General features: G+C 45.3%; 2 protein-coding genes across 2 annotated transcripts; both read left to right on the forward strand.

The window, feature by feature from the left end:
• The first annotated feature begins 54,076 nt into the window (after positions 1 to 54,076).
• Positions 54,077 to 55,874, forward strand: LOC141085845 (uncharacterized). Its single transcript, XM_073571433.1, has 2 exons — positions 54,077 to 54,230; positions 54,341 to 55,874. Exon 2 carries the CDS (start codon positions 54,576 to 54,578, stop codon positions 55,731 to 55,733), a length of 1,158 nt encoding a protein of 385 aa, XP_073427534.1. The 5' UTR covers positions 54,077 to 54,230; positions 54,341 to 54,575; the 3' UTR covers positions 55,734 to 55,874.
• Positions 55,875 to 120,063: 64,189 nt separating this feature from the next.
• Positions 120,064 to 231,535, forward strand: IFNLR1 (interferon lambda receptor 1). Its single transcript, XM_073572640.1, has 7 exons — positions 120,064 to 120,317; positions 173,040 to 173,190; positions 195,311 to 195,474; positions 200,046 to 200,200; positions 206,538 to 206,694; positions 210,710 to 210,834; positions 228,707 to 231,535. Exons 1-7 carry the CDS (start codon positions 120,257 to 120,259, stop codon positions 229,394 to 229,396), a joined length of 1,503 nt encoding a protein of 500 aa, XP_073428741.1. The 5' UTR covers positions 120,064 to 120,256; the 3' UTR covers positions 229,397 to 231,535.
• Positions 231,536 to 248,774: the final 17,239 nt, after the last annotated feature.

Here is a 248,774-nt window from a genome sequence, read left to right on the forward strand (position 1 = left end):
CTGCTTCTAGTTGTGTGTTAAGATCAGAGCTCTGCAGTCTGCATAGTTACCAACCTCTCTGGTTTTCTGAGACTTAGCGTGTGTTGCTTTTTTCCTCCTCAGTGACGCATTCATAACAGTACGGGCGACCGGCAGATGTGCGAGCACAGTCTTCGCACCTTATGGAGCAGGAGTGTTAACTCCGGATAATTATTGAGGAAGCACTGTACCACCAGGTTCAAGGTGTGAGCCAGGCAAGGTATGTGTCTGAGTTTTGAAAGGGCTATGGCTGCCACAAAATTCCGGCCGTTATCACTGACTACCTTACCTGCCTCAAGATGTAGACTGCCCAGCCATGACTCAGTTTGTCGCTGCAAGTAGTCGGCCAGTACCTCCGCGGTGTGTCTGTTATCTCCCAAACACATCGTCTTCAACACAGCCTGCTGACGCTTACCACTAGCTGTTCGATAGTGGGACACCTCGTGTGCAACACTGGCAGCTGCGGATGGAGTGATCGTGCGACTGATCTCTGTGGACGAGCTTTTGCTTCTGGAGGAGGAGGGTTGAACGCCTACAGCCAACTGTTTCCTATACTGTGGGCTAGGCAGCACTGTCCCACCGCCGCTGTCCGCTGTGGACCCTGCATCCACCACATTAACCCAGTGCGCAGTGATGGACACATAACGGCCCTGGCCATGCCTACTGGACCATGCATCTGTTGTGAGGTGCACCTTTCCACTCACTGATTGCTTGAGTGCATGGATAATGCGGTCTTTCACATGAACGTGGAGGGCTGGGATGGCTTTTCGTGAAAAGAAGTGCCGACTGGGTAGGTCATAGCATGGTACTGCATAGATCATGAGCTCGCGGAAAGCTTTGCTTTCAACCAACCAGTAGGGCATCATCTCTAACGAGATTAGTTTGACAATGTGGGCGTTCAAAGCCAGTGTACGCGGATGAGAGGATGAGTACTTTCTTGTCCTACTCAGAGTCTCTGGTAGGGTGAGCAGGACTTGAGAGCTGCATATGGTGGAACTAGCGGTGGACATGGCGGACTGAGAGAGGGTTGGTGATGGTGATGGTGTTGGTGGTGTTGCTGATGGCCTAGATTCAGTCTTTCGTGGCAATAACATCGTGATTCCATGACTGCTTTGCCCTTGCGACGACACCTCGACATTTGCTGCTGGTGGTGTGCTAACCGGTGGGCTTACAGTGGGGGAAGCGATGTAGCGTTGCTGACTACCTTCATTCGGAGGAGGTGCACATGTGGTACGTGAGGTTTGGTAGTCCATCCACGCTTGCAAGTGCATGGTGGTTAAATGTCTAAGCATGCAACTGGTATTCAAATTTTTCCGATTTTTCCCTCGGCTAAATGTCTTTGCGCACTTCTTACAGATAACTTTTGCCTGATCATTAGGATTTTGTTCAAATCCTACTATGGAAGACATTTTGAGACTTTGCACGCTGTGCTAATTTGACCGTCTGGCCAAGCTGTCCTGCAACGCTTTTGGTTTTTATAACACGTTTTTGGACTGCTACGGTCCTGCCAGATAACAGCTGTTGCGATGTCGTTGTCTGCTGCGGATCCTCCTCCTCCTCTTCTAAGCTATTGGCAGCAGTACCCTCTTCCCCCAGTGGATGCCAATCTGGGTCAACAACTGGGTCATCCATCACCTCCTCTTCAATGTCATGTGCACCTTCCTCTGTGTCACCGTGCATGGCGGTATAGTATGCGGGAAGGGGCACCTGAGTTTCATCAGGGTCTGATTCTGCCTCAGTACACTGCGACGACAATGTAGTGCTCTGAGTGAGTGTACCAGCAGAAAAATCTAGCAGTGGCTGTGCATCAGTGCACTCCATGTCAGATTCATCTTGGACTGGGGAATTCACGATTTGACTTGCTAACCCAGGCATGGTATGTGAAAAGAGCTCCATGGAGTAAACGGTAGTGTGGCCTTCCACATCCTTCACTTTTGGTAGGGGTGAAGGACACAAGGAAAGGTGTTGTTCCTGACCAGGAGCCTCCAATGATGACTCAGTGCTTTTATTTTTTGAAACTTCAGAAGAGGAGGCGAGAGAGCTGGAGGCTGTGTCAGCAATGTAAGCCAAAACTTGTTCCTGAAGCTCCGGCTTTAAAAGTGGTTTACCTACTCCCAGAAAAGAGAGCCTTCGAGGCCCTGTGGAGCCATACGATGACGCAGGCTCAACACCTCCTGCCTTAGGTGCTATTGTGCTTTTGCCACTACTAACAGATGCAACACCACCACCACCATCGGGACCAGCTGGCAACCCCCGCCCACTTCCATGGCGTCTTCCACCATACTTGCCCATTTTTGTGAAAATGTACCCAAAATACCACCAGCTTTATGGTACTGCAAAACAAGGTAGAAGGTGTATCTACTATTGGTGGGAATTTGAATCTCACTAGAGATTTGAGAAATATTCAGAATTCAGAGTCCTCAGTGGTTGATACCTTTTAATGGCTAACTGAAAAGATGGTAACACATTGCAAGCTTTCTATCTACTGGCTAACACGGTACAAAGATATACATCTTTCCTGTATAGAGATTTGAGGATGCTGAACTATTGTCTCAGGCCCAGTAGAGATTACACCTCAATGTAACAGGCTGAAATTGGATGGTGTATGACAAGGTGGAGGGTATCTATAGGACTGGTGAGAATTTAAATCTCACTATAGATTTGAGGACGCAGAACTATTGTCTCTGGCGCCGGAGAGATCACACCTCAATGTAACAGACTGAAATTGGATGGTGTATGACAAGGTGTAGGGTGTCTATAGGATTGGTGAGATTTTGAATCTCACTATAGATTGACGACGCAGAACTATTGTCTCTGGCCCCGGAGAGATTACACCTCAATGTAACAGGCTGAAATTGGATGGTGTATGACAAGGTGGAGGGTGTCTATAGGATTGGTGAGATTTTGGATATCACTATAGATTGACAACGCAGAACTATTGTCTCTGGCCCCGGAGAGATTACACCTCAATGTAACAGGCTGAAATTGGATGGTGTATGACAAGGTGGAGGGTGTCTATAGGATTGGTGAGATTTTGGATCTCACTAGAGATTTGAGGACGCTGACAATGATGCTCTCAGTCCAAGTATGGACACAGGCAGCCTAATAAGCAGGACTGCTGCACACACAAAAGGGTGGAAAAATGAACCCTTGGTAACTGTGCAGAAAAGAGGAAGAAAAGTATTTTTGCTTTTAAAAAAGCAGTTTGCACAGCAGTGTGCAAACAGCAATGCAGCTATCAGGGAGCCTTATAAGGCAGCCTAATAACCAACAGAGCTGATGCACAAAAATAGAGCCTCCCCTGTCACTGCACACAAAGTGTTGTGTTGTAAGTGGAAATCGCTAACAGCAGAAGCAGTTTTTTGGTTCTTCTTCCCTGCCTAACGCTCTCCCTACAGAATCAGCAGCAGCAGCTCTCCCTATGCTAAGATCGGCATAAGTAAGATGGCGGTCGGCATTCACGCCCTTTTATAGCCCCTGTGATGCCACACAAAGCCAGCCAATCACTTGCATGCCCTTCTCAAAGATGGTGGTGACCGATGCCCATGTCATCGCGCTGCCCACAGTGTGCGTCCTCCATCATTGGCTGAAAAAGGGCGCTGGAAGCATCTTTTGAAACGCGACTTTGGCGCTCTGGTCACCGACTTCGTGGCCGACCTCACACTATGGTCAGGTTTCGTTTTATGAAGCCCGACATCAGCGAAAGTCGGCGACTTTTGAACATGACTGACCCGTTTCGCTCAACTCTAGTTATAACTAACCACAGTTGGTCACTATGCCCAGGCAACGCCGGGCTCTTCAGCTAGTTAATATATAAAACCCATATAAGAGTCTGCTGATAATCTTAATCATAAGCAGATTGTAATGGGGCAATATGGGCTACTGCCTGGGGCTTGATGCTCCGGGGGTTGCCTTCATTTTTATGTTTTGTGCACCACTATCTGCAGCGCACACATCCCTGCAGATAGCTTTCCTAGCACTGTGCCCGCACATTAACGTCATCAGCTGGAACAGTTACGTCATTGTGCTAGGAAGTACGAGCTGGCCAGTAGAAGTGGAGCCTCGGGCACCAGAGCAGAGCACCAGGGGAACAGGAGAGAGGTGAGTATGTTTGTATGTGTTTTTTGCTTAATTAATGGGTATAGGATGTGTGGCCACATACTGTATATAGGAGGCTATATAGTGGCTTATACTGTACATAGGGAGCAATGTGGCGGCTCACACTGTATATAGGAGGCTATGTAGGGGCTTATACTGTACATAGTTGGCTTTGTGGGGCTCATACACTATATAGAAGACTTTGTGGGGCTCATACTGTATATAGGGAGCTATGTGCGGGCTCATACTCTATCTAGAGAGCTATGTGTTTGCTCATACTGTATCTTGTGAGCTATGTGCAGGCTCATACTGTATACAGGAGACTATGTAGGGGCTCATACTGTATATGGGGAGCTATGTCAGGGCTCATACTGTATATATAATGGCTATATGGGGCTCATACTTTATATAAGTGTTAGCAGCGGATTAATCAGCGTAACATCCAGATTCAGCAACACAGATTGTAGATTTATTCATATCCAGGTTGAACAGCTTACAGCATGAAATGTGATCAGTCTGGTATCTGCTGTGGCTTGCAGCATGGGAGCATTACAACAGCAAGAAGGGACGAGAAGGAGGGGGCATCCTGTCTGTTTTTTGTTTTTTTTTGTCACTGAACATTGTTAACAATCTCACAATGTGCACAATATATAAAACAGTACAGTAGTAGTTGTTGCAATACATACAGATCAATATGCATTATTCCAACACCCCCACTCAACAACTACTTATCCTCTTAGTCCCAGTGTGGTTCTCAATTCTTGGAACCTGGCTCGTGGCAATGGCTTTGTCATAATGTCAGCTGCCATCTTATCAGTTTCACAATAGACGAACTGAATTATGCCACGATCTAGCAAATCACGTAAATGATGATGTCTGACGTCAATGTGCTTGGTTCTAGCACTGATCTTTTACACACATGCATAATCTGATCATCATCTATACTGAGTGATATGGTACTTTGTGCTTTCTGATCCATCTCTATCCACTCCTGTGATACTGGGTCAGGTTTAGGCTCTTGTGTGTAATTCCACGTACCTTCTCTTATCAGCAGCATTTTCACTTTGAATTTCCAGGATTGATAATTCTGGTTAGTGAGAATTGGTACTGTAAACTTCATGGAGATGCTGCTGCTGGTGGCCATCTTTGATGTCTTCCTTTCTTTTCTTTTCTCTGTGCTCTGGGGATCTGGGACTCTAGGACTCTGGGCCTATAACCTGTTAGCAGCGGATTAATCAGTGTAACATCCAGATTCAGCAACACAGAATGTAGATTTATTCATATCCAGGTTGAACAGCTTACAGCATGAAATGTGATCAGTCTGGTATCTGCTGTGGCTTGCAGCATGGGAGCATTACAACAACAAGAAGGGACGAGAAGGAGGGGGCATCCTGTCTGTTTTTTTTTTTTGTCACTGAACTTTGTTAACAATCTCACAATATGCCCAACATACAAAACAGTACAGTAGTAGTTGTTGCAATACATACAGATCAATATGCATTATTCCAAAAATAAGGAGCTATGTGGGGCTTGTACTGTATATAGGGAGTTATGTGAGTGCTCATACTGTATCTAGATAGCTATATGGGAGCTCATACTGTATGTAGGGATCTATGTGGACCTTATAATATATATACAGTGGGTATGAAAAGTATTCAGACCCCTTTAAATTTTTCACTATTTGTTTCATTGCAGCCATTTGGTAAATTCAAAAAAGTTCATTTTTTCTCATTAATGTACACTCTGCACCCCATCTTGATTGATAAACAAAAATGTAGAAATTTTTGCAAATTTATTAAAAAAGAAAAACTGAAATATCACATGGTCATAAGTATTCAGACCCTTTGTTCAGACACTCATATTTAAGGCACATGCTGTCCATTTCCTTGTGATCCTCCTCGAGATGGTTCTACTCCTTCATTGGAGTCCACCTGTGTTTAATTAAACTGATAGGACTTGTTTTTTAAAGGCACAAACCTTTCTATATACAGTTGTGGCCAAAAGTATTGACACCCCAGCAATTTTGTCAGATAATACTCAGTTTCTTCCTGAAAATGATTGCAAACACAAATTCTTTGGTATTATTATCTTCATTTAATTTGTCTTAAATGAAAAAACACAAAAAGAATTGTCCTAAAGCCAAATTGGATATAATTCCACACCAAACATAAAAAAGAGGGTGGACAAAAGTATTGGCACTGTTCGAAAAATCATGTGATGCTTCTCTAATTTGTGTAATTAACAGCACCTGTAACTTACCTGTGGCACCTAACAGGTGTTGACAATAACTAAATCACACTTGCATCCAGTTGACATGGATTAAAGTTGACTCAACCTCTGTCCTGTGTCCTTGTGTGTACCACATTGAGCATGGAGAAAGGAAAGAAGACCAAAGAACTGTCTGAGGACTTGAGAAACCAAATTGTGAGGAAGCATGAGCAATCTCAAGGCTACAAGTCCATCTCCAAAGACCTGAATGTTCCTGTGTCAAACGTGCGCAGTGTCATCAAGAAGTTTAAAGCCCATGGCACTGTGGCTAACCTCCCTAGATGTGGACAGAAAAGAAAAATTGACAAGAGATTTCAACGCAAGATTGTGCGGATGTTGGATAAAGAACCTCAACTTACATCCAAACAAGTTCAAGCTGCCCTGCAGTCTGAGGATACAACAGTGTCAACCCGTACTATCCGTCAGCGTCTGAATGAAAAGGGACTGTATGGTAGGAGACCCAGGAAGACCCCACTTCTTACCCCGAGACATAAAAAAGCCAGGCTGGAGTTTGCCAAAACTTACCTGAAAAAGCCTAAAACGTTTTGGATGAATGTTCTCTGGTCAGATGAGACAAAAGTAGAGCTTTTTGGGCAAAGGCATCAACATAGAGTTTACAGGAGAAAAAAAGAGGCATTCAAAGAAAAAAACACGGTCCCTACAGTCAAACATGGCGGAGGTTCCCTGATGTTTTGGGGTTGCTTTGCTGCCTCTGGCACTGGACTGCTTGACCATGTGCATTGCATTATGAAGTCTGAAGACTACCAACAAATTTTGCCGCATAATGTAGGGCCCAGTGTGAGAAAGCTGGGTCTCCCTCAGAGGTCATGGGTCTTCCAGCAGGACAATGACCCAAAACACACTTCAAAAAGCACTAGAAAATGGTTTGAGAGAAAGCACTGGAGACTTCTAAGGTGGCCAGCAATGAGTCCAGACCTGAATCCCATAGAACACCTGTGGAGAGAACTAAAAATGGCAGTTTGGAGAAGGCACCCTTCTAATATCAGGGACCTGGAGCAGTTTGCCAAAGAAGAATGGTCTAAAATTCCAGCAGAGCATTGTAAGAAACTCATTGATGGTTACCGGAAGTGGTTGGTCGCAGTTATTTTAGCTAAAGGCTGTGCAAGCAAGTAGTAGGCTGAGGGTGCCAATACTTTTGTCTGGCCCATTTTTGGAGTTTTGTGTGAAATGATCAATGTTTTGCTTTTTGCTTCATTCTCTTTTGTGTTTTTTCATTTAAGACAAATTAAATAAAGATAATAATACCAAAGAATTTGTGTTTGCAATCATTTTCAGGAAGAACCTGAGTATTATCTGACAGAATTGCAAGGGTGTCAATACTTTGGGCCACAACTGTATATACAGCACTATTTAGCCTAAAAAAGCAAAACAGACGGGCCACAGATTTGTCAGTGTGGTATCTCCGTGCCAGCTCATATATCTGTGTGCTCCAAGTTTGGCCATTTTAGGCCGGTTTTCATTTTTTTCCTGTGTATCACTCTAGTTATATACCACACTATTTAGCCTAAAAAAAGCAAAAAAATAAAGGCCACAGATTTGTCAGTGTGGTATCTTCCTAACAGGCCTCATTTATCTGTGCAAAAAATTTGGCCACTTTAGGCAGCCTACATATTCTAGTGTTTTTGCAGTTTGTTACTGTACTTATTGAAACAAATCTGATAAGCCAAAAAACATTTTAACCTACAGTCCAGATAGGTAAAAGTGTGGTTTTCCCACACACGTATCACATACAAGTTGGCTCCCAAATCAGCCACTTGTAGTGAACGTGTAAAATATTCTAGTCCATTTACAATGGGCAAGGTGCATGCCAAGGGACAGGGAAGTGGATGTAATGGTGATGGTGCATGCCGAGGCCGTGGCCAAGCTGAAATTGGGCCACCAAAAGCAACCACATCTTCTCGCTGGACCTTAGTGTCCGAAGTCCTAGGGGACTGCGGCAAGACAGCACTATTGAAGCCCGAGCAGTGTAAAAAGGTTGTTGGTTGGATAGCGGATAATACTTCGTTACTTATCCACCACCAGCACCCTGTCAGACACACGGTCAAGTCAGAGTAGCCGTGAATCTGGACAACATATTCCTCACCATGATCCTCCTTCCTCCCACCAGGCTGAGTGCCATAAGACAACTGATCCCACACTCGGACACACCAAAGAGCTGTTCAGTTTTCCATTTGGAGATTCGTGCCTCTCACCCGGTCCACTTGAAGCAGAGCAAGATGATATTCCATGTAGCGATACACAAATATTTGAACAGCCATGGTCACAAGAGGGGGATGATGAAGAGACACAATTACCAGAAAGTCAGGAGGAGGACTAGGGTGCAGAAGTGGAAGAGGAGATGTTGGATGATATAGTAATTGACCCAACCTGGCAGGAGGACATGTAGAACAAGGACAGCAGCACACAGGGGGAGGTAGGCGTAGCACCACTTCAGGCAGGAAGAAGCAGTGTGGTGGCTGTAGATAGAAGGCATGCAACCATTCCCCTTAACACCAACATGACGGAAGTTGCCAGTCCAACTCTTAGGGCTTCCCGAGTCTGGTTATTTTTTAAAGACTCTGCCGATAACTCCAAACAGGCCATTTGCAACATCTGTCATGCCAGCATCAGCAGAGGTAGCAATACTACCAGCCTTTCCACCACCAGCATGATCAGGCACATGGCAGCCAAGTACATGACTTTGTGGGCCCAACCCCAGGCTGCAGGAACAGTGTCTGCGGTTGACACCACTGCTTCTTCCACTGTTGTGCGTGCAAGCCAATCCCCTGTTCATGGTGCATGTAAAGATGCCTCCTGCCCTGCACCTGCCTTTGCCTAAAGTCAAATACACCATCATCAAGCATGTCCACATCCTTGTCCCAGCGCAGCCTTCAGTTGTACATATCCCAGTCATTGGAGTGTAAGCGGAAATACGCATCCAACGCTGCACAGGCCACAGCACTCAATTCTCATATTTCTCATCTGCTTGCGCTCGAAATGTTGCCTTTTAGGCTCGTGGAGATGGAAGCTTTCCGCAACCTGATGGCAGCGGCCATCCCAAGGTACTCAGTCCCCAGCCGCCACTATTTCTCCCGCTGTGCCATCCTGGCATTACACAAGCACGTTTCCCACAACATTACCTGTGCCCTCAACAATGCAGTTACTGGGAAAATACACCTAACCATGGACACGTGGACAAGTGTTTATGTCCAGGGATGGTACATCTCGCTGATGGCACACTGGTTTAGCATAGTGGAAGCCGGGACCCAGTCTGACCTTGGGATGGAACACGTCCTCCCGATGCCAAGCATTGCGGGCTCTACGTCAATCAGGGTTGCCCCCACAGTGTACAGCTCATGCACCTCGTCCTCCATCTCCGAAATGAGCACATAAGTAAAAAGCTAGAAGCACTGCTAAAGCCGAGTGGCAACAGGCTGTGCTTAAGCTAATTTGCTTAGATGACAAACCGCACAATGCTGAAGAGTTTTTGACAGCTCTGAAAGAGCAGGCAGATGTGTGGCTGACACCGCTGAATCTCCAGCCAGGCACAGTTGTGTGTGACAATGGCAGGAACCTGGTGGTGGCTCTGAGGCGAGATGAACGGACACACGTACCATGTCTGGCCCATGTTCTTAACCTCGTTGTTCAACGTTTTCTAAAAAGCTACCCGGAGCTGCCAGATCTGGGGAAAGTACGACGCCTATGTGCCCATGTTAGAAAGTCAGCTGCAGCTTAAGCCGTGCTTCAACAGCGATTGCAGATACCGGGCTCACCGACTGGTGTGTGATGTCTCCATGCATTGGAACGCTACACTGCATGTGTTGGAAAGGATTTGTGAGCAGAAGCGTGCAGTTGTTGAATACCAGCATCAACAAGGCCATCGTTATTCAGGTTTGACTCCACACATAAGAGCTCAGATGTGCACATGGATGTCAGACATATGTAACATCCTCCAAAACTTTGAGGAGTCCACCAAGATGGTGAGCGGCGATGATGCCATAATTAGAGTCACCATCCCGCTCATCTGCATTCTGAAAACCTCTCTGCTCACAATGAAAGAGGATGCAATGCAGGCAGAGCATGAGGACATGGATCAAGGAACCATACAGGGTGATTACACACAGCCCAGCCTCATGTCATCCCAACGTGGATTGGTTGACAATGAGGAAGAGGAGGAAGAAGAACAGTAGCTATTTTCATGCACTATAGATGGTACTACAACCACAACTGTCATACCGTCTGTTCAGCATGGATGGCCTGAGGACAGGGAGGAGGAGGAGGAAACCTTAGTCAGTCATCCTGTTGGCGAGGACACGGAAGGCTTGCCTGTTACCAGTCTGGCACGCACGGCTGACTTTATATTGCACTGCCTTTCCCACGACCCTCGTATTGTAAAAATATTGGTTAACAGTCATTACTGAGTAGTGACACTATTAGACCCACACTACAAAGAGAACTTTCAATCTCATGTTCCAGAGGCAGACAGGTGTACTAAAATGGTGCAGTACCAGAGGGTCATTGTTGAAGAATTATTAAAAAAATTCCCATCTCAAAATGCTTGCGGCAGACATAACAGTTTGTTGGAAAACCAAGGAGGACAGGTGAGAGAAACACAACTCCAATCCAGCAGAGGCAGGGGGACACTGGCAAAGTTCTAGGACAGTTTTCTCAGACCCTCCCATTGCCCTGGCCCTGAGGTGCGGGCTATTGTCACAAGGAATGGAATGTTTTCTAAGATGCTGAGGGAGTACCTTGCTGACCATACCAACGTCCTCCGTGATTCCTCTGTGCCTTTTAATTATTGGGTATCCAAGCTGGACACATGGCATGAACTGACACTCTACGCCTTGGAGGTTCTGGCCTGCCCTGCCGCTAGCGTTTTGTCAGAGCGGGTTTTTAGTGCCGCTGGTGGAATTATCACAGATAAGCACATTTGCCTGTCATTGGAAAATGCAGACAGGCTTACTCTTATAAAAATTAACATGGGATGGATTGGGCCAGACTTCTCTACACCACCAAATAATGACAGCGAAATATAACCTCCAATGTAGTGTCTTTTTGGGAGGTGTATTCCGATGCACCTCTTCACACCCACACAGGGGTGTGTGGATCGCCCTCGCACCAAGGGCTCTTTTCCTGCCACCGGCTCTCGCTCCTCCTTCTGGGGGCAGCATCTTCTTCCTACTCCTCCATACCAAGTCAGTATCCGAACCCCTCGGGAGGTGGGCCATGTTGCAGTTGCACAGACGTTCAGGCAGGGGAGGTCCAGGACAGTTCGCGGTCTTTTCTTAGGACCACCCATGTTGTCACGCCCTTCTTCACCGCACCGACGGCTATTTTGAGAGTCCATTTTACAGTCTATTAATTTGGTTATTCTGCACATTCTCAGCAATGTTTAAGTCCAATAAACTCAGGCACACCGAACTCGGTGGCACCGGGCTTCGTCATCCTGTACGTGACTCCAAAAATGAATCGCCCTCGCACCCAGGGCGACGGGGTACTCGGAGCCAGGCCTGTTGGTTTCAATGGGAGATGTCATGGTAGCGATGGCCCGATCCGTGGCCCTGGGCATCCATTGTAAAAGGGGAATGTTGAGCGTGTGGATGATAATGATTAAAGTTTATTAGTGAATGATTCGTGATGCCACCTGTGGTGTTCGGCAATGAAGATGTTAAGCCGACGCTGCAGACAGATCCTCTGGGACAGATGGTGTGGTGCAGCAATGATGGTGTGGCCCTCCACAGGTAGGGCTGTAGTCCCAGGGCAGTGTAGATGAAGCGTTAGTGAGGAGAGCGTAATGGTGCAGTGTTAAGCACAGAGATGTAGCAGTGCTGAGTAGGTTGGCGCAGGAATAAGCGGAGGACACCAGGACATGTAGTTCCAAAGCTTTACTCACATTCTGTTGAGCATACAGGTGCCCGCATCCGTGCCGTGTCCTCCAGGTCCGGGGCTCAGCCAACCTCCAGGCAAGATGAATTACTCCATTCCAACACTCCGCCAACATATGTGCCTTTTCTGAACGTCTCTCTTTTACGCCTATAGTGAAGTACTCTCAGTACTGAGTTACACTGGAGTTTCTCCTGTCAGATGTTCTTAGAACTCTACTTGTACGGCAGACAGCTGTAGCCTGCTTTGGGGACTCCTTGCTACTAAGTCCCGGCTCACTCTCATTGCTGTTGTGCCCCCAAGTCTTGTGTGGGAATAAAGTGGTGACAACTTCTATTCCTCCGGTGTCTGTCGCAGGACCATTAGTATCCATACAACCTCGGGGACCGGACCCCAGCCTTGCGCTGAGAACTTGGGAAGGGTTCTGCTCTAACCCTGATCCTTAGTCCTCCTCTCCTTATGTTCTGTACTAATCCTTCTTTCTTATGGAGAGAGTCAGGTTTTCTATCAATCTTCCTTTCCTGTGCCAGCGGACCCAGGTCACTGAGGTCGGCTGCAGCACTTCCTTCCTTCCATCCCTCTCAGGGGATCTTCACTCCTCCTCTGACTCTGTCAGACTGACTAAATCCTACACTCTTCCCGCTCTTTTGATGCTAACTAAACTCCACCCGCCTCCCAGCACGCTTCGTGTTCCAAGCAGGGAGCCACCAAAGGGTGCTTTGCTACACTACTGTGTTGTGTGGGATGCAGGTGTTGGAGCGCGGTCGGGTGTCTCCACCTTACCTGAATGGTGGGGCACCACACCTCAGGAAGAGGTGCAGTACCTCTGTGGCGACTGAACCCTCAGGGGCACCACATACCCCCTTTAAACACAGCACGTCCACGGGCTGCAAGTTAAACAAAGAGACAAAAATCAGGACCATACAAAAAATTTTGAATGCTTAAGGAACAATACTTACCTAAACTTCCCAATGTGGGAGGCACTCACTCTTGAATGTTACAAAACATTTTAACTAACTATCTATGTCGAAATATAGTAACACATTTCTTTCGCCTTGTTACTATTACTTCTAGACCCTAGGTGACAACTGCCGATGCCTGGTTCGTCACCTGCATTTTCAAATCTTTATCTCTATTCAAATCCTTCATCTCTTTATTAAAACATTCCTAATTGTTATTACTATCAATTTAATTCTATAACTATTAATACTTTCATAAGGCACATTATAAAATACTTCACATCAAAACTTCAATAATTCTTGAAAGTGCAGGACACCGCTCCCAGCCGGGATTTCTTGCAGTGTCCTTTAGGTGGGAGCCATGCTCCAGGTGAGGTAGTCCTTATCCATAAAAGACCTGTGTAAAACCAAGAGAGGGCACCTTTAGAGGTGCAACTATTTACAGGACAGTTCTGGATCACTCATTGTCCATGATCTCTGCAGTTCAAATATAAAAGGGCTGCCAACGCAACTAGGCAAACAAAAAAAAAACTGGAATCAAAGAAAAAACAACATAGTGAACAAAATGAAGAAGGCATAACAGTGCCTATACCCTCCTGGGTAACAGTTTAGTTATTTGGGGATTGTTTCTCTACTGGTGGTCTCCTCCTGGGGTGGTGGAAGCTGGTTGCTTGGGCTGCTTCCATGGGAGAACTGAAGGGCATCCTCTTCTTGCTGACTGTCCACAAATTCCAGGTATTCCTTCTCCCAAGAGGTGAGGTTGGTATCTGCCTGTGTAGATGGAATGGCAACGGGAGTAACTGCTGCGAGGTTGGTATCTGCCTGTGTAGATGGAATGGCAATGGGAGTAACTGCTGCCTTTGAGGGTAACACTTCAGCTGCTGCTGGTGATATCTCTGCTGCCAGTGATTCTGTAGGAGTTGCAGCTGGTACCAGTGGATGTTGTTCCTCAGTTTCAGGTGGTACCACAGTTAGCAGTGCTGCTGCCGGTTGCTGCTGGCATGGTGCAATTTGGGTGCTGCCACTCGATATCCAAGCATTCATGGGCCCATTTCTGTTCATGGGAGCAGTCCCTAATACCAGGATCATGGCAGGGGCAGGGATCCTACCTGGTGATTCCTGGTGACATTCAGGCTCCTGCACGTGTAAAGGAGAGTGGATGATGGCAGCCACAACCTCCGGGGCTGTCTGATGAGCAGCCGGCAGCTGGGTCGATGTTGTTGCTGGATCGGCGCCTGCTCGCAGCCTCCGGGATGGACCTGTGCGGCTGCGCCATGTCCGAGCAGGGCCTCAGCCCCTGCTCTACCGCTTGCTCCGGGACTCTCTTGTACCTCCTCCTGGCAGGCCGCATCCAGTGGCAGCATCGGTTTGGAGGTGGAGGTGGGCGCTGCAGATGGTATGGAAGCGGCCGTATGCCCCACAGGGGCTGCCTGGGAGCAAGTGGTTTCTCTCCATTGCGTTCACCTGGTCTCCATCCTTCCTCCATCATGGCGCTCTCCTGGCGTTCTTCCTCCTTCCTGGCCTCTTTTCCGGCCACCGGCTCTCGCTCCTCCTTCTGGGGGCGGCATCTTCTTCCTACTCCTCCATACCAAGCCAGTATCCGAACCCCTCTTTTGGGTGGGCCATGTTGCAGTTGCATAGATGTTCAGGCAGGGGAGGTCCAGGACAGTTTGCGGTCTTTTCTTAGGACCACCCATGTTGTCACGCCCTTCTTCACCGCATCGACGGCTATTTTGAGAGTCCATTTTACAGTCTATTAATTTGGTTATTCTGCACATTCTCAGCAATGTTTAAGTCCAATAAACTCAGGCACACAGAATCCGGTGGCACCGGGCTTCGTCATCCTGTACGTGACGCCAAAAATGAATCGCCCTCGCACCCAGGGCGACGGGGTACTCGGAGCCGGGCCTGTTGGTTTCAATGGGAGATGTCATGGTAGCGATGGCTCGATCCGTGGCCCTGGGCATCCATTGTAAAAGCGGAATGTTGAGCGTGTGGATGATAATGATTAAAGTTTATTAGTGAATGATTCGTGATGCCACCTGTGGTGTTCGGCAATGAAGATGTTAAGCCGACGCTGCAGACAGATCCTCTGGGACAGATGGTGTGGTGCAGCAATGATGGTGTGGCCCTCCACAGGTAGGGCTGTAGTCCCAGGGCAGTGTAGATGAAGCGTTAGTGAGGAGAGCGTAATGGTGCAGTGTTAAGCACAAAGATGTAGCAGTGCTGAGTAGGTTGGCGCAGGAATAAGCGGAGGACACCAGGGCATGTAGTTCCAAAGCTTTACTCACAGACTGTTGAGCATACAGGTGCCTGCATCCATGCCACGTCCTCCAGGTCCGGGGCTCAGGCAAGATGAATTACTCCGCTTCAACACTCCGCCAACATATGTGCCTTTTCTGAACGTCTCCCTTTTGTGCCTATAGTGAAGTACTCTCAGTACTGAGTTACACTGGAGTTCCTCCTGTCAGATGTTCTTAGAACTCTACGTGTATGGCAGACAGCTGTGGCCTGCTTCGGGGACTCCTTGCTACTAAGTCCCGGCTCACTCACGTTGCTGTTGCGCCCCCAAGTCTTGTATGGGAATAAAGTGGTGACAACTTCTATTCCTCCGGTGTCTGTCGCAGGACCATTAGTATCCATACAACCTTGGGGACCGGACCCCAGCCTTGAGCTGAGAACTTGGGAAGGGTTCTGCTCTAACCCTGATCCTTAGTACTCCTCTCCTTATGTTCTGTACTAATCCTTCTTTCTTATGGAGAGAGTCAGGCTTTCTATCAATGTTCCTTTCCTGTGCCAGCGGACCCAGGTCACTGAGGTCGGCTGCAGCACTTCCTTCCTTCCATCCCTCTCAGGGGATCTTCACTCCTCCTCTGACTTTGTCAGACTGACTAAATCCTACACTCTTCCTGCTCTTTTGATGCTAACTAAACTCCACCCCCCTCCAAGCACGCTTCGTGTTCCAAGCAGGGAGCCACCAAAGGGTGCTTTGCTACACTACTGTGTTGTGTGGGATGCAGGTGTTGGAGCGTGGTCAGGTGTCTCCACCTTACCTGAATGGTGGGGCACCACACCTCAGGAGGAGGTGCAGTACCTCTGTGGCGACTGAACCCTCAGGGGCACCACATGTGCGCTTCCTGATTTTGGCTATTTGGTGTCCTCCTCCTCACCATCCACCACCACTCGAACACCAGGGTGAATGCATTCCGTCATGCTCCAGCCACTCTATTTTTTGGCAAGGAAGTTATTATGCCCGTCACCAAATGTTTTTCAGCCCATACACTTAGTGTATGGACATTACAAGTCTAGGAGACCTGTTCCTTTATTTTGGGCCTATTTTTAATGAGGCCTGCCTCCACGTCTCATCATCCACCGCCACTAGATCACCAGGGTTAACATGTTCCGTGCTGCTACAGCCAGTGTCAAATTATTAACAAGGGTGGGTGGTTATTCTGGACGTAAAATACTTGTTGAAAAAAAGGTTGAGGTGTACCCCACAGGGGATATGTTTGCGTATGGGCATTACAAATCTAGGAGACCTGCTCCTTTGTAATGGGACTTTTTTTATGAGGCCCTCCTCCATGTTTTTTCCAAGGGGGGATTGGGGTTATTGGGGTGCATATGACTTGGTAGCAGGGTAGGCCTTGCGGTCAATGTATAATAAAACAGTATGGGAGTACAAAATGAATAATGTAAAGTGGATTATCCTGTACCCTTCCAGTACGTGGCTTCAAAAGCTTATTGGGGTGCATGTAACTTTGGGGCAGGCCTGGCCATGCATTCAATGCAACATTTTTTCGGGAAGCCCTCCTGTACCTCTCATGAAAGGGGTATTGGGGTTTGTCTTAATTCTTGGCAGCCCATCCACTCACTGCATAGGCAATAACAGCATAGGAGACCCAGTGTTTAATAATGGCCTTTTAAGAAGATTAATGCTGCCTGATTCCCCTGTAAAAATAGGCTCTGTGACTTTAAGAGTCCCTCCTTCATAAAAGAAACAAGATGTGTCTGCTTATATGTCACACACCACATGGCCAGCTAGGGTTGTTAAATGTTACAATGACATTTCCCAGTGAATGCATTTGTATTTGTTGAAAGCAAAGCTAAAGTTGCAAAAGTCATCAAAAACGCTGTGTGTGAACATAGCCCAAGTGTGGAGGAACATTTTTGTTTTGGGTTAATTATTTTGGCTTGGATAAAGGTCATTAACCTGGAAAGGATGTTCCTTAACATATTTCCCAGCAAAATCCATTTTGGTTTCGTTTTTATAGATTTTGTGGTGCACCTGTAAAAAGTGCGTGAAACTCTGACAACATTGTTTAGAGCTGTGACCTAGGAGTGAGAATGCTTCCAGGGGCAGTTGCCATGATGTTCCCGTGTCATTTGATCAGTGTTTCCATCATTTTCTGATGTTTTTAGACCTTGAAAGGACCCCCGGGGGGGGGATCACGGTAAATATGCTCGGGTCTCCCATAGACTTACATTGGGCTCATTGTTCTGTCCGATTATTCCAATTTGCTCGACCTGAGCAATGAGCACCCAAGCATTTTAGTGCTCATTCATCACTACTTCAGAGTCATCATGTATGAGCCGGCATGTACGCGTACTACTCACCAGGATACCAGAAGTGGAGCTGCGCCTGCAGTATAAAAACGTTGTCTTTTTTTGTTAAAATGAAATAATGGGCGTGCGTCAGTGAATGATGTATTGAGGTGGTGGAGCACAAATTGAATTAGTGGTGGGGGACAGCAAATAATGAATTGAAGGTGGGGGGTTGGGGACAGCAAATAATGATGAATTGAGGGTGGGGAACAGCAAATGGTTAATTGAGAGTGGGGGGGATTAAATTATGATGCATTGAACCTGTGGGTGGGGGACTGTAAATGATGAATTGTGGATGTAGGCAACAAATAACGATGAATTGAAGGTGGAGGAGAGTAAATGCTGTATTGAGGGTGGAGGCAGTGCCAGCATTAGGGGCAGGCAGACCAGGCAGCCAATATGGGGCCCCTGAGTAAAATGGGCCCGGTGCCGCACAAACCCCTCCCCCTGCATTGCGTACTCAACTTATTGGCATCATAAATGCTGATACAGTTGAAAGCAGTGTTGGAGGAGAGCGTCATGTGACAATCCCTCTCCCATCACTTCCCCTCTGCCTCTGGCTCAGCAGTTTGTGCCATCAGTGGAGCTGATGAGAAGCTCTGCAGAAGCCAAAGTGAGGGAATGAAGAGGAGAAGTACGTAGTGTGTGTGTTATGCTTGCGCCCTGACTGGTTGGTGCGAACGTGGGGTTATGGCCCCTCTGGGCAACAAACCAGAATACCCTGGAAGGGGCATGACTAAGCAGCTACCTTGGTGTTCATTGGAGCCTCTGATGGTGAGGTCAGGCTTGAGCGTCAGCTAGCTGCCAGGTACCACTACAGAGCGGTGTCTGGCTGTAGCAGCTGATCACACAGGGGGACGGAACGCTAGGACAGGTGCGCACAGCTGGAACTCTGGTGAGTAGGCGGGCACGGCTGAGACACTGGCAGGCGGACACGACTGAGACACTGGCAGGCTGGCACGGCTGAGTGAGACACTGGCAGGAGATCACGGCTCAGACACTAGCAGACATGCACGGCTGAGACAGAAGGAGCAGTAACTGACTTGGGAAGGACAGAGACACGGAGTGGAATAAATGGTATATGGGAAACGGAGGGACCTGTTCAGACTGGATGACCTGGAACCGATACAGAAAGGACAGAAGCACAGACAAGTATGAATGGTATATGGAAACAGGTAGGAGCCTGTTCAGACAGGAGGGACAGGAACCGGTAGGAACCAGATCAGACTAGAGGGCAGAACTGCAGGGTGCGGTGCAGGGTAGAACCACCGGATGCGGAGGAGAAAAGAACTACAAGGGGCAGAGAAGCGCCGCAGGGTTCGGAGCAAAGAGCGGAGCAGCGCCACAGGGTATGGAGCAAAGAGCAGGATGCAGAGCAGAGTGCAGAGCCAAGTCGCAGGAAGCAGAGACCACAAGGAAGCACAGCGGGATAGGAAAGGCAACAGACAGGGATACAGACGGACACAGGTTAGGGCTGAGTTCAGACAAGGTCAGGTACAGGAACAGGGGCAGGAACTAGGATACAAGAATAGGACACGGTACACACAAGGACAGACACAGGAACAGATATTGGACAAGGACACAGGCCTGAGTATGCAGCCCTCACGGAGGGGGAAACACAGGACACAAAGCACATGGTAACAGGTCTGGGAATGCAGCCGCCAGAGAAGGCTGAAACAAGACAGGACCTGGCACCTCAGCAGCAAGACACTGACTGAGGGAAATAGTTGCTCTGGCATCCTCCTATGGGTGGGGATGCCTTAAGTACTAGAGGCCTCTTGACAATTGGCTGGTGGCACCTTAGGAAGGTGAACACTGACTCAATAAGAGTCAGATAGTGCCAGCGCTGCCCCCCTATCCACATAGCCAGGAAGTATGCAGAGAGCAGGCAAGAGACAAGCAACACCCAGCATGGAGCCGGCAGAAGACAGAACTCACAGCATGGCCCGGAGAAGTGAGTAAGTTGGTGTGTAAGGCAGGTGGGGGATGGGAGGCCATGCAGTGATGCCGGTAGAGTTGTTACAGTGGGTGTGTATGCATTATTGTGTGTGTGTGTCTGCTGCACTATACTGTGTGTGGTGGGACTGCACAATACTGTGTGAGGGCTGCATTAGACTGTGTGTGGGGGGGCTGCATTAAACTGTGTGTGTGTGACACGTGCTGCGTCCAAAGCGCTGCCAATTACTGAGTGTGTGCACCTACACTAATGCGGCCTGGGAAACAAGCATTGAACAACTTCAATATTGTCGATAAAGCTTCTTTACCAGCCTGAACTTAGCGCTTGTAAATACAACAAAAATGTTTCTGTGTGATGGTGCAATATGTTAGCATTTAGGGCCCCACTTTAATGTTTTGCTCAGGGCCCCACTTTGTCTAAAACCGGCCCTGGATGGGGGGAGAGCAAATTATGCTGTATTGAGGGTGGGGGAGAGAAAATGATGAATTGAGGGTGGTAGAGACCTGTCAATGAATAGAAGATGGGGGTGGGAGAGAGAGGACATAACAATGAATTGGGGTGGAGGGGGTGATGTAAATGTAATGAATCAGGGGAGCAGGAGGTACAAAGTGGGGGGCGTTGAGGATGCAAGAATGTGACTGGTCATGAATTGGGGGAAAGATTACAGGTGCTAATTAATTTATATATTTCTTGGGTGGGGAAAGTGGCTAGTTATAGTTAGTGGGGGCATAGTGGTGGACTACAATTTATATTTTGAATGGTAAATTGCATACTATGTAGTCTGGTCATGGTATGGCGGTATTTCTTCCTTGTATGGTGGTATTATTCGGACCATATATGGTGGCAATTTATGGACTGAACATGGTGGGACAGTATTTGTTCCTTGTATGTGGTATTATTCGGCTACTATATGGTGGTAATATGTGGTCTTTTCATGGTGTGATGGTATTTGTTCCTTGTATGTTGTATTATTGGTCATGTAGGGTATGTGCACACGGTGCAGATCCGCAGCGTTTTTGCAGCTGCGGGTCCGCAGCAGATTTAGGTGCGTTGTACAGTACCATTGTTTTCAATGGTAAACTGGAAAACGCTGTGCACATGCTGTGGATTTTTCCGCGCGGTTTTGCTGCGGTTTGCAATCTGCAGCATGTCAATTCTTTTGTGCAGAAACGCTACAGTTTCACACCTCATCAATTATGAGGTGTAAAACCGCAGGGCAAAACCGCAGATATCCTGCGGATTTATCTGCGGTTTTCACTTCAAAATCCACAGAGGCAAAAAACTCCGTGTGCACATAGCCTTAAAAAAAAAATGTATGTGACACATTCCCTTAAAGAAAAATAAATATAAATATATCTAAAAAGAGTATTAGATATTTTAAGAAATTCTGAATAGGTTATAATAGAGTAGGGCCCTCCCAAATGAGTCTGCCTTGTCATGGTGGCCAGGGTTAAAAAATATTTTGGCCAGAAGAAAAGCTGATGCCTATGTAAGTAAGTGATATGGTGTTCTATGGAAACTGTTAATGTGTGATTGGTGAGGATGTGGCGCAGAAGGGGAGTTGTTCCAAGAGTGAGCGGTGTAAAAGGATCAAGGGGTGAAGGCAGAGCTGGGGTGGAGCATGGGCGGAGTTTCAAGGCGGCCTGAAAATGTAGCCAGTGTGTGACCCTGAAATTCCTTGTGGCAGCCCTGCATCTAATAACATATACTTGTAGATTTCTGCCTATTTCTAACACATCCTAACTAGGAAGGAGGTCTTTTGGGGACTTCTCTTACTACACTTGTTTCCAGTCATTCACTGCATTACAGTCTGCCTTTTTTCGGACTACTTACACAGCTATTAGGATTAGAATTAGGCCATGTTCAGAAGCAGCATAACTGTTTTCTTTTTGGACCTAGTTTGAAGAGTCACACTAAAATCCGTAATAAAATACTTTTAGATTTTGACTCCGCACAGAAAACTCCATGTACCCACAAGAGAAATAGACATTCTGAAAAACCCACCCCAGGTCAGTTTATGCGGAGTAGAAAAAGGTACACAGTGGGCATAAGATTTTTATAAATCCCATCCATTTTGCTAGAATTGTACACCGTCAAAAACGCACTAAAAGCTCATTGTGGGAACGTAGCCCTAGAGCAGGGTTCCTCAACTTCAGTCCTCAAGGCCCACCAACAGATCATGTTTTCATATTCCTTTGTATTGCACAGGTGATGCAATTATCACCTCAGCAATACTAAGGAAATCCTGAAAACATGACCTGTTGGTGGGCCTTGAAGACTGGAGTTGGGGAACCCTGCCCTAGAGGATTTTTTCAATACAAAAGCGCTTCCTCCCACCCTTTGGCACACACTAAACTGTCCAATGTTATATGTTCCAGTGGCACTCCAATTCCTTACAGGGCCATTGTACGTTGCACAGAAAGGCTTTCAGCACACAGTCTGAGTACAGGACATATGTACTGTGCACCCAAAAGACCTGATTCACCAAAGCTTTTATGGCAGTATTCGAACGTAAAAAGTTTTGAGAAGTCTCATAATTTTAGTGCAATTGGAGGCTTAGCTAAAATTATGTGACTTTTGGCATTATCACCTCACTTTCGCCCAGCTCCTACAAAGTGGCGAATGCCAGTATTCGCTTCACCACAAATCTTACTCAAGTAGGACCTGAAGTAGGATTTATTTTGAGGCACAGACAGCGAAGTACTCCGCTTGTCCGGCACTTAATGAAGAAAAATACGCCTCTTCACGAGTCAGTAGCATCTGACTAAAATACATCTACTCATTAAGATCAGTGTGAACATCACTGGTCTTGATGTATCTGGCCAAATGATTTTTTGCTGCAGCTAAGGTTTATTGGTTGGGGAATCAAGGCATTAGGCTAAGTGCACACGCTGCAGATTCACCTGCGGGTTTTTCCGCGCGGATCCACAGGTAAAACCTCAGGTAAAGTGACCTGCGGTTTTCCTGTGGATTGGCCTGCGGTTTGGCACCTGGACAATGGAACAGGTGCCAAACCGCTGCGGAATCCGCAGAAAGAATTGACATCCTGCGGTTTGTAAACCGCAGCAAAACCATGTGGAAAAAACCGCAGCGTCGGCACAACGGTTTTTAAAACCCATAGGCTAACATGGTACTGTACCATGTCAGCAGAACTGCTGCGGTTCCGCAGGGCCAAAAACGCTGCGGAACCGCAGCAGAATCCGCAGCGTGTGCACATAGCCTTAGGGGTATATTCATATGCAGCAGAATTGCCACAAAAATTTCTGTGAATGTCACCATTATCTAAATCACATGTCGAACTCTGGCCCGCCGGCCAAATATGGCCTGACGGGCGAGTATATTTGGCCTGCGATGTCAGGCAGTTCTTGGATGCCGATACAGTTGAAAGCAATGATGGAGGAGGGAACGTCAAAAGATGCTCCCTCTCCCATCATTCCCCCTTTGTATTTAATATCTCAGTGCATTGGGCACGATTATGTTATTACAATGCACCCGCTGTGCAGAGGATCAGAAGTCACAATAAAGAAAGTGGAGTAGCGGAGGAGCATTTGAGTATTTTTTTAAATTATTTTTCAAATGGGCACCCATTATACTGTATGAAGAACTATATGGGGCCATTATACTGTATGGAGCACTATGTGAGGCCATTATTCTGTATGGAGCATTATGTGGGACCTTTATCCTGTATGGAGCACTATGTGAGACCATTATACTGTATGGATGACTGTATGAGGATTACAGTTGGGGAATCATACTTTGCCATGGTGATTGAGGGAGTACAATATGGTCATCATACCATGCGAGTGGAGTAATTCACTGTGGGGGGCACTTCTATTTGCATCATACTTTATCTGTATTATTCAAGGGGTTTTTTTTATACTTTTTTCTTACATATTTAAATTAGGCCATTGGGCCATGTGCTTTTTACTGCTCACATAACATATTATCCTATTCCAATATTTTATTCTAAGATGTATTAAACTAAAATGTACTTTGTTCGTGGAACAACACCTTTAAGTTTGTTTCTATATGAAAAGGTTCATCGTTATATTTGATGATAATGAAAAACTTTGTCAATTATAGACATATTTTATAATAAATATCAAGGTTAGCCATGCGACTTTGCCCAAACTTTTAGTTTTTGCCCTCTGCGTATTAGAGTTTGACATCCATGATAAATGGATCTTGCCGTAATCCAAGTGCTTGCTCGACAAACGGGCTCATTCAGATGTAATAGATCAACAGTGCTAGGAAATACGAGCTTTCTTTGAATAAAGTTGGTCCGATCAGTCTTTAGATACATTTTCTTCTGGTTGTAATATTCTATTTACATAGAGTCTGTCACGGTGTGACTCCACCTCAGTGGGTGGTTGATCAACGGATGGCTCAACTCACACACAACGGGATGAAAAAGATGAAAGAAAGGCCCTAGCGATAGGGAATGAGGGATGGTCACCACCTGGGCCCAGCCTGAGACTGTCCCTACACTCCCCTAGCGCCATATGCGGGTCCTTCCCCCCGCCGACATCGCAAACCTAATCCCTAGTGTTACCTGTTTCTGCCCTGGCTAATGCACTGGCCAGCACGGAGCACTAGCCTTGCCTCTGCAGATAATACACACAGGGGAAAGTGAAAAACACCAAAAGGCACTAGAATAAAAAACACCACACTTAGCTTATATGCACCACAGCAAAGCTCCACACCACAGATATCAACAGGAACCCTCCGTCAGGCGCAATAGATCTGACAGGCACACAGTAATTAGTTTCACTTCTCTCTCCTTGCCCACTTATCAGAAAACCCCACCCCTCCTAGTTATCTCCTGACTCTACAGGCTCTGTGAAACCTGATATCACAGTGACTCAGCAGACCTTCTAGTGAGCAGATATCAACACTTTGGCTTCTCAGGCACATTGCGCCTGATTTCAACACAAATTGAAAGGTTAGTATTTTCTTTTTTTATTCATCACGATTGTGTATTTAGCTTGTTTTATGAAGGATTAATGCTAAGTTAGTGTACATAAGTACTGTTTTCTTAGACAAAAGGAGGGTGGCTTCTAAGGCACATTGCGCCCTAACACATACTCTTTCTCTCTTGCTTCAGATTTTCTGCTGCAATGGCCAGAAAACAGTATGATTCATCTAAACCCCTTCATTTAGAAGAAATGAAGATTTTTTTGTTAGAAGATGATGAGGAAGAACCAGCAGTAACTGAGGATTTAGAGGAATCTAGTGACATTTCATTTGAAGATGAGGTAGCAGAATGTAACACTGATTCTGGAACAGAGCAGGATGGTGATGACACTGATACAGAGGAAACAGACACAGATCTAGCTTATTATTTGGGCAAAGAGAAAAATACAAAGTGGAACAAAAAAGCACCCAAGAACAAACAGCGCAGAGAATCCCACAATATTATTACACACCTTCCTGGAGTTATTGGAAGTGCTAGAAAAGCTAAAACTGCAGTGGAATGTTGGAGTAATCTAATTACAGATAGCATGTTGGAAACTATTGTTTGGTTCACTAACCAGTATATTGACACAATCAAAGAGCAATTCTCCAGAGAGAGGGACATCAAAAACACTGATGTGATTGAACTCAAGGCATTTATTGGCTAGTTATACCTAGCTGGTGCTTTCAGAGCAAATAGGCAAAGTTTGGAGGAGCTGTGGGGGACAGACGGTGATGGCATCGAAAAATTCAGCCTTGTGATGAATCTGAAACGATTCAAAGTCCTGATCCGTTGCCTCCGTTTCGATGATCGAAGTACCCGGACCGAACGAAAAGGTTATGACCGGCTTGCACCAATTCGGGACATATTTCAACAATTTATTATGAATTGTCAAAAAAGCTATTGCCCGGGGCAAAACCTCACTATTGATGAGATGCTTCCAGGTTTCCGTGGAAGATGTGGTTTTCGGCAATATATACCATCAAAGCCAAACAAATATGGAATTAAAATTTTTGCCATGGTTGATGCAAGGATGATGTACACTATGAACATGGAAGTTTATTGTGGAAGACAGCCACCAGGTCCTTTCAATGTGAGCAACAAGCCTAGTGATGTGGTAAAGAGAATTGCTGAGCCAATGTTTGGATCTGGTCGAAATATCACTGCTGACAACTGGTTTACTGACTTTGATCTGATTGATTTTTTAAAAACGAAAAAGCTGTCATATGTGGGAACTGTTAGAAAAAACAAAAGGCAGTTGCCGCCAGATTTTCTATATACAAAAGGCAAACAACAGTATAGCACTATGTTTGGGTTCAGTAATGGAAAGATTTTAGTTTCTTACATCCCACGAGAGAGGAAAAATGTGATTTTGGTCTCTTCATTACATAATGATTACACCATTGATCCAGAGTCTGGGGAGCTAAGGAAACCAGAAATCATAACTTTTTATAATTTGACCAAAAGCGGCGTTGACACTGCTGACCAAATGTGTGGCAATTTCAATGTAAGTCGAAATACCAAACGCTGGCCGATGGTAATCTTCTTTACAATGCTGAATGTGGGTGGCATCAACTCACAAGTAATTTACCTCGGTAATGAACTTAAACAAATGCGCAGAAGAATGTACCTAAAACAATTGGCTAATGAACTGGTGAGTGGAGAGCTAAGCCTAAGAAGTACAAAGACGGTTGGAATGCCCCTTGCCCTGCAACACCGGTTGAAGAGATATCGTCCCAAGGACGTTCCAGAACAAACACCGACTCTACCACCTTCTAAAAGACGCAGTTGTACTACCTGCTCATTTGTATCTGGTTTCAGAAGGCTTTCTAAATATGACTGCAAAATATGTAAAGAATCAATCTGCCTTTCCCATGCAACTTTCGTCTGCCAGCCTTGCTTTTCTAAGTGTACCTGTGCTACTTCTGCTGCAATTGAAACCACTGAAGATGAGTAGAAAATAATTAAGTAACATCTAAGTGCAATATCCTTTAAGTTTTTTTCCATAATTTTATATTTAAGCAATAGTTAAGTAAAGATAACTGGAGCCTATTTGGCGGTACTACCGAAAAGTGGTACTTTTAGTTTTAATAAGTTTGTGGTTAATAAATGTTTTTTTTTGCATCTGATTTGGTGTAATCTCTTTTAATACATTCCTATGAAGGTCACTGACTACTTCTATAGTCCTGAAATTGAAATATGTAGCTACTATAGGTGGTTTTCTGACCTGTGCTTGTCAGGCACATTGCGCATGAACTGAGGAGAATCTATATTGCGCCTGACGGAGGGTTAACACCAAACGTGGCAGGCACCAGAGAGCTGCTTCTGCTAGGCTGGTCTCCATAAAGGACCTGTATAACCAACAGTCAGCTGATGCATCAGGTGACCTTTTAAAGGATATAGGGAGGGGTCACCACCTACATCAACTGACTCAGCAGCAACACCAGTTTGGTAGCGGGGAAAAACTGACATTAACCCCTGGCCTGAAAGGAAAAAAAGTTTTAATTGAGTGGAAGTAGAGCAGCCACAAATCCAAAAATGGATTGTGATAGAGCCTAAGCACAGAGTGTGTATAATATTGTATTTTGCTGTTATGCTGACTAATGGCAGTCTCCTGACAAACTTCTGAGTGGAATAACTGCGTATTGTTTGAGCTAGTAAACATGCCGTGCATGACGTAAATAGGAGCGCCTGTCTGGTATGTCAGGAAAGCTAATAAAGGAGTCAAGAACAATAAACTCATGTACTTCATTTGGCAGGCTTGGTTAAAAGTATGCAATACTGTTCATTGTTTTTCTTTTATTTAGCAAATAATTTTTATTATATCAACACTAAAATGATTGGTCCCAAATTAGCAGTAATAATAAAAGAAAAACACATTTTAAAGGGAGCCGTGACCTACAAAATTTTTTACCTCTACACATAGTGGTAATCTGCAGCCGCTCTCTTGCAGTCATTGGAGAAGTGCAGGTGATGTAACTGTCGCTGCTCGCTGTGTAGTTAGCGTGCGGTTATCATTGCCCCTGCACTTTGCATGCTCTGCAGCATGTGTGCGCAGGTGCTGGGAGTGATATCGTGCTCACCGTACAGAGAGCAGTGACTCTTGCAGCCTGATGCACCAAATTGATGATTTGAAGCGAGCTGTTGTAGGGAGAATTAAGCTTTTCTCATTCCAGTAAATAAGCCAAACTTAATTTAAATGATTCATACCTGCAATATATCTGCAAGCAAATAGTCTTTCTGTAGTTGAAAAATTGCCCTGTCGGCAGGATTCAGCCCTATAAAATAAAGGCATGGCTATAATGGCGCTGTGATGCTGATTAACCCATTCATGACCAAGCCTATTTTGACCTTAACCCCTTCACACCCGAGCCTGTTTTTGCCTTCGTGACCGGGCCAATTTTTTCAATTCTGACCAGTGTCACTTTATGAGGTCATAACTCTAGAACGCTTCAACGGATCCTACTGATTCTGACACTGTTTTCTCATGACATATTGTACTTCATGATGGTGGTAAAAATTTTTAGATATGAGCTGCGCTTATTTGTTAAAAAAATCAAAATTTGGCGAAAATTTAGAAAATTTTGCAATTTTCAAACTTTTAATTTTTATGCCCTTAAATCAGAGAGTGATATCGCACAAAATAGTTAATAAATAACATTTCCCACATGTCTACTTTACATCTGCACAATTCTGGAAACATAATTTTTTTTTTTTAGGAAGTTATAAGGGTTAAAAGTTGACCAGCGATTTCTCATTTTTACAACAAAATTTGCAACACCATTTTTTTTAGGGACCACCTCACATTTGAAGTGAGTTTGGGGGGTCAATATAACAAAAAATACCCAAAAGTGACACCATTCTAAAAACTGCACCTCTCAATGTACTCAAAACCACATTCAAGAAGTTTATTAACCCTTCAGGTGCTTCACATGAATGAATGGAATATGGAAGGAAAAAATAAACATTTAACTTTTTTTCACAAACATTTTACTTCAAAACCATTTTTTTTTATTTTCACAAGTGTAAAAAGAGAAAATGAACCACAACATTTTTTGTGCAATTTCTCCCGAATGCACAGATACCCCGTATGTGGGGCTAAACCACTGTTTGAGCACACGGCAGAGCTCAGAACGGAAGGAGCGCCGTTTGACTTTTTCAATGCAGAATTGGCAGGAATTGAGATCGGATGCCATGTCGCATTTCGAGAGCCCCTGATGTACCTAAACAGTGGAAACCCCCCACAAGTGACCCCATTTTGGAAACTAGACCCCTTAAAGAACTTATCTAGATGTGTTGTGAACACTTTGAACCCCCAAGTGCTTCACAGAAGTTTATAACGTAGAGCCATGAAAATAAAAAATCATTTTTTTTTCCACAAAATGACCTTTTAGCCCCCAATTTTTATTTTCACAAGGGTAACAGGAGAAATTGGACCCCAAAAGTTGTTGTCCAATTTGTCCTGAGTGCGCTGATACCCCATATGTGGAAGAAATCTACTGTTTGGGCACACGGTGGGGCTCGGAAGGGAAGTAGTGACGTTCTGAAATGCAGACTTTGATGGAATGGTCTGCGGGTGTCATGTGCGTTTGCAGAGCCCCTGATGTACCTAAACAGTGGAAATCCCCCACAAGTGACCCCATTTTGGAAACTAGACCCCCCAAGGAACTTATCTAGATGTGTGGTGAGCACTTTGAACCCCCAAGTGTTTCAGTAAAGTTTATAATGTAGAGGCGTGAAAATAAAAAAATCATTTTTTTTCCACAAAAATGATCTTTTAGCCCCCAATTTTTATTTTCACAAGGGTAACAGGAGAAATTGGACCCTAAGAGTTGTTGTCCAATTTGTCCTGAGTACGCTGGTACCCCATATGTGGGAGAAAACTACTGTTTGGGCTCACGGTGGGGCTCAGAAGGGAATTAGTGACGTTCTGAAATGCAGACTTTGATGGAATGGTCTGCGGGCATCATATTGCATTTACAGAGCCCCTGATGTACCTAAACAGTGGAACCCACAATTCTAATTCCAACCCTAACCCCAACACACCCCTAACCCTAATCTCAGCCCTAACCATAACCCTAACCACAAACCTAACACCAACACACCCATAACCTTAATCCCAGCCCTAGCCCAACCCTAACCCTAACCCTAGCCCTAGCCTGTGTACCTGCTTTTTTCTTTACTTTTGTTATTTTTGTGACAAGATCGCTGCGCTGCGATCTGACTCATAGTAACGCCACTTCTCCTCTGATCTCACACTGACAGATGATCAGAGGAGCAGCAGCGTTACTATGTGACTAGATCGCTGCCTGGCACACTGTAACGTGACTTCTCCTCTGATCTCACAATGACAGATGATCAGAGGTGAAGCAGCGTTACTGTGTGACAAGATCGCTGCCTGGCACAGCTGTGCCAGGCAGCGATCAGCTGTGCCAGGCAGCGATCTAGTCACACAGTAACGCTGCTTCACCTCTGATCATCTGTCAGTGAGATCAGAGGGAGAAGCCGCGTTACAATGAGGGAGATCGCCGGGAAACAAGCAGCTTTCCCAGCGATCGCTCCCATTGGCTGCTGTGACGCTGACGTCATCAGGACCTGAACCAATCAGGTCTCGATGACGTCGGGGGTCCCAGCATGCATTGTGCACCGGGATCCCCGCGTTGTAAGGTATGTGGGGGTCCCGGGGGGCACAAAACCGCCGACAGTAGATAAACGTCGGCGCTGCACAAAGCCCAGCAAGCGCCAACGTTTATCTACAGTGGGCGGTCGGGAAGCGGTTAATGACCTGGCCATTTTTTGCAATTCTGACCAGTGTCCCTTTATGAGGAAATAACTCAGGAACGCTTCAACGCATCCTAGCGATTCGGAGAATTTTTTTTCGTGACATATTGGGCTTCATGTTAGTAGTAAATTTAGGTCGATAATTTTTGCGATTATTTGTGAAAAAAATCAGAAATTTGGCGAAAATTTAGAAAATTTCACAATTTTCACATTTTGAATTTTTATTCTGTTAAACCAGAGAGTTATGTGACACAAAATAGTTACTAAACAACATTTCCCACATGTCTACTTTACATCAGCACAATTTTGGAAACAAAATTTTTTTTGTTAGGAAGTTATAAGGGTTAAAAGTTGACCAGTGATTTCTCATTTTTACAACAAAATTTACAAAACAATTTTTTTAGGGACCACCTCACATTTGAAGTCACTTTGAGGGGTCTATATGGCAGAAAATACCCAAAAGTGACACCATTCGAAAAACTGCACCCCTTAAGCTACTCAAAACTACATTCAAGAAGATTGTTAACCCTTCAGGTGTTTCACAGGAACTAAAGCAACGTGGAAAGAAAAAATGGATATTTTAATTTTTCCAAAAAAATTTTCTTTTAGCATCAATTTTTTCATTTTCACATGGGCAACAGGATAAAATGTATCCTAAAATTTGTTGGGCAATTTCTCCTGAGTGCACCGATACCTCCTATGTGGTCATAAACCACTGTTTGGGTGCCCGGCAGGGCTCAGAAGGGAAGGAGCACTATTTGACCTTTGGAATGGAAAATATGCTGGAATATTTAGCGGTTGCCATGTCGTGTTTGGAGATCCCCTGTGTGCCTAAACATTGGAGCTCCCCCACAAGTGACCCCATTTTGGAAAATAGACCCCCCAAGGAACTTATCTGGATGCATAATGATCACTTTGAACCCCCAGGTGCTTCACAAATTGATCCGTAAAAAAAAAGTACTTTTTTTTCACAAATTTTCTTTTATCCTCAGTTTTTTCATTTTCACATGGGCAACAGGATAAAATGGATGCTAAAATTTGTTGGGCAATTTCTCCTGAGTACATCGATACCTCATATGTGCTCATAAACCACTGTTTGGGCACACGGCAGGGTCTGGAAGGGAAGGAGCGCCATTTGACTTTTTGAATGGAAAATTAGCTCCAATCGTTATCGGACACCATGTCACGTTTGGAGAGCCCCTGTGTACCTAAACAGTGAAACCCCCACAAGTGACACCATTTTGGAAACTAGACCCCTTATGGAACTTCAAACCAAAAGCAGGCTAATATCAAAGCTCATCCATCACAACAAGATATAATACCCAAAGAAAAAATGGATCAAAGAGCAATAAAGTAAAAAATATATATATTTTTATTATTATTTTCTTCCAAAAAAGGAATAATAGAATACAAGTAATGAGTCAATCAAGAATCACAATATATAAAGGAATCAGCGACACTTAGTATCCACATACTGTATACATTAGAAAGGGTGTCTAAATAGGCAAGTAAAAATAGATTGCACAAAAATTGGTTTCATATAGTAGATACACTCACTGGCCACTTTATTAGGTACACCTGTCCAACTGTGTGTTAAGACTTAATTTCTAATCAGCCAATCACATGGCGGCAACTCAGTGCATTTAGGCATGTAGACATGGTCAAGACAATCTCCTGCAGTTCAAACCGAGCATCAGTATGGGGAAGAAAGGTGATTTGAGTGCCTTTGAACGTGGCATGATTGTTGGTGCCAGAAGGGCTGGTCTGAGTATTTCAGAAACTGCTGATCTACTGGGATTTTCACGCACAACCATCTCTAGGGTTTACAGAGAATGGTCCGAAAAAGAAAAAAAATCCAGTGAGCGGCAGTTCTGTGGCCGGAAATGCCTTGTTGATGCCAGAGGTCAGAGGAGAATGGGCATACTGGTTCGAGCTGATAGAAAGGCAACAGTGACTCAAATTGCCACCCGTTACAACCAAGGTAGGCAGAAGAGCATCTCTGAACGCACAGTGCGTCGAACTTTGAGGCAGATGGGCTACAGCAGCAGAAGACCACACTGGGTACCACTCCTCTCAGCTAAGAACAGGCATCTGATGGCTACTTTCAGCAGGATAATGCGCCATGTCATAAAGCTCGATTCATCTCAGATTGGTTTCTTGAACATGACAATGAGTTCACTGTACTCAAATGGCCTCCTCAGTCACCAGATCTCAATCCAATAGAGCATCTTTGGGATGTGGTGGAACGGGAGATTCGCATCAGGGATGTGCAGCCGACAAATCTGCGCCAAGTGTGATGCCATCATGTCAATATGGTCCAAAATCTCTGAGGAATGCTTCCAGCACCTTGTTGAATCTCTGCCACGAAGAATTGAGGCAGTTCTGAAGGCAAAAGGGGGTCCAACCCGTTACTAGCATGGTGTACCTAATAAAGTGGCCAGTGAGTGTATATATACATACATATGTGGCAAAATATATAGTATAATGCATAGTTGCAAGTTTTTTCAAATATGTATATATGAAAAACAAGGCAGTTTATGTCACCAATTAGATATTAAAGTGCACAGGTGCATATGTCAAAATATATCCAAAGGTCTATAATAAATAATGTTAAAGCAATCCTAAAAAGCGGATCTGCCATATATACATAAGGAGATAGAGGGTTTAATCATATGTCAATGGTGATAGATAACACTGCCAGATATAATGAAGTCAAAAAGAACCAGGCAAAAAATTGTTATACAAAAATTACAATAAGCCAAGACCCAGACTTACTATTAGTGGAAAACGGGACCCCAACGCACGTTTCGCTATTTAGCTTCCTCAGGGGGCTTCCTTCCCCGAGGAAGCTAAATAGCGAAACGTGCGTTGGGGTCCCGTTTTCCACTAATAGTAAGTCTGGGTCTTGGCTTATTGTAATTTTTGTATAATAATTTTTTGCACTGGTTCTTTTTGACTTCATTATATCTGGCAGTGTTATCTATCACCATTGACATATGATTAAACCCTCTATCTCCTTATGTATATATGGCAGATACGTGTCACGGGGGCTTAGTTCAACTAAGGCTGAAATACCCGGGGCCCCTGTGGTGTCCCTTTTACTAGGGGAAACCCTGTCTGACCCTCAACCCAGGGTTTTTGCTGAAGGTGCAAATGCCTGAGCCTCCGACCTTTCCTTATCTCCTGCTCAGCCCTGCACTTAACCCTCCACCCAGTGAGGAGACACACCACCAAAGCTCCCACACAAATAATGACAGACAGGGAGAACTTAAACTGCACTGCGCCGCACACACACAGGAATATACAGTAATGTGAACAGGGCACAACTAAACACAAATATGGGAAGGAGAAAGGATAACGACGGATCATACGACACCAGATATGAATCTCTCTCTCTTGAACACCTCCACTCCAGACCGGAACCACTTGGTATGAAACACAAGCTATAATCGGCGACGCCCATATGCCAGTATGACTATTTAAAGACCGTGGGCGTGACTAACCTTCCAACCTGGTCTCCAGCAGGATTAACCCCCGAGAGCCTGAAGATCAAGCCGGCGCCACTGAGGCTATAGTGGCTGGAGGTGGAACTACCTCTGCCTGCCGGACGCTGTGGTGTGAACAGCGTCCGACATGACAGTACCCAGTCTTCTACGAGGGACCCCAGGGCCCTCAAGACTCATAGGACCCGGCTTGTCCGGATGACGACGGTGAAAAGAACTGACCAGCCGATCCGCATGTATGTCTGAGGCTGGAACCCAAGACCTCTCCTCTGGACCATACCCCCGCCAGTGCACCAAATACTGAAGAGTACGGCGTACTACTCGAGAGTCCACTACCTTGGCGACCTCGAACTCTAACTCGCCATCCACCATGACTGGAGGTGGCATCGGCGTCGTGTCCACCAAGCCTACCACCTTTTTCAATAAAGCCCTGTGAAAAACGTTATGTATTCTGTACACCGCAGGAAGTTCCAACCGATAAGCCACTGGGTTAATGATGGCAGAAATCCTAAAAGGCCCAATAAACCTTGGACCCAGTTTTAAAGATGGGATTTTGAGTTTTATGTTCTTCGTAGCTAACCACACCCATTCACCCACACACAGGTCCGGACCTGGCACGCGTCTACTGTCAGCCACCCGTTTGTACCTGGCACTCATGCTCAACAAACGCTGTTTCACCCGCCTCCAGACTGATGACAATTGGGCTCCTAGCTGATCCTCCTCCGGGACACCCCCGGAGTCACCCTGACGTAAGGTACAAAACTGAGGATGTTGACCGTACACACAAAAGAATGGAGACTCTCCTGATGACTCTTGGCGGTGATTATTTAATGCGAATTCGGCCAGAGGAAGGAAAGTAGACCACTCCTCCTGGTTGTCGGACACAAAGCATCGTAAATACTGTTCTAGATTTTGGTTCATGCGCTCAGTTTGTCCATTAGACTGTGGATGAAACGCCGATGAATGTGACAACTTGATCCCCAACCTTGAGCAAAAAGCTTTCCAAAACCTCGCCACAAATTGCGTACCCCTATCAGATACTATGTCAGACGGTACTCCGTGGAGTCTGACCACCTCCTTCACAAATACCTGAGCCAATGTCTTAGCATTGGGCAAAGAAGACAACGCCACAAAATGCGCCATCTTTGAAAAACGGTCAACCACCACCAGGATGACCGTGTTCCCTGCCGAGGCTGGCAAGTCAGTGATAAAATCCATGGAGATTTCTGTCCATGGCCTATTGGGTACCCCCAGAGGCTGTAGCGTGCCAGCAGGACGGGTTCGGGGTGACTTAGCCCTAGCGCACGTGATGCAAGCTGCCACGTACGAGACCACGTCCTGCCGGATTTTGGGCCACCAGAAACGACGCGATACCAGCTCTAAGGTGCCCTTCACCCCTGGGTGACCAGCCAGTACCGAATCGTGGTGTTCCTTCAACACCTTAAGCCGAAGATGCAGGGGTACAAATGCTTTGTTGGCGGGAAGACCTGGTGGTACCTCCTCTTGGGCCTCGGCAATCTCCGCCTCTACCTCAGTCGTGAGAGCCGAGACCACTACCCCTTTCTGGAGGATGGGTACCGGCTCTTCCCGAGGTTCTCCTCCCGGAAAACACCTAGACAAAGCATCCGCCTTGGTGTTTTTAGCCCCGGGACGGTACGTCACAAGAAAATTGAAACAAGTAAAAAACAATGCCCAGCGAGCCTGCCTAGGAGACAGACGCTTGGCCGACTCCAGGTAGAGCAGATTCTTATGGTCGGTGATAACTGTGACCTGGTGAGCCGCCCCCTCCAAGAAGTGTCGCCATTCCTCAAAAGCCAGTTTGATGGCCAACAACTCCCTGTTGCCGATATCATAATTCCGTTCGGCCGGCGACAGCTTCTTGGAGAAGTAGGCACATGGATGCATCTCGCTCAAGGACGAGCCTTGAGACAGTACTGCCCCCACTCCCACCTCCGACGCATCAACCTCTACCACAAAAGGTTTAGACACGTCTGGTTGCACCAGAATGGGGGCTGAAGCAAAACTATTCTTCAGACGCTCAAAAGCACGTATAGCCACCTCAGGCCAGTTCGCCAGATCGGCACCCTTTTTTGTCATGTCCGTGAGCGGTTTGGCGACAGTCGAAAAGTGTTTTATAAATTTCCTATAATAATTCGCAAACCCAAGGAACCGCTGGAGTGCTTTCAGACTCTCCGGCCTCTCCCATTGCAACACCGCTTGCACCTTAGCGGTGTCCATTTTAAAACCGGCTGCGGACACAATATATCCCAAAAAGGGCAACTCCTGGACAAAAAATAAACATTTTTCCAGCTTAGCATAGAGCTGGTTCTCCCGGAGCAACTGTAACACCTGCCTAACATGCTCCAAATGAGTGTCCCGATCGCTAGAATAAATGAGGATATCATCCAGGTATACAATCACAAATCTCCCCAGGACATGAGCAAATACATCATTAATAAAATGTTGGAAAATGGCAGGCGCGGTGGTCAACCCAAACGGCATAACCAGACTCTCAAAATGACCCTCAGGAGTGTTAAACGCCGTCTTCCACTCATCCCCCTGACGGACCCTTATGAGGTTATACGCCCCCCTGAGGTCCAGCTTGGAAAACCATTTCGCCCCCGCTACCTGGTTGAACAAATCCGGGATCAACGGCATTGGGTAGGGATCACGGATAGTAATCTGGTTTAACTCTCGGAAATCCAGACACGGGCGTAACCCCCCATCTTTCTTCTTAATGAAGAAAAACCCCGCGGCTACAGGCGAGGACGAAGGCCGGATGTGACCTTTGCTCAGACTCTCCGCGATGTAGTCTTTCAGAGCTTGTCTCTCAGGACCAGAAATATTAAACATCCTGGCCTTAGGTAATTTGGCCCCGGGTTTTAACCTAATCGCACAGTCATAGGCTCTATGTGGAGGCAGTTCTGAGCAACCCTTCTCAGAGAAAACATCCGCGAAATCCTGCAAAGCCTCCGGCAGGCTGGGCGTCACGGCGGACGCACATGTGGCCAAGCAATTGTCTTGGCAGAAACCACTCCATTGTACTATGTCCTGAGTTTTCCAATCAATTACCGGGTTGTGCCTGGACAGCCATGGAAAACCCAGGACCATTTGAGCTGGGAGATTACGGAGGACCCTACATGTAACCGACTCAGAATGTAGGACCCCAATGTGGAGTTTCACCTCTTCCACAAACTCAGTAATCTCCCCTTGAGGGAGGGGAACAGCATTAATGGTCACCACCTGTATGGGGTGAGGAAGTTTTTCGATCTTAAACCCGGCGGTGTGTGCAAACTCCTCATCTATGAGATTGGTGGCGGAACCGCTATTCACAAACACTGATATAGGTAGCTCTCTGCCGGCGATAATAACCTTGGCAGGGAGCATACATTGAGATACCATCATGGAGGATATGCATACGCTCAGTTGGGTCTCCTCCATACCCTCTGAGCTTAACAGTTTTCCGCCGGTGTGACCCTCTTAGGTAGTACCGGGCAAACGTTAACATAATGACCTCCTTTACCACAGTAGAAACATGCTCCGGGATTCCGGAATCCCGGAGCGCGAGGCTGAACCTGTGCCACGCCAGCAATCTGCATAGGTTCAGGGGACTCATCTACTTCAACCACACCTGCACCTCTGTTTTCCCCCAGAGGTAGCGTCTCCTGTGCCCCCTGACGAAAACGGCGATCAATACGTATCACCAAACTCATGGCAGACTCCAATGATGCCGGAGTCTCATACATCAGGAGGGCTTGTTTCACCTTCCCTGATACCCCATGAATAAACTGGCTCCGCAGTGCTGGGTCATTCCACTGTGTGTCTACAGCCCAGCGGCGAAATTCCGAACAATAGTCTTCTGCCAAGCGCTCCCCCTGGCGGAGGGCGCGGATTTTAGATTCCGCTAGAGCCAGTCGGTCAGGGTCATCGTAAATGAGCCCGAAGGCAGAAAAAACATTATCGACCGAATGAAATGTAGCAGAGTCAGCTGGTAAGGAAAATGCCCATGCTTGGGGGTCACCACTCAGTAATGACAACACCAGCTCTACTCGCTGGGCCTCATTACCTGAGGATATTGGCCACATGCGGAAGTATAATTTGCAGGCCTCCCGAAATACGACAAATTTGCTGCGATCGCCTGAAAATCGTTCTGGCAGCGGAAACTTCGGCTCTGCACCGATACCTGCAGATGCCGTTTGCACCTTTGCTACTACCAGGCCCTGCTGCTGAACTGCCCCTTTCAACTCGGAGACCTGTAAGGACAGCGCCGCCAACTGGCGGGTTATGGAATCCATGGGATCCATGGACTCCTGAAAAAATGTGGGCCGATTATAATGTCACGGGGGCTTAGTTCAACTAAGGCTGAAATACCCGGGGCCCCTGTGGTGTCCCTTTTACTAGGGGAAACCCTGTCTGACCCTCAACCCAGGGTTTTTGCTGAAGGTGCAAATGCCTGAGCCTCCGACCTTTCCTTATCTCCTGCTCAGCCCTGCACTTAACCCTCCACCCTCCACCCAGTGAGGAGACACACCACCAAAGCTCCCACACAAATAATGACAGACAGGGAGAACTTAAACTGCACTGGGCCGCACACACACAGGAATATACAGTAATGTGAACAGGGCACAACTAAACACAAATATGGGAAGGAGAAAGGATAACGACGGATCATACGACACCAGATATGAATCTCTCTCTCTTGAACACCTCCACTCCAGACCGGAACCACTTGGTATGAAACACAAGCTATAATCGGCGACGCCCATATGCCAGTATGACTATTTAAAGACCGTGGGCGTGACTAACCTTCCAACCTGGTCTCCAGCAGGATTAACCCCCGAGAGCCTGAAGATCAAGCCGGCGCCACTGAGGCTATAGTGGCTGGAGGTGGAACTACCTCTGCCTGCCGGACGCTGTGGTGTGAACAGCGTCCGACATGACAATACGCTTTTTAGGATTGCTTTAACATTATTTATTATAGACCTATGGATATATTTTGACATATGCACCTGTGCACTTTAATATCTAATTGGTGACATAAACTGCCTTGTTTTTCATATATACATATTTGAAAAAACTTGGAAATATGCATTATACTATATATTTTGCCACATATGTATGTATATATATCTACTATATGAAACCAATTTTTGTGTAATCTATTTTTACTTGCCTATTTAGATACCCTTTCTAATGTATATGTGGATACTAAGTGTCGCTGATTCCTTTATATATTGTGATTCTTGATTGACTCATTACTTGTATTCTATTATTCCTTTTTTTGGAAGAAAATAGTAAAAATATATATATCCCTTATGGAACTTATCTAGATGTGTAGTGAGCACTTTGAACCCCCAAGTGCTTCACAAAAGTTTATAACAGAGCAGTGAAAATAAAAAATATTTTTTTTTCCTCAAAAATGATTTTTTAGCACGCTATTTTTTATTTTCACGTGGCTAACAGGAGAAATTGGACTATAAAAGTTGTTGTCCAGTTTGTCCTGAGTAAGCTGGTACCCCATATGTGGAGGGGAACCATTGTTTGGGTGCACGGCAGGGCTCAGAAGGGAAGGAGCGCCATTTGACTTTTTGAAATGAAAATTACCTCTAATAGTTAGCGGACACCATGTCGTGTTTCGAGAGCCCCTGTGTGCCTAAATATTGGAGCTCCCCCACAAATGACCCCATATTGGAAACTAGACCCCCTAAGGAACTTATCTAGATGCATAGTGAGCACTTTGAACCCCCAAGTGCTTCACAAAAGTTTATAACGCAGAGCTGTGAAAATAAAAAAAAAAAAATTTTTCCTCAAAAAATTATTTTTTAGTGCGTAATTTTTTATTTTCACAAGGGTACCAGGAGAAATTGGACCCCAAAAGTTGTTGCCCAGTTTGTTCTTAGTACGCTGGTACCCCATATGTGGGTGGGGACTACTGTTTGGGTAAACGTCGGGGCTCGGAAGGGAAGTAGTGATATTATGAAATGCTGACTTCGAAGGAATGGTCGGCGGGCATCATGTTACATTTGCAGAGCCCCTGATTTACCTAAACTGTGGAAACCCCCGACAAGTGACCCCATTTTGGAAACTAGACTCCCCAAGGAACGTATCTAGATGTGTGGTGATCACCTTGAACCCCCAAGTGCTTCACAGAAGTTTATAACGCAGAGCCATGAAAATAAAAATTTTTTTTTTTCCTCAAAAAAAAAGATTTCTAGCCCACAATTTTTTTTTCACAAGGGTAACAGGATAAATTGGACCCCAAAAGTTGATGAGCAGTTTGTCCTGAGTACGCTGGTACCCCATATGTGGGGGGAACCACTGTTTGGGCACACGTCGGGGCTCGGAAGGGAAGTAGTGATATTATGAAATGCTGACTTTGATGGAATGGTCTGCGGGTGTCATGTTACATTTGCAGAGCCCCTGATGTATCAAAACTGTGGAACCCCCCCACAAGTGACCCCATTTTGGAAACTAGAGCCCCCAAGGAACTTATCTAGATGTGTGGTGAGCACTTTGAACCCCCAAGTGCTTCACAAAAGTTTATAACGCAAAGCTGTGAAAATAAAAAATCATTTTTTTCCTCAAAAAATGATTTTTTTTTAGCTCGTAAATTTTTATTTTCACAAGGGTAACAGGAGAAATTGGACCCCAAGAGTTGTTGTCCAGTTTGCCCTGAGTATGCTGGTACCCCCCATATATGGGGTGAACCATTGTTTGGGCACACGTAAAGGCTCGGAATGGAGGTAGTGACGTTTTGAAATGCAGACTTTGATGGAATGGTCTGCGGTCGTCGTTATGTTTGCAGAGCCCCTCATGTGCCTAAACAGTAGAAACTCCCCACAAGTGACCCCATTTTGGAAACTAGACCTTCCAAGGAACTTATCTAGATGTCTGTTGAGCACTTTGAACCCCCAAGTGCTTCACAGAAGTTTATAACGCAGAGATGTGAAAATAAAAAAATAATTTTTTTCCACAAAAATAATATTTTAGCCCACAATTTTTTATTTTCCCAAGGGTAACAGGAGAAATTAGACCCCCAAAGTTGTTGTGCAATTTTTCCTGAATACGCTGATACCCCATATGTTGGGATAAACCACTGTTTGGGCACACGTCGGGGCTTGGAAGGGAGAGAGTACCATTTGACTTTTTGAACGCAAAATTGGCTGGAATCAATGGTTGCACCATGTTGTGTTTGGCGACCCCCTGATGTGCCTAAACAGTGGAAACCCCTCAATTCTAACTCTAACCCTAACCCCAACACACCCCTAACCTCAGCCCAAACCCCAACACATCCCTAACCCTAATCCCAACCCTAACCATAACCCTAACCCCAACAAACCCCTAACCCTAATCCCAACCCTAACCATAACCATAGCCACAAGCCTAACCCTAATCCCAAACCTAACCCCAACACATCCCTGACCCTAATCTTAACCTTAATTCCAACCCTAACCCTAATTCCAACCCTAAACCTAATTCTAACCCTAACCCAAATTCCAACCCTAACCCTATTTCCAGCCTTATCCCTAACCCTATTTCCAACCCTAACCCTAATTCCAACCCTAACCCTAACCCTATTTCCAACCCTAATCCCTATCCTATTTCCAACCCTAACCCTAATTCTAACCCTAACCCTAATGGAAAAATAAAAACATTTTCTTTATTTTATTATTTGTTCCTGCCTATGGGGGTGATAGAGGGGGGGTTATTTACTTTTCATTCTATTTTGATCACTGTGAGAGTTTATCACAGTGATCAAAATGAATGAATGGAATCTGCCGCCGGCGGGCGCACAGTGTATGCACCTGCCATTTTCCAATATGGCGGCGCCCATCGTCCGGGACCGCCGGGACACCGGGAGCAATAGCGGCACTAGGTAGGTACCGGGGGGTGGGAGGGGAGGTAATCGGAAGGCGGGGGGAGCGGAGGGAAGGCGGGGGAGCAGATGATTACAGTGGCTGCACATCGCCACTGTCATTCAGTGATTGGGGGCAGATCACCGGTGGGGGGAGATCAGATAACTGTCTCCAGCCACGCCCGATGCTACTGCAGCATCGGCCATGGCTGGATTGTAATACTTCATCAATTTTCATTGATCAAATATTACTATTGCTCTGATTGGCTGTTTCACTTTTAACAGCCAATCAGAGCGATCGTAGCCACGTGGGTGCGAATCCATGCCCCCTGTGGTGAAGTACAAAGCTGCCTGTATCTGCGGGTCGGGTGACCTTTCAGTGACCCCAGTCACCCAACCTACAGGGGGGCTTTAAAGTCATGACGTCACATAGGAGTCACTGGTCATAATGGCACAGGTTTTCATGATACCTATGTGGCGTCATTGGTCATGAAGGGGTTAATCTGATACCGGATCTGAAGGGATCCACTCAGTGGATGATGAATACTCATCATGTGAAGTTTTCATAAAATGACGTCTTGTGTGCTTCAGGGTTGGACTCGCGCATATGGTCTTCTTCTGGTTATCTGCTCCCCACCAGACTCCTGCTTCTTGTACAGGTGTACAGGTCACTGATTATTCTTATTATACCTATCTCCTTTTTAAAATGCTGTGCTGCCACCATCATTGTGTGGGTGGCTTGTGCACAGTGTGAGTCCATGTCTTGTGTGCATCACTTCAATAAAATGGCTCAGATAGAGATTTCAATTATGTGAAAAATTTACTGAGCCCAAATCTCAGTCTGCACATGTACCGCTTCCAGCACCATTTTATTGAAGTCCTGCACACCGGAAACTGACTCACACTGTGTACACGCCACCCACACAGTGATCATTAAAGGAAAACAGCCGCACTCAAAGTAGTGATTTTCTTGGATGCAAGTGAAAACATTTATTAAATTCACCACAGAAAGGCATGACGAGATAGCGAGGTAACGTTTCGAGCCGACACGGGTCTTTATCAAACCTCACTTAGGTAAAAGGAGAAATGACTGAGATGAGCCAGGACTAAACCAATGCAGAAGGAATAGAAGTCCCAGCTGGGGCTTAATGTATACCACCACAGACAGCGCCTGCTCTGCAAATACATTTGAGTGCGGCTGTTTTCCTTTAATGACTATTTTCTGGACTTGATCCAGGTTCACCCAGCACCTTACCCATTAGACAGAGTGCGCGTCATTTCTTTAATTTTCTTTACCCACACAATGATGGCAGTGGCGCGGAATTTGAAAAAGGAGGCAGGTCACTGAATAATCAGTGGCTGGTACCTGCAGCAGAGGAGGCTGGTGGAAGGGGGCGGAGAACGAGAAGAAGACCCTTCCCCTACGTCACACCCTAAAGCGCACAGAAGCGATATCTACACAGCCCTCTTGGCGGTACTAGTTGACTTCTGCTTATATTATCAAATACTGTTACTAGGGATGTACAACCACAATTCCAAAAAAGTTGCCACACTGTAAAATGTAAAAAAACAAGAATGCAGTGGTTTGGAAACCATATATGTTAGCCATGAACATATATCAGAAGGTGAAAGTTATATTTCATTTGAAAATATTAACCCATGTTGAACTTAATGGCTGTCATGGACGGCGGAACGCACCAAATATAAATAATAGAAGGTGCGTTCGCCACCCGGGGTCCACCGTGCGGTAGGTGACAAGACCGCTGCTGGACAATGGCAGATGCACCTAGTAGGTGCGGTACTGTGCTCGGGTTAACGTCACCCGAACGCTAAGAGCGGCTCCGTAAAAACACAGAGTCGCTTGGCGAACACTAAAGCAAAGGCGCGGGCCCTGTTAGCGTCACAGAGGCCTGCGTGTGGCGTCACAGCCGCGAACACCAATAGCTGCTGTTACTACAGCGCAGCGGCAGAGAAAGCCGCAAGCGTCGGCGCCGAGGACCGGGCACCGACGGACGCTAGTGTAGGCGTGGAGCAAGTGGCTTGTAGCTTGCCACAACCCTGGAGCTGACTATACACACTCAGTCACCACTCGTAATATCAGAGGGTAGGGGTTTCATAATGAGTCAGACACCAGTCCATGCATCCATCACCATACACACACAGAATAATATGCTACACTAGCGCATGGCCGAGCCGCCATGCGGGCTTTTTATAGCCATGCGCTTCTGGGACCTTCCAGTACTTTGGGAAGGACCAATCAGATCCGACATAGGACCTGCACATGTGACCCCTGCTCTCCACTGAGAGGACAAGTTGCGGGCATGTCCAGTAGCACGGCACGAGGACTTAGCCTCTGGAGCAGTTCCCTGCAAAGCAGGTTGCGCTACCATTGCTGCACCAGAGGTGGCAGCAACATCCAGGCTCACAGAACAAGTCTGAGGGAAATGCCTGGCTCGCCGTGATTGCTGAGCAGGAGTCTGAGCGGTCAGAGGAGAATGAGAGACCGCAGGATGTCTGGCTCTGGATTCCTGCTGTGCAGTGCCAGGAATCTGACGCCTAACATGGGCCCCCCTCACTGCGCTCAAAGGCCACGATCAGGAGCGGTGCATGAATGTTTTCCACCGGCTCCCAGGTCCGAGTCTCGGGCCCATGACCCTTCCAGTCCACCAAATAAAATTTTTTGCCACGGACAAACCTGCGCCCCACGATGGCGTTAACCTCAAACTCATCAGACGATAAGTCTGATGACCCGGCAGATGACTCAGAAAACCAGACCATGTGAACTGGTTTGAGGAGGGACACATGGAACACGTCCGAAATGGCCAAATGTGGAGGAAGAGCCAGGCGGTAGACCACCGAGCTAAGTCGCTCGAGGACCTTGAATGGTCCAATGTATCGTGGTGCGAACTTGGGAGACTCGACCCGCAGTTTAATGTTTCGGGTGGAGAGCCATACCATGTCGCCAGGGGAGAAGCTTGGCGCGGGCCACCGATGCGTGTCGGAGGACGCCCTCATCCTTTCTTTAGATGCTCGGATAGCATCCTGAGTGCGATCCCAAATGTCCCGGGCCTCCACTGCCCAGTCTGCCACCCTGGAGTCGGTGGAGGACACTGGCATCGGGACAGGGACGCGTGGATGTTGACCATAGTTTAGGAGAAAGGGCGTCTGACCAGTGGAATCAGCCACCGCATTGTTTAGGGCAAATTCGGCCCAAGGTAGCAAGGATGCCCAGTCATCCTGCCTGGCAGAGACAAAATGCCGTAAATAGGTGACCAAGGTCTGATTGGCTCTCTCGACCAAGCCATTCGTCTCGGGGTGGTAACCGGAGGATAATTTAGCTCGATGCTAAGTAAACTGCAGAGCTTCCTCCAAAACCGAGACGCAAACTGGGGACCGCGGTCACTCACGATTTTGTCCAGCATGCCATGTAGACGGAATACGTGCTTAATGAACAAGGTGGCCAGACCTCGAGCGGAAGGCAGGCGTGCGAGTGGCACCAGATGCACCATTTTGGAAAAATGGTCGGGGACCACCCAGATGACCGTACTGCCACCAGACTTGGGCAGGCCAACTATGAAATCCATGCCAACCATCTCCCAAGGTCTATCCGCCACTGGCAGGGGAAACAACAGCCCCGCCGACCTCTGTCTAGAGGGTCTGTTCCGAGTACATGAAACACATGCTTGCACGTATTCCTTGACATCTCGAGCCATATGTGGCCATCAATATGACCTTGCCAGGAGTTCGGTGGTCCGTTTAATACCAAAATGGCCACCCACCCTGGAGGCATGTGCCCAGGTGAGGACCTCCGGCCGTAGCTGAGGAGGCACCAAGGTCTTGCCCGGTGGTACCGACTCGAGAGCAACTGGAGCCACGGTCGTAAAACTCTCCGGCGGGAGAATTAACCGAGGCTCAGCTTCTCCTTCCCCCGCTGAGACCACTGAACGTGAGAGAGCATCCGCACGGACGTTCTTCTCTCCAGAGAGGTAGAGGAGGGTGAAGCTGAATCGGGAAAAGAAGAGCCACCACCTGGCCTGACGGGAATTCAGGCGTTGGGCCGTCTGTAGATAGACCAGGTTTTTATGGTCCGTATATACCTGAAAGAAAAACCGGGCTCCCTCCAGGAGATGTCTCCACTCAGAAAAAGCCAACTTCATGGCTAGCAGCTCCCTGTCGCCGATGGAGTAATTTTTCTCCGCCGGTGAGAAGGTCTTGGAATAGAAGAAGCAGGGATGCTTCCGACCTTGAGCATCCTTTTGATAAAGAACTGCTCCTGCACCGACGGAAGAAGCGTCTACCTCAAGGATAAACGGCTTATCCACATCGGGACGATGTAATATGGGAGCGCCAGCAAAATGTGATTTTATAGCCGAGAAGGCCTTGGAGACCTGTTCTGACCAAGCATTGGGGTTAGCTCCTTTCTTGGTGAGAGCAACCAAAGGAGCCACCAGTGTGGAAAAGTGTGGTATGAACTGGCGGTATTAATTCACGAACCCCAAAAAGCGCTGCACCGCTTTGAGGGAATGGGGTTCCTGCCAGTCCATTACCGCTTGTAGTTTGGCAGGATCCATGGCCAGTCCCTGGGCCGAGATGATATAGCCCAGGAACGGCAAGGACTCCTGCTCAAACTGGCACTTCTCCAGCTTGGCAAATAGTGAGTTCGCCCGCAGATGGTCGAAGACCCTGCAGACGTCTCTCCGGTGGGTGGTCAAATCTGGCGAAAAGATGAGTATGTCATCCAGATAGACCACCACCGAGGTAGAGAGCATGTCGCGGAAGACGTCGTTGACAAAATCTTGGAAGACAGCTGGCGCATTACAAAGGCCAAAGGGCATAACCAGGTATTCATAATGGCCATCCCTGGTATTAAAAGCTGTCATCCATTCGTCTCCTTTGCGAATGCGGATCAGGTTGCATGCACCCCGCAGATCTAATTTAGTAAAGATCCGGGCCCCCCGCAACCTGTCAAATAACTCCGAGATCAACGGTAGGGGGTATTTGTTTTTAACCGTGATAGCATTGAGACCTCGGTAGTCAATGCAGGGGCGTAACTCTCCGTTCTTCTTCTGTACGAAGAAGAACCCTGCACCAGCCGGTGACACAGGTTTTCTGATGAAACCCCTAGCCAGGTTCTCCCGGATATATTGGGACATAGCCTCCGTCTCAGGGAGTGATAACGGGTAAACACAGCCTCGGGGAGGCTCTGTGCCTGGCAGGAGATCAATCGGGCAATCATAGGAACGGTGCGGCAGGAGCGTCTCCGCAGACTTCTTAGAAAAGACGTCCACGTACTGGTGGTAGGGTTTGGGGAGCGCGGAGAGATCCGCAGGCACTTCAGTGGAAGCAACCTGAACGCTGCCCCTCAGGCACCTTCCCTCACAGTCCTTGCCCCAGCCCAGTATCCTCCCCGAAGCCCAGTCAATATGAGGGGAGTGGCAACGAAGCCAGGGAATCCGAGGAGCACCTGATCGATGCCATTGGGCATAATAAGCAGGGACAGAGTCTCCTGATGTGAGGGTGAAATAGAGAGTCCGAGTGGGGCTGTCTGATGGGTCACCTGAGACGGTAACGTTGCCCCATTTACCACCCTAATGGTCAGAGGTTGGGAGAGTAACACCAGAGGGATAGCGTGTCTCTGGGCAAAGGTCGAGGACATAAAGTTCCCCTCGGCCCCAGAATCCAGGGTGACCTCTGCCTCCCAGGTGGAGGACCCACTATCTAAAGTACCCCGGAACACCGGTTTGGGTGAAAAGGGTCCCACCTTGGATTGAACACCACCTACGGCCACTGAACGTGGTCGTCTTTTCGGCCGCTGAGGGCATGTGCCAGCCGAGTGGCCAAGCTGTCGGCACAGATAACAGCGCACAGAGCTTCGCATCGGACGCGACTTAGTGCCGATGCGAGACACCTCCATAGGCTCAGAGGAAGGGAGCTCCTGTGCGGGATATATCAGCGGCTCGGTAAAGGTGGGAGCCAAATTAACCCTACGTCTGGATTGCGCTCGTTCCAACCCGCGCTCCGTGATGCGGAGATCAATGCGGGTGGAAACGGCAATTAACTCCTCCAGACTTGTGGGAATTTCCCTAGTAGCTAGAGCATCTTTTACGTGCTCAGCCAGGCCTCTCCAAAACACCGGGACCAACACTTTGTCCGGCCACTCTAACTCGGAAGCCAGTGTCTGAAACCGGACAGCATGATGGCTAACCGAAAGTGACCCTTGTGTTAAGGATAACAGTTGGAGGGCCGTATCGTGTGTGACCCATAGTCCCAAGAAGACTTGCTTCAGAGCCGCGAGGAACTGAGCAGCTCCCTGTACCACGGGATCATCACGTTCCCACAATGGCGTGGCCCACTGTAATGCCCGGCCAGACAACAGGGAGACAATAAATCCCACCTTAGCCCGCTCTGTAGGAAACCGTGCAGCCAGCAACTCCAGCTGAATGGAGCACTGACTAACGAATCCCCTACAGGAGGCACTATCACCCGAAAACTTATCGGGGAGCGGGAGGCGAGACATTGTCGGCAAGGGCAAAAGTGTGAGCACACGTGAGACAGCCTCAGCGACTGTCTGAGCAGCAGCTAGCGCAGCATTTGCAGCTGAGTTGGTGCTCTCAATAGCCGCCAACCTGCTCTCCAGCTGCCGAATGTAGCGCTGCAGCTGCTGCACATCTGCCATTGCCAGCCAGACCCTGGCGCTAGTGTAATGTTATGGACGGCGGAACGCACCAAATATAAATAATAGTAGGTGCGTTCGCCACCCGGGATCCACCGTGCGGTAGGTGACAAGACCGCTGCTGGACAATGGCAGATGCACCTAGTAGGTGCGGTACTGCGCTCGGGTTAACGTCACCCGAACGCTAAGAGCGGCTCCGTAAAAACACAGAGTCGCTTGGCGAACACTAAAGCAAAGGCGCAAGCCCTGTTAGCGTCACAGAGGCCTGCGTGTGGCGTCTCAGCCGCGAACACCAATAGCTGCTGTTACTACAGCGCAGTGGCAGAGAAAGCCACAAGCGTCGGCGCCGAGGACCGGGCGCCGACGGACGCTAGTGTAGGCGTGGAGCAAGTGGCTTGTAGCTTGCCACAACCCTGGAGCTGACTATACACACTCAGTCACCACTCGTAATATCAGAGGGTAGGGGTTTCATAATGAGTCAGACACCAGTCCATGCATCCATCACCATACACATACAGAATAATATGCTACACTAGCGCATGGCCGAGCCGCCATGCGGGCTTTTTATAGCCATGAGCTTCTGGGACCTTCCAGTACTTTGGGAAGGACCAATCAGATCCGACATAGGACCTGCACATGTGACCCCTGCTCTCCACTGAGAGGACAAGTTGCGGGCATGTCCAGTAGCACGGCACGAGGACTTAGCCTCTGGAGCAGTTCCCTGCAAAGCAGGTTGCGCTACCATTGCTGCACCAGAGGTGGCAGCAACATCCAGGCTCACAGAACGAGTCTGAGGAAATGCCTGGCTCGCCGTGATAGCTGAGCAGGAGTCTGAGTGGTTGGAGGAGAATGAGAGACCGCAGGATGTCTGGCTCTGGATTCCCGCTGTGCAGTGCCAGGAATCCGACACCTAACAACGTCACCGACATATCTCAAAAAAGTTGGGCCAGGGCCACTGTGTAGCATCCCCTCTGATGTAGAAGTTTTGTTGCCCAGGAGTCCTGGAGGAGTTTTGCTGCCCAAGAGTCCTGAGTCTTTGCTTCTTTTATAATGTTTTCTATAGATAAAAGTTTTGGATTGTAGCAGCAATCTGCTCACTTGTCCAGGTGCACGGCAACATACTCAAGTAATGGCAACAGTCCAAACAATAGCTGGCACTCACATCTTAAAACAATAGTATGAAAGGCACTAAGACTGGTTGAACACGACAGCACAAAAATTAAAAAGACAGAAAATAAATATCTGCTGCGTCCCAGGAAACATGTTTCAGACCGGCATGTCCCTTTGTCATGCCTGACTAAACACAGATGAGCAGCAGAAGATATGAACAGATGACTTGTTTAAAACCATGTTCGGGTGACTACAAGAATAGCATGAAACTAAGTAAATACCGACACAGAAAAAAACATGTTAAATAAAGATGACTAAAACATATTATATCGTCAGACATCAACAAATTTAGATAACATGTTGATTAATAATGTAGAATCAATCTGATCTTTTATTTAAACCCATAGGACGAGATGTATCGAGCATAAGAATTCCATAAGTCGCCATGTTCAGCAGTGCTGTCCTCCAGCCTCCTCTTCCACCGGGTCTATAAAACCTTTCAAGGGGACAAAAACATTGGTAAAATCACTTGTGTGAATTTGATTGAAATATTTACAAACATTTAATGGGTTATTCTGCATTGCCAGAGAAGAAGGGATGAAAGATACCAATACAATGGCAGGTGGTTTATTGGTTAACGCGTTTCAAAGAATACAACTTCTTCATCAGGACCACCACAATAAGACCCTATTTGCTCTTTGTCTCTCTCCAGTTGCTCTCCCTTAGAAACATTTCATGGATTAGGTGCACTGAAATCTCTAACGTGTTCCCTCATTTTTTTTTAAGTTTTCTTGTAGTGCAACCAATATAAAATAAATGGCACATGTCACAGTGCACATGATATACCACATAGGTGGAGTTACAATTGATAAACAGCTTTAATTTATGTTCACAATTGTCAATAATGTCATGGATTCCAATAGTTTTTACAGCACATTTACAGCAGGAATACCTGTTTGTTCCACATTTGTAAAAACCAAAGTGATACACCCATGTAGTATTGTGATGGGTTTTATTTTTGTTTTTAAACTCCGAGACATAATATTGCCCAATGTAGGAGCTCTCCTAGCAGAAAAACTGTATCCGTCTCGAATGATCAGACGCAGTTTTTCAACCTGTGAAAAAATGGGAAGATTTTTTTTTTTTTTCACAATATTTTTGATCTGTGGAAATTCCTTGCTTAAAGTTGTAGTAAAGACAGTTTATTAGAATGTAGAAGAAAAAACTTTATGTTGTAGTAGATCATTGTCAGATTGCTATGAGCAAGTAAGCATTTCTGCTACAAACAGGTGATCTGATCATTGCCTGTGTGTAGCAGAGGCCATCAGAGTACTGCACCTTCTAGTCTCCCATGGAGACTATTCTTGAAGCATGCGTAAAATAAAAGAAAAAAAAGTTTTTAAAAATACTTAAAAATTAAAAAAATATAAAAAGTTCAAATCACCCCCCTTTCGCACCATTCAAAATAAAACAATAAAAAAAAAAATCAAACATGCCCATACTTGGTATCGCCGCGTTCAGAATCGGCCAATCAATATATATAAAAAAAACTCGATCGATAAACGGCATAATGACAAAAAATAAGTAAAAACCCCACAATTACGTTTTTCTGCCGCCACTACATTGCAATAAAATGCAATAACGGGTGATCAAAATATCGTATCTACACCAAAACATCAGCACGTCGCACAAAATACAAGCCCTCACCCAGTCCCAGATCACCAAAAATAGAGATGCTACGGGTCTTGGAAAATTGTGCCATTTTATTTTTTTTTTTAACCAGGTTTGGGATTTTTTTTCATCACTTATATAAAAAAGAACCTAGACATGTTTGGTGTCTATGAACTCGTAATGAATTTAAAAAAACTGGTCAGTTTTTTAAAATTTGTATTCATTAGCCTTCTGACTGAGCACTCCGCCTTTTAGCCTCAGGCATTTATATTAACAGCAGGACCCTCCCCAAAGATATAGATTTCAGCCCAAGAGAGGATTCACAGGTTCCCATACACATGAAGGCTTTAGCCTAAGAGAGGTTTGGCAGTGTTAGGTCCTGGAAAACGAGAATTGCCTTACCGTGATTTTCAGGTACACTCGGCCAATTTATGCGCTAAACATTCTCAATTTTTCATATTTCTAATGCAGTTCAAATTTCATATTTCATGTTTACAAGCTATGGCGCTACAGAGTGCTACCTTATTTATTTAATTATGAACTCGTAATGAGCTGGAGAATCATAATGGCAGGTCTGTTTTAGCATTTAGGGAACATGGAAAAAAACAACAACTGTGGAATTGCACTCTTTTTGCAATTCCACTACACTTGGAATTTTTTCCCCATTTTCCAGTGCATGATATGTTAAAACAAATGGTGTTGTTCAAAAAGTACAATTTGTCCCACAAGAAACAAGCCCTCACATGGCCATATTACCGAAAAAAAAGAAGTTATGGCTCTGAGATGCAGGGGGGCAAAAAATGGAAATGCCTCTGTTCGTGAAGGGCTTAGGCTGGTTTCACATTTGCGTTTTTTTGCGCTGGAAAAAAACGCATACGTGCGCATGCGTTTTTCCCCTATATTTAACATGGGTGCGCATACCTGCTCGCTGGCATGCGCACGTATGCGATTTTCATGCGCTGCTTTTTTTGGGGTGTGCGTTTGTATTTTCCAGACGCAGCATGTTGCATTTTTTGGCCCTGCAAAAAAGCGCATGCGCACGTATGCGCACGTTTTGCGCTAAAAATGGCCATTATAGCCTATGGATGCGCATACGTGCGCACTGGCATGCGCATGTAAGCGTTTTTTTAGCGCTGCGTTTTTTTGGTGGTGTCCACTTGTTGTACTAGTTATAATCTTCTAAAGTCAAAAAAAAAAAGTCTATATAAAGGAGGTGCCTGCCAAAACTCTGCCACTACTACACTGACAGATTGGAGAGCAGACAGTCAACAAGGAACCCATCTTCTATCAGCGAAGAATGTGAGTATATTACATTATATGCCTGTCCTTTTAAATTATGTATGTACTAATGATTTTTATTATTTTTACATGCAGTATGTCTTCAGAATCCGAGTATTCCCCATCGCTGCAGGAATTGGCGCAAGCAGACCGTGAGGTGATTATTTTCGTGCATCTGGTAAGTATATCTGCAGCTTCTCCAAATCTCTTACGTTTTTTTCAACTTTTTTAAGACATCGTCATCATCATCTTCTGCGGACGGGACTAGTGAGGGCGAAGTGCAGGAGCAGCGAAGCCAAGTCCCGGTGGTGATACGGAATGTATGTATCAAATGATTTGTAATGTTCTTTATTTTTTATCTTCTATTTTTACTCTTTTTTATGTTTCTTTTTTTGTAACTTTTTATTCAATTTAAATTTGATTATTCTAATGAATGTGTTTTGTCTAGGTTCCACAACGGGATGAAGACGTCTACCTGGATAATGAGCAGCTCATCAGCCTGGTCCAGGAGCGTTCGCCGTTGTGGGACAGCCGTGACCGGCTGCACAAGGACATTGTGGTGACCCGGCGGCTATGGAATGAGGTGGCCGCAGCGTTGATGGATGGCTGGGACAGCGCCACAGCATCCTCCAAAAAGGCGTTTAGTGAGTATTTCCCTGCTCTGTATTGTGCCGCAGTGACTGTTGTCCTTGACGGCACTGTTGGGTTTCGTGCTAGGCATATTCTAGCAGGAAACCCAACAGTGTCATCGGGGTCTACAGTGACTGCTTTGAGTATTGTATTGCTACATTGTGCCGCAGTGACTGTTGTCCTTGACGGCACTGTTGGGTTTCGTGCTAGGTGTATTCTAGCAGGAAACCCAACAGTGTCATCGGGGTCTACAGTGACTGCCTTGAGTATTGTATTGCTACATTGTGCCGCAGTGACTGTTGTCCTTGACGGCACTGTTGGGTTTCGTGCTAGGTGTATTCTAGCAGGAAACCCAACAGTGTCATCGGGGTCTACAGTGACTGCTTTGAGTATTGTATTGCTACATTGTGCCGCAGTGACTGTTGTCCTTGACGGCACTGTTGGGTTTCGTGCTAGGTGTATTCTAGCAGGAAACCCAACAGTGTCATCGGGGTCTACAGTGACTGCTTTGAGTATTGTATTGCTACATTGTGCCGCAGTGACTGTTGTCCTTGACGGCACTGTTGGGTTTCGTGCTAGGTGTATTCTAGCAGGAAACCCAACAGTGTCATCGGGGTCTACAGTGACTGCTTTGAGTATTGTATTGCTACATTGTGCCACAGTGACTGTTGTCCTTGACGGCACTGTTGGGTTTCGTGCTAGGTGTATTCTAGCATGAAACCCAACAGTGTCATCGGGGTCTACAGTGACTGCTTTGAGTATTGTATTGCTATATTGTGCCGCATTGACTGTTGTCCTTGACGGCACTGTTTTTTTTTTAACAACAGTGGACAAAGTCCGAACACGTTGGCGTTCGATCAAGGACCGCTTCAACAGTGATGTTCGTGCTGAGGGCCAGGTTCGCAGAGGATCTGCGTCAAGGACCAGAACTAGATACCGTCACTATCACGCGTTGCAGTTCCTAAGACCGGTCCTTGCCACGAGATCGTAAGTATTATAAATTTTGGGTTTTTATTTTTATTAATCTGTGTTTTTCTAATCCACAGCTGATGCTTCTTGTAAAGGCATGGTAGTAATGATTTTCCTTTCTTCCACAGCACCTGGAGCAGCACCCTGCAACCTGGCCCTGGAGCGGTCCTTCCTCGGACGTCCTCTGACCCGTCCCAGCCATCCGACAGCCAGGAAGCACCTTGCAGGTCAACCACACACACAGCTGGTGACCAGGAAGCTGGGCCATCAGGTGTTCCCCTGTCCCAGGTCTCTGCCACTGGTTATGCAGGCACTACCCGCCAGCGGCAGAGGGCCTTGGACCGGAATGTCTTGCCCGAGTTTATGCATTTGAGCGAGGCCTTTAATTCCAGCCTCAAGTCACTGTCCGACAGAGTTGAAAGCGGTTTTGCACTCATGGAACGTGGTTTTAACCACTTTGAACACCGCTTCAATTCTGTAGAACAGCGCCTTGACCGTCTGGAGGCCGACCTCAACAGACCAGCACACCATTTTTTTAGTAAGATTGAAAAGGGCATGGCGGAACACCTTAGTCCTGAGCAACAGCTGAATGTGCTGCAGGCCTGCAACAATGCTTTCTTGCAGGCTATGCAGCATAATCGGTACGGTCAGCAGTCAGTGGTGTCATTTCCACCTGTGCCACCATTGACTCGCTTCACCTCACTACCGACTTGTGCTGCATACCACTGCACGGACACCTCTATTCAAAGCCAGGACACCCACCGTTACACCACCACAAGTCTGAGTGCAGCTGGTCACTTCACCGACACCACCATGGCAAGCGCTGCTCCTGTCTGGAGCACCACCGCCACTCCCATGCATGCGTGGAGCTCAGCCACCACTAGGCAAACATGGAACAGCCCTGCCGCTACAACAACATGTAGTAGCCCTGCCACCACCACTCTGCAAACCTGGACCATCACTGCCGCCACCAGTCCTCCTGCAAGGATGAGCACTGCCAACGAAGAGCAGCAGCAGCAGCCACCTCAGCAGCAGCAGCCGCCTCAGCAGCAGCCACCTCAGCAGCAGCAGCCACCTCAGCAGCAGCAGCAGCCACCTCAGCAGCAGCAGCAACCACCTCAGCAGCAGCAGCAGCCACCTCAGCAGCAGCAGCAGCCACCTCAGCAGCAGCCGCCACCTCAGCAGCAGCAGCAGCCACCTCAGCAGCAGCAGCCACACCAGCAGACGGGGGACCTACATTCAATATTTGCCCCTAGTTCAAGGCGAAATCTATCAAGGCGGGCATTGGGCCAAAGTCGGTCCAGGCACACAAGCCTACGGCGACATGCCATTACAACTAATGTACCTGAACAGATTTCCTCTCCTCCAAGTGTTCCTAGTTTAATTCCCTTAACTGGACTACCTTCCCCCACAAGTTTTGTTGCCCCTTCCCCTCAAACACCGTCTTCAACTGCAAGTGTTGCATATTCCCTGCACACCCCCAAATTGAAACCATCTGCCCCCAAACGCCGGAAAAAATAATTTTTTGGTTTATTTTTGTGATTAAAAATAAATTTACATTTGTGGTTCACCATTACAAAGTTTCATTAATGTTGTTTGCGCCGCTCACACACACTGATGGGTAAATACATGTTAAAAACCAACCCAAGGCCTAGTATAGTCATATGTGAAATAACACGGACTAGTATAGTCATACCAAGGCCTAGTGTAATAACTCGAGTTTTACCAACTTGGATCTGGTTTCATGAAAAACAAACTGTTGAAACTTGTCTTAAAAATAAGTTTCTTTCTAGTTTCACCAGTTTGTTTTTTGTGAAACAAGATGCTAGTTGTTAAAAATCGAGTTATTACAGTAGGCCTTGGTATGACTATACTAGGCCGTGGTATTTCACATATTACTATACTACTAGCCCCAAGGCCTACTATACTCATATTTGAAATACCACGGCCTAGTGTAGTCATTACAAGGCCTAGTGTAATAACTCTAGTTTTACCAACTAGAATCTGGTTTCATGAAAAACAAACTGTTGAAACTTGTCAAGTTTCACCAGTTTGTTTTTCGTGAAACAAGATCCTAGTTGGTAAAAATCGAGTAGGCCTTGGTATTACTATACTAGGCCGTGGTATTTCACATATTACTATACTACTAGCCCCAAGGCCCACTATACTCATATTTGAAATACCACGGCCTAGTGTAGTCATTCCAAGGCCTAGTGTAATATCTCTAGTTTTACCAACTAGAATCTGGTTTCATGAAAAACAAACTGTTGAAACTTGTCTAAAAAATAAGTTTCTTTCTAGTTTCACCAGTTTGTTTTTTGTGAAACAAGATGCTAGTTGTTAAAAATCGAGTTATTACAGTAGGCCTTGGTATGACTATACTAGGCCGTGGTATTTCACATATTACTATACTACTAGCCCCAAGGCCTACTATACTCATATTTGAAATACCACGGCCTAGTGTAGTCATTACAAGGCCTAGTGTAATAACTCGAGTTTTACCAACTAGAATCTGGTTTCATGAAAAACAAACTGTTGAAACTTGTCAAGTTTCACCAGTTTGTTTTTCGTGAAACAAGATCCTAGTTGGCAAAAATCGAGTAGGCCTTGGTATGACTATACTAGGCCGTGGTATTTCACATATGACTATACTAGTAGGCCCAAGGCCTACTATACTCATATTTGAAATACCACGGCCTAGTATAGTCATTCCAAGGCCTAGTGTAATAACTTGTAAGTTGGAATGGAGCAGATTACATTCATCCACTCAATGCTGACTTGTATTCCCCATGGACTTTCATTGGGGTTGGGTTTTGAGGGTTGTGTTTTGAGAAAATCACATACTTTTTTTTCAACTAGTTGCACAATTTTCTCTTGAAAAAAATTGGTTTCCTGATTCATGGCCTGCAGCTTTGCTCGTTCCAATATATTTTTATTTAATTGGAGTTTAAAAAATATAGTGCACTCAGTAATGGTATCAAATAAGGTTTTTTATTACCATAAACAAACAAAAACATTACACCATTTCATCTTGCCAGTGCACCCGTCCTACATCAGAAATAAAGTAGGCCGCAAATTGGTCCCTCATTTGGCCAACTTCAACGGATGACCTGAGAGTGTGCTGAGTGAATTCAGGCAATGGGTTAGGAGCATCATCGTCCAGTTCAAAGGTCGGGTGCTCTTTAGCCATCACAAAGTTATGTAGAACCACACAGGCCTTCACCACCTCATCGACTGTTTCAAGTTTAAGATTAATGGCCGTGCCCAGAATTCGCCATCTGGAGACAAGAATCCCAAAAGCACACTCGACAGTTCTTCTGGCCCTGGTCAGCCTGTAATTAAATATTTTTTTGGTGTGGTCCAAGTCCAGGCTGGAGTAGGGTTTCAGTAAGTTTCCGCACATTTGAAAAGCCTCATCGCCAACCATTACAAAGGGCAGTGGCGGAGCTTCGGTGTGAGGAAGAGGCCGTGGCATAGGGAAATTAAATTGGTTGCCATACAACCTCCGGCCCATGTCTGAGTTTTTAAAAGCCTGTGAGTCATTACCACGGCCAAATGCTCCAATGTCCACTGCTACAAACATACATCCGGCATCCGCAATCGCCATGAGTACTATTGAAAAGTACTTTTTGTAATTATAGTACTCAGATCCTGTTCTTTGGGGTTTGATGATCCGTATGTGTTTACCATCAACAGCTCCCAAACAGTTGGGAAAATTGCATACTGTCCAGAATTTGTCAGCAATTTCCATCCACTTTTCAGCGGTGGGCAGGGGCATAAATTCTGGACAAAGAACATTCCAGAGAGCCCGGCAGGTGTCAGCAACAATTCCAGACAAGGTAGAGATTCCAATACGGTACTGGAAGTGTAGTGAAGATAGGGTTTCTCCAGTCGCCAGGAATCTGTGAACAGACAAAGAAGTAAAATTAATATTTATGTATATTATTTTAAAAAACTATAAAATAAAATATTAGTACATTCACGAAAACTAATTACCCAAGGTTTTGAATGCTAAATTTTAAAAAAAAACATCAGACCGCACCCCTTGGTTTTTAAAACATACCGTAATGTCACCAGTAGCCGTTCCTCAGGAGGAATCGCACGACGGAGCTGTGTGTCCTGTCTCCGGATGGATTGTTGGACACGAGCAAGCAAATCCATGAAACTTTCGTGGGACATCCGGATATAATCTGTAAATTTCTCCGGGTTTGACTGGAGCTCGCTGTAGAGGGTGTGGTATGCCCCACGGCTCTCCCGGAGTTCAACAATCGGATGTATCCACATACGCCGCCGTCTTCGCTGCCTCTCTCTCTTCCTTTGTTCATGGCAAGCAACTGCATACGCCTGAGCCATCGCGATGTCCAAATCCAAGTTGAAGTGAAAACTCTTCCAGCGCAGATCCATGGTCACGAGAAGAATCAAGCAAATGTGAAGAATACTGTAGACAGGGTCTATATATTAACATACCACACCCACAATGAAGTCCCATTGGTCTTGTGTGTTGTTGAATGGTTGTTTTTTCTTTTTTGGGGGGTTTTTCCAAAGTCTGTAAAAAAACGCAAACGCACAAAAAACGCATACAAACGCACAAAAACGCTGCGTTTTTTTCCTGCATGCGCTTAAAAATGCTTGAAAAAAACGCAGCGTTTGTATGCATTTGTATGCGTTTTTTTAATGCGTTTTTTTGCGGGAAAAACGCGCTGCAAAAAAAAGCAAGTGTGAAACTAGCCTTAATGGTGTTTTTGGAGGGACATGAAATAGCATTAAGAACAGCATAACCTGCAATGAATTTATGATAAGTACATGTATCAATTTTGATGTTGATAATACTGGAGGATAGCAGTAAGTCCAAAAAGGATAGTATTTTTTTGAGAATTGTAAGTAAATTTGATATAGTAGGAATTGCAATTTATGTAATGTATGAAGTTGGGCACAGCTGCCACATGATGATACAGTCATCTGCATTAAATGCTTTCTATTGCACAAAAGGTCTGGACTGCAGGTGGACAGTTTATCACCCGCACTCTTCTTCCAGAAGCCAAGCTGTTGTGATGGAGGCAGTGTATGGTTTAGCATTGTCTTGATAAAATATGCAAGGCTTTCCCTAAAATACTGTATACATTGTGTGGATGGAAGCATATGTTGTTATAAAATCTCTATTTTATGCTCAGCATTGATAAACCCTTCAAGACATGTAAGCTGTCAACACCATAGGCACTAATGCCACCCCATACAATCAGAAATGCAGAGTTTTCAAATGTGCACTGATAAAAAGATGGATAGTGCCCTTCTCGTGTATCCACAGGACACGGCGTCCTTGGTTTAAAAAAATAATTTGAAGTTTTGATTCATCCGACCACAGAACAGTTGTCCATCTTAAATGAGCTCTGGCCCAGAGAAGACATCAGCATTTCTGGATTATGTTGAGTGCACGATGGAGCTTTCACTTGCATTTGTGGATTACATGGCAAACTGTGATCACAGACAATGATTTCTAGAAATATTCCTGAGCCCATGCAGTGATTTGCATGACCAAATCATGACTGTTTTTAATGCAGTGAAGCGATGGCCGGAGGACCACCACAATGCAGGGAGACTACGGTACACAAGATGAGGTGCAAGCAACAAAGGGTTAATTTATTTACAGGAAAGGAATGCAGTATTAGGAAAGTGTAAACAGGGGTATGCAATGACATAAAACAATTTACAAAAGTGATATTCTCTAGCTGGGCCGTACAAATCGCACGGAGCACCAACTATTACAGATCAGTGTATTTTGCAAAAGGCAAAACAATACAATAAAGTACAGTATGCTGCTACTCTAACTATAGCCTGACTGGCTGCTGCTACTCCGGCCGCACGGCTACCGTGCTCTGTCTATTGCAGCCTATCCTAAGCCCTAAACATGTGTGCACATGGGGTTAACACTCACGGTAGTTGGTATCTCAGTCCATTCCCGCAGGCCCCTGAAGCTTTGCAAGATGGTGCGCACTTCTTCCTGGAAGCTCTGTTTTCCTTGTGTGCAAGTTCTATGATGCTCCTAGGAATGATGGATTCCTCCTCTGGGTTCCTTTCTTGTCCTTTCTTCGTGGCTTTTCACGGCAAGACAGCAAAGCCACCTTTTAATCCCCAGAATAGTTTCCAAAGTCACAGTTGTAGACTAAATGTTCTTTTCCTCACAGCTCACGCAGGCACACCTGCTTTCTGCAGAAATCTCGGGTCAATCTCCACACAGAAAAGCAGCCCCTCCCCTCTGTAGTCTGGCAGATGAAACCAAACAGCCTTTACAGCAGGGAAGCGCAGAATGTCCCACTGCTCTAACCAAGGGAGTGCTGTCTCTTAAAAAGGAAGCTTGTCTCTACTGCCCATAGCCCTGCCACCCCCTTACATGCCTCTGTACTTAAAGGTGGTCATCCTCGACCATCACAGCATCAAGGTTGCAGTAGAATAGAGACACTTGCAATGCGGAACAGCACCTATATAGGAAAAAATACAAGCGGAGAAACAGAGAACACTGTTCTATGTATTGGGCTGGTGGAACCCCTGCAGTAGACCTTTGGGATCTCCAGATGTCTTGACTATCCTCCAGAGGAATACTTGCTGCAGGAGTTGTAGTAGGCTCTTGTCTGGACTCAACGTCATGTGGCGGCAGTGGTACCTCCAGAAGATTACTATCTCTGTTCAGCTGAGGGCCCCCCATGTGGTCAGGGCCGATCCACCATTCATCATTGATTTCACCAGCAGGCAAGACAGGTTCAGGAGGTGGAGCATCACCCTCAAGCGGCACTGGTACAGGACGGGCCTCGGACCGGCATGGTCGTAGCATATTCCTGTGGAGCACTCTAGGGGCGGACACCCCATTCTCAACCTGCACCTTGTAGACCGGACCGTCAGTATACACTCACTCGATGACTTTGTAAGTCTGTACTTCCCATCTCTCGCTTAGTTTACCCTTGGGACATTTCTCTCTGACTAATACTCGGTCCCCGGGCCAGAGTGATATCTCTTGAATCAGTTTACGGCCCGTATGTTCTTTCTCCTGTAGCTGCTGACCCACCAACCGCCGTATTGTTTGCAGTTGTTTCTGATGTTCTTTCACCCATGAAGTGACGTTTCGTTCCATCAGCTCCTCTGGCTGTTCCAACTTCAATTCAATGATCTCTCGTCCAGCTCTTCCAAACAGCAGCAGATAGGGGGTGTAACCCGTGGTGGAATGGGCCTGATTATTGTAGGTCCAGACCAACTCTGGCAGGAAATCTGGCCAGCATGCCTTCTTGGCCTCTTCCAATGTCCTCAGCATTTGAAGTAAGGTCCGGTTGAAGCATTCACATGCTGCATTGCCTTGAGGATGGTAAGGGGTGGTCCGGGACCGCTCGATTCCATACAAACGGTACAGTTCTTCCATCACCTTGCCTTAGAAACATGGACCTTGGTCTGAGTGGATGTGCTTTGGGCACCCATACACTCGGATAAAGTCTTGATAGATGACCCATGCCGCCGACTCGGCAGTCTGATCTCTAGTTGGGGTGACTACCGCGAACTTGGAGAAATGGTCAGTCATCACCAAACAGTACTGTGGCTCCGGGTCTGAGTGTCCCACGGGGAGATCATCAGGACCTCTAGCGGTTCCTTAGTATGTATGGTCTGGATGGGTGCCCTTTGTTCAGTACTCTTAATGAAGTTGCATACTCGACATTGCCGGCAAACCTCCTCTACCACGGATTCCAACCGGGGGGCAGTACACGTGCCGCTGTAACCACTGGTAGGTCTTTGTGGACCCAAAGTGGGCTCCGAATTCGTGGGCATCTTTAGCCACTTCTTGGGCCATTCCTCCTGGGATGACCACCTGCCGTCTTACTTCAGTGTCTTTCGGCTGTTGCCTCTTGTGATATAGCACCGATTCTCGCACCTCCAGCCTATCCCACTGGTGTAAGACACTCTTCATCTCAGCGTCCAGACTATCTCTCTCTTGTTTGCCTGGCTTCTGCTTCTGCGCTACCCAGCATTTCATCTGTCTCAGCCCTCCGTCTTCATCTTGAACATTTCCCCACTCTTCATTGGTTCTCCCCAGAGATCGGGGTAGTACGCAGGCCTCCCTACTCGACTGGACTGCAACCACTGGGATCTTGAACTTACGGAAGTCTGGGGTTTCTTCCTCTTCGAGTTGTTCATCGAGATCCCCCACTGGAGCTTCCACCATCACTCGTGACAGGCCATCGGCATTTGCATTTTCAGTAGCAGAGCGATAACGGAAGGTAAAGTCAAACTTGGCCAGGAGAGCCACCCACCATTGTTCTAAGGCCCCCAATTTAGCATTCTCAAGGTGGGCCAGGGGATTATTGTCCATTCGAACTTGAATCTTGGTCCCTGCCAGGAAGCCCGCAAACTTCTCTGTCATGGCCCACATGAGGGCCAGGAGCTCTAACCAGAAAGAGCTGTAATTATGGGGGCTTCTTTCGCTGTCACGCAGGGACCTACTGGCATACCCAATGACTCTCTCATGTCCATCCTGTATTTGGGAAAGTACTGCACCGAGTCCATGAAGACAACCGTCTGTGTACAACAGGAATGGTTGATCGAAATCTGTGTAGGCCAAAAAATCGGGGCTGAAGTAAGAGCATTCTTTATAGCCTAGAAGGCCTCATCTCGCCTCTGGTCCCAGGGAAAGCACTGGGTCTTCGGCACCCCGGCGGTCCCCCTCAGCAGTTCATTCAGAGGACCCGCCACCTTTGCGAAATCTTTGACAAACCGTCGGTAGTACCCAGCGAGTCCAAGGAAGGCCTGGAGTTCCCGCATGGTTCGTGGAACTGGCCACTTCTGGATAGCAGCCACTTTTTCTGGTGAAGGCAGAACTCCGTCTTGTGACACTATTTGGCCCAGGTACTCAATCTCTCTCTTGAAGAGGTGGCACTTCTTTGGCTTCACCTTCAGGTTATGAGCCCGCAGTCTTCTGAATACCTGTCCAAGCCGGGCAAGATGGTCTTCGAACGAGGCAGAGAACACAATGATGTCATCCAGGTGGATCAGGGTAGCCTCAAAATGTAAGTCTCCCAAACACTTTTCTATCAGCAGTTGAAACATGCCCGGAGCATTGGAGAGCCCGAAGGGCATCCGGTTAAACTCGAACAATCCCATAGGGAGGTTGAAGGCAGTTTTTTTCCTTGTCTTTCTCAGCCACAGCCACTTGCTAGTATCCACTTGCTAGGTCCAAGGTGGAGAAGTACTTGGCTTTCCCCAACGCTGTCAAGGATTCCTCGATGCGGGGCAACGGATAGGAGTCTCGCACAGTGCAGGCATTGAGTTTCCTGTAATCTACACAGAACCGGATGGTCACATCCTTCTTCTTGACGAGCGCCACCGGTGCCGCCCAAGGGCTCTGACTACTCTGCACTACTCCTGAATCCAGCATCTGCCTCAGTAATGTCTTCACCTCTTGGTACATCTTGGGTGGGATTTGCCGGTATCGTTCTTGAATTGGGCGAGCGTCCCCGGTCGGTATCTCGTGTGTGATCGCTTTGATACAGCCAAAATCTTCAGCGTGACGGGCGAATGCTGCCTGATTTTCCCACAGCATAGCTTCTATCGCCCGCACACGCTCAGGGCCAAGAGTCTTCACATCCACTTCCATTTGGTCAAGGATGATTCGCCCATTCCACTCCGGGGATGGCTCCTCTTCGGGCCCTGCAGCGACTGCCAAGGTCCACCCTGCACCTTCGATCGGCAATAAAGACATCTCTTTCTGACTCACCGCTTCACACTTCACCTGGCCAGATCTGTCCCCCATGGCAAGGTGACTTCCCTGATGCCCACGTTCAAAGCTCTTATGGGGACGTGTCCTCGCTGGACCACAGCTATCGCATGAGCTATCATGACTTCTTGGTCCGCTCCTCCGCCTACCACAGGCTGAACTATCACCTCCAGCCCGTCAAGGTTGTGATGAGTCCCCACTGGAAGGTGTAATATACTTTCTTGCTTGGGAGGCAGGATTACAGACTCCTTCCCAGGAGCCCTGATGACCCCTACCGCCTGATAAGACGGCACACTTTTCTGCGTCCCACAGATGCGGATCAATCACTGAAGGGCTACTTGAGTAGGCTTGTGTGTGGCAGCCTTCTTCCAATAACTGGGTCCCCATTTGGTGAACATTATCTGATCGAGTTCTTGTAGAATATTCATTCCCAGTACTACAGGCACATCTTCTTTGATGGGCTCAGGGACTAGCAGGATCCCTTTCTTTCCTACTTCTTGCCCACAGATTCAAATATTCATCCACACAACCCCTGTGACCGGGATCGGTTGTTGATTGGCAGCAAACAACCGGATCAATGTCTACTTCTCTGGCTTAGCCAGTGCCTGAAAATGCTGTTAGAAATATGATTCTGGCATTGTTGTCACTTGTGAACCAGTATCTATCAAGCAATCCACTGGAACACCCTCAAATTCAGCACGCAGGATGGGACTCCCAGCAATCAGGTGTTCATTATAATAAGGAGCGGCCTCTCTTCTTGCTTCCCCCACAGAGTGCCGCGTTACTGCTGGGGTTAGTAGTTTAACGGCGGCTGTTGCTGGCTTTGAGCATAATTCCGGCAGTCCCTGGCAAGGTGCCCTTGTTTTCCACATTCCCAGCATTGGATGCCTCCTCTTCGCCGAGGGGCACCCCGAGCCTGTCTTCATGCCTCTGATGCCTGGTGGAAGGGAGCTTGCACCCACTGACCCCTTCGGCTAAGTGCACACGTACCGGAACTCTCGCGGAAATTACCGCGAGAATTCCGGAATTCCAGTCCGCGGGAAAATCGCATTTTAAATTCCCGCGATTTTCCCGCGGAAAAACTAGCATTTTGCAAGCGTATTTAGCTTGCAAAATGCTAGCGTTTTCCAAGCGATATGTAGCATCGCTTGGAGAACTGATTGACAGGTTGGTCACACTTGTGAAACATAGTGTTTGACGAGTGTGACCAACTTTTTACTACTGAGGCTGCCTATGCAGCATCAGTAGTAAAAGATAGAATGTAAAAAAAAAAAAAAAATGGTGTTATTCTTACCCTCCGACGTCCCGCGCAACCGTTCCCAGTAATTCTTTGCGAAAATGCCCGCGATGACGTCCATTCTCGCGGGATTGCGATGTCTCGCGGTAATTCGCAATAACGTCGCGTGAATGACCGCGAGACTTCGCGATCCCGCGAGAACGGACGCCATTGCGGGCATTTTCGCAAAGGACTACTGGGAACGGGAGCGTGAAGAGAAGCGGGAAGGCTGTGCGGGACGTCGGAGGGTGAGAATAACAATATTTTTTATTTTTAAAATCTATTTTTTACAGGGATATGGTACCCAAAGCCCGGAGGACAGTCTCCTCTCCTCCGGACCGTGGGTACCATCCGCAAATGTTCTGCTTACTTTCCGCATGGTGTGCACAGCCACATGCGGGAAGTAAGCGGAACAATGCATTCCTATGGGTGCGGGATCGCCACGATTCCGCAAATTAATGAGCATGCTGCGGTTTTTACCGCGAAGCGATTCCGCCGCGGTAAAAACCGCAGCATTAGCACAGCATTGCGGAATCCCATAGGAATGCATGGGATGCTTATTTTTGGCGTTTTCGCGGCAAAATCGCGCGGTTAAAACCGCCGCGGAAACGCGAAAAAAACGCCACGTGTGAACTCAGCCTTAAAGGTCGGGCCGAAGGATGGTTATATGAGTGCGTTGAGACAGACTGTTGTTCTCCCATTCTTTGCTCCTTCCGGGTTAATTTGTCTTGCATACTGACAAGAGACCACTGCAAGTCATGCACTACCTGGACCAGTGCCTCCTGATGATTTGGGTCTCCTCTGGTATTGGTTCCCTGGACACGCATCACACCAGACACGTAACTGTCTTCCTTGCTTTGGGCCACGGCTTCTGCCAGGATTTGACGGAATGAAAGAGTCGGATCTACACGGACCCGTTCTGACAGGGCTCTCCTCAAGGATATGTTGTGCAGTCCCAGAATGAATTGATCCCAGAGTATCCGGCCTTTGGAGCCCATGCCACCGAGCTCATCCGTCTCTTTCCTTTGCACTTCTGCCAACACTTCTTGTAGTCCTGTCGCATACTGAGAGATCCCTTCTTCTTCCTGCTGCAGTCTAGAGAAAAATTTGGCACGAAGGTATCCGGCACTAGCAGTCTCGCCGTAGATCTCTTCCAGGAATTTCACTAGCTCCTTCAGGGTACTACGGGTGAGTTCTGGCTGTAGACAGACGTTTTTACGGGCCTCTCCCTCCAAGGCAGTCAACGCAATGTCCACTTCAAGGTCTGTGCTGATGTTGTAAATCTTCAGGATGCTTTGCAGCCGGGACACCCAATCAGACAGGGGTATATTATTGCCATCAAATTTCAGAAGCACACTAAATATGGTGCCCATAGGGAGTGTCCTTGCAGGGGTTCCACCAATGCCCACAGCATCCCCGCTAACACTAGTATTCTCGCCATTGCCGCCTTCTGCCTGCATCTTGGTGATAGTCACCCTGCTCGCAGCGCCACTTGAAGCGATGGCCGGGGGACCACCACAATGCAGGGAGACTACGATACACAAGATGAGGCGCAAGCAACAAAGGGTTAATTTATTTACAGGCAAGGAATGCAGTGTTAGGAAAGTGTAAACGGGGTATGCAATGACAATTTACAAAAGTGATATTCTCTAGCTGAGCCGTACAAATGGCACAGAGCACCAACTATTACAGATCAGTGTATTTTGCAAAAGGCAAAACAATACAATAAAGTACAGTACGCTGATACTCTAACTATAATCTATTTGGCCGCTGCTACTTTGGCTGCACGGCTACCGTGCTCGGTCTATTGCAGCCTATCCTAAGCCCTAAACATGTGCACACATGGGGTTAACCCTCACGGTAGTTGGTATCTCAGTCCATTCCCGGGGGCAAACGAAGCTTTGCAAGATGGTGCGCACTTCTTCCTGGAAGCTCTGTTTTCCTTGTGTGCAAGTTCTATGATGCTCCTAGGAACGATGGATTCCTCCTCTGGGTTCCTTTCTTGTCCTTTCTTTGTGGCTTCTCACGGCAAGACAGGAAAGCCACCTTTTAATTCCCAGAATAGTTTACAAAGTCACAGTTGCAGTCTAAATGTTCTTTTCCTCACAGCTCACGCAGGCACACCTGCTTCCTGCAGAAATCTCGGGTCAATCTCCACACAGAAAAGCAGCCCCTCCCCTCTGTAGTCTGGCAGATGAAACCAAACAGCCTTTACAGCAGTGAAGCGCAAAATGTCCCACTGCTCTAACCAAGGGGGTGCTGTCTCTTAAAGGGGCAGCTTGTCTCTACTGTCCATAGTACTGCCACCCCCTTACAGCAGTGTCCCTTGAGGGCCCGTAGATCACATGCATTCAATTTTGACCATGGATCTTGTTCCTTGTGTACACGGATTCTCCAGAATCTCGAAATCTGCTGATGCTGCTATGTCTTGTAGATTATGGAAATTTCAGTCTTTGCAGAACAATGTCAGAAAAATGTGCCTCAATGTAAAATTGCAATTTTTTTAAATCCGTTCACAGATTGGTGAACCTCTGACCATCTTTACTTCGCTAAGACTCTGCCTCTCTCACATGCTTTTTTTATACAGGGTCATGTAACTTGCCTGCTAATTGAATATACAGCAGATTTTTATTAATAGCACTTACTTCTCCAGTCGTTTGTTAACCCTTTTCAAACTTGTTTGAGATGTGCTGCTATCATCAATTTCTAAATAAGCATATTTCTTCTTCAAATGAAATGTAAAACCTAACTTTCAACTTCTGTAGTTTACAGTATATTCTGTTGTGAACAAAACATACCAATAAGATTTATAAATCATGGCACTCTTGTTTTCTTTACATTTTATACAGTGATTCCAACTTTTTGAGAATCAGGGTTGCTTAGTGAGCAAATAAACTAAGCAATATTAAAAAGGGCATGAAATTTACTCTCACATTAGGGAAAACACCGTCAGCCTTGTGCAAACCTCAAGTTCTATTCTCGGTGATACACAACAAGACAATGCCACTTGTGGTTTCCTGACCCTCAGTCTCATATCAAAAAGACTATTCACATCCTGTGCGTCGACTGATATTTAGATTTCTGCTCGTGCTTTCATGCAAAAAGTCTATGTTGTAATATTACATCCTATGATTTTTTTTTCCTTAAGTTTTCACGTAAATAAAATTTAGTTTTGCACAAAACTTTTAATAGTACAAATTACATTGGAATTTATAGAAAAAACACGTATATGTCAAACTGGTTTCTTGTCATGATCCCAGTGCAGGTTTTTGAGCTGCACGTTAGGGGTTAATGTCTGGAGCTCAGTGCAGGTTTTGACCTGCACACCTCGGGTTAATGATTGTGGCCTCTATTTGGTTCTGGGAGAAGCTCCAATCCCTGTCAGTTATACTTTTACCTTTGGCCGAGTGTGGTGACCTCCGTGTGCCTGTTCGTTGTTATAGCTTGTTTATATGGTTCTGACCCGATTCTGTTCCCCGTTGTGAGTTGCCTGTTATCTGACTACTCTCTGCTCGCCCCTCTTGTACCTCGCAGCTATCTCTGTGTATGACTCATTGGCTACATCCTGACTATCCTCCCTGTCTATGCCACTTGGTAACTTTGTCTCGCAGTTACCCTGCTAGGAGTTCTCTCGCAGCTCCTAGCTCTCTGGCATTTAGGCCACGCCCCCAGCAGTCACGTGCTTTAGGTCCTGCTGTTCTGAAGTACGCATCTACTCGGCTGCTGCCCGCTCCACAGGTATCTTTGAGCACAGTTCGCTTTACTCAGGACACGCGCACTGGCTCAGTGAGCAAGTTCAGTGCGGTGTTCCTGACATTTCTCTTATGTACCATAATACACAGAAATATGTGTCCCCTTGCAACATCTTAATAGACCCAGAGTAAGGCAGTAGGTTTTACACCAGCATGATATCAAGGCAGTGACCCAAATAAGTTCAACATAAAAGGCTTTATTTGCCAACTGACAAAAACACAAAACTTTATCATCCAGATCACAGCTGGAATGTCCATATCCAGTTCGATTATGTGGGCGACTGCACCACCATAGGTATCTTGGGTGCGGAAATGGCTTTGCCCAAGTCTCTGGCATCTGCACTACTGTAGAAATCTCGGTTGCGGTAATGGATTTGCACAAGTCTCTGGTTCTGGTCTGTGTTCAATCTCACACAGCCTGGCACACACACAACCTCCTGCTCTTCTGCACATGAAACCAACACTGTATACCAGCCAGACCTGTCTGCACCTGCCAGTGCCAATCTGTATATCAGCCAGACCAATCCGCACCTGCCATTGCTTATCTATGTAGCAGCCATACCATCAGCATCTATGGTCCCTGTATTCCTGCCTGTATCAGCTGTACTCTCCCACCGGGCCGTTCCAGCTACCTGCCCCTTGGAGGTCAGCTGCCGTGTGTCCGAGGACTGTCCTGGAGTAGCACATGGCGTTTATCAGGAGCCAAGCCTAACCCCACCTTCAGAGGCTCTAGTGAAGAGTCAGGTGTTCACCTAGTCATTCACCTCCAAGCTCTCCTTGGACCATGGCACAGTAGTGGTTCCACCATTCCCGTTACACTTTCTTACTCAACTGCAGATGAATCTAAGGGAAGACTGTAGCTGTAAGCAGCTGCAATTAGGTACAGGGCATAGGAGACGGCAGTGACTCAGGAAGATTTGCGAAATCTACCAATAAATGCATTTTGCACATGTAGACGGTGATTAGTTATTTGAATCAGAAGGAGGAAAAGTTGGGAAATTAAGACACATAGTATGTTAAGTGATGCACTGCAGCAGGATCCATCAAATTGCCTCATGTATAAAAAGGCCCTGTCCTTCATAGTAGGAAGAAAAATCTTTCTAAACATAAGATTCCCTTTGTTCCCAATAATTCTGGCCTCCCCTCTAGCACTCTGGCACCACTTCAATCCATCCTACACTCTGCTACCCAACTAATCCCCCGTCTCCCTGTTATTTCCCAGCCTCTCCTCTCTGCCAAGCCCTTCATTGGCTTCCTATCATCTAGAGGCTCCAGTTCAAAACCCTAACTATGACATACAAAGCCATCCACAAACTGTCTCCTCCATACATCTGTGACATGGTCTCCCGGTACTTACCCACACGCTACCTTCGATCCGCTCAAGATCTCCTTCTCTACTCCTCTCTTATCTCTTCTTCCCACAACCGCATACAAGACTTCTCCCGTACTTCCCCCATACTCTGGAACTCTCTACCCCAACACATCAGACTCTCACCTACCATGGTAACCTTCAAAACGAACCTGAAGACCCACCTCTTCCGACAAGTCTATAACCTGCAGTGATCCTCAGTCTACTGAACCGCTGCACAACCAGCTCTACTAGTGTGTCCTCACCCATCCCCTGAGGACTGTGAGCCCTTGCCGGTAGGGTCCTCTCCTTCTGTACTTGTGTGTGTCTTGTATTGCTCATGTTTATTGTACTTGTCTATATTTGCCCCTTTTCACATGCAAAGAGCCATGGAATAAATGGCACTATAAAAATGTATAATAATAATAAAAAATAATAATAACCCCTTAACGACCAGGGGTATTTTTGATTTTGCATTTTCATTTTTCCCTCCCCTTTTATCCAGAACCATAACTTTTTTATTTTTCCTTCAATATGGCCATGTGAGGGCTTGTTTTTTGCAGGATAAGTTGTACTTTTTGAATGACACCATTGGTTTTACTATGTCATGTACTACAAAACGGGAAAAAAATTCCAAGTGCGGTGAAATTGTAAAAAACGTGCAATCCCACACTTGTTTTTTTTTTGCTAGGTTCACTATATGTTAAAAGTGACCTTCCATTATGATTCTCCAGGTCATTACGAGTTCATAGACACCAAACATGTATAGGTTCATTTTTATCTAAGTGGTGAAAAATAAATCCAAAGTTTGTTTAAAAAAATAAAAAATTGCGCCATCTTCCGAGACCCGTAGCGTCTCCATTTTTCGTGATCTGGGGTTGGGTGAGGGCTTATTTTTTGCGCAACGAGCTGATATTTTTATTGATACTATTTATGTGCAGATCCGATCTTTTCATCGCCCGTTATTGCATTTTAATGCAATGTCACAGCGACCAAAAAAACGTAATTCTGGCATTTTGATTTTTTTTCTCGATACGCCATTTAGCAATCGGGTTAATTCTTTTTTTAATTGATAGATTGGGTGATTCTGAATGTGACGATACCTAATATGTGTGATTTTTTTTAATTGTTTTATTTTGAATTGGGCAAAAGGGGGGTGATTTAAACTTTTATATTTTTTATTTTTTTCAAATTTTTTAAAACATTTTTTTTTATTTTGGCATGCTTACATAGCCTCCATGGGAGGCTAGAAGCATCCCATACTTGATTGTCTCTGCTACATATGAGCGATAAGTAGATCGCCTATATGTAGCTTAATTACTGCATTGCTATGAGCGCCGATCACCGGGTGACGCTCATAGCAATGCGGCATCAACAACCATAGAGGTCTCCAGGGGACCTCTTGTTGCTATGCCAATGCATCGCTGACCACTGATCACGTGACAGGGGTCAGCGATGCACACATTTCCAGCCGGGTGGCCGAAAGCACCGGTTAAATGCCGCCGTCAGCGTTTGACAGCAGCGTTTAACTAGTTCTTAGGCGCATGTGGATCGCGATTCCATCTGCGCCTATTGCGGGCACATGTCAGTTGTTGAAAACAGCTGCTATGTCTCGGCTTTGATGCGAGCTCATCGCTGGAGCCCACATCAAAGCGGGGGAGATGTCCAATGATGGACTATGTCCGTCATTGGACGTTAAGGGGTTAAAACAGTTATCACTTATTACAACTCTCATTGTGTGGTAGGTTTCTTGGTGAAGAGGTGATCCAAGATGCCTGTTTGCTAGAGAAGCACCTACAGCATGATCTGTCTGTCTGCCTGGTCTCTTATTGTGCTGAATGTTCCTCACTCCTCTTCCCCTCTACCCTTTCTATAGACTTCAGTGTGCTTTGAAACCTAATATCTCACTGTGCTGGCATTCCATTTTGCTTCAACAGACAGATTTGAGTAGTTTTTCTCAAATTGTATGATAAATTTAGGAGACAGGAGGGAAGGCTTATGAGTGGAGACAAAAAAAATCTCTTTCTGATTAGATACATTACAAAGATTCTTATAATAGACCATATTATTCATTTTATATATGTATATTATATAGAGTCATTACAGAGTGATCTATTTCAAGTGTTTATTTCTGTTATCGTTGATGACTATGGCTTACAGCCAATGAAAAGTCATTATCTCAGTAAATTAGAATAATTAACAAAAACACCTGTAAAGGCTTCCTAAGCATTTAAAAAGGTCCTTTAGTCTGTTTCAGTAGGCTACACAATCATGGGGAAGACTGCTGACTTGACAGATGTCCAGAAGTTAGTCATTGACACACTCCACATGGAGGGTAAGCCATAAACGGTCATTGCTAAAGAAGCTGGCTGTTTACAGAGTGCTGTATCCAAGCATATCAATGGAAAGTTGAGTGGAAGGAAAAAGTGTGGTAGAAAAGGTGCACGAGCAACCGGGATAACTGCAGCCGGGATTGTTAAGAAAAGGCCATTCAAGAATTTGGGGGCGACTGCTGCTGGAGTAATTGATTCAAGAGCCACCACACACAGGCGTATCCAGGACATGGACTACAAGTGTCGCATTCCTTGTGTCAAGCCACTCATGACCAATAGATAATGCCAGAAGTTTCTTACCTGGGCCAAGGAGAAAAAGAACTGGACTGTTGCTCAGTGGTCCAAGGTGTTGTTTCTAGATTAAAGTAAATTTTGCATTTCATTTGGAAATCAAGGTCCCAGAGTCTGGAGGAAGAGTGGAGAGGTACACAATCCAAGCTGTTTGATGTTTAGTGTGAAATTTCCACAATCAGTGATGGTTTGGGGAGCCATGTCATATGCTGGTGTAAGTCCACTGTGTTTTATCAAGACCAAAGTCAGCACAGCCATATACAAGGAAATTTTAGAGCACTTCATGCTTCCCTCTGTCCACAAGCTTTTGGAGATGGAAATTTCACTCTCCAGCAGGACTTGGCAAATGTCCCAATGTGCCACCTACATTTGGGACATTTGTGATATTGAAAATGTCGACACTGCCAAAAGTACCAATACCTGGTTTAAAAACAACAGTATCACTGTGCTTGATTGGCCTGCAAACTCATTTGACCTTAACCCCATAGAGAATCTATGGGGTATTGTAAAGAGGAAGATGAGAGACACCAGATCCAACAATGCAGATGAGCCGAAGGCTGCTATCAAAGCAACCTGGACTTCCATAACACCTCAGCAGTGCCACAGGCTGATCACCTCCATGTCATGCCGCATTGATGCAGTAATTGATGCAAAAGGAGCCCCGACTAAGTATTGAGTGCATTTACGGAACATACGTTTCAGTAGACCAACATTTCGGATTTTAAAATAATTTTTCAAGCTGGTGTCATAGAATTTTAATTAACTGAGATAATGACTTTTGAGTTTTCATTGGCAGTAAGCCATAATCATCAACATTAACAGAAATAAACACTTGAAATAGATCGCTCTGTTTGTAATGACTCTATATAATATATGACTTTCACTTTTTGTATTGAAGAACTGAAATAAATTAACTTTTTGATAATATTCTATTTTTGTGAGAAGCACCTGTAAGTTTGTAAAAGATGGGGTCTGCAAAAAGAAAATCTATAACGGAAAGAAACACAAATGTGAAAGTGGAAAAATGAGAAGAATGCAGGAAGCCACAACAAAACCGCATGTCTGTCAGATAATTGGAAATTTCAGCATTCTATGACCTATGATGCTCAGATTGCTGACATCAAACTTTTCCCCAAAGTCCCAAAGTCTCCCACTGATATCATTCTAGCATTAATGTTCTTTTTCATTCTTACTTTTATAAACCAAACTGTTTTGAGGTTTTGGTGTTATTATTTGTCAAAGGCTTACTACAGAAATTACTCACGTGATTTAACTGACTAACCTTTTGCTGAGATTTACCCCAAATAAATATATACAATAATTTAAAGTGGTGCAAACTCAAATATAGCTAAAAATGAAAATTTGATTTGGGCATGATGGTCTAATATGCCTATGGTAAAATATCTTAATTAGTTTAATATTAATATTTATTGGACAATTTTTTTGTCAATTGCACCTTAAACACATTTTTGCAGTTGTTTTAGAGGATTTTAAGGTGTAATCGCTTTTAAAAAGCTTTGGAATACTTTTCCTGCAACTGATACCCACACTTTTTTTTCTGCCTGCATCATCACTGCACCATAATGGTTCTTCATTTCATGGCAACAATGTACTATCAAAGCACAGAAATGGGCTAGTACCTTTTATGTTGGTATATACTTGATTGAAATTAATCCCCAAAGATTAAAGAGCGATTCGGTTAACATATCCTGTTCAGATTTTTGTCAAATGCATGGTTACCACTGAGAAAGTAAATGCTTCATTTGCTGAAATTGGAATATTCTTTCAACTTTTTCCATGCCATAACGTGTATCACTTACACCAGTGGTGGGCATAACTTATTACAAATTACAATAACTACAATTTTTCTTTTTAAATTTCTTTATTGACTTTCAATAAGAACATAATTGACAAATAAAAATGGTCAAACACCGATTAGCAGAGTGTATAAGGCATGAGTCACATTGTTAGACAATAGACATCTGCCCCAGGTATCCCAGGCTCCGTTTCCTTCCCCTGGGTCTGCTACTCTCTGCTGTGCTCCACGTCAGGTTTTGTAGGTTGCCTGGAGTGCATCACTGACATCATCTTCCTAGACCTATGTAAGGCCCTTTAGACACACTTCCATGCCTTGGATTGAGACTCTAGCGTTTCATGTTTGGTTTGCTCCATTACCTGTGTTTGCTGTGTTTAAACTTGCATTCATCCCTGATGGGCACCACTTCATCCGTCCTGCTGCTCCTGAGATTCCTGTGTGTTCAAACTCCTCGCTACCCATGTGCCTTTCTACTCGCTGCATCAGTTGGCGGAGTCCATGTGCCCAACTGGACCTAAGATTTAGAGGATCCACCTCACCAGGTAAGCCTTACACACATCATATAAGAACAGCAATATGTGCTGATTGATGAACACTGATAGATACAAATCAAAATTGACTAATATAAATCAGTAGTATTTTGGTTTCCAAAGTCCAAACATTATGGGGTAAAGTAGCACATATAAAGAATGACAATAATATTAATTAATTCATCTGCTATATATGAATCTACAAGAAAATGCCCCAGTCAAAAGTAAAAAGTAGGAGCCTTTTAAAATGCGTATGAGAGGATCTAAAAATGCCCTCTTATTGCAGTGGCTGTAACAGAGGGACGAAAGATGGGATCTTTCCAAACTGACCTCGAAATTCCCAGTTGACCAGCTTTTCTAGTCAATGTTATTTAGTTTTTGTAAAGGATGAAGGTGTTTGGTTCTTTAACCCATTACAGCTGAAATTTCAAATCCCAGTGATTCTGAGTATGTTTTTACGTGACACATTTTACTTCATGTTAGTTGTGAATTTAAGACAATAAATTTGCATTTTTTTAATGAAAATATTGGAAGTTTTGTGAAAATTTTGTAAAATTAGAAAGTTTTTGATGCCCTTATAGCAGCCACACAAATTGTTATTACTGTAAATAACATTTTCAATATGTTTACTTTACAGCAGAATTTTTTAAGTTTTTTTTATATTGTTAGAGTGTTAGAAAAATTAAAAGTTTAGCAGCAATTTTTCAGCAATATCTATTTTTTACAGAAATATTAAGCTTTGAAGTGACTTTGAGGGGTTTATATGTTAGAAAATCTACAAAAGTGATAGCATTTTAATATCCCCACCCCACAAATTACTCAAAACCACAATTTTTGGCTACAAATCATACTAAATGCCATGTCATAATTGCAGAGACCCCAAGGGGCCAAAAGAGCCGAAACCTTGCAAAAGGGACACTATTTTGGAATTGCAACCTTCAAAAAAATGTGCCTTTGTGTATAGTGATGTTTTGATACTGTCACCACCATACTTAACAGTGGGGATATTTTTTCAGGGTGATGGGCAGTGTTCGTTTCCCGTCACACAGTGTTTAACATTTAGCCTAAAAAGTTCTACTTTGATCTCATGTGTTATGAGCATCTTCTTCCACATGCTAGCTGTGTTCTCCTAAATGGATTTTTGCAAACTATAAATGGGACTTTTTACTCATTACTTTCAAAAATTTCTTACTTCTTGTCACTCTTCCCTAAAACCAGATTTGTGAAGTCTACAAGTAATAGATGTCTGAGCTGTGGATCTCTGCAGCTCCTCCAGCGTGACCATGGGCTTCTTGGCTGCTTTTCTAATTAGCGCTCTCCTTGCTTGCGATGTCAATTTAAGTGGACAGCTATGTCTTGGCAGATTTATCGGTGATCGTTAAGGGGTTAATTAAGATTTATATTGACCCACCCATCAGAATATTGTGTTAAATTTGACTGTACTAATAAGGTGCCTCAAAATCAAAAGTTAGAAGCGTTTAGTTTAATAATGGATGTTTATCGAGTTGGAATACAACTCATGCACCATAATCACACAAAGTAAATTGAGAAAAAAAAATCAAACTAAAGTCAGCTCACCCTTCTGTGAAGTCTTCATTAAGCAGCTGGCACTCATCACGATTCCATAGAGCAAACGTACTTGGGAAGAGAGAAAAAAAAGAAAAAAAAACAGCGAGTAGATCGCAGACTAAAATATAACCTTTAATCCATTAGGTTAAAACATGAATGGCACAGGATTGCCGGGCATGTAGAAAAACAGAAACAGATGACGCATTTCGACATAACAGTCTTCATCAAGATCTTGATGAAGACTGTTATGTCGAAACGCGTCATCTGTTTATGAAGTGTTTTTCTACATGCCCGGCAATCCTGTGCCATTTATGTTTTAACCTAATGGATTAAAGGTTATATTTTAGTCTGCGATCTACTCGCTGTTTTTTTTTTTTTATAATCACACAAAGCACCATCCATAGTCTCGTTAAAGAATCTTTCCCTTGGTTTTTGCTACAAAATCTGAGTACAGCATAATGTAGGTGAGAATGCAGAGACCCCAATTCCGGTGATGTGACTGTTTTATGAGCAGGAGATCATCACTAGAGGACAAGGGTCCCTGTTACACTTAGCGATGCACCAGCGATCCCGACCACGATATGACCCGGTCAGGATCGCTGGTGCATCGCTAAGTGGTCGCTAGTGAGCTGCCACACAGGCAGATCTCACCAGCAACATAGCAGCGGTCAGGGGTCGCTACTTACCTGTCAGACGAGGCAATCCTGACGTCCTCCTGCCCACGTCCACGCGTCGCTCGTCGCCACAGCAGGAAGTGGCCGACGAGAAACGGTCCAGGACGTTCTCGCGCGATCAGCAATAACCAGCGGGGGAGCCGGTCGGAGGTAAGTATCACACATAGCGATAGCGCTAGCAATATCGCTGCAGCGTCACAAAACCAGTGACGTTATAGCGATAATGCTAGCGATATCGCTTAGTGTAACGGCCCCTCAAGTAAACCTGCTGCCATGCAGTCCTCCATATTTATTAGCTCTGTAGAACCCCGGCCGCACCACTTATGCACAGTGCACCAAGAAAGATGCTAATCCGTGGTGTAGGTGAAGTTATACAGAGCTCAGAATTCAGAGAGCTGATAGATTTAGATAAAAAAAACAGTGATTTTATCAAAACTATAGCAAGCAGCTGAAGAACTGAACAAGAACCTAAAAGACTCAAAAAGTCCACTTGATTAACAACACTGTCACTGACTGAGGTGGACTAAAACAATAAAATATAACCTTTATTATGATAATTAATATACCCTAAACTTTTCCACCATGCTTTTTACAGTCTATCCAATACTATCCTTAGTATATTTTGGGTCATAAATAGGATACCAATAAAGTAAAAAAACAACCATGTGTCCTGTAACTTTGCATATTGCAAATATACTCTTAAAGAGAATCTGTCACCCCATTTTTGACCCAAAAGCTGGGGCCACCGCCATAATGGGCTTATCTACAGCATTACAGAATGCTGTAGATAAGCCCCCGATGTAACCTGAAAGATAAGAAAAACACTGGGGGGCAGGGGCAGAGGCGGGAGCCGTGGGTAGAGTTGAGCGAAACAGGCCGGTCAGATTCAAAAGTTGCCGACTTTCGCCAAAGTTGGGCTTCATGAAACGAAACCTGACCACAGTGTGAAGTCGGCCATGCGGTCGGTGACCCAAGCGCCAAAGTCGGGTTTCTCCGAATGCTTGCACGTGACTTTTTTCAGCCAATGAGAGAAGTGGAGCGGATTGTAGCGGGAGCGTAGCTGGAGTGGGAGAGAGAGAGAGAGAGGTAGAGGGAGATGGAGGGAGAGAGAGAAGAGAGAGAAGAGAGATTTCACCGCCTCTAGGGTTAAAATTCATGCCAGGTGTGTTTACAGTCCTCCACTCACTGCCGACTTTTCTGCCCATTGACTTGCATTGGGTTTCGTGTTTCCCGACTTTTCCCTATAGTCGGCCGATTTCGTTCGACTCGAATTTTGAGAAAGTCGGGTTTCATGAAACCCGACTCGACCCTAAAAAAGGCAAAGTTGCTCATCTCTAGCGGTGGGTGTCAAGATCCGGTCCGGCGCCTCCCATCTTCATACGATGATGTCCACCTCCTTGCTTCTCCCATGGCTCCTGCGCACGCAAACTTTATCTGCCCTGTTGAGGGCAGAGTTTAGCACTGCAGTGTGCAGGTGCCGGGAAAGGTCAGAGTGGTCCGGCATGGCAGGGCAGATAAAGTACGCATGCACAGGAGCCGAGGAAGAAGCAAGGAGGAGGACATCATCGTATGAAGATGGGAGGCATCGGATGGGACGGCAACACCCATCGGACCAGACCGAATGCCGGGGTGAGTATAATCTAAATCTTTTTTTTTTTCTTATCTTTCAGGTTTCATCAGGGGCTTATCTACAGCAATACAGAATGCTGTAGATAAGCCCCTGATGGCTGTGGCCGCAGCTGATAGGCAAAAAATGGGGTGACAGACTCCCTTTAAGCTCTTTTTATAGGGAACTTTAGTCTGTATATCTTTATATGATTTGGTATAAGGGTATCCCAATATTCCTATAATGTACCGTATATACCCAAGTATAAGCTGAGATTTTCAGCCCATTTTTATGGGCTGAAATTCCCCCTCTCGGCTTATACTCGAATCATATACAGGGGTCGGCGGGGGAGGGGGAGCGCGGATGTCAGAGATCATACTCCCCTTCCTGGCTCGTCACTGCAGCCCCCCTGCTTCTCCCATTGTCTTGGTGCCCCATATCTTCCTGCGTTCGAAGGTCATGTGGTACCGCTCATTAAAGTAATGAATATGCACATATTCATGACTTTAATGATTGGTACCACGTGACCGCTGAAACCTGGATGAGCTGTGGAGCCGAAAACCATGGAAAGAGCAGGGGCTGCAGAGAGGGGTGAGTATGACGGGGAGAGGATGAGGAGCAGAACAATATTCACCTGTCTCCGTTCCACTGCCGCGTGCCTCTCTGTCCTCCGCGTCCTCTGACTGTGACGTTCAGATCAAAGGGCGCGATGACGTAGTCATCTGCTGAACGTCACAGCAGAGACCCAGGAGACAGAGTGGCGCACCGCGATGGAACGGGGACAGGTGAATATCCCCAGTGCCGGGGGCTTGAGTCAGCAGTGACACCGGCACCTGGCCCACATAGCGCGCCAGTGTCCTCGCCTGCTCAGTACACCAGCACCTGGCCCCCCAGTGATGGAGAGGTGAGTATGTCATTTTTTTATTGCAGCAGCAATATATGGGTGGTATTTATCTGTGGAGCATTTTCTTGGGCCACCATTAACCCTTGTGCAGCATTTTATGGGGGATATTTATCTATGGAGCATCTTCTTGGGCCACCATTAATCTTGTACAGCATTTTATGGGGGGGTATGTTGTGAGTTCATTCTCTGGTTCCCCTTCTGAACTCCCTCTGGTGGTGTTGGGAGGTGGTGCGGCTGGCTTGATGGGTGGAGATCTGCCACCTGAGGATGGGGATGATGATTGGATCTCAGGATTCTCAGATTGGATTTAAGACAGCCGACGCCCTATTCAGTTGCTGGTGATTCCTTCTGGCTTGTCAGCTCTTGGTTTTCAGCTCTGTTCCAGTCATCTAAAGCTAAGTTTTTCTGCTAATGTTCACACTTGATTTTGTTGGTCTATTCAGTTTTTTGGTGTGGTCAGCCAGCCCCTGCTGGGGGCTGAGCTGAATTTCCACTCTTATTTATCAGTATTTTGCCAATTGGCTTTTTGTCCCTTACTAGTTCGGTCTCTTTTTGCTCTGTCTCAGAATATTTCAGAGTGCTGATATAGTGGGAGAAGTCTAGTGACTTCAGGGTTAATTTTGCTATCAGAAGTGTTGGACATTATTTTTGTAGGGTTTTTTGCAGGTTGCAGACAGTATCTTTCCTTTCCTTTCCTGTCTAGTTAGTTTGGGCCCCATTTGTTCAGCCTATTTTCCTGCCTGTGTTTGTACCTTCATCTTGTTTCACCATCAATACATGTGTGGGGGCTATCCATTCCTTTGGGGTCTGCTCTGGGGCAGTTAGATTTCACTTTTCTTGCTTTAGGCTCATGTAGTTCTCCGGCCGTGACGAGGCGTCTAGGAACATCGTAGGCACGCTCCACGGCTACTGCTAGTTGTGTGGTAAAATCAGGGTTCTGCAATCTGCATAGTTACCAACCTCGCTGGTTTTCTGGGGCTTTGCTTGTTTTGCTTTTTTTTCTCCTCGGTGACCCATTCATAACAGAATCACCAGTCATACCGCAGATTCTAGGGTACTCAAAAGCAGGAAAGAATTGTAAAAAAAAAAAAAAAAAAAGGGTGTCAGAATTTTTTTTTTTTTTATATGTATATTTTTTCCTCTTTCTCTCTGGGCCCGTAGGAGGATTTTTTTTTCCTTAATGGAGATTAAGCAATTGTCTGATCATGTGGAGCAGCTCACTGCTGAAGTGCGGGGAATTTCCGCCTATCTCGCTCATTCACATGCTACTGAACCAAAGATCCCTACTCCTGATGTGTTTTTTGGGGATCGGTCTAAATTTTTGAATTTTAAGAATAATTGTAAATTATTTCTTGCCTTGAAGCCTAATTCATCGGGGAGCTCTGCGCAGCAGATTAAAATTGTCATCTCTTTGCTGCGCGGCGATCCCCAGGATTGGGCGTTTTCTCTGACACCTGAAGATCCTGTTCTGACTAATGTGGATGCATTTTTCCAAGCCTTGGGGTTGTTGTATGATGAACCTAATGCTATTGATCAAGCTGAGAAATCCCTATTGGCATTGAACCAGGGTCAGGATTCTGCAGAGTTATACTGTCAAAAATTCCGAAAGTGGGCGGTCCTTACTACATGGAATGATAGTGCATTGGCAGCTCTCTTTCGGAAGGGTTTGTCAGAAACCGTAAAAAATACTATGGTGGGATTTCCTGTTCCCTCTGGTCTTGACGATTCTATGTCATTAGCCATTCAAATTGATCGGCGTTTACGTGAACGCAAAACTACACGAGAGGAGTTGTCACCTTTTGGACAAATGTCTGAACCTATGCAATGTGATAGAGTTTTGTCTAGGGTGCAACGTCAGGAGTTTAGAAGGCGTAGTAAACTGTGCTTTTTCTGTGGCGACGTCTCTCATACTATTTCTGTCTGTCCAGAAACGTTTTGCACACACATTTGCTGTGGGCAGTATACAACCTAAGTTTCTTTTGGCAATTACTCTGATCTGCTCCTTATCCACATTTTCCACAAAGGCTTTTGTGGATTCACTGCCCTCACTAAAGTCTCTAATGATTTAATAACAGCTAAATCGAAAGGTCATTGCTCCCTGCTGATTCTACTGGATCTCTCTGCCGCATTTGACACTGTGGATCACCAGCTCCTCCTCACTATGCTCCGCTCTATAGGCCTCAAGGACACAGCCCTCTCCTGGTTCTCCTCCTACCTCTCTGACCGCTCCTTCACTGTATCTTTTTCCGGCTCCTCTTCCTCTTCTCATCCCCTTACTATCGGGGTCCCGCAGGGCTCAGTCCTAGGCCAACTCCTCTTCTCTTTATACACTGCCCCTATTGGACAAACAATCAGCAGATTTGGGTTCCAGTATCATCTCTATGCTGATGACACCCAATTATACACTTCTTCCCCTGACATCACCCCTACCCTAATTCAAAATACCAAGGATTGTCTGTCTGCTGTCTCTAGCATCATGTCCTCCCTCTATCTGAAATTAAATCTCTCTAAAACTGAACTTCTTGTGTTTCTCCCCTCTACTAACCTCACTCTACCTAACATCGAAATAACCCTGGAGGGTTCAACCATAACTCCCAAGCAGCATGCCCGCTGTCTTGGGATCATATTCGACACTGAACTTTCCTTTACTCCGTACATCCGATCACTCAGTCGCTCTTGTCACCTGCATCTTAAAAACATCTCCAGAATCCGAACTTTTCTCACCTTTGAAGACTCTTACTGTCGCTCTTATTCATTCTCGTCTGGACTACTGCAACTCTCTTCTGATCGGTCTCCCTCTTACCAAACTTTCTCCTCTCCAATCCATCTTGAATGCGGCAGCCAGGGTCATATTTCTGTCCAGCCGCTTCACCGATGCCTCCATCTTGTGCCAGTCATTACACTGGCTACCTATTCGCTACAGGGTCCAGTATAAACTCATCTCTCTCACCCACAAAGCTCTCCACTGTTCTGCACCGCCTTATATCTCCTCTCTCGTCTCTGTCTATCGCCCTACACGTGCCCTCCGTTCTACAAATGACCTAAGACTAACATCCCCCATAATCCGAACCTCGCACCTCCGTCTCCAAGACTTCTCTCGTGCTGCTCCAGCTCTCTGGAATGCACTTCCCCAGACGATCAGACTGATACCTAGCCCTGACCTATTCAAGCGCGCTTTGAAAACCCATCTCTTCAAACAAGCCTACCACATCAACTACTCAGCAAGCTAACTTTGCCCTGTTCCCTCCTTCCAAATATTATTCTGAATCTGCACCCTACTATTCATCTGTCTCCACACCCTTCATGCACATGATAACTGCACTTGATACTTGTCTATTGCACTTAAACACACGGGCTGATGACCGGATCATGCAGCTTTATATGAAAATCCCTATTATAATTGCCAGACCTGAATTAACAAGCATTTCTCACCTACTGTGTCCCTCCATTTCCTTGTAGATTGTAAGCTTGCGAGCAGGGACCTCACTCCTAATGTCACTGTTTGAATTGTCTTAACTTGTATTGAATTTATTGTCTGTACATGTCCCCGCTTAATTGTAAAGTGCTGCGGAATATGTTGGCGCTATATAAATAAAAATTATTATTATTATTATTATTCAGGAGCAGCATTGAATCTGATGGATTTGGACTATGCTAAATGTTGTGGTTTTTCCATGACGCCTCTGCGGACGCCAATTCCTTTGAGGGGAATTGATGCTACTCCTTTGGCGGAGAATAAACCTCAGTTTTGGACCCAGGTGACGATGCGGGTTGCCCCAGACCACCAAGAAAATTGTAAATTTTTGGTGCTGCATAATTTGCATGATACTATTGTTCTGGTTTTTCCTTGGTTGCAAACTCATAATCCAGTTTTGGATTGGAAATCTGGGTCTGTGGTGAGTTGGGGTTGTCAGTGTGTTCTTAGGGACGCTCCTATTTTCTCCACCTCTCCTCAGTCTCATGATATTCCTGATTATCTAGCCGATTTTTCTGATGTATTTAGTGAGAGCAAGTCTGCGTCTTTGCCTCCTCATAGGAGTTATGACTGTGCAATTGAGTTGATGCCTGGGTGTAAATTTCCCAAGGGTCGGCTTTTCAACTTATCAGTACCCGAACATGACGCTATGCGATCCTATATTAAGGAGTCATTGGAGAAGGGTCATATTAGACCATCCTCGTCACCTTTAGGTGCTGGGTTTTTTTTTTGTGGCCAAGAAAGATGGTTCATTAAGACCGTGTATTGATTATCGTTCCCTTAACAAGATGACTGTTAAATATCAGTACCCGTTACCTCTGATGTCTGATTTATTCTCCAGAGTTAAGAGTGCCTGCTGGTTTACTAAGCTTGACCTCAGGGGGGCGTATAATCTTATTCGCATCAAGCACGGGGATGAATGGAAGACGGCGTTTAATACTCCGGAGGGACATTTTGAGTACCTGGTGATGCCTTTTGGGCTCACTAATGCCCCTTCTGTCTTCCAGTCCTTTATGAACGATATTTTCCATGACTTTGTGGATAAGTTTTTGATCATCTATCTGGATGATATTTTGATCTTTTCTAGTGATTGGGATTCTCATGTGGAACACATCCGGACTGTGTTCCGGATTTTGAGGGAGAATTCCCTGTTTGTTAAGGGATCGAAATGCCTCTTTGGTGTACAGAGGATTTCATTTTTGGGATTTATCTTGTCTCCATCGACTATTGAAATGGACCCGGCCAAGGTACAGGCCATTTATGATTGGGTTCAGCCTACTTCTTTGAAGGCCCTCCAGAAGTTTTTGGGTTTTGCTATCGTAAATTTATAGGTAATTTTTCTGGTATTGTCAAACCACTGACTGATCTGACCAAGAAGGGTGCTGATGTGCTGAATTGGTCTCCTGAGGCTATCTCAGCATTTCAGGAGCTTAAGCAGAGATTTACTTCAGCTCCAGCTTTACGGCAACCTGATGCCTCACTTCCATTTCAGGTGGAGGTAGATGCTTCTGAGATTGGTGCAGGAGCTGTTTTGTCCCAAAAAGACCCTGTGACTTCTAAGATGAATCCCTGTGCCTTCTTTTCTCGAAAGTTCTCCCCATCTGAACGCAAGTATGACGTGGGGAATCGGGAATTGTTGGCCATGAAGTGGGCATTTGAGGCGTGGAGACATTGGTTGGAGGGAGCTAGACATCAAGTTGTGGTCCTCATCGATCACAAGAATTTGATTTATCTGGAGTCGGCCAAACGCTTGAATCCTAGACAGGCTAGATGGGCCTTGTTTTTCACACGTTTTAATTTTGTGGTCTCTTTTGTTCCGGGCACTAAGAATGTTAAGGCAGACGCCCTTTCTAGGAGTTTCTTTGCCGATTCTCTTAGTGTGACCGAGCCTACTACCATCTTAGCTGAGGGGGTAGCTCTTTCTGCCATTTCGCCCGATTTGAGACGCGCCCTGGAGGAATTTCAGGAGGATAAACCTGAGCGTTGCCCTATGGGAAAATTGCATGTTCCTGACCAGTGGAGAAAGAGAGTGATGTCTGGAATTCATTGCTCCGCATTGGCTGGTCATCCAGGTATTTTTGGTACCAGAGATTTGGTGAGTCGGTCCTCTTGGTGGCCTGCCTTATCTCGTGACGTCAGGAATTTTGTACAGTCCTGTGGGACTTGTTCTCAGTCTAAACCCTGTTCTCGTTCTAGTGGGTTGCTGATGCCCCTCCCGGTGCCCAAGAGGCCATGGACCCATATCTCAATAGATTTTATTTCTGATCTTCCTGTCTCTCAGAGAATGACTGTTATCTGGGTGATTTGTGATAGATTTTCGAAGATGGTCCATCTTGTACCACTCCCATAGTTGCCATCTTCCGCTGAGTTGGTGCCCTAGTTTTTACAACAGGTGGTTCGGTTACATGGGATTCCTGAGAACATTGTGTCCGACAGAGGAGTCCAGTTTGTTTCCAGATTCTGGAAAGCCTTTTGTTCCAATCTGGGAATTCAGTTATCCTACTCCTCCGCGTTTCATCCCCAGACCAATGGACAGACTGAGAGAACAAACCAGACCTTGGAGTCTTATTTGAGATGTTTTATATCTGCTGATCAGGATGATTGGGTCTCATTTTTGCCCTTGGCCGAATTCGCACTGAACAATAGAGCTAGTTCTGCCACTTTGATGTCACCCTTTTTCTGTAATTTTGGGTTTCCTCCTCGATTCTCTTCAGGGCAAGTGGAATCTTCGTCCTGCCCAGGTGTGGACACGGTGGTTAAGAGAATGCAGCAGATATGGGACCAAGTGGTGGATAAGTTGTCACTCTCTCAGGAAAAGGCCCAGCGATTTTCCAACTGACATAGGACCATTGGTCCCCGGTTTAAAGTGGTGATATGGTTTGGTTGTCGTCTAAGAATATTCCTATGAAGGTTGCATCTCCTAAATTTAAGCCAAGATTTATTGGTCCTTATAAGATTTCGGAAATTCTTAATCCTGTTTCGTTTCGATTGGCTCTTCCAGTTACGTTCAAGATCCATAGCGTATTTCACAAATCTCAGTTGAAGAGGTTTGTTGAGCCAGTGGTTCCTATGGCAGCACCTCTTGACCATGTGTTGGTCGAAGGCAATGTGGAATATGAGGTAGAGAAAATATTGGATACTTGTTTGGTTAGACGGAGACTCCAGTATTTGGTCAAATAGAAGGGTTATGGTCAGGAGGATAATTCTTGGGTCTCTGCCTCCTATATTCATGCCAATAGATTGGTTTGTGCTTTTCACCGGGCCCATCCTGATCAGCCTTGTGGCGTGGATGAGGGTTCGGTGACCCCCTCCTCAAGGGGGGGTACTGTTGTGAGTTCATTCTCTGGTTCCCCTTCTGAACTCCCTCTGGTGGTGTCGGGAGGTGGTGCGGCTGGTTTGATCGGTGGAGATCTGCCACCTGAGGATGGGGATGATGATTGGATCTCGGGATTCTCAGATTGGATTTAAGACAGCCGAAGCCCTATTCAGTTGCTGGTGATTCCTTCTGGCTTGTCAGCTCTTTGTTTTCAGCTCTGTTCCAGTCATCTAAAGCTAAGTTTTTCTGCTAATGTTCACACTTGATTTTGTTGGTCTATTCAGTTTTTTGGTGTGGTCAGCCAGCCCCTGCTGGGGGCTGAGCTGAATTTCCACTCTTATTTATCAGTATTTTGCCAATTGGCTTTTTGTCCCTTACTAGTTCGGTCTCTTGTTGCTCTGTCTCAGAATATTTCAGAGTGCTGATATAGTGGGAGAAGTCTAGTGACTTCAGGGTTAATTTTGCTATCAGAAGTGTTGGACATTATTTTTGTAGGGGTTTTTTGCAGGTTGCAGACAGTATCTTTCCTTTCCTTTCCTGTCTAGTTAGTTTGGGCCCCATCATTTGTTCAGCCTATTTTCCTGCCTGTGTTTGTACCTTCATCTTGTTTCACCATCAATACATGTGTGGGGGCTATATATTCCTTTGGGGTCTGCTCTGGGGCAGTTAGTTTTCACTTTTCTTGCTTTAGGCTCATGTAGTTCTCCGGCCGTGACGAGGCGTCTAGGAACATCGTAGGCACGCTCCACGGCTACTGCTAGTTGTGTGGTAAGATCAGGGTTCTGCAATCTGCATAGTTACCAACCTCGCTGGTTTTCTGGGGCTTAGCTTGTTTTGCTTTTTTTTTCTCCTCGGTGACCCATTCGTAACAGGGGTATGTATCTATGGAGCATCTTCTTGGGCCACCATTAACCCTTGTGCAGCATTTTGTGGGGGGTATTTATGGAGCATCTTTTTAACCCTTGTGCAGCACTACCCTCGGCTTATACTTGAGTCAATAAGTTTTCCCAGTTTTGTGGCAAAATTAGGCGTCTCGGCTTATACTCGGGTCGGCTTATACTCGAGTATATACAATACATCTTGTACTATATGTCATTTATTAGCACAACACCAGGATTCTGGATTTCTTAAATAACGAGTTTTGATTCTCAGGACAAACTTTACACACCTTAGTTGATCACTATTACATTTGTATTGTTTAAATATTCCTGGTGCAGTATTATGAGATATTTCACTTTGCCCATTTATTTTATAATATCTAGCAATAAGGTGCAAACAAATGTGAGTGTAGAGGATAATAAATACTCCTGTTATGTTCTACTTTATCCCTAGCCTCAACAGCAAGTCACATGGTTGTATTGCAAACACACTGCAGTGCTCACTATAGACACTCCTATTAAACTAACAGAGCTAATAGGTAATTGCTAATAATACTTTATCCAGTGCTTTTGCTCTAATAAAACATCTCCCTGGATCAACGCGTTTCACCCCCACAGTGTAGCTGGTGGGCACACCAGGAGCCTATTACCATAATCTTATTGTGATGTTTCATATGGTTAATGTGATGCTAGTCACTTCTTAGGGCCATGCTGTGAGTCAGAGTGGTCAAAGTGTCCAAGTTCAGAAGCCAGGAGGGTACGTCATAAACAGAGGGAAAAGACAAAAGCATAGTCAGGTAGCGTTCAGAGGTCAGAGTACTGGTAGAATAACAGATCAGAGCTGAAGGGGTTAAACAGGTGGATGGTCAGAACGAAGTTCAGGATCAGGCAACAAAGCAAGAGTACATACCGCAAGGCACAGGAAAGCACAAACCTCACAAGCTGAACATTTGTCTGGCAGAGTTCTGGGAGACACAGCTCAGCAACAGTAAGTAGCATGACAATCAGCTGGAATAATGAACACTTGGAGACAGCCGACACCTTTCAGTCTCAGATTGGATAGTCGAGCTGTCAATCAACACATTGACAGCTCAGCACGCCCCTGTACCAGATTGACTGACAGCTTGGCCATCCAGAGTACTGGCAGCTTCAGCACACCCCTATACCAGATTGGATGGCCGAGCTGTCAGTAACTACATGCCAGACATACTGAGGGGTGGATCCGTGACAGCACATTAAGGAGCATTGATAATTATTATTCACCGGCCATGATGAGAGGCGGTCTTTGCCCCAACATCATGCTGCACTCAGATGGGGTAGCAAGAACTTGGTGACAGATTCCTATTATGTGGTTGATCAGAAGACATGCTGTACCTAGAAGTTTAAAGATGAGAGGCGGTCTTTGCCCCAACATCATGCTGCACTCAGATGGGGTAGCAAGAACTTGGTGACAGATTCCTATTATGTGGTTGATCAGAAGATATGCTGTACCTAGAAGTTTAAAGAAGGGGAACTGCTACCTTGGATCGAATCAGGGAGGAAATGGTTGAGGAAGTAAAAGTGGCTGGTGCCCTAGGAGGTAGCGACCATGCTATTTTAGAATTTTGGATAACTAGAGGAGGAAGACCTGTGAAGACTCAGACGTCAAGGTTAGATTTCAGAAGGCAGATTTTAAGGGATTCAGAAAGAGAATTGGAGGGATCCAATGGCTGGATATCCTTAAGGACAAAAATGTCCAGGAAGGATGGGAAATCTTGAAAAATGAAATTCTCAAAGCACAATAGTTAACAATTCCGAAAACAGGGAAGAATAGGAAGCATTTACGGAAACCAGGATAGATGAACACAGAACTTAAGCACATGCTAAAAAGGAAGAAAGAAATGTTTATAAAATGGAAAGAGAGAGGCATATCTAAAGAAGAATATAATGCTGTCTGCAGAACCTGCAGGGCACGAATCAGATTATTTAAAGCTGACAATGAATTGAGGCTTGCAAGAGACGTCAAAAGCAATAATAAAGGATTTTGGGGATATGTCAAAAGTATAAGAAAAGTCAAAGATGCCTATTTTGCATCTGTTTTCTCTCAGAAAGGAAATGTAACATCAACTATTCTTCACTGTCCTATTAAGGGATTAGAAGAATCCAGGATATCTATAAACAGAAATATAGTGAGGAAACACTTGGCTAACCTAAATGAATTCAAGTCTCCTGGTCCAGATTGTCACGTCGCCGCAAGACTTGTGGCCTGCTGTTCCAGTCGCGGCCACTAGGAGGCGCCGGACTACCACTTCGCCGTCAGACTCGGGAACGGCTGTTCCTGCCTCGGCCACTGTGAGGCGCCATGGTTCTGTTTCGTCGCCATCAGACTCTGGGTCTATTGTCCCGGCTTTAGCCACTAGGAGGCGCCGTTCTGTCACGTTGCCATTAGATTCAGGGCCTGCTGTTCCAGTCGTGGCCACTAGGAGGCGCCGGACCGCCACTTCACCGTCAGACTCGGAGATGGCTGTTCCTGCCTCGGCCACTGGGAGGCACCGTGGTTTGCCTGTGAGTTATGGTGGTGACAGAAGGGGCTCCTGCGCAGGCATCTGGTGGGTGCAGGTTCCGCCCCTCTGTCAGTCATCAGGGGGTTACTGCATCACCATCTAGCCTGGTCCTGGGGCGATCCTAATGACATCATCAGTCCAGGTACCTGTGAGGGATGACCTGATCCCTCAAATACCTTGGGACTGGTCTTGCAAGCCGCCGGATATATTCTTGGTTCCCCTGCATGCTACTGTGTGAATTGCTATAGTTAACTTTGACCTCAGCCTGGATTTCTGACCATTCTATTGCCTGCCGTTTTTGTACTTCTGCCTCCCTCCTAGTTTATGACTCTGACCTTGGCCTGGATTTCTGACTCTGCTTCTGCCTAACGATTTTGTACTTCTGCCGCCCTCCTGGTTTATGACTCTGACCTTGGCCTGGATTTCTGACTCTGCTTCTGTCTGCTGTTTTTGTACCGTTGCTGCCCGACTGGTTTAGACTCGGATCCCACTACGTTTTTGGTCCTGTATTGAAACACCTCTCTGGCGACCGCCCTGCTCTGGTCCACTGCTCTTTTTCAGACAGCTACCTCCTGGGCTCTGCTATAAATCCAGATCCCTGTATAGGGGTAAAGGGTATCAGGGTTGCTCGGGGTGTTGTCTTACTGCAGCCCAGACTCGCAGACGGACGTCACATTATATCCGGCCACAACATAAGCTGCTTTTGTGTATATGTCTATCATATATAAAAGCACTCTCCTGAACTTTTTTTCCCTTCTTCTCCTGCCTGAGCTAATCTCCTGCCCTAACACCTGCTGCAGTGCACAACCTGAAGGAACACTCCCATCTTCCTATACCAGCATGCTGCAGCCTGGAGACTTCAAGGAAAATGCTGGGTGTTGGAAATCCACATTCCTGGAACATCGGCCCCTGGGCAGCTCTGGTCAAAACTGCCAGGGGGCTCAGGTATTGCCCGCAAATGCGGCTAAACTTTTGTTACCCATTTCTCTCTCGTTTGCTAAGAAACATCTGTGTGTAAAGGCTTATGTGGATTGTGGTTCTGCAGGCAACCTTATGGATTTTTTGTTTGCTAGGAGCCTTGGTGTACCTCTGCTAAGGCTTAAGGCCCCTATTCAAACCACTGCGATTAATGGTACATCTAGTATCCAGGGTGGGGGTGGAATTTGTCACTGCAGAAATTACAATGTCAGTGGGGACATTACACTCCGAACAGATGTCATTTTTTGTTATTCACAATTTATCACATCCAGTTGTGTTAGGCATGCCATGGTTGCATCAGCATAATCCTATTATTGATTGGCATCTAGGTGATATCGTGCGCTGGAGTCCACAGTGTCAGAGTAATTGTATGTCACTGTCAGTAAACCAAATTAAAATTAAAACACCCTTTATACCATATGCATTCAGAGACTATGAGGATGTCTTTTCCATAGTGAAGTCTGAGAAATTACCTCCTCATAGAGAGTACGATTGTCCTATAGATTTGGTCCCATGTTCCTGTCTCCCTAAGGGGAGAATATCTAACCTCTCTGGTCCAGAGCGTGTAGCCATGAATGACTACATAGCAGACAGCCTACGAAAAAAGGCTTTATTAGACCCTCCACCTCACCTGTAGGGGCTGGGTTTTTCTTTGTAGAAAAAAAAGATGGTGGACTCAGACCTTGCATTGATTATTGGGACCTGAACGCTATTACTGTAAAGAATCATTATCCGCTTCCACTCATCCCTGATCTTTTTAATCAGCTACTGAGAGCCCGTTGGTTTACTAAGCTTGATCTCTGGGGAGCTTACAATCTTGTCCGCATAAGAAAAGGAGATGAGTGGAAAACCGCGTTTAACACGCCCCTTGGTCATTTTGAGTAGCTTGTGATGCCGTTCGGGCTAAGTAACGCACCTGCCGTGTTCCAAAACTTTGTGAATGATATCTTCAGGGATATCTGTGGGGTATATGTAGTGGTTTATTTAGATGACATCTTGATCTACTCCGCTGATGCTCTTACACACGCGCAACATGTTCGTACTATGCTCCAGAGACTTCAAGAACATTGCCTATTTGCCAAGCTGGAAAAGTGTGTTTTTATGGCTGAGGAGGTACAATTTTTGGGGTACATGATTTCTGCTAAGGGGTTCCGCATGGTTCCTGCCAAGATCCGACCCATTAGTGAATGGGTGCAACCCAAAACTCTAAAAGCGCTGCAGCGGTTTTTGGGCTTTACAAATTACTACCGAAAATTTATCAAAGGCTTCTCGGAGATCGCTAAACCGCTCACGGACCTGACCCACAAGGGGGCAGACATGGATAATTGGCAGCCTGAGGCACTTCAGGCGTTTTCTGTTTTAAAGGATTGTTTTTCTGCCAACCCGATATTAATCCAGCCTGATCTAGACCGTCCCTTTGTGGTAGAGGTCGATGCCTCTGAAGTTGGAGTAGGGGCAGTGCTTTCCCAAGGCACTGCCTCCCTCATTCAACTCCGTCCATGCGCCTTTTCTTCCTGAAAGTTCTCTTCTGAAAAAAATTATGATATAGGGAATCGGGAATTATTGGCCATAAAATGGGCCTTCGAGGAATGGCGCCACTTCCTCGAAGGTGCTAAACACAAGATTACAGTAATCACAGATCACAAGAACCTGACCTGCTTGGAGTCAGCTAAACGACTGAATCCTAGGTAGGCTAGGTGGGCTTTATTCTTCTCAAGATTTAACTTTGTGATCACGTTTCGTCCAGGGACTAAAAATGTAAGGACCGATGCCCTCTCTCGAAGTTTCTGTCCCTCACAAGCTGAGGACTCGGAACCAGTTCCAATACTGGCCAATGGGATCGTTGTCGGCAGTGTCTCTGGACCTTCTGGCAGAGATCTGTAGGTCCTCAGAACCAGCCCCTGACTCGACGCCCCCCCAGAAATTGTTCGTTCCAGCCCCGTTTCGTCTACAAATTCTGAAGGAGTCGCATGACTGTCCTTGGCAGGCCATCCTGGTGTCAATAATACCGCCAGACTAGTGACTAGGAATTTTTGGTGGCCGATGGTAGTTAAGGACTGTAAGGATTACTTACTAGCTTGCGAAATCTGTGCTCGCGCCAAGTCCCCCCCATAATCGGCCTGCCGGCTGGCTCCAGTCCTTGCCCGCCCCAGAGAGTCCATGGACCCACATCTCCATGGACTTCATTACTGACCTGCCGCCCTCAGAAGGGAAGACATGTACTGTATCTGGGTGGTGGTGGACAGGTTCAGTAAGCAATGTCATTTAATTCCCCTGTCTGGACTACCTTATTCAGAAACTTTGAGTAAGTTGTTTATTATTCATGTAATACGACTGCATGGCGCTCCGGTGAATATCGTGTCCGACCGAGGTACCCAGTTCGTTTCTAAATTCTGGAGGGCATTCTGCAAACGCATTGGCGTTGAATCATCCATCTCCTCTGCTTACCATCCTGAGACCAATGGTCAAACTGAGCACACCAACCAGGCTCTAGAACAATATCTCCGCTGCTATATCTCGGAACATCAGTCCGATTGGGTGGAACAAATCCCGTTAGCTGAATTCGCCCTAAATAACCAATACCAGGAATCTATCAAAACCACCCCGTTCTTCTGCAATCACGGTTTGCACCCACGTTTTGGTTCATTTTCGTCCAAGATGTCGGAGCTCCCGGGGGTAGAGAATTCCATACGTCACTTAAGGACAATCTGGTCGGAGGTGAACACAAACTTGAAAGGGTCCCAGGTCAGGCTGGCTTCGGCCGCAAATAAACGGCGGTCCATGGGGGCGCACCTAGGAGTTGGGGACAAAGTTTGGCTGTCTACCAAGAACATTAAGCTGAAGGTGCCATCTGCCAAACTGGGTCCCAGGTTTATTGGTCCCTATGAGATATTAGAGGTAATTAACCCAGTAGCCTTTCGTTTAAAGCTCCCTCAGTCTTTTAAAATACCCAATGTTTTCCACAAATCCCTCCTCAAGATGTACCGCTCCCCAATTCATCCTATCCAGTCCCCTCCTCCACCAGTTTTGGTCAAGGGTGCCTTGGAGTACGAAGTCCAGGGTATCCTTGATTCCCATTTGGTGAGAAGGTCCGTGCAATATTTGGTGCATTGGAAGGGCTACGGTCCAGAGGAGAGGTCTTGGGTCCCCGCTAGTGACATCCATGCCAAGAGGTTGATTAGAAGGTTTCACCTCCTTCACCCTGACAAACCGGGTTTTGAGGGTCTGGAGGCCCCTCTTGGAGGGGGGGTACTGTCACGTCACCGTCAGACTTGGGGCCTGCTGTTCTGCTCGCGGCCACTAGGATGCGCCGGACCGCCACTTTGCCGTCAGACTCAGGGATGGCTGTTCCTGCCTCGGCCACTGGGACGCACCATGGTTCTGTTACGTCGCCGTCAGACTCAGGGTCCATTGTCCCGGCTTTAGCCACTAGGAGGCGCCGGTCTGTCACGTTGCCGTTAGATTCGGAGCCTGCTGTTCCGGTCACGGCCACTAGGAGGCACCGGACCGCCACTTCACTGTCAGACTCGGGTACGGCTGTTCCTGCCTCGGCCACTGGGAGGCGCCATGGTTCGCCCGTGAGTTATGGTGGTGACAGAGAAGGGGCTCCTGCGCAGGCATCTGGTGGGCGCAGGCTCCGCCCCTCTGTCAGTCATCAGGGGGTTACTGTATCACCATCTAGCCTGGTCCTGGGGACGGTCGTAATGACATCATCAGTCCAGGAACCTGTGAGGGATGACCTGATCCCTCAAATACCTTGGGACTGGTCTTGCAAGCCGCCGGATATATTTTTGGTTCCCCTCCGTGCTACTGTGTGAATTGCTATAGTTAACTTTGACCTCAGCCTGGATTTCTGACCATTCAATTGCCTGCCGTTTTTGTACTTCTGCCTCCCTCCTGGTTTATGACTCTGACCTTGGCCTGGATTTCTGACTCTGCTTCTGCCTAACGATTTTGTACTTCTGCCGCCCTCCTGGTTTATGACTCTGACCTTGGCCTGGATTTCTGACTCTGCTTCTGTCTGCTGTTTTTGTACCGTTGCTGCCCGACTGGTTTAGACTCGGATCCCACTACGTTTTTGGTCCTGTATTGGAACACCTCTCTGGCGACCGCCCTGCTCTGGTCCACTGCTCTTGTTCAGACAGCTACCTCCTGGGCTCTGCTGTAAATCCAGATCCCTGTATAGGGGTAAAGGGTATCAGGGTTGCTCGGGGTGTTGTCTTACTGCAGCCCAGACTCGCAGACGGACGTCACACAGATGAATTACACCCCAGAGTATTGAAGGAGATAGCAGAAGAAATATTTGAACCGCTCTCCATAATCTCCCAGAAGACTGGAGAAGAGCAAATGTTGTTCCTATCTTCAAAAAGGGGAAGAAGGTGGACCCAGGCAACTATAGGCCGGTGAGTCTGACTTCTATACCAGGAAAGATCTTTGAACAAATTATTAAACAACATGTATGTCAGTAGCTGGATAAGAATGAATTGATTAAACAGAGTCAGCATGGGTTTGTAACTAATAAGTCATGTCAGACTAACTTAATTTCTTTCTATGACAGAATCACTCATCTTGACTTCAGCAAAGCATTTGGCAAAATATCTCACACAATCCTTATTGAAAAAATGACTAAGTATGGAATGGACAAGGCAACTGTTAGGTGGATTCATAACTGGCTTAGTGATCGGACTCAAAGAGTGGTCGTAAATGGCTGCAAATCCAGTTAGAAGAATGTCTCAAGTGGGGTACAACAGGGCTCTGTCCTGGGCCCTGTATTGTTCAACATCTTTATCAACGATTTAGATGAAGAAATTGAGGGTAAACTGATTAAATTTGCTGATGACACAAAGCTAGGAGGGATAGCTAATACTAGAGAAGAGAGAGAGAAGATTCAAAAAGATATAAATAAGCTGGAGCAGTGGGCAGCAACTAACAGAATGGCTTTTAACAGGGAAAAATGCAAAGTACTACATCTGGGCAATAAAAATGAAAAAGCATATACAGAATGGGAGGAATAGGGCTAAGCAACAGCACATGTGAAAAAGACTTGGGTATACTAATAGATCACAGACTGAATATGAGTCAACAGTGTGATGCAGCAGTAAAAAAGGCAAATTTAATTCTAGGATGTATTAACAGAAGCATACAGTCTAGATCACGTGAAGTCATTATTGCCCTCTACTCCTCTTTGGTCAGACCTCATCTGGAATACTGTGTCCAGTTTTGGGTGCCACATTTTAAAAAAGACATCAACAAACTGGAGCAAGTTCAGAATAGAGCGACCAGAATGGTAACTGGTCTGCAAACCTTGTCTTATGAGGAAAGGTTGCAGGATTTGGGAATGTTTAGCTTGCAAAAGAGAAGACTGAGAGGAGACTTAATAACTGTCTACAAATATCTCAAGTGCTGTCACATTGCAGAAGGATCATCTTTATTCTCATTTGCACAAGGAAAGACTAGAAGCAATGGGATGAAACTGAATGGGAGGAGACACAGATTAGATATTAGAAAAAACTTTTTGACAGTTAGAGTGATCAATAAGTGGAACAGGCTGCCACGAGAGGTGGTGAGTTCTCCTTCAATAGAAGTTTTCAAACAGAGGCTGGACAGATATCTGTCTGGGATGATTTAGCGAATCCTGCTTTGAGCAGGGGGTTTGACCAGATGGCCCAGGAGGTCCCTTCCAACTCTACAATTCTATGATTCTAAGTCAAAAGTAGGAGCACATTGTTCACAGACCTCTCAGCAGTCCCATTGTACATCACTTTGCTTTGCTGAGACACATAATGCCCCAGTAGCAATTGGTTAAGAGATCACAAAGGGAGAACTCCAATACCAAGTTCATCTATGTACCTTAATGGCAAAAAGTAGATAATCCTATGGTAAATGACAGTGGACTATTTTGCACCTTTGATCAGAAAATGTAGAATTCATATTATCTATCTGTGGCTTCTTTTCGCAACAGTTTTTTTCCACCGATTAAATGCCATGAACTGGCTTCAGAAAGTCAGATTTACAGGCGCTTTCAGGTCCTAATGGGTGCTGAGCATTCAGATGTTCTACCCTAGATAAGTATAGTATGGTGCATAAAATTTAATTTTCTAGATTTCAAATAAAATAGACTGCACCCCTTACCCCCTTCCTACCGGAAACAATGATACTTCTGTTTTTTGCCTTTGCTTTTTCCTTTCCTATTTTATTTTTACATGAGCATATGAGGGCTCATGTTTGTGGGATGAGTTGAAATTGTTGAAAAATAGCAATTCAGTCATTGTTTTTAGTTTTAATATCTAAAGTGTTCACTATGCAGTAAAAATGACCTTGTCAGTTGAATCTCTAGATCAATAGAATTACAGCAATTTATAGTTTTGTTTTATGGGTTTTAAAAAATGTTGAACTTTTAAAATAATAAACAGTACAAAGGAGTAAAAAGTTGGAGGTTACGGGCACCTTCAGCTTCCCCACTGGAGACCTGGACAATAGGACATGTAACTGATAGAAAACTGATACAAAGGGATACTTATGATGGTTTATAAGTACGTCATGCAAGAAATACAGTTTGCAACAAAACTGATTGTGGTTCTGGTGCCGCATTCCTGTTCTGATGGTGGTTCTGGTGCCGTATTCCTGTTCTGATGGTGATTCTGGTGATATATTCAGGTATTGATGATGGTTCTGGTGCTTTATTCATTAGTATATGAAACAAAAATCATCATCAGTACATTAATAGAACACCAGTGCCATCAGTATTACATAGATACAGCACCAGAACTATAATCAGTAAATAGGTCACTAGAACCACCATTCATACATGAGTACGACACCAGAACAACCATCTGTACATGAATACATCATCATGACTATCAGTACATTAATGAGTCACCAAAACTTCAATCAGTACATGAATTTATCTCAAGAACCATCGTCAGTACATAAATACAGCACCAGTTCATTTATACGTTATCAGAAACATCATCACTACATGAATGCCTCACAAAGATTAGTACAGAAATCAATTGCAATGTCAAGTAAAGTCTATTTGTATGTCATGGACCTACAAATCCCAGTATGTCCTTAACAATGGTAATGAAATACTGGGAGTTGTTTATCAAACTGTGGACAATACAAGAACCACAGTACTGATGAGATGTTGTCAGTATCTTATCAACAGGTAAACATTTTACATCCAGGTACTTTACTGGTGACATCTTTTCTGATTGAGTCTCTTCTTTCTTTTCATCTCCATCTTGTCCTGACTGGAGATGAGCGAACCTCTCAATGTTCGATTGGATTATTGAATTAGCCGAACGGACCTCCGTTTCGCCGAACGCATCTGAAGCCCATTAGATTTATTTGGAGGCAAAAGTAAATGCATAGACAACACATTAAGTGGTGACAAAAAGCTTTCCAAACAGCTAACGTTAGGGGCAAACACCAGGAAAAGTGGCATCACAGTGGACCCACAGTAGAAATTTACAAATGGCACAGCAGCAGTCAGTCATGGGCTATGCATGAGGTATCAGGGCCTGGCCCAGCATTTACAGTTTGGAATTGAAGTTTCAATGAGGACCTGGTGGTTAAGGGAATGGTGTAAGCCTTCTTAGCTGGGAGACCTCACACCTCATGCAACACCTCCATTTTTTTTATTCCAACCACACACAGATGGCATAAACATCATCATACAATAATATTGGTAGAGAAAAAGGAAAGGACCACAGGTAGTTGAAAGTAAATGCAGGCCTGCATGTCTGGGAGCCCTACGTAGAAGGGCAACCCACCAGATGGAGACCCAACTTGGAGTCTTCACATTTCAAAAAAATATTGTCACACAGCACAAAAGTGGCATCAAGTTCACAGAGTAGAAAGAGCATAATTGACCTCTGGCACACCGTCCACCTCAGGAAACCCACCAGATAGAGACCCAACATGGAGTTTCCACATTTCAAAAATTATTTATAACATCAACAGCAGTAGCAACAGCAGGCACAGAAGACACCACAATGAGGGTACAGACTTCAATAATACATGACACTAAAAATGACACCATCGCCTAATCTGCTCAATCAGCAATTGGGGAGGAAAAGTCATCAGAGATCCATGACTTGTTCATTTTAGGCGGTCTACACTTTAAGGGGACAGCCGGATGTGCTAATCCATCAGGACATCACCAGCAGCAATGAAGACACAATCTGAGAGAACGCTGGCTGCCAGGCATGACAAAACCTTCAAGGCGACACAGGTGAGCTCAGGTCACTCTTCCATTTTGGAAGACCAAAATGTAAAAGTGTCCAAACCCCCACTGATGGCATTGATATTAAGCTCCAGATACTCCTGCACCATTCTTTTCAGTCTTTCACAACATGACAGACTTGATTTGCACCACGTCCGTGTGTTGGCCCAGGCTATGCAAAAGGACGTACTGGTCCAGGGCTTATTGCTGCTGCCACAGCCACTGCAACATGTGCAGCGTGAAATTTCACTGTGTCTAAACATTGCTAATCAAATGGTTAACTGGTAGGCCAAAAGACCTCTATAGCGATGTAAGTCACAGTGTAGGGCCGCCACCAGGTTTGCACCATTATCGCACACGGCCTTCCTTGGCTCCAGGTTTAGTGGTGACAGCTATTGCTCTAACTCAGCCTGGATACCTGTCCACAGCTCTTGAGCTGTGTGACTGTGATCTCTAAGGCATATTAATTTAAACACTGCCTGATTGCTGTGAGGCATGGCTGCGCAGTACAGAGATGGGGGAGATTCTATCTGCACTGTTGGATTAAACGGGAGGTTGAGGGTAAAGGTGGAGGCCCTAAAGGAGTTAGAATCAGTTGAGGAAGTGTTAGACACAGAGGTTTGTACAACAAGTCTTGGGGATTGAAAGACTTGTGGAGCAGTCCCTCCACAGACACCAGAGTCACCAAGTGCCCAGTCAGCGAGATGAATGCCCCTGCCCATGTATGTTCGTCCAGGTGTCAGAGGTAAAATGCACCTTGCAGACATAGATTATTTTCAGGGAACAGTTGATGTTGTTGGCGAAATGCTGGTGTAACACAGGCACAGCTTCCTTTGAGAAGTAATGGCGACTTGGCAGCTGGTACTGGGGGACTGCGACGGCCATCAACTTTTTGAAACTGTTTGAAACTGTCTGTATCCACCAGGCGGAAAGGTAGCATTTCCGTGGTCAACTGATCTGAGATGGTGAAGTTCAAGCTCTTAGCTTTGCCCTGTGTAGGTGGAAACATTCCTTTATGTGACCACAACTGCGGGACTGAGTGCTGGCTGCTGTGTTGAGAGAGGGTGGCGTATGGAGAAAAGGACAAACTGCTGGACTGTGAATGAGGTGCAAGCGATGTTATGGTCGATTTGAGAAAGATGTGTTGTGCTAGGTGACACAAAAGCAGCAGTCATATCTACATCTGTAACACCTGACAGGCTAATTATGCAAATTGTCTCTTCAGAGAGGAAGAGGACTAGAACTCTAGTGCCACCTATTGGAGGTAGCAATCCTAAAAGTCAATGTTGACCCTTTAGCGAGCCTAGTTACATGACTTAGGATAAAAGCCAAGCCAGAATCTCCATTTGCAGACACTGTGTTTCGGGGTACTGCCCCTCATCAGTGCAAAGTGGGAGATCTGGTTTGGCTGTGAGAGAGGCGTCTGACCGATATCCAAGAAGTATCATTTCTCCTTGCGGAGAATGACATGCTAAGCATGTCGAGGTGAGGAGACTTAAAGCCGCAATGCTCTCGGGCTCTCACTTACCTCAACTGTGGTGGGTAAACAATTGTTTCTGAGGCCAGAGACCTGTTTGTGAACACTTGGAATGGTGAAGTAGGAGCAAAAAGCAGCAGATGGGGTTGATGGGACGGCCGGTGGTTGGCGAGGCCCACTAGTCTGCATTTTATCACAGTAAGATTCCCACACTAAGATATGTTGATCACACATGTGGTGGTTCATGCATGTTGTTGTCAAATTATTGCAGTTTTTGCCTATACTGAGGTTTTTTTGCAAATTTAACAGATAAGCTGTTTTGGGTCATTCTTTGTAGTCTCAATAAACTTCCAGGCTAGGCAACCTTTGCTGACCCTGTGAACTGCACACTCGTGACCAATGCTGGCAACAGGCAGAGTTGGGGATGGGGATCCAGCGCTTGTTATGGTTGCGTCACTTCGTGTCTGTGTGGGAAGCCGCAAGGTAACCTCTTCATCTTCTTCCTCCTCTACCTCCTCTGCTGAGATACTTAGCTGCATAACTCTAGGTTCACATCAAGTAGGATCCATAACTTCAGTCATCCTCTTTGTTCTCACACTCCTCATCCTGAGAGTCACCCTCCTCCTCTTCCTGCCCTGACACCACAGCCTCTTGTATCTGAGTCTCATCAGGATCACCTCCAATATTTAGGGCATCGGTGCAGATGCTTTCGGCCTCTCGATTCAGTGATTCTTCGGAGAAGACTTCTGATGCCTATGGAATAGAATGTGTGAACAGCTCTTCAGAATGGCCCATCTGAGGTTCCCCATAGTTAGTTGGACGTTAGTAAATTTTTGACACGGGGTAACGAGTGATTGGGGTGCCACCTCTGAGGATTCTACTGTGTGTGATGTTAAATGGAGGAAGAGATGAAGAGGCCACTTGATGCAACACTTACCATCCACTGGAACACATGCTCTTTCTGAGCCTTATCTACAAGGCGTACTGCTGAAAAGGAGTCGAGTAGGCCGGCCAGAAACAGATGTTGTCAGTGGTCTTTAGATAGGACGATATACCAAATACTGGGCACACTCATGAGATTCTGATGTGAGAAAATAATTTTAATACATACAGTATTACAAACATTTCGGTCGTGATAGACCTTCATCAGTGTACTACGGAAGAAAAACAAATAAAATAAGCTAGTGCTGGAGATACATAACAAAAGTATATACAAAATTTATACAATAAGCATAGGTCAGATATATGGCGGTTGTTAATTAACCCATGTGGAGACAATCCAAATTGCATGAATCTATATCTGATCAGAAAATAACGCACCAACCTACCTAGGGTAAGTGTAAGTGATCATGTGAGAGTCTCACAGGTACTGTCGCAAAGAAGATGATAATCTGTGGTGGTAGAAAGAGGGCATAAATAACAGCACCGTTGTGGAATTTCATAGAAGGTAAGTATATAGAATGTGGAACAAACCTTAATGTATAGATTGATAGGAGTATTGGTGGTCAGTGACGGCAGTAATGGCCATACTGTGAAGGAAGATATTAAAGGCCATTAAGTGGAGTCAGGCGCTATGGGGAGGAACGCTGGTGGTGTGCACTTACTCTTGCAACAGCGCTGCTGTGTGCCTGTGACGCGGTTTCCGCCGCCTGTCAGGGAGGTGTAGTGGAGAGCGCGGTGTGCCTATTTATAGAAGCAGAGTGCGCACGCAGCGTGCTGTGCACGAATACCGTAAGTAGATGGCTGAGTGACATCTACGCTGAATAGGGCGGAAGTGCCCATAGCGTGTGTTCCAAAGCCATGAAGTGGGCTGGCATATGTTCCATAGTGCATTGGTCACTGCGTGGCATAGTATGCTAATTGATAGTGGTAAGGCAGAGCCGGTGAGTCCAAGGCTGGACAAGGGCGTGCAATAGAGTGAAGGATCGTGATTCATAACATTCAATACTGGCGGTTCTGTAGGAAAAGGAAACAGTGTCAGAACAGAATATATAAACAGAATACATAAGCAGAATATTAGTTGAACTCAATAACAAATTTCAAAACAGTATAAAAATGGGCTATAGATAATGGCAGTTGTAAGGACGATAATTAGATAAAGGATTGCAAGTCATAGTCTCTGTTCAGACCACTAGGGGTCAGAGCCTTAAGTTCGTGGATCCAGAATGCTTCCCTACGTTTAACCAATCCTATACGATTTCCCCCACGGCGTGGTTGGGGGACATGTTCAATTACCTGGAAGCGTAGTTGTGATACGCTGTGACCATTGGAAAGGAAATGGTGTGGGATGGGTGGAAGCTGATTCTTACACCTAATGGTGGATTTGTGCTTCGAGATTCTGTCCTTAATGCACTGCATTAAGACCACATGGGTATTTAATTAAATACACCACAAAATTTGAATCACAAGTGAAAAATTGATTGATGGTATACCTCTTGCCAGTTTGAGGGTGGTGTATGATATTGCCCCTAATTACATTATTGCACTGGTTGCAATTAAGACATGGAAAAGTGCCCATCTTGGGAGTACTGAGAAAACGTTGTGTGATGGCTGGTTTGTTTGTACCTATGTCTGCTCTGACTAGTGTATCCCGTATGTTCCGTGGTCTCCAAAAGCAAGGTAGAAAAGATTGTGAGAACTCATCGATGGAAGGATGAGCAGTATGTAGCATGTGCCAGTTTTTCCGTATCGCCTTATGGATAAGGTATGCCGATGGGTGGTAGTGGTGAACAAATGGTATACGGTTTCGGGCATTGTTATTCCTAGACTCATTGGTGTTGCCAGGGGGGACCAGAGTATATGGGGGATAACCCCTTTGTAAAAACTTGGTTCTCATGTCCCCAAGGCAGGTTTGCTGTAGAAGGGGATCTGTGACAATTTTGGTGACTCTTTTTATTTGGGAATTGGGGATGGAATTCTTCATGTTGGTAGGATGGAAGCTGTCATAGTGTAATAGACTATTTCTATCAGTAGGTTTGGAATAAATATCCATTGTCAGATTGCCCCTATTGTCTTTGATAACCATTGTGTCTTGGAAGCTGATGTGATCTTGATGTTGTGTCACGGTGAAATCGAGGCCAGGCCAAGAGGTCTTAAGAAATGAGAAAAATTGTTCCAAGTGTTGTGAGGTCACCCTCCCAGATACAGAAGATGTCATCTATGTATTGCTTCCATACCCTGGCGTGGGTATGGAAGAGAGTATTTTTGTAGATACAGGATTCCTCATAGTGTGCCATATATGCATTGGCTAAGGAGGCGTGACATTCGAGCCCATTGCGGTGCCTTTCAACTGTAGATAGAATGTGTCCTCAAATAAGAAGAAATTGTTAATGAGGACAATGGTAAGGAGGTCACATAGTAGGTTAATTTGGTCTGGGTCCATATCTTTGCCGGACAAAAGTTGGCGTGTGGAGGCTATACCATTAGTATGAGGTTTCTTTGTGTATAGGTCCTTTACGTCAAAGGAAACCAGAAATGCGTCTGCAGGAATCGGGCTGATATTGCGAATGGTTTTGAGGAATGCCCATGTCCAAAAGAAATGATGTTGTATTTTTGATCAATGGAGTGATGATCTTCTCAGGTAGATGGAAATGGGGGACAGGAGTGAGTCTGTTGAAGCAACTATGGGTCTGCCTGGGGGGTTTTGTAAACTTTTGTGGATTTTGGGAAAAACATAAGACTGGTATGATAGGGTGTTTTTTAATCAGGTATTCACATGTCTTGGTGTCAAGAATGCCCTTAGTGAAATACTTCTCCAAAGTATTGCGTATCTGTGCCTCAATTTGGTTATGTTAGGAATGGCGGAACGCACTAAATAAAAATAATAATAAAGTGTGTTCGACGCTCGGGGTCCACCGTGCAGTAGCTGATATAACCGCTGCTAAGTGGTGGCAGGAGCAATATGTCAGTATTGCACACAGGGTTAAATGTCACCCAGGTGCGAAGAGCAATCTCTGTTAAGTCACAGGAATGCCAAATAAATACAAATACAAAACACTGAGCCTGTTGAGGTCACAGTACTCAGTATAAATACACACACGGTATCAGGTCACAGGAGTAGCCCAAGACAGCAGCACTACGTCCGTCTAGACCTACCGTGTGTGCGGCGTCGCAGCTGCGGACGCAAAGGGGGGCTGCTTCTGCAACGCGGAGTGGACACTGCAGCTAAACGACAAGGATAAGGCGCAAGCGCAATGTCGGACGCTAGCAGCTGTGGATGTTGCAGCAGAGGAGCGCTGGCGCTGATTCTAAACTCAGTCCCTAACGGCCCTGTTAGCCTCACAGGAAACCAGCGGGTGGTGTTGCAGCCCAATCACCAATAGATACTGCTACTGCAGCGGTAAGGATAGCCGCTGAACGATGGTGCCGGAGGAGCCGGACACCGACGGACACTAGTGTAGGTGTGGTAAGCACAGTGGCGTGTAGCTTGCCACAACCTGGCGCTAACTAAACCAACATACTGTCACCATCCGTAATGTCAGAGGGAAGGGGTTTCATCATAAGTCAGTCACCAGTCCATGCATCCATCACCATACACACATATCAATCTGAGTCTACACTAGCACATGGCCGAGCCGCTATGCGGGCTTTTTATAGCCATGCGCTTCCGGGACCTTCCAGTACCCTGGAAAGGACCAATCAGATCCGACACAGGACCTGAGCATGTGACCCCTGCTCTCCAGTGAGAGGTCACCTTGCGGGCATGCCCAGTAGCACGGCACAAGGACTTAGCCACTGGAGCGGTTCCCTGCAGAGCAGGTTGCGCTACCATTACTGCACCAGAGGTGGCAGCAACATCCAGGCTGTCAGAGCGAGTCTGAGCAGCACCCGGAGCGGTCGGAGGAGAATGGTAGACCCCTGGATGTCTGGCTCTGGATTCCTGCTGTGCAGTGTCAGGAATCCGACGCCTAACATTACCCCCCCTCCTAAGGCCCCCTCCCCTCTGCGCTTCACTGCGCTCAAAAGCCGCGATCAGGAGCGGTGCGTGGATGTTTTCCACCGGCTCCCAGGTTCGAGCCTCGGGCCCGTGACCCTTCCAATCCACTAAATAAAATTTTTTGCCACGGACAAACCTGCGCCCTTCGATGGCATTAACCTCACACTCGTCAGACGATAAGTCTGATGACCCAGCCGATGACTCGGAAAACCGGGCCATGTGAACTGGTTTGAGGAGGGACACATGAAACACGTCCGAAATGGCTAAATGTGGAGGAAGAGCCAAGCGGTAGACCACCGAGCTAAAGTTGTGGCCAAAAGTATTGACACCCCTGTAATTCTGTCAGATAATACTCCGTTTCTTCCTGAAAATGATTGCAAACACATTCTTTGGTATTATTATCTTCATTTAATTTGTCTTAAATGAAAAAACACAAAAAGAATTGTCCTAAAGCGAAATTGGATACAATTCCACACCAAACATAAAAAAGAGGGTGGACAAAAGTATTGGCATTGTTCGAAAAATCATGTGATGCTTCTCTAATTTGTGTAATTAACAGCACCTGTAACTTACCTGTGGCACCTAACAGGTGTTGGCAATAACTAAATCACACTTGCAGCCAGTTGACATGGATTAAAGTTGACTCAACCTCTGTCCTGTGTCCTTGTGTGTACCACATTGAGCATGGAGAAAAGAAAGAAGACCAAAGAACTGTCTGAGGACTTGAGAAACCAAATTGTGAGGAAGCATGAGCAATCTCAAGGCTACAAGTCCATCTCCAAAGACCTGAATGTTCCTGTGTCTACCGTGCGCAGTGTCATCAAGAAGTTTAAAGCCCATGGCACTGTGGCTAACCTCCCTAAATGTGGACGGAAAAGAAAAATTGACAAGAGATTTCAACGCAAGATTGCGCAGATGTTGGATTAAGAACCTCGACTAACATCCAAATAAGTTAAAGCTGCACTGCAGTCCGAGGGTACAACAGTGTCAATCTGTACTATCTGTCGGCGTCTGAAAGAAAAGGGACTGTATGGTAGGAGACCCAGGAAGACCCCACTTCTTACCCCGAGACATAAAAAAGCCAGGCTGGAGTTTGCCAAAACTTACCTGAAAAAGCCTAAAACGTTTTGGAAGAATGTTCTCTGGTCAGATGAGACAAAAGTAGAGCTTTTTGGGCAAAGGCATCAACATAGTTTACAGGAGAAAAAAAGAGGCATTCAAAGAAAAGAACATTGTCTCTACAGTCAAACATGGCGGAGGTTCACTGATGTTTTGGGGTTGCTTTGCTGCCTCTGGCACTGGACTGCTTGACCGTGTGCATGGCATTATGAAGTCAGAAGACTACCAACTGTAACAACCCTGCTGGCATCACTGCATGGCCTCCCATCCCCCGCACACCAACTTACTTTCTGCTTCAAGCCATGCTGTGAATTCTGTCTGTTGCCAGCCCTGAGCTCCATGTGCTATGCCTCTTGTTTTCCTGCTTGCTCTCCATGTTTCCTGACTGTGTGTATAGGGGGGCGGCGCCTGAACTCTCTGGTTCTTATGCAGTCAGGGTGCACCTGACTAATGGGTCCCTGACCAATTACCTAGAGCCCTGGACTATTTAACCCTGCCACAGCCACTGAAACATTGCCTGTGCAATGTCTATACTCAGTTAGTATCTTGCTGCTGAGGAAGCCAGGCCCTGTTCTGTGCATCTCCTTCTCTGTAGGAATACTCTTTGTCTCACTTTGTACCTTGTCCGCCTGCCAGGAGGCAGAATATCCTGGCCCTTGAGTCTTGTTCCCAGTACCTTGTCTGTACTCTGTCCGCCTGCCAGGAGGCAGAATATCCTGGTCCTTGTGTCTTTGTCCCTGAGTCTCTGTCTGAACTTAGTTTTACCTCTGTCTGTCAGTCTCCTTGTCTGTGGTTCCTTCTCTGCCGTGTCTTTCCTTGTGTCCTCCCTATCTGTGCGTCTGCTCCCTAGCCGCTCTGTCTGCACGGCTCCCTAGCCGCTCTGTCTGCACGGCTCCCTAGCCGCTCTGCCTGCTCGGCTCCTTAGCCGCTCTGCCTGCTCGGCTCCTTAGCCGCTCTGCCTGCTCGGCTCCTTAGCCGCTCTGCCTGCTTGGCTCCTTAGCCGCTCTGCCTGCTCGGCTCCTTAGCCGCTCTGCCTGCAGGCTCCTTAGCTGCTCTGCCTGCCGGCTCTCTTGCCGCTCAGCCTACTCCACACTCCTGCCTATATCCATACCTGCACCTCCTGTGTGAACAGGTCCATATCCTGTTCCAGCATACACCACTCCCTCCTGCCTACACCTGCTGTGTGAACAGGTCCCTACCTGCCCCTTCTCATACCACGCCAGTCTGTCCTGTGTCTCCAAGCCGTGCCCGCTTGTCCTGTGTCTCCAAGCCGTGCCCGCCTGTTCTGCGTCTCCAAGCCGTGCCCGCCTGTCCTGTGTCTCCAAGCCGTGCCCGCCTGTCCTGTGCCTCCAAGCCGTGCCCGCCTGTCCTGTGCCGCCAAGCCGTGCCCGCCTGTCCTGTGTCGCCAAGCTGTGCCCGCCTGTCCTGTGTCGCCAAGCCGTGCCCGCTTGTCCTGTGTCTCCAAGCCGTGTTGGCTTGCCCTGTGTCTCAGCCTGCTTATCACTCGCACCTGTCCAGGTGTCCTGTTCCCGAGTGGGATCGGCAGCCACAGCCAGACACTGCCCTGGAGTGGCACCCGGCAGCTACCTGCCGCACAAACCTGACCTCACCATGAGAGGCTCCAGTGAAGACCAAGGTAGCTGCCGTAGTTACGCCCCTTCCAGGGTAGTCTGGTTTGTGGCACAGTGGGGCCACAACCCCCCGGCTCGCGCCATTCAGCCAAGGCGCGAGCGTGACACCAACAAATTTTGAAGCATAATGTAGGGCCCAGTGTGAGAAAGCTGGGCCTCCCTCAGAGGACATGGGTCTTCCAGCAGGACAATGACCCAAAACACACTTCAAAAAGCACTAGAAAATGATTTGAGAGAAAGCACTGGAGACTTCTAAGGTGGCCAGCAATGAGTCCAGACCTGAATCCCATAGAACACCTGTGGAGAGATCTAAAAATGGCAGTTTGGAGAAGGCACCCTTCAAATATCAGGGACCTGGAGCAGTTTGCCAAAGAAGAATGGTCTAAAATTCCAGCAGAGCATTGTAAGAAACTCATTGATGGTTACCGGAAGCGGTTGGTCGCAGTTATTTTGGCTAAAGGTTGTGCAACCAAGTATTAGGCTGAGAGTGCCAATACTTTTGTCTGGCCCATTTTTGGAGTTTTGTGTGAAATGATCAATGTTTTGCTTTTTGCTTCATTCTCTTTTCATTTAAGACAAATTAAATGAAGATAATAGTACCAAAGAATTTGTGTTTGCAATCATTTTCAGGAAGAAACTGAGTATTATCTGACAGAATTGCAGGGGTGTAAATACTTTTGGCCACAACTGTAATTCGCTTGAGGACCTTGAATGGTCCAATATATCGCGGCACGAACTTAGGGGACTCGACCCGTAGTTTGATGTTTCGGGTGGAGAGCCACACCATGTCGCCAGGGGAGAAGCTTGGAGCGGGACGCGATGCGTGTCGGCGGACACCCTCATCCCCTCCTTAGAGGCACGGATAGCATCCTGGGTGCGATCCCAGAAGTCCTGGGCCTCCACTACCCAGTCTGCCACCCTGGAGTCAGCGGAGGACACTGGCATTGGGACAGGGACATGTGGATGTTGGCCGTAGTTTAAGAGGAAGGGCGTCTGACCAGTGGAATCAGCGACCGCATTGTTTAGGGCAAATTCAGCCCAAGGTAGCAAGGATGCCCAGCCATCCTGCCTGGCAGAGACAAAATGCCGTAGATAGGTGATCAAGGTCTGGTTGGCTCTCTCGACCAAGCCATTCGTCTCGGGATGGTAGGCGGAGGACAGATTTAGCTCCATGCTGAGTAAGCTGCAGAGCTCCCTCCAAAACCAAGACGCAAACTGGGGACCTCAGTCACTGACGATTTTGTCCAGCATGCCATGCAAATGGAATACATGCTTAATGAACAAAGTGGCCAGACCTCGAGCGGAAGGCAGGCGTGCGAGTGGCACCAGATGCACCATTTTGGAAAAATGGTCGGGGACCACCCAGATGACCGTACTGCCACCAGACTTGGGCAGGCCAACTATGAAATCCATGCCAACCATCTCCCACGATCTATCCGCCACTGGCAGGGGATACAACAGCCCCGCCAGCCTCTGTCTAGAGGGTCTGTTTCGAGCACACGAGACGCATGCTTGCACGTATTCCTTGACATCTCGAGCCATATGTGGCCACCAATATGACCTTGCCAGGAGTTCGGTGGTCCGTTTATTGCCAAAATGACCACCCACCCTGGAGGCATGTGCCCAGGCGAGAACCTCTGGCCATAGCTGAGGAGGCACCAATGTCTTGCCTGGTGGCACTGACTCGAGAGCGACTGGAGCCACGGTCGTAAACCTCTCCGGCGGGAGAATTAACCGAGGCTCAGCCTCTCCCTCTTCCGCAGAAACCACCGAGCGTGAAAGAGCATCCGCACGGACGTTCTTCTCTCTGGAGAGGTAATGCAGGGTGAAGCGGAAGCGGGAAAAGAAGAGCGACCACCTAGCCTGACGGGAGTTCAGGCGCTGGGCTGTCTTCAAATAGACCAGGTTTTTATGGTCCGTATATACCTGGAAGGGAAACCGAGCCCCCTCCAGGAGATGTCTCCACTCTGAAAAGGCCAACTTCATGGCCAGCAGCTCCCTGTCACCGATGGAGTAATTCTTCTCCACCGGTGAGAAGGTCTTTGAGAAGAAGCATGGATGCTTCCGACCTTGAGCATCCTTCTGGAAGAGGACTGCTCCTGCACTGACGGAAGAGGCATCTACCTCTAGAATAAACGGTTTATTCACATCGGGACGATGTAAAATGGGAGCGCCAGCAAAATGAGATTTTATAGCCGTGAAGGCCTTGGAGACGTGTTCAGACCAAGCGTTGGGGTTAGCTCCTTTCTTGGTGAGAGCAACCAAAGGAGCCACCAGTGTGGAAAATGTGGTATAAACTGGCGATAGTAATTCACGAACCCCAAAAAGCGCTGCACCGCTTTGAGTGAATGAGCTTCCTGCCAGTCCATTACCGCTTGTAGTTTGGCAGGATCCATGGCCAGCCCCTGGGCCGAGATGATATAGCCCAGGAACGGCAAGGACTCCTGCTCAAACTGGCACTTCTCCAGCTTGGCAAAAAGAGAGTTCGCCCGCAGACGGTCGAAGATATACCACCACCAAGGTAGAAAGCATGTCGCGGAAGACGTCGTTGACAAAATCCTGGAAGACAGCTGGTGCATTACAAAGGCCAAAAGGCATAACCAGATATTCGTAATGGCCGTCCCTGGTATTAAAAGCTGTCTTCCATTTGTCTCCTTCGCGAATGCGGATCAGGTTGTATGCCCCCCGCAGATCTAACTTTGTAAAGATCCGGGTCCCTCGCAACCTGTCAAACAACTCAGAGATCAACGGTAGGGGGTATTTGTTTTTAACCGTGATAGCATTGAGACCTCTGTAGTCAATGCAGGGACGTAACTCTCCGATCTTCTTCTGAACGAAGAAGAACACTGCACCAGCCGGCGATACCGACTTCCTGATAAAACCTCTAGCCAGGTTCTCACGGATATATTGTGACATAGCTTCTGTTTCGGGGAGTGATAGTGGATACACACATCCTCTAGGAGGCTCTGTGTGCACCATTACATATCCCCATGACTTGGGCGCCCAGGGCCACGGACCGAGTCACTGCTGCTGTGACACATCCCACTGACACTGGCCCTGTACCGAGTACCCCACAGCCCTGGGAGGACGACCCATATATACCAGCCAGCCACCCCACTGCAGCCCAGCAGCACTGTATATACCAGCAAGCCACCCCACTGCAGCCCAACAGCACTGTATATACCAGCCAGCTACCCCACTGCAGCCCAGCAGCACTGTATATACCAGCCAGCCACCCCACTGCAGCCCAGCAGCACTGTATATACCAGCCAGCTACCCCACTGCAGCCCAGCAGCACTGTATATACCAGCCAGCCACCCCACTACAGCCCAGCAGCACTGTATATACCAGCCAGCCACCCCACTGCAGCACTGTAGATACCAGCCAGCCACCCCACTGCAGCCCAGCAGCACTGTAGATACCAGCCAGCCACCCCACTGCAGCCCAGCAGCACTGTAGATACCAGCCAGCCACCCCACTGCAGCCCAGCAGCACTGTATTTACCAGCGAGCCACCCCACTGCAGCCCAGCAGCACTGTAGATACCAGCCAGCCACCCCACTGCAGCCCAGCAGCACTGTAGATGCCAGCCACCCCACTGCAGCCCAGCAGCACTGTATATACCAGCCAGCCACCCCACTGGAGCCCAGCAGCACTGTATTTACTAGCCAGCCACCCCACTGCAGCCCGGCCCCAGCAGCACCTGTATTCACTCACTCACTCACCAGGTCCCAGACCCATCCGTCACTCCAATCCTGGCAGGCATCCAGTGATTATTGCAGGCACGCGAAGGTAGGCCAGATGTCCTGAGTCTCTCCTGATACAAGCAGGAGAGCAGAGCGGCTCTCTCCGCCCACAAAGAACGTCCTGACTGCCCCTTCCTGTGCCACTGACTGGTGGTGAGTGATGATGCAGTTGCTGCTGCCAGCGCGAGCCTGTGTAAAACCGCCGTACCCGTAGATTTAAAGGGCCGGCGGCAAAAATTTAAAACGGGCCGTAGCCGCATTGGCGGCGACCAGATGAGCGGGTGCGGCCACTCCAGCGGCCCACAGAGTAACACACATCGCGGCCCAGCGGGAAAATGCCCGGTTGGGCAGATTATCAGTCCGGGCCTGGACGCCGCTAGAAAAGAGCCGCATGGCCGCTCGGCCACGTGCTAGTATAGACAGTTATGGATAGTGTTGTGTGTGATTATGGATGCTTGTGAACTGCTGAATGACTCATTAAGAAACCCCTTCCCTTTTATACGTATGGTTTAGGGTCTTGAGTCAGCGCAAAGCGGTGACACTGCATAGCGCCGCAGTGCCCCCAGCACCTATTACACGCTCAGCCAGAGAGTGTCCTCTGCACGAGACACCTCTGTACCGCATACGCCGCAGTGTCCATCTCAGCAGTGCCGTGTGCAGTTATTACGCTTTCCGGCGCTAAGCTTGAGCTGGTTAGTGGCATCCGCCAGGGCGGCGCTGTACACACGCAGTGCGGTAACACCACTGTCGGCTGCGCCCTGTGCTGGCTAACAGGGCACAACGTTTCTCTAGAGTCAATCCCTGGCGCCGCAGTAGCGGTTCCTTTAGCCGTAGCCTGTGAGGTAACAGGCTTTGGCGTCACTTTCTGCGGCGCTGTGCTGTAACAGAGTTCGCTCCTGTGCACACTGGGTGTGCGGTCACTCCGCCGGTGTTCAGTTGGCCATTACCGAGCAGCAGTTTGTCATCTCTGCACGATGGACTCTGGGTTGCGATCACACTTTATTATATTTTATATTTAGTGCGATCCGCAACCCTAACACACCCCCCATAAATGACACCATTTTGGAAACTAGACTCTTCAAGGAATTTATCTAGATGTGTATTAAGCTTCTTGAAACCCCAGGTGCTTCACAGAAATTTAAAACATTGTGGTATGAAAATTAAAAAAACAAAAACAAAACAAAAGCACATTTTTCCAGCTCCAAACTTTGCATTTTCAGAAGGGTAACAGGAGAAATTGCACCGTACAGTCCTTCATTTTTTTTACGATGTACAGCTAACTTACTTATACTTGTGGGTCGCCCTCCCAGGGCTGTGGGGTACTCGGTACCGGGCACGATGAGCTTCAATGGGAGATGTCACAGCAGCTGAGACCCGGCCCATGGCTCTGGGCGCCCATTGTAAAAGGAGTTGTTGCAGTGTGCTTATGGTGGTGAAAGTTTATAAGTGATTCGTGACGCCACATGTGGTGTTCGGCAATAGAGATGTAAGCCGACGCTGCAGACAGATCCTCTGGGACAGATGGTGTGGTGCAGCAATGATGTTATAGCCCTTCACAGGCAGGGCTGTAGTCCCAGGGTGAAGTGACACTTAGATGGTGTAGTGTCAGGCGCAAGGAATGTAGCAGTGCTGGGCGGGTTGGCGCAGGAATAAGTGGAGGACACCAGGGCATGTAGTTCCAAAGCTTTACTCACAGACTGCTGCAGGTACAGGTGCCCGCATCCATGCCGTGTCCTCCGGGTCAGGAGATCAACCAACTTCCAGGCAAGATGAAGTACTCCTTTCCAACACTCCGCCAACATATGTGTGTGGCGCCCCTGAGGCTCGGTCGCAACAGAGGTACTGCACCTTCTCCTAAGGTGTAGTGCCCCACCATCCAGGTAAGGTGGGAACTCCTTTCCACACTCCAACACTCGCACCCCACACAACAGGGTCGTTCTGCACAACCACATTGCGGCTCAATGCGTAGAGAGTAGCAGAGCACCGCTGGTGGTTCCCTGCATGGAACACTGGATAAGCTGGGAGGTGGGTGGAGTTGAGATACATAAAAGAGTGGGAAAGTGTAGGATGAGAGGTTCAGTCTGGCAGAAGGTCAGGCGGGTAAGAAGTCACTCAGACAGGAGGATCCCTGGAAGAAGGGATGGAGGAAGGAGTGCTGCAGCTGCCTCAGCGATCTGAGCCAGCTGGCACGGGAAAGGAACAGAAGGAGAAGGATGTAGAACTGCAACCTAAGCTTCCATAGGAGAGAGAAGGATCAGTACGGAATGAAAGAGTAGGAGAACAGAGAGGAGACGTGGGTTGGAAGAGGAACCCTGCCTATAGGTTCTCAGCGCAAGGCCGGGGCCCGGTCCCCGAGGTTGTATGGACACTTATGGTTCTGCAGCAGACACCTGTGGAGTAGTTGGCTGTAAATGCACTACTCCCAACTAAGACTTGGGGCACAACAGCAATTGAATAGAGAGCCAGGACTCCGGAGAAAGGGGTCCCCGAGAGAGGCTACAGCTGTCTGCCATACGAGTAGAATTGTTAGGAACATCTGACAGGAGGAACTCCAGAGTACCATGGTACTGGAGATCTTCACACCTTAAGGCGCAATAGAGGAGTCGTTCAGGAAAGGTACATGTTGGCGAAGTGTTGGATAGGAGCTTTCCATCTGGCCTGGAGGTTGGCTGAGTCTCTGACCCGGAGGACACAGCCCGGAGGCAGGCACCCTTGTGTACCGCAGACTGTGAGTAAAGCTTTGGAACTGCAAGCCTCAGTGTACTCCATTCATTCTTGCGCCAACCCACTCAGCACCACTACATCTGGGTACCATCTTTTACACTGCCTGCGCCTTTCCACAACCATCACAACTACACTGCCCTGGGACATCAGCCCTGCCTGTGGAGGGCCATACCATCACTGCTGCACCACACCATCTGTCCCAGAGGATCTGTCTGCAGCGCGGCTTAACACCTCCCTTGCTGAGCACCACAGGTGGCGTCACGAACTATCCCATTCCATTAACTATACATTCCGCCATTGACTTGGGCGCCCAGGGCCACGGTCCGGGTCACTGCTGCTGTGACACATCCCCCTGACACCGTCCCGGTACTGAGTACCCCACAGCCCTGGGGGGGGCAACCCATGTGCCTTTTCTGAACGTCTCCTCTTATAGCGCCTTTGAATGAAGTACTCCTAGTACTGACTTAGGCTGGTTTCACATTAGCGCATTTTCAGCGCGCGCACGGCCGGGGGTAGCTCCGCCCCCGAGCCGGCTCTCTGCCCGGCGTGCCCGCCCCTTGCTTGTAGCGCCGCCTACTAGCGGACAGCGGCGCCTGCGATCGGCGCACCCTATCTTTAGCATAGGGTGCGCAGATCGTGCGCAGGTCGTGCGCTAGTTGCGCTTTGACCTGCGCTGCGCACTTTTGACGGTGCGCCGTGCGCGCCAAAATCAAACTTTTCGGATTTTGGCGCGCACGGCGCACCGTCAAAAGTGCGCAGCACAGGTCAAAGCGCAACTAGCGCACGGCCTGCGCACGATCTGCGCACCCTATGCTAAAGATAGGGTGCGCCGATCGCAGGCGCCGCTGTCCGCTAGTAGGCGGCGCTACAAGCAAGGGGCGGGCACGCCGGGCAGAGAGCCGGCTCGGGGGCGGAGCTACCCCCGGCCGTGCGCGCGCTGAAAATGCGCTAATGTGAAACCAGCCTTACACTGGAGTTCCTCCTGTCAGATGTTCCTATGAACTCTACTTGTACGGCAGACAGCTGTAGCCTGCTTCGGGGACTCCTTGCTACTAAGTCCCGGCTCACTCTTATGTTGCTGTTGTGCCCCCATGTCTTGTGTGGGAATAAAGTGATGACAACTTCTATTCCTCCGGTGTCTGCTGCAGGACCATTAGTATCCATACAACCTCGGGGATCGGGCCCCGGCCTTGCGCTTAGAACTTGAGAAGGGTTCTCCTCTAACCCTAGCCCTTGTTCTCTTATTCTCCTCACGTTCCGTGCTAATCCTTCTTCCCAATGGAGAATCAAGCTTCCTTCCTCTGTCAGCAGACCCAGATCACTGTGGCCTGTTGCAGCACTTCCTTCCTCCAACCCTCTCCCGGGGATCTTCTCTGTCTCACACTCTGTCCTTCTACATCTTCTTAACTCACTCACTGACTGAATGAAAGACTGACTGACTGACTCAACTCTTCCCGCTCTTTTATGTAAACTAAACTCCATCCACCTCCCAGCACGTTTCATGTTCCAAGCAGGGAGCCACCAAGGGGTGCTATGCTACACTCCAAGCAGGGAGCCGCCGAAGGTGCTTTGCTACCAGGCCCGGATTGGCAATATAACCAACCGGGCATTTTCCCGCTGGGCCGCTGTCACGTGGGCCGCTTGCCAGCTGCTGCGGCCACTGTTGCTCCTGCCGCCGGCCCTCTGCGGGCATGGCAGTGATAGTTTCAAGTTCCTCCCGCACTGCAGGGAGATAAGCCGCCACGCCCTAGCATGAGATGAGACCCCCTCCCCCCCGCAGCCACTCACAGTGTCGCACTCGCTTGCCTGCTCGCTCTGTTCGCAGGACCTGTGATGAGGTCACAGGAGGGGAGGAGTCAGGGGGTCACATGATCAGGAGCCTTTGTCCAGACCCCCGATCATGTCACCCCTGACTCCGCCCCTCCTGTGACCTCATCACAGGTCCTGTGCGCTCAGCCTTGCCTCTACCGTCTGCAAGACTCTGCTTTGCTGTTGTCATGGTGCTGGTTGAGGTAAGTATGTGTGGGGTCAGGATTTACAGTGTGGATGTAGCAGAGCTGTGTGTGTATGAGGTGTACGGAGCGGAGCCGTGTGTACGAGGTGTACGGAGCGGAGCCGTGTGTACGAGGTGTACGGAGCGGAGCCGTGTGTACGAGGTGTACGGAGCGGAGCCGTGTGTGTAAGAGGTGTACGGAGCGGAGCCGTGTGTGTAAGAGGTGTACGGAGCGGAGCCGTGTGTACGAGGTGGACGGAGCGGAGCCGTGTGTACGAGGTGGACGGAGCGGAGCCGTGTGTACGAGGTGGACGGAGCGGAGCCGTGTGTACGAGGTGGACGGAGCGGAGCCGTGTGTACGAGGTGTACGGAGAGGAGCCATGTGTACGAGGTGTACGGAGCGGAGCCGTGTGTATGAGGTGTACGGAGAGGAGCCATGTGTACGAGGTGTACGGAGCGGAGCCGTGTGTGCACGAGGTGTACGGAGCGGAGCCATGTGTACGAGGTGTACGGAGCGGAGCCGTGTGTGTACGAGGTGTACGGAGTGGAGCCGTGTGTACGAGGTGTACGGAGCGGAGCCGTAGGTGTACGAGGTGTACGGAGCGGAGCCGTAGGTGTACGAGGTGTACGGTGCGGAGCCGCGTGTGTACGAGGTGTACGGAGAGGAGCCGCGTGTGTACGAGGTGTCCGGAGCAGAGCCGTGTGTACGAGGTGTACGGAGTGGAGCCGTGTGTGTACGAGGTGTACGGAGCGGAGCCGTGTGTACGAGGTGTACGGAGCGGAGCCAGGTGTACGAGGTGTACGGAGCGGAGCCGTAGGTGTACGAGGTGTACGGAGAGGAGCCTCGTGTGTACGAGGTGTACGGAGCGGAGCCGTGTGTACGAGGTGTACGGAGCGGAGCAGTGTGTACGAGGTGTACGGAGAGGAGCTGCGTGTGTACGAGGTGCACGGAGTGGAGCCATGTGTACGAGGTGTACGGAGAGGAGCTGCGCGTGTACGAGGTGTACGGAGCGGAGCTGCGTGTACGAGGTGTACGGAGAGGAGCTGCGCGTGTACGAGGTGTACGGAGCGGAGCCGCGTGTACGAGGTGTACGGAGAGGAGCCGCGCGTGTACGAGGTGTACGGAGAGGAGCCGTGTGTACGAGGTGTACGGAGAGGAGCTGCGCGTGTACGAGGTGTACGGAGCGGAGCCGCGTGTACGAGGTGTACGGAGAGGAGCCGCGCGTGTAAGAGGTGTACGGAGAGGAGCCGTGTGTACGAGGTGTACGGAGCGGAGCCACGCGTGTACGAGGTGGACGGAGTGGAGCCGTGTGTGTATGGAGTGGAGCCATATGTGTACGGGATGTACGGAGAGGAGCCAAGTGTGTACAAAGCATACAAAGCGGGCTTTTCCCACGGACACAGGAGTACACGGCGGAGCCCCAAGGAGCATTTTAAAACACACACATGACGTTCCACCTGAAGTGATGTGCTGGAAGCTGACCGGAAATGAGATAATTTCTTGAGGAGATTGTGACGGAACCAGGAATGCTTCAGATCCATCACCCTGTCCTCCTCCGACAGCGCAGACAGCAGGATCGCCTTGGAATTGGGGATGTCGGCCATGTGAGCGGATCATGATAGGTCCTGCACCGGGATGCTCAGGTGGGCACTACAATGGGAGCCGGGCTGCTATAGTATCTTTATAGAATCTTTCTTTATTTCTTTCTCTCTTTTTCTTTCTCTCTCTGTTCTTTCTTTCTCTCTCTAATCTTTCTTTCTTTCTCTCACTGTTCTTTCTTTCTCTCTCTGTTCTTTCATTCTTTCCCCTTTCTTTCTCTCTCTCTCTGTTTTCTCTCTTCCTTAGTGCCAGTCAGTGTGCCCATAATGCCAGCCACTGTGCCCTCAGTACCAGTCAGTGTGATCAGCAGTGCTAAATGGGTGCGATTAGGTGTGGACATGGGTGTGACTAGTTGTGAAATGGGTGTGACTGGGCGTGGCCAAAAATTTGCAGCGGCGCGCTGCGCGCGACGCAGTCTTTGTCCGTCTTTCCTTTCTTCAAAAGTTGGGAGGTATGATAGGGGCAGCTATGACCAGGGGGTCTGGTTGCCCAATAGAGAGCAGTTCTGCCAGGAATTCTGGAATCATGCATACAAAAGGGGACAGAGCTTTGGGAGGAGTACTGTACCTAAAAGCAATAAATAGGACTGAGCTGAAATACTGAGCACAGCTATGACTACATGTTATATAGTCGTGTTAATCTCCTCACTTCTTGTAAACTACAAGTGTACAAAGATATTATATAGTCACCATGTGACTAGTGGGCCTGTGTAACTTCAAATGCCAGGGCTGAATTTTAGTCCCAGTCCGGCCCTGTTTGCTACACTACTATGTTGTGTGGGATGCAGGTGTTGGAGCGTGGTCAGGTGTCTCCACCTTACCTGGATAGTGGGGTACCACACCTCAGGAGGAGGTGCAGTACCTCTGTGGCGACTGAACCCTCAGGGGCGCCACACTTGTCTTCCTATTACATACTTAGATGTGATTGTCCATCCTCACCCCACCAGTCACCGTGCGCTTCACCGTTTTCTCTTCCAACACGAGAAGTGGAGCTAGCTGTTCACTTGTTGCCAAGTATATCTCATCTTTTCACAGATGCCAATGTATAACGATGACGATCAACACAATTATCACTGATGTCAATGCTATGACTGAGCTATGGAAAAGCAATACAAAAGTGCAGAAATACAACATTTTCCCATAAGGCCACGTCTACACATTCAGTATTTGGTCAGTATTTTACCTCAGGATTTGTAAGCCAAAACCAGGAGAGGAACAATCAGAGAAACAGTGTAGTAAATACAGAAGTGGTGACAGGTTTCTATCGCCCACGCCGAGTTTTGGCTTACAGATACTGAGGAAAAATACTGAACGTGAAATATGGCCTAAAATAGAATCTCCAGCACCTTCATAGCTCGTTCATTACGTGTGTGAGACTTCAGTAAGAACCTGGCAGGAAGGGGTGGCAGGCTCAGCACACACCTTGGTGGACTTCCCCATGGGCGGACTGAAGCTGTGGAAGAGGCTCAGGTGCTGTGTTGTGAGTGAGTCAGGAGGAGGCCAGCACCGACACGGTTCGGAATGCCGCATTTCTGTGAGGGGATTGTGTGGTAACCATGTCCGGCTGGCTCATGTGGACCCTTCTCTGTGTGAGCGGCATGGCGGCCTGTGCCACAGGTATGGCTTTTTAGTTTTATTATAGCAATTGGATCCAATTTACTGAGGCTGGAACAGGACAGAGAAGTTACATTCCACATTGGGTGGAGCGGAATTTGACTTTTCACTTTATTTACCTGTAGTCCTATTGAAAATAACAAGCTACATATGATATGGAATTGTGCCTAATGGCAGACCGCGGACCTGCCTATAGCAAGGAGTCTCCTAGAAGCCAGCGCCTATAATGGCAGGGGAGAAATATGTGCTTGGTATAGATATAGAGTGGTGTAAGTGCTAAATATTATTTATTATCAGTGTTCTATAACTTGTACGTATGAAAGATATGCGAACAAGCGAGACTATGACAGCGCAGAGGCGTCAGAGCTGACAGTCCGTCACGTAACCTCAGGCAGGTTTCCTGTAATGTTTTACCTGCTCGTGATGTAAGGGTATGTGCACACTTTGTGGATTTGGCTGCGGATCCGCAGCAGTTTTCCATGTGGTGTACAGTACCATATAACCCTATGGAAAACCAAATCCGCTGTGCACATGCTGCGGAAAATTCCGGGCAGATTTGCAGTGGTTTTTTTTCCGCAGCATGTCAATTCTTTGTGCGGATTCCGCAGCGTTTTTACACCTCTTCCATTATAGGAATCCGCAGGTGTAAAAACGCAGGCGAAATCTGCACTAAATCCGCAGGTCATTTTACCTGTGGATTTAGCAAAATCTGCGCAGAAAAATCCGCAGCCAAATCCGCAACGTGTGCACATACCCTAAAAGCTATTCAATATACAGAAATCCCACCTTACAGTCTGGCTCATTCTGCAGATGTCATGAGAAAGTTGATAGACTGTAAACAGCTGAGTGTATGCCTCTTGGAGATTATACTCACCCAGGGGCGGTCCAGGTCTGGAGGGTGTCACTGTCCGGTCCGGCGCCTCCCATCTTCTAGAGATGACGTTCTCTTCTTTGCTTCTGTCGTGGTTCCTGCGCAGGCGCACTGCTCTGCCCTGTTGAGGGCAGAGCAGAGTACTGCAGTGAGCAGGCGCCGGGAAAGGTCAGAGATAGCCTGCGCACTGCAGTACTCTGCACTGCCCTCAACAGGGCAGAGCAGTGTGCCGGAGCCGCAACGGGAAGCAAAGAAGAGGACGTCGTCGCTAGAGGTTGGGAGGCACCGGACCGCAACACCCTCTGGACCAAAACCAGACCTGTACCGCCCCTGGGTGAGTATAATATAACTCGTTTTTCTTCTCTTTCAGGTTACATCGGGGGCTTATCTACAGAATTCTGTAATGCTGTAGATAAGCCCCTGAGGGCGGTGGCCGCATCTTATATACCAAAAAATAGGTGACAGTTTACTTTCAATGCTATGTACCCACGTTGCAGAATTGCTGCGGAAATTTCCGAAACATTTCCGCACTCCCGCCACCGGTAAAACACATGCGAATTCGCATGCGTTTTTCCCACGGAAAACAAGCGTTTTGCAAGCGTTTTTCGCTTGCGCATTCCAAGCGATTATCATCACTTGGAATGTGATAGGATGTTAAAATGATTAAAAAAAATAATGTTGTTCTTACCTTCTGATGGCCCCCGATCTGATCTGCGGCGCACCCGGCATCTTCCGGTCCCAGTAATGCTTTGCACGAAGGACCTGAGATGACGACACGCTCGCGAGGTGAGAGGTGGGAAGGACTTCGGGGGCCGCCGGAGGGTAAGTATATCACTTTTTTATTTTTAATCTATTTTTAAAGGATTATGGTACCCAGGGCCTGGAGGACAGTCTCCTCTCCTCCAGGCCCTGGGTACCATCCGCACATGATCCGCTTACTTTGCGCATGGTGGGCATAGCCACATGTGGAAAGTAAGCAGATCAATGCATTCCTATGGGTGCGGAATTGCCGCGATTCCGCAAAAAGAATGGACATACTGCGGATTTTTCTGCTATGCGATTCCGCAGCGGAAAAATCAGCAGAATTGCGGAATCCCATAGGATTGCATGGGATGCGTTTTGTTTTGCGTATTCGCGGCAATTCTGCAGCAGAAAAACGCAAAAAAAGCAACGTGTGCACACAGCCTAAGGTGATAAATCCTGCTGACAGGTTCATTTTACTGTCCATCAATAGGTTTATATGAAATATGAGATCTATACGGTATATTGATCAATCAAGAAAAAGAAGCATTTTATATCTACAGCACAGGTGCACAACCATTTCTGTCCAAGGACAACATCTCAATTTTACTACTCGTAAGGGCGCAGTCAGACGGCCGTTTAAAATCGGTCGAAGATCGTAACTCAATCCTCAGACTGGCTAGCGGCTCTCCCAATCTGAGCATGATGGCTGCATAGATATCCACGCACAATAGATAACTGTTGGCCGACTGTTCCGCTGGCAGCTACCGCCTCCTCCCTGTGTCCTCCATACACAGGAGTGTTCACTGTGCTGAGCGTACTTGTGATCTTTATAAGAGACCTAATGCCAGACTTCTCTAGCCGCAGCTTATAAAGTATAGCCGAGATCGAAAGGATTCGTAATTCCAAATAGGATATGCCAGATCCTTATCTCCTCCAACCATCAAGTTAACCCATCGTTATCAGCCTTTTCAACAGACATTAGTCTAAAGGTACCGTTACGCTCAGGGCTGTGGAGTCGGTAAGCCAAACCTGCGACTCCGACTCCCACTCCTCAATTTCCCTTACACTGACTCCTCGACTCCGACTCCAACATATATTGCTTATATTTAAGTGAAAAATTTATTGTAGTACAATGTGAACATCAGACATTTAATCATTTTTATGATACAATAAGACATTTAGAACATAATATATAGGAATACAACTTTAGAACACAAACTGTAATAAATTGTAAATATGTAATACAATATGTAACATTGATATATTGATTACATATATGCATATATCACTATGTAATAAACTATGTAAGTGGAAAAAAACAGTTTTCAGCAAAAACATAAATAACATTTGTGCAGTCTATGAATTTGTTCTAAGAAATAGAATTGCCTCCATCAGATCCTCCTTCATAGATGACCTCAAATCTGACCTAATAATTTTAAGGCTAGAGAACAACCTCTCTACACTAACTTGGGTTGGAGGCAAAGCCGTATCCACATGGGCAACATCTCTAACAATTTCCGGGTATAAAGGAATTGCCTCATGCACAGTCAGTTTTGATGAATGGTTGAATTTTTTCTATTTCTTTGAGAGCAAGTGAAACATTTTGCTGAAATATGGTCAATCTGCTTGCTATAGGAGACGGAGTGAAATCTTTTCCCTTGCGGCAATGCTTTGCCTGCTCCATGTCATCCAAATACTTGTCAAAGTCAAACGCCTCTTCTGATGAGAATGAAGATATGGCAGCAGTAGCACTGTCAGGACCCAAGTCCTCTTGCGCCTGGCAGTCCTCCTGTAGGCCACTCATCCTAACTGCTACCTCAGTCAGAGCTTCTTTTCTTTTAGTAAGCTGTTGATAATCAAGCAGTATATGATGTCTTGGGTCCACATAAACAGCTGCCAGAAAAATTTTATTTTCCAATAGCTGTGTCTCTCTCCGTTTCATTGAAGCAGAAATGCCATCTGCGATTATACCTCATCTTTGGGACAGGCAAAATAGCAAGTTCTTCCACTCCCTTATGAAAATGCTAGGAGTTAAATCCTCAGCTTGTAATTTTTTAGTCAAGGTAAATGGGTGATTAAGCAATTCCTTCAATTTAGCCACCTGTGTCCATTGACCTTCATTTAGGGTTACCTGAGGGTTCGCCATATCTATAAGAAACGGTTTTATTTTAAGCAATCGCTCAATCATTAAATAAGTGCTGCCCCACCGAGTGGCTTGATCGACAATTGCCCCTTTCCCAGCATGTCTCTTCAAGATGGAGTCAATTTAAGGGGTTCTGGCGGCAATAACCAATTTCCTCACTTTTCCAATCAGATTTCCAGCATGTCTCTCTTGCAGACTATCTCTTATTGCCAGCTGCAGCGTGTGCACAACACAGCGCATGTGATGAATAGGAAAGTGTTTTGTAGCAGCTTCAACAAGATCATCTATTTCTACAGTATAATTTTGCTGTTCTGTTGTAATATGTTTGTTCCTCAGTTACATGAACAGCACTGTGGCCTTCCATCTCAAACATACTGAATCCTAAATTTTCTTCTAGCTGTTGTTCATTACTCTCATCAGTTTAATTGTACTTATCATGTTTGAAGCATTGTCCATTACAATAGCAAGAAACTGTTCGTGTGTGAATGTAGCCTTAAATCAGGAATAGAACAGCCATTTATAGGACATTTCATAACTTTCCCAAATTCCTATGAAAAAATATTCTGCATTGAACTACTGTACCCAATTTATTATATATTTTAGGAGTCGGTCCATTTTATACCGACTCCGAGGCCACCAAAATGAGCACCGACTCCGACTCCACAGCCCTGGTTACACTAAGCGACGCACCAGTGATCCCGACAACGATACGATCTGGTAAAGATCGCTGGTGCGTCGCTACATGGCTGTCAAACAGTCAGATTTACCCAACGACGCAGCAGCGATCCATATAACGACCTCGGTGGTCGTTGGGACCTTGTCACACAGCAGCGATTCTGACGACTCCCGCCTGCGTCCATGATTTCTGAGTCGCTAACGAGGTCGCTTGTCGGTGTCAAACACAGCGATGCGCGCTGGCCAGCGGGACGCCAGCAATCAAAAATTGGCCCAGGACATTCCAGCACGATCAGCGACACCGCAGCGGGGACCTGATCGCCGCTATGTGTCACACGTAGCGATATCGTTGGTGAGGTCGCTGTTGCGTCACAAAATTGGTGACGCTACAGCGATCTCGCTATGTGTGACGGGGCCTTAATGTATGGTTTACTAGTGAAGACCACACTTATCTTTAAAGAAGATCAGGTGATTTTTCATTTTTGTTTTTCATCCCTTTTTTTTTTTTTTTTTTTTTTTTGTGTGAAAATTTGCGAAGGAAAAAGCAGTACAAAATTGCTTTTTTTCCCCCTTTTCTCCAGGTCAGTACAATTCCAGTGATGACAAACTTGTATAATTTTGTTTTATATTTTAGTGGGTAAAAAAAAAAAAAAAAAAAAAATCAGTTTTGAAGAAAAACATTCTTTTTCTGTAACTGTACTTCTGAGATTCCTAGCTTTTATATTTTTTGTTGATTAAGCTGTGTGAGGACTTGTGTTTTGTTTTTTTTTTTGTTTTTTTGGGAGAGGCAAAATACTACTGTTTTAGGGTATATGGATTTATTTTATGTTCTCAGATTTTACTTTTTCAGACATGGCAATAACAAATATATTTTAGCTTTTCGTTTTTAAACTTAAAATTTTTTTTAAAAGAATCATTCCCTTTTTCTAACACACTGATGTAGCCTTCTCCATTTACCTGCACTTGAAGTGTAAAATACAAGTACATCAAACAACGTAAAGGTGCTAAATAAAACAACTAAATGCCTTATGTCAAAGATGTTCAAAGAACAGCAAAGGGGAGTCTCGTGTCATACGTTTCTGCCTAATGTTCTGCACTAAGCAATGCATGCTCCTCCATGGCTTAAAAGTGAAGCAGATGACCACAATGTCCCCATAGCATCAAAAGCTGCAATGCCCACATTACAGTGGAAGCCACAGTGCCCACCACAGCAGTGACTACAACAATGTCCTAATAACAATGAATGTGTGGGGGAAAAAGGACTCCATTTTCTTCTGGCGCTACCAGGAATTATTTTGCAGAAAGGCCAACAGATCAATCCTCTTCTCCGCATGTTCAGTACAAGTTCCAATCTGGCTTATTGGCGAGGATATATTTCAATAAAAATGCAAAATTTTAATTGAATATTCAGGTTAAAAATTCACCACCCAGTGCACATAATCAATTACATCAACAAGCATAAGTTAATAATAACCTGTCAAATCCCTAAACTAACCTACTGTCCCTACCTGACTGTGGAGGTTGGCACCCTAAAAGAAACAATTTTTTGGTGCCTCCTCTCCGCGACGGCTGTCCCAGACTAGCCCTGATAAACCCTAATAAACTATTGGTGGGAAAACAATAAGCAATTAAGAGATGAAGAGAGAGGACTTATTGCCTATATCATTGGACTAACAGGTTATTAAGTACATTAAAGCTCTTGTATAACAAATACATCAAACAATGGTCTTGTCCTTTGAGGATGCTCACCTATAACAGAGTTAGGCCGGTTTCACATTTGCGCTTCAGGGCGCAGCGACGGCCTGCGCACGGTCGGCGCTAAGCCCCGCCCCCCTGCCGCGCCTCCGCCGGTAGCTCCGCCTCCGGGCGCATGACGCTGCATGCGTCATGCGTCTCTATCTTTATCACTGAGGACGCAGGCCGTGCGCAGTATGCGTTTTCGTGGCGTCTGCGTCCTTTTGACGGTGCGCCGACCAGCGCCAAACGCAACCTGTTGCAATTTGGTTGCGCTCGGCGCGCCGTCAAAAGGACGCAGGCGCTGCCAAACGCATACTACGCACGGCCTGCGTCCTCAGTGATAAAGATAGAGACGCATGACGCATGCAGCATCATGCGCCCGGAGGCGGAGCTACCGGCGGAGGCGCGGCAGGAGCGGGGCTTAGCGGCGGCCGTGCGCAGGCTGTCGCTGCGCCCTGAAGCGCAAATGTGAAACCGGCCTTATATATACATAGATATGGCCAAAAAGACAAAAATCAGAGTGGCTCATACAGATCATACAAAAGCCGTAGGGTTCAAACAACTGCAAATAACAATATTCCTACAGCTGGGCAAATGACCATATACAAAGAGCGTCCATACGATTAATCAGGAGGCCCAATGAGGAACCCAGCTATGCCATAGATATGAGGTTCCAGGTTTGCCTCTTCATCTGGACACCTCATATCTATGGCATAGCTGGGTTCCTCATGGACGGGGAAACGTGTCGAGGCTGGAGCTAAGTTTGGGCTAACCCCCTGCTTTGTTTTCTTTGACACTAATCATATTGGTATCTGTGTGTATACAGGAATCATTGCGGACAAATTTTTGCTGTTCCCGATTTGAACTATGTTGTGAATCTTGCTATTTATTTTTCTTTTGCTCTTTGTATATGGTCACTCTAATTTTTCTTCCCTAGTCCTGAGGACTTTTTTGCTGTTATTGGCGAGGATCCACTGCAGTAAGCTGAGAAGTGTATGTAATTTTATCAAGTCTGGGCATTGTGCTAATCTTTTCCTAAACAGTCTGAATTATAGACTGATACTTTGTAGCAAATGATCAGAGATCTGTGCTGATCAGCTGACAGATCATTTCGTGGATAGGTCTTAGCTGAGAGCAGGACTCACTATTCACTCAGCCTGTAAAAGTGATTGACAGTCTTATCATTCACTGAAAACATGCTAATACCCCAAAAATGGTGAGAAATTGAAACAAAAAATATACTAGAAAGTTTTGCAACATTTCTATAGTATTCAGGCTTAAAGGGAACCTGTCAGCAATATTATGTATAGTAACCTACACACAGTGTCAGCTTGGCGGCGTGCAGTTATACTGATTACAATGATACCTTGATTGATGAAATCATCTTGTGGTTGTTCGTTAATCTTTATTTTCAGTTTTGTGTTAATGAGATTCTCGTGCCCTAAGTCGGGGTTGTGGTATGTGGTGCTCTGATTAGATATTCATACTGCATGCAGACTGCTGACAGGTCACTGAACCCTCATTAACCTCCCCTCATGTTTGCATAATGAATATCTGTATGTACTTAAAAAAAAAAAAAAAATGCTTCTGCAGGCAGGTGCCAGCCCTGCACCTACAGCAAAATCACATGTTTTGTGTGCCAATAATAACTTTTATTCAGGTTATTCATTTAGGAAGAAAAAATCAGTTTGAAAATGGCGCCTGCACAGTAGCGGCTATCGGTGTCAAGCTGTGATGCTATAGCTGCTACTGCGCATGTGCCGGCGGTGCTATGTTACTGGAGAAGAAGAAAAAAATATTCTCCTCTTCCAAGATGGAGCAGCTCAGAGATAATCAAGAGATGCTACTGTGTCTGCAGCGCCATCTTGGAGGAGGAAGTTTTTTGTTTTGTTTTTTCTCCAGTAAGATAGCGCCGCCGGTGCATGCGCAGTAGCAGCTATCGGATCACAGCTTGACACCGATAGCAGCTACTTGGAGGCGCTATTTTCAAAACATGCCTGTAGTGTACATGGTGCTGGTTTATTTCAGTGTGTAATAGGCTTCTTCTGCTGAACCCACCACCCACCTCGATAAACTTGAAAACTGAAAGCTGCAAAGAACAACAACTTGTACGTAGAGGCCATATCAAAATCTGTAATATGAGTCTTTATGGTGTTAATCAGTGAGAGGAATGAGACTGTTAATATACTTTTTTAATTTTCTTTTTCCCTTGTTTTTCTTTTGCTTTATAAAAAAAAAAAAAATCATGTATTCTGTAGGGAAAATGCATGGTGAAACACAGCTTTGCCAGATCACAGTTGTTAATGAAACAAAAAATGTTGCATACAGCTCATCTTTGAAGATGGTACAGATTTAGGCCAACTGCTCACAACCTAGAAAACAAATGTTTTTGTCGGTGAAGGTGCCATTTGCTGTACATTTCTCCTGCAGTGATCAGGATTATGGTATATTCGAGTCTTGAAATGAACGGCCAACCAAGTACCGTAATATATTTGCCATATAAGATTACCAAAGTTAGAGTTGCTTGTTAGCTGGATGGATGGAAATACCCCCTCTGACCTTTACAGTTGAAACCAGAAGTTTGCTTACAGTATATAAAAAGACACACATGCATATTTTTGTCTATCTGACTTGAAATCACAATAATACATTCCCGTTTTAGGTCAGTTAGGATTACTATAATTATTATTTGCCAAATGCCAGAATAATGAGAGAGAGAATGTTTTAAGGCATTTTTATTACTTACTGCATAGTCAATAGTTTGTGTTTGGTACCATTGCCCTTAAACTGAATGTCTTGGGTCAAACATTTGGGATATCCTTCCACAAACTTCTCACAATAGTTGGTTGGAATTTGGGCCCATTCCTCCTGACAAAACTGATGTACAGTGGGTACGGAAAGTGTTTAGACCCCTTTTTTGTTGTCATAGCCTACTTATTCAAACAAAAAGGAAGCACACTGTAGCGCCATAGCATGCAAACATGAAAAATGAATTGCATTACTACATAGACTAAAGTCTTCATCTGTATGGGAACCTATGTAAATCCTCTCCTTAGACTGAAATCTATATCTCTGTGGAGGGGTGGTGGCCCTGCTGTGATTAAAAAATGCCTGCAGCTAAGAGAGGTGGAGTGCTCAATCAGAAGGTTAATGAAGAATACAAATGTCAAAAAACTGACTGTCACATCCAAGCATAAACTAAGTGTGAACAGGTGCTTAACCTAAAGTCACCAACTCATATACATTCAAACAAAAACGAAGCACACTGTAACGCCATAGCATGCAAACATGAAATATGAAAAATGAATTGCATTACTGCATTAGAAATATGAAATATTGAGAGCATGTTTCCAGTGCCTGGATCCTTAACATAAAAGGATCTGACCCAAAATTAAGATTCCACACTCCACCTTGGGAGAGATATATGGATACCTCTGTGCAACCATCTTCGCACAAACAACTAGTGCTGGAAAACGAGGTCCTGTCTCTCGAAGAGAAACGTGTATTGGAACAAGTTCCCGTAGGGAAAAGAAAGAAGGGGTTCTACTTCCCCCTATTTCTGATAAACAAAAACAATATACATCTTTAAGGACCATTATAAATCTAAAAGCATTAAACAGGTTCTTAGAAGTCCCTTCATTCAAGATGGAGTCAGTGAGGACAGCAGTAAAGGTTCTGTTTCCAGTCTGTTATATAGCAGTCCTGGACCTCAAGAATGACATATCATGTACCTTTTCACGAACAAGATAGAGGGTTTCTCAGTGTAGCAGTACAGATAGTCACAAATCAGACATTTCCAGTACAGGGCTCTCGCCTTTGGGCTAGCAATAGCCCCTTGGATATTTATAAAACTAATTTTTGAAGGGACAGCTTATCTCTGGGAGAACATATTGGTCATACCGTATCTGGACGATTTTTGATTATGTGGGATTACTTTCTTCAGTGCCAGGAGCACATCAATATGGTCAGATACATTAGAGGCACTGGGGTGGCATCTGAACCTTAAAAAATCCAGGCTAGAATGGGTAACGTCACAGGTCTTTCTGGATATAGTGAAAGACACGGTGTGACAGGAATGCCTTATCTCATCAACCGGAACAAATCTAAGAATGTCTCTCAAGAGAGCGATGCCGTTATTGGGTTCTCTAACCGTCTGTATACCAGCAGTCAAATGGGCACAGTTCCACACTCAAAACCTTCGGTGGTGCATCTTGGAGAATGAAGCAGTCTTGCAGGGGTGGTTGAAAGACAAGCTAATTCTTCCAGAGACAGTGATCCATTTCCTTCAATGGTGGCTAAGAATCGACTCAACACCCAGAGGAGTTCCCTGGATGAACAGGGTATCTAGAGTAGTCAGGATGGATGCTAGTCCCTTGGGGTGGGGAGACCACCTGGACGACCACTGTCTACAAGGGTCCTGATCGCAAGAGGAGAGGTTGCTCTCTTTAAACAACAGAGAGCTCCTCACGGTGGAGAAAGCATAAAACAGACTTATCTTTTCTGCAGGACCACCATGTGAGGGTACTCTCCGACAACCGGACTATGGTGGCCTATATAAATCACCGGGGGGGTACTCGTTCCTGGTTGCTAATTTTGGTGGCAGAGCGGGCATTTTTACTGGCAGAAAAACATATCTCTTCTCATTATTGGCCCTGTATGTCAGAGGGGCAGAAAATGTCAAGGCAGACTTCCTAAGCTAAGTCAGGGAGAATGAACACTGTCCTTTTCAGGGACCAATCAGATTGCAGACATGTGGGGTATGACTCAGATCTTTTTGCCTCCAGGGACAACAGGAAGGTCTGGAAATTTTGTTCTCTGAATCCAATAGACAACACTCACGTGGTGGTTGCCTTGAGGATGGAGTGGACCTCTAGACTACTCTCTGCCTTTCCTCATGGTGTGCCTCATCCCATTAGTCTTGAGAAAAATCAGGTAAGACAGAGCCAGAATTATCCTGATGGCCCCGTTTTGGCCGAAGAGGCCTTGGTTTTACTGGCTAAGGACAATGTCCGTATCGGATCCGTGGGTTCTTCTTGAGGACAAGAATCTTCTAGCCCAGTGGCCCTTTCTACATCCTCAGATGTCTGGGCTGCATTTAACAGACTGGAATTTGAGAGGTCAGTTTTAGAGGAAAAAATGGTTTACAGTTAAATTAATTTCTACCCTGCTTAGTAGCAGAAAGCCATTAACCACTAGGACTTGGAGGAAATTTCTATCCTTTTCAAGGGCAGAGCGGGGGGAGAAGTCCCTTTAACGTCCATACTGGAGTTCCTCCAGAAGGGGTAGAGCTTGGCCTTTCTGCTAGCATCCTTAAAGTGCAAGTCTCGGCCCTAGGGGCTCTATACAATTGTGACCTATCAGGTAATAAATGAATTAAAGACATCCCTGCTGGTAGCACTTACATTGGGCCACAAAATAAGCGACATACAGGCTTTGTCAGCAGACCCCCCCCCCCCCTTACACTCAGGTCATGGAGGATAGAGGGTGGTTTTAAGGTTAGACCCAGCATGCCTCCCTAAGGTTACAACATTTCACAGGGCACAGGAAATAGTATTGCCATCTTTTTTTTCTAACTCGAGCAACCAAAAGGAGGAGCTGCTACACACCCTGGAGATTAGGAGGTGCTTTCTGCGATATTTAGAGGCGTCGGAACTTTGGAGGAAACAAGGGCCCTGTTTAAGGCCTTTCCTAGACCCCTGAAAGGATGCAAAGTATCTAAACGAATCTTTGTGAGATGGGTTAGAGGCTATCAAACTAGCTTATGTCAGTGCAGATAGGGCCATTCCTGAAGGTCTAAAGGCCCATTCTACAAAAGCCGTGGCGACATCCTGGGCGGAGAAAACAGATGTCTCCCTCGACTAGATTTGTAAGGGCCCCATCACACATAGAGACGCACCAGCAATCCCGACAACGATATGACCTTGTCAGGATCGCTCGTGTGTCGCTACATGATTGCTGGTGATCTGCCAAACAGGCAGCTTCACCAGCAATCAGCACCAGCGACAAGCGGGTAAACAAGCGACGCACGTCGCTTAGTTACCCACTGTGTACCTTAGTTACCAGCGCGCTGGTAACCAAGGTACACATGGGGTTTCTAAGCGGTGTGCGGTACTTAGAAACACGATGTGTACCTTGGTTACCAGCTCCCTGCACCCAGCACGCTGGTAACTAAGGTACACATCAGGTTTCTAAGCGCTGCGCGCCGCTTAGAAACCCGATGTGTGCCTTAGTTACCAGCGGCTGATCGCTGGTCTCCCGCCTGCCACACGCAGCGATGCGTGCTGGCCAGCGGGAGACCAGCGATCAAAAAAATGTCCTGGCCATTCCAGGACGATCAGCTATACCCGGCAGGGGGGGCGGTCGCTGGTAAGTGTCACACACAGCGATCTCGCAGGTGAGATCGCTGTTGTGTCACAAAACTTGTGACGGGGTCTTAAGGCAGCCACGTGGTCCTCACCATCCACCTTCTTTACACACTATAGGCTGGATCTGTCAGCCTCCTCTGACCTCACATTTGGGAGAAGGGTTCTACAGGCTGTGGTCCCTCCCTAAGAAAATAAGTCTCTGAAATTCTCTCGTGGTGCTGTCATGAGTGACTGAAAAACACTGATATTTCTTACTGATAATGTGTTTTTTTTCGTAACCCATGACTGCACCCTTATATTCCCTCCCTATCTAATCACCCTCTTTTGATCAGTGGATCTTCATTTTGTTCATACACTCCTTTTTGGGTGTTGGTGGTCAAGAATGAATAAAAATACTGGTATATGATTTGTGTGTACACTAACCTGGGCGTTTCCTCTCGTGCTCTGTAAATCAACTGATACGGAGAGATGAGCCGCCCTTTTTATCTTGAAGGTTTCCTGTCCTTGAAAGACAGATCCCCTCTCTCATGGTGCCGTCATGAGTTACGAAAAAAACACATTACCGGTAAGTAATATCCATATTTCCGCCTGGTGGATACAGACGGTTTCTGAAAGTTGATGGCAGTCGCAGTCCCCCAGGACCAGTTGCCCAGTCACAATTACTTCTCGAAGAAACCTGTTCCTGCGCTATACCATCACCCGTTCCCTGGAAAAAAAAAAAGTCTGCCATGGTGCTGACACCTGGACGGGCAAACATGAGCAGGGGCGTTGCATCTCACTAACTGGGCACTACGTTACTCTGGTGGCTGTGGGGGCAGGCAATCAAGAGGCTGCTCCATAAATCTTTGAATCTTCAAGACTTGCAGGACATTCAAGCCAATGGGTGAAACATGCTGAAAGAAGTGACATGCTCTATGTCCAAAAAAAGCAGCAAAGTACAAAATCCTGATGACACACAAAACCAATGTGTGTGCATGAGATTTCTGAAATCTCAGGATTTGCTGGTACTGTAAAAAGCAGCTGAAAATGATATGAAAAAGCAGCAAAAATGCCCATTGTGAACATACCCTAATAGTAAATGTAGGAAAACCTCAGCAGATGACCACATTGTTAAAAATCTCTATACAATGACCAACACTGATTGTACTGCCATATAGTGGTAGATACCAGTGCTGCAAAACATGTAAAAGATTACAGTACAGTTACAGATAGTGACTTTACAGCTGACGTTCTTTCTGGTTGAGTCATTCACTTTTCCCGTATTTTCCATCTTGTCCAGACCATCATAACTACTTCCACTCATGGTCTTGTCTGCAGAGATTACAACAGACCCATTTGACCTCTCTCATTTCAAGCACCATTCGCGTCTATCCCCAACTTGCACAAACTCCTTATCCTGCTGTTGTATGTGTTCCTATCACTGTACCTGCTGTGTGGTAGTTTGCCCTCATGATGGTATTACAGACCTCTAGAATAGATTAATTGCCTTTGCAAGTACCCTAGAAAGTAATCATGCCCTCTTTGTGCCCCTTTGCCAGTCACAATTATCTGAGTGCACTTATAAGAAGTGCCCTCAACATTTAATAATGTCCCAAGTCTCCTCCCTACACAATGATGCATTCTATACTCAGTATGACCTCCCGAACTGTGCAGTATCCCCCACACAGTATAGTGACTCTTTAGTAGCCCCAACACTGTATAATTGCCCCCACACTATACAAAGACCCCACATTAGCTTCTACACTGTATAATAGCTCCCTCACTGTATGATTGCCGCCTAAATGGCTTCAATATGGTATAATGCGCTCCCCCCCCCCCCCTCCTTAGGCCTCTATACAGTATAATGCACTCCCCATAAAAAGAAAATACAATACTTCTCCCTCACGTTCCCCCACTGCTCCGGTCTCTGCAGCGAGCATTCTTCTAAAGCGCTGCACGTCTCCGCACAACGGGCGCCATGTAGTGATGTCATTGTGTCTGTTGTGCTGGGACGTCAGACGTTAAGGGAGATTAATGGGAGAGGGAGCATCAGATAAAGCTCCCTCTCTCATTTTTACTTTTAACTGTAGGATGATGTTACCAGTGATGACTGTCGGGGGGAACCCTGTTCTGGCAAGGGGACCTCCCGGCTCATGGGCCCCATAGTGTCTGCATGGCAATGCAGGGAGATCGTGTCTCCCTGCTCTGTTGGAGAGTTTATCTGTATCTGCGCACGTCGATACAGTTAAAAGTAGCTGTAGCGTTGTTTAACCTCACCCCCCCCCCCGATAGCTACTGCAGGCAATGACGGCCAGTCTGAAAGCCAATCTCTGGGGTTCTTCCTTTTATAATGCTTTGCCAGGCCTTCACTGCAGTTGACTTCAGTTGTTGCTCGTTTGTGGGTCTTTCTGCCTTAAGTTGTGTCATAAGCAATGCATATGAAATGCATGCTTGACGGGGTTCAGATTTAATTCAGAGGCCAAAAGGGCAGGGTCCTCTCACCTCTATCAGTCTGTCATTGTAAGTTTGTTTACTGTAAGTGATATCTGTAATTTGTATGTAATCCCTTCTCATGTACAGGACCCATGGCATCAATGGTGCTATATAAATAATAATATTAAAGTTGCACAGCAAAAATGAATAAAGGATGGGTGCTACTAACTGTAAGCATACAAGCGGAAAACGAAAGTAGAGAATGCAATACAGATATAGGTACACGCCTATAAGTGCAAATATTTTATTGACATGGTAAAGCACCAAAATTAATACCAATGTTTCTCCATCAGCATCAGACATAATACACCCATATAAATACAAGTGCTTCTCACTGAATTAGAATATAATCATCAAAAAGTTAATTTATTTCAGTTATTAAATACAAACAGTGATAATACCTGGTTTAAAAACAGTATCCCTGTGCTTGATTGGCCAGCAAACTCATCTGACCTTAACCCCATAGAGAATCTATGTGGTATTGTCAAGAGGAAGATAAGACACCAGACCCAACAATGCAGACGAGCTGAAGGCTGCTATCAAAGCAACCTGGGCTTCCATAACACCTCAGCAGTGCCACTGACTGATCGCCTCCATGCCACAAAGCATTGATGTATTAAAAGGAGCCCCGACTAAGTATTGAGTGCATTTACTGAACATACATTTCAGTATGCTAACATTTCGTATTTCAAAATTATTTTTCAAGCTGGTGTTATAAAGTATTCTAATTTACTGAGATAATGACTTTTGGGTTTTCATTGGCTGTAAGCCATAATCATCAACATTAACAGAAAAAAATACTTAAAATAGATCACTGTTTGTAATGACTCTATATAATGAGTTTCACTTTTTGTATTGAAGAACTGAAATTAACTTTTTGATATTCTAATTTAGTGAGAAGTACTTGTATGTGAAAAGCTATACACCTTGATAAAACATGTATACAGTGCCTCAAATATGCATGTTACTTGATATCGCTAGGTATGGCTCCTGTAACGTTTCACACTGAGTGAACGGGGATTACTCACTTGGCTGATCCTTGAGGTAGTTTCCGGGACACTTAGGGCTAAAAAAAAGTCCATTCGGTTTATTAAAGTACAGCATAAACCGTTCCTCAGGAACTTAGTACCACTACAGCAGCCAGTACAGTGTCTGTTATACATTCGGCTCTATAGAACAAATACAGTCTCTCACTGACCCCGGTCAGCATAACACGGATTCCTCTCCGTTACCTGTTAGTGTTGGCCACACAGGTTCCCGGATGCCTCTTTTCCTCAGAGGTATCCAATAAACACAGTATAAACACAGTCTGTTTCTGACCCCGGTCAGCATAACATGGATCCCTGTCCGTTACCTGTTGGTGTCAGCCACACAGGTTCCAGGATGCCTCTTATCCTCAGAGGTATCCCACAAATCTCATTGACCCCGGTCAGTATCACTCACGGTTTTCAGACCGTCCACTCCGAAGGTATCTCACAGGCCTCCTTCCTCTGGCTCAGACTAGCCAGCATTCGCTACATGTGCCAAACACACAGGCTCCATTACATAGCCTTTACCACTCCCAGGTACCTATCACATGGCTAGTTAGGGGATTGTGACATCACCACAGGTCCTCAAACACACAATCCCTTTCAGGCTTCATCTTGGGTATTCAGACAAACACCCCTTGGGTGGGTATGTAGGTGACTGGATCCACCCATCTCTCCAAGTCACCTGGAAGCCTCCCAATGTATGGCCAAAACCGTCAGCAGTAGATCTGCTGAGCAAAACACGCCCAGGCTTCCATCACGGGGCCACCCACCTCTGCAATACATACCGTCCATCAATCACACAACCAGTCGCCATGCCACCCTCCATATAGTTATGCTAGATGATTCAGCAATATTGATGTCCCAAATAGCCTAATGGACCAAAGTCAATTAAATATCCACAGTATATATCAAATAATCAGACCAAAAATTACAAATACAGACCAGATAATTCAGGAACTAACTCATAGTTATCAATTATGTTTAGGATGCATTATCCGTGCAATAATGAGACAAAGGAGTAGTGAGTAAAATACTAAGGCTATGTGCCCACGTAGCGATTTTTAAGCGTTTTTGCCGCGATTTTCGGCGCGAAAACGCTTAAAAATCGTGTACAGAACGCCCCCCATGCATTCCTATGGCATTCCGCACATGCTGTGCTAATGCTGCGCTTTTTTCCGCGGCGGAATCGCATTGCGGAAAAAATCGCAGCATGCTCATTCTTTTGTGCGGAATCGCAAAGAATTGCCGCGATTCCACACCCATAGGAATGCATGAGAATCGCTTACTTCCCGCATGTTTGCTATTTCCACCATGCGGGAAGTTAAGCGTCTCATGTGCGGTTGGTACCCACTGTGTGGAGGAGAGGAGACTGTCCTCCAGGCCCTGGGTACCATACCCCTGTAAAAAAAAGAATAAAAAATAAAAAATCGGGGTATATTTACCTTCCGATGTCCCGCGCTGCATTCCCGGCCTAGCGTTCCCAGTAATGCCTTGCGGCAAGGCCCTGTAATGACGTAGTCTCGCGTGACTCTAGCGGTCTCGCGAGATCGCTATAGCAATGCGAGACTACGTCATCACAGGTCTCGCAAGGCATTACTGGGAACGCTGAGGCCCGGGAATGCAGCGCGGGACGCCGGAAGGTAAATATACCCCGATTTTTTTTTTTTTTATTTTTTTTAGCATTTTAACACCCTATCTTTTACTATTGATGCCGCATAGGGGGCCTCAACAGTAAAAACCTGGTCACACTTGTCAAACACTATGTTTGACGAGTGTGACCAACCTGTCAATCACTTTCCAAGCGATGCTTCAAATCGCTTGGAAAGTGCTTGAATATCGCACGCGAAAATCGCGGCAAAATCGTGATCATTATCGCGGTGAAATCGCGCTGAAAAAAACGCATGATTTCTGAGAAGGAGTCCGGTTTTTAGTGAGCGTTTTAAAACACTACGTGGGCCCACAGCCTAACAAGCCCAAGGAAATGAGGAAATTAATAAAATGCCAAGAGCAATAATGCATATCACAATAAGATTATCTATACAGAGTATTGAAAAGAATGTGTGTGTGGTAGAAAAACCTGATAACACACATGATAAGGCTGCCAGAATATACATAAGATACAGAGCTATAAAGAGCCCGGTGTAAAGGGATACGTATAATAAAGGATTATAATCTAAAGGGTGATTGGTATGGGCAATGTTGGAAAGAATAAATTATACGCAAGCTTATGGAAGCTGAGAGAGTCAATGGGGAGAGACCCCACACATATCACTGCAAGTAAAGCAGCTTCCTCAGGGGAAATGATTCATTGGGGTTGAGATCAGGTGATTGACTTGGCCATTGAGGAACAACACACTTCTTTGCCTTAAACTCCTGGGTTGTTTTCGTAGTATGTCTTGTGTCTTTGTCCATTTGTATTGTGAAGCGCCGTCCAATCAAACTTGCTACATTTGGTTGAATCTGAGCAGAAAGTGTCGCCCTTTACATTTCAGAATTCGTTCAGATGCTTCTGCCTTCAGCCACATCATCATTAAACAGTAGTAACCCAGTTCCATTGGAAGCCATGCATGCCCATGCCATCACACTGCATCCACCATGTTTTACAAAGTATGTGGTTTTAATTATGAGCTATTCCAAGCCTTCCCCATAATTTCTACTTCCCATCATTCTGGTGATTTTTTTTTTTTTTTTGGGCAAAGTCTAATCTGGCCTTGTTTATTTTCAAGGCTGATTAATGGTTTGCACTTTGTGGTGAACCCTCTGTATTTGCTCTCATGAATCATGAAGTCTTCTCTTTTGTGGTAGACTTAGATACTGAAACACCTACTTCCCAGAGAGTGTTCTTCACTTGGATGGAAGGGGTTTTCACCATGGAAAGGATTCTGCGATCATCCACCACTGTTGTATTCCATTGGCGCCCAGACCTTTTTGCGTTCCCAAGCTCACCCATGCACTTTTTTTTTTTCTTGTTTTGCAGAAGGTGCAATACATTTGCTTTAGCCAGTGCTGTTTTTCTCCACTCTTTCTTATGGAATTCTTTTTTTTTTTTTTTTTTTTTCAACCTAATAATGGTCTGTTTCACTTCCACTGAGAAGTACTTTTACCACATGTTGTGGGTTCACAGTAACAGCTTCCAAATGCAAATTTGACACCTAGAATCAGCTCCATACCTTTTTACTTGATTGATCATGGATTAAGAAAGGCAAAGCCCATGCAAATTAAAGAGCTTGTGAGATAATTGTCCAAATGCTATTAAAAACAGACAGCTACACATTAGAGTTGTCATTTCTAAACCCTTACTCCAAATAGGATGTGATTACCATCATATTAAAAGCTGAGTCTACACTTGAGGGTATGTGCACACGTCAGGAATTCCCGCAGATTGTGTTTTTGCCTCATTTTTTTCCTGCGTAAACGCTGCAAAAACGCATAAAATAGGCAACCCATTGTATTCAATGGCATTCCGCACATGCTGTGCTAATGCGTATTTTTCTGCGGCAAAATCGCATCTCGAAAAAATACGCAGCATGCTCATTCTTTGTGCGGAATCACTGGAATTCCGCACACATAGAAATCCATTGTTCCGCTTACTTTCCGCATGTGGCTATGGCCACCATGCGGAAAGTAAGCGGAAAATGTGCAGATGGTACCCAGGGTCTGGAGGAGAGGAGATTCTCCTCCAGGCTCTGGGTACCATATCCCTGTAAAAAATAGAATTAAAATAAAAAATGGTGTTATTCTCACCTTCCGGCGTCCCCAGGCCTCAGCGATGCTCCCGGCAAGTCCCGTTCCAGCGATGCCTTGCTACAATGACCTTTGATGACTTGCGAGACCGCTACGTCATCAAAGGTCATTGTCGCAAGACATCGCTGGGAACGGGACTTTCCGGGAGCATCGCTGAGGCCTGGTGACGCTGTGTGGGACGCTGGAAGGTGAGAATAAAGCTGGTTTCACACTAGCGCACGATGCGCTGCGCAATGTCCCCCTATCTTTAACATGGTGATCGCAGGGTCTTGCGAATGTACGCGCGCTTCAGCGTTTAGCATGTGCTGCGCATTTTAGAGGTGTGCGCCCAGACGCGCCGTACGCTACATGTTGCATTTTTTTTTTCCGGCGGCATCGTTAAAAAAATCGCGCGCGCACGTGTGCGCTCGATGTGCGCACAAAAATAGCATTACAGTCTATGTGGTCACTGATGAGCGCTTGCACCGCGCACGCGATTTGAGTAAACAATGTCTAGACACTTGTCTAGAACTCCCCCTAAACAAGCAACATTGTTTTGGAGGAGTGTTCATAAAAGGTGTCTTCAGGGTCAGACAATTACTCTACATAGAGCCTTCCACCTGTGGATTCAAGCTTCAGGAGCCAAAATGTGAGTATTCTTAAAAATGTCTGTGTGTCCTATAAAAAATACATTAGTACATAATACATTGTATTTTATTTTCAGCATGTCTTCTTCCGGATCGGTCTATTCGCCATCTCGGCAAGAACTGGCCCAAGCTGATCGTGAGGTGAGAATCTTGCTGCCTTTTGGTAAGTATAGCTTCCTCTAGAAATGTGTTTTAATTTTTTCTTTCTTTACAGACATCGGACGTGGGCAGTGAAGATGGAGTGCGGCAGCGGTCTGAGCGGGAGCCGTCTGAGGATTCTGAGCGGGAGCAGCGTAGTCAAGTTATGGCGAGGAGACGCAATGTGTGTGTGTATATGTGTGTATATATATATATATATATATATATATATAAAAAAAATTTCTGTCTTTCTTCCTTTTGCTTCTTTTCTGTTTCTTTTTGTGTCTTTTCCATACTTCTAAACATTCTATATTTTTCTTTCTAGGTTCCACAGCGGGATGACGAAGTGTACATCGACAACTAGCACCTCGTTGAGGAGCGCATCCCGTTGTGGGACAGCCGTGACCAGCAGTACAAATACACCGTGGTGGCCGCAGCGCTGATGGATGGCTGGAACAGCGCCTCTGCAGCTTCAAAAAGGGCGTTCAGTAAGTATAAAGATGCTCTGTGATACAGCATTTATTTTTTGACCTGATGGTGCTGATGTGTTTTTTGCAAGATATATTCTTGCATTAAACACACCAATGCCTGGTGGAAAACTGTGATTGATTTGTGTCTTCAACTGCTGCATTGTTTTGTGGACCTGACGGTGGTGGTGTTTTTTTGGCAAGATATATTCTTGCATGAAAAGCACCAATGCCTTGTTGAAAACTCTGATTTGTGTCTTCAACTGCTGCATTGTTTTGTGGATCTGATGGTGGTGGTGTTTTATTGGTGCTGCAGCAGTGACTGTTTTCAAAGTTCAATCAGGTGTGTGCGGTGAGAATGACGTTAAAGTAGTGCATTTTTAATTTTTTTTTTTACCAACAGTGCAAAAAATCCGCACACGTTGGCGCTCGATGAAGGACCGCTTCAACACTGATGTTCGTGCTGAGGGACAGGTTTGGAGTGGTTTTGCGGCAAGGCGCAGAAGAAAGTACCGCTACCATCGCGAGTTGGCTTTCCTGAGACCAGTCCTTGCCAGCAGAGCGTAAGTTTTTTTTTTTTTTTTTTTTTTTTGGGGGGGGGGTTTGTTATACTATGTGCTTTTCTATTCCACAGGTGATGCTTCTTGTACATTCATGATACTCATGTTTTCCCTTTCTTTCCACAGCACTTGGAGCAGCAATCTGACCCTGTCCCGGGAGCGGTTCTTCATCGATCGACCTTGGACCCGTCCCAGCCATCCGACAGCCAGGAAGCATCTTGCAGGTCAGCAACACAGACAGCTGGTGACCAGGAAGCTGGTCCATCAGGTGTTCCCCTGTCCCAGGTCTTTGTCACTGGTTATGCGGGTACTACCTGCCAGTGGCAGAGGGCCTTGGACAGGAATGTCATGCCCGAGTTCATGCACTTGAGCGAGGCCTTTAAGGCCAGCCTCAAGGCGCTGGCCGCCAGATCGGAAAGCAGTTTTTCCCTGATGGAGCATGGTTTTAACCACATGGACCGTGGTTTTAACCACATGGAACACAGCTTCCACTCTGTCGACCAGTGCCTTGACCGTCTGGAGGCCGACCTCAACAGACCAGCGCACCATTTTTTCAGTAAAATTGAACAGGGCATGGTGGAACACCTTGGTCCTGAGCAACAGCTGAGTGTGTTACAGGCCTGCAACACTGCTTACTTGCAGGCTATGCAGCAGAATCGGTATGTTCAGCAGTCAGTGGTGTCATTTCCAACAGTTCCACCGCTGACTCGCTTAACCACACTACCGGCTTCTGCTGCATACCACTGCACTGCCACCTGCAATCCCAGTGAAGCCGGACATCACTACACCACCTCAAGTCTGAGTGCTGCTGGACACTCCTCCGCCACCACCACTATGGCAAACGCTGCTCCTGTATGGAGCACCACCAACGCCACAGCACCACTAGCTTGGAGCCAAACCACCACAGAACCTGCTTGGCCCTCCGACACCACCAGTCAACACCAAAGGAGCACCGCCAGCGCTCCGCAGCAACGGAGCACCGCCAGCGCTCCGCAGCAACGGAGCACCGCCAGCGCTCCGCAGCAACGGAGCACCGCCAGCGCTCCGCATGTCAACATAACCACCACCAATTCTCCTCCTCTGACTCCCCCAAGAACTTTTGATGAGATCCCGGACAGGCAGCCTCCTGCTCAGAACACCGACCCAAATTTCTCTCCTTCTAGGAGCACCGCCACTTCTAGCAGCACCGCCACCACAGAGCAGCAAAGGGGTGATCTGCATTCCCTATTTTACAGGGCATCGCCACAGTCCACCGTCACCAGGCGGTCACAGGCTGCAAGTCGGTCTGGGCAGGATATTCATGCGCCAAAGAAGAAGAAAAAAAAAAACTTTGTTTGTCCATCCACCGTCTCCTCCTAATGTGTCTCAAGCTGGCTCAATGTCCATTCCAGAGCTCCCTTCCCCCAGTACTTTTGTCGCCCCTTCTCCTAGAACCCCTTCCTTTACCTCCAGTCGTTCGTCTCTCCATACACCCAAAGTCTCCCATTCTTCCCCCAAACGTCATTCCTAATAAAGTTTTTTTTTTAGTTCTTTTTTGTTACAAAATAAATGTGCACTTGTGCTTTCAAAAAATTTGAAATGGTTACTGTGTCTATCACCGACTACACACAATGCGTCGTACACTTAGCGTTTTTGCAACAACATATATCTCCATTACTGTTTCTTGTGTGAGACATGTTTATTGTGTCAGTCTTGGAGATGTGTGATGTCAACAAACCAAATCTACAAGACTTGCCTTTTCAACAACAGTCTCTACATTCTAGTAATATTGCACATACTCGATCCAGCAGGGTTCCCTAACTCCAGGCCTCAAGGTCCAACAAAAGATCATGTTGTATGGAATCCTCTGTTTGAAAAATTTTTTAGCAACTATGGATTTCATTACAACATGATCAGTTGTTGAACCTTGTGGAGTTTGTGAAGATGTAGATTGGTTTCGTTGACAAAACATATCTCCAAGACTGACACAAGAAACGTCAGTAATCGATATATCTGGTATATTGCAAACTGAATAGAGTTGGTTTCCCTAACTCCAGTGTTCAAACCAACATAGCATGTTTTTAGTAATTACATTGGAGTTCAAAAAAAAATTTAAACATGATATGTTGGTTGACATTAGGAGTAAAGTTTTAAAACCCTTGCTATAGAGGATGGTGTTGAGTGCAAGGTATATCTATTGTTCTCATTTAAAAAATGCAAGGAACTATAGATATACCCTGTAAATAACCACATAATCTATATAGTCACCTACTCTGGAGTATTAGTGAAATCATGATGCACAAAACACAGCATCATAAATTCACTGATACACCTGGCTAGTTGCTAATGGTATTGGGAGTGTAAAAACAGAGAATGCAGTCAGTACAGGTATCAAAACAATTTTTTTTTTTATTAACATACAAACAACATGCAAGACAAATTTTTTAAACCATTTGCTCTTGCCATTCCACCCGTCCTACATCTGAGTTGAAGTAGGCCGCAAATTGGTCCCTCATTTGGTCAACTTCAGCAGATGACCTGAGAGGGTGCTGTGTAAATTCAGGCAATGGATTAGGATCAACATCATCAAGATCAAAGTTCGGATGCTCTCGAGAAAGTACAAAGTTATGTAGAACAAAAGCCTTGACCACCTCATCCACGGTTTCCAGTTTCAGATTTATAGCTGTGCCAAGAATGCGCCATCTAGATACAAGGATACCAAATGCACACTCTACTGTTCTCCTGGCCCTGGTCAGCCTGTAATTGAAAATTCTTTTTTGTAGGTCCAAGTCCCGGCTGGAGTAGGGTTTGAGGAGGGGTTGGCACATCTGGAACGCTTCATCACCAACCATTACAAATACCTGTAGCGGACCTTCGGTGTTGGGAAGAGGCAGTCGCATGGGGAAATTGAAGTTGTTGCCATACAACCTCCTGCCCATGTCTGATGTCTTAAAAGCCTGGGAGTTATTACCACGGCCAAATGCCCCAATGTCCACTGCAATAAACATACAGTCTGCATCCGCAATGGCCATCAGTACAGTAGAAAAGTACTTTTTGTAGTTAAAGAACTCAGAGCCTGTTCTTTTGGGCTTGATAATCCTGATGTGTTTCCCATCTACCGCTCCCAAACAGTTAGGGAAATTGCATACAGTCCAGAATCTTTCAGCGATGTCCAACCACTTTTCTGCGGTTGGCATGGGCATGAATTCGGGACAAAGAACGTTCCAGAGAGCCCGGCAGGTGTCCGCTACAATTCCAGACAACGTGGAGATTCCAATCCGGTACTGGAAGTGCAGTGAGAAGAGGGTCTCTCCAGTAGCCAGGAATCTGTGACAGAAAGAAAACAAAAATAAATATTTGTGTTTATGTAATTTTTTTACACACGTTGCATTAAAACAACCAAAAAAAAAAAATTCGGCAGCATTAGGTTCAATACATGCCATCCAAAAATGAACGCAGCTTGTAGTTACCGACATGGCAGAACTGTTCTGCCAGATTTTGAAGAGTACATGTCACAAGCAAGAAAATTCGGCAGACATTGGTTTAGCAAAACTACGTACCTTAATGTGACCAGGAGCCGTTCCTCAGGAGTAATCGCACGCTGGAGCTGCGTGTCCTGTCTCCGGATGACTACTTTTACCCGAACAAGCAAATAGTGAAAGGTTTCTTGGGTCATCCGGGTATAATCCGTAAATTTCTCCGGGTTTGCCTGTAGCTCACTGTAGAGGGTGTGGTACACTCCACGGCTCTCCCAGAGTTCCATAATGGGATGTATCCACATACGCCGCTGCTGCCGTCTTTGCTGCTTCTCTCTCTCCCCCTCTGTTCATGGCAAGCAACGGCATAAACCTGAGCCATCCTCATGTCCAGATCTAAGTCAATGTAAAAGCTCTTCCAGCGCAGATCCATGTTTCTCAAGTCAAATGCAAGCAAATGTGAAGAATTCAGGTGTAAACTGGGTCTATATAGAGAATTTCCATAGACACGCCCACTGCTGTCCCATTGGTGGAGTGTGTTGCAAGAATTTTTCAAGGATTTTTTTCTCCAGTTTATTGCGCATAAAAAATGCAAACGCATGAAAAACGCTTACAAACGCATAAAAACGCTGCAATATTTTGTAATGCGCACAATAATGCTACAAAATAACGCAGCGTTTACATGCACTTTTGACATGCGTTTCATGTGCGCTCCCAGCGCAGCGCAAAAAAATGCCTAACACAATTTTTTTTTTTTTTTTTTAACATTATATCTTTTTACTATTGATGCTGCATAGGCAGCCTCAATATTAAAAAGTTGGTAACACTAGTCAAACACTATGTTTGACGAGTGTGACCAACCTGTCAATCAGTTTTCCAAGTGATGCTACAGATCGCTTGGAAAACGCTAGTATTCTGCAAGCTAATTACGCTTGCAAAACGCTAGTTTACCACGGGAATTATGCATGTGGATTTCTAGCTTATTTCCCGCAGCAGGGAGTTGCGGAATTCCCGCGCAAATTTCCGTGGCAATTCCGCAACGTGTGCACATAGCCTAAAGCTGGAGTTACATTAGCATGTCACATCAGAGTGCTAATCAAACTTGGCTCCTGCTTTGCTGCGAGTGTGAACCCAGTGTCAGTGCTCTGATTCTCTTCCATGAGCGGATCGAGCACAACTGCAGAGGTGACTGAAAAATGAATTTCTCCTTCTCCATCGCTGGCATCCGACGGAGTATGAGTGCAGTGCAATGTTTCACACAAGCCTATAGACTTGCATGGGTGCGTGCAATCTGATTTCAAGGATAAGACGTTATGTGAGCACGTTCACTCACAAATATACATTAAGCGTCTACATAAGTTACCAAATATCACTACAAGTAACAAATGTCACAGCATGTAACAGAGAATATTAGCAATAATTCATATAGCGTTCAAATAATACCACCCACTACACCATCATACTTATACCATCATACTGTTAGTGACTAAGACTAATATTACCATTATATAGGGACCATAAAGTTCTAGAATTGTGCTTTGCAGACCACTAAAAATGACCATACAGTTGAATGGAAGGACTGTTAATTTTGTTACATGCTCGTTGTCTAGTTTACTGACCACCACTGTAGTATGTGGCTGAGCATGCACAGAACTTTAATCTGTAATCTAATGCTGGCTGGAGAACACTTATCAGGTCAGCTTCAGTGTCCCTGCACTCTCCCAATAATGCTACAACATGGCAGATTGACAGCTGCATTGGTTCTTGGTTCGAACTATTAGTTTTCAGGTGTGCACTGCTCCACAGCAGTCTAGAAGACAGGGGAGCAGTACACTCTCAAAGATCAAACCTGAGAACAACCCCTTTTAAACCCAGTTGCTTCTAAGTTGCACTCAAAAGTATGAGGAAGTTAACATTCGTGTGACATTCAGTTCTTTGCGTTATCCAAACATCTCACACATAGCTATATGTGAGATGTTTTGGATAAATTCCAGAACAAAGTTTAGCAAGAATGTGCCATTGTCACTTTTTTCCATTGTGCTTAATGATAGGGAGTGGCTCCTACCAGGGGCAGACAAAGACTGTAGTGGGCCCCTGTGCAAGAAATTTTTCGGGCCCCCCAACCCTTCATAGGGCAACAAAGTTATTTGTTATCTAATATTGAGGCTATGCAGGGCTGGATATAATATCTGTATAGAACATAATGTAACCCCCCATAGAATATAATGCAGCCCCTCCATAGAATATATGGCAACCCCCTCATAGGACATAATGTAGCCCCTCCATAGAATACAATGTAGCCCTCCTCATATAGTATAATGCAGCCCCCATAGAATATAATAAATATAATACAGCCCCCTTTAGAATATAATACAGCCCACCTCCCCATAGAATATAATGTAGCCCCCCCATATTATATAACACAGCCTCCCCTTATAGAATATAATGTAAAATGTACCCCCCATGCTATATAACACAGCTGCATAGTATATAGCCCAGCCCACCATGGTATACAGCCCAGCATGGTATATAGCACCCCCAGAATGGTATAATACAGCCCAGCATGGTATAATACAGCCCAGCATGGTATATAGCCCCCCCAGCATGGTATAATACAGCCCAGCAAGGTATATAGCCCCCCCCCCCAGCATGGTATGATACAGCCCAGCATGGTATATAGCAGGGCTGTGGAGTCGGTAAGCCAAACCTGCGACTCCGACTCCTCAATTTCCCTTCCACCGACTCCACGACTCCGACTCCAACATATATTGCTTATATTTAAGTGAAAAATGTATTGTAGTACAGTGTGAACATCAGACATTTAATCATTTTTATGATTCAATAATCAAGACATTTAGAACATAATATATATTTATTGGAATACAACTTTAGAGCACAAAAAACTGTAATAAATTGTAAATATGTAATACACTATGTAATATCGATTTATATATATATCTAATATATAAAGCTCAAGTGTGTGTATGTATGTATGTACTGTATGTATGTACAGTGTGTGTATTTATGTGTGTGTGTCCGGGATTGGCATCCGCACCGTCGCAGCTACAGCCACAAAATTTGGCACAGTCACACGTCTGGACCCCGAGAGCGTCTTAAGCTATGTTGTGAGGTGAAATTTTAACCCCGCGTGTTCCAATTCACCAAACAATTTTGCCCCTAACTACATAATGGGGAAAAAGTGTGTGTGTGTCAAGCCCCGCCCCTCATTATGTCATAATGCCCCTATCTACATAATGGGGAAACAGTGTGTGCGTATCAAGCCCCACCCCTCATTATGATGTCACAATGGTTGCCATGGCGACGCTGATGTCATCATAGGTTGCAAGCCCCGCCGCTCATTATGATGTCATAATGGTTGACTATGGGATGGAGGATGTGTGATGGGTAGGCCTGTTTCACACTTCCGTTTTTTCAAATCCGTCAAAATCCGTTGGTTTCCGTAAAAAAACGGATCCGCCATTTTTTTGCAGGATCCGTTTTTGTCCCATAGCGGTTACCGCGGATCCGTCAAAAAACGGATCCTTTTTTTAAAAAACAGATCCTTTTGCATCCGTTTCCGTCAAAAAAAGGAAACGGATCCGTTTGGCGGACACAAAAACGGAAGTGTGAAACAGGCCGTATATGGGCACTGGACTATGGGATGGAGGATATGTATGACGGGTATATGGGCACGGGACTATGGGATGGAGGATGTGTGATGGGTATATGGGCACTTGAATATGGGATGGAGGATATGTATGACGGGTATATGGGCACGGGACTATGGGATGGCGGATATGTATGATGGGTATATGGGCACGGGACTATGGGATGGATGATAATTATAATTTGCTATAACTAACCACAGTTAGATACTATGCCCGGGCAGCGCTGGGCTCTTCAGCTAGTACATATATATATATATATATATATACACTCACTGGCCACTTTATTAGGTACACCTGTCCAACTGTGTGTTAAGACTTAATTTCTAATCAGCCAATCACATGGCGGCAACTCAGTGCATTTAGGCATGTAGACATGGTCAAGACAATCTCCTGCAGTTCAAACCGAGCATCAGTATGGGGAAGAAAGGTGATTTGAGTGCCTTTGAACGTGGCATGATTGTTGGTGCCAGAAGGGCTGGTCTGAGAATTTCAGAAACTGCTGATCTACTGGGATTTTCACGCACAACCATCTCTAGGGTTTACAGAGAATGGTCCGAAAAAGAAAAAAAATCCAGGGAGCGGCAGTTCTGTGGCCGGAAATGCCATGTTGATGCCAGAGGTCAGAGGAGAATGGGCAGACTGGTTCGAGCTGATAGAAAGGCAACAGTGACTCAAATTGCCACCCGTTACAACCAAGGTGGCCAGAAGAGCATCTCTGAACGCACAGTGCGTCGAACTTTGAGGCAGATGGGCTACAGCAGCAGAAGACCACACTGGGTACCACTCCTCTCAGCTAAGAACAGGAAACTGAGGCTACAATTTGCACAAGCTCATCGAAATTGGACAGTAGAAGATTGGAAAAACGTTGCCTGGTCTGATGAGTCTCGATTTCTGCTGCGACATTCGGATGGTAGGGTCAGAATTTGGCATAAACAACATGAAAGCATGGATCCATCCTGCCTTGTATCAACGGTTCAGGCTGGTGGTGGTGGTGTCATGGTGTGGGGAATTTTTTCTGGGCACTCTTTGGGCCCCTTGGTACCAATTGAGCATCGTTGCAACGCCACAGCCTACCTGAGTATTGTTGCTGACCATGTCCATCCCTTTATGACCACAATGTACCCAACATCTGATGGCTACTTTCAGCAGGATAATGCGCCATGTCCTAAAGCTCGAATCATCTCAGATTGGTTTCTTGAACATGACAATGAGTTTACTGTACTCAAATGGCCTCCTCAGTCACCAGATCTCAATCCAATAGAGCATCTTTGGGATGTGGTGGAACGGGAGATTCGCATCAGGGATGTTCAGCCGACAAATCTGCGCCAACTGTGTGATGCCATCATGTCAATATGGTCCAAAATCTCTGAGGAATGCTTCCAGCACCTTGTTGAATCTCTGCCACGAAGAATTGAGGCAGTTCTGAAGGCAAAAGGGGGTCCAACCCCTTACTAGCATGGTGTACCTAATAAAGTGGCCAGTGAGTGTATAATCACTATGTAATAAACTATGTAAGTGGCAAAAAACAGTTTTCAACAAAAACATACTAAATAACATTTGTGCAGTCTATGAATTTGTTCTAAGAAATAGAATTGCCTCCATCAGATCCTCCTTCATAGATTACCTCAAATCTGACCTAATAATTTTAAGGCCAGAGAACACCCTCTCTACACTAACTTGGGTTGGAGGCAAAGCCGAAACCACATGGGCAACATCTCTAACAATTTCCAAGTATAAAGGAATTTCCTCATGCACAGTCAGTTTTGATGAACGGTTGAATTTTTCTTTGCGAGCAAGTGAAACATTTTGCTGAAATATGGTCAATCTGCTTGCTATAGGAGACGGAGTGAAATCTTTTTCCTTGCAGCAACGCTTTGCCTGCTCCATATCATCCAAATACTTGTCAAAGTCAAACTCCTCATCTGATGAGGATGAAGATATGGCAGCAGTAGCACTGTCAGGACCCAAGTCCTCTTGCGCCTGGCAGTCCTCCTGTAGGCCACTCATCCTAACTGCTACCTCAGTCAGAGGTTCTTTTCCTTTAGTAAGCTGTTGATCATCAAGCAGTATACGATGACTTGGGTCCACATAAACAACTGCCAGAAAAATTTTATTTTCCAATAGCTGTGTCTCTCTCCGTCAGGAGTTAAATCCTCAGCTTGTAATTTTTTAGTCACGGTAAATAGGTGATTAAGCAATTCCTTCAATTCAGCCACCTGTGTCCATTGACCTTCATTTAGGGTTACCTGAGGGTTCGCCATATCTATAAGAAATGGTTTTAGCCAGGATCAAAACTGGGGGGGGGCAGAACCTCATACGGTTCCGCAAAATTTGATACTGCACACCTCAGCTGCTGCAGAACCTTATACTGCACACCCCTACACTTGAAAATAAAGCCTGCACCTTAAGATGTGGTGAATGCAGTCTATTTATTCCAACTATCAATTGATGTTGATGTGTTACTGAAGACGAGCAATGCCTGTCCTGGGCGTCCTTTTGGGCAGCTATGAGGTGTACCTGACTGGTGCTAAAAATAAAAAAAAGGACTGTTAGTCTGTGTGCTACCCGGCTTTCATTCTTTTGGTACAGATAAGATATAGATAGACAGATATGGATAGATAGAGCAGATTTCTAATCTGCTTTTGCTATTGAAAACATTATCTATGAGCTCAAAAACCTTTCAGGTGATGTGGTTTTTTAAAGAGCTGATCTGCTTTTGCAGCTGAAAAACGTATCCTCAAAAAACGCAGCAAAAATGCTGTGTGTGAATGTAGCCTTAGATCAGGAATAGGATGTTTCATATCTTTCCCAAATTCCTATGAAAAAATATTCAGCACATTCTGCATTGAACTACTGTTACCCCATTTATTATATATTTTAGGAGTCGGTCCATTTTAATTCCGACTCCACCAAAATGAGCGACTCTGACTCAACGGCCCTGGTATATAGCCCCCCCAGCATGGTATAATACAGCCCAGTATGGTATGTAGCCCCCCCCAGCATGGTATAATACAGCCCAGCATGGTATATAGCCCTCCCCAGCATGGTATGATACAGCCCAGCATGGTATATAGCAGGGCTGTGGAGTCGGAGTCGTGGAGTCGGAGTCGGAGTCGGTGCTCATTTTGGTGGAGTCGGAGTTGGAGTCGGTGTAAAATGGACCGACTCCGACTCCTAAAATATATAATAAATTGGGTACAGTAATTCAATGCAGGATGTGCTGAATATTTTTTCATAGGAGTTTGGGAAAGTTATGAAATGTCCTATAAATGGCTGTTATATTCCTGATCTAAGGCTACATTCACACACAGCGTTTTTCCTGTGTTTTTTGAGGATACGTTTTTCAGCTGCAAAAGCTGATCATCTTTTTAAAAAACTGCATCACCTGAAAGGTTTTTGAGCTCATAGCTAATGTTTTCAATAGCAAAAGCAGATTAGAAATCTGCTCTATCTATCCATTTATCCATATCTGTCTATCCATATCGTATCTGTACCAAAAAGAATGAAAACCGGGTAGTACACCAATATATATTCTGTTCTATCTAAATATCTTGATTATTGGATCATAAAAATGATTAAATGTCTGAGGTTCACATTGTACTACAATAAATTTTTCACTTAAATATAAGCAATATGTGTGGGAGTCGGAGTCGGAGTCGTGGAGTCGGAGTCGGAGTTGGAGTCGGAGTCGGTGTAAGGGAAATTGAGGAGTCAGAGTCGGAGTCACAGGTTTGGCTTACCGACTCCACAGCCCTCGTATATAGCCCCCCCCAGCATGGTATGATACAGCCCAGCATGGTATAATACAGCCCAGCATGGTATATAATAATAATAATAATCTTTATTTTTATATAGCGCTAACATATTCCGCAGCGCTTTACAGTTCCCCCCCAGCATGGTATATAGCCCCCCCAGCATGGCCCCACAGTCCAGTACTCACACTGATTTAAAAAAACAAAAACAAAAAAACAAAACCACACTCCTCACCTTCTCCTCGTGCCTGCGTTGCTCCCAGCTCCTATCTCCTCTCCTGCACTGCCTGGTACACAGTAAGAGCGCGATGATGTCATTGCGCCCCCGCTGTGTCAGAGGCATAACGAGGAATGATGGGAGAGGGAGCGTCAGCTGACGCTCTCTCCTCCAGGCTCCATCATTTCCTCCTTCAATGCGGGGAGGGGGTGGAGTCGGCGCCCCTTTGCCTCCTGCAGCGCTGCTCTCCTCTCCTCATTGCACTACACATGGCTAATTTGAATTTTGACATAATTAGCCATGCGGTGCTGGAGGGGCCCCCTCTCGCCCGGGGCCCCCGTGCAATGCACGGTCTGCACGGGCGGTAGGTCTGCCCCTGGCTCCTACACTGACTAAGAGCACATTTAGGGTATGGGCAGCACGGTGGCTCAGTGGTTAGCACTACAGCCTTGCAGCGCTGGAGTCCTGGGTTGAAAGCTCACCAAGGACAACAGCTGCAAGGCGTTTGTATGTTCTCCCCGTGTTTGTGTGGGTTTCCTATGGGTACTCCGGTTTCCTCCCACATTCCAAAGACATATACTGATAGGGAATTTAGATTGTGAGCCCCATCGGGGACAGCGATGATAATGTGTGCAAACTGTAAAGCGCTGCGAATATGTTAACGCTATATAAAAAAAAAAAAAAGAAATAAATAAAGATTAGTCTACACTAGGCTTTTTTGCAGTGTTTGACGCATTTTTTGTGGCGGTTTTGACATGCTAGATTTGTCTCTTGTGCATGCTGATAAGTTTAGTGTTGAAAAAAGTCCTATTCCATAAAATTAGGTTTTGGCACAAAAAAGCCGCAAAACCTGATACCTGCATTTTTGGTGTATTTTTTCACCACCCATTCAAGTCAAGGGTTAAAAACGCTGAAAAAAAAAAACGCTTCAAGAAGTGACATCTATGTCCAAAAAAACCATGCAAAGCATAAATTATCAATGACAAAAAGACAATTTCTGTGCATGAGATTTCTGAAATCTCATAGGCTTTGCTGGTACTGTAAAACGCAGCTGAAAATTAGCATAAAAAAGGCAAAAAAACCACAGCAAAAACGTCTAGTGTAAATTTAGCCTACATGTATAACAGTGTCTGCAAGCGAACACCTCAATCTTCTGACTAAAGATTATAAGAAGGTGAAATCGGAGAGAACTGCATTAGCAGGAACTGATGGAAGAAGTACATGTTCCCTGAGGGGAGAGATTAGAGGAGACATCAGGTGATTAGTGTTTCAGGCTACGTTCACACGTAGTGGAACTCTTGCAGAAATTACCGCGAGAATTCCGGATTCCATTCTGCGGGAAAATCACATTTTAAATTCCCGTGATTTTCCTGCGGAAAAACTAGCGTTTTGCAAGCGTAATTAGCTTGCAGAATGCTAGCATTTTCCAAGCGATCTGTAGCATCGCTTGGAGAACTGATTGACAGGTTGGTCACACTCGTCAAACATAGTGTTTGACGAGTGTGACCATCTTTTTACTACTGATGCTGCCTATGCAGCATCAGTAGTAAAAGATAGGATGTAAAAAATAATAAAAAAATAAAAAATATTGTTATTCTTACCTTCCGGTGTCCCGCACAGCCTTCCCGCCGTTCTCCACGCTCCCGGTCTCAGTAATCCCTTGTGAGAATGGTGTCGCGCTCCAACGTCTTCGCGAATGACCGCGAGACCGGACGCCATCGCGGTCATTCTCGCAAAGGATTACTGGGGCCGGGAGCATGGAGAACGGCGAGAAGGCTGCGTGGGACGCCGGAAGGTAAGAATAACAATATTTTTTATTTTAAGTTCTATTTTTTACAGGGATATGGTGCCCAGAGTCCGGAGGACAGTCTCCTCTCCTCCGGAGCGTGGGTACCATCCGCAAATGTTCTGCTTACTTTTCGCATAGTGTGCACAGCCACATGCGGAAAGTAAGCAGAACAATGCATTCCTATGTGTGCGGGATCGCAGCGATTCCGCTAAATTAATGAGCATGCTGCGTTTTTTACCGCAAAGCGATTCCACCGCGGGAAAAAACGCAGCATTAGCACAGCATTGCGGAATCCCATAGGAATGCTTGGGATGATTATTTTTCGCGGCAAAATCGCGTGTTTAAAACCGCCGGGGAAACGCAAAAAAAACGCTACATGTGAACTGAGCCTCAGTTAGGAATTCTAAAAGGCCTAGGAGGGCAACGGGGGGGAAGAGTTGGAGCCTGTATAAAGCCCCCCGTCACACATAGCGATCTCGCTAGCGAGATCGCTGCTGAGTCACAAGTTTTGTGACGCAACAGCGATCTCATCAGCAAAATCGCTGTGTGTGACACTTCTCAGTGACCGGCCCCCCTGCCGGTTATCGCAGATCGTCCTGGAATAGACAGGACATTTTTTTGATCACTGGTCCCCCGCTGGCCAGCACGCATCGCTGCGTGTGATAGGCGGGAGATCAGCGATCAGCACGCTGGTAACTAAGGTAAGCGCAGGGTTTCTAAGCACCGGGCGGTGCTTAGAAGCCCGATGTGTACCTTAGTTACCAGCGCGCTGATGCAGGGAGCTGGTAACCAAGGTACACATCGTGTTTCTAAGTGACGCACGCCCCTTAGAAACCCGATGTGTACCTTAGTTACCAGCTCCCTGCATCAGCGCGCTGGTAACTAAAGTACACAGCGACGCCGCGCGCTTGGCTTCGCTGTTGCTGATCGCTGGTGAAGCTGCCCTGTTTGGCAGCTCACCAGCAATCATGTAGCGACTTACCAACGATCCTGACAAGTTGATATCGTTGTCGGGATCGCTGGTGAGTCGCTATGTGTGACGGGGCCCCTAAGGGGAGTCATATGGAAGCAGCTGAGCTTGAATTGGTGTGGTGAAAAAAATGCAGGTAACGTTTTCTGTGCCAAAACATGATACTATAGAATAGGGCTTTTTTCTTTCAATACTAAACTTTTTCAGCATGCACAAGAAACAAATTGAGCATGCCAAAACTGCTGAAAAAAATGCCTCAAAAAACAATGAAAACATGCTTTTTTTACTGTGCGGTCTTCTCACTTTTCCATCTCCTGATACAGGGTGGGCCATGTATATGGATACTCCTAAATAAAATGGGAATGGTTGGTGATATCGACTTCCTGTTTGTGGAACATTAGTATATTGGAGGGGGAAAACCTTTCAAGATCGGTGGTGACCGTGGCGGCCATTTTGCAGTCGGCCATTTTGGATCCAACTTTATTTTTTCCAATGGGAAGAGGGTCATGTGACACATCAAACTTATTGAGAATTTCACAAAAAAAACAATTGTGTGCTTGGTTTTATCGTAACTTTATTCTTTCATGAGTTATTTACAAGTTTCTCTTTGTTTACAGCCATTGACATGTCGCAGAGGTTAACACGTGAGGAGCGGATAGAAATTGTGTTGGTCTGGTGAATGCAGTACTTGGGTCATTGCAGCAGATTTCAATGCAAGACACCCTACGCAAGAAAACGGTCACCATTCCCATTTTATTTAGGTGTATCCATATAAATTGCCCACCCAAAAAAGTTTGCCTCATCACTGAACATAATGTTCTGTGTAAACTGAGAATCCTGTTCCAATTTTTGTTTTGCCCATTCTGCAAATTCAGGGCGCCGTTCTGGGTCATCCTCATTGAGATGCTGCAGCAGCTAGATTTTGTAAGGGTGCCATTTGTGAGTAGCTAATATCAGCCGAAGGGATGTTCGACTGATGCCACCCATTTTGAAAAGTTTCCCCCCTCCCATATACTAATGTGCCACAAACGGGAAGTTGAGATCACCAACCATTCCCATTTTATTTAGGTGTATCCATGTACATGGCCCACCCTGTATATCACACCTCTGCATTGCACTTACACCAACATAGGCTCTCGATCATTTTTTTTTTTTTTTTTTGCTGTGCTTCAGACCTAAACTGGCCAGCTTGTTTTCCCTTTATCAGAACAGTGTCTGGTGCAGAGATTACACTCCACAGAAGTACTGGGAGATTTTGGCTCCAATTTTAGCACATGGTGCGCTTCTAAAATTAAGTTTTTCCTCAGAAGAAAGGTCTATACTGCTGCTTCTTCATGTTTTTGTGTCGCTTTTTAAATTTCCAAAATTTTTACACAGTCTTGTAAGCCAATTCCCAGCTACAGCTGAAGTGAGTTGCTGACCACTGCAACCAGTCATTGGCTCTATTAGACACCTGCCTGTCTTGGGCAGAAGAGAAAACGTGTATTCGAAACAGGCGTTGAGCATTGTTTTACCAGATAAAAGGATAAGGATGGGGCACCATTTATGGGTCCGTGCAGTGTGTTTTCCCTGGCTAAAATTTGATAACCAGCGATAGCACAGCAGAGATTTGTCGCAGATATTTGTGAAATTAAAAATCAAGTCCAATGACATAAATGAAGTTGTTTCTAAAATGTGCAACCCACATTCAGGCGCAGGGGCTGACATAGCATGTATGCAACGTGTGCAGTGGGTTAGGGGCCCGTGGTCGTCTTAAAATTAATTCATGCTGTTGTCGATTAGATTTCATGCAAGGGATTGAGCAAATGATAGTGAACTAGTGGGGATGAGTAAATCTGCTGCAGGTGAATTGAATTTGCCTTGATGGCCAGATGCCTGTCATTGTAGCAAGCAAAATGGAGGAAAAAAAATACTAGCCTGTTACTTCTGGGGCTAAGTAGGCCTCAGACTTTATCATATATCTCAAAACTGACATTCTGATCCTCCAACTAGGCCTCAGGTAATGCGCACTCATAGCAATATGACGTCATGCCACCGTGACTCCTGAGGCCTACTCAGGGCCAGCAGCTTGATGCCAAGTAAAGATTGCGGAAGAAGACCTAAATTCAAATCTCGTCAGATTCACTCATCTCTACACTGTGTGCACAATAAATAGGCAAGTGAGTAGCGTATTTTGATCATATCGTAATTTTTATACATATTTTCCAATTTCAGGCTGTATAATCTTAAATGCTTATTGGATAAAGCAGATCAGGTGATGGGTATTTATGGAATGAGGGAGAGTGAGGCCTAAGGCTACTTTCACACATCAGGTTTTCGGCGTCAGGCGCGATCCGGCGTCGTGCCGGAACGCCGGATCCGGCAAATGTTTCTTAAAACCGGATGTGACGGATCCGGTTTTCTGCCGGATCCGTCTTTTTCTGGACAGACAAAACCGGATCCGTCTCATCCGGTTCATCCGTTTTTCTATCCGTTTTTTCGAAGGATTACGCCGGATCCGGTTTTTAAAATTGACCCTTGTGGCCTTCCGAACGGGATTGGCTACTGGAAAACTATATATAGCGTGTTCCTACAGCCCTTCTTTGACAGGTTGTAGAGGAGAAAGTGCAGGTTGGAGAGAAGAGCAAGTTACTGGCGAAGATGGATGTTGTCATTGGAAATATTTTGAAGAATTTGGCGGATTTTACAGCGGAGGCAAATCGTTTGAGGGTGATTGTTCTGGAGAAGGAGAGAGCGAGACAGCAGCGCATCAGGCATCGTAGACGACGTTTGTGGATCCACCCCATCACAGCCAAGAGAATGACGCGTGGGGTCTATTCTACACTATGCATGGACCTTCGACGAAACCCGGATAAATTTTTTGGATATGTTAGGATGAAAATGGAGAATTTTGATTACTTGGTGGAGCGCATTGCACACCTCATAAGAAAAGCGGACACCTATTGCCGCTTCTCTGTTTCACCCGCAGAGCGTCTGATGGTGACTTTAAGGTAAGCCACATTTATTGGATATGATCGCATCAGAGCACACTTTCACTGCAATCTTGTTGGTGGTAATTTGTATCTCCAAGTGTTATAGGTCAGTTTTGGTATGTAATGCTGTGATTTAAAACTAATTTATTGTTTTTTAATTCCCCACAGATTTCTTGCAACTGGAGAATCTCTTTCGTCACTGCATTTCCAGTACAGACTCGGGATTTCCACCATATCTGGAATTGTGAAGTACACATGCCGTGCACTGTGGGACTCCTTAGCTGAAGAGTTTTTACCAGAGCCCACAACAGAGAGGTGGATTGAAATTGCTGACAAGTTTCAACAGATATGTCAGTTTCCAAACTGCTTGGGCGCTGTGGACGGGAAACATATCCGCATTGTAAAGCCAGCCGGATCGGGATCGGAATATTTCAATTACAAGAAATATTTTTCCATTGTCCTCATGGCCATCGCTGACGCGGAATACAAATTTATTGCGGTTGATATTGGGGCCTATGGCCGCTCCAATGACTCTCAAGTTTTCAAACTGTCTGCCATGGGGCGTAAACTGTATGGAAACACCTTCCAGTTCCCACCACCTAGACCGCTGCCGCAAACATCTGGTCCACCTATGCCATTTGTCTGTGTAGGGGATGAAGCCTTCCAGCTGTCAGAACACCTTTTGAAACCGTACTCTAGCAGAGGATTGACAAGACCAAAACGCATTTTTAATTACCGCCTCACAAGAGCAAGAAGAATGGTTGAATGTACCTTTGGTATTCTGACAGCCAAATGGCGGGTCCTATTGACTGCGATCAACCTCAAGACAGAAACTGTGGACGAGGTGATCAAAGCGTGCGTGGTACTCCACAATTTTGTTATCTGCAAGGAACCCATTTCCATTGAGGACACCTCTGAAGAAACCACCTTGCAAGATTACCATGACATTACCACTAGAAGTTCTGTGACGGTTTCAGTAATGAGGGACAATTTTGCACTATACTTTATGTCACCTCAAGGCAGAGTACACTGGCAGGATGACAGAGTGTGAAAGATTTGTGCCCTAACCAAACTTGTGTACCTTCTGGACCAACAGTATATACCTTTGCCAACCAAAGTTGGCTATCTTGTCATGGTCTCTATTTTTAGCTTTAGGCCACAGGTGTGTACCTGGTTGTGTTTTATGCAAAGTATTTCACCTTTTAACAAAAGTTGTGTACATTGTTAGGAAATCACCAACAATAAACACAACTTTTTAGGTGAAATACTTTGCTTCAAACACAACCAGGAACACAACTGTGGCAAAAAGCTAAAATTTACCCACAGTTATATACCTAGTTTTGAATACCATTTCACCTTTTAAATACCCTGTATTTAACCTTTTTCGCTGCAGAAAGAAATGACAGACAACCAGTGTAAAATAATTTAACTTTTATTGAAAAATGTTTTTTTTTAGTGAACTTTTTTAAAATTTTAATAAACTTGTTTAATAAAACTTTGAAACTATAAAACTGAAACCATAAAACTGGTCATTTTTATTTAAATACACACATTATAATTCTGTGTAGTGTGTGGTGGAAATACTGCTGTAGGGGCTGCGGGACACTTCGACACTGGGAGTGTGGAGAGAGGACTGGGATCGTGGTGGGGAAGGAACAGTTAGAGGTGAAGGTGTGGAAAAAACTACAGAATGGGTGGACATGTGGGAAGCAGAAGAGGTGGTGGGTGGTGGAGTGGAGGGTTGGGCAGGGACTGTAGGAGCAGATGATGTTGATGGCAAGTTGTATGGGGAAGGAGTTTGGTACGGGGCAGGTTGCTGGAAGTGGGGAGATGTCTGGTACGGGGCAGGTTGCTGGAAGTGGGGAGATGTCTGGTACGGGGCAGGTTGCTGGAAGTGGGGAGATGTCTGGTACGGGGCAGGTTGCTGGAAGTGGGGAGATGTCTGGTACGGGGCAGGTTGCTGGAAGTGGGGAGATGTCTGGTACGGGGCAGGTTGCTGGAAGTGGGGAGATGTCTGGTACTGGGGAGGTTGCTGGTACTGGGGAGTTTGCAGGTACTGTGGAGGTTGCTGGTACTGGGGAGGTTGCTGGTGCTGGGGAGGTTGCTGGTGCTGGGGAGGTTGCTGGTGCTGGGGAGGTGGCTGGTGCTGGGGAGGTGGCTGGTGCTGGGGAGGTGGATGGTGCTGGGGAGGTGGATGGTGCTGGGGAGGTGGATGGTATGTAATAGGAGGGGGAGGATGGAAAGTGGCTGGAGGTGGATGGTATGTAATAGGAGGGGGAGGATGGAAAGTGGCTGGAGGAGGTGTAGATGTAATAGGAGGGGGAGGATAGAAAGTGGCTGGAGGGGGTGTAGATGTAATAGGAGGGGGAGGATGGAAAGTGGCTGGAGGGGGTGCAGGTGGAGGAACTACTGTGGTGGGAGGAGGAGGAGGTTGGGAGGTAACTTGCTGGAGAGCAGCGTGGCATGAATGCATTACATGCATCTGCTGGGCAGGAGAGAGCGTTTCCATGCGCTCCACAACAGACCTGAAAAAGGTGTGGATTGGCGAAGATCTTGCTTCTGAATGCATGGTTTGCAGAAGTGTCTTCACCTCCAGAATGCTGGAGTTGATCTGCTGATAGCCTGCGGATATTTGCTCTGACAAGACTTTTAGACAGTTCTGGAGAGATGCATTCAGATGCAAGAACTCTGGCGCATAAGTCTTTTCCTGACCCCTCTGCCGCTGCCGCCCAGTACCCGCAGGTGTACTAGAGGTGGCAGGGGCAGAAGGGTGGGGTAAAGGGAAAGCGATCTCCTCACCAGCAGCTTCATGTAATGTAGGCGGCCACGATGCTCCTGTGCTGGTGGATGGGACAGATGGGTCGAATGTGTGGGAAGGCTGGGAAGGTGCAGATGTACCGGGGCGGTCGAAGTGTCCCTCGGTGCCGGTCTCCTCAGGGATCGCCTCAGAAGGGTCCAATCGTGCCGGCTCCCGAGTGCTGCTCACCGTGCTGTGGAATAAAGAGAAAAAAAAAACAATTATAATACTGACATGGTATGGCCCTGGCTGAAAAAAAAATTTACATATAACATTTTTTTTCACATGTGGTGTGTAATATTTACCTTCTGGTGACCATTGTTTCCCGGAGGAACGACAGGGCTTCTGCGTACTTGTACTTGCTCCTGCGTCCTCCAGATCCACTCGGGGCCCGCATCTCTTTATTGAACTCCTTCTTGAAACGATCTCTCACAGACCGCCACCGATTCACAATTCTGTTCCCTGAAACGAGAAAGGAGTGGTTAGTATACAACATCAGTGTTTCCCAAACTCCAGTCCTCATGGTCCCCAGGGGTCATGTTTTCATGATTTCTATAGTAAATAGAAATCCTGAACACATGATCCGTGGGGACCACGAGGACTGGAGTTCGGGAAACACTGGTTTACATCAAGCAACCGGTACTGTATATACTTACGCTCTTTAATCTGGGCCCGAGCTTCGAGGTCCTCCCAGCGGCCAACAAGGAGCGAACAGATTTCCTCCCAGAGTCGTCGGGTAACGATCAGGTCAGCGTGGCGGCGGTCAGCCATATTCCAGAGCGGCTCCCTTTCTCTGACGAGATCGATGAGGCGGTCCACATCAATCCCTCCATCCTCACCGTCAGAGTCGGGAGCACGCTGTGAAGGCTGTTAAAGAAAAAGACAAAAATAACATAATTAGCCTCCACAAAAGAAATGAAATAAAAAGTGCAAAAAAACAAAGCAAAAATATTTATACTTACACGCTGGTGACCGCCGCGTTGCTGTCGCCGACGACCCTGGGAGGCACTGCGAGGACCTCTTGGCCAAGCACCAGATTGGGAAGACTAGAGAAGAAAACAAAAAATGTTATGTCTTTGGATGTAGGCATTTGTTTGCTGTGTGTGGTCTGCAGAACATTGTTTTCTATGTGTTGTGTGTAGTGTGATGTTGTGTTTCTGCGTTTGATGCAAAAAACTTACGAATTGTGAGCCCACTCCAGGTGTCTGTCCACCCCTTCCTTCTTCTTCTGGGAGCTCCTCTTCATCTTGTGATTCCTGTTTTGAAATAAAAGGCAATGAATAGACATATATTACAGAGAAGATGGATTTTGGAAATAAAAACTTACCGTCAAACGCTGACGATGCGAGGGAGGGCTCCCAGAAGATGATGTGCTGTCTTCCTGGTGGCCACACTCCATGCCTGTGGGTGGTGTTCCATCTGCTGCCATTGCTGCTGCTGCATCTATTTGGCGGCTGTTGAATAAAGAGAAACAAAGGGCCAATGAATATCTTGATATTCAATAGCCCTAGTTTGGAGGAATGGGTTATTTGATAATTACCGTCTCTCATCTGCTGCTGGCCTCCCCTCCTCAGCATGTTCTATTTGCTGCTCCATTTGGGGTGGTGGTGGTGCGGATGGTGCTGCAGTGGTCTCCTGCCTTCTCCTGCGCCTGGTTGCTGTCTTGGGTGGCATGTTGGGAGTGGCTGTGGGTCCCACTGTCTTGCTTTTATATATGTCTTGTGGGCAGAGCTACTGAGCATGCTCAGACCAAAAAACCGGATCCGGCCGACGGATACGGCTTTGGCCGGATCCGGCGCATTGCGGCGCTCATAGGCTTTCATTGTGTGAAAAAGCCGGACGCGCCGGATCCGGCGTGTCCGGCTTTTTCGACGGAGACAAAAAACGTTACAGTCACCGTTTTTTCCAGACGCCGGATCGCGACACATTGCCGGATCCGGCAAAAACCGGATGAAACGCATGGCCATCCGGCGCGATCCGGCGCAAATGCAAGTCAATGGGGGGGAAAACGGATCCGGCATTGCATTTCGCCGGATCCGGTTTCTGTCAAAAGCGCCGGATCGCGCCTGACGGCGAAAACCTGATGTGTGAAAGAGGCCTAAGGGTATCAACATCAGTTGTTAGGTTATTCTCACTATAACAGATGAAAGTAAACAATTGAGATGGTAAAATTTTACATATTTTTTTTCTTTAATTTAGTTTAATTCTGCACACAGATATCCTCCTAAGGCTGCGATTAACTTTAGGCGCGTTTTTGACGCTGCATATTTTTGTTTAAAAAAAACTCAGTGTCTTACAGTTCCAGGAAAGTGGATGGGATTTAAAAAAATACAAAACAAAACAAAAACTGCTTAATGTGCTTTTTATTTATTCCGTGTAAACTGATCGGCGGGTGTGGGTTTCACATCTGCAACATGTCAATTTCTCTTGCGAATACGCATAGTTTTCTGTGCAAATTTTCCCCTTGGATGTGGAAAACACACATAACTCATGCGGTTTTATTGGATTTCAAGAGGGAAAACGCATCAAACGCCCATGTAATTCTCACCTAAGAATATCAATAATGTTTTGCCAAATACCAGGAAGTTTCAGAAATAAAGCAGCTTTTATTGAAAGCTTGACACATCAAAAAGTGACAAATAACACTGTTAAAAATGTGATAAAATGCATGTTAAAGAAATGCACCCAAAAACACAATGAAAAAAATGCAAGTGACCTAATTTAAATAATAGGCGTAAAAATGGTGCAGAAGTTCTGCAGCGTCAAAAAATTCAGCAAACGCTCATTGTGGGAGTGTAGCCTCAAAAAGAAAAAACCTCACTTTTAACCTTTTGGATTGACCAACAGTACTGTAGTTGTTCAATGATAAAAATTAATCATCAAAAATATAAATTGCCTGATAATTGTGCTCACAGGGAATTAACTGTTTATAGTGTTCTCGCTAGAGGGCTTCTCAATGTCGGTTCTTCAGATTTATAAAACTACTACAGAAATTTCTTTAATAAATCTGTCAGGTCTGAATAGAACATGCTTTTAGATGCTTTTATTAGTTTCAACCTTTTTTTTTCCTTTCTTACACACTGCAGAATTGCAGTATTACATTGACATTATATTATATGTTTTCATACTTCATGTAAGATGTAGGTTCTGCTTCATTGCTTTGGTCTGTAAACTGTGTCATGGAAGAGCAGGTTTTTAGCTGACATTGAGCAGGTGAAATCTAGCAGCTAAGGAATGTGTCCTGTTTTTTTTTGTTATCTCTAGAATGTTTCCGTATCAAGTACTTCACCCTTAGGCCGGGGTCACACTTGTGAGAAACTCTCACGAGTCTTGCATGGCAATACCAGTCACTGCTGCCGGCACTCGTGACCGGAGCACTCAGCTGCATAGAAATACATGCAGCCGCACACTCCAGTCCCGAGTGCTGGCGGCAGTGCCGTGTATTGAGATGCGAGACAAGTGTGACCTCGGCCTACAACTGAAAGTAAAATGCATCTCTATCTGTTAAATGCCGCTTGTACTGATAAGGAGAATAATGCCAGGTCCATTTTTACCATACAATGTACGCCTTAAACAATTCCCCCCAAAAATTGAGAGTTGCGTCTTTTTTTGCAATTTTACTGCACTTGGAATTTTTCTCCTGTGTTCCAGTAAACTGTGGTAAAATGAATGGCGTCATTCAAACGTGTACGAAGGTGTGCCATGAGAAGCACAAATGATGGACCACACTGGGAATTTTTTCTAGAAGACTGCCATTTATTGTCCAAGTGGGACCCCATAGAACTGGCCAGAAAGTGAAAAGTTTCAGGGAGGAAGAGTTCAGATGGTGCACCGGGTCAGGTGACCTTGATGACGCAGTTCCCTGATATATTTAAAGGCCAGCGAACTAAAACTGGTGAGTATTTGGCACCAAGTACAGAGACAGACTGGATGTGTGTCAAGAGAGATACGGAGGCTGAGGTGGCACTGTGACGGAAGGCCCGAGGCAGCGGGTTGTGGCGCACCTGGAAGCAGAACCCAGGCGGCGCCACATGAGTCCCAGAGCCCAAACTGTGCTGTCAACACCCAAACACCAGATCTATATCAGCACAAGTTCCAGGGCCTTCTCACTAGTACAATAATGCCATATATGTGTTACTGTGCTTTAGGCACAGTGAGGCTCAGAAGGAGGGGGGGCATTTGGATTTGGGAGCGCAGAAGTCACTGAATTTTATTTAAGGGGACGGTAGACATGTCGCTTTTCCAGAGTCTTTGTTCTACCAGTAACGTGGGAACTCCCTATAGTGCCATTGACAGATGGTGGAGTGGAGTGGGGGCTGGTTTTGTGCCTGATAAATTAGGGTTTTTATTGGTAATATTTTGGTGTACATAATATTTTTCAATTGCTCGTATAAGACGGGGATCACATTCTTGTGTTCTACACTGAGTACTTGCGTTGGGGTTTTCGTGTAAATCCCACAAAAAAATGCGATTCAGGCAAAATCCTCAATGGAATTAGCCACCATGAGGCCAATGGAGACACTTTGTATTCCGTTTGGCGTCTGCTACGGTGGTATTCATCTTTAGTCGTGTACAGATCTGCAGTCATCCACACTTGTGCCCTAAAAAGACGCTGAAAATGATGAAACACCGACCAGTCCAAAATGACTCCATTTGCCTCTCCATGCGAGAGGATCACAGCACAGTAGCATGACACTCGACTTGCAGCAGAGCAGGAGCCGAGTGTCATTAGCATATCGCATCTGATGCTCCTATGGTTACAAAGGAGGTCTTTTAACACGCTTGCAACAACTTAAATACTGCTGTCGCAATTGATACCGGTATTTAATGGGTTAATCGGCCCTGATTGGTCGCAAAACCGGCCAAGTCAAATATTGTAGGGTGTCGGCTGTCATATGGAGCTAATGCCTGCGGGAATCGCTATATTCTTAATACTCAGCGCCGTTAAAAAGCGGCTCTGAGGAACAAGGTCCCTTAACCATCGCCATTAAAAGGCGTATTGGCAGTCGTTAAGGGGTTAAAAATGTTTTACCTCAAAGACTCAGCGGTTATCCAGTTATGTAATATCTGTATCCTCTCTTTTCCTTCCTCCTCTGCCCAGGAGCTGTGTTATGATCAGACCATGTTCCTGTATAATCAGACACGGCCATTACACAGCAGGGGCACATTTATAAAATTCTCAGCACAGGGATATGTTATTTAAACACATTCAATTGTGGAAATTATTATTATTCCAAGATGTATTGATTAAAATGAACTTTTGTTCGTGGGAAAAACCCTTTACCTTGGGTACTATTTCTAATTTTTTTATTTTTCTACATTATAGACCAATAAAGGGGTATTATTTTCAAAATACTTCCAGTTATTAAAAAAATTGATCATGTGGTAGGATCTGTCAAATAACTGTTTTGCATATAACTTGAGGGTTTATGAACCTGATGTTCCCTGCATTAGTATTTGGATAAGCGTTTATTAATATGGGGTAAACTCTTATGCTCCCTCTAGTGGAGGGAACCAGAATGTGATTTTTTTTTTACCTCTTAAATGGGTTGTATAAGCATAGTAGGTATTTGACCTATTTGCGAAAATGTTGTTTACACCCAACTGCTGGATGTGTCATCAATTACCTCTGCTCTGACAACCCCTTTTAAGTATACACAGTGAGTGTTGAGAACTTTGACCTCTTTAATAATGTGTAAATTAAAGCGAACCAGTCACTTCTAAAAATGCTATTTGCCTGCAGATATGGAGGTAATCTGCATGTAAATGATCTTTTTAAAAGCACTGTCAGCACAGAATGAGTGTTCAAACCAAGTACATGATGTCACATCATGACTGGTCGAAACATTTATGTGAAGCTTCCCACCTGCTTGTTTTCGCTCTATCTCTGCCCTTCTTTGGCTCTATGAAGCCAAAGCTGTCAATCAAATAAGGGGAGGGAGAATAGAATGAAAACAAGCTAGTGGGAAAGTGTACTTAATTGTTTGACTATTGTTTGGGCAGCACGGTGGCTCAGTGGATAGCCTTGCAGCGCTGGAGTCCTGGGTTCGAATCCCACCAAGGACAACATCTGCAAGGAGTTTGCGTGTGTTTCCTCCCACATTCCAAAGACCTACTGATAGGGAATTTAGATTGTGGGCCCCATCGGGGACAGTGATGATAATGTGTGCAAACTGTAAAGCGTTGCGGAATATGTTAGCGCTATAATAAAGGTTATTATTTATTATTGACCACGCCATGATGCACTGAGCACCTGTACTTGATTTGAACAGTCATTCTGTGTTGACAGAGTCCCTTTAAATGGTCCTCTCGGCCCCCAACACATCATATTTTCAGGATTTCCTTAGTATTGCACAGGTGGGAGAACATGTGGCAATTTCTGCTGCCTTGATGATTGCATAACCTGTGCAATGCTAAGGAAATCCTGAAAACATGATCTGTTGGGGACCGTGAGGACTAGAGTTTGGGAAACATTGGATTCTAGATGATTGCACACATCACATCTTTGACATCTGTTATTGTGCATGAATGCTTCGGTTCCCAGAAACCTAGCATCTATATGTTACGGGGGTCGTCCACTACCTGAACTACTCAGTCTCAAATAAAGTAGTCCTCCCTTACAAAAGAAGAATAACATGCACTCGCCTCCTGTACTGGCACCGTTCCAGCGGTGTCAGTGCTGGGTCACATGGCATGCCAAGAAGCACCTCTATTAGGTTAGTTTCACACTAGCGCTTTGGAGCGCAGCGACGGCCTGCGCACGGCCGCCGCTAAGCCCCGCCCCTGCCGCGCTCCGCCGGTAGTTCTGCCTATTGGCGCATGACGCTGCATGCGTCCTGCGTCCCCTATCTTTATCACTGGGGGCGCAGGCCGTGCGCAGTATGCGTTTGGCGGCGCATGCGTCCTTTTGACGGTGAGTAGAAACCCGATGTGTACGTTAGATACCAGCGTGCTGGTGTAGGGAGCCTGGTAACCATGAATGGTACTTCATTCATGGCTCCATATAGATGTCCACACAGCTGCAGACACACAGTATGATGCTCCTAAACACAGTAGGATTCACCCAAACAGTAGGATGCTCCCAGTGTCCCCCACATAAGTTGATGCCACCACATTCCCTGCACACACACAATGCTTTCTACAGCTCTCCCATACAGTGTGATGTACCTCTCATACAGTGTGATGTACCTCTCATACAGTGTGATAAGTTTGTGATATTCCATTAAGGTTACTAGTCATTCTGGGGGTCGTATCATCTGTTAGAACCTTTTCACTTGGTGAAAATGGATAGGAAATACTTTGATGTCCTCCTTTTGTTAAGTTTTTTAGTGCTTTTTCCATCATATAACTTTTTTTAGTATCTAATATAGGACTTATTTTTTAAGACTTGAGTGGTGTTACTGTTAAACAATTACCTAATGTAGTCTATTCTTGTAAGTTGTTGCAGGTAAAATGTTTTTTTTTACAATATTGACCACTCAGGTATATGATATTGATTACTCCACTGTCCATCAAGCTCAGGATGCTGAGTATACCATTAGTCAACAGAATATATGAGTAGAATATAAAGTGTGTTTTTGACTTCTAGCAAGTATTTAGGCAGTCAATGTGTTGCACTTATGATCTGCAAGTCTATTATTCATGCTGTATTCTTAATTTTTGCCAGAGCTGTATGTAATAGAGACCTCTGCAAAATGTTCAGTTTGTTTGATTTTTTTTCTTTATAGGTATATTTGTGAGTAAAATGTAAATTGTTATTTTAGTCTACAAACTTCTGACGACATGTCTCTGAATTTCCAAGCAATAAATTTTGTATTTTTTCTCGGACAAAGAAAAATGGTCAAAATTAATAAAAAAAAAAAAAAAAAATTGCTTTCAGACCTCAAATAATGCAAAGAAAACAAGTTAATAATCATTTAGAAACAACAATTCTAATGTTTTAACTCAGGAAGAGTTCAGAAATCAATATTTTGTGGAATAACCATTATTTTTAATCACAGCTTTCATGTGTCTTGGCATGCTTTCCACCAGTCTTTCAGGCTGCTTTTGGGTGACCTTATGCCACTCCTGGTACAAAAATGTAAGCAGTTCTTCTTTGTTTGATGGCTTGTGACTATCCATCTTCCTCCTGATTACATTCCAGAGGTTTCCAATGGGGTTCAGGTCTGGAGAATGGGCTGGTCATGACAGGGATTTGATGTGGTGGTCTCTTAATTTTTGCCAGAGCTGTATATACCATTTGACAATGTTGGGGGTAAGACAAGCCCTTTGGTGTCCAAGGTAGTGTCTTCAGAGAGAGACCACCATCATCCTTGCTCCCTATAGTATAGCATAGTGAAAGGCTCCTCATTCATTTCCATTGTCCCCTGATGCACCTTTTCTTTGTTCACATTTATGCGAGACCATACTAATTATTACAAAAAAAATGTCAACACAGAACATTGTTTTTAAAAAGACAATAAAAAAGCCCATGAATTGCAAAGCCCCAATGTTGCCCTATAATTCTTATGAATTTTTATTCACTGCTTACCTACTACTGAATGACTATGTAACTTATATTAGCTCCTTTTTTTTTCTTGGGGGGGGGGGGGTGGTTGCAAAGTTGCAAAGTTAGCTAATAATTTCTCGGTAAACTAAAATGGTTGCCTGAGAAAATAAAAAGACTTGTTCTGCAAAGAACAAGCTCGATCTGTCCACGGAAAAACAAAGTTCTGGTGCTTGGAATGCGGCAGTGTAAAAAATAGCTCCGTAATGATCGTGAGTAAACCCTCTGGTTAATCTCCCTCTAGTTACTGAATGTTTTACCACATTTTATAGCTGTTTTTAAACAGCCGTGTCTTCCTTGGAATTAATAGAAGCCCGAACAGCAGGGTTTACGTCTAGATCACCAAGAACTTGAGGACAGTTCCACCTCTGGTTTTTTACTTGGGCACATTAGTAACAGGGCAGTAGTATTAGGCTACGTTCACATGTAGTGGAACTCTCGCAGAAGTTACCGCGAGAATTCCGGATTCCATTCCGCGGGAAAATCGCATTTTAAATTCCAGTGATTTTCCCGCAGAAAAACTAGCGATTTGCAAGCGTAATTAGCTTGCAGAATGCTAGCGTTTTCCAAGCTATCTGTAGCATCGATTGGAGAACTGATTGACAGGTTGGTCACACTCGTCAAACATAGTGTTTGACAAGCGTGACCAACTTTTTACTACTGATGCTGCCTATCGCCTAAGGCTGAGTTCATACGTGGCGATTTTTTCGCGGTGGTTTTAAACGCGCAATTTTGCCGCGAAAAATAAGCATCCAATGCAATCCTATGGGATTCCGCAATGCTGTGCTAATGCTGCGTTTTTTTCCGCGGTGGAATCGCTTCGCGGTAAAAAACGCACCATGCTCATTAATTTAGCGGAATCGCAGCGATCCCGCAACCCATAGGATTGCATTGTTCCGCTTACTTCCCGCATGTGGCTGTGCCCACCATGCGAAAAGTTAGCAGAACATTTGCGGATGGTACCCACGGTCCGGAGGAGAGGAGACTGTCCTCCGGGCTTTGGGTACCATATCCCTGTAAAAAATAGATTTAAAATAAAAAATATTATTATTCTCACCTTCCGGAGTCCCGCGCAGCCTTCTCGCCTCTCTCCACGCTCCCGGTCCCAATAATCCTTTGCGAGAATGACCGCGATGACGTCTCGCGGCCATTCGTGATGATGTCGCGAGAGCATGACGTCTCACGGTCATTCGCGCAAAGGATTACTGGGACCGGGAGCGTGGAGAGAGGCGGGAAGGCTGCACGGGATGCCGGAAGGTGAGAATAACAATATTTTTTTTTTTTTTTTTTTTAATTATTTTTTACATTTTATCTTTTACTACTGATGCCGCATGGGCAGCATCAGTAGTAAAAAGATGGTCACACTTGTCAAACACTGTTTGACGAGTGTGACCAACCTGTCAATCAGTTCTCCAAGCGATGCTCCAGATCGCTTGGAAAACGCTAGCATTCTGCAAGCTAATTACGAATTACGCTTGCAAATCACTAGTTTTTCCACGGGAAAAACGCGGGAATTTAGAATGCGATTTTCCCGCGGAATGGAATCCGGAATTTTTGTGGTAACTTCTGCGAGAGTTCCGCTACGTGTGAACGTAGCCTTAAACTGACAGTGTAAAAGCAATCTAAAACAAGACAGATTCGTCTATACTTGTACATTTGGTCCATTATTCTGAAGGGTACAGTGCTTTTATTATGGAAGCTATCATGCTGTGCCTGATCAATCATGTAGTGGATCTACAGTGTCAAAGAACATATCATAGAATGTTAGAGTTGGAAGGTACCTCCAGGGTCATTGTGTTCAATCGCCTGGTCAATGCAGGATTCACTAAACCATCTCAGACAGATTTCTGTCCAGCCTCTGTTTGAAGACTTCCATTGAAGGAGAACTCGTCACCTCTCGTGTCAGCCTGTTCCACTCATTGCTCACACTGTCAAAAAGTTTTTTCTATTCTAATCTGTCTCCTCCCAATCAGTTTCAATCCTTTGCTTCTCGTGTTTCCATGTACAGATGAGAATGATGATCCCTCTACACTGTGACATCCCCTCAGACAATTCGAGGATCGCTATTAAGTCTCCTCTTTGCCTTCTTTTTTGCATATAATGTGGTCCTTTGAATTCTTTAAAGGTTTCTGTTTTGACAGCAAGTATAGAATTGTATGATTGCATGGCGACTTTTGTGATAAAAAATTAAGGCCACTCTGATGCAACCTCCAATGGAAGCTGCTGTGGTCAATGTTTACCAATGTGGGCATAACCTATGGGGAAGGATATATTGCCTGTCTGTTTGCGATTGAGCATGACTATTTAAAAAGGATCTGTGACGAGGTCAAAAGTGGCCAGTTTTTGCTCTTTTTATATTTCTGCTGCTCGCCTGAGTGTTCCATTTTCAATAATAAAAAAAAAAAAAAAATACACCATACAGTTCTAGAGTTATGGACCTTTTTTATTTAGAGCTCTTTTTATGATCTTTTGAAGTGGTCATAGCTCACGGGATAATAATGCATAGTAACCTAAAGGCATGGCTGGAAGAATCCCGTGAGCCACAAAAAATCAGTAAAGACCATGAAAACCCCACTTCTCTAGAACTATGTGGTAGAAATACTCAGGGAAGCAGCAGAAATGCAAATACTGACCACTTTTTTTTTTTTTTTTTAAATTTAAGAGCCCACTTATTTATTTTAATATGAACCTAAATGTCTTACTGTGTTCTTCACCTAAGTCAAATGAAGAGATTTTTTTTTTTTTTTTTTTTTAATTTGCTTGTTTTGCCCAGCAACATCTGTAACAAAGATATAAAAACGTGTTCGATATTATAATTCAATTAAACAAAAGTGAACTCTAGATTCAGGGCAGTGCACTCATGAACCGGTGTCTGGGCCCGGATGTAAGTGCCTAGTAATGCCCCTGGTTATATCACCATGTCAGGAAAACTACTGTATCTAAGTGTGTGTTTTTAATCTATTATATTGTATTTTCTGTGGGTTTAGGACAACTCTATGAACCATCAAACGTGACGGTAGAATCCAGAAACCTCAGTCTCTTTCTCACGTGGCTTCCTGCTCCCGAAAACCCTTCTACTGTAACCTACGAAGTAGAGTACACCCATTTCACTGATGACGATGTCAATGATTCATACAGGTACAACTTTTCATAAAGTTTCATAAAAAATCTGCTTACTAAAGGCCATCAATAAAAAAGAAAAGGTTTAAAAAAGGCAAATGTTTTCCGAAATGTGTAAAATTCTAATATCTGATACGAAATATCGGTTGTGTTGATTTGGTATTAAAATGGAGTTGGATCATAAATTGTCAAGTGTGGAACACTCATACCATACACTTAATTTAGTGGCCACTGGCCAGCTCTTTGCCATATGTTAACCTGTTCATAAATCTTGTGACCAAGGGCAGACATAAAGGAGAAGGTGCCCCATAGTCCCATTAGCAGTTTCACGTGATGTCTTGATATTATATGCTCATAATTCTAATCTCTCATTAATTGTACAAATGGCAATGTAGTGAGTTACTGCTTCCTATTTATGTCACTTTGATAAATATGGCTTTTTATGCTATGCAAACTGAATTAAGTCCTTAAAGGAAACCTACCAGGAGCTGTAGGATCACAATGCTAATTACAGTTTGAACTTATCTATTTGCATAATTTCTATACATATCATCTTGGCTGCAGTCATATTCCATCATTTGGAAGATGAACTCTATAGTGTCTGAAACCCTTATTCCATATTGCCACTACAGCACTAGATGTCTTGTGCCTCATTGTCCAACCACATCCCACCACTGATTGGCAGCTTTCTGTGTATTGAAAGAAAGCTGCCAATCGGTGGTGTGGGCGGAGTTATACAGAGCGCCGCATTTGGAGAACTGATATAATCACTGTTTTCTCTGCTGATCTAGCAAAGTGACATCATGCAGACCAGCAACTGACCACTGAAATCAGAGCAGATATGATATTGGGGCTGAGACCCTGAGAAAACATGGCAAAAACCTAGTGAAAGATTCCTTTTACTCGTTATGTAATTGTGGATGCATTGTACTGTGGGCAAGCTGATTCCCGGTTGGTGGATCGATCCTTTCCATTATATCCCACCTTGCTCCAAAACTAAGTGATTGACATCTCTTCTTTATGGTGGGGAAGAGACATCCATGAAGAACATGGGGTGACAGAGCGAGATGAATTAGCCAGAAATTGACCTGCTCTCTGTGCATTTACAGTTTCATCTCAAATTTGATTTTTTTTTTTTTCAGAAATGGAATAGCCATTTTCATTCAAGAAGGTATTGTTACACTTCTTTGTACCCTACCTAGCAATGTAATTAGTTTGGAGACCCTAAATCTCTGAAGTGGACCCCTTTAACGCAACACATAACTTAATCATGCATCACTAAAACACGTTGATTTGCCATAATTTCATCATTAGGCTTTAGGGGAAAAGTGCTGATCTCCTGGTCACTGACATGGCACGTTATAGGACATAAGATTTTCCCATCACATGAAAATAATTCATATTGCTAGGATATGGCATTACCGTCCTGAGTAGAGATGAGCGACTTTGCCTTTTTTCGGGTCGAGTCGGGTTTCATGAAACCCGACTTTCGCAAAAGTCGGGTTGAACAAAATCGGCCGACTATAAGGAAAAGTCGGAGGCCGACTGAAACACAAAACCCAATGCAAGTCAATGGGGAAGCAAAGTCGGCAGGGAGTGGAAGACAGTAAACACACCTACAGTGCCCATTTCAATGCCAAAAACATCAATTCTTATAACTGAAGCTTGTCAACCTTAATTTACTTCCTAATAATAGTTACGCATTGAAAACTGGGTGTTATTTGGCTAAAGTTGTGGGGGGGTTTGGCTGGCTCCAGGTTTTCGTGTGCCCTGGGCCAAAGAGTGTCAGTGCGCCCCTTTAACACATACCACAACTCATGATGCTCCGATACGCCACAGAAATATAGGCATAGTACAATGACACATACTTCACTGCTTACATGACATGACTGATCTATTTTAAATTGTACAATAGCTCACAAAAAGGACAGTATATTACTCCATACAGTGTTATGGCCACCTCATTGTGTGCCATACAGAATAATGAGCCCCATATATTTCTCCATACCAAATAATTAGTCACATATAATGTTCCATACAGTATCTGATGAGCTCCACATAATGCTCCATATATAATGGGCCTCATTTGTAATGCTCCAGTGTATAATGTGCCCCTTAGATGCTGCCCCAGTATCTGATCTGCCCCATTTACAATGCTCCAGTACATGATGGGCCTCATGGATGATGCTCCAGTGTATCATGGGCCCTAATAATGCTCCATATATAATGAGCCCCATTTGTAATGCTCCAGTGTATAATAGACCCCTTAGATGCTGCTCCAGTGTCTGATCTGCCCCATTTACATTGCTCCAGTACATGATGAGCCCTATTTTTAATTAACCCAGGCATGGTATGTGAAAAGAGCTCCATGGAGTAATCTGAGGTGTGTGCTTCCACATCCTTCACTTTTGGTGTGGGTGAAGGACACAAGGAAAGGGGTTTCTCCTGACCAGAAGCCTGCAGTTACGACTCAGTGCTTGCATTTTTTACAAAGTCAGAAGAGGAGGCGATAGAGCTGGAGGCTGTCTCAGCAATGTAAGCCACAAACAGTTCCTGATACTCCGGCTTCAAAAGCAGTCTACCTACTCCAAGAAAAGGGAGCCTAACAGGCCTTCCAGAGCTACACCATGACGCTGGCTCAACACCTCCTGCCTTAGCTGCTATTGTGTTTTTGGCACTACCAGCAGATGCACCACCAACATCAGTACCAGGTGGCCCTCCACGCCCACATCCGCGTCCTCTTCCACCATACTTCCTCATGTTTTTGAAAATGGACCCAAAATACCAGCAGATATATGGTACTGTATCAGAAGTGTACAGCTCTATACAGTCTATGGATAACAGTAAATCTCCGTATATATTTCATGAGGCATACACAGACGCTCACAGGCTCAGTATGGATTACCCAATAAAATAACAAGTTGAAAAAGGGTACAGTATCACCAGATACAAGGTATATATAGTATAGTGTAAACATTCTGATTCTCCGTATACATTTCAGGAGGCAGACACAAACGCTCTCAGGCCCAGTATGGATTACAGAAGAATATGAAAAGCTGTAAATGGGCTATGTAACACAAGCGTACAGCTGTATACAGTGTTGGGGTAATCTTAAAGTTCCAAATATATTGCCGGAGTAACAGACAGACATTTACAGGCTCATTATGGATTACACCAGAATCTAAATAGCTTAAAAGGTTACTGTATCAGAAGCGTTCTGTATACAGTGTTGGCCAAATTGAAAATATCGGTATATATTTCCGTAGTCACCCTCAACCGCTCACTCAGTTTGGTTTTGACCATAGTCAAAAATGTTGTAAAAAAGGTCCTGGATAACAGGATAGCAAGTATATATTTTTTAGGGTACAATTGAAATCTCCATATAAATAGTCCCGTAGTCACTCTCAGACGCTTACACAGTATGGGTTTGACTGTAATGCTAAATGTCGAACAAAGGTACTGTATAACAAGATACAAGCTGTATCGAGTATAGTGTAAAAATTGGTTTCTCCGATTCACCGTATATATAGAAGGCATAACCCACACACGCTCACTCACTATGGATGGTGTAGGGAAGGTGAACTGACAGACAAACCAGCCTGTAGTGAGAAGCAGAGGTGTAGCCCAGTGTACGTGTGAAACTGCTAAGATAAGGAGAAAGGGTGCAGTGTTTTAGCTTGACTATTGGAGGGCAGTGGAGAGTGTAGGAGTGGGACTGAATAACTGCCATTGGTCAGAGAAACTGTTAGGTGATGGTGGGCGGAGTTACCAGAACTGGAAGTATAAAAGGCTGAGGAAAGGTTCTGGAAGAGTCAGTCAGCGAAGGGAGCACAGTAAAGAGGAAGTTCTGCTGAGGAAATAGAGACAGTGGAAAGGCTCCAGAGAGGACTGACAGTTGAGGCGGTCACAGGGGGGTGGCCCAGAGGACGGTAGCCGCAGACGAAGACGGCCTGGGAATATCATACGGACGGTGTGTTCAGACTGGTGAAGTGCTGTGGTGGATTGGGCCTAGGCCAGCCACAGTGGAAGAGCCACAGAGGACGCCACGATTATAGTTACAAAGGAAGTGAAGGTACCGGGGCCTGTGTACAGAGAAATGTGAAACGACTGTGGTGAATTGCTGTTGTCGACAGAAGGATGGGCACTAAAAATGGACCTGTTCAATACAAACTCTGTCTCCGTCTCATGTTTGTCTGCGACAAGAAGAGGGTCCCCCCCCCCACAGTTGGTTATCCTACAGATGATACCTTAATACAAATTTTTGAAACAAGGTACTGTATCAGCACATACCAGGTGTGTCCAGTCTAGGGCTAAATTTCCGTCTATACTTCCGGTGTCAGACACAGACACTCACAGGCTCACTATGTATTACACCAGAATTACAAAAGTAGAGAAAGGGAAAGGTATTCATAGCGTACACCAGTATACAGTGTTGTGGTACTTTTAAATCTTCGTATATATTTCAATCTCAGTAAGCCAGTCAAGAATCTCCGCTACTGGAAACTACATGGATACAAGTATAGATGCAAAGTCGAGTGTTAGCAGAAATTTTGAAATTATTCATCGCGGGAAAACTTCCCGGTAGATGTTGCAGAGGCGATGCAGACCCTCAATTACTGTGTCTGTGGAGAAAGCAGAAAAGGTTCTTTGTGAAGAAAGGATTGCTTTAGCGCAGTAGCGTGGATCACATCACCGTTACTCGTCTCCATCAAATTGTGATCACAGGGAGAGATGTACCCATGGACCTCACTGCCTATCATGATGTGTCTGGTCATTTTGGAGTGCAAAAGACAGAAGCCACAGGCCGTAGGCGATTCTATTGGATTGGCATGAGAGGAGACATTGAAAAATGGTGGCAGGAATGTCACACGTCTGTGACTATCACAACTGTGAAAGGTGATCATAAACCACCACTGCATCCACTTGTAAGTTGACGTCCATTTCAAATGGTAGCCATTGATCATCTGAAGGTAGAGGCCAGCAGGACAGGCCATAGCTACATCTTAACCATCATCGATCAATACACCAAATTTCTAGTGGCCGTCCCTGTGAAGGATTTAACTACACAGACTACACAGCGGTGGAGCAGGGAGAGGTAAGTATTGCAACTTGCAAGTGCTGTGGCCATGACCTAGCAGGGGGGGCACAATCATGGTCGACGGTACTGGCACAGGGCCCCTCATAGTACGCTGGTGTGTCTGACGGCGAGTGGGCCCTCCCACCATCTGGGACACTGTATTGTACTATGAGGGGCCTTGTGCCATTGCCGTCGGCCATCAGTGGGCCCATCCACCTGTTCAGAGCAACGGCACTTGCCCGGGTGTGCCAGGTCTTGACCCCAGCCGTTGGGGGAGGGGTGGGCAGCCCAGTTAGGGAGGTTTAAAAATTGGCAAATGTAGATGTGTTGGCTGGACATTCAGCTGCTGCAAAGGGCGTAATTGGGCAAGTCCGAGGAAGAGGAGGAAAAAACAGGCACTTTTCTGGTAACCTATGTGTCATCAGGGGAAGGTGGGACAAAATCCTTTGAAACCCATGCATGGTTCATTTTAATGAAGGTTAGATCATCTACATTTTGTGTCGACAGACGGGTCCTTTTTTCTGTCAGGATTGATCCAGCAGCACTAAAGACTCTTTCAGATAACACACTAGCAGCAGGGCAAGCGAGCTCCTGTAAGGCATATTGTGCCAATTCAGGCCAGGCGTCCAGTATAGAGGCCCAATAGTCAAAGGGAAATGACCTGTGAGGGAGAACATAGATATGGGAGGAAAAGTAGTTTGTAACCATAGTTGACAACTGCTGCCTTCTGTCACTTTTAATCGATGCAGTATTAGCAGTCGTGTGAGCAGTACTTGAGAAATCATTCCACAACATGGTCATTAAACCCCTGTCTCCAACGCCACTTCTGCTGTGTGCACCACAAACACCTCTTCCATTTTGCCCACTACGGCTTGTGGGAGAACCAGCACCGCTGCTGAGTGCTGGGAAAGCCTCAAACAAACGGTTTACCAGAGTTGCTTGTTTCTTTGCCAATATTATCTCTAGGTTCTCCTGTGGCATGATGTTGTGTAATTTGCCTTTGTAGCGTAGATCGAGCATGCTGGCCAGCCAGTAGTCGTCATCCCTCATCATTTTGGCAATGCGGGGGTCCCTTTTTAGGATCCGCAAGGCATAATCTGACATGTGGGCCAATGTTCCAGGTGTCAATGATGCACTGCCCGTGGTGGGTGGAGGAGCAGTTTTTGGCAAATCCACATCCCTACAGTCACGCACAAACACTGTCCCTGACCTTGGAACGCCAACATTTTCTCTTGCCGCCTGAGAAACATCCTCCTGCCCAAAATAATCATCCCCCTCATCCCCCTCATCCTCCTCCTCTTCCTCCTCCTCCTCTTCCTCTTCTTCCTCCACCTCGTCCAGGACAGTTCCCTGACCAGACGATGGCTGACTGTCATCAAGGCTTCCCTCCTCCTCCTCCTCCACTGCAGACGCCTGATCCTTAATGTGCGTCAAACTTTGCATGAGCAGACGCATAAGTGGGATGCTCATGCTTATGATGGCGTCGTCTGCGCTTACCAGCCGTGTGCATTCCTCAAAACACTGAAGGACTTTGCAGAGGTCTTTCAGCTTTGACCACTGCACACCTGACAATTCCATGTCTTCCCTCAAACTGCCTGCCCGTGTATCCTCCCACAAATGCATTACAGCCTGCCTCTGTTCGCACAGCCTCTCAACCATGTGCAGGGTGGAGTTCCACCTTGTTGCAACGTCTATGATTAGGCGGTGCTTGGGGAGGTGGAGCCTTCGCTGCAGTTTCTGCATACGACTGGAGTGTACGGCCGAGTGACGGATGTGCGAGCACAGTCTTTGCACCTTATGGAGCAGGGATGTTAACTTCGGATAATTATTAAGGAAGCACTGCACCACCAGGTTCAAGGTGTGAGCCAGGCAAGGTATGTGTGTAATTTTTGCACGGGCTATGGCTGCCACAAAATTACGGCCATTATCACTGACTACCTTGCCTGCCTCAAGATGAAGACTGCCCAGCCATGACTGTTTGTCGCTGCAAGTAGTCGGCCAGTACCTCCGCTGTGTGCCTGTTGTCGCCCAAAAACATAATCTTTAACACAGCCTGGTGATGCTTACCACTAGCTGTTCGATAGTGGGACACCTCGTGTGCAACACTGCCAGCTGCGGATGTAGTGCTCGTGCGACTGCGCTCTGTGGACGAGCTTTCGCTGATAGACGAGGAGGAGCGAAAGCCTACAGCCAACTGTTTCCTATACCGTGGGCTAGGCAGCACTGTTCCACCGCCGCTGTCCCCAGTGGAGCCTGCATCCACTACATTAACCCAGTGCGCAGTGATGGACACGTAACGGCCCTGGCCATGCCTACTGGTCCATGCATCCGTTGTGAGGTGCACCTTTCCACTCACTGACTGTTTTAGTGCTTTTCGAGAAAAGAAGTGACGACTGGGTAGGTCATAGCGTGGGACAGCGTAGGCCCTGAGCTCACGGAAAGCTTCGCTTTCAACCAAACGGTAGGGCACCATCTCTAATGAGATTAGTTTGGCAATGTAGGCGTTCAAACACAATGTACGCGGATGAGAGGAAGAATACTTTCTTGTCCTACTCAGAGTGTCTGGTAGGGTGAGCTGGGCTGGAGAACTGCATATGGGGGAAGTAGCGGTGGACCGGATGGAGTGAGAGGGGGTTGGTGATGGTATTGGTTGTGATGGCCTAGATTCAGTGTTGTGTTGCAAAACCATTGTGATTCCCTGAGTGCTTTGGCCTTGCAACAACACCTCCACATTTAGTGCTGGTGGTGTGCTTAATGGTGGCGGTGGTCTTACAGTGGGGGTAGCGATGGAGCGTTGTTGGCTACCTTCAGTCGGAGCAGGTGCACATGTGCTACCTGAGGTTTTGTAGTCCGTCCACGCTTGCAAGTGCATGTTGATTAAATGTCTAGGCATGCAACTGGTATTCAAATTTCTGAGTTGTTTACCTCGGCTAAAGGTCCTTCCGCACTTCTTACAGGTAACTTTTGCCTCATCAGTAGGATTTTGGACAAAAGTGCCACACTGCACTCTTCCTACTATGGTAAACATTTTCTGGCCTTGCACGCTATGCTAAGTTGACCGTCTGGTCAAGCTGTCCTGCATCTCTTTTTTGTTCCATGTTTTAGGACAGCTACGGGCCTGCTAGATAACCGCTGCTGCGATGTCAATGCCTGCTGCGGATCGTTCTCCTTATCTGAACTATTGCCAGCGCCACCCTCTTCCCCCAATGGATGCAAATCTGGGTCCAGAACTGGGTCATCCATCACCTCCTCTTCAAAGTCATTATTATTATTTATTATTATAGCGCCATTTATTCCATGGCGCTTTACATGTGAGGAGGGGTATACATAATACATACAAGTACAGTAGGGGTATACATAATACATACAAGTACAGTAATCTTAAACAATACAAGTCACGACTGGTACAGGATGAGAGAGGACCCTGCCCGCAAGGGCTCACAATCTACAACGGGATGGGTGAGGATACAGTAGGCGAGGGTAGAGCTGGTTGTGCAGCGGTTTGGTGGATCAGTGGTTACTGCAAGTTGTAGGCTTGTCGGAAGAGGTAGGTCTTCAAGTTCTTTTTGAAGGTTTCCATGGTAGGCGAGATTCTGATATGTTGTGGTAGAGATTTCCAGAGTAGAGGGGATGCGCGGGAGAAATCTTGTATGCGATTGTGGGAAGAGGAGATAAGAGGGGAGTACAGAAGGAGATCTTGTGAGGATCGGAGGTTTCGAGCAGGTAAGTACTTGGAGACTAGGTCACAGATGTACGGAGGACTCAGGTTGTGGATAGCTTTGCATGTCACGGTTAGGGATTTGAACTGGAGTCTTTGGGTAATGGGGAGCCAGTGCAGGGATTGACAGAGGGGAGAGGCCGGGGAATAGCGGGAGGACAGGTGGATTAGTCGGGCAGCAGAGTTAAGAATAGATTGGAGGGGTGTGAGAGTGTTAGAGGGGAGGCCACACAGCAGGAGGTTGCAGTAGTCAAGGCGGGAGATGATGAGGGCATGGACTAGGGTTTTTGCAGATTCTTGGTTGAGGAATGTACGGATCCGTGAAATATTTTTGAGTTGAAGTCGGCAGGAAGCGGAAAGGGCTTGGATATGTGGTTTGAAGGAGAGATCAGTGTCAAGGATAACCCCGAGGCAGCGAGCTTGTGGGACTGGAGAGAGTGGGGGCAGCCGTTTACTTTAATGGATAGGTCTGTTGGGGGGGTCACATGAGATGGGCGAAAGATGATTAATTCTGTTTTGTCCATATTAAGTTTTAGAAATCTAGCGGAGAAGAAGGATGAAATAGCAGACAGATGTTGAGGGATTCTGTTTAGTAGGGAGGTGATATCTGGTCCAGAGATGTAGATCTGTGTGTCATCAGCATAGAGATGATACTGAAAGCCATGAGATTCTATGAGCTGTCCGAGGCCGAAGGTGTAAACGGAGAAGAGCAGGGGCCCTAGGACTGAACCTTGTGGGACTCCGACGGATAGGGGGCGCGGTGAGGAGGTGGTGTGCGAATGGAAGACGCTGAATGTCCGGTCTGCTACGTATGACGTAATCCAAGATAGGGCCAAGTCTGTGATACCAAGAGATGAGAGGGTCTGTAGTAATAGGGAATGGTCCTCTGTGTCAAAGGCAGAGGACAGGTCCAGGAGGAGGAGGACAGAGTAGTGTCGCTTGGCCTTGGCGGCTAGTAGGTCATTGGTGAGTCATTGGTGAGTCATCTGCACCTTCCTCTTTACCTTTCTCTGTGTCACCGTGTAAGGTGGTATAGCATGCGGGAAGGGGCACCTGGGTTTCATCAGGGTCAGATTCTGGCTCAATAGACTGCGAGGGCAATGTAGTGCTGTGGGTCAATGTACCAGCAGAAAGGTGTTTTTCCTGACCAGAACCCTGCACTGACGACTCCGTGCTTGCAGGTTTCGACCGTTCAGAAGAGGAGGCAATAGAGCTGGTGGCTGTTTCGGCAGTGTACGCCAAAACCTGTTCCTGATGCTCTGGCTTTAAAAGCGGTTTTCGTCATCGCGTTGCCCACAGTGTACGTCCTCCATCATTGGGTGAGAAAAGGCGCTGAAAGCATCATTTGAAACGCGACTTTGGCACGCTGATCGGCGACCTCATGGCCGACCTCACGCTAGGGTTGGGTTTCGATTGGCGAAACCCGACTTTGGCGAAAGTCGGCGATTTTTTGAATCTGACCGACCTGTTTTGCTCAACTCTAGTCCTGAGCATTTTCCACATAGTTTTGAAGGACAGAGAGCAAAATGTCAAATTTTGATTTTCAGTGTTATTCAGCATATTCAAGTACAGCATTTTTGTCCCTTTTCTAGTAGTCCCGTAGTCAATGACCAGAGTAGTGGTATGAGTGCTTGACTATGACATTAAAATTTGTCACTTTTGGGTGGGGATGAGCTCACCTACTTTCTGGGCCCCCAAAAAGCACTAAACAAAAAGCAGCATATAACGGCAGGTTCACAAAAGGAATCATCATAGTGACTTTATCATAATTTGGGTACAAAAAAAAGTGTACCTGCATTATTTTATAGTATATTTCTTCTTACAAACCCTTATTGCTCAGCAAGCAATAAACTTCTTCTTTGTAATATATCCTTCCCAAATTCTAAATAAAAGCTAATCTTTGGTAATCTATAGCGAGCAACTACTGCAGACAGACCAAAATCGCTTGAGATGATGTTTTTTTAATTGTTGCAACATCATCAGCTTCAACCATTTCAACAGCTAATTTACCGTATGTTGTTTTTTCACTGAAGTCCACATCTGATGTTCCTCATCCGCCTCCATAGGTGTAGGTGACACCACAAACTCTTCAATGCTGCCTTGGCAACAGGTCCTCGATGCTGACAACAAAAACAAGCAAAAGTCTGCAACCACATTATGAATATTCAGTTTGTTTGGTACTGAAACCAAATGTTTCATTCTTAATGTCTCAACACTGGGTACTGTAGCAATAATAGCAGTGGAAGGCAGGAGGAAGAAAGATGACATGTACGGTGTGCCAAACGTAAGCTTGCTGTCCAGAAACACAATTGTCTGTCCCTCCATAAATTTCTCCAAAGTTCAACTGCAACTATAAGGTGCAACTCTATCAACATGGGGTTTGAACAGAGATCCTCAGATTGCTAGTTGTAAGGCCAACGTCTTTGGGGGACTACAGAAAAACTACAGAAATCAGCCCAGTAAGTGACCCATCTCTGGAATCGGGGTCTCTGTCTTTAAATTATGGTGCTCTCATATTAGGTGGCAAAAAATTGTTACAGATTCCCTTTAAGGACCACGATTAAAAACCTTTCCTGCCTCACCAGACTGAAATGCAATAGATTTGCCATTTAATAAAGTAGCAAACGAGTTGTATTGGGAGAAATGCCAGTGTACTGGTCCAGCTACCCCCATGGCATAACCTTCTCATTGATCAGCTACTCTCCTGCCTCTTACTATTTCTCTTTTCATGACCTGCTTAGACTAGACAAACTGCAGGAGCTCTTGTGAAATGATTGAAAGCGCCATGGTGAAGACTTGGAACACAGTGACTGCTGATTCCAGGGTCTCTGAATGGGTGACTGAAGCAATGTTTTTTCTGTGCAGCCTTGTACACATAATAGCTTTATCAGTGTAGATTCTGATGTGGAGACTGCTTTAGGACCTTTGGTGACATCGCAATTGTGTGACCGTGATGTTACTACTGGTCTTGTTCTCTGCGGGACTTCAGGACTTTTGGTGATGACATGATCATGTGACCATGATGTCACCATTGGTCATTTAATCTGCAGGAGTTGGAAGAACTGAAGAGATGGGCTGGTGGTATGTCTGTATGTATGTGCTCTCTGCATGCAGGTGTTGGCATATATGTACTCTGTGTATACATGTGTCTGTATGAAGGTTCTCTGTGTATACACATATTTCTATATGTATGTGCTCTGTGCAGGCATTTGCCTGTATGTATGTGCTCGGTGTATGCTAGTTGTGTGTATACATGTGTGTGTTACATGCGGTGCTTGCGTCATCCATTTATAAATTCCAACTGCACAGACAAGAGTTCATAGGTGTAAACATGTTGGCAATCGCTCAACAAAGGAGCAAAATGCTGCTCATTTAAATGGGTGGTTGGATTATTTATGGCAGAACAAAAACTATTCTCAGCGGCACGTTGCCCGATGTAAACTGCAGATCTGCTGCTGATAAAATGATACTGTATGGAGACAGATTGATCTACTATTGATCGTTCTGTGTCCATCATTCTTTGTCAACCTGTGTTAAAAAAATGGTAAAAAAGTGCCAAACAACTTCAATATTGTCAATCGCGCTCATTGAACTGTCTGAACTCAGCAGATGTAAATACAGCCAAAATGTTTGCATGTGATGGTGCATGACCGCATATGGCGACTCCAGTTTTTCTCTCTTCTCCCAAAACCTCCCTGACTCCTAGTATCCCCTACTCTTAAAATAACACAGACTACCATTTTTTTCTTTGGATAATTTTGGCCACAGCGGCCGATTTTATTAACAAACAATAAACATTAACAATAAACATCCAAATATTAAATGAAAATAATATGAGGGGAGGGTTCTTGGAGCTAAAAAGATCTGGCTAATGCTGTGGAGTCGGTAAGCCAAACCTGCGACTCCGACTCCTCAATTTCCCTTACACCGACTCCGACTCCCACACATATTGCTTATATTTAAGTGAAAAATTTATTGTAGTACAATGTGAACCTCAGACATTTAATCATTTTTATGATCCCATATTCGAGATATTTAGATAGAACAGAATATATATTGGTGTACTACCCGGTTTTCATTCTTTTTGGTACAGATACGATATGGATAGACAGATATGGATAAATGGATAGATAGAGCAGATTTCTAATCTGCTTTTGCTATTGAAAACATTATCTATGAGCTCAAAAACCTTTCAGGTGATGCGGTTTTTTAAAAAGATGATCAGCTTTTGCAGCTGAAAAACGTATCCTCAAAAAACACAGGAAAAACGCTGTGTGTGAATGTAGCCTTAGATCAGGAATAGAACAGCCATTTATAGGACATTTCATAACTTTCCCAAATTCCTATGAAAAAATATTCAGCACATTCGGCATTGAATTACTGTACCCAATTTATTATATATTTTAGGAGTTGGAGTCGGTCCATTTTATACCGACTCCAACTCCGACTCCGACTCCACCAAAATGAGCTCCGACTCCGACTCCACGACTCCGACTCCACAGCCCTGCTGGCTATAAAACCTTTTTGGCCCAAAACCAAAAACTCAACCACCATGTTACCCTCAGCCGTCCATCCCAGCTCAAGGACACCGTAACTCCCGTTCCGGGAGACTCACCACCAGAGCTCCCGAGGTAAAAACCCCGTCCAGAGCCCATAACCAAAAAGCCAGATCCTCCATACCATTTTTAAAACTGTCGGGAATATCACTTCCAACTCCTTCCCCGACCAATCACCGTCAACTCCAAGAACCCCACCCCCCGCCAACCACGAACAGCCCTGACCACCTCAGGCTCGTGAGTGCCCCAAAACCACCAAGGCCCTCTCTATCCCCTCCTGTATTGCCAATGCCCACAGGTCAATGCCGATAGAATTTAAATGAACCCCATCACCCAACCAAAAATTACCGACACCTGCCTCCAACTCAAAGTGCCTGACACTAATGCCCCCATTCCTAGACACAAATCCCGACACTGCCCGATTCAATTTGACCCTTGCCCTGTTAATCCCCTTTAAAGACCTCGCCTGCCTCCACTTTTTCCTCGGAACCACGTCCGACCATACAGTCAACACTTTCGGGAAAGATGCCCACAATCTTAAAAAATCGGAACGTATGTCCCTAATTAAGTCCCTCACCGGCCTGACCCCTAAATCGTTACCGCCAGCATGTATGACGATAACGTCGGGGGTTCGGTCCAGGCGGACGGACTTGGCAAATTCCGGGAACACCCTGCTCCACACCATACCACGAAAACCCAACCAACGAACCAGAACCTGTCCCCTCCTAAAACCCAATTGCCTACCATCTGGCCTCGCATCAGCTCGCAGCGCACCCCAATACACATACGAATGTCCAAATATCCAGGCAAGCAAGGGGTCGCCACCTGAAAAAACAACAGATTATGGAAAAACAAATTACTGGACAAAGCCACAACCCCGATTAACGTCGAACATACAGTAAATAGCGATCCGACTGCCACCCGCCAATTCCTTTGATTGCCTCCGCCCCCAGACCAAGACTGTCCGCTTCAGTTGCCGCCCCGATCCTAAAAGAATGGGACCCGTACCTGTCCTGGGGAAGGCCCAACTCCAACAATCCCCTCTTCAAGACTGCAATGAACTGGAAGCGAGACAAATAGGTGCCATCCGCATGGCACAAAAGAGGCCCCGTCCTACCTGCCCACACATCCCAATATGATTCCAAACAACTACTTGGGCACATTAGTGCCCCTCCAATGCGCCCCAAAACTACCCTTCTGCCCCTACCCAGTTGATCAGTTTTTGAACGCCGGATCCAAAAAACGATGCCCCCTGACCAAAATTCCACATCTTCTGCCTGCACCCCACCAGGTGAGACCTTGCTGCATGACACCACCTCACCAATCCGCATTGCTCCAAAAAAGGCCAAAGAAAAAGCCAACCTAAACAGCACCAACTCGAATCCTGAAGTACAAATACCCTCCAGGACTCTGCCTAAGCTTTCCAACGTATTAAACGAAATAGGCCTTCGTTTATCACATACTTTCTTACCCCTACGAAAGCCTTTTAACGCCTGTCTTACCAAAAAATTCTTTGTCACGTCCGTCATCCCCCTTAATTTGAAACCGAAAGCCAAGCCCGACACAAATTTGTTTACCTTAGCGGCGGACCAACCGCTGTCGGCCGCCTTCCCGACCAAAAACAATACCGCTAACATCCTTTCCTCCTCACTATCAACCCCATCCCATTCTGCCATCCAACGCTGCCATACTCGCCACGAGGATTCGTAGGCCGACCAGGTCTGATGCGATAACGATTCCCGGATTAGTCTTCCCGCTCTTCCAAAATCACCTTCCACAGCTGAGAAGGGCATTCCACGCCCGCGGCATCCGCTCCTGGTGCCAACTCTCAAACGCCCCCACTGAAAACGAGACAAAGAGTCTGCAATTGAGTTCGTAACACCGGGCACAAGCACTTCCGAAATCCCTGCATTCAACTCCAAACAGCGAAGAACCAAAACTCTAACCAATCTGATCACTGGGGGAGAAGAGGCCGACAAGCTGTTAATCACCGCCACTACACTGGCGTTGTCACAATGAAAACGCACTTTCCGGTTCGCAAACATAGGACCCCACACGAAAACCGCCACCACAATAGGAAACAGTTCCAACAATGCCAAGTTTTTCGTATGGCCCAGCAACTTCCATGCCTGAGGCCAATGCCCCACGCTCCACTTTCCTTTGCAGTAGGCGCCGTAACCAGAACCACCCGCTGCATCCGTATAAATCTCAAAATTGCTCAATGCCTCCTCCTGCATCAGTGACCGACCATTGTAATTCCGCAAAAAACGCTGCCAAACCAACAAGTCCGCCCTATGCTCTTTAGTCAAACGAACAAAATGGTGCGGAGCCTTTACTCCTGCCGTCGCACCTGCCAAGCGACGAGAAAAAATGCGGCCCATAGGCATGATCCTACAGGCAAAATTCAAATGCCCCAATACTGATTGCAACTCCTTCAGGGTCACTTTACGCAACTTCACAATCCTATCAACCTCCTGTTTCAACAATGACAACTTGTCCTCTGGCAAACGACACTCCATCCTTTCCGAATCGATGATTATGCCCAAAAAACTTGTAACGGTTTTAGGTCCTTCCGTCTTCTCTGATGCAAGCGGGACCCCAAAATGCTCTGCCATCCAAACCATGGCTGCCAACGCATTCCTACACAACGGTGAATCCGGGGGACCAATAAAAAGAAAGTCATCCAGATAGTGAATGATCGATTCCACACCCGCAACATCCCTTACCACCCACTCCAAAAAAGTACTAAACATCTCGAACAACGAACACGAAATTGCACAACCCATCAAGGTAGAAATTCCCGTCCCAAAAACAACCCAACAGCGGAATGCTTTCTGCATGAACCGGCAATAACCGAAACGCGGACTCGATGTCCGTCTTTGCCAACAAAGCCCCTGAACCATAACGTCGCACCCAATGCACCGCCGTATCAAAGGAGGTATACTCCACTGAGCACAACTCTCGATCAATACCGTCATTAACTGACAAGCCCTTCGGGTAAGACAAATGTTGAATCAAACGAAACTTGTTCGGCTCCTTCCTCGGTACTACCCCCAACGGGGAAACAACCAAACCTGCCACTGGAGCCGCGGGGAACGGTCCCGCCATCCTGCCCAATTCCACTTCCTTATTTAACTTTGCATCAACCACCTCCGCATGCATTGCTGCCGACCGCAAATTTTTAAACGAAAGCGGAACCACATGGCCGGGAGCCGGAATCCTGAAACCCTCAACAAAACCATGCCAAAGAACACTAGCCTCTGCCCTAGATGGGTACTGTGATAAAACACTCCGGGATCGCCTTTGCTGGGGTCAAAGGTCACGTGCGTTCAGCATGAAACTCAGGCGCAGAGCTGGGATTCGGGTGTAACTGACCCTGAGTCAGGTTTATTAACGGTGAAAGCAATGCAAAAAGGAAATAAAACATAAAACAAATCCTTGCCTGTCCGGCACTAACTAAACAATGGACAACCTAACTACCAACTGGCGGGCTTCTCCCGTCCAGCCAAACCACAGTTGCAGTGGGCACTGCTTCCACTCACGTGTGTCTCTCACACAGACAGGCTCTCTGTGTTCCCAGGCTGAGACACTCACACAACCACCTGGCATCCTTTTATATCCACCTCCCATTATTCATTAGCAAGCAGGTGTGATACTGACCAGACTAGGCCACATAGGAAAGGAATCTGGGCGAGATATACCTGCCCTCATCCACTATTCCCACATGATTCTCACAGTACCTATTTAGAAAGGGGGCCATCTTTTGAACTCTCACCGGGCTCTCCCCCTTGACCGGCACCCACGTTTGGCTTACCCTTCCCCTTCTTAAAACATTTTGAAGCCCCGTGGGAGCCACCGTTACAGTGGGAGCACGCATGCCTGAACTTGCAGTTGTTCCCGTACTTGCACTGCCCATCATTAAATTGCCAGCACGTCCCTGACTTTTCTCTTCCTCCCTGGGTTGCCTGACCACCGCTTCCATGACCTGCTTGCTGACTACTACCGCCCCCGCTCCCGTGAAAGGAATGCCCATACCTCACTGGAGCCATCACCTTCAACCACAGCCCGATATCTTTCTGGTCCCACTTTATCTCTGGCCTTACCGCCTTCCTCTGTCTAAACTGCTCGTCATATCGCAGCCACGCCTGCCCCCCGTATATACGATGCGCCTCCCCAATAGCATCCAAATAACAGAACAAGCCAGAACAATTATCCGGAGACTTTTCACCTATGACACTCGCCAAAATAGCGAATGCCTGCATCCAGTTCACAAAAGTCTGTGGAATCAGACGCCACCTCCTCTTCTTTCTTACTATCATCCTTCTTCCCCTTATCCAGATTAAATTTTTCTAACGGAAGCAGGGAAAATATCTCAACATACTCGTCACGCCAAATCTTTTCTTTCACCTCTTTTTTCAAATGGGCACCCAGAGGCCCCTCAAAACACACATAAACTTCCCCCTTTGCCCTATCGTCCAGTTTTATCTTATCCCCCTTATCCGTTTCCGTCTGCACCGAGACAGATACCCCCGCCGATGCTCCCTCGTCACCTTCCACAGAGCGAACCGCCTCGCCTACTGACTGAGTGACGGAACCACGCCCCACTAACCATGCCCCCGCCGGGGATGGAGCTGCTTCCCCAATTACCCCCCCCTCCATTCTCCTCAATATTTTTGACATAGTATCTAAAATATCCCTCAGTCCGGGCACCTCAGCCCCGGTAGGACCCCTACGCCCCCCCTGCTCCCTAACATCTCCCATCCTATCTCCAATCTCTTGTAATACAGCCCCTGCGGGCAACAAACAAGACATAGAGCCATACTCACCAAGCTGCGCGGGTGCTGTGTCCCCGCCAGCCGGATATCCAGAATCCTGACGCCTTCCGTGATCCTGAAGCACGCTCGGCTGCTCAAGGCCCGCGCCCCTGGCCTCCTCGTCACCAGGGGGGACACGAGCATGTGAATCCTGACGCTCCCTTGAACTCCCGCCTGAACGGGACCTGCGACGGTCTCTAGACCCGGACCAGCCTGACCGGTCCGTATAACACTCCAGCCGACTGCCGGACATCCGGTCGGGGGTGCCCATCGCTCTCTCTACCCTCCTTCCTGTGTTGGGGCCAGGCCGGGCGGTCTCCAACTGCCTCCTCCCGCCCGCCGCTCTCTCCGCTGTCCGCGCTGTGCTGGGGCCAGGTGGGGTGTCCTCCCGCTGCCCCCTCCCGCCCGCTGCTCCCTCTGCTCTCCCTGCCGTGTTGGGGCCAGGCAGGGCGTCCTCTCGCTGCCCCTGCCCGCCCGTCGCGCCACTCCGTCTGGCGCCCCGACTGCCAGGCACCCCGGAGCGGTCCTCATCACTGGGGGTACCTGCCGCCTCTCCAACAGCCGCCGTCCTTCCTGTCGCCGCCCGCTGCCGTCCCCGCCGTGTGGAAGCAGACCTGCCGCGGCCTGCTCCGTCTCCCTGGGGCCGGCTGGACGCTGCTGGGCCCCGCGATGATTCGTCTCCCGCCCGCGACGTCACGTCTGGTCTTGCCTCCTGCGCGGACTCCGTTCTCCGGCTGTAAGCGCCCACAGGCCGGCTGAGCGGATTCCTGCCGGGACGGGCACTAGGAGGGGAAGCGACCACCGTGCCTGCGCCGCCCGCAGGGTCCCTGGAGGGGCTCCGCAGCCGTCGCCTGCTGCGCCGCGTCACCTCCGGTGACAGCCTTTCGGGGGGCCTGTTCCTTCTTCCTCGCCGGCTGGTCCCTGGAAGGTCCGTTGCTCTGAGGAGGGAGGACAGCTGGGTTTGAAGCCATCCTCCCCTCCTGGACCGGGCTGCCTCCTGAAGTCTGGCCATCGGCTGCTCCACAGTCTCCATCTGCTTGCCGTCTGTAAGGTAGGGTCTTCTCTCCTTCAGTTACGTTGGTGAAGTGTGGCTTTTCCCGCACTTTTCCACTGACCAGACTGCCCCCCCCACCCCAAACTCCTCCCCTGGCCCATCCCAGCCAATCACTATTACCCGGCCATAACAAGTTCAAAACTTACCCGCCCATTGCAGTCATGGGGGGCTTCCTTTAGGCTGTGCCCTCTCCAGCCCCCTTCTGTTTGTTTGCACTTAGGACCCCACTTTGTCTAAAACCAGCCTTGTGTGTACAGAAAACACTGTAGAATTAAGTGTCTGTAGATACTAAAGAAGTTAGCTTCATTAAAAAGGGTACATTCACATTCTGTAGCTCCATAGTGTTTGCTGGTGTTGGAATGTCCTGGCTTTTGGCCATCATAAAATGAGTCAGAAATTAGCCACAACATTAAGTGGCCGCTGTGGCTTGGCGGCCTAAGACAATGTGGGTGGGGGAGTTACGGTAGCTGTTCCTCTCTTACAAAGGAGCATGAGACTTAATCACCCATGACTAAAGGAGGGGAAAGTACAGGGGGAGAATGAAGCCGCCAATCAACCATCACGAGGGTATAAATTTGGAGAGCACCCCATGAGAATTCATTGCAGCTGGAGCACCTCCTTCAGAGGCTGGAGGTTCACTGATGCACAGCAAATAGCCTTCTCCCATCAACCAATACATGCATGGAAAAAGCTACAGTAAGGCTGCGTGCCCACGATCAGGAATAGTAGCATTTTGGATGCAGCGTATTTTTGCTGCATTCTAATAAACACGTGTTTGTTACTTTGTGGATTTACCGCATCTAACGACAGTCTATTGGTAGTGGAGACTAGCGTTTCTGCTACAGAAATGCTGCGGACCGTAAACCAACACTGTAGCGTTAAATATAAGCACAGTGAGCATGGGGTTTCTATAAATCCCATCCACTGTGCTTGTAATGTAGAATGCGCTGTGTCCAAATTGCTGCTATTCCTATTGTGGGCACATAGCCTTAAAGCAGCTGGAATGTAGGTACCCAGCACTTTAAGCCCTTTATTAAGGGTACTAACCAAAGTGTACAAGGGAGGTTAGGGCATGAAGACTAGTCCTTTAGACTGAAGCAAAAAGCCCACCACCATGTGATGAGATAATACATTAACTCAGCAGTATGAATTTTAGGCTATGTGCACACGTTACGGAATTGCTGCGGGAATTCCGTAATTCCATTCTGCGGGAAATATGCGAGAAATCCGCATTTTAATTCCCACCTATTTCCCGTGGAAAAACTAGCGATTTGCAAGCGTAATTAGCTTGCAGAATGCTAGCGTTTTCCAAGCGATCTGTAGCATGGCTTGGAAAACTGATTGACAGGTTGGTCACACTCGTCAAACAGTGTTTGACTAGTATGACCAACTTTTTACTATTGAGGCTTCCTATGCAGCATCAGTAGTAAAAAGATATAAAGTTTAAAATAATAAAAAAAAAATAATAAATGGTGTTTTTTCTCACCTTCCGACGTCCCGCGCAGCGTTCTGATCATCGCGATGCTCCCGGCAGGTCCCGTTCCCAGTGATGCATTGCATCAATGACCTTTGACTTCACGGTCTCGCGAGACCGCGACGTCATCAAAGGTCATTGCCGCAATGCAACACTGGGAACAGGACTTGGCGGGAGCATCACTGAGGCCTGCTGACTCTGCGAGGGACGTTGGAAGGTGAGAATATGACGATTTTTTTATTTTAATTCTATTTTTTACAGGGATATGGTACCCAGAGCCTGGAGGAGAATCTCCTCTCCACCAGACCGTGGGTACCATCCGCAAATGTTCTTCTTACTTTTCGCATGGTGGGCACAGCCACATGCGGAAAGTAAGCAGAACAATGCATTCCTATGTGGGCGAAATCGCCGCGATTCCGCAAAATTAATCAGCATACTGCGTACTTTTCCGCAATGTGATTCCGCTGCGGAAAAATCCGCAGCATTAGCACAGGATTGCATGGGATGCTTTTTTTTGCGTTTTCGCAAAATAATCACGCATTTAAAAACGCAGCGAAAATGCAGAAAAAAGCTACGTGTGAACACAGCCTTAAAGGGGAAACCACCCAAGATTATGAGGGGCAGCTGCCATGCTATTAAACTAGAAATATAAAGGAAAAGGCCATATGGCTCATGCAGTATGTGACATCATCCTATGTGGTATGGTGTTGGACATTTTGCACTTCATGTCACAAGGTGAGATTTAATGTTTGTGGCAGTCGAAGGTTATTTTTCCACCAATGAATCAATGTTCTTCTGAAAATTTAATGATCATGCCCAAAGTGCCAAAAACTTTAAACTTTCTTATAACTTTGTGCTATGAAAATTAGCTAGAATATCCAAGTCTCTTGATCCATACATGCCAAGTGGTGTGATTGCATTTTTCAAACTGGCACATAAATCATTATCATAAGCACATTGTTCTGCCAGGAGATGTGTTGTCAATAATGATACTCTTTTGAAGCAAGGTTCAGTGACCCCACATACCTGGATTAGCCATTTAAAAGGGTATAAAAAATGTACTGTCCCTGCATTCATAAATTATAATGATATGGAACTGCTTCTCCTCCCATCTGGGATAATACAGCAGCAGTCATCCCCTTGATAATGTCTCCTTCACTGCAGGACTACTATCATAGAGCAGGCCATGCCCCCTTTTCTCAGACTGACTGTTACTGGCAGTGGGAATTTCACACTGCTGTGTGAGGTATTGTCCCATATGGGGGAGGGATCAGTGAGGAGCAGCTCCTGTCACCCTGAATTACAAGTGTTTTATAGAAAATAGAGCTGCACTGTGCATCTCATCTTTGGTGTCATGGCTGAATCTTTTATCTATAACCATATTAATTATCCACTTTAATTTTTTGAATAAATCTGACTAAACATTTACTTGTTTCATTTTTAAGGTGGACCCACGTCCCTGCATGTAAAAATATCTCCGTAACCCAGTGTGACTTTACCTGTGTGCTAAAAATTTGGGATTTAAACCACACAGTACGAGTGCGAAGTATCTCCTCTTCCAGATCTTCTTCATGGGTTCAAATTCCAAATATACAATACCTATTTACAGGTAGGTTGTTAGCAAAGCTCTCCACTATCCACATATGTCCTCTCATATCAAATGTAGCCATGCATCTTTTACTCTAAAGCACTGTGGTGTTTTAGAGAAAGCATACTTTGAATATTGAGCCAAGATGCATAGCCCCCAGCTGACATTTTCTCAAATTCTTCTTTTTTTTTTTGTTTCTGAAACACTGCAGCGTGTCAGAGTAAGGCTAGTTTCACACTAGCGCTTTGGAGCGCAGCGACGGCCTGCGCACGGCCGCTGCTAAGCCCCGCCCCCTGCCACGCCTCCTTCGGTAGCTCCGCCTACCGGCGCATGACGCTGCATGCGTCCTGCGTCCCCTATCTTTTTCACTGGGGGTGCAGGCCGCGCGCAGTTTTCGTTTGGCGGCGCATGCGCCTTTTTGACGGTGCGCCGGCGCAACCAAACTGCAGCAGGTTGCGTTTGGCGCAGGTCGGCGCACCGTCAGAAAGGCGCATGCGCCGCCAAACGCAGACTGCGCACGGCCTGCGCCCCCAGTGATAAAGATAGGGGACGCAGGACGCATGCAGCGTCATGCGCCGGTAGGTGGAGCTACCGGCGGAGGCGTGGCAGGGGGTGGGGCTTAGCGGCGGCCGTGCGCAGGCAGTCACTGCGCTCCAAAGCGCTAGTGTGAAACTAGCCTTAGACATACATAACACAATGTCTCTTCTCCTGTCTGGTTTCTTTTAATTTACTGCCTACTATTGATTCTAATGGCCAGTACCTTTTAAAAATGTCTATACTTTTTCACATCTGGCCAGATGTGATTTTCTTGTAGAGGAATTCCCCCTCTCACCCCCACACACACTTTTGTATCACGTAAGGTAAATTCCCATTGGGTTTTCCATGTATAATTGTATAGCAACGAGAGAAAAGATGGCTGCATAAAAGTTTGTGCCCACTAATGTATCCACAAAACAATCTAAATTAATTAACATAAAACAATTTATAGTTTTATCCCTGGGTCTGTAAATCTAATTTAAACAAATATTATTTTGTGAATATGCAATGTTAATGTGCACACCCTTTAAAGCAGCCTTCTTTTGCCTCATTGCTTAATGGCGGTTCACTTTGGCAAAATCTGGTTGTAGCATCTACAATAATCTTTGAAGTTAAGGCTATGCTCCTTTTCCTTACTACTTTATTATTTGTTTATGCAGTTTGTAAGTAGTGCATTCTCTGGGAAAACTTGTGACATACAGTATATAGGAAACCTATCCATAGACCCCCCCCGCCCCTGGATTCACATGACAAATACTGTCATGGTAAAAAAGCCAATGCTAAGTATGCTAGGACACCCCTCCAATATATGCCTCTGACGTTCATTACAGCTACAGATGCACTGCGATTGTACACTAAAAGACCTGAAATCAACTGTCGTCTTAATTCAGAAAGTGTGTTCATGTTCATTTACTTTAGATTTTCTACTTCTGGGATAGTGGGTGGAGACATGGTAATTGCTATTTTCTGCCCTTGATGGCCAACAGAGCATCCATAAGATGCCATCATAGTGACTACTGGACAACCACTTCAATGGGCCTAGAGAGGGGAGAAAAATGAATTGATACCTCCAGGGCTAGCGCTGCTACTGTGTAATCAGTACAGCAATGTCCGCCAGCCTGCAGGTATAAACATCTGTCAGTGGGTCATGTGAGCGCTGCAGCCAATCAGAGGTTGCTGGTTGCCTGCAGCATTCAGTTTGTTTGAGCCGGAAGAAACCTTGGGGAAGATTTCTAAAAGCTAAATGCACCAGAATTCTACTGCTTTTCATGACTTGGGCCATATATATATGCATGTGTGTGTGTTAGACACTTTCTGTAGCTTTTCTGACAAGTGGGCATGACCTTGATAAACAGTTTTGTTTAAGCTTAAATGGGCTTGACCTAACATGCAACACCATGTCTCCAATAAATGTGCTAAAATTGTGTAAAGGCCCTGATTCATCAGATCAATTACACCAGAATTCTAGCACAAATTGATTTGAAAAGCCAGTTTCCCCCAACCCAAAAAAATGGACAGACCTGGGGCAGGCACCAGAAACCTTACTCTAATCCCCTCATCAAAACTGGCCAGAAAATATCTGGCCTTGATGAATCTGAGTCATTAGGAAGCCAACTAATAGGTGGTGTAAACTTTATATTTGTCTAATTTTAAGACTGTAGTCTATCACACCACCGTGAACACACAAGCAGATTAGTGGTTGCTGATTGACTGCAGTGTCCTGTGATTCTCCTGACTGATATTAATATTGGCACACTGGTGGTGGATGTGATGGTGTTCAGTGGGGTAAGTATCTTTAATAACAGGCTATCTAGTAATGGACAATCTTTTTTAACTCATTTATGACATTTGACACATATCATGGTCAGGAAGGGGTTCCTGCAAAATGACAAATTTGCGTCATGGTGATCATGCGGGCACAGCAGCTGTGCCTGCACAATCACTGCCGGCAGCTTGACGTAAGCTATAGCCCAGCTTCGGGCAATTTAACCCCCTAAATACCACGATCGATAGAGATTGCAGGATTTAGAAGTCTGGGAGAAGGCTTCCCTCTCCATTCAGATCGGCACCCCCCGTGACGGTATCGCTAGGGCCTTACCTTTGTCATGGCAACTTGAGTTCATCATAACGACCCCCGGTAAGCCAGCTACGACAATCCTGTTAGACTATGCTGAGAGGCTTCTATCAGTGCTGTTGCTTTGCAATGCATTATACTAGCAATTAGACTAATAAAAGTTAAAGTCCCATAGAAGGACTAAGTAAAAAAGTAAAAAAAAATTCAAAAATCCTAAAATAAAAAAAACATTAAATAGGTATATTTATATATAGCAGAATTATAATTTGGTATTGCTGAACAAGCTAGTGCGGAACAACCTGACTTCTGAGTCCCCTCGGCTTCATGTCTCGCGGCTGTTAGACAGCCCCAACACATGTGGTGGCAGGAGTGGGGCGATGCTGCGGGCCCCTGGCTTGGCGGAGGGGTTGCTTCAGCGGTGCAAGGCTGCGGTCCCTGGTCTTCAACAAGATGTCAGCAGTGAAGCAATAGTGGAGTCCCCGCTCTGCTCATTGATTTCTCGGTGGTGGGCTTTAGGAAAATGGCTGCTGGAAGCTGCACATGCGCAGATTTAGATTTTGGCTCAGTCTAATGCTATACAATTCTGTGAATCACCTGAATGTTAAAAATGCTCCCCACACCCCTAGATGAATTGCTTGAGAGGTGTAGTTTCCAAAATTAATTCACTTGTAGGGGTTTCTGCTGTTTTGGCATGTTCGGGGTCTCTCCAAATGTGATATGGCATCCTTAATCTATTCCAGCCAAAATTGAGCTCCAGAATTCAGTTGATGCGCCTTCCGGTCCAGGCCCTGCCATGTGCCCAAAAAGTAGTTTTCCACCATATATGGGTTATCGGTGTAGTCAGAAGAAATTCCACAGCACATTGTATGGTCCATTTTCTCATGTTACCCTTGTGAACATGAACAATTTGGGGCAAAACCAACACTTTTGAGGGAAAAATCTTCTTTTTTTTTGTCAATGTTACAAAATTCTGTGAAGCACCTGTGGATTCAAGGTGCTCAGAACACCTCTAAGTTCCTTGAGTGGCATAGTTTCCAAAATTGGGTTCCTTATTGGGATTTTTCACCGTTTAGGCACATCAGGGGCTCTTCAAACATGACATGGTGTCTATCCAAGCCAATTTTGTGTTTCGATAGTCAAATGGTGCTCCTTCCCTTCCGGGCCTTTCTGTGCCCCCAAACAGTAGTTTTCCACCTCGTATGGGGTATTGGCGTACTTGGGAGAAATTGCACAACAAATTGTATGGTCAATTTTCTCCTATTACCCTTGTGAAAATGCTAAATTTTGGGCTAAATCAACATTTTTGTGGGGAAAAATTAAAATTTTCATTTTTTTTCCTTCCACATTGCTTTAATTCATTTGAAGCACCTGAAGGGTTAATAAACCAACATGGTTTTGAGCACTTTGAGGAGTACAGTTTTGAACATGGTGTCACTTTTGGGTATTTTCTGTCATCAAGGCCCCTCAAAGTCACTTCAAATGTTATGTCACCCCCAATTGAGAAATTGCAGATCAAATTTTAACCCTTCTAACTTCCTAACAAAAAAAATTGTTTCAAAAAGAAGTACGCTGATGTAAAGTAAACATGTGCTATATGTTGTTTATTAAATATTTTGTGAGATATAACGATCTGGTTTAAAGTCATGAAAATTAAACGTTTGAAAATAGCAAAATTTTCACAAATGTAAAAAAATCAGCTTAAATTTACCACTAACATGATGTACAACGTGTCGCAAAACAAATTTCACAATCCCTGGAATACATTGAAGTGTTCCAGAATTATTATTGCATAAAGTGACATGGGTCAGAATTTCAAAATTTGGCCTAGTCAGGAAGGTTAAAACAGACTCAGGGGTGGAGGAGTTAAGCTAGAGTTCTAAAAATCTTTGAAGCATTAAGAGATTTGCACATGATACATTTGATGGATATGTGAGCTACTTATTTTTGTAATGTATTGATATATTTGTTGTTGCTTTTACAGTGGATCCAGACCCTCCAATTCTAACTGTAACTCAAGGAGATGCTTTTGTAACAGTTAATACCTCTACAAAGTTTCCATTATGCTTGCCACAAATCATCTTTAAGAGATCATTGAGCTATTTTGTGGTGATGATGAAAAACAACAATCTAAATGAGGTAAAAAACGTTTTAATATAATTTCCTTAATAGAAAACACAAACGTGATATAGATTAGTTGTAACAGTGATGAAACCTAAAAAGACTTAAAAAAAAAAAATATCTAGGAACTGCTTAGATGATTATACAAATCTTGTAGTCCGGGTTGATCTTCCAATGTTCCCACTTATTGATTTGTGGACATTCTGTTTTGTGGTTACCACTCTTTCTTTTCACATTTGAAGGTAAAAGTCTGTACCATATCCTAAATGTAGAGGTTATGCACTGAAATAACTGCAGGTACAAATTAAGGAATGAACACAAAATAAATATATATATCAAATCAATATTGGGTCTGGCCACCCTTTGCCATCAAAGCATAATTTTTTTCAACGTAGATTTGCACACAGAAATTTGAAGGTTCTCTGCAGGGAGCTACTTCCAAACATCTTGGAGAACTAACCATAGACCTGCCGGATGTAGGCTTGTGCAAATCCTTCTATCCTTTCATGTAATTCCTCACAGATTAAATAATCTTGAAATGAGGGCCCTTGGTGTCCATAATCACTTGCAGGACTACTTCTTTATGCTGAAGCTAGTTCTCAATGATATTGGTGGTATGTTTGGGTTCATTGTCTAGCTGCAGAATAAATTTGGAGTCCAACACGTTTCTAATGGTATTGCATGATGGTTGAGTACCTGTCTCTTAGCATTAGGAACACCAAGAAATGGAACTGTAGATTCAGCAGTTAGCTAAGGAAACTTGGTGGAGCAGATGAAAGTCAAATTATGCTTTCTTTCCTTCAAAATCTGAAGATGTCCTGCAGTTCCACCAGCTCACAATTGGTAGCAACCAGTGGGATCCAACTATACTTATCTACTGTTTGGAGAAGTCTGGCTAGAAGTGGCCTTTAATGGAAGAATTGCTGCCAAAAAAACATATTGTCAAGATTCTATTGTCCTGCAGGTTGACCACTAGTGGCTGCTGCTATTCACTGTAAAATTATGCTGGGTCCCAATCCTTGCCACTGAAGGCTGTTATTAAAGGGCTATGGCAGAACATAAGATGGCCGGTGTTGAACTTGTGGAAGCCATCTTGTTTAGTGCTTGGGTCTACTTAACTCCTTCCCGACCCATGAGGCCTACGTAGGCATCATGAAAAGTCCTGCCATTATGACCCATGACTCCTACGTAGGCGTCATGGTGTAAATCGTGTTCCTGCGGGTCGGGTGACTGGGGTCACAGGTTACCTGACCCGCAGGTACAGGAGGCTTTGTACTTCACCCCAGGGGGGTGGCTTTGACCCCCCTGTGGCTACGATTGCTCTGACTGGCTGTTGAAAGTGAAACAGCCAATGAAACTTGCCATGGTTTGATGCTGCAATATCATCGGCCATGGCTGGAGACCATGATCTGCCCCCGCCACCGACTGATGGTGGCGATCCGCTGCCGCCATCAGTATCTGCTCCCCCCTCCCCTGCTCTCATCTCCCCCTGCCTTACGATCCCCCCGGTACCTCCCAAGTCCCGTGTCCCTCCGTCTTGCATCATGGGCGCCGCCATCTTCCAGTCGACAGATTCTTTCATTAATACCAGATACATTTTGATCACTGTGATAAACCCTATCACAGTGATCAAAATAATAGTAACCCCCCCCCCACCGTTTATCGCCCCCATAGGTAGGGAGCAATAATAAAATAAAAAATTTTATTTTTCGGTTAGGGTTGGAATTGGGGTTAGGGGTGGAATTGGGGTTAGGGGTGGAATTGGGGTTAGGGGCGGAATTGGGGTTAGGGGTGGAATTGGGGTTAGGGGTGGAATTTGGGTTAAGATTAGGGTTAGGGGTGTGTTGGGGTTAGGGTTGGGATTAGGCTTGTGGTTAGGGTTATGGTTAGGGTTGCAATTAGGGTTAGGGGTGTGTTGGGGTTAGGGTTGAGGTTAGGGTTGGAGTTAGAATTGAGGGGTTTCTACTGTTTAGGCACATCAGGGGGTCTCCAAGCGCGACATGGTGCCACCATTGATTCCAGCTAATTTTGCATTCAAAAAGTCAAACTATGCTCCCTCCCTTCCAAGCCCCGACGTGTGCCCAAACAGTGGTTTACCCCCACATATGGGGTATCAGCGTACTCAGGAAAAATTGCACAACAACTTTGGGGGTCTAATTTCTCCTGTTACCCTTGGGAAAAAAAATTGTGGGCTAAAAAATTATTTTTGTGGAAAAAAAAAAAGATTTTTTATTTTCACAGCTCTGCGTTATAAACTTCTGTGAAGCCCTTGGGGGTTCAAAGTGCTCACCACACATCTAGATAAATTCCTTGGAATGGGGTCACTTGTGGGGGGTTTCTACTGTTTGGGCACATCAGGGGCTCTGCAAACGTAACATGACACCCGCAGACCATTCCATCAAAGTCTGCATTTCAAAACATCATACTTCACTTCCGAGCCCCGACGTGCCCAAACAGTGGTTCTCCCCACATATGGGGTACCAGAGTACTCATGACAAACTGGACAACAACTTTTAGGGTCCAATTTCTTCTGTTACCCTTCTGAAAATAAAAAATTGCGGGAGAAAAAAATGATTCTTTTTATTTTCACGGCTCTGCGTTATAAACTTCTGTAAAGCACTTGGGGGTTCAAAGTGCTCACCACACATCTAGATAAGTTCTTTGGGGGGGTCTAGTTTATAAAATGGGGACACTTGTGGGGGAGCTCCAATGTTTAGGCACACAGGGACTCTCCATACGCGACATGGTGTCCGCTAATGATTGGAGCTAATTTTCCATTCAAAAAGTCAAATGGTGCTCCTTCCCTTCTGAGCCCTGCCATGCGCCCAAACAGTGGTTTATGACCACATATGAGGTATCGGTGTACTCAGAAGAAATTGCCCAACAAATTTTAAGATCCATTTTATTCTTTTGCCCATGTGAAAATGAAAAAATTGAGGCTAAAAGAACATTTTTGTTGGAAAAATTAAAATGTCCATTTTTTTCCTTGTTGCTTTAGTTCCTGTGAAGCACCTGAACGGTTAATAATCTTCTTGAATGTAGTTTTGAGTAGCTTGAGGGGTGCAGTTTTTGGAATGGTGTCACTTTTGGGTGTTTTCTGTCATGTAGACCCCTCAAAGGGACTTCAAATGTGAGGTGGTCACTAAAAAAAATGGTTTTGTAAACTTTGCTGGAAAATGAGAAATCGCTGGTCAAATTTTAACCCTTATAGCTTCCTAACAAATTTTTTTTTCTCATAATTGTGCTGATATAAAGTAATCATGTGGAAAATGTTATTTATTAACTATTTTGTTTCACATAACTCTCTGGTTTAACAGAATAAAAATTCAAAATTTGAAAATTGCAAAATTTTCAAAATTTGCGCCAAATTTGATTTTTTTCACAAATAAGTGCAAAAATTATCGACCTAAATTTACCACTAACATGAAGCCCAATATGTCACGAAAAAACAGTCTCAGAATCGCTAGGATCCGTTGAAGCGTTCCTGAGTTATTACCTCATAAAGGGACAGTGGTCAGAATTGCTAAAAATGGCCAGGTCATTAAGGTCAAAATAGGCTGGGTCATGAAGGGGTTAAAGCCACATGAAACATTCAATCTTTGCTTGAGTATTGTGTCTATCTGTTTTCTAGCCAATGCTTCTGATCCCACTCTTTTACGGATTGTTACTAAACTCCCATTGGTCCAATGACTTCTACCACATCTTGCTGTTCCCTGCTTGTGCTCCTCTGTCCATTGTATTCCAGCCATGTTTTACCAGTATGGTAACACTTATTTCTGGAAACAAGGCTAAGTGACTCAACTGTTCATGAAAACATAGTAACAGGTGCAAAAATATGGTAGCAGATGTTCTGGACTGATAAATTAAACGGTGAAATATTTGGCTGCCACATAGGTCAGTTTGTTCTATTAAGGACTAGAGAATGTTACAAAAATAGGTGTCTGCAGGCAATAGTGAAGCATGGAGGAGGGTTCCTGTAAGTTCTGGGTCTACATATCTGTAAAAGGAGTTGAGGATTTAGTCAAAATAGCTTGTATTTCTCAGCATTGAGGACATCATTAGATACTTATTCATCATGGAATACCATCAGGGAGGCATCTATTTGGCTCCAAATGTAACTTGTAGAAGGACAACGACCCCAAACACACATTATCATTAAAATCTTTCTTCAGCATGAAGAAGAACAAAGAGTTCTGGAACTGATGATGCGGTCCTTAACCCCTTAGTGACGGAGCCAATTTTTTAAAATTCTGACTAATCTTTATTTTGTATAATCTTTATTTTTTTATATAGCGCTAACATATTCCGCAGCGCTTTACAGTTTTGCACATATTTTCATCACTGTCCCCGATGGGGCGCACAATCTAGATTCCCTATCAGTATGTCTTTGGAGTGTGGGAGGAAACCGGAGTGCCCGGAGGAAACCCACGCAAACACTGGGAGAACATACAAACGTCGTGGCTGACCACCACTGTTGCCGTGCGCACTGGGTTATGTTCGCCATTTTTGCTGTGTTCATTGTGATGGATCTAGGCTGCTGTGCACACACAGCAGCCCCGCCCTGCCCCAGGCTTTTTTTAATTTGTGCACCTGTGTCTGAGCCTGCATCGCCCTTCATCTGTGTTTGCTGGTTGGGCAGTGTGTTGAGGTTTAACCTGAGATGTCTATGTTCAGACCTGGTTGGCCCTTATCTGCACTTGTTTCATCTGGCTGCACGGGAGCGATCCAGACATGTTTCAGGTACATTTGCAATAGATATGGTCTTGCTTTTAAAATATTCAGGAGGCCGTAATGGCACAGTGAATAATAAAAATGTAGAGTAGGACCCCCCACATGAGATTGCCTTGGCGCGGCGGGGTGGCTCAATTTATTGATCAATATTTTGCCAAATGTCTCATATTGAATACAGTTAGATGTTAATATGTGCATTGCACTTCATGTCATGCGTTCTGACCACCGGCAGCGCTGGCTTCTCTCTTTTTATATTAGAACATACAAACTCCTTGCCAATATCACTTTGTGGTGATAACTCTGGAACGCTTCAACAAATCCCATTGATTTTGAGATTGTTTTTTCGTGGCACATTATAATTTATGATAATGGTAAATTTAGGTAGATAAGTTTTGTGTTTATTTATAAAAAAAAATCAGAAACTTGACAAAAATGTAAAAAAAACTTCAATTTTCAACCTTTGAATGATTATCCGTTTAATCCAGATACTCATACCACACAAAAACATTAATAACATTTCCCACATGTCTGCCTTACATCAGCAGCATTTTAAAAACGCTAATTTATTTTGTTAGCCTTTTAGCAGGTTTAAAAATGTAGCAGTAATTTTTCATTTTTTCAAGGAAAGTTACAGAATTTATTTTTTGAGGGACCTATCCAAGTTTCAAGTGACTTTGGGGGTGCTATATATTGGAAAACTCCAAAAACTAATACCATTTTAAAAACTGCACGCCCTGACATATTGAAAACTGCTGTCAGGTAGTTTATTAACCCTTCGGGTGATTTTCAGGAATTAATGCAAAGTGGTATAGCAGGAATGAAGAAGTGTTTGTTTACCACCTAAATGTCGCTAACTTCTGAACTGACCGCTATATCCAGGAGACTCTAAGGCCGCTATTTGGCCATGAACTGCTATGGCAAACATCAGGACCACACAATCATGATCTCGGTGTGTCAATTAGATTAAAGCGGAAGCCCCCACAATCGATTAACCATTTTTCCGATGTAGTCCCTTTTGACAGCAGCAACTAAGGGGTTAAACAGATATGGACGGTGCAAACACTGATCGTTTGTGATACAGCAAGTTGTCAGCTATAGTGGACAGCCGACAACTGCTGGATTGTCACCTGTGTGGGGATGATATTCTCTTATATCTCAGGTCAGTAGAAAGACGTATTGGCTGTCATTAAGGGATTAAAGAGCCCTGATCTGAACATAGAAGCCTGTCTGGGATTACTTGAAGAGGCAGAAAGATTTGAACAAACTTATACAGAAGATCTGTCTTTTTAGTTCTCCAATATGTTTGGAAACACCTTTCTGTCAAGTTCCTTCAAAAACTGTGTGCAAGTGTAACACTAAAAATTGCTGCTGTTTTGAAGTTAAATGGTGATTTCACCAAATATTGATTTCATTTAAATTTGTCCTTTTGATTTTGCACTTAGCATTTTGCTAAAATGTTAATTGCTTATTTTTATTAATGATGTTTAAAAGCATTCTCACTCTGCAGTATTTTTCCACACCTGCATAAAACTTTTGCACAGTACTGTAGGTAGAATTGCCCTTTGAAACTTGAATGGGGTTTCTACTTTAGACCCTTTTTTAATACATATGTATTCCTTTCCAGATCATACTTGAACAAGAACTGGAAAGGCCTTCAATTACAATGAGAACCCTTGGATACAAAGGAGAATATTGTGTTGCTGCAAAAACAAAGTTTATAACTGATACTGATAAATTGAGCAAGTTCTCCAATCCTGTTTGCTTTAATGTTACCGAAAAAGGTATGAGAATATTACAACTGTGAGATCAGTGAATAAGGTTAATCTATTCCTAAAAGAATATTGAGGGAGATTTAGTAAACAAAACTCACCAGAATTGTTTTATTCTTTTTTACTTTGCTTCCTGTCCCCTGGCATCAATTTTGCTGTCAGTCATCACTTCCTCTTCAGAATCCTCTGCTCCCTTCTGAGTACATTTCCCATCACTCCTTGTTCTGGGCTGCAAGCCAGCCCTGAGCAAAGCCCCTATAACACAGCCTTAACCCCCTCCTGCTCCTCTTCCGGAATCATACATAGACCCAGCACCTGTTCCCTATACTTGATTACGGTTATAGGGAATAGGAGTAATGCACAAAGCGCCAGCCCTGGCAATATGATAAATCTCTAGTTCCCCTCACAGATGGAGGGATTGATAGAATGGATAGAGAGATATAATAGAAGGATGAATGGGGTCAATCAATTAGACGTCTACAGCAGCATACACAAGAGGAGCTGCATGAGCTCCGATGAATGGAATCACGCTCACCCGGTCAGGTTCCAGTGGGGGAGAATCTGAGAGGACGCCACAGGAAGCCAGGACATTTCAGCCACAGATCATGTCACAGCAGAATTAGAATGTTATTTAGTGAAATGCTTACCTATGGCAGTTAGTTCACATGAACGGGACTTGTAATAATTATGACCAACTCCTTTTAAGAGCAAAATTGGCTCTCACTAGGTGGTTAATGGTGGTCAGTGTGAGGTTTATCACATCACTTAGATTTATTTGCAGAGTATTCATTGATAGTAGCTGTTCCCATGGTTTTTGTTGTAATTTTTTTTCTCATCACAGGAAACATAATACACTTGAAGGAGTTGTCTCACAAGTATTAAAGTTTCTGTTAGATCAGGAAAAATATACTAATGATCTTTCAAAGAAAATGTATAATAATGCTTATGTGTCTAGATATTACATGGGCATGCTTTTATGGCGCTCCCAGTGTTCTTTTGACTCTCTCAATTTCGGCCTTGTGACCACTGGAAGTGGGAAGAATCCGTTTTTGCTTTTATTCTTATTGGCTGGCCTGTACAGGAATTATTCCGTCACCCAAGGATCCAAGCGGTATGACTAGCTACTGAGCATGTGTTACTGTCATCTGTAGACACATTAGGGTGACATTCTCACAAGGAATCACACCAGTGATGGGAAACCCGTGGATGACAGCACGGTAAACATGGGCTCTGATTGGCAATAAGATGATTACCACCAGTCAGAGAGCTATGGTTCCCAGCAGCTGTGACCGGCAGTGAAAAGGTTGTTGGTCATAGGTGTTGGCTGATGAGCGTACTACTTCCATCAGCCTACGCATGTTATCACTGATAACAGCGAGAACAGGTGCCGCTGATAGGAGTATTTATTAGCCGGCGCCTATGCTATAAAAATAAAAAAATCAAGTGTGTATCTTATATTTTTGGTAGCCAGCGCAGGCAATACTGACAGCTACGCCAATTTGGGTGCTTTGCCCAGCTCTTTCCACTTTCCCTGGTGTGATGGCAAGTGGGGTAATGGTTGTGGGGTTGATGTCAGTTGTTTTATGGACGCTGACATCAGGCACACAGGTTAGTAATGGAGAGGTGTCTATTAGAGCAGGGTTCCCCAACTTCAGTCCTCAAGGCCCACCAACAGGTCATGTTTTCAGGATTTCCTTAGTATTGCACAGGTGAAGCAATTATCACCTGAGCAATATTAAGGAAATCCTGAAAACATGATCTGTTGTTGGGCCTTGAGGACTGGAGTTGGGGAACCCTGTATTAGAGGACCCCGTTACGAACACCATAGTCGGATTGTTAAAAAAACACATCCAGAATAAAGTCCTTTAATTGAAATAATAACACAGACTCCTTTATTTGAAATAAAAATAAAAAGCACAGTTATACTCGCCTTTTACGCCTAATCCATTGAAGCCCATGTCATCTGGAAAAAACTGGAAATGATAAACAACCAATCCCTCACCTGTGAAGATGATCCATACTGTCCCACGACAATCCAGATGGTTTGGAGAGCAGTCACAACAATGACCTCTCACTTTGACACAGGAGCGTAATTATGCTCCTGCAGTGAGAAAAAAATTCACTGGAGTTCATAGCTGATGAACCCTAGTGACTTCACTTATGGCACTGCTTTCTGCACTGCTTGCTGCATGAGAACTTTCTCACAGCAGCTCATCGCTAGACACTGCAGGAGCGTGATTACAAAGAGCCAGAATTGTAGCATCTAATAGTTGTGCCTTTTATGATGCTGCTGCGTCTTGCTAATTTTAGGCCATCGGGGCCAGTATACATGGTCCCTTACCAGTCTGAGAACACCAGCTTCCCAGCTGTTTGCTTTAGCTTGGCTGATTGTTAAAAATGCAATTTAAAAAAAAATAAATATTTAAATAATTTTAAAGACCGACGTGGGTCCTTTATTCTTGATAACCAGCCATGGTAAAGCTGACTGCTGAGGGTTGCAGTCCACAGCTGGCAGGCTTGCCTGCACTAGTTATAAAATATAGCAGAGATCCCACATCATTTTTTTTTATTTGTGGCCCATGAGTGGCGCCTCATTTTGCTGTTATCAGTGACGGCAGGCCTAGACTGACTAGTAGTACTCTCTCATCAGCCAACGCCTGTGAAAGGCAGTAAACTTTCTACCGCTGTTCACAGCTGCTGGCTCACACTTTCATCTTACTGCTGGTCAGAGGTATTATTATTATGCATTTATATAGCGCCATTTATTCCCTGGCGCTTTACATGTGAAAAGGGGAAATATAGACAAGTATAATAAACATGTGTAAGACAAGGGACACACAAGTACATAGAGAGGGGACCCTGCCCGCGAGGGCTCGCAGTCTACAGGGATGGGTGAGGATACAGTAGGAGAGGGCAGAGCAGGTCGGGAGGTGGTTCAGTAGATTGAGGACCATTGCAGGCTGTAGGCTTGTCTGAACAGGTGGGTCTTCAGGTTCTTCTTGAAGGTTTCCGTTGATGGTGACAGTCTGATGTGTTGCGGCAGAGAGTTCCAGAGTATGGGGGAAGCACGGGAGAAGTCTTGTATGCGGTTGTGGGAAGAAGAGATAAGGGGAGAGTAGAGAAGGAGATCTTGAGAGGATCGAAGGTTGCGTGCGGGTAGGTACCTGGAGACCATGTCGCAGATGTATGGAGGAGACAGGTTGTGGATGGCTTTGTATGTCATAGTTAGGGTTTTGAATTGGAGCCTCTGGGCAATAGGAAGCCAGTGAAGGGCCTGGCATAGGGGGGAGGCTGGGGAATAGCGGGGAGACAGGTGGATTAATCGGGCAGCAGAGTGTAGGATAGACAGGAGTGGTGCCAGAGGGGAGGCCAGAGAGTAGGAGGTTGCAGTAGTCGAGGCGGGAGATAAGAGTATGCACTAGTGTTTTTGTGGTTTCGTGGTTGAGGAATGAGCGGATCCGGGAAATATTTTTGAGTTTGAGGAGGCGAGGGCTTGGATACGTGGTATGAAAGAGCGCAGAGTCGAGGATCACCCCAAGCCACCGAGCGTGCGAGACTGGAGAAAGCGAGCAGCAATTGACATTGATGGATAGGTCTGGTGGAGGGGTAGAGTGAGATGGGGGAAAGTTGATGAATTCTGTTTTGTCCATGTTCAGTTTGAGGAACCGATGTTTCTCTCGCTGTCATGCATAGACAGTGTGGGACATGCCCAATGATCTGGGTGCCAAACCCAATCAGTAACACTGACTTCCTGTGTCCATTCACGAATACTAGATTTTTAGTACGGACCCCAAACTTTTGTGTTCGTGTTCTCCCATCTCTACCCAGAAGGCATTATAATGTAACTTGGTTCGGCTTCGCCCATCTCTAACCAGAACGCATTATTACATAACATGTGATATGTTTTACGTAATAGTAAATTAAGAATTACTTGTGGGACAATCCCTGTAAACTGTTTATTCTCTTTGTCCTTGTTCTCGCGTTTTGATGTTTTCTATTTCCTAAAATATGGTGTTTCCTTTTTTAGATGAAAGATTTCATGCAGCATATTTTGCCGGGTTACCCATTTTTATATTCATTGCTGTAATTAGTCTTATATCTTTTGTAATCTGGCATAATATAACAGAAAAATCCAAGACCCCTAAAGCATTGGTAAGTACAAGAGTTTCAATCGAAAATAATGGCTACTCAAATTGTATCCACTTTTCAAGTATGTGTAATTGTTTTACTGGGATTTTTTTTAAGTGTGTTATTTATTAAGCTTAGATAATAAAAATTTATTTTATATGATTAGTAGTGAGAGAGTCTTTGGCCACTCAGGTTTTCTTTAATTTATTTAACCAGTTTAGAAAAAAAGCAAATCAGCATTCAATTTTTAGAGAGAGTGAGTTAAATGGAATCCAGGATTTTTCCACCTAATCTGATGGCAGCATAATGTAGTGTGTGTGTGTGGGGGGGGACCCTGATTCCCACAATGTGTTATTTTACAGGGCTTATTGCTGTAGTTTTGATAATCTCCTAGTGATAAAACATTGATTTTATCAGTAGAGGACTAGTAAACCTGCTATCATGCAGTCCTTTATATTTATGAGCTCTGTATAACCCCGCCTCCAGCCCTGATTGACAGCTTTCTGCCTATGCACAGTACACACAAAAAGCTGCCAATCAAGAATATAGACTGGGTTGTACAAAGCTCAGCATTCAGAGAACTTCTAGATCTGAAGCAGGGATTTTAACAAAACTGCAGCAAGCAGCTGAGTAAGTCTAGTGACGCCACCACTCCCAAAACAGAAAACAAAATCTCTCACATGCTATAAACACGTGTAGACATAAGTTCATGGAATTTCACATTATAGAATCAAAAATGTTTCTTACTGACTGCATTTCATTGTTATGTTGGAGCCACTAATCCACTGACATAAGACGAAACTTGTAGTTTCAAAACTACAAGTCTCAGCATCTTTGTCCTTTGCCCAAATCCCTCAAAGAGAGATGTCAGGTAAGACCTCACAATGTGAATGGTTTATTCACATTATCATCCCTCTAATAAAATAAATTTATAAATCTAATCTGATAAACTTGCTGGAGTATGCAACAACTGCAGGTTTATGATTTGGAGGGACAGTTTTCAGAAGACAGTAGATGGTGTGGTGTTCACTGTTTTTATAGTTTTAAATGGAATCTGTCAGTAGGATCTGCCCTCCTAAGCCATCTATATGGTCATGCAGGTCATAGGGAGCTGAATAAAATGATACCTTGATATCTGTGATCTGATGTCTTAATGCAGAAAAATCTACATTTCTCTTTCGTGGGTGTGTGCTGCTGTCACTAGGAGGTTGACACTATGCATGAAAAAAATGTTAACTCCACCTCCGCAGTATACATCCCTCCGACTGGGTGTAGGACAATCAGTTTTGCTTAGTGTCAGCAGGAGGTGGACAGAGGTCTCTCGCAGAACCATGCCTACCTCAATGTGCGTCGTTCCTTTTCAGGTAACCATGAAGGGATACAGAGTAGATCGGCTACATTTGTATACCCCGGGATCATGAGTACGGCGTGTACTGCCACCCCGTATCCTCATGAATCCCGCGGGCAGGACCCTATCCCCTAACACAGGACTCGTGTTCAGGTGACAGCTCCTGGTCCTGACCTTCGTCTCCCATCACTCGCCCACCAGAGCCTGATGATCGAGAGAGACGCCCTGCAGAAAAGGTTTGGGACAGCAATCTTTTCATGCAGGTAAACCGACCCTGTTACGGGGTAAACTAGAGGTAAGAGGCTGCAGCATTGTATTATCTGCTCACCAGCCGCTCTGGCTGAATGTGACCGCTGTAATCAACACTTACTTTCAAGCACGCGGTGCAGCACGGTTACAGCCTCCTCCCGTGGCATCGTTATGGCCCTGGGCTCCAGTAGGAGCCCAGCACGGCTGACGCTGGATTCTGGCTCCCGGCAGGCTCCACCCCCGGCTTCCTCTTCCTGTACCTACACCATCTTGGTGCTCCAGGAGGCCAGAGCAGGGCCCCGCCCACCACTTCCGGGCAGGGATTTCATAAGGCTTCTAGGCAGCAGCAGGACTGTTAACCTCTCTCTCTCTCATCAGGTCACCAATGCTAGAGAGCAGATGCAGCCCCCCCCCTGCTTTGCCGGTCAGAGCGCCCACATTACCCCTGGAGCAGGAGGAAGCCACATTGCCTGCTGCCCAGGGGCTATCCATCGCCACTGGAGACAGCGAGTGTCCAGGATGGACCTCTTCCTTATCTACGTCCGTGGCCGACCTTACCAAGGTATCACAGACCTTGGTAACGGTGCTTAACAGATTGCCACTTCATACTCCAGTGGACACAGGAGCACCAAAGGAGCCTCCTTTTGGGCTTTCTAGAGGCCGTAAAAGGTTTAGACAGGACTACCAACCCAGGTCCCCTTCTCACTCAATCTCACTTCCAGAATTCCTCTGGCCGTCTGCCTCCTCCCGGTCCTCATCCCTGGAATCAGGCGAGGCATTATCAGAGACACACTCAGAGGAGGGTTCTGAGTACAGACCAGGACAGTCCCAGGTCAAGGATATGGTTGAGGGCCTCATTGCCGCAGTCAATGAGACTTTTAACATTGGAGACACCACATCAAAACCTAATGATCAGGTTTTTTCATTTAAGCGTCATAAGTCCCCCTCTAGGGTCTTCGCCTCCCACAAGGATTTTGAGGAAGTGTTGGCCAGGGAAAGGGAAAACCCAACCAGGCGGTTTCAGAGAGGGAATAGTTTTTGGGATTCTATATCCCTTCCCTCCAGATCTCACCGCCAACTGGACCGCCTCCCCTTCGGTGGACCCACCATTGTCCAGACTCGCTACCAGTACAGTCCTCCCACTCGCCAGTGGGGGAGCCCCAAAAGATCCCAATGATAGGAGAATAGAATCACTGGCAAAATCCGCCTTTGAGACAGCAGCCGCTACATTGTGTCCTGCCTTCGCCTCAGCCTGGGTAGCTAAGTCTGTTACAGAATGGGCCAAACAGCTTAGACAGGGCATATTGACCGGGGCACCACCAGCGGAACTGGCAGAATTTGCAGATCAAATCTCTCATGCCGGGAGATATATGGTATCAGCAGCCCTGGATGCTGCATCTTGCGCAGCTCAAGCATCCAGTAACATGGTAGCCGTCTGGCTAAAGGCTTGGTAGTATGATTTGTCCTCAAAGAAATCACTGACCAATCTGCCGTTTCAGGGCACCCGGCTCTTTGGGTCAATGTAAGATCAAATCATTAAGGATGCAACGGTGGGTACAAGCTCCCTTCTCCCTCAGGCCAAACCTTGTCGATATGTTTTCAAACGTAGGGCTCAGCCCTTTCGCCGTACCCCAGTGACAGGCACTTATGCTCAGAGCCTGCAGAGGTCGCAAGCACCGAGAGATAGGAGGAAGGTATCATTTTGGGCCACCCCGTCATGGCATTCCCGCAGTTCCAACAGCAGAGCTACCAGGTCAGGGCCGGGCAGAGCCACTTCAGCCTGACACCAGCAGGGAGTCCAACTCCCTTCCCAGTACCTCTCCCAGACTAGGAAGCGCCTTCTCCTCTTCAGCGATGTCTGGCAGAATTCAGTGGAGGATATCTGGGTAAAGGAGGCAATATCAACAGGATGCAAGATAGATTTCAACGCGCTTCCGCGAGATCGCTTCTTTCTATCGCAGCCACCAAAAGACGCTGCTATGGTTCTAGGGTTTTTTGCGGCAATCGACTCTCTCCTCAATGCAGTAGTAATCGTCCCTGTTCCCGAGCAGGAACATTTTACCGGCTTTTACTCAAACCTGTGTTTGATACCAAAAAAGGATGGCTCCGTTCGCCCCATACAGGACCTCAAAAGGCTAAACAGATGGGTCCGTTTACGCCATTTCAGGATGGAATCGATTCGGTCGGTAATTACGTCTATGGAGGATCAGGAATTCCTATGTTCCATAGATATCCGGGACGCCTACCAACACATCCCCATTTTTCAGGGGCATCAGAGGTTTCTGCGTTTTGCTGTCCAAAAGCAGCATTTCCAGTTTGTGGCCCTGCCATTTGGGCTGGCAACAGCCCCCAGAATTTTTACAAAGATTTTGGCAGCGATGGTAGCTATATTAAGGATCAGAGGCATAATATTGGTACCATATCTCGACGATATTCTCGTCAAGGCGCCCTCCTTCGCTCCGGCCCAGGAAAATCACGCTCTCCCGGTTTGGTTGGATCATAAACAGGAAGAAATCCCACCTAACGCCAACACAACGCCTAGAATTCTTAGGAATGGTAATCGACACCCGCCGCTCAAGGGTCTTTCTCCCAGAAAGAAAGTGGATTACCCTCCAGCAGGGAATTTGCTCTCTGTTGAAATTCCGGCTTCTATCCTTTTGTGCTGCCATGAGAGACCTGGGAAAAATGGTGGCAGCTTCAGAGGCAATACCCTTTGCCCTGTTCCATTCCAGGATACTGCAGAAAGTTAAAGTGAACATGTATTCCCATAAAATTTAATTTTAATCAATTGAAGGTAAAAAACACCTATGCCCGTAAATGAATAATCAAAAATATTTTATAAGCCCTGTTAAAGGCTACAATAAACTATCTGTACCCTTCCTTGCCGTGGAGGTTGGCACCCTAATAGATACGGTTATTTGGCGCCCCCACTCAAAAGTCGTCTGACCCTGTCTCCCCTACCTCACCCTAGTTTCACAGGTGGGAAAACAATGCCAGATAGAAAAGATATGAAGGAAGGGAAAAACCTTAGTATACACAGAATGCAATGTAAGAGTAAACTCTTACAGATAGTTTATTGTAGCCTTTAACAGGGCTTATAAAATATTTTTGATTATTCATTCACGGGCATAGGTGTTTTTTACCTTCAATTGATTAAAATTAAATTTTATGGGAATACATGTTCACTTTAATATTATGGTATATTCCTTTTTTATAATGTTTTTGTGGTACCAGGATACTGCAGAGGAATATCCTCCTTCAGTGGGACAGGTCCATCTCTTCGCTGGATCGCCCCTTCCTCCCCTCCATTCAGACCAGGGAGTCCATCAAGAGGTGGCTGACCTCCCCCTTGTTCATCTGGGACGGCCTTTTCCCCCTGTCCACTGGCAGGTAGTAACTACAGATGCCAGTCTCCTGGGCTGGGGTGCGGTATTCCGCCACCTGACTGTCCAGGGACAATGGTCGAGGCAAGAATCCAAACTATCAATCAACATTCTAGAACTGAGGGCAGTCTTTCTAGCACTTCTATATTGGGAAAGATACCTCAACAACCAGCTAGTCTGGATTCAAATGGACAACGCCACGGCGGTGGCATACATCAATCACCAAGGGGGAACAAGAAGTCCCCGGGCACTGGCTGAGGTATCCAGAATCTTCAACTGGGCAGAAACCGCAATTCCGGCAGTTTACATTCCCGGCACAGACAACACGGCCGCCGACTTCCTCAGTCGGGAGGGGCTCGCGGCAGGGGAATGGTCCTTACACTAGGAAGTGTTCCGTCAGATATGCCAGCTATGGGGGACTCCAAATGTGGACCTCCTGGCATCGCGGCAGAAGAGAAGGGTCCAACAGTTTGCCTCAAGATACCGCGATCCTATAGCAATAAGGGTCGACGCGCTGGTCATTCCCTGGACACAGTTCAGACTCCCTTACCTGTTCCCTCCCCTTTCTCTCCTGCCCAGGCTGCTAAAGATCAAATTGGAAGGGGTGCCGGTCATATTGGTTGCCCCGTACTGGCCCATGAGGGTCTGGTTCGCAGAAATTATCAATCTTCTCACAGGCACCCCCTGGAGACTCCCCGACAGACCAGATCTCCTGGCTCGGGGCCGATTTACCACCCGAATTCTCGGTTGCTCAATTTGACAGCATGGCCGTTGAAACCACATTACTGAGAGCAGCGGGTTTTTCGGACCGAGTCATTAATACAATGATCCAGGCTAGGAAGCCTTCCTTTTCCAGGGTCTATTACTGAGCCTGGAAGGCCTATTTTGGCTGGTGTGAGTCTAATCACGTCACACCTATGCCCTGTTCCCTGCCATCTGTCCTAGCTTTTCTCCAGGCAGGGTTAGATGGCGGTCTGGCCCCAAGTTCCTTGAAAAGCCAGGTATCTGCTCTCTCTATTCTTTTTCAAAAGAATTTGGCCTCCCGCTTACAGGTTAAGACCTTTCTGCAAGGAGTGGCACATGCGGCCCCTACTTACAGATCCCCTGTGGCTCCATGGGATCTTAACTTGGTCTTGGAAGCCTTGACAGGTTCACCTTTTGAACCCCTACAGGAAGCTCCCATGTCTTTGTTGTCCTGGAAGGTGGTATTTCTCGTAGCCATCACCTCGATTAGGCGGGTTTCAGAACTAGCGGCATTGTCCTGTCGTCCTCCATTCCTAATTATGCACTAGGACAAGGTTGTTTTGCGGCCTCCTCCTAACTTTCTTCCCAAGGTGGTATCGGCCTTCCACCTGAACGAGGATATAATCCTTCCGTCATTTTGTCCCGCTCCAACCCATCCTCTGGAGCGTTCTTTGAATAAGCTAGACCTGGTCAGGGCGATAAGGATCTATCTAGCCAGGACCACTCCTTTCAGGAAGGGGTACTCGCTCTGTTATCCCCAATGGGGTGAGAAGAGGCCTTCCGGCCTCTAAGGCAACAATTGCCTGCTGGATCAGAATGGCAATTCTGGAAGCCTACCGGGTAAAGGACAGGGTGTCCCCTGCTGGGGTCAAGGCCCATTCAACCTGGGCGGTGGGCGCCTCCTGGGCGGTACCCAACAGGGCATCAGCCATGCAGTTGTGCAAAGCTGCCACATGGTCGTCCATGCATACCTTTTCAAGGTTCTATAAGGTCCATACCTATGCTTCAGCGGACACCAGCCTAGGCAGAAGAATCTTGCAGGCGGCAGTGGTGAGTTCTCTGACCTGAAGGAAGTTTCTGTCTTTTCCTACCCCAGGGACTGCTTTTGGACGTCCCACGGTTCCGGTGTCCCCCAATGATACGAAAGAGAAAACAGGATTTTGGTTCCTTACAGCGCCCTCCCATTATTTTATTACGTGTAATGAATATATGATGAATTACATGATAATGTCTCCTCCTACTGCTTTTTCACTAACGGATTGTCCTACAGCCGGTCGGAGGGGTGTATATTGTGGAGGCGGAGTTAACATTTTTTTCATGCATAGTGTCAACCTCCTAGTGACACCAGCACACACCCACGGTTCCTGTGTCCCCCAATGAAGACTGAGAAACAGATTTTACGGTAAGCAACCAAAATCCTGTTTTTTCTTATATGTAAATGAGCTTTTAAGGGATATTGGGCAGAGACTGATCTGCATGAGAATCTGTGAGATGGAAGCTAAAGCCTTGAGAGGATCCAGCAGATATCAGTTAGGCCGGGGTCACATTTGTGAGTGCAATGCAAGAAACTCGCTGGCACTCGGGACCGGAGTGTGCGACTGCATGTTTTTCTATGCAGCTGAACGCTCCGGTCCGAACCGCCGGCGGCAGTGCCGGGTAATCAGGCAAGAGACTCGCGTGAGTTTCTCACATTGCACTCGCAAGTGTGACCCCGGCCTTATAATCACACACAGCTTTGCAGTGTGATGAGGAGAGCAGAAAGCGGCCATTACACATCACACTTGTAATTTCCCCTTATGTTTAAAATAAGCACCTGAGGCAGATTGTCATGCAGATCAGTGTCCAGCCCATAGACCTGAACAACTCATTTACATATTATTTCTCTGAAATGAAACATCAGATCGCAGATATCAAGGTATCAATTTATTCTGCTTCTGCCCATATACAGTTGTGCTCAAAAATTTACATACCCCTGCAGAATTTTTGCTTTCTTACCCTTTATTCAGAGAATATGAATAACACCAAAACTTTTTCTCCACTCATGGTTAGTGGTTGGGTGAAGCCATTTATTTGAGTGGCTCAATGATATTGAGGTGAGGAGAATGAGATGGTCACTCCAGAACCTTCACTTTGTTCTGCTGTAGCCAATGACAGGTCGACTTGGCCTTGTGTTTTGGATCGTTGTCATGTTGGAACATCCAAGTACGTCTCATGCCCAGCTTCCGGGCTGATGATTGCAAATTTGCCTCCAGCATTTGATAACGGGCTGTATTCCTCTTTCCTTCAACTTTCTCCAAGTTTCCTGTGCCTGAGTAGCTCACACATGCCCAAAGCATCAGCAATCCACCTCCGTGCTTTACAGTAGAAATGGTGTTCCTTTCATCATAGGTTTTGTTGACATATCTCTAAATGTAACGTTTATGGTTGTGGGCAAAAAGTTCAATTTTGGTCTCATCACTCCAAATTACCTTGTTCCAGAAGTTTTGAGGCTTGTCTCTGTGCTGTTTTGAATATTGTAGGCGAGATACTTTGTGACTTTTGCACAATAATGCCTTTTCTTTTGGCAACTCAACCATGCAGCCCATTTTTCTTCAAGTGTCTCCTTATAGTGCATTTTGAAACAGCCACATCGCTAGATTTTAGAGAGACGAGTATTTCAGCTGATGTTATTTGTGGGTTTTTCTTTGCATCCCAAACAATTTTCCTGGCAGTTGTGGATGAATTTTTTTTGTTGGTCTACCTGACCGTGGTTTTGTTTTTCCAGAGACCCTGATTTTCCATTTGTCAATCACAGTTTGAACACTGCTGACTGGCATTATCAATTCCTTGGATATCTTTTTGTATCCCTTTCATGTTTTATACAGCTCAACTACCTTTTCCCGTAGATCCATTGACAATTCTTTTGCTATCCCCATGACTCACAATCCAGAAATGTCAGTGGCTAGATGAAAGATGCAAGAGTCTGTCTGGATCTCAAAAACTCACTAAGCTTTTACGCGCACACACTGACAGGCCGCAGGTGAAGATGTTACCTTTATTAGCCATTCAGTCCCATTTGTGTCAGCTTCTGTGCATGTTATCAAGCCAAAATCACTAGAGTATCTGAACTGTTGATCAGTGTCATTTGGATGTTTTGGTTTGTCATCATGATTTTAAAAAGAGAAAACACAGTAGTTTGACAATAAATGTCTTCACCCAACCACTAACCATGAATGAAGAAAATGTTTTGGTGTTATCATCATTCATAGTCTCTGAAAAAAAGGCCAAGAAAGCAAAAATTTTGCCAGGGTATGTAAACTTCTGAGCACAAGTGTAGAAGGCTTAGGAGGGTTGATCATACTGTCAGATTCCCTTTAAGTGCATGTAATTCCTCTCTAGCCTGTATTGTATGATGACTTCCGTAAATCCTCCTTGTTGTGCGTGTAATAACTGTGCCCAGGGTGGTAGTCGTAGGCAAGTGTAATGAGTCCGACACTCCAGCTTGTTACAGACAAAACGTGAGTTCTGGATGTGTGCGTATGCTGGCAGTGTTGCTGTTGGTACCTTCACCTTCAGGCCAGTCTCGTTGCACTCTTCACAAGGTCCATTAGACTTCAAGACAAGGACACCAGACATGTTCGTAAAGAGTGCCTTGTTTTTATTTGGCAACACACTTAGGTACACTAGGCAACAGGCAGTACATATTACAACGTCTGTGGATGATACACGAACAGAGCAAATCAGATAAAACTCCATCTTCCTGATGTAGGGACACATGGGTCGATATGTTATGCTGTGAACCCTGCACACAAATAGCTGCATGTGATCCATTAATGAGGACCTCCCTTGGAGCTGTGTCCCTCTACCGTGTACTGAGCTGGACAAAACCCTTCTCTACACAGCTTCCTATGTCTAGCTAATCCTGGACTCTCTTCTTCCTTTAATTCTACCCACTATTGGTCGCCCCTTCAGTTAACCCTCACATAACTGTCCCTGTTATCTGTTTCTGGGCAGAACTTTCTGTACAAGAGTGCAAAGCAAGATAGTGTCATCATTTGGCTGTGGGTTAGTGCTGCAGGCCAAAAGAAAAATACGGTAACACTAGTTGTCATGAGATAACATATCAGGGACAAAACATTATTTACATCCTACATATTCTATACCACAATAGCATTGATCTATTAAAGGGGGGGATATGGCAACTAGTCCACCTCCACACACTTATGCAATGTCCTAAGTAAACCAATTAATTCTTCTACAATGTCTGAGAGCTGATTATTTTGCTGAAACCTACAACAATAGAATGAAAAGTTTGTAAATTTGCTCTGTTCCCCATTATTTTTAGGCACGCTCTTATCAGTTTCTGACGTCGCATAGATAAATCAATAGTAGTTTTTTTTTGTTTTGTTTTTTTTTCTGCGGGTTGCACTCAGTATTTTGCATCAGTATTTTAAGTTAAAATCAGGAGTAGGTGAAAAATACAGAATTGTTGACCTGTTTCTATTATACTTTTTTCTCTGACTGTTCCATTCCTAGTTTTGACTTACAAATACTGAGGTACAAAACTCAAATACTGAACGTGTAAATGTGGCCTCACCTTTTAAAAACAAATAAAATAAAAGGGCATGAAGTGCAGACAAAACTTTAAACTACCCATACACATTAGATACTGTACATCTTTTGGAGAATGGGAGAAAACTGGAGTACTTTAACTGAGCGACCATGTTAATTTGTATGGGCCGGGGGCAATATCTCTAAATACACTGTGTGTTTAATTTTTGCAAGTGAGTATTTTGGCTATATCATAATTTTTATACATATTTTCCAGTTCCAGAATGTGTTAACTTGAATAGTTATTGGATGAAGCAGATCATGGGATGTGTAATGAGAAAAGTGTGGCCTAAGAATATTAACACCCTTTTATCAAGGTGTCCAGAATTATTAAGCAGCTTGTGTTGCTCAGGAAAAAAAAAAAAAAAAAAAAAGATTTAACTGACTCTGAAAAGTCAGATTGTTACAAGTCTAAAGAAGATGCAGCACTCTTGAAATTTATAAGATATTGGGACATGATCACAGAACTATTGATTTTATTTTACTCTCTTATATAGCGCCTTTAATTCCACAGTGCTTTACAGATATTAGTCGCACTGTCCCCAATGGTGCTCACAATCTAATTTTCCCTATCAGTATGTCTTTGGAGTGTGGGAGGAAACCAGAGAACCCGTTGGAAACCCACACAAACATGGGGAGAACATACAAACTCCTTGCAGATGTTGTCCTTGGTTGTATTTGAACTCAGGAACCCAGCGCTGCAAGGCTGCAGTGCTATCCACCGTGCTGCCCTATCAAAAGTTTTGTTGCAAATCGTCAACAGGGTCACAAAAAACTTGTTGAGAAAAAACAAGACAAACCTTAAACATCAAAGATTTTAGCAGAATCAAATGTGAAGCGACCAGGAACTTATTATTTTCCAGTGCAGTCATATTCCAGAACTGAAAACCTCCATGAAATGCCCAGAAATACAAGGTGTTCAGTGCTCAGAGACGTGGCCAACGTGTGGGAGGCTGAAACCTGACCACCCCTGAATAAAATATAAAAGTTGGAATGTCAAGACAGGGCCAATAAATATCTGCAGACAGATTTTTCAAAGGTTTTATGGACTGATGAGGAGTGTGGCACTTGACGGACAAGATGGATGGACCTATCCTTGATGAGTAATGGGTACAGACTTCTAACTTGCTGGCGTCTAAGTGGAAGTGCATTACCTTCTATGCCTTCTATGGTCTTTTATTTAAAAATGAACTCCTTTCTGACATGTCACATACTATCCCGTCCTTGTGCCCTGGGACTTAATTCCCAAGAACGGAATAGTACGGCACATTAACCCTCGGCACACTGCGATCAAATATGATCACAGTGTACCAGGGGATTAGGGAAGAATCTCGCAGGGAGGGGACTCCCTGCGTGCTTCCCTAAAACCCTCGGAGCAACGCGATGTGCTCGCGTTGCTCCGAGGGCCTCCTCCCTGTAGGCCCCCGGATACAATATGGCTGCGGGGTCCTGCAGGGAGGCGGCTTTCTCAGTGCCTGCTGAGAAAGCCTCTGCAGTGCCTGTCAGATCGCTGATCTGACACCGTGCACTGCAGTGTCAGATCAGCGATCTGACACTATATTACATTGTCCCACTGTGGGACATCACTGTAAATTGAAAAAAAATCGTGTAAAAATAATTTATAAAAAAAATTCCTAAATAAATTTTTAAAAAAATTCCCTAATTCTTTTTTGGAGAAAAAAACAATAAAAATACACATTTAGTATCGCCACGTCCGTAACGACCCGCCCTATAAAACTGTCCCACTAGTTAACCCCTTTAGTGAACCCCTTCAAAAAAAAAAAAAAAAAGGCAAAAAACAGTGCTTTATCATACTGCCGAACAAAAAGTGCAATAACACGTGATCAAAAAGTCATATATAAATAAACATGGTACCGCTGAAAACGTCATCTTGTCTCGCAAAAAAACGAGCCAACATACAGCGTCATCAGCAAAAAAAAGTTATAGCTCGCAGAATAAAACGATGCAAAAATAATTTTTTTATATAAAATAGATTTTATTGTATAAAAGTGCCAAAACATAAAATAAATATAAATGAGGTATCTCTGTAATCATACTGACCCGAAGAATAAAACCGCTTTATCAATTTTACCACACGTGGAACGGTGTAAACGCCCCCCCAAAGAAATTCATGAAATGCTGGTTTTTGTTCATTCTGCGTCCCAAAAATCGAAATAAAAAGCGATCAAAAAGGTCACGTGCCCTGAAATGGTACCAATAAAAACATCAACTCGTCCCACAAAAAATAAGACTTCACATGATTCTGTGGGTCAAAATATCGAAGAATTATAGCGCTCAAAATGTGGTGATGCAAAAGCTATTTTTACAATAAAAAGCGTCTTTTAACATGTGACAGCTGCGAAACATAAAAACCCGCTATAAATAGTAAATCAAACCCCCTTTATCACCCCCTTAGGGAAAAATAACATTAAAAAAGAGTGTTTATTTCCATTTTCGGGTTGGGGTTAGGGTTGGAGTTAGAATTGGGGGGTTTCCACTGTTTAGGCACATCAGGGGCTCTCCAAACTTGACATGGCATCCGATCTCAATTCCAGCCAATTTTGCGTTGAAAAAGTCAAATAGCGCTCCTTCCCTTCTGAGCTCTGCCATTCGCCGAAACAGTTGTCCCGTCCCCCCCCCCACATATCAAGTGTCAGCGTACTCAGGACAAATTGCACAAGAACTTTTGCAGTCCAGTTTCTCGTGTTACCCTTCGTAATATAAACAAAATTGGACCTGAAGTAATTTTTTTGTGAAAAAAGTTAAATGTCCATTTTTTTAAACATTCAAAAAATTCCTGTGAAGCACCTGAAGGGTTAATAAACTTCTTGAATGTGGTTTTGAAGAGGGCTGTGGAGTCGGTAAGCCAAACCTGCGACTCCGACTCCTCAATTTCCCTTACACCGACTCCGACTCCCACACATATTGCTTATATTTAAGTGAAAAATTTATTGTAGTACAATGTGAACATCAGACACTTAATCATTTTTATGATCCAATAATCAAGATATTTAGATAGAACAGAATATATATTTATTGGAATACAACTTTAGAACACAAACTGTAATAAATTGTAAATATGTAATACACTATGTAATATCGATTACATATATACAGTACAGACCAAAAGTTTGGACACACCTCATTCAAAGAGTTTTTTCTTTTATTTCATGACTATGAAAATTGTAGATTTATTCTGAATGCATCAAAACTATGAATTAGCACATGTGGAATTATATAATTAACAAAAAAGTGTGAAACAACTGAAAATGTCTTATATTCTAGGTTCTTCAAAGAAGTCACCTTTTGCTTTGTTTACTGCTTTGCACACTCTTGGCATTCTCTTGATGAGCTTCAAGAGGTAATCACCAGAAATGGTCTTCCAACAGTCTTGAAGGAGTTCCCAGAGATGCTTAGCACTTGTTGGCCCTTTTGCCTTCACTCTGCGGTCCAGCTCACTCCAAACCATCTCGATAGGGTTCAGGTCTGGTGACTGTGGAGGCCAGGTCATCTGGCGTAGCACCCCATCACTCTCCTTCTTGGTCAAATAGCCCTTACACAGCCTGGAGGTGTGTTTGGGGTCATTGTCCTGTTGAAAAATAAATGATGGTCTAACTAAACACAAACCGGATGGAATAGCATGCCGCTGCAAGATGCTGTGGTAGCCATGCTGGTTCAGTATGCCTTCAATTTTGAATAAATCCCCAACAGTGTCACCAGCAAAGCACCATCACACCTCCTTCTCCATGCTTCACGGTGGGAACCAGGCATGTAGAGTCCATCCGTTCACCTTTTCTGCGTCGCACAAAGACATGGTGGTTGGAACCAAAGATCTCAAATTTGGATTCATCAGACCAAAGCACAGATTTCCACTGGTCTAATGTCCATTCCTTGTGTTCTTTAGCCCAAACAAGTCTCTTCTGCTTGTTGCCTGTACTTAGCAGTGGTGTCCTAGCAGCTATTATACCATGAAGGCCTGCTGCACAAAGTCTCCTCTTAACAGTTGTTGTAGAGATGTGTCTGCTGCTAGAACTCTGTGCATTGACCTGGTCTCTAATCTGAGCTGTTAACCTGTGATTTCTGAGGCTGGTGACTAGGATGAACTTATCCTCCGCAGCAGAGGTGACTCTTTGTCTTCCTTTCCTGGGCCGGTCCTCATGTGAGCCAGTTTCTTTGTAGCTCTTGATGGATTTTGCCACTGCACTTCGGGACACTTTCAAAGTTTTCCCAATTTTTCGGACTGACTGACCTTTATTACTTAAAATAATGATGGACACTCGTTTTTCTTTACTTAGCTGCTTTTTTCTTGCCATAATACAAATTCTAACAGTCTATTCAGTAGGACTATCAGCTGTGTATCCACCAGACTTCTGCACAACACAACTGATGATCCCAACCCCATTTATAAGGCAAGAGATCCCACTTATTAAACCTGACAGGGCACACCTGTGCAGTGAAAACCATTTCCGGTGACTACCTCTTGAAGCTCATCAAGAGAATGCCAAGAGTGTGCAAAGCAGTAATCAAGCAAAAGGTGGCTACTTTGAAGAACCTAGAATATAAGACACAGTATTTTCAGTTGTTTCACACTTTTTTGTTAATAATATAATTCCTCATGTGTTAATTCAGAGTCTTGATGACTTCAGAGTGAATCTACAATTTTCATAGTAATGAAAATAAAGAAAACTCTTTGAATGAGGTGTGTCCAAACTTTTGGTCTGTACGGTCTGTGTGTGTGTGTGTGTGTGTGTATATATATGTATATGTATATATATATATATATATATATATATATATACACACACACACACTATGGCTTATCTCAGCTAAGACAAAGCCTAAATCCTCAGGCTACATTCACACCATGGGCGTAGCCAGGATCAAACCTGGGGGGGACAGAACCTCATACTGTTCCGCAGAACCTCATACTGCACACCTCAGCTGCTGCAGAACCTCATACTGCACACCCCTACACTTGAAAATAAAGCCTGCACCTTAAGAAGATGTGGTGGTGATGAATGCATTCTATTTATTCCAACTATCAATTGATGTTGATGTGTTACTGAAGACTAGCAATACCTGTCCTGGGCGTCCTTTTGGGCAGCTATGAGGTGTACCTGACTGGTGCTAAAAAAGTGTTAGTCTGTGTACTATCCGGTTTTCATTCTTTTTGGTACAGATACGATATGGATAGACAGATATGGATCAATGGATAGAGCAGATTTCTAATCTGCTTTTGCTATTGAAAACATTAGCTATGAGCTCAAAAACCTTTCAGGTGATGCAGTTTTTTAAAAAGCTGATCGGCTTGTGCAGCTGAAAAACGTATCCTCAAAAAACACAGGTAAAACGCTGTGTGTGAATGTAGCCTTAGATCAGGAATATAACAGTCATTTATAGGACATTTCATAACTTTCCCAAATTCCTATGAAAAAATATTAAGCACATCCTGCATTGAATTACTGTACCCAATTTATTATATATTTTAGGAGTTGGAGTCGGTCCATTTTATACAAACTCCGACTCCACCAAAATGAGCACCGACTGCACGACTCCACAGCCCTGGTTTTGAGCACCTTGAGGGGTGCAGCTTTTGGAATGGTGTCACTTTTGGGTATTTTCTATCATATAGACCCCTCAAAATGACTTCAAATGTGATGTGATCCCTAAAAAAAAAAGTGTTGTAGGAATGAGAAATCACTGGTCAATTTTAACCCTTATAACTTCCTACAAAAAAAAATTTTGGTTCCAAAATTGTGGTGATGTAAAGTAAACATGTGGGAAATGTTACTTAAGTTTTTTGAGTGCCATATCTCTGTTATTTAAGGGCATAAAAATTCAAAGTTGAAAAATTGCAACATTTTCAAAATTTTCGCCAAATTTCCATTTTTTTCACAAATAAACGCAGGTTATATCAAAGACATTTTACTGCTAACATGTAGTACAATATGTCACGAGAAAAACAATGTCCGAATCACTGGGATCCATGGAAGCTTTCCAGAGTTATGACCTCATAAAGGGACAGTGGTCAGAATTGTAAAAATTGGCCCGGTCAAAAATGTGCAAACCACCCTTGGGGGTAAAGGGGTTAAATCAAAATATACTCTTAAACCTATGGACAGTTTTTAGAAGACCCCTTGTTCAAGCAGTGGTGCAGGAGAAAGTGCATTTTTTAAGCAGGACAATGGCCCGTTCCAGGCATCAAAGTTCTTCACTTCTTGCCTAGTTATTTCTTTGCTCAGTCTTAACTTTTAACTTCTGTGTTTTGTTCAGTAGTGGTCGGGTTTCTGCCATCTTTACCTTGGCCATGTCTCTGACCATTGAATACCTTGTACTTCTGGGCACGCCAGAGAGGTTGCAGTTCTGGAATATGACAGCACTGGAGGATAATAGGTTTCTAGTCATACCATGTTTGAGCCTTCTCAGATGTTTGGCAGCTATTGTGTTTTTTTTTTTTGGCTTTTTAACCCTGTTGAGTGTTTCCAACAGCTTTTGATGGTTCGATGATCACACACCAATATCAAGACTTTTCAGAGTCTGTTAAATCTTTTTTTGGCCCAGTTTGTCCGAGGAAAACAAGCTGCCTAATAATACTGTACACCTTGATAAAGGGTGTTGTATCCTTAGGTCTTCCCCTACCCTATTACACAAATACACCTCACGTGATCTGCTTCATCCAATAAGCATTCAAGTTTATACAGATTGGAGTTGGAAAATCTGAATACAAATGATCTTGCCAAAATATCTACGTGCCTAATAATTCTGCACACAATGTAGGATACCTCCTCAATCACTGCACAGATGAAAACACACCTTTACATTATACAAAGCACAACAAACTATAGAACAGTACTCAGAAAAAAAGAAAATTATAATTTTGGTTTTGTAGGGAATTTTCTTAATTACATTAATCTAACATTGCCTTTTCTTATTGTTAGAAAAAGTAATGCTTTTATGACGGTGGAAAGGAAGTTAAATATAGAATTGTGTGGATAAAACTAATTGGTTTAATGTTCATTTAAATGTGGTTGCAAAAAGGAAAAATAAGTTCATACCACACAAAAATTAGCGGTTACAATATGCAAGAACAAATGTTTTGTTTTCGCTAGCACCTATGAGGCTTGATGTGGTCCGTGGTAGAGATTCCCAAAGAATCTCCATGCCAGTTTAAATACCATTTCCTCCCATAGACTTGTATTTGTTACTATTTTTGTTCTGTTTCGTTGCCTCTTTGGGTGGCATGCTTCTGTCCTTGTAGCTCCTACCATATTAGAAGAACTCCACTGACGTGTGAAATATGCATTTTTGGTATTTGCATATTACCTCATTTTGGCACACTTAAAACCTATAGCTATTTCATTTGAGTGCTGTATCTGCACCAAATAGCCATTTTGACATTTGGGTCTTATACAGTAGTTCTCACTTACAGAATAAGATATATCTGCCAAGATTCTCAGAATAAGTCATTCACTTACTAAAACCAAAATATTTGCTTGAGCCCTAAGAATGTTAGATTTGAATATATTTTTTCATTAGAATATTAATATTGTACACTAATGAATTTTTTTTGTTTTCTTTCAAGGATTTCTCAGATGGCAAATATGGGCAGAAAAACCCGTGTTTGCCTAAACAGTGCTCAGAGCACTTTTATTCTCTTAATATTTATGATATAACAGAACAGGACACATCAACCACATTTCTGATTCCTAATAAACATGATGATGGAGTAAACATTTACCCGATCGCTGGCCAAGGCTACATGGAGCGACCCACTATGCAAAATTCAGGTTTGGACAGTAAGGAGTACTTCTCTTCTAAAGACTTGGGATCCAACTCCAGCAGTGATAAATCTTCATCTAGCTGTACCTTCCCAAATACATCAGGATCAGTTACAGGCATGGCATCGAAAGACACGAATGACCAAACCAAAAAAATCCAAAGAACTGTCTCAGCAGATGGTCAAATGTTTTCCTCTACATCCATGTCGGTGAGCGAGCACATAGACAGTGTCTCCATACTGGACCATAATTCCTTGGCAAATATTCCCTTGGATACATTATGTATAAGGGGCAGTATTGACGATATGGACAACTCAGATGGAGAATCTAGTAACCAATGTTTCACAGACTTGGACGGTGGCTTGGATTCATTAAGTACAGACTTTAGTAACTATAAAATGTCTGACTTCAATCATCCTTCACAAGATGAAAAACTGCAGAAAGACTGCATTTCAGACTATACACAGAGGACTTACACATCAAAAAGATATTGAAGATGCCAAAACAATGCTATTTATTTATGGACTAATAATGCCACGAATTATATAAAGTGTGTGTAAGTAATATGTCCGACCATATTATAAAACACATTGAATAAAAGCAGATTGTCCTTGTGAACTGCAATGGCATTTTATAATGTCCACTGCATCAAAAATTTGTCAAGTTAGCAATTTATCTTTAATACAGTAAAACTTTTATGATTGTATGCACACAGCTCCTGTACAGGCCTATGAAACCATATAGTAACAGGTTATAAACTGAGTAACCTTATGGCTATTTGTGTGTTAAAGGGGTTGTCCACTACTCAGACAACCCCTTCTCAATCCATATATTTACCCCTAGTGAAATAATACCACTTATACTCCCCTCTAGTTCCAGCGCCGTTCCCGTGGTTTCGGCACTAGCTTTCCCGGTGGTTGTGTGACACTGTTACATCATGTGATCCCTGCGGCAAATCAGAGGCCACTTCAGTCTGTCCTCCTGGATGGAGTATGGCTGGTAGATCAGACAACACAAGGATGTTTGTAGTCTGTTCCCATGGAGACATCCAGGTCTGCTGCACACACACAACAATAGTATGCAAAGGTGAACTTAAATATCTCCTAATTACATGGAAATTATTCATATTATTGCTGTGCAATAAAGAATGCGATATTAAAGAAAAATATAAACGAAGGTCTAGTGCTAAAAATGCTGTACAATATTTAATCTTTAGCACACTACAAAACTGGTGTGATGCAAGTTGAAAATGGGCAACTTCACATTGTGCAACAATTTTGTCTAAGTATGATGTGGCTTTTGGTGTTTTCACTTCAGTTTCGAGCAGCTCCACCGAAATTAGCAGAGCTTGAGACGAGCCAAGATCTGGCCTGTCAAATTCTTCAAAAACCCTTTTCTTACGCCAGTAATGTTGCAGAAGTTTAGTGTTTCCCAATCTCCAGTCCTTACAGCCCCCCAACAGATCTTGTTTTCAGGATTTCCTTAGCCTGGAGGGAAAACCAGTGGTGATTTCTGATCCCTTAATAATAATTTCATCACTTATGCAATACTAAGAATATCCTGAAAACTTTATTTGGTGGGGGGCCGTGAGAACTGGAGTTTAGGAAACACTACTCCAGTCCATGATTGGAGAAACATTTCTGGTGAGGCGCTTGGAGGAAGCATGCTACTGATATGTGCCAAATTCATTAAGAATGTGGCACCTCTTAGTGAAATTGGAGCATCTTACTGCTGCACGCCCCTCATTAACACTGGCGTACAAAACGCCAGTCTTATTGAATCTGGCCTAAATGCCTGCCATTGGTAGTATTAGGCTTGGCTGAATTCTTCCAGTATAGGCTTCTGTATATTCTCCCTGTGTTTGCATGAGTTTCCTCCAGATACTCTGGTTTCCACCCACACACCAAATGCATACTGATGGGGAATGTAGATTGAGAGCCCCATAGGGGACAGCAATGATGAATGTCTGTAAAGCGCTATGGAAATTAATGGTATAAAATAGCTTGTCCATAGTATATCTGTGAGGATTTTATCTGCTTCCCAGTGTAATAGAAATGACATAGGTAAAACTCTCTGAAAATACAAAATCAATTCTTGTCCGTTGACTTACATTGTGTAGTTTCAGGCATGTGCTATATTAGCTAATGGCAAACTGCCTTCAGATTTTCTATCTTGGCAGGCTCAGCAGTTAACATTGACCTAGATTTTTGTGCAAATTTGCATTGTATTACAAGTTCTTCTAGTTATCACAAGTTGGGTATTATTTATAGCTTACTTTCACTTAACGATTAGACTGCCTCTACACCGTTTTAGTAATCACTCTTGGATTACACTTTCATTTTAAATCTGTCAGAATCATCCTCATACCCAAACTTTTTTTATATGGTCATGTTGCTCTACAAAAAATGCTACTCACACCTTCAATTATGCAACCTGTTACCCCCCCTTCTGCATCATTGTTATCATTTCTATGCAAATATGGCAATTGTTTTGACTTTCCCAGAGCACTTAAAGGAGTTTTCCCATGAACAAAGTTGATTTTAAAGAACATTTTACTGAATATATCTTGGAAAATAATAATTTCCACAATTGGATGTGTTTAAATAAAATGTTTGTGTGCTGAGATAATCTTATACATGTATCCCTGCTGTGTACTGTGTAATGGCCTTGTGACCATGCAGGAACATGGCAGGATCATACCACAGCTCCTGGGCAGGATCATACCGAGGAGGAAGGACAAGATCATCCAATTCTAGAACTTAATTTTATTCTAAGATCTATTTAATTAAAATGTATTTTGTTTGTAGCATAACTCCTTCCCACCATGCACCATACATATACTGCTCTGCCAATGCTGTGTTTCCGCAACAGCAGTATTTGTACGGCGCACGATCACGTGGGCTCACGACTATGTGCGGGTGTCAGCTCTGTGTGAGAGCTGACACCCTACAGCAATACCCACTATCAGTGCTAGCACCGATCAAGGGCTTTTAACCCCCTCTGATGAATCAGTTCCCTGCACGCTTCAATCAGGACAATGCGATGCGATCGTTTATCCTGATGGTCTCCATGGAGGCCCCCTGGCTGCGGGGTCCTTCGGGGTCCTGCAGGGAAGATGGATTGTAAACCTCCTTCCTTGCCAGTCAGATTCAGATGTGGTACTATGTATCAGACTGGGATGGGACAATGTAAAAAAGTGAAATAAAAATTAAAGTGTAATAAATCCCCAAATAGAGAAAAAATAAACAAATTTTTTGGAAAAATATTTATGTAAATAAAACAATAAAAGTGCACATATCTGGTATTATCGCGTCTGTAACGACCCGCTCTATAAAACTGTCCCACTAGTTAACCCTTTCCGTGAACACCGTAAAAAAATAAACTAGGCAAAAAAGGATGCTTTATCATCATACCGCTGAACAAAAAGTGCAATAAAACATGATCAAAAGAACGAATGTAAATAAAAATTGTACCTCTGAAAACAGCATCTTGTCCGGAAAAAACAAGCCACCACACAGCTCCATCAGCAGAAATATAAAGTTTTATAGCTCTCAGAATAAAGCGATGCAAAAATAATTTTTTCTATAAAATTTTGTGTAAAAGCGCCAAAACATTAAAAAAATATAAATTGGGCATCGCTGTACTCATACTGACCCTAAGAATCAAGCTGCCTTACCAATTTTACCACACGTGGAATGGTATTAAAAAAAAAAAAGCAATTCCTGAATTGCTGTTTTTTGTTCACTCTGTCTCCTGAACATCGGAATAGAAAGATCAAAAAAATGTCATGTGCCCGAAAATAGTACCAATAAAAACGTCAGCTTATCCCGCAAAAAATAAACCATAACATGACCCTGTCGGCTGAAATCTGGAAGAATTCTAGCTCTCAAAATATGGTGATGCGAAAACTAGTTTTCGCAATAAAAAGCGTCTTTTAGTGTGTGACAGCAGCCAAACATAAAAACCCGATATAAATCTGGTATCACTATAATCGCACCAACCTGAAGACTAAGGCTGCTTTCACACTTCAGTTTTTCGACGTCAGTTGAAATCCGGCAAAGATGAAAAAAAACAGATCCGTTTCTGTTTGAGAAAAACCGGATGCATCGGATCCTTTTTTTTGACGGATCCGTTTTGTTACCAATGTCTGAAATTTAAAGTAATAGGACCCTGGGAGAGAGAGAGAGAGATTTTTCGCCACTTTCAGGGTTAATATTCATGGCAGAGACAATCTTCCGGGCATGCGCTGTTTAAAAAAGCGATCCGGCACAGGAAGAAAACGTTACATGGCACGTTTTTTTCCAGACGCCGCACCGTCACTATTTGCCGTATCCAGCAAAAGCCGGATGTGCCGCGTGTCTATGCAGCACCAATGTAACTCAATGGGGAAAAAAACTGATGCGGCGACTTATTGCCGGATCCGGTTTTGGAAATTTTCGCCGCAGGGCACCGGATTTAGAAAGCCGGAAGTGTGAAAGTAGCCTAATCACTTATGCTGCACAAGGAACAGTGTAAAAAATAAATAAAACTAATTCTTCACATGCTGTTGATTTTTTTTCATTCTGCCTCCCATAGATTGCAGTAAGGCTCAATGCACATCTATTCTGCGCTCTACCATGAGTGCTTACAATGGAGTTTCTGTGTAAATCTCTGAAGTACGTGATTCAGACAGAATCCCCGGTGGAAGATTCCCTATAATGAGGCAGATGGAGGCACAGTGGATGGCATAGGACCTGTGATCTGGCAGTGTCTGTCTTTTTAGGATTGCATGAACGTGCCATCGGCCACAGTTTTGTGCACTTCTGAAAAGGACACAGCTGAACAAAAGCCAGATGGAGTCCAGAGTACCTCTACTGCCTCATTGTAGTGAATGGATCCCTTGGGGGTTTCATCTGTCATGTCACTCGGAGATTTACTTGGAAACCCCAATGCAAGTTCTCAGCGTAGAGCTCCGGATAAATGTGATCCCAAATGTTATGTCAAATGTTCCTAATAAAAGCTTCAACTCAATCAACAAAAAAGCAAGCGTTCACTCAGGGTCTGTCATCTGGTAGCAGAAATATAGGGGGCTTCCATGTTACTGGTAGAACAAAAGTTCTGGAAAAGAAAAAATGGCACCTAGCCCCCCCCAAAAGAAATTTAGCAAATTCTCTGCTCCCAAATCCAAATGCCTCCTTCTGAGCCACAGTGTGCCTAAACCACATTGAGTGCCCACATGTTTGGCATTTCTGTAGGGATGAGAACCCACCTACTTTTTGGGTGCGTGTTTCCAGAAGCAAGAGCTGGACATAATGTACTGGTGACTACAGCGTACTGGTCACTACAATGGCAGTTTGCAATTTTCACTTAGCAACATCCATTGCTGCCTGTTTCTGGAAAACACCCATGGAGTCAAAATCGTCATTACAGCTGTAGCTAAATTCCCAAGGGTTATAATTTCCAAAATAGGATCACTTGAGGGAAGATTCTGCTTTTCTATCACTTAGGGGCTCTTTATATGGGATCCGCAAACTACAGTGCTCAAAAATATAAAGGGAACACGCAAATAAAACATCCTAGATCTGAATGAATGAAATATTCTCATTGAATACTTTGTTCTGTACAAAGTTGAATTTGCTGAGAACAAAATCACACAAAAATCATAAATGGAAATCAAATTTATTAACCAATGGAGACCTGGATTAGGACTCACACATAAAAGTAAAGTGGAATGTAATGTCCTTAAAACAAGTCAAAATGAGGCTCAGTATGGTGTGTGGCCTCCACGTGCCTGTATGACCTCCCTACTGTACAACGCCTGGGCATGCTCCTGATGAGGCGACGGATGGTCTCCTGAGGGATCACCCCCCAGACCTGGACTAAAGCATCCGCCTACTCCTGGACAGTCTGGTGCAATGTGACGTTGGTGGATGGAGCTAGACATGATGTCCCAGATGTGCTCAATCGGATTCAGGTCTGGGGAATGGGCGGGCCAGTCCATAGCTTCAATGCCTTCATCTTGCAGGAACTGCTGACACTCTCAAGCCACATGAGGTCTGGCATTGTCCTGCATTAGGAGGAACCCAAGGCCAACCGCACCAGCATGTGATCTCACAAGGGGTCTGAGGATCTCATCTCTGTACTTAATGGCAGTCAGACTACCGACAAAGAAATGCCACCCCACACCATTACTGACCCACTGCCAAACCGGTCATGCTGAAGGATGTTGCAGGCAGCAGATCACTCTCCATGGCGTCTCCAGACTCTGTCACGTCTGTCACATGTGCTCTGTGTGAACCTGCTTTCAACTGTGAAGAGCACAGGGCACCATTGGCGAATTTGCCAATCCTGGTGTTTTGTGGCAAATGCCAAGCGTCCTGCACGGTGTTGGGCTGTGAGCACACCCATCTGTGGATGTCTGGCACTCACACCATCCTCATGGAGTCGTTTTCTAACCGTTTGTGCAGACACATGCACATTTGTGGCCTGCTGGAGGTCATTTTGCAGGGCTCTGGCAGTGCTCCTCCTGTTCCTTCTTGCACAAAGGCGGAGGTAATGGTCCTGCTGCTGGGTTGTTGCCCTCCTACAGCCCCCTCCACATCTGGTGTACTGGCCTTTCTCCTGGTAGCGCCTCCAGCCTCTGGACACTGACAGACAGCAAACCTTGCCACAGCTCGCATTGATGTGCCATCCTGGATGAGCTGCACTACCTGAGCCACTTGTGTGGGTTGTAGAGTCCGTCTCATGCTACCACAAGTGTGAAAGCACAACCAACATTCAAAAGTGACCAAAACATCAGCCAGAAATCATTGGTACTGAGATGTGGTCTGTGGTCCCCACCTGCAGAACCACTCCTTTATTGAGTGTGTCTTGATAATTGCCAATAATTTCCATCTGTTATCTATTCCATTTGCACAACAGCATGTGAAATTGATTGTCAATCAGTGTTGCTTCCTAAGCGGACAGTTTGATTTCACAAAAGTTTGATTTACTTGGAGTTATATTCTGTTTGTTTAAGTGTTCCCTTTATTTTTTTGAGTAGGAAAATCTGCATTCCAGGAGGCAAATAGTGTTCCGTACCTCCCGAGTCTTGCCGTATGGCAAAGTAGTACTGTATAGCCACATATGGGATATTGCCACGTTCAGTAATAGTTGTGGGACAAATTTTGATGGCATGTTTATCAATTTCTTAGTATGAAAATGTAATACTTGGGGCTAACACACAATCTTGGTGGTAAAAGTGTAAATTATTTTATCTTCACTGCCCAATGATATAAAAGTGAAATGGGGTCACTTATGGGGGGTTCTGCTGTGTTGACAGCTCAGGGACTCTGCCAATGTAACATGGCACCCTCAAACAAGTGCAGCAAGATCTGCGCTATAATATGATGTTTCTTCCCTTATGAGCTTTGCACTGTGCCTCAAGTAGTTTTTGACAATGTATGGGAAAACCGTAAACTCAGGAGAATTTCCACAACAAATTTTGGGGTCTGTTTTCTCCAGTTACCCTTGTGAAAATACAAAATTTGGAGCTAAAGATTTTTGTGGGAAAAATGTGAGCTTTTTTTATTCCCCACTGCTCTATGTTCTAAACTTCTGTGAAGCACCTGTGGGTTCAAGGTGCTTAATATACATCTAGTTCCAAAATGGGGTCTAGTTTCCAAAATGGTGTCAGTTGTGGGGAGGTCCATTATTTAGGCACATCAAGGGCTCTGAGGACGCGACTGTTATGATTGAGTCACCGAGGAGGAAAAACAAGCTAAGCCACAGAAAACCAGAGAGGTTGGTAACTAAGCGGATTGCAGACCCCTGATCCTAGCCACACAACTAGCAGTAGCCGTGGAGCATACCTATGATGATCCTAGACGCCTCGTCACAGCCGGAGAACTAAATAAGCCTAAAGCAAGAAAAGGGGAAATCTAAACTGCCCGAGAGCAGACCCCAAAGCAATAGACAGCCCCCAAACATGTATTGTCGGTGTGACAAGATGAAAACACAAACATAGAAAAATAGGCTGAGCAAACGATGGGGCCACACTAACTAGAAAGGACAGGAAAGGAAAGATGCTGTCTGCAATCACGCACAAAAACCTGCCAAAAAATGTCCAACACTTTCTGATAACAAAAACCCTGAAGTCGCTAGACTTCAATTCCCTTTATCAGCACTCTGGTCTCTTTTTGCTCTGTCTTCAGAATATACCAATCTGATCAGGGATAAAAAGCAAACTGGCATAAACAGAGACATACGAATGGAAATTCAGCACAGCCCCAGCAGGGGCTCACTGACCACAAAAACTGAGTAAACCAGACCAAATCTCATGTGAAAAAATAGCAGAGCACACTTAGCTTGAGAAGGCAGGAAGAAAACTGGAAACCAGAACCTCAGAGCAGGAAAAATCACCAGCACAAAATTAAGGAGTTGGCTGTCTTAAATCCAGTCAGAGACTCCTGATGTCCACTCAGTCCTCCTCAGGTGGCAGGTCTCTGCCATTTAGATCAGCTTCATAACCTACTGTCACCACTAGAGGGAGCCCGGATGGAGAACTCACAACTCCTCTGTCAACACAGCCAGCTCCACCACCCTTACCAGAAGCCAGAGGTAAACCAGAAAATGAGTTCACAACAGTACCCCCCCCCGTGAGGAGGGGTCACCGAACCCTCATCCACGCCACCAGGCCGATCAGGATGGGCCCGGTGAAAAGCACGAACTTATCTATCGGCATGAATGCCAGAGGCAGAGACCCAAAAATTGTCCCCCTGGCCATAACCCTTCCACTTGACCAAATACTGGAGTCTCCGTCTAGCCAGAAGAGAATCCAGTATTTTCTCTACCTCATATTCCACATTACCTTCAACCAACACAGGGTCAGGAGGTGCCGCCATAGGAACCACTGGCTCAACAAGCCTCTTCAACAAAGACTTATGAAACACGTTATGGATCTTAAACGTAACTGGAAGAGCCAATCGAAAAGAAACCGGGTTAAGAATCTCCAAAATCCTATAAGGTCCAATAAATCTTGGCTTGAACTTTGGAGACGCAACCTTCATAGAGATATTTTTTGACGACAACCAAACCATATCACCCACTTTAAACCGGGGACCAATGGTCCTATGCCGGCTGGAAAACCGCTGGGCCTTTTCTTGAGAGAGGGACAACTTATCCACCACTTGGAACCCAAATCTAGTGTCAACACCTGGGCAGGCTGAAGATTCCACTTGCCCTGAAGAAAATCGAGGATGAAACCCAAAGTTACAGAAAAAGGGCGACATCAATGTGGCAGAACTAGCTCTATTATTTAGGGCGAATTCGGCCAAGGGCAAAAATGAGACCCAATCATCCTGATCAGCAGATATAAAACATCTCAAATAGGACTCCAAAGTCTGGTTTGTTCTCTGTCTGTCCATTGGTCTGTGGGTGAAACGCAGAGGAGAAGGATAACTGATTTCCCAGCTTGGAGCAAAAAGCTTTCCAAAATCTGGAGACAAACTGGACTCCTCTGTCCGACACAATGTTCTCAGGAATTCCATGCAACCGAGCCACCTGTTGTAAAAACAAGGGCACCAACTCTGAGGAAGATGGCAGCTTTGGGAGTGGTACAAGATGGACCATCTTAGAAAATCTATCAAAAATCACCCAGATAAGTCATTCTCTGAGAGACAGGAAGATCAGAAATAAAATCCATTGAGATATGGGTCCATGGCCTCTTGGGCACCAGCAAGGGCATCAACAACACACTAGAACAAGAACAGGGTTTAGACCGGGAACAAGTCCCACAAGACTGCACAAAATTCCTGACATCACGAGATAAGGCGGGCCACCAAAAAGACCGACTCACCAAATCTCTGGTACCAAAAATACCTGGATGATCAGCCAACGCGGAGCAATGAACTTCAGACATCACTCTCTTCCTCCACTGGTCAGGAACATACAATTTTCCCATAGGACAACGCTCAGGTTTGTCCTCCTGAAATTCTTCCAGGGCACGTCTCAAATCGGGCGAGATGGCAGAAAGAACAACCCCCTCATCTAGGATGGTAGTAGGTTTGGTCACAATAGGAGAATCGGCAAAGAAACTCCTAGAAAGGGCGTCTGCCCTAACATTCTTAGTGCCCGGAAGAAAGGAGACCAAAAAATCAAAACGCGTGAAAAACAAGGCCCACCTAGCCTGTCTAGGACTCAAGCGTTTGGCCGACTCAAGGTAAATCAAATTCTTGTGGTCAGTGAGGACCACATCTTGATGTCTAGCTCCCTCCAACCAATGTCTCCATTCCTCGAATGCCCACTTCATGGCCAACAATTCCCGATTCCCCACATCATAGTTGCGTTCAGATGGGGAGAACTTTCGGGAGAAGAAGGCACAGGGATTCATTTTAGAAGTCACCGGATCTTTTTGGGACAAAACAGCTCCTGCACCAATCTCCAAAGCATCTACCTCTACCTCAAATGGAAGTGAGACATCAGGTTGCCATAAAACCGGAGCAGAAGTGAACCTCCGCTTCAGCTCCTGAAATGCCAAAACAGCCTCTGGAGACTAATTCAGCACATCAGCGCCCTTCTTGGTCAGATCAGTCAGTGGTTTGGCAATACCAGAAAAATTAGCTATAAATTTATGATAAAAATTAGCAAAACCCAAAAACTTCTGGAGCGCCTTCAAAGAAGTGGGCTGAACCCAATCATAAATGGCCTGTACCTTGGCCGGGTCCATTTCAATAGTTGACGGAGACAAAATAAATCCCAAAAATGAAATCCTCTGTACACCAAAAAGACATTTCGATCTCTTAACATACAGGGAATTCTCCCTCAAAATCCGGAACACAGTCCGAACATGTTGCACATGAGAATCCCAATCACTGGAAAAGATCAGAATATCATCCAAATAGATGATCAAAAACTTATCCACAAAGTCCCGGAAAATGTCATTCATGAAGGATTGGAAGACAGAAGGGGCATTAGTGAGCCCAAAAGGCATCACCAGGCACTCAAAATGTCCCTCCGGAGTATTAAACACCGTCTTCCATTCATCTCCATGTTTGATGCGAATAAGATTATACACCCCCTGAGGTCAAGCTTAGTAAACCAGCAGGCACCTTTAACTCTGGAGAATAAATCAGAAATCAGGGTTAACGGATTCTGATATTTAACCATAATCTTGTTAAGGGAACGATAGTCAATACAAGGCCTTAATGAACCATCTTTCTTAGCCACGAAAAAAACCCCAGCACCTAAGGGTGAAGAGGATGGTCTAATATGACCCTTCTCCAACGACTCCTTAATATAAGATCGCATAGCCTCGTGTTCAGGTACAGATAAGTTGAAAAGCCGACCCTTGGGATATTTACACCCAGGCCTCAACTCAATTGCACAGTCATAAGTCCTATGAGGAGGCAGGGACGCAGACTTACTCTCACTAAATACATCATAAAAATCAGCCAAATAGTCAGGAACATCATGAGACTGGGGAGAGGTGGAGAAAACAGGAGTGTCACCAAGAGCACACCGACAGCCCCAACTCACCACAGACACAGATTTCCAATCCAAAACTGGATTATGGATTTGCAACCAGGGAAAACCCAGAATAATATTATCATGCAAATTATGCAGTACCAAAAATCTACAATTTTCTTGGTGGTCTGGGGCGACCCGCATTATCACCTGGGTCCAAAACTGAGGTTTATTCTCCGCCAAAGGAGTAGCATCAATACCCCTCAAAGGAATAGGTGTCTGCAGAGGTATCATGGGAAAACCACAATGTTTAGCAAAAAAATGTTTAGCACACTTAGCTTGAGAAGGCAGGAACAGAACTGGAAACCAGAACCTCAGAGCAGGAAAAATCACCAGCACAAAATTAGGGAGTCGGCTGTCGTAAATCCAGTCAGAGACTCCTGATGTCCACTCACAGTCCCTCTCCTCAGGTGGCAGGTCTCTGCCATTTAGATCAGCTTCATTACCTACTGTCACCACTAGAGGGAGCCCAGATGGAGTACTAACAACTCCTCTGTCAACACAGCCAGCTCCACCACCCTTACCAGAAGCCAGAGGTAAACCAGAAAATGAGTTCACAACAGCATCCGCTTGTAATTATTACAGCAAATATTGCATTGAAAAAGTCAAATGGCGCTCCTTCGTTTCCAAGCCCTGTTGGGCACCCAAACAGTTGTTCTCCTCCACATATTGGGTATTGGCTCACTCAGAAGAAATTGCACAACAAATTGTATAGAGCACTTTCTCCTGTTACTCTTATGAAAATGCAAAATTTTGATCTAAAAAAGATTTATCTGGGATAAACGTGATTTTTTTTTTTTTTTTTATTATTTATTTTATTTTTTATTTTATTTTCTCGGCTCTACGTTAAAAACTTATGTGAAGCACCTGTGGGTTCAAGGTGCTCAATACACATATAGATAAGTTCCCTAAGGGTTCTGGCTTCCAAAATGGGGTCACTTGTTGAGGATTTCCACTGTTTAGGCACATCAGGGGCTCTCCAAACATGACATGGCGTCTGCTAATTATGCCAGCAAATTTTACATTCAAAAAGTTAAATGGCGCTCCTTCCCTTCCGGGCCCTGCCGTGTGCCCAAACAGTAGATTTCCACCACATATGGAGTATCGGCATGCTCAGGAGAAATTGCACAACAAATTGTTTGGTCCATTTCTGCTGTTACCCTTGCAAAAGTAAAAATAATTAGGTCTAAAGGAAAATTTTTGTGAAAGAAAAGAAAAGGTTTATTTTTAAACTTTCACATTCTAAAAATTCCTGTGAAACACCTGAAGGGTTAATAAACTTCTCGAATGTAATTTTGAGTACCTTGAGGGGTGCAGTTTTTATAATGGTCTCACTTTTTGGTATTTTCTGTTATATAGGCCCCTCAGCCACTTCAAATGTGAGGTGGTCCCTAAAGAAAATATGGTTTTGCAAATTTTGTTGTAAAAATGAAAAATGTTTTAAAAATTGTGTTGATGTAAAGTAGACGTGTGGGAAATGTTATTTATTAACTTTTTTGTGTGATATGACTCTGATATAAGGGCATAAAAATTAAGTTTGAAAACTGCGAAATTTTCAAAATTTTCGCCAAATTTCCATTTTTTCACAAATAAATTCAAATCATATCAAAGAAATTTTACCACTAACATGAAGTACAATATGTCACAAGAAAACAATCTCAATCAGTGGAATCCATTGACACGTTCCAGAGCTATAACCTCATAAAGTGACAGTGGTCTGAATTGGAAATATTGGCCTGTTCAGGAAGGTACAAACAGGTTTTGGGGTGAAGGGGTTAAGCCTAACCTCGGCCTCCCAGGCTGTTTTCCCGACCAGCCCCACTCTTCTCTGACTGACAGCTTCTTTATTAGCCAGTGAGTACAGAATAGTAGGCCATAGTTTAGTAATTGCTCTGACACACCCAGAGCATTTAAGCCTCATTTGCATATGAATTAAGTGATTTTTAAGTCCAGAAACAGACTGCATTGGTGAATGTAAAGATCGCATTATACTGTAGAGAGCAACATGATTATATAAACATTCAGAAATTATAAAAAATGTTGACCATGTAAGACTCCTGAGTTGTCCTCTACAGTCAAGCTACAGAGAAACCAATATGTCTGCCGTTACTATTCCTATATTGGCTTACAACCTGCTGTTGCCAACTCCTATAAGGCATCAAAGGATGAATATTCTTATAACTAGGCATTAGTTGTAGTCTGCTGTGAATAGTCAGTAGTATTATGTTTGATATGCCAACGAGGGCATTTATGTGCGACTATACACAGGATCACCCACTACATATGGCAAACGAGTATATTGCCCATGTCAAGTTGGTTTTCTATACTGTGCTTTTTCCAGAAAGCTTATATAAAAGCATGTTTGTAATGCTGTAATAAAAGAGGAATAACTTAATGAGGGCAGTTTAAAGGGAATCTGTCACCAGGGTTTTGCTATCTTATCTGAGAGCAACATCATGTAGAGGAAGAGAACCTGAGTCCAATGATGTATCACTTAGTTTATGGGGGGCAGCAGTTGCCATGCAATGAGTTTTTAGATTTGGTATGTGGCAGAGCTCAGAAAGTTAACCCTGCCCTCACCTGATTAGCAGCTTATTGTCAATATACAGAAGCTAATCAGGCGAGTGGGCGGGGTTGGATAAGGAGGCATGCAGGAGCTAGTTGGGTAGTGATAATCTCCTGCTGATAAAACACTCATTGTATTTAAAGAGAACACAACCTAACAAGTGACACATCACTGAAATCAGTATCGCAGAACATATCTCATGCTTCCCTCAGATTACATAGCAAAAAGTTTCTAACAAATTCCTTGTAACCCCTTAACGTCCAAGGGGATTTCAGTTTTTGAATTTGCTTTTTTTGCTCCCCTTCTTCCCAGAGTCATAACTTTTTATTTTTTGGTCAATATGGAGCTGTGAGGGCTTGTTTTTTTGCAGGACAAGTTGTACTTTTGAACAACACCATTGGTTTTACCATGTCGTGTACTCAAACAAGAAAAAAATTCCAAGTGCAGTGAAATTGCAAAAAAAGTGCAATCCCACACTTCTCTTCCCCCCCCCCCCCCATGTTCACTAAATTCTAAAACTGACCTGTCATTATGATTCTCCATGTCATTGTGAGTCCAGACATCAAGCATGTCTAGGTTCTTTTTTATCAAAGTGGTGAAAAAAATCCAAAGCTTGTTTTAAAATTTTTTTAAAAATGGTGCCATTTTCCAAGACCGGTAGCATCTCTGTTTTCATGATCTGGGGCTGGGTGAGGGCTTATTTTTTGCGCGCTGATCTGACGTTTTTATTGATACCACTTTGATGCAGATATGTTCTTTTGATCACCCATTATTGCATTTTATTGCAATGCAATGGCAACCATACAATTGTAATTCTGGCGTTTTTGAAGTTTTATTTAGTTGCTCCTTTTAGCGATTGGGCTAATTCTTTTTTTTATATTGACAGATTGGGTAATTTTGAATGTGGCAATGTGAATATTTGATTTTTTTTTTTGTTGTATTTTGAATGCGGCGAAAGGGGGGTGATTTGAACTCGTATTTTTTTAAATATTTTTAAAAACAAGGTTCTATTATATTTGTCTTTAATGTTTTCCCTTTCTGCATCTGAAAGTGAAATTAGCTTATGCTGATAAGTAATCAGCAAGGCGTGATTGACCTTTATTACCAAGTGCCAGGTGAGAAAAAAAGTTAGATCCTTTCCCTTCCTGTCTCTGGGCAGTAGAAGACTGTTAGGTGGTATACATAATCTACATCCAGCCCCGTCTTGCACTTTATTATTCCTCAAGAACTGGTCTCCTGTGCAACCCATGAAAAAAACACTCACAATCTCACACTGATTCTCACCAGCTCAAAGACTTGTTTCTTTGAAACTGTACATATGTCTACATCTCCCTTACCTGGACATGTTGGATACCATTCTAAAGACTTGAGTATTAATATAGAGTATGGCTCCCTTTAGATATACAGGTGCATCTCACAAAATTTGAAAATCATCAAAAACATAATTTATTTCAGTTCTTCAATACAGAAAGTGAAACTCGTATATTATATAGAGTCATTACAGAGTGATCTATTTCTAGTGTTTATTTCTGTTAATGTTGATGATTATGGCTTACAGCCAATAAAAACCCAAAAGTCATTATCTCAGAAAATTAGAATACTTTATAACACCAGCTGGAAAAATGATTTTAAAATCCAAAATGTTGGCCTACTGAAATGTATGTTCTATAAATGCACTCAATACTTGGTTGAGGTTCCTTTTGCCTCAATGCGGCATGGCATGGAGGCAAACAGCCTGTGGCAATGCTGAAGTGTTATGGAAGCCCAGGTTCCTTTGCTAGCAGCCTTCAGCTCATCTGCATTTTTGGGGTCTGGTGTCTCTCATCTTCCTCTTGACAATACTCCATAGATTCTCTATGGGGTTAAGGTCAGACGAGTTTGCTGGCCAAACAAGCACAGTGATACTGTTGTTTTTAAATCAAGCCGCATACAAGGTTATCATGGAAAAACAGTTGATTCCTTCGGCTCAGGCAATGTTGCCCAACTCTGAGGACTGTTTTTTCCAGCAGGACAATGAGTCATGCCACACAGCTAGGTCAATCAATGTGTGGATGAAGGACCACCACATCAAACCCCTGCCATGGCCAGCCCAATCTCCAGACCTGAACCCCATTGAAAACCTCTGGAATGTAATCAAGAGGAAGATGGATAGTCACAAGCCATCAAACAAAGAAGAACTGCTTAAATTTTTGTACCAGGAGTGGCCTAAGGTCACCCAAAAGCAGTGTGAAAGACTGGTGGAAAGCATGCCAAGACACATGAAAGCTGTGATTAAAAATCATGGTTATTCCACGAAATATTGATTTCTGAACTCTTCCTGAGTTAAAATGTTAGTATTGTTGTTTGTGAATTATTATGAACTTGATTTTTTTTAGCATTATTTGATGTCTGCAAGCACTGCACTTTTTTGCTTTTTGACCATTTCTCATTTTCTGAAAATAAATACAAAATTTAGTGATTGGAAATTCGAAGACATGTTGTCAGTAGTTTATAGAATTAAAGAGCAATTTACTCCAAAATATACCTATAAAGTGAAAAATCAGACAAACTGAAAATTTTGCAGTGGTCTCTTAATTTTGCCAGAGCTGTATACACATGGTCTCCTCGCTTTCCTGGCACATTACTCCAGTGTCTGGTGAACTGACATTCTGCAGAGCAGACACGATGTAGTGATGTTATAATGTCTGCTGTCTCAGTTGCACACAGTGATTGGTGGAAGAAGGAGCCCTTTGGTTCGTCCACTGCAGATAGCGGTGATGTTGGGACGCAGGCAGGTGAGGGCATACTGCAGCCCTTAGGCCACTCTTTTCAGCCCTTCAGCGGTCTCGGTTCGTGGGCTGGACTGGAATAGCCAGAGAACCAACTGTGGCCCACGTGCCGCACTTTGACAAGGTCTGATTTAGAGTATATTTCAATGTGTGACATGTATAATAACAGACAGCCCTGATCTCATGGTGTAACCTCCTGCATGAGTCATTGTGGGGGAGTGGCAGTGCACCCGAGTTTACAACAATATCAGATTACAATCCCTTCTTTCTTAGGTCTGCTGTGCTCAAGAAATTTGACAGCCTGTAATAACCTGTGTGTTCTTGGACTGCGCTTATGTGTGGATATGCTAGCCTGCTCTGATCTCACTGCAGAGCGAGTACAAGTTGAGCACAGCGGACATAAGTGTGATACAGACACTATGAGGTCTCATCTCTATAGAGGCAGTGTTGGGGAGCTGGGACTGCTGGGGAGGAAGGGAGCTGATAGGTTTTGTAATGTGACATGTTTAAGCACAGCTGTGCTGCCCCTCCCCCCAACAGGGAAAAATGTTAGTCATTTGTTCTTTCTAATCATGCAGAATGTTACACCAGGAAATCAGGGTTGTTTGCTATTTTGGCGGCTTGTTATTCTTTCCTTTTGAGTATTTCTGACTGCTTAATGACTGGTCTCCATCTTGTAGGGAGAAGTATACAACCCTAGTGAAAACTGACTGAAAATGCTCACTTGGACTTTTTTTTTTAACACCTTAGTTATCAAATATTTAGATTGCTAATATCTCTGTAATAGAGAGGCAAATTAAAAAAAATATATATATTCTGCTTTGCAGACACTATTACATCTTGTGTCCAGTTCAACATGAAAAATTTGATGAAAATCTTATTTAAAGCACCACGCCAGCATTTTTATTTATTTCACCAGTGGAGTGGTACAGCTAAAGTTCCCTGCTCCTAGTAATATAACTACCAGCCGCTGTCTTCATCTGTTATCAGCGCCACTCTGGTACCACTTTGCCATCTTGTGACTGTAACGTCTGATTGACTGACTGAAACTCAGAGGTAACGATTACAAGCTCTTAATGCAAGTCTATGAGGACCTAATTCTGACTTTTTCTGGCTCTCATACATTTAAATTGGGCTATGACTTCCAGATCGTCCAGCAAACAACGTGCAGCAGCTGGTGAGTATAATACTATGGGTAGGGAACCTGCATTAGTTGCACCACTTCAGCACTGCAATAAAAAAAAATGCTGGAGTGGAGCTTTAAGAGGCTTTAGGAGCATATATATTAGAGACCACCCGCAAACCACCCGGTTTAAGTAGAGCACTAATTAGGCCATGAAAAACATTGGGCCATTTCTTTTATATGGCTCATTAGGATTAAAGTAACATGCACGTGAAGCTTAATTTACGGTAATTTTTTTTTATGGCAGATATTTACTGCGGATTTTGGGGCGTCATTTTTTACAAGAATTCTTTTCAGGCACCATTTCAGTTTATAGAGGTTTTGCAAAACAGAGGTTTCAAGACACCAGACTCCTGCCCAAAAAGATGGTATTTTGGAAACTGTACCTGTACAATTAATTTTAAGGTGCAGTGAGCATTATGATAGGACTGGTGTGCAGATATATTTCTCAGCATGTGCATGAGATTTCTTGAAATGGGGTCAAAGTACACTGCACTTCATTATGAGCAACATGCAAAGTGATATTTTCTCTACTAGAGAGCACTTCCGTTATTTTTTTTATTCCCTAAACATGTGTAAATGTATATGTAGTATAGTGTCAGTGTATAAATATGTGAACGCCAGCCAGGGCCGTAGTCATGGCAGGCAAAGGTGTCTGCTTTAGGCTAGTTTCACATTTGCGCTTTTGAGCGCAGTGACGGCCTGCGCACGGCCGCCGCTAAGCCCCCCCTGCCGCGCCTCCGCCGGTAGCTCCGCCTACCGGCGCATGACGCTGCATGCATCCCCTATCTTTATCACTGGGGGCGCAGGCCGTGCGCAGTATGCGTTTGGCGGCGCATGCGTCCTTTTCACGGTGCGCCGACCAGCGCCAAACGCAACCTGCTGCAGTTTGGTTGCGCTCGGTGCACCATGAAAAGGACGCATGCACCGCCAAATGCATACTGCGCACGGCTTGCGCCCCCACTGATAAAGATAGGGGACGCAGGACGCAGGCAGCATCATGCGCGGGTAGGCGGAGCTACCGGCGGAGGCGCGGCAAGGGGCGGGGCTTAGCAGCGGCCGTGCGCAGGCCGTCACTGCGCTCAAAAGCGCAAATGTGAAACTAGCCTAAGTGAGCCCTGGACACCCGCACCACATACACGAAGTCTCACTGTCTCACTTGCCTGGTTCTCAGAGGCCTTCCTTAGATGCAGAGACACTTCGTCTTTTGATCTGGCACATAAAGAGACAGAGTCCAATTCCAACTTTAAATGTAGGACTTTACTTGTTTTCAATCGCAGCACGTCCACATCTGCCTATGTAGTAAGCTGCCACATCTTAGAGCGACCTGTGTGTCAGTAATGCTGCACTTCTGGCCCAACGGCCATGGACGGCTGGGCTTCCCACTTCCCAACGTTACAAAGTTAAGCGCCCTGTCCGGGCTCTGTAGCCCTACTCACTATGAAAAAGAAAACCCTCCAACTTATACGTGGTTGGCTCCTCTTATGTAAACTATTGTACCCCCATCTAGTGTCCACATTGAGGTACTGCACTTTCACTGTCTACACAACACATATACATATATATATATATATATATATATATACGTAACAGCCTCAGAAACATTATATATACAATTATACAAGCAGTACAATGACAACATGAGGAAAGGGAGTGGAGCATCACACAGTCCCAGTACCCCCTTACAAATATAATAAGGCCTGTTTCACACATCTGTTTTTGGTCATCAGTCAAAATCCGCCAATTTTATAAAAAAAAGGATCCGCCAAAAGAGGGGCGGATCCGTTTTTTTCCCCCATTGATTTGCATTAGTGGCGGATTTTGACTGATGGTCGTCCGTTGGGTCCGTTATTTGACAGATCCGTGAGAATTTT

Source organism: Dendrobates tinctorius, unplaced genomic scaffold (genome assembly GCF_039654945.1).
Source record: "Dendrobates tinctorius isolate UK_male_01 unplaced genomic scaffold, ASM3965494v1 ptg000007l, whole genome shotgun sequence".
In the NCBI taxonomy this organism is placed as follows: domain Eukaryota; kingdom Metazoa; phylum Chordata; class Amphibia; order Anura; family Dendrobatidae; genus Dendrobates; species Dendrobates tinctorius.

Coding starts and splice junctions, on each gene's coding strand:
- LOC141085845 (XM_073571433.1), top strand. CDS start 54,576: ATGCATTTGAGCGAGGCCTTTAATTCCAGCCTCAAGTCACTGTCCGAC.
- IFNLR1 (XM_073572640.1), top strand. CDS start 120,257: ATGTCCGGCTGGCTCATGTGGACCCTTCTCTGTGTGAGCGGCATGGCG. Junction 120,318..173,039: donor CATGGCGGCCTGTGCCACAG/GTATGGCTTTTT, acceptor CTGTGGGTTTAG/GACAACTCTATGAACCATCA. Junction 210,835..228,706: donor CCAAGACCCCTAAAGCATTG/GTAAGTACAAGA, acceptor TTTTCTTTCAAG/GATTTCTCAGATGGCAAATA.